Source organism: Eleutherodactylus coqui, chromosome 2 (assembly GCF_035609145.1).
Source record: "Eleutherodactylus coqui strain aEleCoq1 chromosome 2, aEleCoq1.hap1, whole genome shotgun sequence".
NCBI classification, from domain to species: domain Eukaryota; kingdom Metazoa; phylum Chordata; class Amphibia; order Anura; family Eleutherodactylidae; genus Eleutherodactylus; species Eleutherodactylus coqui.
Genome location: NC_089838.1, coordinates 236,925,544 through 237,196,256, shown reverse-complemented (window position 1 = coordinate 237,196,256; position 270,713 = coordinate 236,925,544). Strand labels below are relative to the sequence as shown.

The window sequence follows — 270,713 nt, the reverse complement described above, 5'->3', positions numbered from 1 at the left end:
GTAAAAAATAAAAAAAATATATACTCACCTCTCCGATGCTGTCGGGCCTCAGGCACGTCTAGCTGCTTGGCTTGCTGGCACTGAACTGAAGCTCTTTCAGCAGGCAGGGATTTAAAATACCCGCCTCCTAAAAGGGCTGTGTCTGATTAGCTGAGTGCTCAGCCAAGCACAGGTAGTGCTCAGCCATTCATTTAATGATAACTGAGCACTGCCTTTGATTGGCTGAGCGCTCAACCAATCAGACGCAGCCCTTTCAGGAGCTTAACAGAACTTAATTTTAACAGATGCGGACTTCAAGCCCCATAGGAATAGAAATGTCTGCATGGACTAATTCCGTCCCATTTTTAACCCTTAGTGACCGTCCCATAGTGTTTTTATGTCCTGGCTTGCCGGGCTTTAATCCACAGGGATGTAAAAACACTCTTGCTCTGGGGATTAAAACTAGAGCTATCGCATAAAAGTGAATAAAAAGTAAAATAAAGTTAAAGTTTCAGCTCCCCTCATGAATCAGACCTATGAGGGGAGCTGAATCTACTCACCTCCGTCCTCCGTGATGTCCCCCAGTGTTCTGGTCCTTCCAAAATGACATATTTGCAAAAATATGATTTTTTTTTCTCCTCTTAATTTCATTAACTCCTGAAAAGAAAATGTAGGGTCAAAATACTCATGACGCCCCTCAGTGAATACATTAAGAGGTGTATTTTTAAAAATGGGGTATTTGTGGGGATATTTATCATTCTGACATCTATGAGCCTTTTGCAATCTTGGGTTGGAAAAACAAAATGCAGTGTAGGAAAACAAAATGTTCCTCAAATAATCACTGTTAAATTTGTGCGTCTCCTAAATGGTTAAAAAACTGAAGTTTGTCTAATGTGCTTCCAGAATAAAGTTAACAGATGGAAATATATATGTCATCAAAAATTTGTACAGTATGTTTGCAATTATTTGAGATATTGCAGTTGAGCAAGGCAATCATGTTGTTAAGAGTAATCTCCAGCAGCGCCTGCGGCTCTAGTGCTCACCACTAGAGCCGCAGGCGCTGCTGCTGCTCAATGATTTCTCTGATACTCTACAGCTATCACAGCTTATCTTGATCTACTAGCTTGAACTTCTTAGATAGTTGAAGAAATGGTTTTTGCCATTGTGGCAGCTACTACTAGATTATAGGTTGCATTGGGGTATTGTTCCCCTAAAGATCGAATCCTGATCTACTTACCTAGCCTCCTAGATAGTTCTCTGCCATTGTGGCAACTATTATGGGTGCATAAGTCTGTAATGGGGTATTGTTTCCCCAACGCTACCTTTCTATAAGTATTGGGCTATGGCTATTTACGCTTGGAGCCATTAACCCACGGGCTATCTACCCTATTCAATTGGCAGCCCTTACCTAGTGGTGGCCCTGGACTAAACCTCCTAACATATGACCACGGTATCACCCAGGTCAACTTTGGCAGCATAACTTTATACTATAATGAGAGGCTAGATACTTTAAGGTTCAACGGGACACATACAGCGCGTAGCCCTTCTACTTTGTGCGGAAGGTGTATAACACACAGAGATCTCTATGTCCAAATACGAACCTTAGGTATTCAGTAACATCAACGTTCTTGTTCTTGAAACAGAATCATTAGAGCATGCCTGAGACTCATATGATTGGTAGGGTCCCAGCATAATTTATGAATGAGGCAATCTGAGTAATCCCCCTACATTGATTAGTGACAGGCGTATTCCAGCCAATCATCTAGCTATTTACTCTCAAAATTGTTTACACTATTCGGGGTTCTTATCATTACCCGGCTCCTGATGAACTATCGGTTACTCCGATAGGGAAACGCGTCGAGCAAAAGAGCAAAAAGTACATAGAGTAAAAAAGACATAATCGCAATTGCAGTATACAGTAATAACATACTATACTGTACCGAGCAAAAAGTACATAGAGTAAAAAAGACATAATCGCAATTGCAGTATACAGTAATAACATACTATACTGTACTATACTCTACGAGTTAGCACGAAAAGATGAAACATCTGTAAACAGCGAAAAAGGAAACACTCTATCCTATTGAGTGGAAAATATTAAAGTTCTACAAGAGTCCCTAAAATAAGAACGTGTTGTTGGAACCATGTGACAACTATAAACGAATATCTCCACTGAAAACCATATTGGAGTACACATTAATCAGATAACACTTCAAGGGATATCAAATATCCACCCTAATAGGGGTATTAAATTTCCCCCCCATTTGAAACCATAAGAGACTCTTGGGGACTTCAGGATAAGTTTGGGTGGAAATTGGAGATATATAACTCTTTCCCCAACTTCTCCTCGATCCTTTTCTTAATTTGTCTGTTCGTCCTGTCACTATATGTTTTTTGTAATTGTCTTTGTTGTTGGTTCTGATCTTTTAAAATTAATTCCTAATAAAGTTATTTTTTAATTTCTATATCTGTGACGGTTGTAAATTACGTAGGCGTTATAGGTAGCGATCTAAATCCGCTTGTGTAGGCCCACAGTGGATCTCAGACGTGGTCCTGTGTACAACCACGTAATGAACTGCACATAACTACGTACTCACACAGGCGGTCATGCCCAGTACATCTTTTTTCATTTGTTTGCATTTTCAGAGCTGTCACTTAGTGATGACACCTGCAGCCCATATGCAATGTAATTGCGACCATAGAACACAATGGGCTAAATAGAACATGCTGCATTAGATTGATCCGCGTATTACCGTGGATCAAACTCATGCAGATTCCGCAAGTCCTATCCAGTCATGTGAAAGCGGCCTAACGTAGATCGCTACCTTGTTACACCATTTAATAATTAAGATTACATTACTGGGGAACGCTCAATGAGGCCTCTGGACATTGCTATAGGCTCTCGGCTACCTTTAAATTTCCAAGGCCCTCCCTGGCTTCTGTATATGTGCCCGTTGATTTGCCAACAGGCGCATGTGCAGAAGCCGGGGAAGGTCCATGGAGGATGATCACCCTTGGGTTCAAATGGGGAGCCCTCTGGTAAGAAGTTTAATTTTCCCTCACTGATTGCAGGGATGTCACACGCACAGACCCAAGAGCTTTCGTCTACAGGGCCAGCGTGTTTTTACGTCACTGTTAAAGCCTAAACACCCAGGATGTGAAAACACGTATGGATGCTCTCTAAGGGGTTTAAGTGGTTATTTGCAATTAGAAAAAATGGCTGCTTTTTCAAAAGACATTACCACACCTGTCCACAGGTTGTGTGTGTGGTAATGCAACTCAGTTTGTTTCACTTTAAATGGTTTGTGCCAAGTTACAGGGAATAACTTTATGATTGATAGGAGTCCGATCACTGGGATCCCAATGATACTAAAAATTGGGGGCTGGTTGGTCCATATAAATGAAGCAGAGGTTGCGCATTCCAGTCCCTTTTTGCTTGATTGCTCCACCCTGTTTCCCTGATTGCACACCCTTTATAACCTGGTCTAGCACCTCCCATCCTTGCATGATTATTGTGGTCCCAAGCCTAGTCAAGCTCCATCATCTACCTGCTCCTCCATACTGTGAATGGATAGACTTGTGTACCGACCTCTGGCTTTCCCTGCATTAGCATTGCTTCTGGGGAAAAGTAATAGGCTGTATAGACAGGGGTTGTCTTTACGAGATGCTTCATCATAGTTTATACTTATTTATGGTTTTACACTACAGATGAGATTTATCATCCGCAGATGAGATATATTCATTACAAGGACTTGCCCTTTTTCTAGAGTTGGAACAAACTTGCACCAGACATGATGCCATTTATCTGGTTTAGAATTATGCTATTTATATACTGTATGCAACAACTTTAGATACATGTATTCCTTCCAAACAGGCAGGACTATTTTGTTAATCAGAGGATTATGTGCCCAAAATCAGCAGCGGAAAAATAGGACAAAGGTCACACCTTGGCATGAAGCTTATTGGTGACCACATTTTCAGCTGTAAGCTGCTTCCCTATTAATAAATAAAAGTTAATGTGTGATTAAAATTTTTCCTATGCTCTTTGTAAAATCAATTCAGCTCCAAGTAGAATTTTAGTATGAAAGCAGCTATAGACAAGACCACTATGAGAAAATAAAATCGGCAAAAACCACCAGCATTGTCTTCTGTAAGTATGCAGGTTTTCTTTTTTCCATTTTTTTGTATGTGAATATGGACTAACTTTGGCTGAAGGATGTTGTAAGAGCAAGGGGATCACTATTTCTGTGTCACATGACATCACTTTGGATGCCATGTCATCATATTGCTTTCACAATACGAGAGGAGCAGGGATTATACAGCACTGAGAATATTGCAAAAATGTGTTATTTTTACACATGGGTCAGCTGTATAGGGGGTTTTAGAAAACTGACCTGCTCTCAGATATCCCCTTTATACTTTTTACATTTTTTTTGCACGACCAAGTAATATAAATATAGGACAAGGACACACGGTCATGTCAAGATGTGGTCGAAAATTGCATGAAGTTGACCGCATACGATTTTTGTTAACTAGTTGCTGAAGTTACGATGCATTTTTTTTAAACCATGTGTTTAAAGACCACATTGATAGCAATGGTGTCTAGTATGCTATACCCATGGACAAGACAATCATTTACATTTAGATTATATGGGCATAATTTGAAACGTGCTTTCTGAACAAAACGAAACAGCAGAACACATTAAGGCTGGATTCACACGAACGTATATCGGCTTGGTTTTCACGCCAAGCCGATATACGTCGTCCTCATCTGCAGGGGGGGAGGATGGAAGAGCCAGGAGCAGGAACTGAGCTCCCCCCCCTCTCTGCCTCCTCTCCACCCCCCCCCACGCCCCTCTGCACTATTTGCAATGAAAGGAGGCGGGGCGGGGCTAAGTTTTGAGGAATTAGCTCCACCCCCGTCCCGCCTCTCCCCATTACAAATAGTGCAAAGGGGTGGAGAGGAGGCAGAAGGGGGCGGGAGCTCAGTTCTTGCTCCTGGCTCTTTCATCCTCCCCACCCTTCCCGCAGATGAGGACGACGTATATCAGCTCGGCATGAAAACCGAGCCGATATACGTTTGTGTGAATCCAGCCTTAGTATGTATGTGCCCCCAGCAGCAACATATCGGTGTATGCAACAGGCAGAGAAACCTGTGGCCAAATGCTTAGGGTGCATTCACATTTCTGTTAGTGCTATCAGTTATAATTCCATCTCTCTGTTCTGTTTTTGGAGTAGAAAACAAACACTTGCATTTTTTTCCTCCATTGATTTCAACAGTTTTTTATTTTTTTTTAATGGAAAGTATTGAAGTAATCACTTAATTTACGTGATACTCAATAGGTATCGTAGCCTTATCAATCGGGTATGCTTAATTATTATATCAATGCATCGGAGAAGAAAACAATGAGAAACATACAAATGATGTTTCCAATCTCTTCTTCTGAAGCACATTTATTAAGTACACCTTATATAGTAAACTTAGTATTGTCGGGAGTTGATCACGAGCTGCTTCACCACATCAACATCCAAGCATAATTCCACAAGTATTTCACAGTGAGTCATAGTAAGGTTATGGTGTGTACACATTAATAAGCATTTCATAGAGAATTTTTTATCAGTGATGTAACATAAAATAATTGAAGTGAGAAGATGAAGCCTTGAAAGGGTACATTTAATACATAAGCTAGGAGTAATGCCAGTATATCTGAAATACATGATTACATTTGTCTAGTTCCAGAATAGTTCATTATAAAGAGTTGACTTCTGGTTTGTGAACTGTGTTGAGAAGGAATGATGTAATACAGGGACATTTGTTAAAGAATAGTTCATTATTATTATACATTTTATTTTTCCACTATTGACCTTTGCTTTGTGAAGTGAGAAAAATTGCTGTAGAAATGATGTGCTTTTAACACTATTATAATTAAACTACTCTCACAAAAGCAAACAGAAAGCTCTCATTTTGCTTCTGTTCTATTGTGTGATTTATCTACTAGAGAAATTCCAAGGCGGATTCAAAATAGTTTATTTGATAAAAAAAAACTATGTTGCCTTTTAACTTGTAAATCAAAAGACTTCTTCATCAAACTGCTTGGTTAACTTTGTAAATTATAATGAAAATTTGTGTAAATAACTTGCCGATTGCCTAATTCAACCTGTGTGGTTAACCCTGTAATTTATACTAAGAATGTAAATATATGCATGCTATATATTGTCTATAAACTCTAACAGACATACCACATTTACTAGTGTTTCATTCTGTATTCAGCAGAGTGTTCAATTAAACCTTTCTTAAACTTTGCATTAGTCTGTTGTGTAAATCTCTATAATAAGCCTTGGAGGGAAATAACTCCAATAAAGGCAAAAGATGGTGAAATAAAATGGGAAGAGCTGAATAACTCCAGAGTCATAGGGAGGAGTTATCAGGGGCGGGCAATCAGACTATAAAAGGCGTGAGGAGTGCAGCAATCAAGCTTTAGAAGGGGTGAGGCACCAATCGCTTTGCATTTGACGAGATATGTAAATCTTTACTACTGACTATGATATGTCAAATGTAGTTCAAAAATTTGGCCTCCCTTATGATTGTATAAGTTTTTATAAAGCTTTAGTTTCCATACATTTAACATATACGGCTTTGTTCTAAAATGCTTTGAAAAGAAAAAAAACTTGTTCAACTATAAAACTTTATTTAAAAAGACTTTACAGTAAAAAATATATACTTTTCAATGTAATAATGGGCAGAGACATATGGACATGTATGGTGATATAGTTAACATATATGCAAACGTATAAGTATGATTACGCTTATATACGTTTTTTCATGCACGTTTAGCGTGAATATAATTGTGGCTGCACTGCAAAGCAAACACAACCCATCTAAAGAGGTTGTTTCTTGCAGTGTAATTGGGCGCGTGCTATGGACAAAAATAATGGTGAAACAATTGCTTAATATTTATTGTTTGATTATTTACTGCTTAAAGGGAATCTGTCATCTAACAGTGCGCTAAGTAGTCCGCCCATTCTAATTTTATAATGGCGCTGACACCGCCATTAGCTTTTGGCCTAGCTTATAAGGCTAAAAGTAGGTTACAGAGTCTCTTGTAACAACAATGTTACAATACAGTGACACAAAGTATGTGTCACTATCATATAACATAAAAATGGCCCCCAATGCAATGTCATATGGGTGTTTAGATAGCATTAGACTGAATATTAAATTGTTGAACCACATTAGATCTTTAAGTTTACAACACCCAATAACGGAGCGAGTATATACAAAGAAGACTTCAGAATGAGTCCTCTTTCCTAACCCGTGCAAAATAAAGAAATGAGGCAATATAATAAATAGAAAATTATTTATTTAGTCTATTATATTGTCTAGGGCTGAGTGATTAATCAAATTCAATTAATATGCCCATTAAGTAGACTTTGATTCAGTTTTAGTCTTAAGGGTGCATTCACACGAGTATGTGCGTATGCGTACAGTGGTGCGCATAAAACCAAGCACCCACGTATGTGCACAAACAAGCGTCAATATAGTTCTGCGCAGCATCGCTTTCAATGGGGCCACGGCTGCTGCCGGGGGCTGCATTGAAAGCAAAAGGATGCCGGCACCTCTGCAGTGATTTTCAGGAAAGGGCTTGAAATATAAGCCCTTCCCTGAAAACCAGTCATGGTTTGTATTAAAAAAATTATATTTATATATATATAACATATACACACACAAACACACACACATATACACATACTCACCTCTCTGCCGCTGCTGTGTAAATATTCTCGCAGTGAGTAAAGAATCCCCTTCCATAGCTGTCCCCTGCCAGAGTGCTCAGCCAATCGGATACAGCCCTTTCAGCAGGCAGGGATTTTAAATCCCTCACCTGCTGAAACAGATTCAGAGTAGTGCAGGGAGAAGGCAGGCTGGATGCACCTGAGCCCCGGCAGCTGAGGAGAGGTGAGTATTTTTTTTTAAATTTTTAACACATTCTAGGGATGATTTTCAGAGAAGGGCTTATATTTAAAGCCCTTCCCTGAAAATCCCTGCAGGGGTTGTCGGCAGCCCATTGCTTTCAATGGATTTATCGCCTCCAAACTTTAATGCCTCAGGGCTTAATTTAAAATTACCATAACTATATCATTTACATTCATATATTTATTTATTAAAGTAGTTAATAAATTAACACACAATTTTATAATAGCAATTGAAGGTTTATTATTAGAGATGAGCGAATGAACTCGTTTCGAGTAATTACTCGATCAAGCACCGCGATTTTCGAGTACTTCAGTACTCAGGTGAAAAGATTCGGGGGGCGCCGGGGGGCGGGGGGAGGCGTGGCGGCATGGGGGGTAGCAGCGGGGAACAGGGGGGAGCCCTCTCTCTCTCTCCCTCTCGCCCCCACTCCCCGCTGCAACCCCCCACTCACCCACGGCGCCTCCCGAATCTTTTCGCCCGAGTACGGAAGTACTCGAAAATCGCGGTGCTTGGGTGAAAAAGGGGCGTGGCCGAGTACGCACGCTCATCTCTATTTATTATCCATAACTTCATTATTATATTTATTTTAGATTCATTTTTTTAGAAAAATATGTATTGCATTTATAAATCACGTGTAAAGTGCGTTTTTATTGTTATATACATATACTTGTATTTTAATATGCTAGTATAGGTTAGTACATAGATATGAATTGTCTTATAATATATTTTAATTGTGCATAAAAATATATATTATTTATTTGTCCAAATTTTAGAAAGATACGTAATGAGTTAACAATAATTAGTTATAAGCATCTCAAGTTCAACGGTGCAATTCTTAGTTGATATTATATATCGGCTTTGTTTATTTTAACAAAGCACAATAAAAGGTTATTGAAAGAATGAAACGCACGTTACATTCCAACTTCCCAGCTACGTATTACGTTTACGTTAGAGAAGGAAATTGTTCCCTCCCCATGATCACGTCAGTGCCTGGCGGTGCCACTGACGAACGCCACGAACTGCATGTAACCCTGTATGTATTTAAGAATGTCTATGTACTGTATATGTTTAAAGCTTGAGAAAGGAAGTTTTTGTATGCTGAAACACGTTGCAATTAAAGATTGACATCTTGACTGGAGGTCTCCACTGGATCGTTAACTCTTTGCAATCCAATTTTGGATTCAGGGTTTCCTAGGGGGCTTTCTCTTTCTGCCATTATACAATTACGCCATCTGCTGGCTAGAGCTACTGATGGGACATGCTGGAGAGGCCCCTGACAACAGAGCGGCCAGTAATCTACAGTAAGAATACCCTGCCAGACGTCTTCCGAGATCGGAGCTGTACAGCCTTCAGTCAAAATGTCTTTAGACATCAGACATTGGATTGGAATGGGTTAAGCCACACACTTTTGTCTTGTTAAATTGCGCGGGCACTATTGTTTTCTATTTTTTCTTTTTGGACACTTGTGCAAAATTTATCAGCTCCTGGTTATCCAGGTTACTGTTAGTGACCCAGGTTGTCTCTCCATCGCATTGGATTACAGCCCAAAGGTTTCCTTACATGCCTGCTTGGACAGCAGGTGCCAGTGGGAATCCTTGACGGGGTTAACCCACCGAGCGAGTTGCTATTCATGCTCCACTTTTTATATACATCTCACAAGGTGCAATTGTTATTCACATTGTTTATGTTCACACTTTTTAGGGAACCATCAAGGTAAGCCACATGGGTTTAAAGCGGTAATTTTGGCATAATTCACACAATCATCTGTCACCAGTTGGGTTCAGTCTTTCATCAGGATATGAATGAGGAATTCTTTTTCACAGGCGTCTTTTGGCGAATATTCATTAAACTTTTTCTTTCTTGACAGGTTTTCTTTATCTCTTTTGGATTGTTTCACATTTCATTTCTGTTCCCTTCAACCAAGGTTCCACAGAGACCAACAAGCAACACCAACTGGTCTATATTGTTGACCATTGAGACTATCTTATGGCCTATTTCTTCATAGATCATGGCTCTAATTGAGGTTTTCGATCCAATTTATTTTGAGACTCCTTTGGTTATGAATATTGTTACATCATGGTTACTTGATTTATATAATTTTCTTCTTTTTTTGTTGGCTGCCAGTTTTTTTTATGTCATTGTACTCATAGAACAAATTAATTAAGCCAGTATTGTGTTTCCTCTTTGAAAAATTTGTTTAGTATGTGGCATTTTCTTTTCTTTTCGAGGCATATGTGTAGTTGTTATTATATGTATGGATCACTATAAAAGTGTTAGACTTTTATTAGTATTTTGGACTAGCCTCTTTTTTCTGTATTGAATTCGACTGAGTCATTAGTTAGAGATACATACATAATCACTGTCTTATTGATCTTGCATGCGTGCCTGCATTCTATACATTATGAATGCTATAATAAAACTTGTACCACCTAGTAATATAATATAGTGAAAGGGATTGGAGTTGGTAAAAAAAATTTCAGTGCAATATTTACAAACTTCAGCTGGTGGCTGAGGTGAAATTGTAGCTTGTTGCTGTGTAATGTAACCTGCATTAGCTTCAAGGCGGCGTTGAACCCTCTGTGGTGACATGTTTACACGTCAGCGGTGGTTTGTTTCAACCCTGGACAATGGTTGACGATTAGATGAAGGCTGGACTGGTGTTGGAGGCATTAGCACTTGAGATGAGATGATATCACGTTTAGGAGATGTGAAGATAGTGGTGAAGAACTATGCTTCAATGTTGTTGGTCAATATGCACTGCCAGCGGGGACGTGGCCTGGAGTGAGTCCGAGACGGCAGCGTTTGCGTAGGCTCCGCTCGGCAGCGACTCTCAGCAACTCTACAGCAAGCAGCGGAGGCTGACAACTCACCAGACTGCAAGTTAAACCCCTCAGGTACATGGCGGCAGCAAGAAGAAGGACCTCCAAAGCGATCCCGGCATGCCTGGAGGAGTTCTTTGCCCCGCGCGGTTCTCTCCCGGAAATGGCAGCAGAAGATACACCGGATGCAGCCACGGGAACCCCGGTAAGAGACTCCCGCAAGTCCCTAATCCCAATACCCACGGGGAGGGAAGAGGAAGATAGTGGGCAGAAGGGGCCAAGGGGAGCAGGAAGAGAAGAGAGATCCCCTATAGGAGTGAATAAGGCTAAAACCGGCCCCCCACATGCCGCAGCACCAAAAACAAAATGGCGCCGGCAGCTGCACAGTCTGCACACTCTGCTTCTGGCAGCCCAGCCAAACAGAGGCAGAGAATGCTAGACGATACAGAGGGAGAGAGCCCCGTACTAGCGGACCTAACTGTAGCACACCCTGCAAACAGCTCACCAAAAGAAGTTGGTCCATATTGCGGAGCCTCAAAAAGCTGTCTCCCCCAGAGGAAAATGGCATCAATATCAATATCAATGCAGGACGCTCATCCTGTTCTAAACAGCCCAGCTAAACAAAGGCAAGGCCCATCAGATGACATAGAGGTAGAGGGAGAGCTCTCAGACGTATCCATATCCCAATCAGCATATGATGGTGAAATCGTTAACCTGTCTGCTTCAGACAAGCCGGCTTCAGAGTCATACATTAAGGAGGCGATATTAGCCTTGAGAAATACACTACAAGTGGATTTGAAAAGCCTGTCACACCACGTTGATAAGTCAATTTCTGAAGTTAACAATAGAGTAAATAACACCGAGATTAAAATGGAGGAGCTGGTAAAGTCGCATAATGAGCTTATCGACGCCCACTATGTGTTAGAGGGGACCGTTACTAAACTTCAGAATAAACTGATCGATTTAGAGGACAGGAATAGACGTAACAACGTCAAAATCCGCGGCGTCTCTGAAAAAATTTCCAATGATGAAATCTCTAAATATGTCACGAGCCTGCTCCAGAAACTGCTCCCGAATCTCCCAGAGCATGAGCTTAAGATAGATAGAGCTCACAGGCTCCCACTGCCGAGATTCTTGAAAGACAACAGCCCTAGAGACATCATAGTGAGAATTCACCACTTCAGCACAAAAGAGGCTCTTATGCAAGCTGCGAGAAAAATGAAAACCCTACCTTCCCCGTATACCGACATTCGCCTGTTTATCGACTTATCCCAGGCAACTATGGAGGCTAGACGGAGCTTCGCACCCATAACCTTAGCCTTGAGAGAGGCGAACATTCCCTACAGGTGGGGTTTTCCCACGAAGGTTATCATTAATAGAGAGAACTCAGTCCACATACTCCACGATTGTGCTTCAGCCAAAGCAACCCTAACCTCGTGGGGCCTAAAGTTAAAGGACCCCCCCCCCCCCCCCCGACTCGCATGGCGAACCCCCCGGGAAAGCCCTGGGACAGAAGATCAGAAGACCATAACTGCCGCCACCTGCGGGAAATTGGCAGACTAGAGAGTTAGGCTGATCACCCACGTGAACTGTTACCTACCCCCCAGATGAACCAGCAAGCGACCGCTTGCCACCTTTGTTTCATTCTTCTTTGCTGTTTTTTTTTCACCCACAGCAAAATGTTGTTTCCTGACCGTATGTTTCACAAGAATATGAGTTTCTGTGTAACTATCTGCTGTTCTTTATTCAGTTATGTTTTGTTAGGCATCTCTATCTTTGTATGGTACCTGTCTCTTAGCTCCGAAGTGCCTGGTCCAGTAATATGGCTATGAAAATTCTATCGTTGAATGCCAACGGGTTGAATCTCCCACAGAAGAGAAGTTTCGTGTGGAAGGAGGCTATTCGCAATGCCATTGATATCGTATGTATACAGGAGACACACTTGTTAGACACGGACACTACCCGTATGTCCCACAGGAAATATCCACACGCCATATTCGCATGTGCCCCGAGGAAGCGGGCGGGTGTGATAGTGGCGTTTGGCGAATCTACCCCATTTAACATCACAAGACAAATCTGTGACCCTGGAGGTCGCTATATAGTTCTAGTGGGAGAACTGAGAGGCAATCCAATCACTCTAATTAACACTTATGCCCCGAATAAAAAACAATTAAGTTTTCTAAATAAGCTTATGAGAGTAGTCCGCAGGGTGGCGAAAGGCGCGCTGCTTTTTTGCGGAGACTTCAACTCAACACCAGATAGCTCCATCGATTCTACCCACCACTCCAGAAAAATGGATACTGACCTAAACTGTTGGCTGCGCAAACAAGCTCTTTTTGACACTTTCCGCTGCCTAAACGCCGCATCCAGGGAGTACACGTTCTTCTCTCCCCGTCACAGAACGTTCTCACGCATTGACCTATGTCTGGTTGACAAACAGCTTATAACAGCGGTAGTCAAAGCAGAGATAGGTACAGCTACCTGGTCGGACCATGCTCCGATAGTAACATCTATTGCCTTGGGAGGGCACAGACAATCGGCCAGAACGTGGAGAAACAATGTGTATTTAATGAAAATCCCCGACTACAGGTCTGAAATCTTAAAAAATATGGAGGAATTTTTTGCTTTAAACGACACCCCCGATATGGACCCCCGCTCTTTGTGGAACGCCCATAAGGCGTTTGTGAGGGGAGTACTCATTAAGCTAGGTGCCAGGTACAAAAGAAAGAAATTGGAAAGGACAGAGGCCTTAGTATCAGATATTCAGCGACTAGAGGGCGAGATACGGGATAACCCCGCCTCGCAATCTCATAAAGAATTATTCCATGTAAGACTTGAGCTACGCAAGATCTTACAAAATGACTTTGACAGAGAGGTTGCGTCCCGCAGGGCCAATATTTACTCCTCACTGAACAAACCATCTAAATGGATGGCTAAACTACTCAAAAAAAAGATAGTCAGATCGACCATCCCCTTTGTGTGGAATTCGAAACACAAGGAATTTAAGATCACCCACCCAAAACAGATAGCGGACAAGTTCCGCTCCTATTACAGTGACCTGTATAATTTAAAAAATGACCCAACCTTCACTCAACCAAACAAAACAACAATAGATAACTTTCTGAATAAATTAAATCTCCCGAGCATCACCAACGCACAAGCGTCAGAACTAGACAGGGAAATGTCGGTACCCGAGGTGATTGAAACAATCACAAACATGAAAAACCAAAAAGCCCCAGGCCCCGATGGGTATTGCTCAGAATATTATAAATTATTCTCCGGTGTGCTGTCCCCCTACTTAGTCAAATACTTTAACGCGACTATGAGGTGCGGAGCGTTCCCGGACGAAGCTCTCCAGGCCACTATTGTAGTCCTGCCCAAAGCGGGCAAACCCCCAGATGACCCATCAAACTTCCGCCCGATCTCTCTGCTAAACTCGGACGTAAAAATATATGCCAAGACCCTTGCAACAAGATTACTCGAGATCCTTCCCGGAATTGTACATTCCGACCAGGTCGGTTTTGTGAAGGGGAGGCAGGCCCCGGATGGCACCTGCAAGGCCCTCAACCTTCTACACTCTTTAAAGCTATCTCGCACCCCAGCGGTCATGTTAGCCCTTGACGCCGAAAAGGCTTTCGACCGCGTCCATTGGGACTATGCCTTTCAAACACTGGCCAAGTTCGGCTTTGGTGACGGGATGCGGTGTGCTATCCGGGCCCTGTACTCTACACCGTCGGCGAGGGTACTAGTGGACGGCACGCTCTCAGAAACCTTTAGAATAACTAATGGTACGAGGCAGGGCTGCCCCCTTTCCCCCATTCTGTACGTCCTCACGATAGAGCCTCTGGCCGAAGCTATTCGGCTATCCCCTGAAATAAGGGGCATCCCTCTGAATCTCCGCCAGCACAAGATCGGCCTTTTTGCGGACGACGTCATTCTCACCCTGACGCGCCCACTTAGTTCCTTAAGAGCGGCCCAACAGGTCCTATATACATTCAGCACCGTCTCACAATATAAACTTAATATAAATAAGTCCATAATTTTGGGAATTAATACCCCCAAAGAACTAAAAAAATGCAATTAAAAAAGAATTCCCTTATGAATGGAAGGATGGAAATCTGCCTTACCTAGGCATTTCCTTGACCCCTGACGTGGCCGACCTTGAAAAAACAAATTACCCCCCACTGTTGGCACAAGTACAGAAGGAGTTGGACCGTATGTCGGGACTCAATTTCTCTTGGTATGGTAGAATCATGTCCTATAAGATGGTTCTCCTACCTAAGATCCTTTATTTTGTCAGGGTTCTGCCGATTACCCTATCTCATGCCACATTAACCAAACTACAGAGACAGGTGTCAAACTTTGTTTGGGGGGGTAAGAAACCTCGTCTGGCGTTGTCTATCCTGTCCATGCATCGCGACAGAGGTGGAGCTGACATTCCAAACCTGGAAAAATATTATAGAGCGTCTCTCCTAAATCAAACCAGGTATCTAATCTCGGAAGGGGACAAGACGGGGTGGGTGGGAATGGAGAGTAGTTTTGCCAAGCTCTCATCGTGTAGCCCATTGCTACTCGCAGCGTCCCTAGAAGCTATGTCTGCAGTGCAACCACAAAAAACAAAACTAAAAATAAATACTCAGTTATTAGCTCCCACTACAGTTACATCACTCAGGATGTGGAGCGACCTGACAAAAAAGGCAGCGGTAACCAGCTCTGTGGAGCCACCTGTCATCCCTCTCGAGACTTTGGGCATGTTTGTCCCGGAGCTGGACTTGAGGGATTGGATAGAAAAGGGGATACGATTGGTGTCCGCTTTGCTATCGGAAAACTCTGTGAAACCCTTTACAGAACTAAGCAACACATACGGCTTGGACAGCCATGACCTATTTAAATACTCCAGGGTCGCACATTTCCTTACTAGATCTCTTATACACATAGTAAAGATCCCACGTGATATCATAACCAGACTTAACTCTACACCCAACCTGAAAAAATCAGAAACTAGGCTTTTCTACGACACATTGACAGGCAATAACAACATCTCTAAGAAATCCCATTTGCTAAACTGGGAAAAGGAGTTAGATCTAGTCATTCCACTGGAAGTCTGGAAAAATGCCTTCAAACTGGCCGGAAAGTCCACTAAAGGACTAGGCATACTGGAGGTCCAATTAAAGATTGTAATGAGGTGGTACTATTCTCCTGCGCTCCTGTACAACAGATTTAAAAAGGGCGATGGTCTTTGCTGGAGAGGATGCAATCAGGTAGGCACCCTTTCACACATCTTCTGCTCATGCCCCAAACTTTCTAATTACTGGCAAACTATACTAAACCTCCTTGATAAAGTCTTGAGGGTTCGTGTCCCAAGAGCGCCCAAGCATATATTGCTGCTCGTGGGCCTGGAAGACATTCCTATACCAGCTAGATTTCTGGTGGGACATGCCTTAAAGGGGTTGTCTCGCGGCAGCAAGTGGGGTTATACACTTCTGTATGGCCATATTAATGCACTTTGTAATATACATCGTGCATTAAATATGAGCCATACAGAAGTTATTCACTTACCTGCTCCGTTGCTAGCGTCCCCGTTGCCATGGTTCCGTCTAACTTCGGTGTCTTCTTGCTTTTTTAGACGCGCTTGCGCAGATGCATCTTCTCCCTTCGGCTGGTCTTGGAAGCATCGGCGTTTTGGCTCCGCACCCTTTTCGCGTCATCGCGTAGCTCCGCCTCCGTCATGTGCCGATTCCAGCCAATCAGGAGGCTGGAACCGTCACACGTCATGGGGCGGAGCTACGCGATGATGCGTACAAGGGGGCGGAGCCAAAACGCCGATGCTTCCAAGACCAGCCGAAGGGAGAAGATGCATCTGCGCAAGCGCGTCTAAAAAAGCAAGAAGACACCGAAGTTAGACGGAACCATGGCAACGGGGACGCTAGCAACGGAGCAGGTAAGTGAATAACTTCTGTATGGCTCATATTTAATGCACGATGTACATTACAAAGTGCATTAATATGGCCATACAGAAGTGTATAGACCCACTTGCTTTCGCGAGACAACCCCTTTAATGACCGCTAAAGCCCTTATAGCACAACACTGGCGTGGCCCAGATCCGCCAAATATCAACGAATTCAAAAATCGTATGTCAGAGCAGAGGGTGTTTGAAAGATGGTTGGCATTCAGAGAAGATAAAATGGTAAGGCACGAGGAGATGTGGAGCAGATGGAGGGAACCACTATAAACCCCTTTTCTTGCAGCATAGACAATTTTAAGATGCCAATTCATGTTTTCTGTGTTACGTTCTTACCTTTTTCCTGTTACCGTATGGAGCACAATATTTGTATATATGGATGTTTATACGGACAAGAATCTGATTCCAAGCTGACAACTGGTCGTATTCGTTAAGGACATAGCCTTTTAATGTGACAGTTACAAATAAGGAAAAAGAAGCAGTCACCTACAGTTTATACCCACAAAATGTTCCTTTCTCTTCTTCTGTCTGTATATGATTTAAGCATGATGATTCCTGTGTAACATTTATTCGTATACAAACAAAACAAAAATCTAATGTTTAAAAAAAAAAAAAAATGCACTGCCAGCTATGTATGTGGACATTTGTAAGGTGTCATTTTTTGAAGTCTCCACACAGGTTTGCAGCTGTCTCACAACCAGCTACAAACTGCCAGACTGAGTACTGCTGTATCCATAGAACTGAGGCCGCGGGGGTTTGTAGGGGATGTCATCCGCCTGTAATCCCTCATTCAGTGCACAGGGATGAAAGACCTGTGATGATGTCACCGTCATGTCATCAGGGGCGGAGCTCAGACACCGCTGACTGTTCAGATGATGGTGACATCACCACATGGGACTCACACAGTCACTCATCACTCACAGACAGGTTGTCGTTAGTATTTTGACTAGTAATTATTAGGAAATTATATAGTACCAGTGTTTCTGGTGGCGTAATATGCCACACAGCTCTGCTACATGTACGTCAAACACACCTTGCACTGCTACATGTACATCACCAGATCACCCCCTGGCCATGTGACCTCGGAATGCTCCCCTACAGATGACTGATCACATAACAGTGACATCATCACAGGTCCTGTAAGCACACGGCTGCTGTAAGTTTTCATAAGCATTCCATCTCCTACAACCCCCCCCCCCACAGTTGCTATGGAACACTAACGAACACCTAGCCGGACAGCAGCCGTGTGCGTACAGGACCTGGGATAATGCAACTGTCATATGATCAGGGGCGGAGCATGTAGCTGGGTTTAAGGGTTTAAGTAACTTACTTGGGTTTAAGGACTTTGATGACATCACTGTCATGTGATCAGGGGTAGAGCATGTAACTCACTTACCTGGGTTGAAGGATCTTTGATGACATCACTGTCATGTGATAAGGGGCGAAGCATGTAAGTCACTCACAATCCCACAAACCCACTCACTACTCACTCACGCATGCAAGGACAGACAGGTCGTCTTTAGTATTTTGACTAGCAATTATTAGGAAATTATAGTACCAGTGTTCCTGGTGGCGCAATGCACCACACAGCTCTGCTACATGCACGTCACACACACAGCTCTGCTACATGCACGTCACACACAGCTCTGCTACATGCATGTCGCACACACACAGTTCTGCTACATGCATGTCACACACACACAGCACTGCTACATGTACTGTAGTAGAAATGATGATTAATTAGCGTAAAATGTGTATTGATTTGTATAAACTAGATGTATTACACAGCTGTAGTGATTTGACTCTGTAGTGTGCTATAACAGTAGCCCAATGTAAAGTTTCAGTGCAGCCTCTCTAGGGTTAAATTGCATAGGTCTTCAGCTAACTGGGAATTACAGCTTGGGCGTCTCACTTACCTTCCCCCCTTCTCAACTCCAGAACAAAGGACCTCATGGTCTTACAGAGAGGGACGCTGGAAGGGGAAGGAGGAGGAGGGGGGAGGGGACTCAATAATTATGTCTGGAGACCCAATAATTATGCTCATGGGCCACGTATGTAACATGTTATTCGCCCATAAGAGGCAGGTATTATGGGTTTCAATAAAAGAAGCTCTGGGATTGTTTTCCCACCAGAACTCTGTAAGCTTCATACTGGACACGTGTCTCAGTCTAAATTCTTCTTCCCTGCGCATATCAGAGTTTTGCAATTACGAAGCTACAGAATACCCCAGAACCTGCTGGAGAAATTAATATCGAGATCAGTACATCCCATACAACTATGCTTCATATATTCTTTTTACAACAAGAATCAAAATCAGCACAGCAGAGTCTTGCACAGACTGATCACCCTCTGATTATGTGACCCCGGACTCCTCCACACAGGTGACTGATCACCGGTCCTGTAAGCACATGGTTACTGTAGGTGTATTAGTATTCCATCCGCCACAAACCCCGCAGCCTCAGTTGCTATAAAATACTAACGAACACCTAACCAGAAAGCAGCCGTGCGCTTACTGGACCTGTGATAACATCACCGTCATGTGATCAGGGGCTGAGCATGTAACTCACTCATGTGATCAGGGGCTGAGCATGTAATTCATTCATGTGATTAGAGGCGGGGCATGTAACTCACTCACAAACAGGTGGCCGTTAATATTTGATTGGCATTTTAGATATGTTCCTTGCTGTATTGAATCAGAATTTGTCTGATGACTCAGCTATCTGTTAGGAATAGACACAGAATCCCCATTCAATATCCGTTTACTTCACTTGTGCATTTGTATCTCGATATGTTCTTTGTGGAAGACTTCTCGCGCATGCGCATTGTAAAAACGAGGTGCTGACGCAGCATAATTGGGGCTCTGCATTCTAGCTCTCTCCACAGCCTATTTTTCCGTTACCTCTATTTTTCAGCTATCTGGCAGCTTTTCATATATTTATTGATAATACAGTATGTCTAATGATACTTTTATGATATAGCATGATGCACTAGCTGTCACATTACTAAGATAGAGTATATGACAAGATGGTGGACTAAATTCATTTCTGTCATACATGTTACCACTATAGCCATGTTAAAGGAGATGTCCCGAGGCAGCAAGTGGGTCTATACACTTCTGTATGGCCATAATAATGCACTTTGTAATGTACATTGTGCATTAATTATGAGCCATACAGAAGTTATAAAAAGTTTTATACTTACCTGCTCCGTTGCTGGCGTCCTCGTCTCCATGGAGCCGACTAATTTTTGGCCTCCGATGGCCAAATTAGCCGCGCTTGCGCAGTCCGGGTCTTCTGCAGTCTTCTATGGGGCTCCGTGTAGCTCCGTGTAGCTCCGCCCCGTCACGTGCCGATTCCAGCCAATCAGGAGGCTGGAATCGGCAGTGGACCGCACAGAAGAGCTGCGGTCCACGGAGGAAGAGGCCATCTTCAGCGGTGAGTAGAGAAGTCACCGGAGCGCGGGGATTAAGGTAAGCGCTCCGGTGAGCTTTCTTTACCTCCCTGCATCGGGGTTGTCTCGCGCCGAACGGGGGGGGGGTTGAAAAAAAAAAAAACCCGTTTCGGCGCGGGACAACCCCTTTAACAAAGCCCAGCGGGAGGACTGGTGACGGCACTGGAGCGGCACGAGATCACATTGATGAATATAGCTTATATTGTTATTCATCAGTTATTCTGTCCTTAACAAAAATTTGTAATAACTCAGAAAACCCCTTTAAAGTGGTATTACACATGATACAATGCCACGAAACTGTGCAAGAATTAATATTTTTGTCCCTTTTTTTTAATAGCTCTGAGAAAAAAATATGTTGGGTGGTACCGTGCAGCACATGCAGTATATTATATATATGAACACTGAAAGCAGTAGAGAGATCAATAACACAACAGTGCATGTCCCATTACTGCTCACAATCTAAGGGCTTAAACACATGGGCGTGCTTTTGTCCTGTTTTGCAGCACTGAAAATCACGTCTGCAAAACGGGACGAAAGCATTGATTTCAATGGTTTCGTTTTCACTAGTGGAATTCACTATCGTTAGTATTAAACCTTTCCAATCCACTGTCTGACCTCTGAAGGCATTATGATTTAAGGCTGTACAGCTCCGATGTTGGAAGACATCAGTCGGAGTTCTCTCCCTGTATATTGCCAGCCTCTCTGCTGTTGGAGCCTATCCAACGTGTCACATCATGCAGTACTGGCTTTAGCCAGCATATAGCGCCGTTGTATAACAGCAGAAAAAGAGTAAGCCCCCTAGGAAAACCAGGATACAAATTGAATTGAAAAGGGTTAATGTGCGAGAAAAGATAGGACTTGCCCTATCTTTCTCGCACGTAGTTTTTCTATGTGCGAGAAAGATAGGGCAGGACCTATTTTCCTGGTTTCTTTTTCAAACTGGAGCACAATAGCGCAGTCTGAATAGTCAAAAAAAACTAACACTGGTTCATGCACTAATACGCTCCATAGCGGCGAGCGGATTAGCGTACACGCCCATGTGTTTAAGCCCTAAGGGTGGTTTCACATCTGCGGCAGGGTTTCCACTTTCCTGCTCTGTTCTGGGAGTGTATTGACTATAATGCGGTCTGCTCGCTTTTCCACCAGCTGCCCGGCTTTGTGACGGAGAAAAGGGCTGCATGCACTATTTTCAACCGGATCTGCAACGGAGCCGTCAGCCGAAGCAGATGTGAAACCGTCCTAATTTGTAAAACACAAAAATACACACTAACCCAGTAGCCTCATATAAACTAATATATTTGGATAAGTCCTTAGTCACACTTCTGCTTGTGATACTCATTGAGTAAGTGGCGTTACTTACTTGAGAACAAAATGCTAGTTTTAGATACTTCCAATACAAGCGACTTGCACATTTGAATTCATGCTCCTCTAAGCAATCCCTGTTGACAAAAGATAGAGAATGATGTGTTAAAAATACACAGAGAAGACAAGTCTGGCATGATGTCTGCTATATACCCGCACTGCTGACACTAAATAAAGCATGATAAAGCAGCTGTCTTTGGAAAAGTATTGTGGTTGGCATCTCTCCTGGCTTTGTATTCTCTGCCATATTAGCTTTGGAAAGCTATGCCCTATGCAGGAATTGTGATGATATGAAACATCATCTAGCAGTGGGCAACACAGCAATTGTTTGTGTCAGCAGAGGTGAGGCCATTCACAAAGTGTAGGGACAGACTGCACAAGACAGCTGTTACCTTAAGCCGTGGGATAATAATAGAGACAAATGTCCCCCAAGGTGAATATGGTCAGCAACAGTGATCTAAATCCCAAACCTCCCCGAAACATACGATTTTGCATGCGAGTGCAATGCGTCGTGCGAGAAAAATCACATTACTGAACTCTTGCGAATCGCATGAATTTTCAATAGGGAAAAAAATAAATAAATAAGAAAAATCGCACTTGCATGAAACTCACAGGCTATAACAGCGGATGAGCAGCCCACTGACCAACTGTCCCACCAGGAATCTCCATTGTTTGGTAGATGGAAGCCAGCCCACTGACCAACTGGCCCACCAGGAATCTGCCTGGCTGGGTACATGGAGACTAGCCCACTGATCAACTAGCCCACCAGGAATCACCTGGCTGGTTAGGTAGAGGCTAGCCCACTGACCAACTGCCCCATGAGGAATCTGCCTAGCTGGGTAGGTGGAGAACAGCCCACTGACCAACTGCCCCACCAGGAATCTCTATTGCTTGGTAGATGGGAGGCCAACCCACTGACCAACTGGCCCACCAGGAATGTGCCTGGCTGGGTAGGTGGAGACTAGCCCACTAATCAACTGGCCCACCAGGAATTTGATTACAGTTGTGGATCTGTCTGTTATGGAACTTTAACATGTGCCATTTTCATGCAGTTTATGAAGCGAGAACTAGGATGGATTAAAAAAAATGAGAAATAAAATATTTCCTATTTAATGTACCTCCCTTTAAATACATTCCTAACATTGGCTTCAAAAACTGCATCAAAACAGCAAGTGTGAAAGCATGCTTATGGATGATATTTTTGATTGGTGCTCTATAAGACCAACATCCACAGAGTCTATTCAATTATTATAATGACTGTATCTATTTAATGGATTGCTGGAAGCCTACTAGAGCAATGAGTGATTTAGGCCTCATGTCCACGGGCAAAAGAAGAATTAAAATCCACAGCGGATTTTAACTCTTCTCCCGCACGCGGATCCACACCCCATAGGGATGCATTGACCACCCGCGGGTAGATAAATACCCGCGGATGGTCAATAAAAGGGATTTTAAAAAAAATGGAGCATGAAAAAAACTGGACCATGCTCCATTTTCGTACGGGTCTCCCACGGGGATGGCTCCCGCGGGCTTCTATTGAAGCCTATGGAAGCCGTCCGGATCCGCGGGAGACCTAAAATAGGAATTTAAAAGAATTAACTCACCCGCAGCGGACCGGGAAGGTCTTCTCTTCCTCACGGCCGGATCTTTCTTGCTTCGGCTCGGCGGATGTGCCCGGCGCATGCGCGCGGCACGCCGGCGACGTGCTGCCGGCGTGACGAGTTCATCCGCCGGCCGAAAAAGAAGATCCGGCCGTGAGGAAGAGAAGACCTTTCCGGCCCGCTGCGGGTGAGTTAATTCTTTTAAATTCCTATTTTAAGCGCTCATGTCCGCGGGGCAGGAGGGACCCGCTGCAGATTCTACATGTAGAATCCGTAGCGGGTCTGATTTTCCCCGTGGACATGAGGCCTTAGACTGCTCATGGACATTAATATTTGTCAGCAATACTTATGGATTGTCCAAAACATGGCACCCCAATACTTCCCTTTCCTCATTTAAATTATATACCCTCTTCGAGGGATGATTTCAAAAAATGTTTATTATAAACATTTATTGAAAAAAAAAGAAATATATATATATATTTGTCAGCACTCAGAAATTAAAGGGGATGTCCAACCACTGTTTTTTTTTTTAACTTTTATAACATGTCAATTAGGGTTTAAACATAAATGGTAGCTCCACTGTTGGCGAGAACAAGAGGCCCAACCCCCATTCTTGGTTGTGGAGCAGGACACATGCAATGTCCCTCTCCACAAAGTTAAAATGGAGTGCTTGAAATAGCCAAATGTAATCATTCAATTATTTCCAACAGTCTAATTATCTATGATGGATTACAGAAGTAAAAAAAAAAAACAGCTGTCAACTATTTGTATATTTCCAGGAGGAATAACAGTAACAGCATGACTGCTCCAGAACTTATTTTATAGGGGATGTACTGTAAGTAATTACTAAAAAAAGACCCGTCAAGATGCCATTACTTCAACTAACACTGAACTGACATAGGTATAAAAGGCGCATATATGAGGAGGCCGAACTTTTAAATTCCTATTTTGCATCTGTTTTCTCTCAGAAAGTAGATGTAACATCAACTGATCCTCCCAGTGCTGTAACATAAACTGATCTTCTCTTGGAGGATTAAAAGAATGTAGGCTGTTTTTAAGTAGAAAGATGGTGAGGGAACACTTAGATAACTTAAAGTCTGCAAGTCCAGATGAATTACATCCTAGGATACTAAAGGAAGCAGCGGAGGTAATTGCTGAACCACTCACGATAATCTTTGAAAATTCCTGGAGAACAGGAGAAGTCCCAGAAGATTGGAAAAGGGCAAATGCTGTCCCTATCTTAAAAAAATGGATGAAGGTGGATCCAGGAAACTACAGGCCTGTGAGCCTGACTTCTATACCAGGAAAGATCTTTGAACAAATTATTAAACAGCATGTATGCAAGTACTTGGATAAAAATAGAGTAATTAACCAGAGCCAGCATGGGTTTGTAACAAACAAGTCATGCCAGACGAATCTAATTTTTTTCTATGACAGAATCACCGACTAGGTTGATCAGGAAAATGGGGTAGATATAGTATATCTTGACTTTAGTAAAGCATTTGACAAAGTATCTCATAGTATCTCATAGGCGTCTATTAGGTGGATTCACAGCTGGCTGAGTGATTGTACTCAAAAGAGTGGTCATAAAAGGCTGCATATCCAATTGAAAGAATGTGTCAAGTGGGGTACCACAAGGCTCTGTCCTGGCCCAGTGTTGTTCAACATTTTCATAAATGATATGGAGGAGGGTATTGGGGGAAACTGATTAAATGTGCCATTGACACAAAGCTAGAAGAGATAAAGGAGTCAAAAAGATCTAAAAAAGCTTGAACAGTGGGTGGCAACGAACAGAATGGTATTTAACAAGGAGAAATGCAAAGTCCTACAGTTGAGCAAGACAACTGAAAAAAAACATATACAGATTGGGAGGAATAAAGCTAAGCTGCAGCACATGTGAAAAAGACTTGGGTACACTAATGGATCACAGACTGAATATGAGTCCACATTGTGATGCAGCAGCAAAAAAAGGCAAACACAATTCTGAGATGTAAAAAGAGAAGCATAGAGTCAAGATCACGTGAGGTAATTATCCCCCTCTACTATACCTTAGTCAGACCTTATCTGGAATACTGTGTCCAGTTCTGGGCACACTAATTTAAAAAAGACAAAGACAAACTGGAGCAAGTTCAAAGAAGAGCTGCTAGGATGGTGAGCGGTCTGCAAATCATGTCCTATGAAGAACGGTTAAAGGATCTGGGAATGTTTAGCTTGCAAAAAAGAAGGCTGAGAGGAGACTTAATAGCGGTCTACAAATATCTGAAGGGCTGTCACAGTGCAGAGGGATCAGCCCTATTCTTATTTGTACAAGGAAAGACTAGAAGCAATGGGATGAAACTGAAAGGGAGGAGACACAGATTAGATATTAGAAAAAAACCTTTTGACAGTGAGGTGATCAATTTGTGGAACAGGTTACCACTGGAGGTGGTGAGTTCTCCATCAATGGAAGCCTTCAAACAGAGGCTTGGACAGACATCTGTCTGGGATGATTTAGTGAATCCTGCACTGAGCAGGGGGTTGGACCCGATGACCCTGGAGGTCCCTTCCAACTCTACCACTCTAGGAGTCTATGTATTTTATATGTAGCTAATATGTGTTTTTTGAGAAATTTTTTTTAGAATTGCTTCTTAAAAAAATAGCACACACTATTATGACAACCAAAATTGAGGCATAAGCTGCTGAGATTTTTTAGAGTGACAGTACGGTAAAGAGGTGCACCATTATTGCCCTATTACACCATTTTTGCACTTTTGCCTGACAACTCATAAAATGAAGCTTACATAAAGACTTGTGATCCCTCTTACATCCACTCCAGCATAGTCACCATTGCTATACATTCACAATACAGCATCCAAAGATAATCTGATAAAGCAATGTACAGCGTGTCATCTATGAAATTCACCTACAATGGATGTGGCATTTGTGGTCCTTCCACAATTCTGGGTCAGTCAGCAAATCCTGTACCTAAGCTCTCCTCAGTGTAACCCGCAATTCTAATTCTGTTATGTACATTGGGGCTTAACACGTACTGAGTGTCATGCATTGCTATGTAATGGTGCTAATCCATGGATCTTTATGGTATGGCAGTGGCATCTGATTCCTGCTTCACTCTGGTTCCACGTGGGGTTCAATACTGTAGACTGGTTAAGGTCACACCTGTCTGCACAGCTATCCTTGTGCTTGCTTCATTTCTGCACGGATGTTAATAGCAACAATTGTAAAGGTCACCAAAGATATCACAATCATTTGACTAGTCCATCTACAAAGAGCAGGAACTGCAAGAACAGGACCATTATTGGTGACAAAGTAATATGATTTACATTTGGTCACCTATCAGGAGAAGACAGGGTCAACGGTCCCCGTTTGTTGATTTTAAGTAGCCACTGAATTCAATTGGGAGATACTGATGTGGCAAACATTAACTTGACATTTACAATTTACAATGATAACTACAATGAACTACTATGTTGCAAATCGAATTATCGCAATGCGCCACGTTAATAACTGCTACACTCTAGCCGTATTTGCAAGCAGCCTATGGGTGCCATGGAGAGAGACGAGAAACTACAAGTAGAACTTGCTGCTAGACTGCCGCTATGACATAAGAGTGAGATGTAACTGCATGCCGAGTTTTGCTGCAAAACTACAACTCCTTCTAGGTACTTGATTTTTTTGGACAGCGAGTGTATTTTACTTTACCAATGCAGTTGGTCTATGCTTATTATGAGTATTCCCTTTCTATCACATTGCTCTGAGGCATACCGATAAAGATTATCATTCTTTGCTTTATGAATGTGTGCTTCTCCTCTTGTTTCGACTTACATTACTGGCCACACAATTCTAGAGCTGGATTTACACACTTCCTATACAACCTTCCTATTCCCAATAATGAAGTGGTCTCTCATATCTCTATCCAATGCTGTTTATAGGCTACAAACAAAGTGAACAGGGGAAAGATAGTTGACTACATCCAATCAGTTTGTTAGATTTCAGATTGGCCATTTGCACACAAATAAAAGGATATTGGTCTAACTGGATGGAAATTGGACAGAAATCTGTAATCATGAGGCTCTGTTCCAATCATATCTGAGCCTTTCAGACATATATGATGGGAGTATTTGTCAGAGTATACCGACATAATGCTCTATGTCACTGTATAGACATATAGGGGAATATGTTGCCAGCTGGCCAAAATATTAACAAAAAGGATGCTATGCAGTATACATTTCTCTGTGGTGGACTAATGCATAAGAAAGTACAGTCTGTTGTGCTTTCCTATACATTAAAAAAAGACATGCAGACATATACTAGCCCGAGCAAACCAATAGAGAATTTTTTTGACCTCCATTGGATGACTGGGAGCTGCGGCCCCTTCAATAAGCTAATCAGTAGGGTCCCAGCAGCAGTGATTGATAGCCTATCTTGAGGTGTGTACAATGATGTACTGCAGCAACAAAGGTGTCTATTTTAGGGTTGTGCAGCAGCTGGTGTGTATAATGATGTTCTGCAGCAGCCGTGGTGTGTATTAAGTTGAGAGAAGTGGGCTTTTTTAAAATTTTGATCTATTTAAGGTCAACATATTACAATAACAACAAGAAACATGTTTAGTTACATTCATCCAATCATGCAGAAAAATTATTAATGTTTTCAGCATTTTTTGAAATGGGGGGAGGTACTTTTTTGATATCCGCCTTGTTGGCCAAATTCCCTAGTAACTGCCCAGAGAATTAGCGATAGAACATTCAGAGGAAAAAAAGGTAGAAAATGCAGGATAGTCATAGAATAGCCAGAAATCGTGTTATTCCTATGTACACACACTGCTGCTTATTTCAAAATGTAAATTAACGGGCTAGTGGCTAGTCCTTTGGCTGCAGCCCATTAATTTACGTGCTGAGTTGGATAGCACTAGCCATTCCTGCACACAGTGCCATCAGCAGGATTGGGCTATTACACTGACAGCCTGATCCTGTAGTGGGGCAGAGAACTGAAATAGTAAGTTCCCTATCACACAGAACCCTCATATTGAGTACTGTAAACCCAATTGTGGAGATGCTGCTTCCGCATTCGTGACAGTTGGGAATCCTATGATGTCACTAATGGCATTATAGTAATTCCCTCTGCATATAGGGGCTTGGAGGCAAGCAGAGAAGATGCAATGTGTGTCCTCTCTGCACATCTGTGCATACAGATGACTGCAAACAGTGATCTGATGGGATGTTACCATTAGATAACTATTTCTCAGTGACCTATTTGTGGGGACAGCAGGGAACACATAGATAATGTGTTTCCTGCTAACCTGTGCTGCCATGACAAAACAAAAACTAAAAAAACAAAGAAAATGCAGAAAAAAGTTAATATAAAATAAAAACCCCATACACCAATTTTAATCAATAAGTTTTTATTAAGACATAGAGGCACGTAGAGATTCCAACACAGGGTACATATCCATCATTGGTACATTTGTGACATAGACATTGTTTGTGTTGCACCCACTATCTACTCCACTTCGTCTCCGCCGTGGAGTCTGTAAATTGACCGCCTCAGTCCAACATTTCTTATAATAGATAGAGTTCTTACCCTCCTCGCGGTAGGGGTCCAGGAGGTGGTAGCAAGAAAGATGAGAAAAAGAGAGAGAGAAAGTTAACCAGGGATGGTGCTCCGAGGAGCTCAAGGGAGGATTAGGAGGGGATGGGGGTGGGGGTTGGGTGTGGGTGAATCGGGAGAGAGAATCTTTCGACACACTGTATATCTGACTGTATTTTTGACGCGTCTAGTATTGTAGCGCCCCATTTCGGGGGGGTTTCAGTATGGGCTAGTCTGCCGTCCTCAGCCCTGGGGGAGGGGAGGTCACCTCCTCTCTACTTGCAGGGCAATATCGGGGGGCCCCCAGCCTGTGTCGAGCTTGTCTACCGAGTGATCTACTCTCTCAAACCGGGTGATGATCTGAAGTCCAGCCAAGGTCGCCATGTTGCATAGAACCCCTCCACCGCGACATCCTCCTCTGCCCTCATCTCCTTAAATCTGGCCAAGGAGTTCAGCGCCTCCACCCAATGGGTCCTATTGGGCCCCGAGGCAGCTCACCAGAATTTTGGGATAATTTGCCTGACTGCCAGGATAAAAAATCTCAGTAGGCCTTTTCTCACATGGGCTATAGACCCTTGAAACACGGACAGCAGGGCCATCTCGGGTGAGAGCGCTACACTTGTCCCGCACAGGCTGTTGTATAGGGCCTCCACGTCCTTCCATAAAGTCGCTATCGGGGGCATTCCCACCATATATGAACCATGTTACCCCTTCTGCTCGAGCACCTCCAGCACTAGGTGGAGGACTGGGGAAACATTTTATTCAATTTTTCCAGGGTTGTATACCACTGAGACAAAACCTTATAATTGAGTTCGTGTAACCTGGAGTGAACTGTGATCTTGTGAGTTAGAATGAAAAATTTCCGCCAAAGATCAGCGGGTAAGCTTTTCCCCAGCTCTCCCTCCCATGTACCCACGAACCTCGGGAGTTCATCCCCCATCTCGCGACCCAGCATTAGCTTGTATAGTATTGAGATAGAATGTCCGTGGGAATCGGGAGACATGCATAACTCCTCAAAGGGAGTGAGAACCTTGGTCAGGCCTGTCCCGAGTGTCAGGGAGTCCAATGAGCCCCTCAGCTGCAGATACACCATCCAGGCTCCCGGTGGAACCCGAGTCCCCGTGAAAAACTCCACCAGAGGTTTGATCCCCGTTTGACCTGTCACATCCCTCAAACGTGGAACTCGTGTCTCAGAGGTTAGCGGCAGAGTTCTGCTCCACTCGAAGGCTCTGAATTGAGGATTAGCCAGGATTGGGGTAAGGGGGCTCGGAATTGAGACAAGCTCATCCCTTCTGGCGAAGCCCAACCATGCCTCTGCCAGTGTCTTCAACAGTGGGGACACTTTGGGCGAGTCTCTGGTCAGTCCTCCCGGGATCCAGAACATACCCCGAGTCAAGATTGGCTCCGATTCGAGCTCCATCTCGACCCAGAGCTTGGACTTGCTTTGCTTAAGAAGGTCGAGGACGCATTTAGCTATATTAGCTTTGTAGTACAAAGAGAAGTCCGGAAGGCTCAGGCCTCCCCTATCCTTAGTTCTAACCAACGTACTATGTTTTAGTCTAGGCCTGTGCCCACGCCAGACGAATTTGGTGATTAGGGAACATATGTGCTTTAGGAATTGTCTATGCAGCCGTATGGGGAGAGCCTGGCAAAGATAAAGGAACCTTGGAAGCGACACCATTTTAACCGCATTGATTCTGGCACTCCAGGACAAGAACAAGGGGTTCCAATTGTTGAGGTCTTTGTCTAAGTTCTCTAGGAATGGTTTATAGTTTAGATTGAATGTGTGGGAGGGGTCAGCAGGGAGCTGGATGCCCAGGTATTTCAAGGCCTTGCTTTGCCACTTAAATGGGAACTGCCCTTTCAACCTTAGCTCCTCGGCTTGGGGGACTGATATGTTTAGTATCTCCGTCTTTTGGGGATTCATTTTAAAATTGCTAATTTTACTAAACCTGTTAAATTCACGTAACAAGACCGGGATACCGACACTTGGGCAGGATAGGTAAATCATGAGGTCGTCAGCGAACAGGGATAATTTATGCTCCGTGTGTCCTATCTTTACACCCTTGATGGAATCGTTTCCTCTGATGGCGTTGGCCAGCGACTCCATTGTTAGGATATAGAGGGTGGGCGACAGCGGGCACCCCTGTCTGGTTCCGTTGTGTATGGGAAAGGTATCTGATAACATTCCATTGACCCTCAACCTAGCCGTGGGATTCTTATATAGGGCCTTTATCCTCTCCCTCATACGGGGTCCCAGACCTATGCTCTGCAAGGTGGCCTCCAGGAAGCTCCATCTTACTCTGTCGAAGGCCTTTTCGGCATCGACGGCCATGAGACATAGTGGGGTCCCCGCGCCGCGCGCCCTCGAGATCAGGGACATAGCTTTGATTACATTGTCCCTGCCCTCCCTTCCCGGGACGAACCCCACCTGATCCCTATGTATTAGCTTTGGGATAAAGGGTTGTAGGCGGGACGCAATTAATTTAGCGAATATCTTAATGTCGGTATTTATGAGAGATATAGGCCTATAATTGCTACAAACTGTGGGGTCCTTTCCTGGTTTGGGCAAAACTACTATGTGAGCCTGCAAAGCCTGGGCTGGGAAATTACACCCCCTATTTACCGCGTTGTAAGCCTCCAGCATCCACGAGGAGATTTCGTCTTTAAAGGTTTTATAGAATTTGGAGGAAAACCCATCCGGTCCCGGACTCTTGCCTGCTTTAAGATCTTTTATTAGACCTGCTAGTTCGGGGGGCGAAAAGTCCTCCTCCAAATCCCCCAACGCATCCGGGTCCGCGAGTTTTGGGGCGTAGCTGTCCAGATAATCTCGTGTATCTACTCCCCCGTCCCCACTTGTCCTCTCGGACTCTTGTTTGAGGTTGTATAGATCATTATAGTATGTACGAAACAGCTCCAGAATCTCGGAGGTTGCGTGTGCCGTTCCTTTCGGGGTCTGTATTTTGGGGATGTGGTTTATGGGGGCCCTCGGGTGTAGCGTCTTACACAGCCACCTCCCGCACTTGTCCCCGTATTCAAAGGTGCATCTGCGCAGTCTATCTCTGGCCCCTAGAGATCTCTGATCAAGTATTTGCAAGATTTGGTGGCGGATCACTGATATCTCTGCCTTTGTTGCGTCAGAAGGGTGACCTTTATTGAGGGATTCCTTTATGACCATCTCTCCCATTAGTTTCTGCAACTTAGCTGATCTAGCTTTCTTGAGGCGGGCTCCATGCGAGATGAGTACCCCCCTCAGCACGCACTTTAGAGCTTCCCACTTAACCGGGGGGGTCTGAGGTGTCATTTCTATGGGTCTCCTCGAAGTCTGCTATGGTTTTCTTAATTTCATCGACGCTAAGTGAGTCGTTTAGGAGATTCTCGTTAAGTCTCCATTGGTTCGAGCGCGGTCGCCTACCCATGTCTGCTAATTCCCCATATACTGGAGGGTGGTCTGACCAAAGAAATGGTCCCATTGAACACGCCGGTTAGTGGTCTAGGAGGCTATGTGAGATTAGGATGTGGTCTATCCGACTATAACTGTTATGGGCCCCCGAGTGGAAACTGTAATCCCTGACACCCGGGTGCAGAATCCTCCACAAGTCTACCAGTTGCATCTTGTCTAGTTCCCGTTTGAATGTCCTCCGTGCTATGTGCGAGATGGGGGACTTACCTGCCGATGAGTCCGTCTCCGGGTCCATCACCAGGTTGAGGTCCCCTCCTAATATCACTTTGGATCCGGCGGCGAAGGCGTCTAGTTTCCTCAAGGTGTTTATCCCGAAAGAAGATTGACCCTGATTGGGGAAATAGACATTGGCAAATGATAACATTACCCCCATTACTTCCAATTTAACAAAAACAAATCGGCCCATCGGATCCGTCTCGTGCTCTAAAACAGTGTGTTGCAGAGATTTGTGCAGCGCTATCGAGACCCTGCCTGCCTTTTTCTCGGGGTGAGTGCTATGAAACCAAGTTGAATAATATCTCGAGGGGAGGCGCGGGACCCCGTCAGCCTTAAAGTGGGTCTCCTGCAACATGGCGACCATGATCCCCTTTTTGTGTAAATGGTATAGAATCTGATTCCTTTTTTCTGGGATATTCAGTCCCTTAACATTAAAGGTGCACATTGATACGTTAGCCATCAATGAGAAGTATAATCAGAGGCTTGTTACTTCCCAGGGCCCACACCCTTATGGGGAGATGAGGGGGGGGGGGGGGAGAGAGAGGGAAGGAAAAGGGGAAAACCAAGAAAACATGAGGCTTAGTGCCTCTCAAACCAGATGAACATGAAGTGTGAAATAACATTTCAATATAGCATGCAGGCTATTGCCCCTATGTGGGGGCGTGGAAACCAACAGCAGAGCCACTCGCCCTAGCGGCTCTGGCCAAATGACAAGCATATTACAAACAAAAAGGAACTGCGTTACCGGAATGGAACATTGACTTTTAACGGAGGATTCTTGCCGAGGTGGAACCTGGAACAAAGAGCAGACAAGAACCCAGACAGACAGGCATGCATTGTATCACATTGCAATTAGGCATTAAGGGTCAGCGCTTCTCCTTAACTCCGACTTTCTGCTAGGAAGAGCGTAAGGCGGGAGCTAGTGCCCCCTCCTGTCGAGGCCAGTCCGGGAGAGCTATTATTGGAAGTCCAAGGGATCCTAAGAAGCCCGGCAGGTCCCATAGTGCTCTGAAGGAGACCCTTTTATTTCCTTTGCGCGCCGTCAATTGGAACGGATACCCCCACTGGTATTGGATATCGTTCTCTTTCAGGGCTAATAGCAACGGTTTCAGTGCTCTTCTGAGTTGTAATGTACGGCGGGATAGGTCTTGGAGTAGAAGGATAGGTGAGCCTTGAAAGGTCAGCTCCCCGGCTTCTCTGGCTTTACGTATTATCCTTTCCTTTTCCTGGAAGAAATGGATCCTGCACAGTATGTCGCGCGGTCTCGCCGGGTCCGAGGACCTCGGTCCCAGTGTACGGTGGATCCTATCTATTTCAATGGGTTTGTCTGCCGGTCTCTGCAGGATGTCATTAAAGAATTTTTGAGCCCATGTCTCTAACTGTGCATTTTCCATTTTTTCGCTCAGGCCTCTAATACGCAGATTATTCCTCCTATGCTGGTTCTCTAAGTCATCTTGGTGAACAAATAGCTACTCAATCTGTGCCGCCTGCGTCTGGATAGCTTTTCTATGAGATTCAGTTGTTTCTTGCATTTTGTCTTGGAGATCTTCTACCTCTGTCAGGCGCTGGCCCACATGTATTATATCTTTCTGTAAAGCTGATATGTCTCTCTTGTGGGACGCCTCTAGCTTAAGTAAAGCGCCATCCAGGTCCCCTTTAGTGGGGAGGGAACGTAAATGGGCTCTCCAGTCCCACTCCTGTCCCATGTCGCTTGGGGCTGTGGGGCTGTGCTGGGAGTAGCTTTTTTGTCTAGGGACATGTGAGAGTCTATGTGGGGTATCAGAGGGGCTGCAGGACTCACCCCTGTCTCCCCTTGGACTGGCTGGGCAGCTTGTTGGGTCTGCGGGGCTTAGGGCTGCTGGGCTTTCAGGCAAAGTCTGACCTGCATGATGTTGGTCCTGGAGCCTGCCGCTGCTCTCCCTCCTCTGCTCTGTGTGCATCCTCTGCAGTGGTGAGTGCCGTTCGGGGACTGCTTCCTCTGCCTCCTGTTCCTCTCTCTCCCTCTCAGGGTGTTTCTCCCAGGGCGCCCCGGCTGGGGCTCTTCCTCCTGCAGCGCCGCCGCTCGTCGCGCTCTCCTCTCCCGCCGGCGCCATCTTGGATCCGCCAACGCGGCCGGAGTCTTCTCTTTGCGGCCGCAGAAAGTGCTCTAAGCCGCCTCTGTCACGTCCCAGCGGGTGCCACGGGGTGCTTTGGGCTCTCCTGCGCCCCATCTTGCCTGTCTGCGCCGTGTTTTTGTGCCGGTAAGCCACTTGAAAGGCCGTTGTCGTGGGAGCTCTCTCAGGGCTCGACTTGCTCCACCATTAGCTAGCTCCGCCCCCCCTATACACCAATTTTAGACATTCTGCATGACACATCCTGCATGAGTTCTAGCATTAATACATTCTTGTCACTCAAGACTTTCATGATTATCTGTCTGTCTGTCTGTTACATCTTAATAGGCAGAAATGCATGGCAGCCCTGGGGACATCTTACAATCTCACAATGTGGGAGGGGCAGGTGCATTTGGGACCTTGGATCGGGCCATTTAAATTTCGCTGTCAGAATCAACTGTGGCATTTAACCCCTTAAGGACATGGCTTATTTGGGTCATAAGGATGCAACAATTTTCATTTCCACTTTTCAAAAGCTCTGCTCCCGGCCTGCCTCCTCTCTCTGCAGAAAGAGACACCGTATATAGGCCGGGTGTGAAAACCCATCCGATATACGTATGTGTGAATAAGCCCTTAATCATACAGCATAAATGACATGCATTTTTTTGTTTTTTTACAATTATTTTTGTCTTTTTTTTTCTTTCACTATTTTTATTTATTTATTTTGTTTTACATTTTTTTATGTCCCTAGGAGACTTGAATTAGAAAAGCTAAGCCACTGTCTGTAGACCAGTTGCCATGGCGTTATCTACATTGATCGCGGCATATAAGGGGTTAACAGCAGGAAACGACTGTAAGTCACAACCGACTCCCACTGCAGGATGGTACAGGCTCGCCTCTGAGCCTGTGCCATCCACAGAACATTAATCTATGTTAAGTTGTGTTATGCATCATACGCCAAAGACGCAAATTTAATTTACGTCCTGTGATGCTAAGGGGTTACATGGTTAACAGCTATGATCAGCGTGAACAGCCATGCATGAAACGGGCTTGGCTTCTAACTTCGCAACCTATTAAGCTTGCACACCTAGGATGTACATATATGTCCTGTGGCACTAAGGGGTATTCAAATTACCTAAAAACATAATGCAGGAAAATAAGTAAAACTGTATTTTATTAATATTTCGTATCATCTTTTCCTAAAAAAGACCTACGAAATGTATTCACATCTGCCTCAGTTTAAAATGCTTAGCCTTGTATGTCCTGAATAAATAGAAATAAAACACTTTGGAGAAGACTGATGGTATGTGCACACGGTGGGATTAGCTGTGGAATCTTCCGTTGCGAATTCTGAATTAAAAAAAACGCATCAAAATCCGCTTCTTCTTGCCACAGCTTCTGGTACAGATCCCCGTCAGGCTTCGTACACACGACCGAGCTTGATATCGGGCCATGACACTTTGCCCGATATCGCACTCGTGCGATGCACTGGCAGATGCCTCCCATCACTTCGGTGAAAAAGCAATCCTCCATTGCGATTTTCACTGGGAAACCTCGCATCGCACTCGCGTGCACAACGCAGGCCGTGCAATGTGTTTTTCTGTCACATTGAAAACAATGAGCGATGCATTCCGTGGGAACGCCCAAAGATAGGCGTAAGATGAATTCTGGTGAGGAAAAACGTTTTTACACATCAAAAAGTGACAGCTCAAATCCGCGCCAAAAACCACAGAGAAAAGCTGGGATTTTTGAAGCAGTTTTTGAGGCGGAATTCGCTGTGGAATATTCTGTCGTGAATTCTGCCGTGTGAACATACCCTTAGGGTGTTTTTATATATGTCGACGACTTGCTGCCGAATTTTGGGTGCGAATTTCATGCTGAAATTACACAACAATGTACAGCACAATGGCCGCGCTATTTGTTCAGTTAGAAAAAACGGACAGAGGCAAAATGACAGCTCTGTTTACTTTCCTTTTTTTAAACCCACGGAAATTAATGGGGAAGAAAACTGATCCGTTTACGTCTGTTTTATTTCGGTTTTTCAGCTCCAAAAACAGAACAGAGACACTGAAATCTCTAACAGAGTCTGCGAATGGCCCTGACTGGGATTTTGTTTGTGGCGGACATAGCGTGGATTTTCACTGCAGGATTCATTCATTGCAATGCAGTCAGTGAATTCTACATGAAACTCACCGATTTTGGTGAGGTTGTGAGGCGCATAATGGGGTAAAGCGAAACCATTAATTTCAATGGTTGCGTTTCCAGTATCGGGGATTCTCGCATGAGTTTCATGAACAAAAAAAACAACGGTTCATGCGCTAATAGCGGCCAGCGTATTAGCGCATTCGCCCATGTGTTTTTCTCTCAGAATGTAATTTGCAAATGATGAAATTTAGTTCCTGGCACGAAGGCCCCAAACACCCCAGGTCATGGAAGGCCTAAAGGCATGTGATCGACATGTGAGATAATGGCTGAATAACTTGGAGTAGAAGTGTGATAGTTTATTTCTGGTTGTATTATTCTTGTCTGTTGCCAAAAACGATGTGACCTGGCTGTCTGCTTACCAGGCTATAAATAAGTCTAAAGCCGCATGTTCTCTTGTGATACACATATACACATAGGGTTTCATATACAAAAACAAATGCAGACAGAAAGCGATGAAATAACGAGGGTGTGTGCTACTACAGCGCCAAAGTATCAACCAGGCAGAATCAGGAGACGCTGGAAGATGAAGGGCATGTTTGCACAGTGATATTAGTGTCAGGACCACTTCCGATTATTGCGGATCAACACTATAATCTCAGAAATCCAAGACTGAACCTCAGAAGTCTGTCATGTATTTGCATACACATCCCCATGCAGAGTTAGGCCTCTTTCCCACGAACGGATTTACGCCGCGTAAATCCGCAGCAAAAATCCGCTGCGTTGCCCCCTGCTATTAGGTTCTATTGAACCTAATAGCACAATGCTCACGGTGCGGAATTCCACCGCGGAATTTCGCACCGTGAAATCTTCCGTCCTCACCCGCAGCATGTTCTATTTGCCGCGGGTGTACGCGCTGACGGCTTCCATTGCAGTCAATGGAAGCCGTCCGTTCACGCTATCTCCCGCTGCAACCAGCGGAAGATAGCGTGAAAAAACGCTTCCCCGCCTACCACCGCGCGTCATATGACGCGGCCGGCGCGTCACGTGACACGGCCGGCCGCGTCATGTGACGCGGTGGGCGTGTCACATGACGCGACGGCGGTGGGCGGGGAAGCGTCTTCACGCTATCTTCCGCTGGTAAGTATGGGGTCTCTGGGGGGCACCGTGACGGGCTTCACTGCGGAATATTACGCGGCGGAGCCCATCACGCTCGTGTGAAGCCGGTCTTAGTTTTAGGGCAAAAACACTTGGGCTCATGTGCTAATACGCTCGCCGCTATGAAGCATATTAGCAAATGAACCAGGTTTGTTTTTTTTTTTCCGGACTATTCAAACTCTATGCTAGTGTGCAGGAGTTTGAAAAATAAAGCGAGAAGAAAGGTCCTTCCCTATCTTTTCTCGCATGTAGTATTAAAATGTGGGAATCCCGATTAGTGGAAACAAAACCATTGAAAGCAATGGGCTTGTTGTGTGCCATTATGCACCCATGATTTTCACCACCTCATAAAGGGGCTAAAGCACGCCCATCTGTTTAAGCCTTTAGTCAAGGGGGCATATCTGTATGTAGCCACTAGAGATGAGCGAGCATACTCGGTAAGGCGATATTCTCGAGAGAGCATCACCTTTTTCGAGTACCTGCTGGCTCGTCCCTGAAGATTCGGGGAAGCCGCAGGGGTCTGGGGCGGTGCAGGGCAGCGGGGAGGAGAGTGAGAGAGATCCCTCTCTCTCCCTCCTTATCCCCTCTGCAACCCCCCACTCACCCCCGCGCCCCCCCCCCCCCCCGAATCTTCAGGGACGAGCCAGCAGGTACTCGAAAAAGGCAATGCTCTCTCAAGTATATTGCCTTACCAAGTATGCTCGCTCATCTCTAGTAGCCACCTGACAGTTTCTACATAGAAAGTACGTCAAGAATTGATTAGTTAATTTTTTTTTTTGCCAATGCAGATTCCAAAATTTGCACGTGAAAAAATCTGCGACATATGGACTATGAGGTGGATTTCCATAACCATTCAATTCAAAGTTAAAAGGGCGTGGATCCTGATGTGGATTTTAGCATGGAATCTGTGCTCAAAATACACTGTGTGAACGGAGCCTAAGTCTGGTTTTTGCTGCGTGTTTGTTGCACTTTTTGCAAAAAAAAATGCAGTGTTCCGATGTTAGCTTTGGGCCTTATTCATAGAAGCGTTTTTACGCTATTATTTAGCCGTGATAAAAGACCGGCAGAAAATCATGACCATGTGAAGTATTGCATTGAAAAGCATTAATTCACATGGGAGATTTTCAGGTGCGTGAAAAAAGTGTACCATCAAAATGCCAAATCGGCAACCGTTTTCAGTTGACAATTTTTCACGTTGCATCAAAAGATAGGTCTTCTTGACCTACCTTTTGACGAAAAACGCTGGAGGTAGTGGGAGTTTACCTGTGTCCGGCACTTGGAAACGGAATCAGCTGTCTCTATTTATGCATAAGAAGTCATTCCAAAGATTTCAGCTGACTGACGGAATTCTGTGCTGCAGCGTAATTTTCACGCGATCCATGACATTATTCAGAATTGCAGTATGCTCTGTGTTTTTCGCTTTTTTCTGGCATTTTACCATGGGCTTCCCTATAGGAAAAAAAAGTCAAACCAAAACCAATGTGTCACGGAATGCCACCAAAAAGCATCATCTTAAAAAACATTTCTGGCAATAGTTTGGACAAAAAAAACATTCTAAAAAGCTGGAAGAAAGACTATGACTGAAGGAAGCCTAAGGCCTTGGTCAGACCACGCTTCTATAGCAACCAATAAGTTGCTATGGAAGCTCTCACACTGAGCTTTCTTACCAGCGCAGAGTCTGCGCTAGTAAAAAAGATAGGACAGCGAGTGCCGACTCGCCTATCAGCTCAGTGCTGCGGCGCTGTCCATGGTGCTGACTACAGACTCCTATGGGAGTCACGGCAGCACTCTGCTTGGAGCACAGACATCTGAACGGGCTGCTCCGCGAGGCACAAAGCAGCTCGTTCACCACAGAATTTCAGCATGTCAGCAGCGTGGTTTACACGCTGCTGTAGCAACATGTAAACCACGCTCGTCTGAAGGAGGCCTTAGGCTGCTCTCACATGGAAGTCTGTAAAAATGCTACGTTTTTTTTTTACAACACAGCTTTTTCGAATGGCGTTCGATAGCATTTTGAAACACACCCCATCACGGTAATGGGTGATGAGGTGCATTTAAAAAAATAATCGCTGAAACACACTAAAACACAGCAGACAGCGTTCGAAAATTGCGGTGTAGAAGTCAATGGAAGCGGTCTGATCCGCGGCCTGCTGCTGAAACTGCGGATGTGCAGCAGATCCCCGGGAAAGCAGATTTAAAAAGAAAAACTGTACTGCGCATGTCCGACGGTGAGCTGTAAGGACCATGCGCAGTACAGCGAACCCGGAAGTGGAGGGATGCGTGCAGACATCGCTGCCGGAGAAATGCAGGGAAGCAGGGCTCACTGGCCGTGGCACTGCTAGAATCCACGCATGCCGTGGATGTGAGGACTTAAGCTTTCATGTATTCACACGAATCGCGGTGGAAACCCATTGGAATTGTGTGGCTTTTGCCCACTGACAGGGCTAAAACTGCGTGCAGATCCACAGCAAGATCTGCGGCAGAATAGCCATGGATTTTAGCGTGATTTTAGAGGCAGAATGGGATTCTGCTGTGTGCAGCTACATATCACTGATTTGCTGCTGATATTGTTCCAGATTGTGATGCAAAACTGCAGCAGTTTTCACCCCTTCAATTTGTTTCCAACCTTTTTTTATTGAAATATTCGCCTTTTAATAGGCTGAAAGGTTTTGCAAATTCCCCACGCAGGGGGTATCTTAAAACAACATGAGTAAAGAAACAAAACATTAAATGTCCACACATTTTTGCGATATCGCTGACTGTTGTCAACAGGGTCAGCGGCAGCAGCGCCGGCCCCATTGAAAACAATAAGAGAATTCTGCACTCCTGTGTCGCAGCTATGACGGGGGAACATTGGCACGACACCGGAGCTGCCGCAAGGAGACCAAGGAGCTGTGTGAGCAACTGGAGGATCCACCCAGTGGGGTGAAGAAGAGGAGCGGTTCCCGGAGCGGTAGGAGGCCAGGGACTGAGATCGCCGCAGTAAGAGGTCCCAATGCCGAGCCTGAGCGTGATGTCATCGGGCTGCTGAAAAGGAAGACTGCTGCCACTGACAAGGGCTGTTAAATATATTCTGTGTGTGTTAGGCCTCCTTCCGCAGGCGACACAGCATTGCCGCGAGAAAATAGCGATATCGCTTCGCTGGTCCGTGCTATATCACTGCGTCTTTTCGCTGCCAAATCGCAATTTAGTAGTGCTACAAAGCCGCATGACTTTGTAGCATCACATGCGAGGATTTTCGGGGGGGGGGGTAAGTGTCTGTAGGTGTCTTGAGAGTAAGTGCCTGTAAGTGTCTTGAGAGTAAGTGCCTGTGAGTGTCTTGAGAGTAAGTGCCTGTGTCTTGTGAGTACGTGCCTGTAAGTGCTTTGAGAGTGCCTGTAAGTGTCTTGTGAGTACGTGCCTGTAAGTGTCTTGTGAGTACGTGCCTGTAAGTGCTTTGAGAGTACGTGCCTGTAAGAAAAAAAAAGGGAGTGTGAGCGGTTGCGAACGGGTAGAGGCATGTGAGCGGTTGCGAACGGGTAGAAGCATGTGAGCGATTGTGAACGGGCAGATGCGTGTTTGGAGTGTGATCTATTTAAATCTTTACTACTTCCATAAGTAAATTGTAGATACCCATTAGGATGTGCTCCATGCTTAACAATGCCGTCCAGTATGCTACTTGTGCAGCGTATGCGGTCTGTGATCAGCCGACCAAGGGTGCATACTGTTGCGCAAGATGCGTGCACGCCACACATTTGGAAGCCCAAATCCTGGATCTAAAGGTCAGTAAAGTGGGTGAGTTTGAAGCAAGAATGTCTGATGAAAATTACGATATAGTGGGAATAACGGAAACATGGCTTGATGAAGCATGATATCAGGCCAATGTGCGACTTATCTGCAGATGCAAGGCATTTTCAGTCAAAAACACCTCCCATCGGTTCTGTGAAGTAGCAATCTGCCGGAGCGATTGACAGCCACGGCGGCGTTTCCCATTGTATTGCAGTCGTGTGCACATCGCACGCCAAGCGATGTGCTTTCCTGTTCTATTGAAAACAATGAGCAATGCATTTTGAGGAACCCAAAAATATAGGACATGCCGCTCATGTGTATGACTTTCAAATTCGTGGGAGAGCAGCCTAACAGTGCAAGGCTGCTTCAAATATATTGGTCCCAGTAGTAATAGTACCCTCTATATTGGCCTCAGTAGTAATAGTGTCCTCTATATTGGGCCCAGTAGTAAAAGTACCCTCTATATTGGCCCCAGTAGTAATAGTGTCCTCTATATTGGTCCCAGTAGTAAAAGTACCCTCTATATTGGCCCCAGTAGTAATAGTGTCCTCTATATTGGTCCCAGTAGTAAAAGTACCCTCTATATTGGCCCCAGTAGTAATAGTACCCTCTATATTGGTCCCAGTAGTAATATTGTCCTCTATATTGGTAATACTACCCTCTATATTTGCCGCAGTAGTAATAGTCTCCTCTATATTGGTCCAAGTAGTAATAGTACACTCTATATTGGCCCCAGTATTAATAGTGTCCTTTATATTGGCCCTAGTAGTAATTGTACCCTCTATATTGGTCCCAGTAGTAACAGTATCCTCTATATTAGCCCCTGTAGTAATAGTAACCTCTATATTGGCCCAGGTAGCAATAGTGTCCTATATATTGGTCCTACTAGTAATAGTGTCCTCTACATTGGTCCCAGTAATAAAAGTGTCCTCTATATTGGTCCCAGTTGTAAAAGTACCCTCTATATTGGCCCCAGTAGAAATAGTGTCCTCTATATTGGCCCCAGTATTAATAGTGTCCTCTATATTGGCCCCAGTATTAATAGGGTCCTCTTTATTGGCCCCAGTAGTAATTGTACCCTCTATATTGGTCCCAGTAGCAATAGTAACCTCTATATTGGCCCCAGTAGTAACAGTGTCCTCTATATTGGTCCCAGTAGTAAACGTACCCTCTATATTGGCCCCAGTAGTAATAGTGTCCTCTATATTGGTCCCAGTAGTAAAAGTACACTCTATATTGGCCGCAGTAGTAAGTGTCCTCTATATTGATCCCAGTAGTAAAAGTACCCTCTATATTGGCCCCAGTAGTAAGTGTCCTCTATATTGGTCCCAGTAGTAAAAGTACCCTCTATATTGCCAACAGTAGTAATAGTACCCTCCATATTGGTCCCGTAGTAATATTGTCCTCTATATTGGTCCTAGTAGTAATAGTACCCTCTATATTGGCCGCAGTAGTAATAGTGTCCTCTATACTGGTCCAAGTAGTAATAGTACACTCTATATTGGCCCCAGTATTAATAGTGTCCTTTATATTGGCCCTAGTAGTAATTGTACCCTCTATATTGGTCCCAGTAGAAAAAGTGTCCTCTATATTGGCCCCAGTAGTAATAGTAACCTCTATATTGGCCCCAGTAGCAATAGTGTCCTATATATTGGTCCTAGTAGTAATAGTGTCCTCTACATTGGTCCCAGTAATAAAAGAGTCCTCTATATAGGTCCCAGTTGTAAAAGTACCCTCTGTATTGGCCCCAGTAGCAATAGTGTCCTCTATATTGGCCCCAGGATTAATAGTGTCCTCTTTATTGGCCCTAGTAGTAATTGTACCCTCCATATTGGTCCCAGTAGCACTAGTAACCTCTATATTGGTCCCAGTAGTAATATTGTCCTCTATATTGGTCCCAGTATTAAAAGTACCATCTATATTGGCCCCAGTAGTAACAGTGTCCTCTATATTGGCCCCAGTAGTAATAGTGTCCTACATATTGGTCCTAGTAGTAATAGTGTCCTCTACATTGGTCCCAGTAATAAAAGTGTCCTCTATATTGGTCCAAGTTGTAAAACTACCCTCTATATTGGCCCCAGTAATAATCGTGTCCTCTATATTGGCCCCAGTATTAATAGTGTCCTCTTTATTGGCCCTAGTAGTAATTGTACCCTCTATATTGGTCCCAGTAGCAATAGTAACCTCTATATTGCCCCCAGTAGTAATAGTGTCCTCTATATTGGCCCCAGTATTAATAGTGTCCTCTATATTGGCCCCAGTATTAAGTGTCCTCTATATTGGCCCCAGTATTAATAGTGACCTCTTCATTGGCCCTAGTAGTAATTGTACCCTCTATATTGGTCCCAGTAGCAATAGTAACCTCTATATTGTACCCAGTAGTAATAGTGTCCTCTATATTGGTCCCAGTAGTAAATGTACCCTCTATATTGGCCCCAGTAGTAATAGTGTCCTCTATATTGGTCCCAGTAGTAAAAGTACCCTCTATATTGGCCCCAGTAGTAAGTGTCCTCTATATTGATCCCAGTAGTAAAAGTACCCTCTATATTGGTCCCAGTAGTAAAAGTACCCTCTATATTGGTCTCAGTAGTAATAGTACACTCTCTATTAGTCCCAGTAGTAATATTGTCCTCTATATTGGTCCTAGTAGTTATAGTACCCTCTTTATTGCCCACAGTAGTAATAGTATACTCTATATTAGTCCCAGTAGTAATATTGTCCTCTATATTGGTCCTAGTAGTAATAGTACCCTCTATATTGGCTGCAGTAGTAATAGTGTCCTCTATACTGGTCCAAGTAGTAATAGTACACTCTATATTGGCCCCAGTATTAATAGTGTCTTTTATGTTGGCCCTAGTAGTAATTGCACCCTCTATATTAGTCCCAGTAGTAACAGTGTCCTCTATATTGGCCCCAGTAGTAATAGTAACCTCTATATTGTCCTCAGTAGCAATAGTGTCCTATATATTGGCCCCAGTATTAATAGTGTCCCCTTTATTGGCCCTAGTAGTAATTGTACCCTCTATATTGGTCCCAGTAGCAATAGTAACCTCTATATTGCCCCCAGTAGTAATAGTGTCCTCTATATTGGCCCCAGTATTAATAGTGTCCTCTATATTGGCCCCAGTATTATTAGTGCCCTCTATATTGGCCCCAGTATTAATAGTGTCCTCTATATTGGCCCCAGTATTAATAGTGACCTCTTTATTGGCCCTAATAGTAATTGTACCCTCTATATTGGTCCCAGTAGTAAACGTACCCTCTATATTGGCCCCAGTAGTAATAGTACACTCTATATTAGTCCCAGTAGTAATATTGTCCTCTATATTGGTCCTAGTACTAATAGTACCCTCTATATTGGCCGCAGTAGTAATAGTGTCCTTTATATTGGCCCTAGTAGTAATTGCACCCTCTATATTAGTCCCAGTAGTAACAGTGTCCTTTATATTGGCCCCAGTAGTAATAGTAACCTCTATATTGGTCCCAGTAACAATAGTGTCCTCTATATTGGCCCCAGTATTAATAGTGTCCTCTACATTGGCCCCAGTAATAAAAGTGTCCTCTATATTGGTCCCAGTTGTAAAAGTACCCTCTATATTGGTGCCAGTAATAATAGTATCCTCTATATTGGCCCCAGTATTAATAGTGTCCTCTTTATTGGCCCTAGTAGTAATTGTACTGTCTATATTGGTCCCAGTAGCAATAGTGTCCTCTATATTGGCCCCAGTAGTAATAGTGTCCTCCATATTGGTCCCAGTAATAAAAGTGTCCTCTATATTGGCCCCAGTAGCAATAGTGTCCTATATATTGGTCCTAGTACTAATCGTGTCCTCTACATTGGCCCCAGTAATGAAAGTGTCCTCTATATTGGTCCCAGTTGTAAAAGTACCCTCTATATTGGCCCCAGTAACAATAGTGTCCTCTATATTGGCCCCAGTATTAATAGTGTCCTCTACATTGGTCCCAGTAATAAAAGTGTCCTCTATATTGGTCCCAGTTGTAAAAGTACCCTCTATATTGGTGCCAGTAATAATAGTATCCTCTTTATTGGCCCTAGTAGTAATTGTACTGTCTATATTGGGCCCAGTAGCAATAGTGTCCTCTATATTGGCCCCAGTAGTAATAGTGTCCTCTATATTGGTCCCAGTAATAAAAGTGTCCTTTATATTGGCCCCAGTAGTAATAGTGTCCTCTATATTGGCCCCAGTAGTAATAGTGTCCTCTATATTGGTCCCAGTAATAAAAGTGTCCTCTATATTGGCCCCAGTAGTAATAGTGTCCTCTATATTGGTCCCAGTAATAAAAGTGTCCTTTATATTGGCCCCAGTAGTAATAGTACCATCTATATTTGCCCCAGGAGTAATAGTGTCCTCTATATTGGCCCCTGTAGTAAAAATACCCTCTATAATGGCTCCAGTAGTGATAGTGTCCTCTATATTGATCCCAGTAACAATAAATGACCCCCATAATAGTCCCAGTATTATTAGTGACCCCCAGGTGGCATCCCTACAGGTATTATACTTACACAGCCTGCAGCTCCGGTCCGGCGACGGCATCCATTACTGAATCTGTAACCGCTGACAGGATGGCGCATGCAGACCCTGAGGGGGAGATCAGCGGCCACAGACTCTGCACTGCCACTGCTGAACTGCAGCTACAGGCTGGGTGAATAGAATGCCTGATAGGCTGCTGCACGGCCGGTGGGCCACATAAATTGAGGTGGCGGGCCGGATGCTGCATGCAGGCCTGTGCTCACACTAATGTAGAAAACCAGGACATATTACTGCCAGGAAATTCTCTCTATGGCTATTCTCCCCCTTCCCGGGGGAAATGGAATAAAACTGGTGCAATGGAAAATGGTGTCGTTGCCCATGGCAACCACTATGTTCATATTAAGTAGGTCTCAGACTGATACTACTTTGCCTTCCCTCTGATATAATATATATATATATAACCCCATATTCCTCTCACGGGGGTTGCACACAATATCACAATGTCTGCACGCAGTCTCGGTGTGAACACTTCCTTTTTGAACCACTGAGCCTCCATTCTAGTGACCGGCCATGTCCCGCCTCTGTACTGAGGCCGGTGGTGTCTCCATACATGCTGGGCCGGGTGTGCCGGCCGGCGGTCAGCGTAACTGCAGTAGCCCGGGCCGCCGCCGCCGCAGTGCGCGCTCACACCATGCCGCGGAAGGAAGGCAAAGAGGTGACGGCTGCTGTGTCCCCTCCGGGGTGGCAGTTACTCGAGTCCCGCAGCTCCCCGGCTCGGGCCTAGCACTGCCGCAGTGTTCGGGGGCACGGGTGTAGAAGCCTGGGTACACAGCACTGGGAGGCGGCGGCACTGAGCTCCCTGCAGGATGGGGAGGCGGAAGCAGAACGGCGGCAAATGTAGTCTGCAGCAGTGTACAATACAACACCCGACTGACATGTAGCAGAGGAGTCAGCGTAGGCATCACTGCATGGAATGCATGGGGTGGGGGGAATCACTGCATGCAATACATGGGGGGCAGAAACACTGCACGGAATAGATGGGGGGAATCACTGCATGCAATACATGGGGGGCGGAAACACTGCACGGAATAGATGGGGGGAATCACTGCATGCAATACATGGGGGGCGGAAACACTGCACGGAATAGATGGGGGGAATCACTGCATGCAATACATGGGGGGCAGAAACACTGCACGGAATAGATGGGGGGGAATCACTGCATGCAATACATGGGGGGCAGAAACACTGCACGGAATAGATGGGGGGAATCACTGCATGCAATACATGGGGGGCGGAAACACTGCACGGAATAGATGGGGGGAATCACTGCATGCAATACATGGGGGGCAGAAACACTGCACGGAATAGATGGGGGGGAATCACTGCATGCAATACATGGGGGGGCAAAAAAACTGCACGGAATAGATGGGGGAATCACTGCATGCAATACATGGGGGCAGAAACACTGCACGGAATAGATGGGGGGAATCACTGCATGCAATACATGGGGGGCGGAAACACTACACAGAATAGATGGGGGGAATCACTGCATGCAATACATGGGGGGCAGAAATACTGCACGGAATAGATGGGGGGAATCACTGCATGCAATACATGGGGGGCAGAAACACTGCACGGAATAGATGGAGGGAATCACTGCATGCAATACATAGGGGGCGGAAACACTGCACAGAATAGATGGGGGGAATCACTGCATGCAATACATGGGGGCGGAAACACTGCACAGAATAGATGGGGGGAATCACTGCATGCAATACATGGGGGGCGGAAACACTGCACGGAATAGATGGGGGGAATCACTGCATGCAATACATGGGGGGCAGAAACACTGCACGGAATAGATGGGGGGAATCACTGCATGCAATACATGGGGGGCGGAAACACTGCACGGAATAGATGGGGGGGAATCACTGCATGCAATACATGGGGGGCGGAAACACTGCACGGAATAGATGGGGGGAATCACTGCATGCAATACATGGGGGGCGGAAACACTGCACAGAATAGATGGGGGGAATCACTGCATGCAATACATGGGGGGCAGAAACACTGCACGGAATAGATGGGGGGAATCACTGCATGCAATACATGGGGGGCGGAAACACTGCACGGAATAGATGGGGGAAAATCACTGCACAGAATAGATGGGGGAAAATCACTGCACAGAATACACAGTAACTTGTGGATTTCAATGTGGATTTTGGTGCGAATTGTAAAATTCACACGGACAATTCGGAGCATAAATTGACATGTTGTGAATTTAACATCTGCACGACACATCGGCTTCACACCAATGGAAGCTGTCCATGCGGGAATCGCAGTAAAATGGAGCATGCTGTGATTTTTAATCCACGAGCGGAAACCGTATTTAGTTTCCGCTCGTGAACATGTAAAATAATTTTCCCATAGCATGCTGTGGATGGTTACTGTTGCGGAATCTGAAGCGGAATGCCCCCTCCGAATTCTGCAGCAAAGATCCGGCCGTGGATAACTCACCCACATGGCTTGTACTGTACGCTGTACACCCTGTTGACGGTGTCGGCATATGACAGATCTGTTCAGGCTTTGGGTGCTGTTTTTCTGTTCCATAACAGAGCAGGAAACCAGAACCCAAAGGCACCAATGTGAACAAGCCCTAAGGGCTCTTATCCACTAGCGATATGTCTTCTTGTGATGCGAGGCTTGAGTGAAAACGCATGATTATGAAACCAATGATTTTCAATGGTTTCATACTCATTTGCAATTTTTCACTCAAGCCTTGCAGTGCTAAGAAAAATCTGCGATTTTGGGAGTACATCATGGACTGCTGTCACAGCTATGGCAGGGAATTCCTGTGACGGCTGGGCGCTGCCTCTGATTGGTCACAGCACTCAGCTAATCACAGGCAGCGCTTTCTTGAGGCGGGAATTTTTCAATCCCCAGTCTACAGAAGACGGAAGACGACTGCCGGAGCCGGAAAGAAGAGCCGGACTGCTCTTCTAGGTGAGTGGAAATTTTTTTTTTTCTTTTTACAGCTAGGGCTGATTTTCAGGGAAGGGCTTATATTTAAAGTCCTTCCGCGAAAATCATCGCTGCGGGGGTTGCCTGCAACCCACTGCTTTCAATGCAGCAGCGCCAGCCCCATTGAAAGAAATGGGATAGCATCGCAGACTTCTGTCGCAGCTATGGCAAAGAATTCCTTAACCCCCACAGTCCCCGCGAGGATGAAGGAATCCCCTGCCATAGCTGTCACAGCTGTGGCAGAAGTCCGCAGTATTCTCCCTTTGTTTTCAGTGGGGCTGTCGCTGCTGTCGCTGGCGCCATTGAAGACAATGAGCGATATCGCAGATTTTTCTCAGCGCTGCAAGGCTTGAGTGAAAAATCGCAAATGAGTATGAAACCATTGAAAATCATTGGTTTCATAATCATGCGTTTTCACTCACTCTTGCATCACAAGAAAACATATCGCTAGTGAGTAGGCGCCCTAAGTCAGTAATTTTTGCTATGATAAGAAGGTGGACATCCCATATGGGTAAACTTTGCAGCTGTGCGATAAGTGGGGATGCTGCCATCTTACAAGCAGAATCTCACTGTCTGCTAGATTGCATATAGAAGCCTAATCTAAGGAATATAATGGCTCACAATTACTGCTGGAGGGTTCGAGAGGCACAATCAGGTGCTCTATGGTGAGATTTTGGAGTTCAGGGGTCCATATACTGTTCTTCCATGGGCCCTCCGCCCCTGATTTGGTATTGTTTATGTTATCTATGAAATTGAAATTCTACGCACTAATATAATTGTCCTTCACAGGGAAAAGGACGGAAGACGGAGCCACCAGCGGCTGCCCATCCTGCAGGTCCTGTCGTGCTCGATAAGAGTGGCTCTGTTTTAATAGCTGTACATGCCAAGCCAGGTTCCAAACTGAATGCTGTAACAGGTAAATACTTCTGACAGCACTTTAGAACATTCCCGTGTTATGCTCCTTTTACACAAGCCGATTCTCGTTTGCACGAGCAGGTGACATCACCACTAACTCGTTCGCGCTCGTGCAGCCTGTTTAGGCTAGGTTCACACGGGGCGCCTGCATTGTTAAAACCGAGACAAAGCAGCAAAGTGGACGAGATTTGCAAAAACCTCATTCACACACTGCGGACAGTCTGATGCGGACAAGCCGCGCAGAAGCTGACAAGCGGCGTGGAATTCAACATGTCGGTTGTATCGCTGTCCTCACTGTGGACTCTCTATAGGGAGAGATTTCTGCAGCGGAATACAGATTGAAAAGCTGCTTCAAAATACGCGCCAAATGGGTTTTGAAGCAGCCTTTCTGTTGCGGAAATCTCCATACGGACATTCCATCCCATGTGAACCCAGCCTTAGTCAGGCAGATCATCGTTGAGAATCGCTCACTTCTCGTTCAGTGTTCACATTCACATGTGTACTGAGCACAGCAGAGGTATTACGGCAATCCGCGTCACAGCTCAGTGCCGGAGCGTCATGTCCTGCACTGCACATGCTCGCCGGACGAGACACTCGCGGCGTATCTGGAGAGGTGAGTATAGGGTCTCTGGGGGGTGCTGGGTCTGATTCTGCTGTGATATTTCGCTGGTGGAATCCGACCTGGCCTTAGTAAGACCGCAAGCTTATGTTACCATTCTAATCTCCCAGTGTTTTATGGACATGGCGGATGGTAGGACATGCTGCAGCTTTGGTTGTGTCATGGCCACGTAGCCCCTCTGCAGACTGTCTCCTGTATAGTCATAGGCAGCTTAAGTTCTGCCAAGACACTTGTGTCGTCAGCCTTACTCGCTAGCCAATAAATAGTAGCATCACTTGAAACCAGACCTGTCAGGACACACATGCCGCCTATTCTAGTTCCATTTGAGGTATGTTCAGTCATGAAAGAAATTAAATGTTGCAGATTGTGCAAAAGGCAAACAGAGTGTGCTGCACATTTTAAAATGTACCCCATGCACCCAAGTTCAATGGGTTCGTTCTCATGCCCTATCTTTCTCGCATGTATGTTTTATACGAGCGAGAAAAGATAGATCCTGCCTTATCTTTTGGCTTTTTGTATTCCTCACGTACAATGGCGTGGAGCTAGAACAGTTAAAAAGAAATAAGACTTTTCACTGGTTCATGCACAAATACGCTCCGGTGTGGCGAGCATATCTGCACACGCGCCCGTGTGTTTAAGCCCTAAAAAGCTGTGATTCGGTGAATGCCAAATGAGACCAGATGCACTTTGGGAAAGTGTTTTACTTTAGATTACAGAATGCACATTCATTTATATTGCACAACATTTGTTCCCAGTGTTCACACTAGAATATATAGTACTTCTGGCGGCTTTACATACACAATGTACCATTTTTGTTAATTTAATAGTCGTCTAACAAAAATACTTCTTTTGAAAGGCGTTTTCAGAGAGTTATGAAATGTTGTAAAATAAAGAAATAAGGCCGAACTCTGCTGCTCCGAACCCGGAACGAGCTGGCAGTGGTCATGTGCCATTCATTGTGCAAGTGACTGCTCAGCCAATCATAGATAATGCCGTGAAATATACGTGATCGCTGAAGCCTGTGATTGGTTGAGTGCAGAATGAATGACTCCTGACTGCTGCTAGCTTCTAGATTTGAAGTAGCGGGCACCTAAGCTCCTGTGCTGGGCCAGGGGCCACTGAGGGAGGTGATTATGCTTTATTATTTTACCATTTTTCATGGCTATCCTTTTTTTTTTTTGACCCCTTTAATTAAAATTTTCCATTTTAATGTAGCTCTATATTTTTACCTTCAGTAGCCTGTAGCTTTCAGTATCGGCATTTATTTTTAAGGGTCCGTTTACACCAAATGGTATATCATTTAAGGCCCAATGTCCACGGGCAAAATGGAATTAGGAAATCTGTGCGGGTCTCCCGCACGTGTGATTCGTGCCAATAGGGATGCATTGGACACCGGCAGGTAATTAAATACCTGCGGATGTCATCTTTCCCTGGCGCGTGGATCGCACGTGTGTGGAACCACCTGCAGCATGCTTCATTTTGTGCGGGTCTCCTGCAGGGACGGCTCCCGCGACTTCCATTGAAGCCTATGGAAGCCGCCCGGTCCCGCGGCACACCCGCAGCTGTGTTTGTGCTGTGCCGCGGGAAAGCAGGAGTTTAAAAAAAAATAAAAAAATGTTCACAGTGCATGCGCGCGGCACACTGCTGGCGTGCTGAGGACATCCATCGGCCCGAAGAAAGAAGATCCGGCCATGACGGAGGGAAGACCCCCAGTGTTCGGAGAGGTAATTATAATTGATTTTCTGGCCTCATGTCTGCGGAAAAGGAGAGACCCGCTACGGAATTATGCATGGAGAATCCGTGCAGGCCCCAATTTCCCCGTGGACATGAGGCCTTAGTGAGTGAACGATTGTCGGGGTTCACTTGTTCGCTCAGGCAGCCTGTCTATGGAGGCAGATAAATCGTTTAATTTTGCTTGTTTGAATGACTTTGTGATTGATAAGCGTTCCGTGAAATTGGGCCTTAATTTGTATTGCATCTGTGACCAGACAAAGATCTTTATCTTAAAACATTTAGAAGGTGCCTTGCTGAATGGAAGATTGTACGGTTAAAAAACATACCCGAATTGCGAGCAGGTGAACCTTTTTGGGACCATTCACACGGGCAGAATATGGCTGCAGCACAAGTTGCAAAAATTTCTGAACTAAAATCCACGTGCCTCTGTACGGATTTTGATGTGGAATTGAAACTGGCTAAATTTTGCTAACGGTTGCACCAGGTTCAGTTACATGTTGCGGTACGTCCTATAACCAAATTCTGGCCCGTGCGAAAGCTCCCTTCAACACTTCTTCCCAGGTAATGGGGCCACATAGGTACACGGTTAGGGTAATCAAGCATCTTACTTCCTAAAATATGAACTCTGGTGAAAGATGCTCTTGTATCATGGTCTAATAGTAGAATTACCGCCTCCGAGCATGATCCTGTCAGTGCTAAGAACGCCATATTTTTTATAGCAGCCATTCCGAGTACTACAAGCTTATCCATTCACTTCAAGGCAACAAGTCTGTAGTACTCAAAGCGACTGCAATAAAAATATTCTGTTCTGAACACTGACAGGATCGTGCTCGGATGTCAACAATGAAGAGGCTGCAGCGCTCGCATGAGTGCCATGGCTCCTTCTATCAGCTGATTGGCAGGGGTCCCGAGTGGTGACCTCCACCCATCAGATTTTGATGGCCTATGCTCCGGGTAGACAATCGGTTTTTAAAGGCTGGCTAACCCTTTAAGGTTGTCAGAGAGCGATTTATGAATTAACTTTCTTTCATAAACCATAAACTGTCACACCATCCCTAACACACCATCCTCAGCTCCATTCCCAGATGAAATCTGCAATCTCAGTGAATTCATTGACCCTGTCATATTTGTCCAATAGATGTAACAACAGAGGCTGTTGGCGTTGCAATTGCTGCTCCTCCAACTGAAGGAGAGGCCAATGCTGAACTATGCCTCTATCTTTCAAAGGTCCTGGAAGTAAGGAAAAGTGAAGTTAATCTTCATAAGGTAAGTCGTTCATATTTTGGCGCAGTGGTAGGTTGGAGCAGTAGCAGTTGTACTGGGCCCTAGTGCCTGAATGCTTTTGCTCAAAAACTCATAAACGTAGTGGAAAAACTCTGTAAATCTGGCTCTACTGTAGGGGGCACTTCTGAGGATTTCTCAGTTAGCCAGGGTTTGTTACAGGTGGACTCCATTAAAGGGGTTGTTGGAATTGTGTGTTTTTTTATTTTTTTGCAAACACATGTGCCCCATGCGGTAACCTCACAGACAAATCTTCCGGCTCCCTGGATCTCCAGCACCGCTGTTTAGTCCTCCATGACCCAGTGTTTGTTTACAGGCTTCAGTTAGCTTGTGTAGGTAATATCACAGGCTGCTGCAGCCAATGGCAGATCTTAGCAATTGAGCACTGAGCTCTGTCATTGGCTCCAGCAGCCTGTGACTGCCTGCAAACATGGGGGAGATCCGGAGCAACGGCATGGGACATGGCAGGAGGAGGTAAGTATATGCCTATTTATGTTACTGCAGGGGGCACGTGTTTTTGCAAAAAAGATCTCGGAACCCCTTTAAGGAGGTTTAATGTTGTTTTATTTTCTTTTAAAACATAACAGAATTGGCATTTACAATACATTGTCCAAAAGGACTTTGCCTATATTAACTTACCACCGCTGCAGACTGACTCTGTTATGGGGGCATTGTGACACAGGAAAAAATATTTGTCAAGGTCTGCACAGACCTCATTTTTGCTCCTCTCTTTTCAGTCTTCAAGAGATGTTCAGAAACTTTTGTTCTATGTCTTGACAGATCAGAATCAGGTCATCTGACATAAAACAAGGGAGGAAACTATTCTGAATGTGGTAAAGGGAACAATGGCAACAGCATGACATTCAGTTACAAGTCAATCTAGTCCAGAAATTTTGCCTTTAGGCTCCATTCACACAGGGCAGTCCGGTTGCAATTAAAACCGCACCAAAAAGTGCATCAGTTAAACCTTGTGTGTTTTGCCAGTAAAATGTGGTAAAAAAACACATAGTTTTAAAAATGCACTTTTTGGTGCAGTTTTAATTGCAGCCAAACTGCCCCATGTGAATGGAGTCTAGGAGTGCCATTAGACGCAGTGTCTCTTTGCTGCAGATCACAAATGGAGAAATGCTGATTACGGCCGGAATCTGAACTCCTCATAGTGGTTAAACTGCATTTTGCACAGGAGATCCTGCGTGTAGTAGCAGCCTTAGGGCTCATTCACATTGGCACATGCAATTTTGGTCCGTAAAAAATGCACTATTTATACTGCATGTGTGTATGCGCTTTTGGTGCTTATTCAATGCGTTTTTCACACATGCAAAAAAGAAAACAAAATATGCACATCTGTACTAACCAGTGCAAATCAATGGCGTGGTATGCTGTCCGTATTACAGCTATAAAAATATGGACGCAATACGAATAGAAAATACCCCCCTGTGTGAATGAGCCCTTAGGGGCCTTTCACATGGACTGGAATTTGGTCACAACACCGCTGAATCTGCTGCTGCGGAAATCTGCGCCAAAACCTGCATGTCCGAATGTGGATTTTGGTGTAAAATTGCTGGCAAAATCAAGCCATTTTCAATTCTGCATCGAAATCTACAGACAGGCGTAAAGATTTGTGTCGGAATGTCCTGGGTATTGTGGCAAAATTTTGCCTGTGTGAAAGGCCCGTCATGAAAAGTCTTCATGGCTTCAACTGGAATCATGTACTAAGCCACTTCATGTGCGGAGAAGATCAAGATTAATGCGTGTCCTGTAGCAAATGATGCTGATCATTAATTCCTTCCACTAAGATGATGTGCTGTAAGTTGTAACAAGCTCTGACAGCCGTAACTGCATTAAAAGGAATTTGTGTAACTGGTTCTTGTGTACAAACATAGGAAACTACAACCCTGAAAAACTATGATGCCGCAGTCTCGTTAGACAGAATTGCTGCCACTAATGAGCTCGTAGTTTATGTAACTTTCCCTGCTTCAGTTGTCAGAGTCTGCAGGGGATTCAAGTAGTGATCCGCATTGAAAATCCCTGGATTGAACAGAGGTCCAACGACGGCTCCATACATGAAGTGGCCTCTTTCTGCTACAATATATGTACGGTTTTCTTACTTCAGTCATAGCAGCTGGAACTGCTTGGAGAGACGTGGAAAGCTGATTTCTGCTTCTCACATTCTACTCTTCAACTTTGCAATTGGGTTTTACTCTCTATCTCTTACAGGGGCCACAACGCAAAATTGAAACCCATGTACTGGGGCCTCCAGGAGCTCATGCATTATACCATTGTGTAGCGTATCCATGCTTCCCTATTCAAATCTACGATATTGTTATCTTCATATAGGACACCAGTATTAACCCCTTAGTTTTTACGTTCTGGGTGCCTGGCCTTTATTCTACAGGGCTGTGAAAACACATCTGCCCTGTAGAATAAAGCTATGGGGCTGGGGAGTGTGACAGTGGTCCCTGGTCAGTTAATTGCCGTTATTTAACAGATAATGGCGATCACATAAAAGTTAAAAAAAAGTTTTAAAAGTTAAAAGTTTCATCTTCCCTTACCAATGTGATCAGTGAGGGGAGATCAAAATTCTTACCTAAGGTCTCCGGCAATGTCCCCCGACAATATCTTCATCCATGGACCTTTTCACATCTTCTCTGCATGCGCCTGCTAGCAAAATAGTGGATGCATGTGCAGAAGCGGTTGAGGGCCTGAGAAAATCTCTTTGCTCCCAGATACCTTTGGAAGACGAGATACTGGAGCAGCAGTAACCGGAGGCCTTGGCGACTGGTCCCTGGTTACATGTTCGCCGTTATCCACCACGTAAAGTTACAAAAAAAAAATTTAAGTTTCATCTCCCCTCACCGATCAGTGAGGGGAGATGAAACTTCTTACCTGATGCCTCCGGTGATGTTCCCCAACACAATATTCAGCCCTGGGCCCCTCCGCTGATCTACCTTATTCAGAACGCTAGCTATAATTTACAAAATGTCCCAGGAAACGCTCATTTTCCTGCAGTTTCAGGAGCAGCTTGTTGAGCGCCTTCTGTGTGAGACCGCCGCACCTCAGAAAGCTTAAGAATACAGAGTGCCACTTTTTACACCCCATCCCTCCTACTGAGGTCAAGAAATACGCCCCCAAAAAGTGTTCGGTTTGCAGCAAGTACGGCAGGAGGAGGGATACCTGTTTTAATGCCACATGTGCCCCTGCCAACCAGGCCTCCATAATTACCCATGTTTTGAGACATACCACACAGTTTTACATAATTAGTTCTAACTAAGATTTAGGAAATGCCAAAAAAGGAGGGAGAGGGGGGGGGGGCATTCTTTTTAGGGAGTCAATTTTTTTCCCCTGCACAAGTGAGTAAGGGGGTCTGGAATTTATTCAGTTGTGCCCTGAAAGCTAATGGGTGTTACCTCCATTATAGGCCTAGCCATTTGACCTGTAAGCAGATTGGGGCTACAGTGGGGGTATTGCTGAACACAGGAGAACTAGTGCTATAACTGTGTGCGTCTCCCCAGTTTTCCCTACTTGAAACAAAGAAAACTGTTATTAAAGTGACATTCGTGAAAAAAAATTAAATTCTATTTATGTTTCACCTGATTTATAATAATTTTTGCAAAAAACAGTAGGGGTCAGACTGCTCAGCACACACCTACTGTGTTTCCCCGATATAAGACGCACCTGATGATAAGACGCACCTAGGTTTTAGAGAGAGGAAAGTAGGAAAAAATATTTTGAACCAAAAAGTGGGCTTAAATATTTAATAAAATAACAGAATATGTAAACATGAACAGCAGTCAGTCAATAGTCGCATTAAGAACTATTATTACTGTAATTAACAGATGAGCAGAGATTTTTATTTTAGAACAATACGCCTCTATTCATCAGGAAACCCCAAAGACTCCTCACTGCTGTCAAGCTCAGTGACTCCCTATCACTGGTGTCAGCATCTTCATAAAGGATTCCATCCTCAGAACCGTCCAAGGCATTACTGATGCCACATTTTTTGAAGGATCCTACAACAATTTCCTCCTTCACAGCCAGCCACGATGTTTTCACCCACTCACAAACCTGAGTGATAGTGGGCCTTTTCATGCGTCCAGTGGGTGTCAGGTCATGATTCACAGCAGCCATCCACTTGTTCCACTCCTCTCGCATGAAAACTTTAAATGGCTTGTCAATTGAAACATCCAGAGGCTGCAACTGGCTGGTAAGCCCCCCCAGGAATTACAGCTAGACGGGTCTTTGCTTCTTTAAATATTTATTTCGTGTTTTTACTGATATGTGCCCTAAACTGGTCTAGTACTAGCAGGGCAGGTTTCTTCAGAAGCCCTCCAGGGCGTCTGGACCCCACTTTTTCGATCCATATTTTCATTCCACCTTCACCCATCCATCCTTTCTCATGAACATGGACAATAACTCCTCGTGGGATTGCCTCTTTTGGCATGCTTTTTCTTTTGAAGATTAGCATTGGTGGAAGTTGGGTGCCATCTGCACAGCAGGACAACACAACCGTGTAATGCGTTTTCTCATGTCCTGAGGTTTTCACAGTTATGGATTTTGCACCTTTCAAATCAACAGTTCTGTTTGATGGAACATCACAAGTTAACGGGACTTCATCCATATTCCCAATCTGGCCTGTTTCAAAGCCATTTTTCTTTCTTGCATCAATTACAAATTTATGAAAAGACACAATCTTGGCTTTATATTGTTTAGGCATTTTTTGCGCAATCCTAGTTTTGGTGCGCATAGCAAGACCACATCTCCTCATGAACCTGTAGCACCACGATGCGGATCCAGTAAAGTCCCTAATGTCTTTCTCTGCAGCAAAACGCTTGGCTTCAAAGATGATCATTTTTGTAGAGACTGAAAATCCGTTGTTCCTGTGACGTATTATCCACACTTTCATTTCCACGTCTATCTGTGGCCATTTTGCAGTACGTCCACGAAAAGTGTGCTTACTGTTATCTGCTTTTTGCAGCTCCTCCTCCTGTTTCCTCCATTCACGTATCATTTTTTCTGTTGGAGGCGGCCCAAAATTTCTCTCAGCTGCTCTGTTCCCATGTTCTTTGGCGTATTTCACTACCTCCAGTTTAAAAGGGATTTTATATGCTAGTCGTTTCTGCTTTGACATCTTTCTAAAATTGGATGGATGCAGCAGGAGACTAAGGTAGCTTTGTAATTCAATAATGAAAGAACTGTCAGCACTTCCTTATAGGAGGAAGGGGTTAAGCTGATTGGTGGAGGAAGGGGAGCAACAGTTGTTCCCGCCGGCTCTCACTACCAATCAGCGGGCAGCAGTGCAAAGGAGAGAGAACTGATTCTGAGTTTCTTTGGCCAAATGTTCGCGTGATTGCGCGTTAAACTCGCGTTCGCGCGAACAAGTGGCATGTTCGCTCTATAAGACGCACTGACTTTTCTCCCCCACTTTGCGGGGAAGAAAAGTGCGTCTTATGAAGCGAAAAGTACGGTAATAAGATACTGCCTTATACTAAATTTTGCCCCAAGAGCGGTACAGTGTCTTATTTTTTTGGGGGGGGTGGGGTGGGGTGGGGGGGAAGCAAAATTCATACAATTCTTCAGCATATTAATATCTTTGCTCAGGCAGGTGGTTAGCTCTTGGACTAGAAGGCCTATCCTAAGGCACAAATGACTAAATAGAAAATAGAGCAGCTTACCAGCTACCTCCAAGCTGCACTGAGAGCACGGACACGTCCGACCATCCAGATACACAGAATATTTGTAGAAAACTCCAGCGAGAGTTGGATGAATTTTTAAAAATATATTTTTCCGAGTTTCTAGAAGAGTCAGCGTTTTCAACAAGTATTCACAAATGACAGATGTGCCCTGCTGCTTGAAGAAGGATCGTGCATACTGTATATAGAATTAGCAAGTAATTACTGCCTCTCTCCTAAAATGCTTATGCTGTTGAAAAATATTTAGTGCGACCTCTGGTGCGGTGCCATGTGTTTCTAGCTTTCTGAAACTGGAGAAAGCATGTGGATAGTGTGATGCTGACTAGAGATGAGCGAGCGTAATCGTTAAGGCAAAATACTCGAGCGAGTATTGCCATTTTCGAGTACATGCCCGCTCGTAAGAAAAAAATCGGGGGCCAGCGATGGTGAGCGATGAGTTGTGGGAGTGAGCATGGGGGAGCGGGGGGGGGGAGGGGAGCGGGAGAGAGAGAGAGATCTCCCCCTCTTTCCCCCGCCGGCCCCCGAATCTTTTGGCACGAGCGGGCATGTACTCAAAAATGGCAATACTCGCTCGAGTATTGCCTTAACGAGTACGCTCGTTCATCTCTAATGCTGACAACAAGCTAACTATTATCATTATTGCAGGGTGGAAAAAGTCGGGAGAAAGTAGTGAAGATTTCAGCTGCTATCACACCAGAAGTTGTTTTAGAAAAACTAAAGAGTGAAGCATCCAAAAGTTGAGTTGTCTTTTTTTCTTGCTGATGGACTTTTTGAACTTTTAAGATTTTCCATTGCTTACAGAACATCATTTGTTTGAATATTTTTATGTGACAAATGAGCATCATGTATTTTTGTTATTCATTAAAAGGTATCATATCTACAAGACTACGTGGTTTCTTTTGCTGGGAACAATCACAGAAGCCATTGCTGAACACCAATTTTTTTCTTTTTTTTTTTCTAGACTGTTTTTGTTGCATTTTTCAAACATTAAATAACAAACACAAAAGAAAATAAAGTGCTTTTCCATTAAATGTCAGAGTGTGTGACCTGTATCTTCATCTGATGATACAACTTCAAAGGTAAAGACTGAAGCAGTCATCAGGAGGAATACTTCGTGACATACAGGAAGCACTAAGAAGAACATGTAACTCTTAAACATGGACTGACACATCATATATAAAATCACCGAAACTCCTGTTGTGGTTCCGAGATGGCAACATAGAGTGGTTTGGCCTCAGCTTACAGCGCTAGGCTGATAGTAGCGTGCCTGTCATGAGGGTGTGGAATGAAATAGGACAGGAGAGAGTCTAATTCCCCAACAGTTGGAAGTAAAGTCCCATTCTAAAAAACCTGTTTTGGAGTTAGATATGATCTGTGTATAATTTTAAGAGACATTTCTAGATATCTAGACATTGTGGAGGGATTGTTTAAGTGATGCTAGAATAAGAGAGGGTGTCACGTTTACGTTATCACGTATCCATATATTTATAGCGAGAGGTCTATTTTGGGGTTTTTCACTTTCCCTTTTCAAAAGCCATAACTTTTTAACATTTTTTTCCATTGGTGGAGCTCTATGAAGGCTTGTTGTTTGCGTCATGAGCCGTAGTTTTCATTGGTACCATTTTGGGGTACATATGGCTTTTTTGATCACTTTTATTGCGTTTTTTCAGGAGTCAACATGAAGGAAATAAGCATTTTGGCTCAGTTGTTTAAGGGGTTTTTAATGGGGTTTTTTTTCCATACAGGATATACATTGTGTTAAAAGGTCGTTATGGACAAGGTGATACCAAATACGAGGGGGTGCTGATAAGTCTTTGGCTTTGTGGTTTTTTTTGTTTCTGTGGTAACAAATGTTACATCACATGAAAGCCTTATGTGTCTAATATATGTTTTAAAAATTTAGTGTTTGTAGCTTATGGCAACAGTGATCTAGGCACGGGGGAAAACAAAATGGCGGAGTCTTAGGCGATATTCACAGCAAATGAGAGCAGAGGAGTGATAAAATTCTTGTTTCTGCAAGGAAAGTCCGTGAAGGATATTCATGGTGATATGTCGCAGACATTGGGGGATCAATGTCCTTCATATTCTACAGTTAAGAACTGGGTTGCCAAATTTAAAACAGGCCACTTCAGCACCAATGATGAGGAACATCCTGGACGACCGAGAGAGGTTGTTGTTCTGGAGATCGTTGATGCTGTGCACAACCTCATACTGGAGAATCGGCCAATTTCAGCTAAAGGAACAGCAGACATCATGGGGATTTCTCGTGAACGTGTTTGTGTGATTATCTATGAACATTTGAACACAAAGAAGCTATCTGCAAAGTGGGTCCCCAAATGTTTGACAAAAGATCAGAAAAGCATGTGAGTGAAAACTTCCCAATCCATTTGTCAGTGTTTCCGGACTGATAAGTACTTCCTGGATTGACTGGTCACTATGGATGAGACTTGGATTTATTTGTATGACCCTGAAACCAAGGAGCAGTCAAAAGAGTGGAGGCACAGTGGTTCTCCTCGCCCAAAGAAGTTCAGGGTGCAAAAAGCAGCCACTATGGTGATGACGTCTGTGTTCTGGGATAAGGAGGGCGTGCTGCTAGAGGACTACCTTCAAAATGGTTCCACCATCAATGCAAGGTATTACATTGAATTTTTGGACCAATTGAAGGCAGCTCTGAAGGTCAAAAGGCGCGGCAAGCTGTCCAAAGGAATCTTGTTCCTGCAAGACAACATCTCCACTCACACTGCACAAGCGCAAGCGACCACGGCAAAACTGGTGGAGCTAGGCTTCCAGCTGGTTGACCACCCACCTTATTCACCAGATCTAGCTCCCTCCGACTAGGGATGTAAGAAGTGTTTCGACATCAGTGGAGAGTATGTGGAATAAATGTAAAGTTTCATCTACTCCTACTCACCTGTCCGGATCCGCCACGAGTGACTAGATCGGCGCACATGCGTAGTGCACGGCATGATGCGCCGGCGATGACGCGGATCCATGGTGATTCCAAAATTGACATTTTGGAATCGCCGCAGATTGGATAGCTTCCATTGACTGCAATGGAAGCCGTCAGTGCGATTTCCCACACCAAATAAAGCATGCTGCGATTTTCCCCTGGGAGCAGAAAATCGCAGTTACTTTCCGCTCATGGGCATGGAAGAATCTTTTAACATAGCATGTCTATGGACGGACAGTACTGTAGAATTCACAGCGGGCGTCTGGCTGTGAATTCCGCAGCAAAGATCCGCCTGTGGGCATTGAGCCACATGGTGTAGATCTGCAGGTGGAAAGCTGCAGAGGAAAACCCTTTTAGCACCAAGCGCTGTATATTTACGGAGCTTGGTCCTGGGTTTTAATCCCAGCTGATAGCAAAATATGGCGTTGGATTAAAGCCCCTGCTTCTGCAATCAGTCACATCTGAGAATGCAGAGAAGGGAGAAGCTATATAAGGGCTTATTCAGACGACCGTATATTGGACGCGTATTCACGCCGGCCGATATACGGCGTCCCTCTCTGCAGGGGGAGGAGGCTGGAAGAGGCAGGAGCAGTGCACTGAGCTCCCGCCCCCTCTGCACTATTTGCAATGAGGGGAGGCGGGATGGAGGCAGAGCTAATTCCTGGAATTTAGCCCTGCCCCCATCCCGTTTCCACTCATTGCAAAAAGTGCAGAGGAGGCAGAGGGAGCGGGAGCTCAGAGCACTGCTCCTGGCTCTTCCAGCCTCCCCCTGCAGAGAGAGATGCCGTATATCGGCCGGCATGAATACCCGGCCAATATACGGTCGTCTGAATAAGCCCTTACAGTGTATTTAGTTTTGTTCCATTAAATATACACAAACTGCATATTGCGTTTTTTGCGCACGTGTTCATTGTTTTTCACATGCACAAAATAAAAAAATGCAATAAGGCCTATTAACTTAATACATACTCACTACATATTTATGCGCTCCCATTGATTTTAATACGGACCCAAATGGGACATGCAGTGATTTTTTTCACATGTGAAAAACGCTGTCTGAATGCCCCAATGCAAGTCAATGCGGTTTCAGCACTGCATATTATGCAGCACAAATAAGCCCGTGTAAATGAGCCCTTAGTCAGACAGCTGTCAATAAGTAGCTGGAAGGTGGAGTTGGCAGGGCTAGTCTGCAGCTTGTGAATATTAAGGACTACTTACTTCCTGTAGTTGGTTGTGTACTGTTATGGCTCCTGCCCACGGCCGGATATTTGCTGTGGAATCTGTGGCAGGCGTCCTCACCGCGGATCTGCAGCAAATAGTGCAAAGCCTGCTATGGGAAATCGATTATTCCTGCACACTTGCGGAAACCAATTGTGATTTCCGCAAGCGGAGGAAAAATCACACCATGCTTCGTTTTTCCTTGGGGACGTTTTCCATTGAAGTAAAAGGCAGCCATCTGATCCGCGGCCCTTCTTCAATTACATTGCGGAAAGGTTGCGGATTCCGCGTTATCGCTAGGCGCAGGAAAAACGGCGAGCCGTACGGACCATCCGCAGTACAGATGAAACAGAAGGCATGCAGGTACGCACAGACTCCGCTGCTCCCAGGGCCGGATTCTGCTGATTGGTCACAGTGTTCAGCTGTCATTCAATGACACTTTCAAGAAGCGGGGATTTTTAAATTAACTTAAAAAAAAACAACTTAAAAATCGAAGGCTAAATGCGTATTTTGGTCATTTTGCCTTCCAAAATAACCCAATAAAAAGGCGATTATACCCCAAAATAGTACCCATAAAAACTACATCTCCACCGTTTATCTTCTCCCGTGTACTCTTTATGGCCATTTCTAGACAGCACAGTGGGAAGCACCAAGCGTGGTGACATCATCACTCTCAGTGCGGACGCATGCACCACATAATAGATTTTTCCTTTTGTAGGTGTGTCATGGGTGTACCTGCTGATTTGCTGACCCCCCATGAAAGGGGGTAGCTAGCTGGTTTATATGGTGTATGTATTCACCGATACAGAGATTGGAGCTGCAGGAATATCATTTGCATATTCCCTGTGCATTTTGGGAAGAGCAAAGAATCACTGTAAGCGGGAAGATTGTCGGGATTAGCTGGATCTAGCTGCTCGGAGGACATCGCTAGAACACACGCCATTGACAGCGGCATTTAAAAGGTTGCAGTCACGAAGGGGTTAAAAGAGGAGTATATCAGCAAGGATGAGAACATTATTCTTCCACTATACAAGGCACTTGTCAGGCCCCACATGAAATACTGTGTACAGTTCTGGTCACCGGTGCTCAGGAAGGATGTTGCACCGCTTGAGGGAGTTCAAAGAAGGGCAAGTAAATTAATAAATGGAATGGGAGGACTGGAATACCCAGAGAGGCTATCAAAGTTGGGATTATTCAACCTAGAAAAAAAGACAGTTAAGGGACAATACAAGGATCTCTCCCATGATCTGTTTATACCCAGGACTGCGACAGTAACAAGAGGGCATCTGCTATGTTTAGAAGAAAGATGATTTCATCACTAACACAGAAGGGGGTTCTTTACTGTAAGAGCAGTGAGATTGTGGAACCCTCTGCCTGAGGATGTTGTGATGGCAAAATCCATAGAGGAGTTTAAGAGGGGACTAGATGTCTTTCTAGAGGGCTATGATATTACAGGAGATAGACATTAAATAACCCGTGGGGTTGTTGATTCGGGTCTTGGAGTCAGGTGGGAACTTTCAAAACATTGATCCAGGGATTATTTTGACAACTCTTATGGAGTCGGGAAGGAATTTGTTTTCCCCCCAAAATGGGGTAAATTGGCTTCTGCCTTTTTTTTTAACCTTCCTGTGGAAGAACAAGGCTGATGTGGCTGGACATTGTCTTTCAGCCTTGCATACTACGTTACTATGACCAGCTTACACATCTTGAAGGGCACAACCACTGCTGATCAATATATAGAGGATTTAGAACAACATTCTCCCATCCAGACTCTCTTTCAGGGAAAGTTTTGTATATTTCAGCCAGACAATGCTAAACCACATACTATATCCAGCACAACAGTATGGCTTCACAGAAGAAGAGTCCGGGTGCTGAACTGACCTGCAGTCCTGATCTTTCATCAATAGAAAACATTTGGCACATTAAAGAAAAATCCGGCAAACACGACCCAGGATTGTTAAGCAGCTAGAATCCAACATCAGACAAGAATGGGACAACATTCCTCTCCCAAAACTCCAGCAGTTAATCCCTTCACTTTCCAGATGTTTAGAGTGATGTAAAAAAGAGCAGCGGATGCTACAGAACGGTAGACACGGCCCCGGCACAACTTTTGTGAGATGTGTTGCTGCCATCAATTTCTAAATTAGTTAATTTTTTAGATGAAATGGAAAAATGTCTCCCCTTCTGATGTGTTCTATTGTGAATTAAATTTCTAAATCATTGCATTTTTTTAACATTTTTACACAATGTTCCAACTTTTTGGGAATTGGATTTGTATATTTTTCCATCGCGGATTTATGACAGAACTTTCTATTCTTATCCATTTTACAGTTGAGGATAACGCATACAATGCTGGCCCCTGTAAGCATGAGATAGGATAGTGTCCATGTGCTCGTCAATGGTTTTTACAGCCACAACTGAGACACGCTCATGTGCATAAACCATTACTGGATGAGATATCTGGTTATTCTTCATAGGTTAGAGCTTTAAAAGATATTTAAGAGAAAAAAATGAGGACTTTTGGCACCTATAGACCTGTTTATTATTTTGTTTTTAATAAAAAATAGAGTAAAAAATGGCCCCGATCACGAATGATAATCTATTCAAACACATCTGTAAAGGAACACTACTATTTTTCCCTTTGATGTAGGGTCCATTTTCTCCTTCCTCATTTTCTAGGTTTCAGTTGCATCATTTTTTTTACCTTTACAAAAACAGATCTAATTACTCAAAAGTAGAATTTTTTAATTTTTCCCCAAGCACAGGCTTTGAACACAACTAGTTGTAATTTGCACTAGTGCTTACTAGAGATGAGCGAGCGTACTCGGAAAAGCACTACTCGCTCGAGTAATGTGCTTTATCCGAGTATCGCTGTGCTCGGGTCTGAAGATTCGGGTGCCGCTGCAGCTGACAGGTGAGTCGCAGCGGGGAGCAGGGGAGAGCGGGCGGGAGAGAGGGAGAGAAAGATCTCCCCTCCGTTCCTCCCCGCTCTCCCCTGCAGCTCCCCGTTCTGTGCAGGCACCCGAATCTTCAGGGACGAGCACAGCGATACTCGGATAAAGCAAATTACTCGAGCGAGTAGTGCTTTTCCGAGTACGCTCGCTCATCTCTAGTGCTTACACATACAACAGTATTTAATGTGCCTTTAGTTTTCATAAAATACCACTCCAGTTTAGATAATTCTTTATTCGTTACACTAAAGAACCATGTATAATGCAGATTCATACATCATGGTCACCTAGAACATATAGCAGGTCATTAACACTCATATTTGAGTATGTTAAGAAGAAGGAAAAATAAAACATTAGGTCACACAATTACCATAGGAAACGCTGGTCAGCTTCACACATGCAAAACAAAAATGTCTTTATTACAAAAAAATACTATAAAACAGAATAATCATTAATAGCGATCAGGGTAGAATCTCTCATTCCCAGAACGGTAGTCACGGTGTCCTCCTGCCTGATGGTAAGATCGTTCTTGTCTGTATTGGTTGTGGTTATTGCCCCAGCCTCTACTATCTCGCTGTTGGTTATAGCTGTTAGATGAATCCCGTCTTCCTTCCCAGCCCCTCTGTTGTCTGTTAGACCTATACCTGTAACCAATAGAAAATGGATCAATGCCACACCAGTCGCAAAATATGAACATATTATGCAGTTATGTTTAAAGGGAACCTGTCACCACCTATGAGCAGCACAGACAGGTCCCGAGGAGTCCAGGGATGTGCTTTGCATACTTATCCTGTCACCTGTGGATGTCAGTGCATATCTGCATCTTCCGTGTGCGTGTGCATACTGCCCACACGCGGACATCCACGAGTGACAGCGCACTCACGGGGAGCCAGGTAACCATGCACAGCGCCTCCCCTAACTCCTGGGCACATGTCTCATGAGCACCTGATGACAGGTTCCCTTTAATTTAGATGCACTGCAGCGCATTTAATAAGAACGACATTTCATGTGCCAGTCTAAAACTGAAGTTCACTGGATTTAATTGCACCAAATTTACTAAAAAGTCACATGCTTACTTGATAAATTTGGTGCATTTTGTCAGTCTTAGGGCTTATTCACATGGGTGACAATCTTGCGTGAGTTTTGTGAATTGTGAGACGCACAAAACTCACATGAATATGAACTCCATTCTTTTGAATAGACTTGTTCACAAACAATTTTCTTCCCTCGCAGCATGTTCTATCTTTGGGCGTTCCCGTGAACCACCTCGCCCATAGTTTTCAACGGGACCTTAATAGACCTCGCATGGCACTTACATGCCATGCGAGGTTTCCCATTGAAATAAATGGTAAAACACTTGTGATCATCTGATGCACGTGAAAAAAGCACCTGAAGATTGCGATTTCACAGAAGTGATACCAGGCATTTTTGAATAATAAAAAAATGCCACTCACTGGTGTGAAAAACACACGTTGGGAAGCACTCACCAGTGTAAATGTAGCCTTCAAGTCAGAAAATGTCATTTATGCCTGCTATTTTTAAATTTCAAAGGTTGGGATTTTTTTTTTGTCACAAAAAAAAAGTGTATATGCATTTCCTTGAGGTTTAAATGAAAAGGTCGTCTTTGGCAGCCAGTGTAAGGCCCAATGTCTATGGGCGGATTTGATTAACGGAATCCAGACGGGTCACGCACAATTCAAAGTGGCATTGGCATCCGCAACTGAATTCAAGCAGGTGAATTTGATTTGTGGACCGTTTGGTGTGGAAAACAAATCACTGCATGCCCCATTTCAGTGCGGATTCCGTGCGGACGGACTCAATAGAGGTCAGTTGGTGCAGACAATGTGCAGTGCATCCGCATATACAATTGCGGATACACTGAGGATTTGAAGGTTAAACTCAATTAGAAAGGTGGGAAAAGGCTGGGAGGTGGGGTTGCCTTTTTTTTTTTCCCCCGCACGAATGATTCACAGTGCATCCACGTGGAAAAACCATTACATCTGCGATCTCCCGCAAATGGTTTCCGCAGGTGTCGCACTGAGGAGAACCGCATGCGGTATCCGATCCGCCCGTGGACATGATGCCTAAGGGAGAAGGATTTTCCAGAAATAAGTGATGTTTACTTGGAACTTATTTAGAGAAATTCTAGATTTGTTTAATCCAAATCATTGTATGGCTCAGTTCAATATTATACAGGGTGTCTGTGGAAGTAACTATCCAGGGACGGAAAAAAAAAAAAATTTGCAGCATTGCACGAGGGTATGCGTGTGACGCATGCTTGTTCTAGTACTAAAATAGCTGAAGGAAACCAATTTAAGATGAATTGGCATAGCAAACAATTTCTGATGGTAAAAGAAAGAAAAATGCAGGATTTGAAACAAAGAAAAAAAAAAGCTATTATCTGATAATAGTCTATTTGTATAGCGCCAACTTATTCCGCAGCGCTTGATCTTACAGAAAATGTTTAAAATGATCACAGTCACTGGCTATACAAAGAGGTCTACCAACTCACAGGCTACTCATATTTGTTTCTCCAGCTCCAACATCATAAGATGCTGCTGGATTTCCATCCTAGAGAGTTGCTTTGGGGGTATGTGCACTCGACAGAATCTAAAGCGGATTATTGCACCTCTAAAAACTGTCGCAGAAATTTGTGGCTAAGTCACATATTTTGACACGGATTTAGCCCTGAAAGGTTAATTTCACACAGGGGAGGGCAATATTGGGCCGAGGATCACGGCCCGATATCATACTTTCCACCATTTGAAAGCTCCGTGGATGCGAAGTGTTTTCATGTGGGAACAGCCTTGCATCACAGCAGGGAATCCCTTCATCCCATTGCTTCCAATGGGGCTGGCAGCAGCAGCACTGACCCCATAGAAGGCGATGGGCAATATCGCATCCAGATAAAACGTGCTGCAATGTGTTTTTCACATAGCATCGCCGTGCAAGAAAATATCGCTCATGTGTATGAACCCATTCAAATGAATGGGGTTCATATTTGTGCGTCTTGCAACGCACAAATCTCACTAGATTTTATCGCCCGTGTGAAACCGGCCTAAGTAGGCAAACTCTGCATATAGAATTTCCAACATGATTCTATGCTGATCCCTGGTCAAATGCCAAGTCACTACTTAACACTGATCCACACAGAATTGCCATACATGGATTTTGCCCATTTACAGGGCTAAATCTGCAGATTTTTTCTATGGTATTTAACCCTTTCCAATCCATTTATTTTTTCTCATCCATTCTCCCCAGCTCCAAATAAATTGGAGCTGGGGAGAATGGATGAGAAAAAATACATTTTCCCCTTCACCCTCCTGAACTGACAGAGTTCAGGAGGGTGCAGGTGCTCACTGCACCGTGGGGGGAATGTGAAAGTAATACTTCTGCATTCTCCCTTCTGCTTCCCAACTCGGCGATCATGTAACCACCGGGAGCCTCCCCCCACGGTGCAGGCTCCCGGCTGGGCGTTCATGGGACCGCTGGGGGGTCAGGTAACAACTGGCGGTCACATGAGCGCTGGCCGGAATCTCTCTGCATTACATAGCGCTAATTGAGCGCTATGTAATGTGTAAAGAAGGCAGAAAGGGTTTTTAACCCTTTCTGCCTTCTCCTCCGGGGTCCTTGATGAGGATCAGTGCAGGAGTGTATCTGTACCCAATGTGTCTGATGATCGGGTGCAGATGCACTCCTGCACTGCAGTGTCGGGCCTGTCCCGACATCGGAGCTGTGGAGGGAAATGATGATGTCGGGGGCAAGCCTGACATTGGATTGGAAAGGGTTAAAGCTGGAATCCGCTGAGAAAACTATGAGTTGGATTCCACCATGTGCACATACCCTTACGTTGACCCAAAAGTCCAGACATAGATCTGTCTTGCCTCTAGATGGGTGTCATTTAATTCCCCAATTGCATACATTTATTTGTGGAATTTTTTCCCCTAATTACCACCAGTGAATAAATGCACTATTATGCTAAATAGGCCTAAAGAGAACCTGCCACGTTCCCACAGCACCATAAACGAAGTTCTGGTGCTGTTATGGTATGTAACAAGGAGCCAGGTGATGTATTTTTTATATATTGACCTACTCCCGCAATCTAGTGTCGCCCGGTGAAGGCCATGCAGCAATCGAAAATCTGATTCTTAAAGGGGTTGTCCCGCGATAGCAAGTGGGGTTATACACTTCTGTATGGCCATATTAATGCACTTTGTAATATACATCGTGCATTAAATATTGGCCATACAGAAGTTATACACTTACCCCCTCCGGTGCTGGCGTCCCCGTCTCCATGCGCAGAAGTCCTGTGCGGCGCGAGCACGCCGGAGCGGCCCCTTCAGCGCAAGCGCGTCTAATCCAGGGATAAGGCGGCTTTGGTCGGCGCCATGGAGACGGGGATGCCAGCACCGGAGGGGGTAAGTGTATAACTTCTGTATGGACAATATTTAATGCACGATGTATATTACAAAGTTCATTTATATGGCCATACAGAAGTGTATAACCCCACTTGCTATCGCGGGACAACCCCTTTAAGAGTCCTGTGCGTGCGCCCTGCTATACAAATCAATGGGAGTGCGCGCATAGTAGTCTGAAGAGTCAGATTTTCCTGCGATGCTGCAAAAAAAATGCCATGCTCCTAAAATCTACACCAGTGTGTCTCATAAGCCCTCTATTACTCTACAACTAATATCTCGCTGTGGCAGTTTTATGGGAAAATCACCCATAAAAATGCTCCACGAAGGGCATTGTGTGAAACCAACCCACAAGGTATTTCATAGATCTAGGCAGTTACCTGTCCTGATTTCTTTGGTTGCCTCCCCTCCAGTCTTCAACAATAGGTGGTTGGCTTTCAGGCCTTTTTAAATATTCTTGATATTCATTATCCTCCGCTGTGAAGCGATGAGAAAACATGTTCTCATACTTCTGCTTCATGTCAGATGTGTCCGTCATTCTGAGGAAGGAAAAATAAATAACCGTTCAGATAAAGAAAAGGAAGGGAGAGAATAAATGAAGAGGTGGATGAGCTTATGTGCGGCTGTCTCACTTCACTTCTATAGGGGTTACCGTAACGCCAGTAGTAGTGAGTGCGCCACACATATATTCATTCATTGCAACGCTCTAGCTTCACTTATATGCCACAGACACCCCATCAGGCAGGACGGGGGTCTCAGCGCTGGTCCCAACGGTGGGACAAACATCCATCAGATTATGCCGTTTTGCCTGAGCTACCCCTTTAATGCAAGGAGCTCTGTTCTTCCATCAACCAGCTGATACGTACAAAGGAGCCACACTGATATAACCGGTGTCCTAAGTATACAATATAGATGGGAACATCTCCGAATGATTAAAGGGATATTGAAGAGACTGGACCTTTTACGTTTTATACCCATCCAGTGGATGGGTGAAAACAGATAGTGTGGTGGGGGTCCAACCACTGGGACCCTCACCAATGCCAAGAACTAGGGTCCCATTTCCCCAAACTTCCACGTGGCTTCTTTCACCTGCAGGGACGTGCCTGCATGGAGTACTGGTCACGCATGTGCAGCCGCCACTCCATTTGTTTCAAAAGGGCTGACGAAAATAGACGAGTGCTTTATACCCGGCTACCTCTGGCAGTCCTGTTGAAAGTGAATGGAGTGGCACTGTGCACTTTAGAGTACCGCTCCATTCAATCACCTCTTCACTGCGTGCCGGCAGTGAGGAGAAAGGTTGAAACTGGACCCCAATGATCTCAAGATTGATGGGGGTCCCAGCAGTTGGACCCAATAGAGCTATCAGTTTTCACCCAAAATTTTCCATCTCCAGAAAACCCCTTTTAGGGTACATTCACATGAAGTGGCTTTTTGGTGCAGACCCACATAAAAATCCACACTATTCAGTGCAAACATTTAACAGGGACCTGCAGCAGATTTTTATTGCTTCAATTAAAAGAATGAAGTCAGCTGCAGATCTGTGTCAATAGCTGCACCAACTCTGTGCGAATGTACCTTAACCCCTTCCTGACTGCCGATACAACTTTTGGGTGTCGTGATAGCCAGGGGCCTTCTTAAAGGCCGCAGGGCTGTCATGGCAGAATGCCTATCAGACTGCCGGCCAAATCGCAGCAATCAAAGTATCGCAAATTGAGGGTCTCCTCTGGGGACTTAATTTTTACTTTTTTTTCTTTTTCTGACCGCGGGTTTTAGCGCACCCCATCATTGTGATGGGTGATGAGGTGTGCTAAACGCGGCAAAATAGAGCAGACAGTGCTCGAAAATCACGGTGATAGAAAGCGCCACATTCGAGCGCATGTCTGCGACGCCTCATTGAAATCGATGGGAGCGTTATACTGCGATGTTCAAAAGGACACAGTAATCGTGGGGAAAAACAGATGTGTGAGAATGGCCTTAAAGGGGTTGTCCCGCGCCGAAACGTTTTTTTTTTTTTCAATAGCCCCCCCCCGTTCGGCGCGAGACAAACCCGATGCAGGAATAAAAAAAAAACCGGCCAGTACTTGCCCGAATCCCCGCACTCCGGCGACTTCTTACTTACCTAAGTAAGATGGCCGCCGGGATCTTCACCCACGGTGCACCATGCGGTGCACCGTGCGGTCCATTGCCGATTCCAGCCTCCTGATTGGCTGGAATCGGCACACGTGACGGGGCGGAGCTACGAGGAGCCGCTCTCCGGCACGAGCGGCCCCATTCAGAAAGGAAGAAGACCAGACTGCGCAAGCGCGTCTAATCGGGCGATTAGACGCTGAAAATTAGACGGCACCATGGAGACGAGGACGCTAGCAACGGAACAGGTAAGTGAATAACTTCTGTATGGCTCATAATTAATGCACAATGTACATTACAAAGTGCATTAATATGGCCATACAGAAGTGTATAGACCCACTTGCTTTCGCGGGACAACCCCTTTAAGCCTGCCGGAACAGGAGCGCTCTTACTGAGCCTGGGGGGAGGGGGGGGCGCACTGTATGACCCTAGGAGGACTACAAGTTACACCAAAATAACCAGCGCTCACTTCTTGTTTACGGCAGCCATCATATGCCCACAGCAGGGAAGCAATGCCCGTAGTACTGCCATCACCACTCAGCAACATGACTACGACATGTGACGGCTGCGGCCACCAGCGCTACCAAATGTCATTGTCAACAAACTGTGGAGCGTGCCGGTTCTTACATATTATACTAATAGCAGCTGTGCTTTCTGCAGCGCCACCTACTGGATGGCAGTCAGATAACCCCTATAACTTCATCCCAATTCCCATAAGGCCGGGCTCACATGGCCGTAAGCAGCGTCGCACAAGTATGCAATGACACATGTACTGCCGCCAAACCCCATACACTATCTTGGCGTGTATGTGTGCATAAAACATGCCAAGATAGCGTGTGTTGCGATTTTTTTAATGCAAGTAATATGTGCACACAAAAAAAACAACAACTATGCATGCCCAATAGAAATCAATGGGCTATTGGCATCCTGTACTGCAGCACAATGACAACACGCTCGTCTGGCAGAGGCCTCAATCACCAATCAATGGAAAAACCAGCCATGTAATGAGTGCCGGGAGCGCCATACAAAAGCTGCAGCCACAAGCACGGGGTGCGGGGAGAGAAAGCATGGAGTGATGGAGGCCGTGAGCCGTACCGACCGCACCTGAGCTCAGCCGGTGAGACAGCGCCAGCATCAACTAAGCGACCGAAGAACAAACACGGGGCGCACACTCATGACATCACACAGCGCCCGGTCACGTGACTCTCCAGTAGGTGAAGCGGCCGCAGCCAGTGAGTAGGCGGGGCTACAGTGTGACTACCTGTGATGCGGCTGTAGTAGCTGTGTCCTCTTACACCCTCAGTAGTTGTTACACTAATAAACCGCCCCGTGTGCACACGGCATAGCACGTTTACATATAGCCACCATTGTGTTACAAGACAGTGGCACTCATTGTAGACACATTTTGATCAGTATATATTAATGGCGTTTGTCCAGAGCTAGAAAGAAAAAGGAGTCTTCAGTTTATTCAGGAACAGCGCCACACTTAGCAATGGCCTGCATCTGGTATTGCGCTTCAGCTCCATTCACTTCGGTGGGGATGGGTTGCAGTCCCAGGCACAGCCCACGGGTGTGGGTGGTAATACTGGTTCTGGATAATCTGCAGACTCCTTTTTTTCTAGTCATGAACCCGTTTAGACTAATTTAACAAAGTGCGATATTAGTCTGTGAATCTCCGCCTGATACTGCGCTCGGGACGTGCGATGTTCCCGCAGATGTGAGGTGTTTTTATGTCAAAAACACAAGTGAACGTAGGACCGACAAGTGTTTCTCACTGTTTGCAGTGGAAGCATCGCCTCACACGCCGGGCAATGTTTTTTCCGGCCCATTAAAAACACCCAAACAGGGCATGGCGCGATTTTTTTTCTAGCACCGCAATGCGATGTGGAAAAAAAATTATAAAAATGGCTCATGTATGTGACCATATTCAAAAGAATGGGGTTCATAGTCGTGCGTTTCACAACGCACAAACCTCACATGATTTTCTTGCCCGTGTGAAAACCGCCCTAGGCACAAATCTCACACGAATATGAACCCCATGGGGTTATACACAGCGCAGTGCGATGCAGGAAGCAAATCGCCGTTTGTCCTATCTTTGGGCATGCCCTTGCATCATAGCGCCCATTGTTTTCAATGGGCCGGTTGGCAGCAGCGCACCACATGCTAGGTGTGATGCGGTGCAAGGTTTCCGTCGCGGCCGGATCTTCTGTGCACTCTTTTTTCTTTTTTGAACTCCCACGCCGGAGAGCAGGAATTCAGGTACGGGTGTGCTGTGGATCCGGACGGCTTCCATAGGCTTCAATAGAAGCCTGCAGGAGCCGTTCCCGCGGGAGACCCGCACTAAAATGGAGCATGCTGCGGGAGCATGAGAATCACACACATACATACATACTCACAGACAAGTGGTCGTTAGTAGATTGACAGGAAGTCAAAAGGGGAGAGTGAGGGGGGTTTGTGGGGGATTGTATGATGTGACGTTGTACATAAATGGAATGGCATATAATGTAGCTGGGGAAAGGATTCTGTCAGTCTGTTATACAGGTTAATATAGTACAACTGCAGTGCTAGGACTCTCACATTGCCTGAACGTACCTTGCTGGTTAGGGCTGCTTTCACGCGGCCTACAAAATCATACGATTTTCTCGCAATGCGACAACGCTACAAATTGCATGTATGTCAAGCCTATCCTTTCCAATGGGCTCTTTCACATTAGCCATGTTTTGTCTGATGCTATCTTGCGAGACCAAAGAATTATGGCATGCTCCATACAGGCGCAATTTGCCCATGTTTCCCTATGAAGCCTTCCTTTGTGTTGCATCACATGAAATTGTGGCTTTCATGTGGTGCAACTTTAAGGGCATATTTAACCCCTTAAGGACCAGGCTGTCTTGTACCTTGAGGACCAGACACTTTTTAGGGATTGTAACCATGTGGTGGTTTAACTGCCCTATTTTCTTTTTCATGTATATATTTTTTTATTTTATTGTGTAATTTTGTTTTACTTATTTATGTAATTATTTTTTTTACTATTGATGTCCCCCATGACGTCATATAAGACCTCTGGGGGACATTCATGTCTTTTGGGGGGGGGGTTTTGACACTTTTCTACTGTAGCTGGATCCACCTTCTAGCCCTGCCCCCTCTCTTAGCTAAAGAAGAATCAGTATGAGAACCCTTCTAAACCCACCCCTCTCTAGCTCTGCCCCCTCGCACCCACTCTCGGTGAAGTCCTGGGAAACCTCTCCTGCCCCGCCCCCTATTTCTCCAAATATGGGGAGGTATGTGAGAGATCCCCTGTAGCTCCACCTCCCCTCTCTCTCCTCGCTATGGTGGATTCCTAGGCTGCTTCGCGATCTTCTCCTATTGATTTCAATAGGCCCAGCACTGCTGCTGCCGGCCCCATTAACAACGGGCGATATCACAGCATTTTTGTATTGCAGCAAGGCTTGAGTGAAGAAATCGCAAATGAAAATGAAACCATTGAAAACATTGGTATCATAATCATGCGTTTTCACTCACTCTCGCATCACAGGAAAGTCTATTGCCAGTGGGTAAGAGCCCTATGGTCCTGTCCCGGACCATAATAAATAGTTTGTAGTTATTAACCCCTTAGGCTAGTTTCACACTGGCAATAAAATCGCGCAATGCGAGAGTGCATGAAAATGCAGAATTATCAAACCAATGGTTTTCAATGGGTTCCTTCACATTTGCAATGTTTTCACTCACGCAATGTTGCGACTTTCATGTGATGCGTTTTTAATATTATGAAGTTCTAGTGTCTTTCTCATGAGAAAATCGGCAGTGATATTGTTGCGAGAAAAAGCAGCACTGGCGCTCAAACATCTCATGAACAAAAGTGCAATATTGTCACGATTTTCTCGCAGTGATATCGTAATTGCCCATGAAAAAAAAGTAAATTTTGCCATCTTTGTGTGTGTGTGGGAACTTGTTTCTACGGTGTGTAGTAACCTGGACTGGCTCTACAGAATACGGGTGGCTTCACACGAGCGTGTTTTTGTGTGTGCATACGCGTGCACAAAAACACGCGTCTATTAGCCCCAATGCATTCTCTATGGTGTGTTCACATGTCTGTGCTTTACAGGCGTGTGCCTGCAAAGATAGGACATGCGTGCACCATAGGGAATGCACGCATTGTCATTAATGGAGCTGCGGCTGCTGCTGGCGGCTCCATTGAAGACAATGGTCTGCCAGCAGCCCTGAATTATTTTTCAGGGAAGAGCTTTAAATATAAGCTTTTCCCTGAAATACAAGAATTTTAGTGTAAAAAACAAAAAATACTTACCTGTCTCCCGCTGCCGTGTCCCAGTGGGGATGAAAAACACATCTGCCGCATGTGGCAAATGTTTCCGTCATCCCAGCGAGGAAAAAGAATTCCCTGCTGCACCTGCCACATCTGTGACAGATGCAGCAAAGGAATTCTTCATCCCTGCGAGGAATAAAGAATTCCCTACCACAGCTGTCACAGATGACAGCTGCGGTAGTGGATCCAGCTGCTGGCATCCTGTAATTGTTTTTCAGGGAAGGGCTTTAAACATAAGCCCTTCCCTGAAAAACAAGGAAAATTGGTGTTAAAAAGTAAAAAAAAAAATACTCCCCTTTCTTCAGCTGCTGGGGCTCAGCCGCGTCCAGCCGCTTCTTTTCCTGCACTGCTCTGAGGAGTATTCAGCAGGCGGGGATTTAAAATCCCCACCTGCTGAATGGGCTGCCTCTGATTGGCTAAGCACTGTGACTAATCAGATGCAACTCTCAGCTATTGAATGACAGCTGAGAGCTGCCTTTGATTGGTCCCTGCGCTCAGCCAATCAGAGGCAGCACCGTCATACGCGGAGTCAATGAAACTTAATGGACTTTCATTGATCCATACACATGTGCATGTAGATACTCGTGAGAAATAGATCACAGCATGCTTTACTTCTCTGCATACCATGCAGTGTAATCCCTTGTAAAGGCAACATATGCATACGCAATACATCACGTATGGGTGGCGATTTCATACGCAAACCCACTATGAAACAGAGTGGGTAATAAAAAAAAAAACACTGGTAAAATGCTGCAGGGAGACCGCGTTTTGCCTGAAAGAGGTATAATAGAGATTGGGATCAAGGGCACCACTATCTTTTTTAGTTACTAATTGTATCACACATCAAATAATTCAGGAGCATCTTTTGTAATGTTCCTCTGTTATTCCTTCTAGAAATATATGAATTGACTGGGTGTTACCAATTAGGCCTCCTTCACACGGGCGACACCGCATCGCTGCGAGAAAATCGCAGCGATATCGCATCGCTGCACCGTATGATATCGCTGCGATTTTGTCGCAGCAATACCGCGATTTTGTAGCGCTACAAAGTCGCATGTGACGCTACAAAATCACGTGACTTTGTAGCATCTGCTACTGTCAAAGTTGCATCGCATCGCATGCAAACCGCGTTTCCGTGCGATGCGACGCAACAGAGAGGAAGGCTCCATACAGAAACATGGGCTACAAAACCTCGCGTGTCGCGGGCATATCGCCGGACCTGCGAGGTTTGTGTGTCATTTTGTAGCATGCTACAAAACATCTCATGTGTGAAGGAACCCATAGGAAACCAAGGGCTTCTCATACATGCGATTTGTAGCATCGTAGCAACGCTACAAAATCGCGCGACTTTGTCGCCCGTGTGAAGGAGGCCTTAGGAGCATATCCCTAAAACATCCGAGCCCATTCTACAGGACTTACAGTGCCACCGCTTTGACAAATTTCTAGGAGGAATAAGAGAAGACTTTTGCAACTCAGAGTTGTAAGAAAAGTTCCTCCAGGAGGGTAGGCGATCATGCTGCGGGGAAAAAAGAGCACATAAACTGTCCTGTCTCACCATGCAAATCCACAGCATGTCAATTCTTTCTGTATATTTTCACCACAAATCTCATGTATTAGGTGAAATCTGCAACAAAATCCACATGTAAAACATAGTGATTTTACTGCAGAATTACGGTGGTGGTGAGGATGTACCAAATCCAATGACACCAAAATCATCCACCAAAGCTCACGCAAAGGAGGCAAAGTGTGGGGCAAGAAAAAGCCTGTAGGTTTTTTTAATATTAGATAGGGAATAAAAACTTTCACTAAGGGATCATGTCCATGGGTGTTTTTTCACCGCGTATTATGCGAGCGATGCACGCACGCATGATATGCAGTGTTGGGCATCGTTTGCTTAACACTCATCCCGTCTAAAAGGGTCTTAAGTCAATCCTGGGATTGGGTCCTGTGTCATGTGCCCTCAGCCTTGGGTATCTTTGCATACTCTATAACTCTATTCTCATTAGCATATTTCTGGAAACCAGACCCTATTACACGTAAAAATAAAAAACTAGACAGATTCCTGTAGTGAATTTGCTTTTATTGTGAAAAGGGGAGCATCATGAATTGTGCCTCCCTCATAAATGTCATGAGCATATTCCTCAGCAGGGGGCAGTAGAGTACTATTGAGCCTGGGATGAAAGACAAACTGAATAGATGATAAAACGTAATGATTACATTCCTTCTAATATTGTTGAGGAATTTTGTCTTAAGAAAACTAAAACATAATATTTAGGGTGGTTCCACATCTGTGTCGGGGATTCCAGTTTCCTCCTCTGTTTGGGAAACAGAGAAGGGGAATCCCTTTGACCGAATGGCTCCTTATGACGGAACCGAATGGACCCCGTTGACTCTAAAGGAGTCCATTCACTTTCCGCTCAGCTACCCAGCTTCTGCTGGAAGAAAAGGTACTGCATGCCAACTGGAGGTTCCACTGCAGATGTGAATCCATCCTTATTCAGTTCATCTTAAGATGTTTTGTGTGAAAGGTATTGATATAGAAATATTTCTACAACATAATCATAGAATGTCTAAGCACTCTCCACTAGAAGCATTTACTATCTATGATACTGCATGTGCTCAGAGTCCATGAGAAAATATCTGTGTGCCTCTATGTGAAAACTAGATGGAGACAATGATAGAGTAGATCACATACAATACACAGGGCAGTGTACTTAGGATCTGTGTTATAAAGATCACATATATATCCTGTAGGAGTATTTGTTACAGAAATTTCTGCAAATGTCGCATTCACCTGAATGGGGCTTGCAGAAATCCTCACAGCTGCTCCAGAATCAAGACCATTCAGATGTATGAAATGGAAATTTCAGTCTTAGATATTTCTATAATGAATTTATTCCATGTGTGAAGATGCTATACAACCAGTCTGAACTTCTAGAAGTAGACAGCTTTATTACTATAAAAGAAAGATGTGCTGCATGCCATTTCAATTTTTTTTTTTGGGGGGGGGGGGGGGGAGTCATCATCCTTAAATTAACATAGTTATAACAGTGTATATTCCCTTTCCACAGGTTGGGGGAGGCAACAAATAAATGATCAGTGAGGGTTGAAGCACTGGGAGCCCTGCCAACTACACAAATGGTAGTCCCTGTTCTACGTTGACTGATGCAGCGGCCGCATATGTCCATAGTTACTCCATGAGCCTGACAAGGGAGCTGAGCATGATGATTGATGGTTGTGAATTTATATCGTCATACAGATTTGATTATACTATATGGAGTTTATCTCTTATTTGATTTCCTTTCACTTTCCAACATTTTAACCTCCATCAGTTCCATTCCTCTAAATGGCATTTTGGTGACAAGCACATGGATTGCTGCAGGCCCGATTTATATGAACGGGGCAGTTTTGGAAATCTCTGCAACAAATCTGTTAGATGTGAATATCCTCCAGTAGAAAATGTATCAATGCAACAAAAGCTAATTTTCACACTATCTTATATGGTCAACAATCTATTGCATTATAGGTTACAGGGGTTTTCCAAGTTATTGATGGTAGCGGGGAGATGAAGAATACACCCCCCCCCCCCCCACACACACACACACAATACTTGCTACTGTTGCGATGTTTCTACCATGCTCTCCTGGTTCACCAATCTTCTGATTACAAATGCTGATGACATCCTGTAAAACTGTTGGTAGCTTCTGCATTAGAAGACCATGTGACAGACTTACCTGACCTCACTGGGCCTTCTGGCCGGGCGACTCACTGTCAGATGCCGTGGTACAGCGCTACGGTGAATAGATCTATTTCATGTAGTTTTGGGCACAGGTGTCCCAAAACTATAAAAAATAACTTGGAAAAGCCCTTTAAATGAAAATAGATGGGACATGCAACCTTGACGCAGCCTCAAAGAGAGCACTACATTAAGTGACCTATAAATACAATATATTTCTATACAAACTGACTATGTCATCAGAGGCTGCTATATGTACTGTCAGTGGATATAAACAGACTACAGTGGTTCGGTAGTCACTTTGATCTAAGGCCCTGTTCACATCTGTGCCATTTGAAGGCAGGACAGAAGCTGGATGGACTACATTATTGTGAATGGGGTTGGTTTGGCCCTATTTGACTCCATCATAGGGTGGATCTGTTTCCTGCAGGGATTCCATTTCTTGTTCCCATAAAGGAAAAGAAAACCAGAAACCCAAACACAGATGTGAACAGGACTGCAACTGAATTGTGAATGTAGGAAATTACTGATGGAAAACAATATTATTCCTTTTACTAATCAAAAGTCCTGTCATTATACCTACTTAGCAGTTTTCAGTGCACTGAAAACTCATAAATCAAATGAGTTAGAACCCATTCCCATTTGGGTCAGAGGTTCCCTTCATGTCTGGCAGAATATCCCAAATGTAGTCGGAATGCCAGAAGCTCTACAAATCCCATTACCGTCAATGGGGTCCTATTGGTGACACTTGGCTCCGGCAGGACAGAGCCCAGGGCGGAGCTGTGAATGGGGCTTAATATTTGGTCATTTCTTTCTACTCACCCCATATTGCTCAAATATTATTACGTACGCTAACTATGGAACTCAGACCGAATTCAGACGGCATCAGTTTGTGTCAGATCAAAAATAATTTTATTATTCAAATAAATGGGTGACATATTGAAAACCTGATAAATTGATCTTGGTTTCCATAAGTTCCATACAAGGACAAGAAAAAGACCTCCTAGCCCTGCTCAATGATGGGTCAGATGGGTCAGAACCAGATCATATTGTGCCTTGTGCACAAATCACTACAATTCTTTGAGTAGCTAAGTAACCCCTTAAGGACCAGGCTGTTTTGTACCTTAAGGACCAGACACTTTTTAGGGATTTTACCCCTGTGGTGGTGTAACTGCCCTATATTTTGCCCTTCAGCTACCAAAATTATTTTTGATGCATTTTTTCCCCCGTGACATATAGGGCTATATTTTTATTATATTTTTTACTGACTTTTTTTCCATTTTTTAGTTTTATTGGGGGTAGAAAGCTAAAAAAAAAGATTTTTTAAAAAGATTTTAGTTTTTTTTAAAAATTGGTATATTTACGCTGAAATAAAGTATGAGAACGAGTTCCTCATTTTATTTCGGACGTTTGGATATATAATATGTATGGTTTTGGATTACAGGGCGCATACGGTGACGGTTTTGGTTGGCGTCGGCTTTGGGTTATTTTCTTTTTTATGTATATATTTAGATTTTATTCTGTAATTTTGTTTTACTTATGTATTTTTTTTTTTTTACCATCTATGTCCCTCATGACGTCATACAAGACCTGCCATGCCGTACTGTCCAACGATTCCCATGGTTTTCCTTGGGAAATGTCCTCTCGCCTATCATGACTGCTGTTCTCTTAAAGGGCTGGGAGCTCCAATTTCCACTGCCATTCACCAATGCCCTGTGCTCTGAGTTTTTTAAGCCCCGCCCCCTCCTTTGTTCTGGGCTTGTTCAAGCTAAGGTGTATTGTTTCTTATTTTGTTTGCCATAGACCTGGCTAATCATTTCACCATGTCTGTTGCCAGCTGCCTATCCTGACCTCTGCCTGCTACTGAACTCTACCTGCCTTGACCATTGCCCATCTGACCTTGTTTTTCAGGTTTCCTGTATATTTATGCACTCCGACTGATTTCAATAGGCTATTACGGTGCACAATACGCAGCACAATAGGACGTGCTACTTTTTTTAAGCACGCAGCGGGTAGTCGCATAAAAAATACGCAGCTGTGAATGAAACCATTGAAATCAATGGGGTCTATTCACTGCATATTGCTCCACTGCACTGCATATATATGCTCATGTGATAGGGCCCTTATTGTCCAAACTATCTAACCCTCATGAGATGCCTGATGGACCCCATCAGGGATTCAAATGGAACTGGTATAGCTGCCATGGCTCCATTATAAATAGGACCCATGACACTACTATGAACAGAGCAGAAGACATTGCACATTAGATGTGCCAAGTGAGATTGCCACCTACATCCTTAGTTTTCTTTCTTATTCCAATTTTAACTGTCACTTGTAAATCAGCATGTTATTTTCTTAACATATGTCTTCTTAGCAGCTTGCATTGCTTATTAGCATCGCTTTGTTTTTTTCTCATTAAGCAGTGCTGTAGTCAGTAAACACACAACAGGTTACATAATCTGAGATACTACTGGCAGCAAAGTAATTCTATATCCCCGTGGGTCTCAGTCACTTGCTTTAAATAGTCAAATGCCACCTGAAAATAAGAAAACAGGATTACTGGTATAAACATATGAGAATACAATATAAGATAATAAGGCCGGGTTCACATCTGCACTGGAGCCATCGTGCCGACGTGCAGTACAAAATTTCGGAAGAAATAACGCTGCCCAGGTAAAATGCTGGGCAGCTGAGCAGAAACCAAACTGACCCCATTATAGTCAATGGGGTCCGTTCAGTGCTGTTTGGAGCAGGAGAACAGAACCCTTGCTGCAGATGTGAAAGCAGTCTAGCTAGTAAGAATCCACTAAACTACTTATATTTCACTGTGCACAGCTAATAGTTTATCTTGCATATGAAGTAATATTTAAAAAAATCTGCATGAGAGCTAAATAAAGAATTTCATCTGAGAACTTTAGAACTCCCTGGTATCTGCCATATATTCCTGGCTCTACTCCCAGACTGCTTCCAAATTATGATAACAGTTTTACATCTCACTTTAATGCACTAACATTCTACATAACCACAGTAGTCAAACCGTGTACAATAATGCGCCTGTGTCAAAAAGCCATGTCCTTTATCTGAAAAACACCAGCTGAGTGAATGCTTGGACATCAGGCGAGCTACTTGGCCCAGGCGCTATCTTAATGTTGGATCAGAGAGGCAGCAGGTTGTATCTTTGTCTGACAGTCATCATAAATAGTGTAGCTTTTATCTCATGACACTGATATCACTGAATATTAGAATTCTGTTGGAAAGGGTATATGTACCATAAGGAAACCCGTGCAGCTGCTTTGAGATTCATGAAGGCTTACAGCACTCATTTAATTTTCTTTTACACAGGCTGAGAATTGGCTTATGTAGACGAACGATCACTAGTATGTTTGTTCATCCCCCTAGACTGCCTGTACGTCTCTCTGTTCACACGGGGAGAAGTACAGGGTATTATTGTATCATGACGCCACCGGAAGCTAAGGGTTTGACAGGAGGAATGCCCCTCTCACAACCCTAGCTCCTGATAGGGTTAAGGCTGGAAGGTCCTAGGAGCTTACTTGAGTAGCTGTAAATGCTGCCATGTTTGGCCTGTAACATGGCAGAATTGACAATTAATAATGTAAGCCTAAGAAGCAAAGTTACCCTTACCCGAAGCCTGCAGGGGCCGTCAAGTTACCCTCACCCGAAGCCTGCAGGGGCCTTCAAAAGCAATTGACACGTTGCATCCCTGAGTGTGAACGCAGCAGCCGCCCCCCCTTGGATGTGAAGGTTTGGTCACGGCCGCTGTCCCTGTGCTCTGACGCAGGTGGCGGCCGCCGCCTCTGTAATCCGTGACCGCTGGTGCCCCGCTGCTGTTCCATGTGGAGACTGTGTCCCGCCCGCTGCCTCTGTGCTTTCAAGTCTGTCCCGGGCATAGCCTCAGTGCTGCGTGACCGGCGCTCCACCGCTGCGTCTGGAGGCTCCGTCCCGGACGCTGCCTATGTGCTGTCAGGTCGGTGGCAGCAGCGCCCCCCCACTTACAGCTCCCAAAGCTGTGGCCATTAAGGGGGAAGGGCAGCGCTTGTCGGTCAGCACGGCAAAAGCCGCTTCACACCATTTAGCAGTCTCCTTCATGCTGCTTAGCAGTCCCTGGTGCCAAGGCCGCCCTGCGCTTCTTCAGTGACTGGAACTCCTCCTTGTGGGGCGCAAGCGGCCACCACGGTATGCCTTTTGAAAATATGCTTAGTGGGCTTTCAGGACCTTCAGCCCCAATGGCTCTGCAGCCAATCAGGTACAGGGGGCGTCACCCCCCTGCCAATCTTGACTCCTCCAGGACTTCCTGGTGGTGTCAAGATACAATAATACCGAAGTACAGCCAATCTGCAAGCATCTGTTTAATTTTTCCATGGGGCATTTTTTGTAGATCCCAATTCTGTTATCCAAGCATCCGTAGCCATTAGGGTTATTTTTAACTCTCCTTTCAATTCAAATTAATTCTAGTGGCATGCATCAGAACACAAACTATGATAGCGAACAATCTGTGATTATATAAAATATAGCAAGGGGACAGGATAGTGACACTTTATTAGAAGGGATCTATAAAATGGCTATGGCCAACAGGTCATTTGCCCTGGAGTTCAAGTATGTGATTCACTGCTTCTGTAGTTACAGTGAAAAGGATATGCAGATGGCACTTAAGAATGAAAGCCCCGTCAGTGGACCTCTCTCTTCCAATCAGCAGAGCACCCCCAAAGTATGTTCTATGGCAGTTGGTATAGACTGTCTCAGCAGGTCATAGGTGCAATGTGCGACAAGCTGGAAGAGGCCTGCACTTTCTGAGCAGCTTCTAAGATGTGGCTGAGGAGCCGTGTCACGGTGGCAATTAGTGCAGCATGCTCTTTGTAATTTTGTGCACCATTGAAGGTATACAACAGGATCTGGACGACTAATCGAATTAGGTGATCGTGATGCCAGTGCTTGGATTAAAATCGCCTGGTAGCGAAATAAGACTAACACACATATGGATGTAAATGACTGGCACACCATTTACTTTCAGATAGGTGGTTGTCTGCTTTAATGTTAAGCACCAGAAATTGCATATACAACTTGCATAAATACAGTTTAACGCTTTATACACAGATAAATAAACTTTGAGGAGGCAGCATCTGAGCGAATGGAGAGCTGTATAGAGAGTACTGATGGGAAAATACCCCTTTCTTCCGACTAACAGTAAATTGCCCACCATGAAACACTGTGCTCAAGTTTTCTCTAGTACGAAATTCCTATGAAGATTCTCTACTGCTTGTTTGAAGCTTTGTGTCTGTTTTGCTGTCCGGTAGAAAGCAGAGCTGGCTTGAACAGACCAGATTTTGGAAAGCACATAGTTCTTTAGTGTCCGGGTGATATTGGACGCTGCACACAGGATTGCTTTAAAGTTTACATAACACATCTCTAATTATAGCAGGACAGAGGAGAAGGAAACCTAGCTGCGGCCATTCTTTCCCTCTGCTTCTCGCTCTCCATCTCTCTCCACTGAGACCGACCTCCTCACCGACTCACTCCACAATCCCCCTTGACTTCTGACTCCCAAGACTTATCATTTCTAACTGCGCTACACAAAATCACCCAGAAACACCCTCCTTCTTTCCTCACTCGGGGTTGGGAGGGGAGGGGGCTTGACAGCTCAGCTCCTACCGTGTTTCCCTGATAGTAAAACCTTCCACGATTTTTGGGGGAGGCTTGAAATATAACCCCTCCCCCCAAAATAAGCCCTAGCTAGGCTACATGTTAAAAAAAACTCACCTACCGTCGGCGTTCTGGTCCTTGCGCTGGTCTCCATCGCTGCTGCAGGCTGCCGCTTCCTCCTTCAAGCCGACAGAGCAGTTCTTCCTGGAAGTGGGCTTGAATACCCCGCTTCCAGGAAGCCAGTGGCAGCGACGGTGGCCAGCGCGAGGACCAGAATGCCAGCGGTAGGTGAGTATTATTAGACACCCCCTCAAAAATAGACACGGTGTCTCTTTTGAGGCAAAAATTAGTATAAGACAGTGTCTTATTTTTGGGGAAACACGGTACATGATTTACAATGTTACCTAAACAACCCTAACTCTTTTGTTTCTATCCTGACTCCCTCTTCTTATTAAATGAAGTCCAGCATAACTACCCTTTGTTAAATGAATTAATAGTTAGAACAGTTGCTCTTAACTTGCAGGTAAAGTACTTCTATTCTGTAGAGCCAGTCCAGGTCACTACATAAGTATGTAACACATAGCTGCATTTCAAGTCAGTCATGTCAATGGCATTAAAAGAACACAACCTATGTCCGGTGGGTGACACATTTCCATTCTCTTATAGAGATCTGAATCTGTCAGTCACATAACTATGACTCTACTAACACTTCTTCTCCTTTTGTAGTTTTCATAAATACTGTTAAAGGGGTTGGCCACCTTATATATAAGTGCAGGGCAGTAGATCTAATATATAAGGAAGCCATTTCATCCAAACTCACTCCCCTGTGCCCTGCACTCAGCAGTGTATGGAGAGCAGCTCTTACTACACTAACCTGCGTGTTTGGCTCAGCTACTTCTGCTTCACCAACCTGTGGCCCGCTGCTCCTGCATACATGATATCTACATCCCTGCATTTATTATAAACAGTATAAGGAGACTAGCCCATTAAATGCATTTGTATATAATTAAGAAAAACTGAACTGTCAGTAAAATACAGAAACATTTAGAAGGCCTATATAGTGGGGTAGATTTACTAATAATGCCTAATAGTCAGATAGAGCAAACTTAGACTATGCAGTCTTAAAAGGTACAAGTTTATTGCAGTAGGTAATGCTGGATGATAAATATGGCGTACCTTTAGATACCTTTGTCTAACTTTATACCACGGATTACTTGACTTAGTTTACAACAGGTTTTGTGTCAAAAGTTTGGTACATTTTTCAGTGCACGATGTCGCATTTAGATCAAGTTCTTTTCTTAATAAACTACACCTCTTCCAGTGAGCAACGGCCCTTTTCAGGCAAGACAAAAAAGTGTGTTAAAAACGGCGCGCTAAAATGCCCGTCTGAGAAGCCCCAATGAAATCAGTGGAGGCTCGGTGCAGACTTTTTAGCGGGCTCTTCAAACGCCCGCTATACGCTGTAAATAAACGCCCATGTGAGAGTGGCCTTAAAAATATTACACTAGGTAGCGCAAATATTTTTTTCTCTATTCCCAGGAATTAAACTATAGTTTTATTTTCCATAGGTCACATGTAACTGGTAATGTGCTTTCACTGAGTCATAATTTTGGTTATGTACCAACTGAGCCGGTATTTCAGCTGGCTCCCAGTCCTATGTAGTATATCACTATATGCTTCACACCTAGTCATGGCACATTGCAAACAAATGGGTTAAGGCCCTTCTACATGGGCCAATAGTCATTTGGATGGCTGCACAAGCACTGAAGTCACTGCTAAGGTCGTCGGCGCTCGTACAGAGCATTCAAACTAAAAGTCTTGCCGGCGGCTCACAGGCTTTTTGTCCGCTTCTCGCTCAGCGCTTACCCTTCCTATGGCCCTTTTACAGGCAACGATTATCACTCAAAATTAGTTCAAACGGCCAAAAATGAGCAATAAACATTACGTGTAAATGCAGGCAATTGTTCATTATTCGTTCACTTGTCAATAGCTGCTGGATTTTAGCCCGCATAAAGACCATCCCTTGGTGTTCAAAAGAAATTCTTATCAATGTGTACTCATTGTGTTTGCTTTGTATACACAATGAGTACACTGTTTACTTATGCCTGGAGAATACAATGGGATTCTCCTGTCCAGATAACCCCCAGGTAAACACACGCCCAGCTGAACAAACAGCTGCTTAAGCTAATGAGGGAAAATAAGAGATGATTAGGTGCGAGTAATTTTATGTAGAGATGTTGGCAATTCATTCAATCATTAGGCAGTTTAAAAGATAATCATAGCATGTGAAAGGGCCTTTAGACTTCTAATGCATACTAGTGCACAGTGTGCATCAGGCAGTCAGAAAAGCGGTCTGGCCATCTTTGTTTCTCAAGGAACAAAGCAATAGCTTTTTAATGGCTTAAGTTAAGATAACTTTCTGCGACAAGTTATCATAGGCAAGCTAAACTCTGCTATATCTGTATACTTTCTGTTATCTGCAGGAGATAATCAGAGAAACAAAGTATCCGCAATGGTTTTGCAATGGCCCTGAGAAGTTGCAAGAATGTATTTGCAACCTTGCGAAGCTATGAGAAAACCAATGTGGATACTTTGTCTGTCTAATTGCCTCCTGCAGATAACAGAAAGTATACTTCAGATTTCCAGGCAGCTCCAGACTTGCAAAAACAAACACATTTATGCGCTGTCCACAATTACACATTTGTTTGCAATCTACCCTGATTGGATGTTGTGTGTGCTGGAATATGCTGCAGAGGATATAGGGCCAGCTGAAATACTGACTGATCAGATAAAAGCTGATAGATATTTTGTAAAGTTTTGTGACATAAGACATCAGGGACTAAAGGTACATTTACATGGGACAATAGTCTCCCGAATATTCGCTCAAACGTGTGATTATGGTTGACTGTCTGTCCCCGAAAGGGTATTGAGCGAGAAGTCACTCACGAGTCGCTAGTTGTTCCATTTCAGGCAGCTGGAAGAGATTTCCAGCCTCCTTCACCTCCTTTCTCTGACAGACTCTCATTCTTGTGTGAAAGCACAGGAGCTATAGTCACTGGGACGGCTGTCGGGACCTTATACCCCTGGCAGTTGTCCAGTGTAAAGGTACCTTTAGAGTTACAACTTGCGAACAAAAAGTGTGTTACACAGTGTTATTTGCAGTTACAATGAGCTGAAATAATATGATATAATATAAGAAAAAATATGTTTTCCCCAAACATTCAATAAAGTTCAATATTTATTTTTAATACATAATAATTAATCTTATAAGTATGAAGGATGAAGTGAGGTTGAGAATTTTTCTACTGTTTATTATTACTGTTATTTTTTGTTGTTGCGAAGACAAAAACCAAACCAACTTATAAACACAGCATGACTGGTGGAACCCTACGAAAACAACTAAGGCCTCATGGCCATGGCCGGGTCGGATTCCGACTGCAAGATCCCGCAGCAGAATCAGATCCGGCGCCTCCCAGAGACCCTATACTCACCTGTCCGGATCTGCGCAAGTGTCTCAACTGGCGAGCCGTGCAGTGCATGACACATGGGGCTGTGACACGGTTTCCCCCGATACTTCTGCAGTGCTCACAGTGAAAGTATCGTGGGGTGGATGGCTTCCATTGACTGCAATGGAAGCTGTCCGTGCGATTTTCCGCACAAAATAGAACATGGTGCGATTCTCCACCGCGAGCGGAAAATCGCAGTTGATTTCTGCTCATGGGCAGGAGAGAATTGTTTAACACAGCATGTCTATGGATGGACATTGCTGTGGAATTCACAGTGGGTGTCTGACCGTGAATTCCGCAGTGATAATGCATCTGTGGGTATTCGGCCTTATAGTCAACTGGAAACAGGAGACACATAAGGCTTTGAAATTGCCAATACACAAGATTCCTAACACCTATTTAAACCATTGAGACTTGTATGAAGTGACAGAGTAATAGTGCCCCCAGCAGTGGCCCCAACAGTAAGTGACCTCCTTTCCTTTTTAGTGGCCACAATAGTAATACTGACCCTCTTAATGGCCCCCGTTGTAATAGTGATACTGTTAGTGGCCCCGGTGGTAATAGAGACCCCACATTGGTCTCAATAGCAATAATGACCCTGTTGGTGCCTACAGTAGTTATAGTGCCACCCTTAGTGGCCCCAGTAGTAATAGTGACCCTGTTAATGGCCATCGTATTAATAGTGACCTCTGTTAGTGGTGCCAGTAGTAATAGTGACCCTCACTAGTGTCTGCATTAGTAATAGTAACCCCATTAGTGACCCCGATAGTAATAGTATCCCCTGTTGGCCTGAGGAGTAATAGTTACCCCTGTTACTAGCCTCTGTTGTAATAGGGATCCCCATAGTGGCCCCAGTAGTAACACTGAGCCCCATTTGTGGCCCCAGTAGTAATAGTGACCCCAGCCTGGCTGCAATTCAACAAGCATTTAACTCACTTGTTCTGTAGTTCCAATCCAGCGATGGCCACTGTTGCTGTAATCAAAGTGTGACCCCTGCCCAGCATCTGTACTGCTTACAGGCTGGCATCTGCATACAGGGATGCAGACACTGTGAGAGAGGTCAGGGGTCACACTCTAATTACAGAAGCAGACTCCACTGCTGCCGGACTGGAAATACAGAGAAAGTGAATTAAATGCTTGTCGGGTTGCTGCTTGACAGGCTCACAGCTGGCAATTATTTTTTATCAGCCATCAAAAAAATAAATGCCGGCAGGGCAGCAACATGCTGCCCCTCTGAGGTTCTGTAGACTGCTGCAGTCTGTTTGCCTCATGGTAGGGGCACCTCTGGTTGTGAGTTCAGTTCTGTTACCATATGTACATAGTAAGGTTGTTTCTCTTATTGTATCTATGTACTAAGGTTGGTTCTGTTATCATATGTATGCAGTAAGCTTGGTTCTGGTACCATATCTAAGTAGTAAATATCAGATTATTTTACAAATTTAGACTTGGAAGCGGTCCACATTCTTCGTACAGCCAAGGGCCCATAGTAGACGTAATCCACCCCTGTGCCCAATCATAAAAAGGCTATACAAAGCATAAAAGTGACTTTGTAAAATGTAGATACATTGATGGGGAACATAGTAAATTTATATCATGAGCCAGTGGTAAATGTTAGCCTGTCTTCACACTGCACTGTGCACTGCTCTGATGTTCTGTAACAGATCCTAGTACAAAGGAGAGAGGCACCAATCCCTATGGAAATATTTAGGAATGTTTCACTTTCTTGTGCTCCTTAGTAACACAGGGAGAAAATATAAACTTAATACAGATGCTGCACTGGTAATAGATGGAATATTCTGCTCAAAGCTACAGTGTGCGGTTGTTCACAGAACTGAAACCGACAGCACTCAAGCACAAAGCTGGACTAAGACAGCAGAAGACCCCTGGGCAAGAACCGTGTATGGCCCCTTGCTCTCCACTTCCACAACCACTTCTGTCTCCTTTTTTCCAGCCTGCATAATGCTCAATGAGCCCAATGTAGTGAATAGAGGAAGCGGCAGTGCTGTTTGCTGCATGGGACCCAGTGGTCATCGGTTACCCCCTGGCTTGTCAGAGCTGCAGACCTCAGCCCAGGTCTCACAGTGACTCATATCACATTAGGGGGATGTGTTCCCTTGTAACTGGGGCTCCTATGGATGCCATCTGAATTGCTAAAAACAGCATTGAGAAAGAACCCTGGATGGAATCATTTTCTTTCACTAGTCCAATATTGAAAAATGGTGCAAGCTTTGGTCTCCATTTGCCCAGATTTCTGTTGTTTTCCAGCCTTTTTGCCAGACAGAATAGAGTAGTTGATTACACTATTCTGTCAAATAATGCAAAAATGCCAGGAAGCGATGGAAACCAGGTCAACTACAGACTATGTCAGTGGTCTCCATTTGACTAAAGAGAGCCTATTGTTCCATCCAGAGTTCTGTCCGAATTACATTTTCTGTGACTCAGACGAATCCGTAGGATAGAAAGGTGGGACACACACCGAAAAAGTGTGAACTCACCCAAATAGACAATAAGAAGCCAGTAGTCATTTTTAGTGGGGCAATGGGTCCCTTTACCTACTGGGCCCTTGTGCAACTGCCCAGATTGGACCTACTGTATGTACCCCCCTGTTTAAGTATTGTAATAACAATAGAATATAATTTAGTGTTTTGCTCCTCATCTGGAATCCAAGAATGTATATAAATTTATATCCTTTGGTATCAGATATCCTCACGCTCTCTTTATTCTGTCCATTTTTTTCAATGTACTGTATATAAAGAGCAAATGTAATAAATAAGATGTAATGGGGTAGAAAGAACATCATTGTGCAATGTGATCCTTCACAGCTCATTTCAATAGTCTCCTGATAGTCGCGCGTGCATTACACCCCGATACCTGACCCTTTTTAGAGTAACAAAAGCCAAGGCATCTTATTTCCAGCCGGAGACATGAGGCCCATGGCGGCCTGTCTCAGCATATTTCACCACTGACAGGCATGTCTTGAACACCATGTTACCCTCAAAACCTCTAACCTTGTGATCCATCTAAAACAAGAAAGCAGGCGGTGATGCAGTGTTCCATCTGTGCTTACGCTATATATACATTGATGGCACATTCTCCAAGAATCTGATTGTAAGCCATTTGCAGCAATTTTGTTATGCTATTAATAAGACTCGCCTACTGTAGGAAGTAACATGTCATCATTTTATTGTCCTGGTGGTTCATGTTTAATAGCAGCTCACCAAAAAGAGTAAGTACACTGCTGTCCATTACAGTAAAATTCTGCTCTAGGCGCTGCATATTGATGTACTGTGAACAACTGCAATACATGCAGTTTTTTTGCCTTTAAGAAGCACTATCCATGTGTGCAGTCATGACCCATATCCATGGGGTTTACAAAGGAAAGTACATTTCATGCTGTAGCCTGAATTTTTAGTTATAAAGCACTAGATTTGAGATTACTCTCTACACACGCCATAATCACTAATAGCAGCGAATCCCAGTTCTAATGATAGGCATGCATATTAACCCCTTATTGACCAAGTTTTTCTTTTTTTTTTTTCCATTTTCGTTTTTTCCTTCCCCCTTTTAAAAAATCACAACTCCTTTATTTATCCATCGATGTAGCTGTATCAGAACTTTTGCGGAACTTAGCTCCACCCCCTCCCATTGCAAACAGTGTCAAGGGGCGAAGAGGGGGCGGGAGCTCAGTGCACTGCTCCTGGCTTGGCCTGCCTCCTCCCCCTACAGAGAGGGACAGCGTATATCGGCCGGGCGTGAAAACCCGGCCGAAATACAGACATCGGAATAAGCTCTCAAGTAGTACTTGACAAAGACTCATAAAGTCGAAACGTTGTATGTATTGACTTATCGTTTGGAGGAATGAAAAGGCCTTATTTTTACACCAGGTATGCTGTCACGCCTATACTCTTCAGCTTTATTCTATGGGTCAGTATGATTACTACGATACCAAACTTATATAGTTTTTTTTTTTGCTGTACTACTTGTATTTTTTTTCAAAGATATTTAATTTTTTACAATTATTTTATGCCGCCAATAAGTTTTTTATTTTTTCGTCAGTGTAATTGTGCCAGTGCTCATTTTTTGCGCGACGTTCTGCAATTTGCGTTGTTACCATTTTGGAATACATACAACTTTTTGATCGCTTTTTATTGCCTTTTTTTTTTTGGAAACAGGGTGACCAAAAAAGCGCATTTCTGACGTTCCTTCTTTTTTTTCCGGACAACGTTCTCTGTGCGAGTTAATAATGCATTACTTTGATAGATCGGACTTTTATGGATGCAGCGATACCAAATATGTATTTTTGTTTTATTATTTAGATTATTTTATTATAAATATGGCAAAAGGTTTTCTTTTTAAACCTTTATTACTTTTTTTTAATAATTGGTAAAACTTTATTGTTCTTATTTTTACTTTTTTTTTAGTCCCCTTAGTGGACAACAACTTGTGATGCTTTGATCGCTCCTGTAGTATGATGTAATACCATAGCATTACATCATACTGCAATCTGACAAGCAGTCTATCAAGCCACCCCACGAGGATGGCTTGCTAGGCATTCTGCCATCACAGCCCTGGGGCCTTTCAGAAGGCCCCTGGCTGCCATGACACCCGCATGGCTCCCCGCGATCTCATCGCGGGGGGCCGTTCGGGGCAACTGAAGGGTTAACAGCCCTGGTGAGCCGCGCTGCTCGTCAGAGCTGTTTCCCGCCAATGTCATCTGTAAGAAACAGCTGGCACCCACGGTGTATGGAGGGAAATATCCGCGCGATCTCCCTCCATACACGTCCTGCAACAGCAGAACGTAAAAACACTATAGGGCCGCCTGCACACGTGTGGATTTGCATTGCGAAATCCGAAGCGGGCGTCTGCCTCCGGACTCCGCAGCAAATATCGCCCATAGCATGCTATAGTAAAACGTGCTTTACTCTACACAAGCGAAAATCAATTGCGATTTTCCACTTGCAGAGGAGAAATCACAGTATGCTCCAATTCTGTGCCGTTACCACACGGACAGCTTCCATTGCAGTCAATGGAAGCCGTCTGACCCGCAGCCCCTCCTCAATCATCATTTCATAAAGGTGGAGAGGACAAGTAGGGCTGCATATGATGTATAGAGGGGACAGTTAAAGCTGTGTATGATATGTGGAGGGGACAGGTTAGGCTGTGCATGTTGTATGGAGGGAACAGGTAGAGCTGTGTATGATGTGTGGAGAGGACAGGCAGGGCTGCATATGATGTGTGGAGGAGACAGGTGAGGCTCAGAATAATGTGTGAAGGGGACAGGTAGGGCTGTATATGATGTGTGGAGGGGACAGGTGAGGCTGTGAATGTTGTGAGGAGGGGACAGCTATGGCTGTGAATGATGTGTGGAGGGGACAGATAGGGCTGTGTATGATGTGTGGAGGGGACAGGTAGGGCTGTGTATGATGTATGGAGGGGACAGTTAGGGCTGTGTATGATATGTGGAGGGGACAGGTGAGGCTGTGTATGATGTGTGGAGGGGACAAGTAAAGCTGTGCATGATGTATGGAAGGGACAGTTAAGGCTATGAATGATCTATGGAGGGGACAAGTGAGACTGTGTATGTTGTGTGGAAGGGACAGTTAAGGCTGTGTATGATGTGTGGAGGGGACAGGTGATGCTGTGGAGGTTGTGTGTGTGTGTGTGTGTGTGTGTGGGAGGGGGGGGGTGACAGGTAGGGCTGCATATGATGTGTGGAGGAGAAAGGTAAAGCTGTGTATGATATGTGAAGGGGACAGTTGTGGCTGTTTATAATGTGTGGAGGGGACAGGTTGGGCTGTGCATGTTGTATAGAGGGAACAGGTAGGGCTGCATATGATGTGTGGAGAGGACAGTAAATGCTGTGAATGATGTGTGGAGGGGGACAGGTGAGGCTGAGAATAATGTGTGTGTGTGGGGGGGGGGCAGGTGAGGCTGAGAATAATGTGTGAAGCAGACTGGTAGGGCTGTTTACGCTGTGTGGAGGGGACAGGTTAGGCTGTGCATGTTGTATGGGGGGAACAGGTAGAGCTGTGTATGATGTGTGGAGAGGACAGGCAGGGCTGCAAATGATGTGTGGAGGAGACAGGTGAGGCTGAGAATAATGTGTGAAAGGGACATGTAGGGCTGTGTATGATGTGTGGAGGGGACAGGTGAGGCTGAGCATAATGTGTGAATGGGACAGGTAGGGCTTTGTATGATGTGTGGAGGGGACAGGTGAAGGTGTGTACGTTGTGTGGAGGGGACAGGTGAAGGTGTGTACGTTGCATGGAGGGGACAGGTGAAGCTGAGTATGATATGTGGAGGGGACAGGTGAGGCTGTGTATAATTTGTGGAGGGAACAGGTGAGGCTGTTAATGCTGTAAGGAGGGGACAGCTTTGGCTGTGAATGATGTGTGGAGGGGACAGATAGGGCTGTGTATGATGTATGGAGGGGACAGATAGGGCTGTGTATGATGTATGGAGGGGACAGGTAGGGCTGTGCATGATGTATGAAAGGGACAGTTAAGGCTTTGAATGATCTATGGAGGGGACAGGTGAGACTATATGTTGTGTGGAAGGGACAGTTAAGGCTGTGTATGATGTGTGGAGGGGACAGGTGATGCTGTGGAGGTTGTGGGGGGGACAGGTAGGGCTGCATATGATGTGTGGAGGAGACAGGTAAAGCTGTGTATGATATGTGAAGGGGACAGTTGTGGCTGTGCATGTTGTATAGAGGGAACAGGTAGGGCTGCATATGATGTGTGGAGAGGACAGTACAGGCTGTGAATGATGTGTGGAGGGGGACAGGTGAGGCTGGGAATAATGTGTGGAGGGGACAGCTAGGGCTGTTTATGCTGTGTGGAGGGGACAGGTGAGTCTGTATCCGTATAATATACAGAGTGGACAGTTGAGGCTGTGTATGATGTGTAGAGGGGACATGTGAGGCTGTCTATGATGTGTGGAGGGGACAGGTGAGGTTGTGTATGATATACAGAGTGGACAGGTGAGGCTGTGTATGATGCGTGGAGGGGACAGGTGAAGGTGTGTATAATATACAGAGTGGACAGGTAAGCTTGTGTATGATGGATGGAGGGGCACAGGGCAGGTACATCTCTGGCACCTCTACCAGTAGATGTGAATTTAGTAATACGGCTGATCTGTGGCTGCTGGTGATTGTCCGCCTCAGGATTACAGGTGACCCTAGGGCTTACGGGACACCCGGATCAGAGCGGCTCCCTGTAAGCTTCACCTACTGGGAGTGAGGCTGACACTCGGCTGGCAGGCGTAGGCAGGCTCAGCGCTCCGGCCCTCCTCCATGTGGGCGGCTGCCGCTGGAGGCAGGTGGGATCCGCTCTGTGTCTGCTCCGAGTCCACGATCTCTTCCTACACACTTCCGACGGAGAGGATCGCTCAGTACCGGCAGTGAGAGGCATGGCAGCGGGCAGCATCCTCTACCTCTGCGGGTACTAAGTCCTCTGGAGCTCCGCTGCCATCATTACCGCTGTCAGCCGGCAGGAACCGATGAGGACTTAACAGCAGCTGATGAGAGAGATCCTGATCCCCGGGAGACCACACACAGTCCGCCTGCTAGTGAGAGGCAGCTGCCTGGCACGGGGGCACCATGGGGTGAGTAGCTGATAATAGCACTGGTGCCTAGCGCGGATTACCAGGATGCCCTCAGTACATCCAGCTCACTTATTTCATTACTACCTGTGCCAACCTCACTGGAGGCTCATGCAACTTTTCCCACTAAGCCTTCTGTCACCGTTATATTGCTTCATTCTATTATCACACCACTATACAGTATGACCAGCTGTATTGTATCACATCACTGTATAGTGACCATCTGTAGTGTATCTCATCACTGTATAGTATGACCAGCTGCGGTGTATCACGTCACTGGATAGTGACCAGCTGCGGTGTATCACGCCACTGGATAGTGACCAGCTGCGGTGTATCTCATCACTGTATAGTATGACCAGCTGCGGTGTATCACGTCACTGGATAGTGACCAGCTGCGGTGTATCACGCCACTGGATAGTGACCAGCTGCGGTGTATCTCATCACTGTATAGTATGACCAGCTGCGGTGTATCACGTCACTGGATAGTGACCAGCTGCGGTGTATCACGCCACTGGATAGTGACCAGCTGCGGTGTATCACGCCACTGGATAGTGACCAGCTGCGGTGTATCACGCCACTGGATAGTGACCAGCTGCGGTGTATCACGCCACTGGATAGTGACCAGCTGCGGTGTATCACGCCACTGGATAGTGACCAGCTGCGGTGTATCACGCCACTGGATAGTGTGAGCAGTTGTATCGCATCACTGTATAGTGTGACTAGCGGTATAATAACACAGCAGTCAGTAGTGACCCCTTGATCAGCTCTGTTATATAATATGACATTCAATAGTGACCAACCGTATCATAACACAAGATTCAATAGTGACAAGCTGTTATATAACATAACTCTGTATAGTGATGAGCGGTATTGTAGCACAAATGTCTGTGATGGTCGGCTGTGTTGTAATACAACATGCTATAGTGGGCTGTTCTATTCTAACAAAACACATTCTGGCAAATAGGTCCATAACTATAGAATTTTCCATAATCAACAGTTCCGCCATACAGAACATTCTAACATGAACCACATTCTTAATTCAGGACATTCTATCATAAACTACTTTATTAGTAGGGAACATCCTATAATTAGCCACTCCATAAACATACGCTATTCTATAATCAGCTGCTCCATTGATATGCAGCTTTCTTTAATGAGCTCCTCCTTTTTCTATGGGAAAAATTCGTTATAATGAACTAATCTGCTACTGAACCCTTCCATTAATATAAAACAGTGTTTCTCAACTCCAGTCCTCTAGATCCCCCAACAGGTCGTGTGTTCAGGATTTCCATAGTATTATACAGGTGATGTAAGTATTGCCACAGGTGTTTTCTCTCTAGGATATCCTCAAATCATGACCTGTTTGGGGGGTGGTGAGGACTGGAGTTGGGAAACGCTGATCTAGAACATTCTATACTGACCACCTGCATTATTACAGAACGGTCTATAATGAAATGCTTCCTGACAGTTCTGTAATAAGCTGCTCACGTGATAGAGGACATTCTAAAATGAAGTGCTCCATTGATACATGATATTCTATAACTTTATGAACTGCTCTATTGATGCCTAGCGGACTATGGTAATTAACTATCATTACTATACTACATGCTATAACCATTGTAGTCAACTGTTTCATGGATGGAGGATATTATTTATTCATTAAAGGGGTTTTCTGCGATAACTAAAACGCTAACTAATGTCAAGGAATGTGGTTTAAGAAATAGAGGGGGAGCATCTATACTCGCCCATTCAATCACTTGCCGTGCTGTTTGCAAGGCTGCAGCAGCAATGTGCTCAAAGACCGCTTGTGAACACTGCAGCCAATTACTGGCTTCAGTGGTCTCGTGCCGTGTAACGCTGAGGTCATGATTGGGTATGCAGGCACATCACTGCTGCAGCCATGTAAACAATGCCTGGCAAGCAGGGAGGTGGCAGGCAATTAAGGTATTTTTTTTTCCTGAAAAACCTCAGGTCATCAATAGCTGATCAGCTAGAGTCTGCTGTTTGGGACCCCAGATGATCAGCTCTCAGTGTCCCAAAACACAGGTTGGAGCAGAAGCTACTGCTCCGACCCTGGTGTAGTGTTTGGCGCTTGTAACTGCAGGTGTAGCTGCCATTGATTTTTTTTTAATGAGCTGCGCCTACAGTTCCAAGTGCTGACCACTACACTGGGGTTGGAGTGGCAACTTCCGCTCCGACCCCTGTGAGTAGCGGCACTGACAGCAGGTGTTTGATTGGCTGCGGTCTGCTATTGGGACCCCAGCTGATCAACTATTAATGACCTATCCTGAGAATAGATCATTAATACTGTAGTATTTTCCTGGGCAACACCATAATGTGGGTGATTTATAGCTTTTTAATTATCTCAAATAACTCCTTTGAAATCTAGATCAAATTTGTGTACACTTATGCTTTACCAATCTGAATCAAGTGGCAATACTGTCTAAAAAGGCGATGGGGGTATAACCTATGAGGATACAACACAAGTGTTTGATAGGTGGGGGTTCCACCACTGGATCTCCTGTTGCACCTTAGAATGTGGCTGTAAAGGGGAGGGGAAGTGGGGTACCGTCAGCAGTCTACTCTCTTGTAGTCTATGGGAAGTTACATAAAAACGAAGCACTTTAGAACATGGCTCCACAGTGATATTACACTATGGGGCAGATTTAATATTGAAAATGTGCAAGTTTTTGGCGCAAATTGGGCCAAAAAGCTGACTTAAATGCATAGCACCACATTTATGATGTATTTTATACACTATTTTTAGTAAAGTCTGAAAAAGGGGGTGTGGCTTCATGGGAAATGGTTGTGTGCCTTTTCCTGCAAAACATTTAGCCCAAATTTTGTCCTAAGACTAGAGGTAGCTATATGGGTGGTATAAACATGGACTAGGCAGTCTAAAGATACGCCAGATTTATCATGGAGCAGACACGCTGTGATAGATCTGATGCATGTTAAAGGCTGTCTTTCTAAAGGCCCATTTAAACCAAACGATTCTCGCTCAAAATTCGCTCAAAGCTGTCTTTCCAGCGATAATCATTGTATCTAAATGCACGTACATCATGCAGTTCTCGTGCAAAGTTGTTCCTCGCTCAATTCTGGTTTTCTTGAATTGAGCTATGAACTCTTATCAGCGGTGCAGGCTGTTTTCACAGTCGGCAGCGCTGATAAGATTCTTACAGCCTGTGCCCTGCTGGTAGTTCACAGCGGGGGATGTGAGCTGTAATCGCGGAGAACTATACAGCTGTTTGCTTATGCAGAACAGCTGTATTGTTTGCCGAGCGATAGCAGGGGAGTCCCGCTCCACCTGCATAGCTCTTTAGTAGCTACTTAGCTACTATAAACTAATCAAAGATGATCACTCAAAACTGTCACTCAAATTATCATTTCAGCGATCCTCTTTCAGCGTAAATGGGGTATTAATTTGTACTGTCTAACCATTAAAAAGTGTTAGTAGATCTGCTCCATTTTAATTGTTGCACATAATGATTGTGTTGGATTGAAGTGCAATTTCACAAATGTGCACTAATAGTAACCTATTACGTGACCTAAAATAAAGTGTTCTGTTCACTTGCAATTAGCCATTGCAAAAAATCTGAGAATGTCACACTTCCTCCAGTTGGACATAAACTGTATATCCTATCAAAATGCCATTAAAGGGGTTGTCTGGGTGTTTAACAATTAAAAAAAAAAATCTAAATTTCTTAAAATAATAAAAGCAGCGGTACTTACCCATCCTTTTTCCTGGCGATCCAATTCTGTAGCCCCGCGGTCCTCCCAGTGTTTGTTGGAACAGCTGCCACCTGACCACTGCAGCCAGTCAGAGGCCACAGCGTTTTCTTGGCATCATGGCTCTGAGTGGTGATGCCCGGAGAATAGCACCCGACTGCTGTGGCCTCTGATTGGCTGCAGCAGCCAGGTAGTACCTGTTCCAAAACACACTGGGAGGACTGCAGGCTTGCATCACTGGGTTGCCAGGGGTGAGGACAAGTAAGTACCGCTACTTTTTTCTTTCAACAGATTTGGATCTATTTAAAAAAAAAAAAAATAGTTTAACAGCCGCAACCTCTTTGAGGTCTGTAATGAGACAACCAATTTTATGGTAGGGCAGTTATAACATTCTCTAATAATATGTGCAGATGCTTCTTGATGGTTAGGAGTACCTATAAGAACTCTTTTAAATGGGCTGTTTCATCAGAGACAACCCCTTTCAGAATGCAGCACCCAAGGGGACTAACTGATGACTCTGGGCATCCCCGACTTTGTCGGCCAAAGCCACAGCCAGTCAGACATTTCCATTCCTCTTGAGCGGCTGCTTTGGGAAAAATGTAGTTGCTCTTGAAAATTCTCTCTCCATTCTAGGTCTATGACGATCATATCCCTAATGGGGTATATGACCAGATCTTCGCACAACCCTTTAAATACGGCGCAGAGCTTGTTCAGCCCTGGATTGGTTGCTGTAAATCTGTAGTCCGCCTCAGGTTTCTGGTGCAAATTTTCTGCCCAATTGTTTTTTCCATTGGAAAACCTCATCTTGTCAGTATGGCCTTAGGCTGGAAGCACATGTGCTGTTTTTGTGGCCTGTTTTTAACCAAAACAAGGGGTGGATCCAAAAAAAGGAATGTATAAAGGAAACTAATGCTTCTTTGTTTTATACCTCCTGTGATTGGCTCAACTAATTGCCAAAAAAATGCCAAAATGTGTGATTCCATCTTAACCATTTTAGGTAGAAGTCCTCTCTAATGGATCACTAAAGAATAACTTATATTGTTCTTATCTCTTTTACTTGATATTTCTTGAAGAGCTGAAGTTCAATTTAAGGGTATGTAAGATAGGACAGAAAAATACGTTAAGGAATTTGAGCTGAAAGCTACATGTGGATATCCAGTGGATTTTACCCCACACATTACAAGGGGTGAATTCTGCTGAAAAGTCTGCAGAATTGACGGGCTGCATACTTTAAATCTGCTTGGCTTGTTAACTTACACGTGGATATTTTCCCATAGCTTGTAGATGTTCACTGTGATGCTGCTGTAATAAGCTGTGGACTTTTCACCCATAAACCTGGATGGAATATCCAGAGTGTTTCTGCTCTGTTTGACATACCCATATATTGAATATTTGATGTATAACAGTCTGAGTATTTCAGGGGTTGTTCTATGTGTACTGTAGTCTCACTGCTAAGATTAGTCTTATAAAGAAACAGTAACGTAGGGGTGTTAGTTCATTGTGGGATCCTATTGTCTGGAGCATCATGAATAAAATTGCAGTATACAAAGTACAGTGATTCCTTGGGGTAAGAGTGCCTCAGCTTACAAGCTTTTTGACTTGAGAGCAGGCTCTCCCAAATTTTTGCTCTGATTTAAGAGCAAAAACTTGGGTTACAAGCTGCCAGTGGCCCCATTGAAAGCAATAGGCTGCCGGCAACCCCTGCAGTGATTTTTCAGTGAAGAGCTTTAAATATAAGCCCTTCCCTGAAAAATCATCCCTAGCTGTAGTAAAATCCCCGAAAATCACTGCGGGAGTGCTGGCGTCCTACTGCTTTTAATGGGGCAATGCCATCCCTATTGAAATTAGTGGGAGAGCTCCACGATCGAGAACGGATTAATGGCTTTTCCATTAATTTCAATGGAGAAAATTGATTTGACTTACAAGTGTTTTGGGTTGAGAGCTCCATCACGGAACAAATTAAACTCTTAACCCAAGGCACCACTTTAGTATATTTTTAAACTAAGCAAGGTAGTGCATGGATATATCGAACACATGTGTCCCTCATATTGGTACCAGAATTCTTCCCCAATGGTGAAATCCCCTAATTCAATCAAGTGACCGCAGCCTCTAAGTGGCTAGAGTGAGGGCACAGTGTGCCGATAGGTTGCTTTGGCAGCCAAGACTCTAACAATGGACCCTAGGTCTGTCTTCTCAGTATACCTATTGGGCCTTGCCAACGGCAGGGTCTAATAAGATGCCTGTGAGCATCATGCTGATGAACATAATGTGTTGCAATGCAGAAATATTGCAGTGTATTATAGAAGAGATTGAGAGAACGCATGATAAAGTTTGTTTAAATGGCCTATATAAAAAAGTTAAAGGGGTTTTCCATGAACATATCCTGGAACAATGATGAGGAGCTCCAGGAACAGGCAAATCTGTGGCTGAATGTTTAGAAAGGATGACGCCAGCTAATCTAATTCTCTCCTCTGATCCCTGGACAGACTTTGTTCCCGAAGATTTTTTTAAAGTGCAGTTTATTAAAGCTGCAATATATTCCACATTATAATCTCTTTATATTGCTCAGGTGTTGCAGTGTATGATTATAGTGACTGAAGCAGATGGATATAGAACAGAGGCAGAGTCATTGTTCTATTTTAACTTCTGCATTCCTCTGAATACTGTCAGCCTTTTTCTTTTACTGTAGAACAAAACTCATCCATCCATCAAAGGTGTCTTTTAAATTCTTACAGGTTGACAGGGCAAGGATATGTGATGTCACCACTGCATCTCTGCCACTTATATACCTTATATTACAGAATATGATTACAGCCAAGTGTGTCATGTCGTAAAGATAAATAAGGAGTTACTTGAGTTTGGACAACTTGACAGAACACTTGCTGAAACAAATGCACATCTATGCAGACTATTGCTTTGGCTGTCCTTGTGGTTGTCTCGTGATGAGACCTGTGTTTGATACATGCAGCTTTGTCATAGTAGAGGTCGATGTATATTTATTGTTGTTTTTTTTAATTAGATGTATGTATTTTCTGTTGCTTATATGGTTCATGGGCTTTGTGTGGGACAGTATGCAGTCCTAAGCTCTCACTCACGACCTGAAGGTTGCATGGTTCAGGTAGCTGTCTCAAAGTTGACTCAGCTTTCCATCCTTACGAGTTCGGTAAAATGAGTACCCAGCTTGCTGACTAGGGAAGGCAATTGCAAACCACCCCGCAAAAACAGCCAAGAAAATGTCACAATGTGACGTCACCCTAGAAGTAGATTACGACTCGGTGCTTGCACCAGAGGACTTTACCTTATCTGGCACGAGCATATTCCACAGCACGGCATAGATATTACTATGACCCCTGTGGAAACAAATTAGCTCTCATGTTCCAATTTAAAGGTGTGAAAATATACGAGGTACCGCTCCATTCTTCCTTAAAGGGGTTGTCTCACGGCAAACATCAAAATTTTACTTTACCCCATTCCCCCTGTCACCCCCCTGGCATAAAATAGCAATTTAAAGCGGTTTTTAAGCCGCTTGCTACTCACCAATGTGCTGAAATGTGAAGTTTTAAAAATCTTCTGCCTAAGATGGCCGCCTGTCCTTTCCCAGGGATGCATTGCGGTTTTCTCCCATGGTGCACCGCGGGTCTTCTCCCATGGTGCACCATGGGCTCTGTGCGTTCCATTGCTGATTCCAGCCTCCTGATTGGCTGGAATCAGCACACGTGACGGGGCGGAGCTACGATGACGACGCGGTGACCAGCTCTCCGGCACGAGTGGCCCCATTCACCAGGCAGAAGCACGGACTGCGCAAGCGCGTCTAAAAAAGCAAGAAGCCAGCGAAATTAGACGGAGCCATGGAGATGGGGACGCTAGCAACGGAGCAGGTAAGTGAATAACTTCTGTATGGCTCATATTTAATGCACAATGTATATTACATTACATTTGTAATTAACATATTGCATTAATATGGCCATACAGAAGTGTATAACCCCACTTGTTGCCGCGAGACAACCTCTTTAATGGGACTGTCCAAGATGGCAAAGTCAGTTATTTCTCTCAGCTCCATTGAAATGAATGGAGCAGCACCATTCATATGTGACCATAGCTCCATTCAATCTCCACATCACTGCAGGTGGGTGTACGCTCACAATGACTAGAAGAGAGGGAACAGTGGTCTCAGCAGTGAGACCCCCAGCAATCAGACTTTTATCACTTATCTTGTTTTTGGTACGACCCCCTTTAAAGCGTGACATATTATTTTTGGTTATGGCCTTGACCTCACGACTTAATTCAAGCAGGATTTTTGAAGATCTCCACTGTGAACTTTTTGACACTTTTAATTTATTTTTCTTGCTGCGGTTTAGAGATTTAATTCTTGCCAGGAGATCAAGGTAATAACATCCACAACAAGTAATGGCAGTAAAAATGTTGATATAAAATAGAGGCAATTATTATCTCAGCACCACAACACACGCACATAATGACTGCCTAATAATTGGTGCAGAACAATGCTGCGGACTGTTTATTCTGAACTGGTATAAATCTGAAACATTATGTACCGTCTTTCATGCAGACAACTGAGATTTATGGCCATTGTTCTTGCTTGTGCCTTTGTCCCTATTCACGTAATTACTATAAAGAAGAGAGGTCTCCTGGTTTTATGATGAACTTGTCAGCAGACTTCACTGTTCGCAGCCTACTTGGCTATATACCCCACAGCCGGTGAACAAGTCCCTGTTTATATATATATATTTTTTTATTTTTACTTCATTAAATAAAACTTAAATGGAATATGTTACCATCTTTTTGCAACCCTCTCTGAAGACAGCATAAAACAGACAAAAATTGGGAACGTGCAATTTACATATATATATAATTTATTTTTTTTAAAATCTTTTGTGTATGATTCCGTTGAGTTCATATTCATACGTCTTGCAATGCAGAAATCTTGCACAATTTTCTCGAGTGTGTGAAAGCAGCGTTTGGGGAAAGATGCCGAATAGAGTCTGGTCTGTGTGGAGATAAGTTGGGGAAAGATGAACCAGGCCCCTTGCTGACCCTTTAGTATCGGGACAGGTGTGTACACGCACCCAACAGACAAAGGCTTCAGACTCGAAGCTGGGAAGGACGCAGTATCTGCAGCATGAAGAAGAGGAGTGTGAATGGGGATCAACTCTAGCAGCAGCAAGAACTGGTGGGCCAAGATGACACCCATGATGTGCTGTGATACATTCCCTGCCCTTATGTTCCACTATGAATGTCATAGAGCAGGGTCCCAGCCATCTATATCTCGGTCGGTAAGGGCAGATTCTGTCTTGGTGCACCTTGTGCCATTCTTCATCACCATGTCTAAGAATTCTACAAGGGCAGACTTAGGTGACGAACAGACGTGGTCCTCGTACTGCTTTTCCTCATTTACATACTGCGCAGGAAACTTTTGAACACAAATGAGTCAGGTGTGCTTTTATTATGAGAACAAACTAAAGCACTGTGTAGAATACTGCAATGTTCATATTGCAGCGCTTCGCTTGGATTCCATTACAAAAATCTGTTGACTTCTCCATAAGGTCACTGTCGCTCTGCACCGTGTTTTTCCATGCTTTTCTGGGCTAGATTTTCATTTTTTTCCTCCATTATGAAGAACAGTTTCATAGCAAATGTTCACTGTATTTAGTAGGTGAGTCATGAATAGCAATTTACTGTGAGCCCATTGACCTTGCTAGCTATAGATGTTAAGTATACAACTTGTACCAAATTGATTGTATAGTTGATTATTAATGCTGATTCATTTTAGTTAAAGTAACCCTCCAGTCCTGGACAAACAAAGCCCACCACTTCTCTGACTACCTGGTGCACAGTGTATTAGTATGCATCATTACTGTAAAGGCCCATTTACACACACCGATATCTTTCAAAAGATTGAAAGATTAGTGATCGTTTTGCATAAAGTACTAATAGGCACTAATTGCTATTAGTATTTAGCTTCATTTGCATGCAAATGAGCTTCTGGGAGCTGTTACAGAACTAGCAGTAGGTCTGAGCTCTGTAATTAGCTCCATTGTTCAGCCATGGGCTCCCCTTGGAGCATTCAGCACCATGGACAGCAGTCACAGCTTGCTGTCCTGAGAGCTGAGAACAGCTGTAACAATGTTATTCGCTGTAATCAGCTCTCTTCCCCCAGCACGCATGGTGTGGTGGTCCTGCTTATTAGCTGTTCTGCTAAACTCTGCCCCCTCCCATTGCTGGCTGCAAGCAAGGAGTGGGGAGGGAGTGGGAACTGAGCTCCACCCCCTCCCATTGCAAACAGCTGGAGGGGAGGAGACAGGAGGTGAGCCAGCGAGAGGGAGGGAAGGGGGAGACAGCTTAGCAGAGCTAAGCTGCCTCTCAGATGGACCCAAACCATCTGAACGGGCGCACAAATGTTAGATTTGTGCGCCCGTCTACACCTTGTTACCGTGCTGGCGAGCACACTTAAAATCGCCTCCGGCCGTGTGAGGGAGCCCATAGGCAGATAAATTGCCTCTAATGAGCACCAATCAATTTAGCATGTTGATAAGCATCTTTCACACTGGGCATCTGTTCATGATTTAAGGATTATTAATTCGGCCATTAATTTCCATTATTGTTGCCAGTATATCCCCGGTTTACAAGGCGAGATGTGCTACCGACAAATCAATTTGTGCACTCAGAAGATACCGTTCTTCTTTCCACAGTTGTTACTTTAGAGAAAGATCACCAATTACCATAGTGCTCCCCTTATTGCCTAGAATGGATAGATTTAATAGAAAGCAACTCTCCAGTGGGATGACCCACCAAAAAACTTGCTATATCTTAGCTTTTTAGGATGCTAATTAGTAGGGCATTGAAGGTGTGTGGGAATTTGCAAGGTTTAATGTAATAAAGCTCTGTCATTGACTGCAGTGCCTGTGATGTCACGTAAACAGGCTAGGGCAGCCTATAAACGTGACATCACAGGGTGCAGCGGCATGGGACACTGTGTGGAGAGGAGAGTATATGCCTATTGGTTATGTTGGTCCATAGGGAGCTGGATTTACAGAAATTCTACAACCCATTTAACATGTTTGCCTGAGAAAACAAAGTCCAAAGAGGAAAAAAAACTTTTAACCATTTTACTTAACTGTTTTTATGGAATCTGATAGTAACTTTAGCAATATATCTGTGGTAATATCATGCAGAATATCCATAGATTATCATCCAAGCACAGACTGAGTTCTGTGGTCAAATTCCATCGCTTTTCTTAATGAGCATGCTGCAGATTTTAAAATTTTACAGCATGTTCCAGTTCTCTTCTTCACCCCCCTCCCCCTCCCACTACATTCAGATCCGCTGGTATTATAATATTGTTGCAGATTTGCAGTATCTAATTTGAACGGCAAATCCGCCGTATCCGAAGCTAGCCCTACTCTCAATAAGTAATATTATCCGAGCAACTTGTAAGTCCTCTTACATAATGCTTCCATGACTGAACCATCGAAACTGCAGCCACTTCAATCACCTGAACATTGGGGTATCGGGAGTTGGACATCCATCAAGCTAATATTGATGGCTTATTATAAAGAAAGGCAGTCAATATCAAAGTCCTCAAAAACCCCTTTATAACATTTCAAGATGCAATACAATCATTGTTCTTAGTGTTATAGTTTCTGTTCCCAGCTTGTGCTTAAATCGAAGAAAAGGGCGCAGGTTTTAGAGCCTGATTTCAAAGATTTCCAGTCTCATAGTAGTCATGAGGTGGAGAAGGATACATGTCCAGATTCTTATGATTAGAAAGAGAAATTTTCAAGCTGAAAACATGGATACACAATTCAAGGTGATCAGAAGCAGAATGAATATTTAACATCAAGGAACCCCGATCTCTTCAGGATACTATGTTCAGGGGTCTGAAGAAGAGACCCAAACTTTGGATGAAACCCCTTAGGTTGGTGAACAAGTAGTAAACATGGAAAGAAAATAGCATAACTGTAGGGAGGCTAACGTTAACTAAAGGTACCATCACATTGGACAACTGTTGGGTGCATAAGCGCCCGACACTTACCCCCAACAACTGTGGCATCTGTGCCTTTTCAGAGGAGCGATAGTCCTTCAATGAATCAAGGCGAATGCAGCAGGGATCTCTTCTGGCCACCCGCCTTCATTCAGGACAAACGGGCAGTTGCTCAAACCTTAAACGACTTCTGTTTACACAGAGTCATAAGCTGCTTGCTAGTCGCTTCGTGTCAGTGAGCTGAATAAAAGCGACTACTGAGTGATTTCTCGCTCAGTCGCTGTGTGTACATGATACTTATAAAGAAAACAAGCCGGCGCCAACCTAAACCGTCGCCATATGCATCCTTTACAAATTATATCAAAACTTCTGAAAAAGAAGAGTAAGCCATTCCTGTATTTTATTTTAGCGTAAATAAACAGATTTTAAACTTTTTCTTTTTTTAAACTTTCAACCCCTAATAAAACTAAAAAATGGGGGGGGGGGGGGGGGGGGGAAAGTACAGTGGAAAAAGAAGAGATAAAAAAAATCCCTATAAGTCATAGAAAAAAAAGCTGCAAAAATAATTTTGTTAGTCAAAGAAAAAATAAGAGCAGTAAAACCTCCAAATGGGTAGAATTCCTAGAAAGTGTTATGTAGTTTTGGACTGAAACACCCTGTCCCTTAAGAGGTTAAACAAAAAAACGTTTTACATCACCATATTTTGAGACCCATAACTTTTTTTTTTTTGTCAATTGGGCTGTGTGAGGGCTGGTGTGTGTGTGTTTTTTTTGTTTGTTTGTTTGTTTTTTTTTCCCCTGCAGGTAGAGTTAGGCCTCATGTCCACGGGGAAAATAAGATCCGCTGCAGATTCTCCATGTAGAATCTGCAGCGGGTCCCTCCTGCCCCGCGGACATGAGCGCCGAAAATAAGAATTTAAAAGCATTTACCTATCCGGCGCGGGCGGGGAAGGTCAGCTGTTCCTCACGGCCGGATCTTCATTTTCGGCCGGCGGATGAATTCCTGATGCCGGCGGCACGTCGCCGGCACGTCGTCGACGTGCCGCGCGCATGCGCCGGGCACATCCGCCGAGCCGAAGCAAGGGAGATGCGGCCGTGAGGAAGAGAAGAGCTTCGCGGTCCGCTGCGGGTGAGTAAATGCTTTAAATTCCTATTTTAGGTCTCCCGCGGATCCGGACGGCTTCCATAGGCTTCAATAGAAGCCCGCGGGAGCCGTCCCCGCGGGAGACCCGCATGAAAATGGAGCATGGTCCAGATTTTTTCATGCTCCATTTTTTTTTAAATCACTTTTATTGACGATCCGCGGGTATTTATGTACCCGCGGGTGGTCAATGCATCCCTATGGGGTGCGGATCCGCATGCAGGAAATCCGCTGCGGATCCTAAATCCTATTTTCCCCGTGGACATGAGCCCTAGTTTTTGTTAGTATCATTTTGGGATACATACATCCTTTTTAATCACTCTTTATTCACATTTTTGGGTTCTTTTATGGCCCTTCCCATGCATGTAATAATTTTATTGTTCAGACTATTATGAGCACAGCAATACCAAATAAGTAGGTCTTCTTTAATTGTTTAGATTTTTTATGGGTAAAGTAGGAAAAGGGTTTTTTGAACTCCCTAATTGTTTATTTTTTTACTGTTTCAAAAACTATTAAAACTTTTTGTACAATTGTTTAGCCCTCACAGGGAAATTGATCTTGTGATCATGTGAATGCTTGCAGTACACAGTGATTTCTAATATTGTCTATAAAGCCCTGCCTCAGGCAGTGGTTGATGTGCAACTATGCATGGAGCCTTGGCAGCCTTCCGTAGGCTCCTGACTGCAATGCTAGCCCATAGGCAGCCTATGATCACAACAGGCAGCTGATGGGGTGCCGAAGGGGTCCCCTCTTCCGGCTGACTGTTTAGAGATGCAGGGAGCTTTGACAGTGACATCTTAATAGTCAGCAGCCGCGATCGGAGCTAGCTTAGATCGTGATAGTTGTCAGCGGCTCTCAGCTGTCAAAAACAGCTGATATCTATTAAGTATGTAGTGGACCCAGTTTCTGAGCCTGCTCCATACACCCTGGATGATGTATATTTACAGTTAATTTTATTGATGAGTGTTTTTTTATTTATTTTTTAATAGAAGAGCTTGATTTATACATTGGGTCCTTTTCTGATGTCAGTTCTTTATTAATGCAGGTTCCAGTCAACTTCCCAAGCATCAAAACCCTACAATTATTGTAGCAGCCTGGATTCTGATATGTAGTAAAATAATAGCATGGTACAGTGTGTGTAGAAAAAGACAAAAGCGTTAAACACGAGATACTCATTTGGCTAACCATAAAAAAAATATTTTGGAAAGCTTTCAGAGCCTCTTCAGCAGCCTAATTAAGGCCAGGCTCACAGAGGCATTTGATTACCGCGTATTACACGTGTGATACGCGGTAACTTGCAGGCAATCAATTACATTGCCTTATGCAGTTCCGCTCACATTAGCGTCTCAGAATTATGTAATACGCGAGTGTAAAAAAAAAAAAACACCGTATGTTCTGCTTTGCTGCATATATGCATGCGATAGAGCCCATTGTTTTCTATGGGTGCGTATATACGCGCACCTATACGCAATTACAATGGAAATATAAACAAAAGAAAAAAACAGGTGAACTGTGCATGACAGCGTTTGTGAGGTACGCAGTAATGCGCAGTACAACTTTGCTGCCGTACGCGGCAGTACACCAGGCCGCCGGCTGCTCCACAGCGGTAAGATACTATGTTTCCCACAGAATGTTTCCACTTATGGCTGTGGGAGCCTGGCCTAACAAATAAATGTTTGGGTTTTTTTCCCTACAGAAAAGTATTTACCAATGCACACAGCTCGGATCCTAAGGCCTCATGTCCACGGGGAAAATCAGATCCGCTGCAGATTCTACATGTAGAATCTGCAGCGGGTCCCTCCTGCCCCGCGGACATGAGCGCCGAAAATAAGAATTTAAAAGTATTTACCATCCGGCGCGGGCGGAGAAGATCAGCTGTTCCTCACGGCCGGATCTTCATTTTCGGCCGGCGGATGAATTCCTGACGCCGGCGGCACGTCGCCGACGTGCCGCGCGCATGCGCCGGGCACATCCGCCGAGCCGAAGCAAGGAAGATGCGGCCGTGAGGAACAGCTGACCTTCCCTGCCCGCGCCGGATGGTAAATACTTTAAATTCCTATTTTAGGTCTCCCGCGGATCCGGACGGCTTCCATAGGCTTCAATAGAAGCCCGCGGGAGCCGTCCCCGCGGGAGCCCCGCACGAAAATGGAGCATGGTCCGGATTTTTCCATGCTCCATTTTTTTTAAAATCCCTTTTATTGACGATCCGCGGGTATTTATCTACCCGCGGGTGGTCAATGCATCCCTATGGGATGCGGATCCGCATGCGGGAGATCCGCTGCGGATCTTAAATCATATTTTGCCCGTGGACATGAGCCCTAAAAGTCTCTTTCACTTCTGAATTCTCTTAACAAACCAAATCATCTCCACTATTCATGCTGGTTGGAAAAAGATCATCTTCCACATACCAACTTCTTGCCCTGGTGCGCTGAAGAGCAGCCAGATCCTCTGCATCTTAACCCTCTCCAATTCACTGTCTGACGTCTAAAGACATTATGATTTAAGGCTGTACAGCTTTGATGTTGGAAGACGTCCGTCGGGGTTCTCTTACTGTATATTGCCAGCCTCTCTGCTGTCAGAGCCTATCCAACGTGTCACCTCATGCAGTACTGGCTTTAGCCAGCATATAGCGCCATTGTATAACAGCAGAAAAAGAGTAAGCCCCCCTAGGAAAACCAGGATACAAATTGGATTAAAAAGGGTTAAATTCCTGAAATACTGGACTACCTCGGTGATAAAGGACTCTGCCTCTGTATCTTTAAAGAATCTGCTTGCTACCCCAAGCAGTGTCTTTTACTTAATTGCCAGAATAGTGCTGGATTCAGATCTTCCTCGAGGCTGCATAACGGTTCCATCTTCTGTTGAAAAATGTTGTTCCCTTTGGAATCTAAACTGGATCATGTCTGATCTTGCAGAAAACCTTTCCGGCTTTGAAGAAGGTTGGATTAAGGTTGGTCACATTTAAAGGCTGTGTTCTTAGTAGCAATAACGTAATCCCATAGGGTAAGTGAAATCAAGGCCTTATCTATTCATGGACCCTATATAAACATCTTGGAGGGTAGAATAGATACACTCATTGCCAAAAAAACAAACAAACAGACCCTCGGAGTTGTCAGAATTGAATGAAACTTTCTATGGGTTATTGTAACGTTGATGTAAGTAAGCAATTACAATATCAGAACAAAAGGATAATTTATTGCAGAAAGCTGAATCCTTGATGGAGGTTCTAGTACCCTGTTGGACCGCCTCCAGCTTGGATACAAGATGGGATATGGGCGGGCATGGAAGCATACAAATTCCATATGGTATCCTGTGGCATATCAGCTCACATTTGCTGTAACTGAGCCTTTAGATTGTGCAGACTCATAGGCTGTCGAATTTGGCATCCCAGATGGTCCCATACATGTTCTATTGGTGATAAATCTGGAGGCCAGGCAGCCATGGAACTGTGGTAATGTTCTGGAGACATTCCTGTGAGCCCCTTGTATGAGCGACCAAGCGTTATCCTGCTGGAAAATGCTTCTTGGAAGCCGCCATGAGAGGAACACATGTGCCTGCAGGATGTCCTGAACATATCGCCGAGCTGTCATTGTCCCTTATACCACTACTAAGGGTGACTAACTATCGTATGTGATGGCCCACCCCTAAACCATTACACCAGCAGTGGGGGCAGTGTGCTGCTCCACAGCAAAGGCGCTCACCCCTAGGTCTGCAAACATGAACAGAACTGTCGTCAGTGCTTCAACAAAACCTGGATTAGTCGCTAAAGACAAATTGGTTCCACTCTGTAGCAGCCCAGTTTTGTCCTTCACAACACCACTGCAAATGGAAGTGTTGATGGGTGTCAAAGGCAGTACACATAATTGGCGCCATGAGACTAAATGTCTTTCAGTCAAGCACCTGGAAATGTTTCAGACAGGCACAGGGGCATGTAACGATGGTGCCACCTATCTCTGGATGGTGGACAATAAAACAGTTGGAGCTGTTTATGCTTGTTAGACGGATCCCCTCGACTGGTGGTCTGTTGAGGGCATCCTGAGCCCAGTTGCCTTGTTTTCATGCCCTTAAGAATCCACTGGTCCCAACACCTCACAACAGTCTGGTCAGTACGGCCCAGGCGGTGAGCAATTTGTCAATAGGACCAACCAGCTTCTTGATTTCCAATAATGCGCCCCTCTCAGACTCTGTTAATTGGGCAAAATCTCTTTGATTGCATCAGTCATGTTTTACTGGTCAACAAGCTGTAGACAAGTGGAAAAAGAGGTCACCACACACAAGTAGCCTCTGGGAGCCTTTTAACAGGCCACCCTTGGCCAAGAATGAAATCACTTTTAGGGCTTCAGGTGGCAAGACCGTTCATCTAATCATTCCACAACTCTAATCATCTGCATTGTATATACAGAAGGTAAATATACCAATAAGATTGACGTTGATCCTAAAACATATTCCTCTCAGACAAACGTCTGATACTTAGGATATATTCACACAGCAGTATCTGTGCCAACTCTACGGCAAACCCGCATCCCATTACTATCAATGGGAATCCGTACCGTAGCCTTTCAAATCCAAATGCAGAGAAAAAGTGTTGTTCCTTGACATGGATTTACCAATTGAAAAAGGCCAAACATTTAGTGGTAGAAATGGGATGAATCTAGCAGCAGGTGAGATACACTGAAAGCATTCCTTGCATTGTGCAGACAGAGTAATGTATATGGAAATTGTAACTGAGGCTGCGAAAAGATAAGATAATGAAAGATTAACAGTGATGGTGTGAAAATCTGAATGAGTCATCATCATGCCAGGGCTGAACGGTCAGCAAATGACAGAAGAGAGCCTCTCTGCTGTGCTAAATGATCACACAGGAAGAAAGATAACGGACAAGACTAGAAGCAGCTTGGGGGAAACCATTTAAAAAAAACTTCATAGGATCAAAACTGACCACCCATTTAAAATGATTTATCTTAGTCCCACACTCTGTTTTTCTGCAGGAAGTAGACTGCTCCGTACATTGCATAGTGGTCCAGGTTGGTACTGCAGGCTGTGTCCTATTGAACTAAATGTGACTCATCCTGCAGCTCAACCTTGGCCACTGCACAATGTATGGCATGGCATGGTTTCCTGCAGCAAAATGGCTAGATGTGGAACAACCCCTTTAAGCCATTCAAAAGTTACTGTTATATTAACACATCAAAATCCACTTTAAAGCAATTAAAAATGGTAAACGAAAGTTATCACAGACTGTTAAGTCTTAAGTTAAACTTAGCTACATCTGTAATTGGGAAGTCACTGAAGGGTAGTAAGGGGAGGATCCTTTTAACCTGTTTTGTGTTTCCTGTTTTGCTGGTTCAAGGGGTCAATCTCCAGTGATGCTATCGTGGAAGACGTATGAAAGCCAAATTAACAGTGAATATTAATTACAACTTTTCTTGTTTTATGTCTATAGCAGTTACTATGGCAATCACAAAAAATGGTGCCGTTCACGTTTTTGTAACTACATCCTTAGTGTCTCTTATTCAGATGCAGCAGGGCTTCCTTTTGTCTACATTGTAAGCAGCCACCTGCCTATTTTAGTCCCTCTCTCCTTTCGTCACGTTGATACCGTGGATGTGCGTCATACTTTTACGTCCTGGGACTTGTTTGTAGCTAGGGAAGGAGAAATGAGACTGAGTATTAAATGCAAAGATGGTGTTGAGCACGGACAATAGACTGATATCTCAGGTGAATGCCCTAATAACTGGAAAAATTAGGCTTCCAGTCTTCTAGTCAATGGCTCCCCATAGTTTACAGAAGACAAAGTGGCATGATGCTTTCCTAGCCCTGCTGCCACTTAATTCTAGCGATCAATGAGTCACAACGGTCTGACCCACCACCAATTAGATGCTGTTAGTATATCCCAGCCTTTTTATATACAGCTCTAGAGCTCCGTAGGTTAGTAAACTAAATATTGAGAAGGGGACGCATCTATTAAAGGAATAGCGCCAATAGTTAAATCGAATGTTGTTCTTTATTTGTTGAGGAAGAACTTTCCTTATTGAAAATTGAGTACCTTATCCTCTAGTTAAAGATCAGAAATTTACAATTAGTAACTGGATGGACTGGTTAGGCTTTAATTCCAAATTATGTAGCTATGTGTACATAGTAACATGGATCTGTCTAGATGATGGATACTTCTGTATATAGATTCCAAGAAAATGTTATGGCAGGAGAATGAAGAAGGTTCATCCATAAATCTGTTTCATTTTGTAGAAAGACCTGTCGGTCGATCTATGTCCTATGCAGAGGCCATTGGTCAAGTGCTGCTACTTATTTTATTTTATGAGCTTGAACTGCAATAAAAATGGAGCAAATGCATCTACATTCAAGCAAATCGCTCAGACCCTGACCTGTGAACAAGACTGGTGCTATTCCTCTAAGGGGGCAGTCTTGTTTTCCCTAAACTTTATACAACCATTTTAAGATTTGCATCTTCAAAACGACAGTTGGCATTAGCAAACCCGTTTTCAAATATCCTACTAGGCAGTTGTATGCTAATTGAGGGAGGTCTACCACGTCTCCTATTTCCCCTCGGGATCTTCATTTGGAGAGCTGGGACAAAAAAAGTCTCTCTGTGGAGGACTCAGCATGTCCGTGCAGTACAGTTAGTCTAGAACCAAGAATAAATCCTCAACAAAGAAAAAATTGCCGTGTTATCAGAATCTAGTTTTGGTTAAAGTGACTCTCCAGTTTTGGGACAAAATTCAGTCCTGGGAGGGGGGGGGGGGGGGTTGCCTGCAGTTGCTCTCCTCTGCTGTCCCTTGGACATGCTGGTTCCGGGTCCTATTTTCTGCTGTACAAGATGCCCGATGCAATCTTCAGACTACCTAATCCCCACAATGCATTGGTAGTGTTAGACTACTAATGCACTCTACCTGCTTTCTGATTAGTCAGCTGCTCATGTGATCAGCACTGGCAAATCAGAGAGCAGTGTGCGTTAGGTAGTTAGAAAATTGCAGCAGCCATCTTGGACTGCTGAAAACAGGGCCAAAAGCTTACACATTGGAGGGGATGCAGAGAAGAACTGCAGGCAATATACCATCTTTGCCGTCCAGTCCCGAAACTGGGGTCCATTTAATTAAAAAAACAAAAATGCAGTCAGCGTTTCTATGAACAGTCACATTTTGATTTCCAAGTCCAGTGTATGTTGGATAAATGCTTCATCTTTGTACTCTCCATAATTCAACCAACTACCATAAAAGTGGTTACAAATGACGCAACACCTTTTTCTTTCGGTTTTAGTTTGATGGATGTGCAACTAAAGACTAGGAAAGCAAGATTTTCTTTCTTGACTTTTTAGAGGTTCTTGTTTCCCGCAGTTTTAATATGTATAAGGGCCCTTTTCGATTATCGTTCAAAAAAATTGTTGTACCATGCAAATTTGAACGATAATTGTTCAATGTAAACATGGCCAACGGTTGAATGATGAGCAAGAATTGGTTCGCTTCTCGTTCGTCGTTTTATGCAGGCATAAAATCATAATTTGCTCATTTACACATAGTTGCAGGTTAAGGGCTTATTCACACGGGTGTATATCGCCTGGGTTTTCACATCCTGGCCAATATACGCTGCCCCTCTGATACATTGGTTTACAATGCATCACTGCAGAGGGGCGTATCTCCGCAGCGTAGAAGCGCCCTATGGGAGCCAATGACAGCTGCAGGAGAAGGGAGGTAAGAGGGAGTTTAGCAGTGTGACGTGACTGCTAAACTCCATCCCCCTTCTTCTCTCCGCCCCTTGCAGCTGTAAGCTGTCTACCCCGCCTGACGGGATATAAATAAAAAATCTTGTTATTTGTATAGCGCCAACTTCTTCTGCAGCGCTTTCAGGTAATTTATTACCCCCACCAAGCTGGGTTCTCATTTTATCAACCTCGGAAGGATGGTAGCTGAGTCAACCTTGAGCCGGCTACCTGAATCACGCGGGGATCGAACTTGCAACCTTCAGGTCGTAGGCGAGAGCTTACACTTTGCACCACACGAGGCATATACATCGCCCCGTGCATCACACAGTAGTGTATATCGACCTGACGTTTTCTATGGCCAGCCGATATATGCTCGTGTTAATAAGCCTCTAACAGCGATCCTCTTAGATGTTCCCATTCACCGATGCAGTTAATGTGAACCACTGAATGATTTGTGAGCAAACGATTTATCTGCCTGTATTACATAGTAACATAGAATGTTAGACTGAAGGGAGACAATGTCCATCCAGTTCAATCTGTCCCCCCCCCCCCCACTCCCATCCCTTGTTGATCCAGAGGAAGGCAAGAAAACTAACCACTTAACAGGCTGCATGAACGAACTCTATCATCACTTGTGCAAATGATAAATCGCTCCGTGTGAAAGGCGCTCAAGTAATGGAGCAAAGTTCTATGACTTTTGTTTTTCTGTGTGAAGCCTGTAGTAAGGCCTGAGCCCAGACCTCGCAGCAGGTAGCATTGAATAAAGCAGACACTAGAATAGGATTCCACAGACGAAATCAATTTTAACTGGGAGCAGATCTTTCTGTTCTGGTATTTAAATGTCTTCCTACACATTTCTTTGCGTTATTATGTTGCAAATGATATGGTGAACTGTCTGAGTAACACATTCCACATATCCTGTAGTCAATTCATCTTGTTTAACACCTTCAGTCTAGCAAGCAGACAGATCAGGGTGGAGAATGCGTATTTTGTTGGCTGGTGATGAGTGATCAGATATTAGAATATAATTGTTTTATTTACCAATATTAAATGCGTCTTGCTGACTAAATTGCTCGGCTTCTATAATTGCTGTTTCAGGGAGTGTACTGCGAAATGCCAGGAATAAATATAGTTCTATTATCTATCGGATGATAAACCTAAGAAGAAGAATTACTTGTGACAAGTATTTTATTATCCTGTCTGATGTGCTGAATTATTCATGCCGATTGCAGTTGTCCCGATTTGTCCCTCCACTTATTTTATATATTACTTTATATTTTTATATGTTGCGCAACATATTTTATAAGAAGCGTTTCCATTTGCATACACATAGATCATAACTCAGTTGGATACAAAATATCTACAATGAACTAGAAACGCCCATCCAATCCATAGTCTGGGGATTTATTACTGCTAATAAAGGCAGCATTTATTTCTGGCACTTAGTTTTGTGTATGGGTACAAGACGCTACTTATCTGGAAAAGTATTGCTTTGCGAAAGACAAGTAAAGTATGTAAGACTGGGCCTAATGGTGTTTTATTCAGGCAGGCAATAAAAATTTGGTGTATCACTTAAAGAAGTTATCCAACCTTGTAAAATTGAAGGCCTAGCCTCCAGAAAGGCCATCAGTATTTGGTTGGTGGGGGTCCACTGCTCTGGAGCCATGGTGCTCTCCTGATTGAAGGGGCTACGGCTCTTCTGCAAGTGCCATGGCTTTATCAATGTTAACATGTGAGCATGATCATTCTGCAGATCTCCATATTATTGATAGCGACTAGAGATGAGCGAATATACTCGCTAAAGGCAATTGCTCGAGCGAGCATTGCCTTTAGCGAGTACCTGCCCGCTCGAGACTGAAGGTTCGGGTGCCGGCGCGGGGGAACGGTGAGTAGCGGCTGTCAGCAGGAGGGAGCGGGGGGGGAGAGAGGGAGAGCGAGATCTCCCCTCTGTTCCTCCCCGCTCTCCCCCGCAGCTCCCTGCCCGCCGTCTCTAATAGCGACATATGTACTACAGACTTATTCCTTTGACGTGAAAGTCACAAGCATGTAGTACTCAGAATGGCCACTATAAATAATATAGTGTTCTGCAGTAGAAATGGGTTCATACTCAGATGTCAATATTAAAGAGACTGCAGCACTTGCAAAAGGGCTGCGGCACCTTCAGTCTGTTGAACAGTGGGGATCCCAATCTGGTGGACCCCCAATGATCAGATAGTGATGGCTTGTCTTGAGGCTAGACCATCAATTTTATAAGGTTGAATAACTCATTTAATGATAAAAGCTGCCACTATGCTTTTTTGCATTTAAAAATCTGCAGGATTTTCTGTCTAATAGGCTATTATGACAATATTCCTTAGGGTTTATTCACCTGTGCTAGATCTGATGCAGAAGTTTCTTAGACTGTTTCATCTAAATGTGGATTGCAGAAAAAACCCTCTATCCAAATGTATGGAATAGATTTTTCAATTTCAGAAGTTTCTGCAGTGAACCTGCTGTATGTGAATATATTGTTAAAGGGGAGTTCCCATCTGAGCCTAAACATGGCTGCGATTGGAATATCGCTCTTTATGAGGTGATCGGAAGGACAGATACAGATGATCATGACTGGGCTACGTTGTGTCTATAACTCCCATAGAAGCAAAAACCAAAAAAGTGGCAACAGCAACTACATTTGTTATCAGAAATATACCAAATTACAGTAAACAGACTAACCACATTAAATGATGCAAGGTTCTTGGTGTATAATTTGATCAAATCATATTGGCCCGTCTACCAACGTCCAGGTGACCAAGCTTTTGGATGGGTCCTAACGCTAATACCAGGTGGTCTAATCTTTAACCTGGGAAACTTGGGTACTTACCTTTTTAAGAATGCATTTCTCTTGGGACTAAGCCTACAAATAAAACCAGGGAGGGTAGGATACCATTTATATGGTCCTGTAGGAGGGACAGAAGGTAAATGGGCAGGCGTGCATGAACAGGTGGAGGCAGCCACAACCTCCACCACATACTAGTCGTACAAGAACTCCCATAGACATCAATGCGAATTACTCTTGTCCCATAACTTGTGAGTTACAGAAACAGCGTAGCTTTGCTGTGTTACACTGTGTGCATAAGTTCCATCGATATTTACAAGAGTAACGGAAACAGCGTAGTGAAGCCCACTGGCCCGTTTCCTTTATCCCTACTATCCCAGGCCACCTCATATAGCCTGGCCAGGGTTGGTGAGGATCACAATTCTTGCAGTAGCATATATTTTTCAATGGTGACACTAGCAATTTGAAAGTATGTACAACCAAGAGAGTATTGAGACCATCCAGGGGTGGGGATTATGGAAGGAAACTGTTAAGCAGAGTCTTATTGGTTTTTCATGTTAAAAAGCCATAAACTTGAAGTTCTGAATATGCAACAGGAATTATTGCTCGTCACCCTATTGCTGGCCATGTTGACACAGAACGACTCTCATGTGTTACCTCTTTCGAGTGATTATTTGGACAACAGTCGTCCCGTGTAAACTGTCATTAAGGTGCATTTAGGCAGAACGATTATCGTTTAAAAAAATCGCTAGATCGTTCAACTTTCAACGATAATTGTTCAGTGTAAACACTGCCAACGGTTGAACAATGAATGATAATTCATTCGCTTATCATTCATTGTTCATTTCATGCAGGCATCAAAGTCTTTATTGGCTCGTTCACTAACTGTTTAGTTTTAATACCGATTATTCATTCGTTTTATTCGCTTATACTGTGAATGTGAATGACTGAAGAATTTAGTAAACGAACAAGCAAATAATTTATCTGCCGGTATGAACAGGCTGCACAAGTGAACTCTGACATAGTTCGCTTGTGCGAACGATAAATCGTTCTGTCTAAAAGCACACTTAGGGCGCATTCAGACGACTGTATATTGGCCGGGTATTCACGCCGGCCGATATACGGTGTCTCTCTCTGCAAGGGGAGGAGGCTGGAAGAGCCGTGAGCAGTGCTCTGAGCTCCCGCCCCCTCTCTGCCTCCTCTCCACTCCTCTGCACTATTTGCAATGAGAAGAGGCGGGACGGGGGCAGGGCTAAGTTCCGGGAATTAGCTCTGCCTCGTCCTGCCTCTCATTGAAAATAGTGCAGGGGGGTGTCGAGGAGGCAGAGAGGGGGCGGGAGCTCAGAGCACTGCTCCCGGCTCTTCCAGCCTCCTCCCCCTGCAGAGAGAGATGTCATATATTGGCCGGCGTGAATACGCGGCCGATCTACGGTCGTCTGAATGCGCTCTTAGTCAGACAATACTTTAAAAAAAAAAAAATTGCATCAAAAACTGCCTCTGGGAACCCAGTGCAGGTGCACAAAGGTTCTAAACCCTTTTTTATGAATTCCACAATACTAAATGTAATATATACTTTTTATTAGAGACTCTTCACTGCCAAACCCGAAATGAACACTCTGTATGGTTGACATTTTACTAAAGCACTCTCCTTAATTAAATGTTAGTCCTCTGTGAAAGAATAGTCTTACTTTTTAATTAAACTGTCATATTATTTTCAAAATGTATTTTAATTGGCATCTTTCAAAAGCATTTTATTTAAATCGAATGACATTTTATTTTTTTACTATTTGATATGAATATTCTTATGAAACTGGTACACAAAAGTTGGGCGAGTTACTTAGAAGTCGAGAATATCTCCTATTCTGTGCATTAGCTATATGCCAGATTATGCTTTAATCAATTTTTTTTTACTTTTGTTTTAACAAAACCAGAAATAGACAATTTTCCTGACAAATGATATTTCCAATATCTAGCATTTAACATATCACCTGTTAGGTCAAAACCCAGTCTATTGATTTAGATAAATTTCTCATTAGACTGCTAAATCTCAATCAATTTCAACCTCCATTGAATGAACCTAGAATTGTGCTTCTCTAAATCCAAGTCTAAGCTTTCCAATATCCTAGCTAGAGATGAGCGAGCACCAAAATGCTCGGGTGCTCGTTACTCGAGTCGAACTTACCGCGATGCTCGAGGGTTCGTTTCGAGTAATGAACCCCATTGGCGTCAATGGGCGACCCGAGCCCGAGCATTTTTGTATGGGACGTATGCCCTGCTAAGGTTTTCATTTGTGAAAATCTGGGAAATTCAAGAAAGTGATGGGAACGACACAGAAACGGATAGGGCAGGCGAGGGGCTACATATTGGGCTGCATCTCAAGTTCCCAAGTCCCACTATTAAGCCACAATAGCGGCAAGAGTGCCCCCACCCAACAATTTTTACTTCTGAAAAGCCCTCATTAGCAAGGCATACCTTACCTAAGCACCACACTACCTCCAACAAAGCACAATCACTGCCTGCATGACACTCCGCTGCCACTTCTCCTGGGTAACATGCTGCCCAACCGCCCATTTCAGTAATAGTAGCAGTCAAGACAGGCCCCAGTAACATTTGCAAAGCAGCAGTATGGGGGGAGCACAGTATTAGTTCCATTTCAGTAGTAGTAGCAGTCTAGACAGGCCCCAGTAACATATCACTAGCAGCAGTATAGGGGGAGCACAGTATTAGTTCCATTTCAGTAGTAGTAGCAGTCTAGACAGGCCACAGTAACATATCACCAGCAGCAGTATAGGGGGAGCACAGTATAGGGGGATCATGTAACGGACACAGCAGAGCCAGGAAACAATTATGCGCAAGCCTGTAGTGAGACCTAGGTGCGTATGACTGAGCTACTGGAATTCACAGGGCAGAACCAGTCAAGTGGCCAAAGGCCAGTTGTAGGCCTTAAGTATTTTGCTTCAATTTTTTAAAATGGTGAGGTGAAAAACCAGACAGACACTGTATGCAGCGTATATATGTATACTCTTTCCCTCTGGCGGGATGACGGCGATCATGTAATGGACACAGCAGAGCCAGGAAACAATTATGCGCAAGCCTGCTGTAATGCTTAGCTGGGTAATAATGAGCGACTACTACCCCCAGCAGACACGCAGTAAACTGTACACGGTCACAGGCTTGGCTGGGTAATAATGAGCGACTACTACCCCCAGCAGACACAAAGTAAACTGAACACTGTCACAGGCAGCCCAAAGATTTTTTTTTCCAATTTTTTTGAAAAAGCCCACTGCCTATATAGCCAGTATATCTCTTTCCCTGTACCACCAGTATATCTCTTTCCCTGTACCACCAGTATATCTCTTACCCTGTACCACCCTGTACCACCCTGCCTCACCAGTACTGCCCCTATACTCCGTAAAATGAATGCAGACTGAGGACGCTATGATCTGCACGCCCAGTATACAAAAAAAAAAAAAATTTGCAAAACTGCTAAAAGCAGCCTCAACAGTACTGCACACGGTCAGATGTGGCCCTAAGAAGGACCGTTGGGGTTCTTGAAGACGAAGATAACTGCCTAACACTCTCCCTATAGCAGCTACAGCAAGACTGCACTTTCCCTAATGTCTCTCAGCGTGCATCTGTGGCGAGCCGCGGCCGGCCCCAGTTTAGATACTCGGGTGTCACCTGATCTCCCCAGCCACTAACTGCAGGGGGGTGGGATAGGGCTGGAACTTCACAGGAGGAAGTTGTAATGCCTTCCCTGTGTTTCTATTGGCCAGAAAATGGCGCAAAATTTTCTGGGAAGAAAATGGAAGTGACTCGAACACCGCGTGGTGCTCGTCTCGAGTAACGAGCATCTCGAGTACCCTAATGCTCGAACGAGCATCAAGCTCGGACGAATACGCTCGCTCATCTCTAATCCTAGCTCTTGGTACAACTGCCCAAATTAAAATATCCTAATAGGGAGAGGGAGGGTGGAAAAAAACAAACAAAAAAAACCCCCATCCACATATGTCAGTGGGATAGGAGGGATACTTAATATAAGGACAGATAAAGGAGGAGATATATTAGTCCACGACCATGCAGTATCTGAAAGAGTTTTAAGCTCAAGTCTAGTAGCAATGAGATCGTTAAGCTTATTGGATGTTTGCTTGTATGTGCCAGTTTATGTTGCTTGTTTGCTTTTTATAGGAACTTTCTTGCATAAATGGACCTTTTTTAAAGGGACATGACAGATAAAGGCTGAAGATAATGTATGATCTACTTTAAATATCATGTTAAGCCTGGTTTAGACAAAACAATTATCGCTCAAAAAAATCGTTTGTGTGCTATTTTACAGCGTAAGGTGATCGCTTAAGCGTTGAGCGATCACCTTGTGATCCAACTGTTCTCTGCTTGGGGCACCTGGCAGTTATACAGCTGAGCACTCCGAGCGGGGGATGCAGAACACAGCTGGACCGCTCTGTTCTTCATTCCCCGCCTGTCTTTAAGGAGCAGGATACAGCTGAAACAATAGTATCAGCTGTATCCCGCTGTGAATTCCTGATAAGCCTGATCTTTCAGCATGCTGAAAAAGAACGACCAGCCATTCCGTAACGAAAACTACACGATGTCAGACACAACGATTCGTTCAAAAGATGGCTTTGAGCGTTTTTGAGCGTTTTTGTTTTTTTTGAGCGAAAATCTTGATGTCTAAAAGGGCCTATACATTTTATATGTATAAATGACAGAGTATTTAGCAACTTTGGAAATGCATTGCATTACTTTACTGACCCTGTATAAACAGTACGGTATATATATGCGGGTCTACTCAGATTGGTGTTTTCACCATTCCATCAAGGTTTCTAGTACAGGAACCCTAATAGAAACCTGACGGACCTCAAAAGTCATTTTGTATTTTATGAAGCTCCATTGGTATTTGTTTTAAAAATGGTTGGGGGGTGAAATGTAGACTTTTCTCATCGGTTGTAACTGATTTCAATGTGATCATTTGAAACGCTAATCTTTTTTTTGTATCTCTAATGGAGACTTTATATAAATGTTCTCCCTTTAAGCAATTATGGCTTGAAGAAAGTTGAATAAAATGTAGCTGTACAGTATATTGACTTCTGTTCAGAAACTTCTGAATCCCTGTTTGGATTGGAGCAGTCATACAAAAAAAAGCATAAAAGTAATGTTTGACCCAGTCACCCATGTAATAGTTTATCTGTTTTAGGGAATGTGATATAAATATATTTTTTTTCTCACAATGCTTCTGAAATACTTTACTGTCTGCAGAAGGGTTTCATATTATATCATCTACATAAGCATGCATTTACATGAACGATATTCTTGTGCGAGTTTAGTGCAATGCGATGTGCACAAAACTTGCATGAATATGAAATTAATTCTTTTGAATGGATTCATTCACATGAGTGTGTTCTATCTTTGGCCTTCCCTAAGAACGCTTCGCCCATTATTCTTAATGGGATCTTGAAAGACATCACATGGCACTTGCATGCTGTGCGATGTGCATGTGAGCATGATGTGATGTTTACCATTCAAGTCAGTGGGAAACACTTGCAATCCTTTCATGCACATATTGACCGCAATTTCACAGAAGCGATGTGATTTTAAATTGCGTCACCTGAAGACTTATTTGTGTGGTGCTAGCTTATTCCGCAGCGCTTTCGAGGCACATGGGGAACAGAAAGAGCCTCGTGTGACGCAGAGTGTAAGCTCTTGCTCATGACCTGAAGGTTGCGGGTTCAATCCCAAGGTTGACTCAGCCTTCCGAGGGCAGTAAAATGAGTACCCAGCTTGGTAATAAAAATTACCTGAAAGCGCTGCGGAATAAGTTGGCATAACAGTGCGAAAATTACAAAAGTTACCTTTGGTATTCAATTATTGGGAAACAAAGGGGGTGATAACAGAAAGTACAGGGGGAGGCAATGGGGAAAGGGGGAGCACAGCAATGCAATGGTAACATGTGATATACAGTTTTTAGTACACCAACAGGGTGGGGGTAGTATGGGACAGGAAGTGTACATAATAGGCAAGTGGAAAGCTATAAGGGAGGGGCAGGGGGCATATTGTGGGGGTTGGGGACTAGATCAGGAGGTTATGGGACCTGATGCAGGGGTTCAGCTTGCTTACCTCCCTGTTACCTCCCAACAACCACTCTCATGCCTGCCAGCCGTGGTCAAACCTGAACTTTCCACTGCATTGCTGTATATGAGAGTCTGGTTGGTGTCTCATCACTTGAACCCTCAGCAATACAGAGAACAGGTATCCTGTGTCCCGCTTTTCTCATCATTGTGGGCTTACTGCACCCACTCGCAGGGGTATAGAGATTTACTGTAGAGGTGGTCGCACTTGTGTGGTGCCGAATCTTTCATTTTAATAGGGTTGATGAAAATAGCCTAGTACTAGCAGGTACTGAAAGTCGGTTTTGGTACAACCCCTTCAAGTTACCCATCGATACAGCCATGTGCATTACTTGAGCCTGCAAAAATCAGGTGTACAAGCCCATAGACATGTTTTGACCCTTCCCACAATAATACCGGTAGTGTATCCTGTGTATACTGAAAACAACCATATACAAAATAACACACAGAATGTAGAGTATACAGATAGAATATAGTTAAAAACTTGTAATATCCAGCTTGTCCTTAGACCCAATGGTGTCCATACTCCATTACAAATCTCAACTTCTTCAATTGTTTGAAGGAAAAAAATGAAACCCAATATAAAGTGTGTCCCCATTCTCTTCCTTCTCTTGTCCTGACCTGACTGCCGAACACTATATGAAAACTCTCCAAATGTTTCCTAGATGAAGCAACATCCCTCATGCTCTGACCTTTCCGATGCAGACCACAGCAACCCTAGCACACACCTCAAATATCTTCCTTTAGTGGCGCCCTAGTTGTGCTACACGTCTGTGCAGAAAATTGCAAACGTCTGTAGATTTCTCTATTACAAAATCATGCTCTGAACATACAATTTTTTCCTTTTACCATACCAAACAAGCCTACTCCCCCTCTTTCATATCCTCATTATCCAATAACCCAAAACTACTCTGACACTTTGCCCTACAGTACAGACCCCTATGACGAATCTCAATGCTGAAAATCTGGTTGCATATTTCAAACAGAAAATTGACAACGTCCATCAGGAAATAATTTCCCAATCCCTTATTAGCTTTGATCCCCTTCTCTTCTGCACCTCCTCTAGTGTACTCTCAGCATTTAACTGAACAACAGAGATTGTGTCCAGGCTCCTCTCTTGGGTTGGGCTAAGACGCAGCACATGTGAAAAAGACTTGGGTATACTAATAGATCACAGACTGAACATGAATCAACAGTGTGATGCAGCAGCAAAAAAGGCAAACACAATTCTGGAATGTATTAAGAGAAGCATAGAGTCTAGATCACTTGAGATAATTATCCCCCTCTACTCTTCCTTAGTCAGACCTAATCTGGAATACTGTGTCCAGTTTTGGGTACCCCACTTTAAAAAAGACATAGACAAACTGGAGCAAGTTCAGGGAAGAGTTACCAATATGGTGAGTGGTCTGCAAATCATGTCCTATGAGAAACGATTAAAGGATCTGGGAATCTGTAGCTTGCAAAAAAGAAGGCTGAGAGGAGACTTATTAGCTGTCTACAAATATCTGAAGGGCTGTCACAGTGTAGAGGGATCAGCCCTATTCTCATTTGTACAAGAAAAGACTAGAAGCAATGGGATGAAACTGAAAGGGAGGAGACACAAATTAGATATTAGGAAAAGCTTTTTGAAATGTGATCAATGAGTGGCACAGGTTGCCACAGGAGGTGGCAAGTTCTTCCTCAATGGAAGTCTTCAAACAAAGGCTGGACAGACATGTGTCTAGGATGATTTAGTGAATCCTGCATTGACCTGATAACCCTGGAGGTCCCTTCCAACTATCATTCTATGATTCTTCCCGCCCTACTACCTGCATTAGCGACCCTATTCCCTCACCCTTCCTCCTGTCTCTCTCCTCATTGGTCACCTCACAACAGTATTTATCCATTCTCTCTTCTGGTATCTTTCCCTTCTCTTTTTAAACATGCAGTAACATCCCTATTACTAAAGAAACAGTCTCTTGACTCGTTCTGTCCTGTCAACTACTGACCCATCTCTAATTTTCCATTCATCTCCAAACTCTTGAAATGTCTGGTCTACTCTCGCCTTATAAACTATCTTTTGGATAACACTCTTTTTGACTTTTTACAGGCTGGTTTTCAGACTTTACATTCTACAGAAACCACACTTCTAAAGTGTCTAATGATCTCCTGACGATAAAATCAAACTGTTACAACTCTTTATTGATTCTTCTGAATCTCTTAGTTGTTCGACACTGTATTTCACTCTATTTGCCTTAAGGATACTACTCTAGCCTGGTTTTCCTCCTACTTCTCTGACGACTTGTCCAGTGTATAACTTGCGCCTCTACTTCCCCTCTTTTCCTTGCTGTTGGGGTTCGTCAGGGTTTGGCCCTTGGTCTTTTCCTCTCTTACACGCACATAACCCGTATTGAACATTCTATCAGCCGATTTGGTTTTCAGCACCCTCTGACTGCTGTCAACACCCTTATATACTTCTTCTCGTGACTTCAACCTTGGCTACTACAAAACGCCAGTGATTGTCTGTCCGCCGTCTGTAACACCAAGTCGTCTCTCCATCTAAAACTAAATCTCTCAAAAACGGAGCTACTCGTATTTCTGCCACCTACTGACCAACATAATCCTGATATCTCCATCTCAGTGTATGGTACTAACATAACTGATAAGCAGCAAGCTCATTGTCTTGGGGTCATATTTGACTCTGATCTTTCCTTCACTCCCTGCATTCAATCACTTGCTGGCTCATGCCACCTGCACCTCAGAATATCTCCAGAATCATCCCTTTTTCTCACTGTAAAGACATCAAAAACTCTCATTTGTTGCCCTGATCCACTCTGCTTGATTCCTGCAACTTGCTACTGACTAGTCTTTTCACTAAATTCTCCCTTTCTCAATGTGTCCTGAATACAGCAGCCAGGCTTACCTTTTTGTGCAGACACTACACGAACACCTCCATCCTGTGCCCGTCACTGCACTAGTTGCTATGCAATATAGAATACCATTAAAACTCATTACTCTCATCGATAAAGCTCTCCAGAGTGCTGTACTGGCCTATATCTACTCCTCAACTATATCTACCACCCTAGCCATGCTCTATGCTCTACTAATGACCTAAGACTAAGTTCCCTTTTAATGCAAACCTCTCGCTTCCAAAGTTTCTCCAGAGTGGTACCAGTTCTCTGAAATGTGCTACCTCAGACTATCAGGTTCTTTCCTAATGCCCACGCATAACTTTAGCGAGGCGTGCAATATTTCCTTATCTAAACTCTTCTCCTCCCCCACCCTTTTGAAAACCTGGCTCCTCTACTTCCCTCTGTATCCCCACAAGCCCTATTACACGTCACCAACTGTATCTGTGTATATACCGGTGAGACCAGCTCAGCTCATACAGCTTTAAGTATAGAATGTGCGTGTGTCTCTCTATCTAAAAAATATCCAGTCAAAAGTTTAGACGCTCCTTTTCATTGCATGCTTTTTCTTGTTTTCTTTTTTTATTCTTGTGAAGGAACACGTATGGAATGAAGTAGTAAACAACAACATATTGAACCAGAATGTTTTATACTTTAGATTCTTCACAGCCCCCTTTTGCTTTGACGGCTTTGCACACTTTTGACATTCTGTCAATCAACTTCAGAAAGGTAGTCACCTGGAATAGTTTTCCAACAGCCTTGAAGGAGTTCTCAGATCTGTCAAGCACTTGTCGGCTACTTTTCCTTCACTCTGAGGTCCAACTCGTCCAAAATAATCAAATTTGAGTTTGGGTTGGGTAGTTATGGAGGCCATGTCATCTGACACAGTATTCAATCATTCTCCTTTTTGGTCAGATAGCCCTTACATACCCTGGGGGTGTGTTTGGGGTCATTGTATTGTTGAAAAACAAATGATGGGCCCACTAAGCGTAAACCAGATGGGACGGCATGTCACTGCTGAATGTTTCTGGTAGCTATGCTGGTTAAGTCTTTCTTGAATTTTGAATAAATTGCCAACAAGGTCACCAGCAAAACATCCCAACACCATTACATCTCGTCCTCCATGCTTCATGGTGGGAATCATCCGCTCACCTTTTCTGCACCTCAGACAATGGTGATTGGGATCATAAATCTCAAATTTTGACTCCTCCAACCAAGACTGGTGTAATGTCCATTCCTTGTGTTTCTCAGCCCCCAAGCAAGTCTCTACCTGTTGATGTTCCTCGGTAGGAACTTCCTTGCAGCAATTTGACTATAAAGGTCTGATTCTCCCAGTCTCCTCTGAGCAGCTGAAGTTGAGATGTGTAATGGAGTAATCGATGGGTCTAAGGACAATTTGGATATTTCAAGTTTTTAACTATATTCTATCAATATACTCTACATTGTGTGTGTTTTTATATATGGCTGTTTTCACCATACACAGGATATACTATTATTGTTAGATCTAGGTGATCTCTTTCTCCTTTCTCTTTACTAATGATGCAAACTGTGACTCCGCATTTCATTTTTCTATTATAAAATCGTTTTTGCATTGCTGATTCTGTATGCCCATCACTAAGAAACATCTAAAATGCATCTTTTCCAGTAGCTTATAATGAGACGTAAACTGAGATGCAATGGTTTACTGCACAGATCTGTATTTATGGCGATAGACATGTTTTCATCTGAGCTTTCATATTGTGAATAGATGCGAGATCACTAAAAACAAAAAGAAATTGTTAGAAATTTGTAACAGGTGTCTTCAAAACTGACAGTAATGTGCTTATTGAAGTGGGTATAATTCATTGTAATATTTTTTATTTACTTGGGTGAATTATGTCTGAGATGGACAGAATTCGCATGGGAAAAGACCCGATTCACTTGAATGGGTTAATTCATGCATGTAATTTTTTTTTTACATTTGTTCTCTCTTCTTCACTTGGACTGATTAGTCTGAGTTTAAGGAAATCGCTGCATGTCCTGTTTTTGTGCGATTCCTGTTGAAGAGTCGCCCATTATTTTCTATGGAACTGTTAAAAGAAAAGCCGATCACATTTGCATGCCATGCGAGTGCAAATCATTTTTAATGCATGTTACCATGGGGACCTCATGAGAACCAGGAAATGCAGAGCAGTGAAATATGTGTGTGAAAATTGCAAAAAAACGTATGGAAAACGGTCAGCTTTTTACTGACCAAAATTGCACTGTGAATACATTTTGGGCATGCTGAGCAGTTTAGAACACGGCTACTGTGGACCTCACATGAGGGCAGCATTTAGTCTACAGTGATGTGACCCGATACTGGCTGGCATGTTATATATTGGATTGACAGATTGTATGAATAAAAATAAATGCACCCCGAGTTATATACATAGAAAAAAAGAATATCACTTGACTCAACAGATGAACTCAATCAAAATGAGGGAATTCAGTCAAACTGGTGGGAATAGCCAACGCCCATCGTTGAGAGCAGTTTTATACACGCTGCATCTGGACACTTTCTAGCTCAAGCAAGACTAAGGGCTTATTTAGACGACCGTGGGGGCAAGAGCTCAGAGCACTGCTCCCGGCTCTTCCAGCCTCCTCCCCCTGCACAGAGGGACACCATATTGGCTGGGTGTGAAAACCCAGCCGATATACGGTCGTCTGAATAAGCCCTAATGCTGCGTTTACATGAAACAATTCAAACGAGCAAAACCGAACCTAGTCGTTCAGTATAAATGCAAGCCAACGAATGAGAACTGTGCGCTTCAGTTTCAGACAGCATAAAAATCGTCATCGGCTTGTGTACTTATCGTTGAGTCTAAACACTGATGGTTCCATGTTTCACATCAGAAAGTGAAGCCTTTAATAACATAGGAACGAAGACTTCATGATTCTCACTGAGAAGGCTCCATCTTATGACCAAACCAAACCGCACTGAACAGACCCCCATTGACTATAATGGGGTCCATTTTGGTTTCTGCTCAGTTGCCCGGCATTTTACTTTTTTTTCTTTTTTTTCCGGATTGGCGACGGAACCTACGACTTGATGTTCCAGCGCAGATGTGAAACCACCCTAAGGCTTTCGCTTTTCACGACTGTTTAATGTAGTCTGCCTGTTAAAAAAAATTTCATTAAAAAAGCATGAATCTACCAATGGAATCTGTTATAAAATGAATCAATCGTATCCGTTACGTATATTGGAGAAAGGAACCCATATCATCAAATGAGAATAGGGTTTATGGTCGGTCTTCCTAAAGAGATGTGTTTATAGGGCGCACTTACAACTCTGGGTGTTGGGGATTAATGTAATTTTCTGGGGTAGAGCATTCCATAAAGCTGGTGCAGCTAGGGAACAAACTTGGAAATGGAAATAGGAGGTTTGGATTATGGAGGGTGTTGGTTTCTAATCATTAGCGGAACAAAGAGCATGGGTATGGCGTACATTGTGCTTACTTGAAGTGGAGGTGCAGTTTGAGTTCCATCTATATAAAATGGTGCTCATAGAGAATGGCTGCATTTCTGTGCGGGAGGCAGTCTACTTAAATAATTTCCAGATTTTTATTTTAACCAGATGGCTACTTGGTCCAGCCTGTAGAATGACTTGATATTGGCAGCTCTAATTGGGAACTGAAAGCCTCATTTATACTGATACAAGCTGTTGGAATTCCTCTGTAATCTGCAGTTTCATCCTGGCTTTGCATCTGGAGTTAATGTATGTATTGTTCAAACCGAAACCGAGCGATCTGAGTGAGAGATACGCATGTGGTCCGTGTTTTATATGCCAGTTACATGTGCAGAACGAAAGAACATATGGAGATGATAGACCTTAAAGTGCTGATAGCAATTCTCAAACATTTCTTTACTGGGATTCTGCTCCTTCATGTAACAGTATGTAACGGTCTATCACTCTACAACTATCAGATTTCTGTTTTCTGCTAGCTTGTTCAACTCATTGGCAGATTGTGTACCCTCACCCCCTGCAGCTATGGACTCCATTGATTAGTCTGTTTAATATTTTGCCTTTATTTGGTGTGAGTAATCACTTTGCATATATGTGTCATTATGCTTTGATTAATGTGGGTGCCTCCTTTTTTGTGATTGGCGGTTTCCTATATGTATTTTGTTATTTAGGTGTTATATGATGTACATGTTCGGAAGCTTGAAAAAGGTCATTCTGGCCGAAACGTAGCTCGCTTTTTAAGAATATGGAGGAATAAAAAGTTTGTTTTTATTGGAATTTACCGTTTATGCTGCCACATTTTTCACTATTTCTGGACTCCTGTATCTATAGTCAGCAGCAGCGAAGGTAAAGGCTATGGACACCTATTTAGGGGGCGTTTTATTTTTTTTCAATTAAGTACATGTATTTTGGGCTGGAAAGCATTTTTGTAATGGTGTTTGATTAAAAATTTTGCTCTGTAATATATGGTTTTGAGGGCATAAATTGGCTGATAAGAAAATTCAGGAGAGGAGAGAATAGAGGGAAACTAAGGATTCGCATCGGTGTCGGAGGTTCAGTTTGCTTTAGTCGCTGATTTCCATTAAAATACAGGACCAAATCGCTCTGCATAAAAACCTATTTTGTTTTGCAAAATGCTAAATAGAAACCGAATGGACCTCATTATAGTCAATAGGGTCCATTCTGCGCCATTCAGTTCTGTCATAAGATGGATCTATTCAGCCAGTAGGTTCTGGTTTTTGGCTTTCCTAATGGAGTAGGAAACCGGAACCCATTACGCCAATGCGAACGAAACCTAAGCAGTAAGTCCAGCTATATTGATAGATAGAGGCTTGGTCTGCAGTCCTTGTACACAATGATATGTAAAGCTGCAGAAGACAAATGGTGCAAAATTTTTAATCAAACGCAATTGTAACAATGCTTGCCAGCTCAACATGCTTGTATTTAAGGACTTCCCCTTCTCCCTCCAAGGGATCCATAGCCTTTAAGGGCCAAATGTTCAGTTCCTCAACTTCAGTATTGTTCGTCTTACAAATGAAGAGCAAATTTATGAGGACAGTACCACCGTTATCATTTATCTCCCATCCACAGGATGGGTCCTAAATGTCTGATCTCTGAAACCCCAATGTTTTGAAGCACTAGCGTAACTATAGGGGATGCAGTTGCACCCGGGCCCATAAGGCCTCTCTTTTCCATATAGGGAGCCCAGTATTACGAATAAAGTATTATAGTTGGGGGCCCTGTTACAGGTTTTGCATTGGTGCCCAGGAGGTTCAAGTTGCGCCTGTGCATTAAGGGGGTTAAGAGAAGTTGATGGGGGCTCCAAGATAAACTTTTGCACCCGAGCCAATGAGCCTTTGGCTACGCCCCTGTTCTGAAAATGGGGGCCAAGTGATCTTGCTTGAGCATTCGGTGCTCTGCTTGTCTCTGGCGCCTGTACCTGTGTCTGCTGCTCCCAACAAAACCTCTATCTTGAGAGTTTAGCACACTTAGCAGACGTCTTCCTCCGTACACCATGCCAGTGCAGTCCATACATGATGTACGTAGAAATGTTGTAGAGATTTCTCATAGCAACAGGTATTCATTTACGGAAGCAGGAAGAGGAGGTTTGGATGAAAGCTCAGTCAAAATTTTAGACATAAAGGAGATGAAATGCAATAATCAAATACATTATAAATGTTAATATTGCCACATACCTTACTATAACCCCCATTTCCACCTCACTTACGCCACTCTAAGACTAGGAATCGGAATAATCTCTGGATCAACAACCCATCTGAAGTGCTTAGTTACTATGACATGTAATATTGTATTGCTCAAGAAATTCGTTCAGCCCCCTCTTGAACTCCCATCGAATTTGCCATCACCACATCCTCAGGTAGAGAGTTCCATAGTCTCACTGCTCTTACAGTAAAGAACCCCCTTCTGTATTGGTGATGAAACCTTCTTTCCTCTAGACTCAGAGGGCGCCCCCTTGTTACAGTCACAGTCCTGGGTATAAATAAATGATGGTAGAGATCTCTGTATTGCACCCTGATAGATTTATACATAGTTAAAGGGGTTGTCCCGCGGCAGCAAGTGGGTCTATACACTTCTGTATGGCCATATTAATGCACTTTGTAATGTACATTGTGCATTAATTATGAGCCATACAGAAGTTATAAAAAGTTTTTTACTTACCTGCTCCGTTGCTAGCGTCCTCGTTTAAATTAGCCGCGCTTGCGCAGTCCCGGTCTTCTTCTTTTTTTCAATGGGGCTGCTCGTGCTGGATGCCGGCTCCGTGTAGCTCCGCCCCGTCACGTGACGATTCCAGCCAATCAGGAGGCTGGAATCGGCAATGGACCGCACAGAAGCCCTGCGGTCCACCGAGTGAGAAGATCCCCGCGGCCATCTTCATCAGGTAAGTAAGAAGTCACCGGAGCGCGGGGATTCAGGTAAGCGCTCTCCGGTGTTCTTTTTTAACCCCTGCATCGGGGTTGTCTCGCGGCGAACGGGGGGGGGGGGGGGTTGAAAAAAAAACAAAAACCGTTTAGGCGCGGGACAACCCCTTTAATAGGTCGCCTCTCATCCGTCTTTTTACTAAACTAAATAATCTCGATTTTGATAATCTCTCTGGGTATTGTAGTCCACCCATTCCATTTATGACTTTAGTTGCCCACATTTGTACCTGCTCAAACTCTGATATATCCTTCTTGATTACTGGTGCCCAAAACGGTACACCATATTCCATGTGTGGTCTGACCAGTGACTTGGAAAGAGGAAGGACAATGCTCTTATCATGTGCCCCTATCCTGTTCCAAGAATGCAGTATTAATGACCTACCCTAAGCCATCAATATCTGATTGGAGGCGGTTTGCTTGAGACCCCTACCAATCAGCTGGTAGACCAGACTGGGGTGCTGTCACCTCTTCACTTCATACTAGGTGCTGTGCTATATATTTTGTAGTAGCAGTGCCTCGTATAGCAGTTCCATCCCATTCACTTGAGTAAAACTTTCATTCCCTTATCAGTGGCTAGTCAAAAAAGTTTGTCTGTTGGAGTATTCCTTTTAAGTGCAAACCAATCACATCCATGTCTGTGCCTTGTCATAAATATATATGTTATAAGTGTGTATAAATATTCATGCCTCTTCGGATCTATTCCATTTTAGCCTGACGAAGAGCCCAAGAGGTTTGCAAGCTCGCTATAACATCATGTATTTTTGTTAACCATTAAAAGGTATCATATCTACAAGATCACGTGGTTTCTCTTGCTGGGAACAATCACAATTCACTTGAGTAAGACTGAGCTGTCAGGCCAAATGACGTCACTGACCTATGAACAGGCTACATCGCTCACTCAAGTGCCGCAGGTCATCAATATTGGAATCGCAGAAAACCCCTTTATTTGCACATCTGTTGGGACCTTCAGTTTGAGATAAATAACATTGGCTAATTGCTTCTTTCTCCCTGACCACGGCTTGCCCATAAAATTGAGTTTGCAGAGCATGATACTACTGCTGATATTACAGACAACTCAGACTTTCAACAAGTAATAGACAAGATGACATAAGGATAGTATTTCTCTTGCTTTCTTTTTCTCTTTCCCCCAATAAACGGTTGAAGACTATAGAATGCGCTAAGACAATTATTCTGTTGGTAAAAATCTTGTTAGTGGCTTAGGTTTTTTCCTCTTTGCATGGTACATAAGGCTTCCTTAATCTGTAAGGGATTTCATGTGACTGCGGATGGCAGACACCCGCCTGTTCTACACATTCTAGGGGTCACATATGGTCATTTTTATACAAGCTGCGTGCTTATAGTGCAGGTATGTGATATGATGGAAATGCGGACTTGCTAACAGTATATACAATATATGACTTCTCGCTGGTTTGTGTAATGATAGCTGCTGCTTTCTAGTGATTACTTTTATGTTGGGTAATGCCATGAAATACATGTAACAAAAACATTATCTGTGTTTCTACATTTTATTATGGGTTAATGTAACAAAGTATCACTGCACAGCATGTTCTGTACAATCCATATATAACCTTTGTATGTACATGTAAGTGTACTTTGGAGCTTATTCATGGGGGTCTCTATGGATAGCAGTTATACATGCGTGTAGTATTACTTACGGATTCGAATCACATCGATGTTAAATATATTAATCCTATTATGGTATTTTACTTTGTGTTCTCCAGGATATTCACACATTGCCGTATCCACTCATCTCAGAGGGAACTAACATCTGCTAGAAACTACGTGAAATTGGAGGCATTTACTATGCTGAGATAACTCAAAAACTGCCATATAGAATATTTAAAAAGTCATGTAAAAGGACTTTAACACATCTTGTCTGCTCATCTGGATTTCAACAGGTTCTCTTACAATGCACTAAGTTCTATACCAGAGCCTGGCTATTGGGGGAAAGTGACTAGAATTTAAGTTGTCTCATTCTCTGTCTCCCATTGAGATAAGTGGTGCCAGATAGGTCGGGCAGCTGATTATAATATTGCTCTATTACACTAAACGGCAAAGCAAGTGAAATATGCAGGTTAATGGAGAAGTCAGACGTAATAGCTTTTTGCTGAAGAGTTAATAGGTCTCTGGCCATCTTTACAAGAAGTAGACTTGACCATGTACTGGAATGAAAATCTCGAAGTCTCTTTCACTAGATTACTCCAGTTGTAACAGTGAGGGTTGTTCTATTATAATCCTCCTGTACTTGTTTTTGTGTTTTCTCTATACTGTGTCACTTGGTGTTTCAGACGTTGCCAATCCTACATCACATTTACTTGCTACAGTGCTCCTCAGTAATGTGGTCAGGCTTGTTGGAGGAGCTTGCTATTCCTCTGCCAAGAAGCCCAATATGTACATGTTTCTAATGTATTTATGTACATACATTTGTTTTACCTAAAGGGTTTCTGTTAGAACACACTGTTCAAACTGCAGGCATCATGTTGTAGAGCAGGAAGAGCTGAGCAGATTGTTATAAAGTTTTATGGGGAAAAATTCAGTAGAACTTGTATTTTATTCATTTATATCTCTGCACGTTCTGACATGAACAGTCCAATGGGTGGTCGTAACAGTGATTGACACAGCTGTATGACTGTATGGTACTGTTGTATCTTGTCTCCACCAGCAAAAAGGGTGAAGACCTGCCGAGTGACAGTGTGATTGTCTGACGAGGGGCCGGAGCTTTCCTTGGCCTCCTAATTGGCTGACGAGAGACTGGCGCTTATTTGCGGTTCCCAGCAGCTGGTCCTTCTGCAGTCGTTGGTGAGTGGCAGTGTTAGGAGGCAAGGCAGAACAGCGGCATGTGTGAGTGAAGGCCGGAGGGGAGATTAAGGAGCACGCCAGGGCCAGTGTACGTGACTGAGCCGGGAGCAGAGAGGGAGGGAGCATTAATATCTGCTATATGCGTGTTAGGAGGCCGGAAGTAACAGGATGGCAGAGCGGTAGAAAGACTCACAGTGTGGCCGGGAGTGGAGAGGGCAGTCTGTGCAGCCTCCTGTAACTTTTTGGAGCTCCTGTCACTTACTACTCCACTGCCCCTTCTTCTTTTGTGGCGTGCCAGCCACTGCGCCTTCAGTCTCCCCGGGCGCTGTGTTGCGCTGCTCCTGCAGTGCCGCTTAAGACATCGACAGTCTCGGCATCGTCCGCTGTCACTCTCCGGCAGTGCATGAAGAACAGCTGGAACCTCACATACTGCTCGGGAAAGGAGGGAAGCCGAGCCACAGTCCAGCCAGAGCGCTTGTCCACGAGCCAATCAGGAGCTAGGGGCCTGACAGGGGCGTTCCCTCCTGCTACGGCCTGTCAAACACCTAGCTTGCAGTGGAGACAAGGTACAACAGAACCTGACTGTACGTAGAGGGAAGGCTGTCAGTCACTGATAGCTCCACCCATTGGATTGTTCATCTCAGAATGAGCAGAGCTTTAAATGAATGAAACAAGTTACACTAAATCTTTCCCTATAAACTATATATCAATCTGCTCAGCCTCTCTATAACATGATGCCTGCAGTTTGGACCGCATGTTTGAGCTGACATATCAACAGCGCTAGACGGGTGACATTGACTTATAATGGGGTCCATCATGTTTCATTGTGATGTCTGTGATTCTGATGTAAAGAATATGCCAGGATTAGCAACAAAGCCAGAGCTACTGGGTCAAACTAAGGCGCTAAGGCTGAGTTCACATCTGTGTTGGAGGCTAGATTTCTCTAAAAATGCTGGTTGAAATAGCACAGCATGCACCGCTATTTTGTCCTGAAATATCCGGGACAGCCTAATGGAAGCTGCATGCAACCCCTTACAGTCAGAGTGCCACCCTTACTCACGCGCTTTTCACTGCAATTACCCTGGCGTTTTAAATCCTGCAGTAATTGCGGTAGAACACTCACATTGATTTCAATGGGGCCTTGCAGACCCGCGCTCGAACGTGGCGTTTTCTAACGCTGCGATTTTCGAGCCCTGTTTGCTCTATTTTGCTGCATTTTTGCACTTTTTAACAAGCCTCATCACCCTTCACTATGATGGGGTGCGTTAAAGACTGCTGTCGGATGCAGTAACCTGCGTCCGAAAACTATGGTAAAATCGCGGCAAAACGCAGCAATTGAAATCACGTCATTCTGTCGACATTGTGTTCGAGTGCCCTAACACAAGGGTTTACCCAGCCTAAGGCCTCATGTCCACGGGGAAAATCGGGCCCGCTACGGATTCTACATGTAGAATCTGCAGCGGGTCCCTCCTGCCCCGCGGACATGAGCGCTGAAAATACAAATAAATGAGAATAAACTTACCTCCGATCCGCTACGTTTCTTCTCTTCGCGGCGTCGTCGTCTTCTCTCGTCGCGGCCGGATCTTCATTCTTCGGCTCGGCGGATGTGCACGATGACGTCGGTGACGTGCCCCGCGCATGCGCCGGGCCGAAGCAAAATGATCCGGCCGCGGCTGAGAGAGGATGGCGCGGCGCCGAAGAGAAGAACCGGAGCGGGTAAGTAAAATGTGATTTTTGTGTCCCGCGGATCCGGACGGCTTCCATAGGCTTCAATAGAAGCCCGCGGGAGCCGTCCCCGCGGGAGACCCGCATAAAAATGGAGCATGGTCCAGATTTTTTCATGCTCCATTTTTTTTTAAATCACTTTTATTGACGATCCGCGGGTATTTATCTACCCGCGGGTGGTCAATGCATCCCTATGGGGTGCGGATCCGCGCGCGGGAGAAGAGTTAAAATCCGCTGCGGATTTTAATTCTTCTTTTCCCCGTGGACATGAGCCCTAAGGCTAGAACTACACTTTTAACTGCACTGCTTCAAAAATTCCCGTCTAAATGAGTGCACAAAACTTTTTTTTGGCTGTTTGGATTTCAGAGCAATTTCTTAAAATAAGTGTCTTTTTTTTTATCCCCACCTATCGAGTAATAGAACATTATTTCTATATGTGACTATCAAGATGCATTGTTTTCTTTGTTATGACTACTCTGTGAGAGCAGTCTAGCTACAGAAAGTCCATGTAGCCATAGTCTATAAGCAGCTAGAGTTTATAGAAAGGTACAGTGATCTATTGGTCACATCGTTGCCTATTCTTTCCTCTACAAAGTGAAGCCACTTGCATTTATGATCATAGAGCATCACAGAGAGGAGAATATAAAACTACCCGCAGATTCGCTGCAGGTGCTATTAGAATACATGCAGCCTGGATTCTAGGAATGACGTCCTCACAGAGGTCTGTTGGGCATTGTAAAGGAGCACGCTCAAGAATTGCTAGTTGTTTAATTTAATAATGATGACAATGTACTTTTTTTTCATTCTTCCAATGTAAAAGAGCTAAAAGAAACATGAAATGTTATTGAAGGTTATCCTATCATTTTGTGTATATAGGTTCCATGTAGACTTTGGTCTCCATGATTGCAAAGCAAACATTGTGTACTCTCGGGGTACTTTTACACATGACGACTATCAGGAGCTTAAACACCCAACAGCCATCACATTAAGCTGCATAACCGTGATGGTTCAGTGTAAACAGCAGTCGTTCAGTACTGAACATCCGCTGTGTTAAGTGAATGGAGAGGGGAGAGCGAGGAGCGAAATCTCCTGCAGCCATCTCTCCCCCCTGCTGGCCGCTCTGTAAGCGGGCCAGCCATACTCTCTCCTGTGTGACAGCATGGGAGCGAGTACAGGCGGGGACAAGTTGCCCGACATTCGTCCCGTGTAAATGGCCTTAACAAGTGAGGGATTCTTGCTCACTTGCTCTGTCGGGTCCCAGATTTATACCAAACAACCATCATCCCTAATCACTGTTTTGAGCAATTACTTGGACAACGATTAGCGTGTGTAAAAGTACCCTAAAGCCACTCTTACACCAGACGCCTGTTGAGTATTTGTTCGCCACCAGCTGTCCCAGCGATGGTTGCTCCTGTGGTTTCACACATAAACGATAATCACTCAGTGAATCGAAACGAGGTAGGCCGAGGATCGTACCATTTACAGTAAGCGGGCAGTTGTTCATAGATGACCGACGGCCTGTTGACACAGAACGATGCAGCGGCAGACCAATGATTATTATTTAGGTCTGCGTGAAAGATGCAATGAGGTGTTGATCGCTGATTGTTCCTTCACTGCATGCGCTCATGCTACACAATTAATAGCAAATCGTTCAATCTAACGAGCAATTTTCAGGATAACCATGCGTTGTTAAAGGGGCTTTAGGCTGCATTCACATGCCATTGCCTCTCCTGGTCTATGTTTCAGTAATGACAACCTATAGAGTAGCCCAGAGTTTCTTTTGAATGCTGTACTTGGCATTTGGAGGGGTAAGGGAGTGAATGGCATGTGAATGTAGCCTCAAACCACATAGGCACAGGGTTTGTATTTAATCATTGTAATCATTTGGGTTGTACAGAATAGTGGAGTCAACTATGCTATTCTGTCCGGCCAAATTGGTGGAAGAAAGCGGAAACCTGTTGAAATGGAGCCCAAAGATTAAAGGCTTGCTTTCTACATTGGGCTGTATTTGCACAGAAGAGTGTGATATCGGCCCGAGAACTTTGGATTAGTATCACATTTGTAAGGGCTCATGTACACAACTGTGTATTACGTGTTGGACTTTCATTGATCCATGCACATATGTGTGTAGACACTGCGTGTAGATGCGCATGAGAAATAGATTGCAGCATGCTCTCTTTCTCTGCATAGCACGCAGCGTGAGTCCCATAGGGACATTGCAAGGCATGTGAGTGCAATTCGATTTTAATTTTTTTGGCTCTATAGAAAATAACGGGTGGTATCGCCCGAAACTAGAACACGGTGCAATCTTTCTATTTTGCAGCATCGCTGTAAGGGAACAATTGTGTGTGTAAATTAACTGATGTAAAATGTGTTCTTTACACGTGCGATCTCCGTGCATCATTTTCCTCCTTCATGCTAACGTGTAGGTTAGAAATAAGGGGCAGAAGGTGTATTTTAAATATTTTGGAGCAAGGCAATGACATTATTCCTTCTGAGTAGCTTCATACTGGGGATTTATTGTAAGGAGGACGTCTGTGTGCTGATATTACAATCCATCGCCTTTTGAATTATTTATATTTGGACTATATATTTATTTTGTTTAATATCCTCAATCGGTGTCCTTGTAAGGTCATTATGAGGTAATTATGTAGACCGTGTTTATCTTCTTGGAGAGACCTGTAAAAATTGGTTACCATAGCAAGTGCAGAGAATTATCTTGAGACAGCGGCTCTCTGACTAATGCCATGTATGCCATCTAAATAGAAGACATTTTCTGTCTACTACCATTTAGTATTGTCCGATGGGTATTGGGTTGGGTTCACACGCTGCAGGTTTGTGCATTTTCTTCCCATTTGTTTGTGCCTTTTAAATGCAGGGAAGAAATCCTTTAAAAAACACTCATTTTATTTCAATTTGAGACTGTTTTGCGATGGTTATTGGCTGTGCAGCTTTACGAGAGAAACATTAAATTATGGGTTGCTCTTAAAAAAAACAGACAATACCCACATTGCAAAACTGTGGCAATTTGGGGTATAATGTATGTGGGTTTTCACATGGTTTTTTAGGGTAAAAACTATAAAAAAAAAAAAGAGCAGCAAGTGAGCCTGGATTTAAAGGGTTATACAAGATTTTTAAAACCCTTACAAGGTGCAGATAATGGTGTAAATAGACAAAAAAGACATCCCTTTCTCATGGCCTCCCTTGTTGAGCGCTGCTGGTCCGATCCCAGATGTGGGGTAGCAGTTGCATGCTGTTTATTGCTCACATGACTTGTCAGCCAATCGGTGACATCAACTGTTGTTACCATTCATGCACAGATGCCTACTGTGGCCAATGATTGGCTGAGCAACGTATGGCTTATGACCACTGTAGTTTGTTATAGGATTGCAGCTGTGGAAACTGCATTAGCAGTACTAGACGGTAGAGGTATACGGCCATTTTCTCTATTTTACATCATTTTCTTCCCCTTGTAATTTTCTCAGATAACCCTTTAAGGCCAGGCTTACATAAATGGGTCAGATTCCGCATTTGGGATGTCCACAGCGGATTCCATCTGTGAGCCCAGACGGTGACCCTGCGTACTTCACTTAACTGTATAGCGAATGACCGTGACAGCTCACAGGCGGTCATGTACGGTCTTTTTTTTTTTTTTCTTTCTTTCTTTGTATATACCGCGCCAATACTTAGCAATGACACGGATGCCCGCAGAGCATATGTAATGTTAATTGCGTATGGCTTGTAGGTCATACGCCTTCAATGGAGGCCTTCTGCATGGATTTCACGGCAAAATATAGCATGCTGCCTTTTATTTTAATGCTTGCGGAATTTGTGTCCGCAAGTGTGAAGGAAAAATCAAAACTACTGCCTGCGTTTTGCCACAAATGGCAATCGCTGTCTGAATCCACTCATGTGAGACCCCCTTAGGCAGCTGTCACAGTCCTTTTTTTTAACACTCTCCCCCCCCCCCTCCCCCGTCAATAAAACGTGTTCTTGATGGTTTTGATGCAGTAGCATTTTTGGATGTGTTGAAGCCACTCTATTCAGATGTTATCTATAGGTCAACAGTAAAATATGAAAAGCCCTACAAACATTGTATTTCTTTTTCTTATTGTGTTTTTACAGTTTTTTTTTTTTCTTTACTATATTTTGTTGAGTCAATGGCGCTATTGCATTTTTTTTGTGTTTTGAAAAGCCATATGTCCAGATGTTAGAGAAAATATGAAGCCCCACAAACATTGTATTTTTTTTTTTAAACTATTTTTCTCTCAATAGTACTTTTTTTTTCTCAGCCCATGGTGTTTTTAAGATCGCAGCATGCTGTGGGTCTGGCATTTTTTTGCATTTTTTTCCTATAGGCTTCTCTATAGGAAAAAAACACCACCAGGGAAATCAAAAAGTGTGACCAAATGACAAAACAAAAAAAAAAGCCATAAAACACTCAGACCTCATCCAATTAGAGCATGCTATTTTTCAAGTGTTTTTCTCCTCCAAAAAAGGCACATAGAAAAAACTGTTTGAATGAAGCCTCAAGCTGATTGATACTACATAAGTACAGGGGCGAAACTATAGGGGATGCAGGGGATGCGGCCGCACCCAGGCCCAGGAGCCTTAGGGGGACTCATAAGGCCTCTCTTACCCATATAGCTAGCGCAGTACTATGAATAAACCATTATAGTTGGGGGCCCTGTTGTAGGTTTTGCACCGGGGCCCAGAAGCTTCAAGTTACGCCTCTGCATACCTATGTTCATATTGCTTAATGCTCTATAATCTGGGACCTCCAATGTGATAGGAATATAATTAGATTGTACTATTAAAGTCACCTATTTTATATTATTGCCATAAATGCGTATAATTGGTAGCATTACTCAAAGATGAAACTATAATTACAGATTGCACATGCGTTTTAGTGCCCTGACCCACCTTGACCTCTGTCATGTTCGAAAGGAATCCTCTTGGTGCAGTTGGAAGCTAATCTCAGAAAGCCTTCTCCCCATAACCTCCTCTTTCAACATACCAGATAATAAGCAATGGAACTGTGCTTTTATAGAACCTACAGCTTTATTTCTTGGCCACTAGTTGGGTATCTTCAGTGCTGTGATCCTAATGCGCTATGTAATAATGTCAGCCAGTAATCTCGTACTGATGTGGGAATGACGATATGCAATTTCAGTTTGTATTAACACCTCTCCAGAAACAATATTATATAAGCTGCCTGGTGAGAACAAGTGAACTCAAAGTTATGAACATGTCACATTTTCACATTATATCTAGAAATGATAATTTCGGCTGGGTCACAAGCTGCTTACTGTATGAGGAGTAAAGACCCTGGAAGGATAGCAAGGCCAAAAACAGTGGCTGACCGCTGCCTGGCTGGCTGTATGATCGCTAGGACTCATCTTCATTTTAGGTTTTAGATTAAAAATGAGCAATCTGATACTAGCTATAATGTGTGTAGCAATAACATTTAGTGATCTTTATATGCTTCATCAGAGGGGAGCGATTGTTGTCATAAAAGTAATTGATACCATTTTTAATATAATGAGGCCAGCAATCTTCTCAATCAGCAGGGAATATAATGAATGGGAGTTTGTCATTATCTAGTAGTAATTGTGTTAGCAAGCTACAGTGTTTTAGAGAGAATTATCTATTTGCTGTGATCCATGTGTCATTTATCAACTAGAGAGTCTTTCCAATAATGAAAATGAAAGCACTCGTACATTGCCATTTGCATGATGCTGACATACAATCCGCCACACCTCAGTAGCAAAGTCATGTGCATGGAGCCTGTAGAGACCAGGGAGACATAAGGCGCCCCATGTTCTGCTATATTGTCCATTTGCATAGCACCATATTACCAAAATAATCTCATCCAATAGAGTATACCTTGATTTTTATATAAGATTCTGTAGGAATCCAACAGACATTTGTGAGATGCTTAGCAAAAATAAAGGCTCAGACGGTGCAGAGTTCATATGCGCCATTAATACCTATGTCTGAGTCAACCTTGAGCCAGCTACCTGAACCAGGTGGTGATTGAACTCGCAACCTTCAGGTTGTGACTGAGAGCTTAGGACTGCATACTGTTGCCTTAGCACTCTGCGCCACACAAGGGTCTAATGGCCCAAAAATCTCCATAATCCAGATACCAGTAAACATTTGAGTTGGTCAACAAATGCCCTGATCAGAGGCGGGAAAGTGATTGGTTATTGGTAATAAGCAGGAACTTTTCTTCAGGTTATCTGCATGGACACAATTTTTTGTACAGTAATGCATATAGTAGTTATATTCAGAGGCGTAACTTGAAGCTCCCGGGCCCCGATGCAAAACTTGTAACAGGGCCCCAACTATACTGCTTTACTTATAGTACTGGGTTCCCTATATGGAGAAGAGAGGCCTTATGGGCCCCCTAAGGCTCCTGGGCCCGGGTGCAACCGCATCCCCTGCATCCTCTATAGTTACCCCCCTGATTATATTTATACTCTTGGAGAGTAGCTGGAACCTCTGATGAGTATATTGAAGTGACACCTATTTCTTCTTCTTGGAACATTTTTGTATCCGTTCTGTAACTCTGCAGAGTAATACTTTGATCACTTATGTTTGCTGCATACTAAGCCCAGATGATTACATAGTGATTTTTTTCCCCATGAATTGCCATTTATTTTGTATGGGAAGGTTTGACTTGTTAACATCAAGACTGTCTTTCTTGCTGAGCAAATACATCATACCTCTTATCCTCATTGTGTGCCTTTGTTCTAAATAAGATCGGAAACAATTTTCAGACAAGTTGTAATCACAAGATGAACACTGAGAAGGAACTTTTCTTCCCTTCCTGTGGTGCGTCGTATTCATTAAACTTTCATTTACTGTGAATAGAATCTTCACTCAGTATATGACAAAGAACAGTCACTGCTATAGAAATGCTGTCTAAAACCATAGTCTTATTTCAGTGCAGATCTCACTTTTTCTCTATGCATCGTCTTTTGTCATAAAAATCCATGGTCAACTGCTAAATGCCGTAGTTGTCATCCATAGTGACTTGGCAACAGTTGGCCAATGCTGACACGACTTAACTGATTACATCTCAGTGCTCAAGAGAGCAGACATCCATAGCAATGATCCAATGACTTGATAGGTGGCAGTGTGGGATCAGTGAAGAATTACTAAAATATGGTAAAACACTTGGGGGAGGGGGGCTTCAACAGCTGTTTTTAGGTTTCATAGGTTAAATTAACGCAAAGTTCTATAAAATTTAGTTTAGCCCTTAAGAAGGACCTGTTACCGGATGAAGTCGGCTAGACCATCTGCATGATTCTGCATTCAAAACCTCTCTGTTCCTGTATTTTTATTCTTCACCTTGAAGTGCTCTTCTTGGGTCCAGTTCCAGATGCTGTGTGTGAAAAGTGGACAGTCCCCACTATGCATTCTCAGTGGATGACGTTGGACTTGATTGACAGTGCAGCAACCGCCATTGAGAGAGCTGTTGGTAGTGCCCACCTGACACATTGAAAGTTCCAGGAGCTGGACCAAAGAAGAGCCTATATGGGCAAAGAGAGGAAACTATGAAAAAAATACAAGGATGGAGGTCAGTGGGGCTACAGTTACAGAGGCATGCAGCCAGCCCTATTGACTTAATCCATTCACGTCCTCTTAAAAGAGAATTTTTGAGCAAATTTTAATAAAAGATGCCTGCTCTCTGACATCACTCAGTGCTCTGAAGCTATAGACTGAAGCTTCACCTCACAGGCTTCCTGCTTTGCCCACCCCTTGCATACACTTTTCACCTACTACTTGTTTTAAGATCAAATAGGTTTATACATACAAACATTAATAAAGTTTTTACGTAAAGTGATCAAAATTGGATTTACATGTAAGCTATAGCTATACAAGATATAAAGAGATATCCGCATATAAGACACACATAAGATCAGAAGATACAAACCATATATAAATGATATAGAGACAAAGAATAAAACCGTATCTTATTTAGCATCCATGATATGTGGTCAGCAATGTGATCAGTCTAGTTGATTTATCCGGCAACCACATAGGTCGAGAGTAGACTTCACCTGTACCATTCCACGGTGGACTCCACTCTTCCTTTGCCTGAAGCACACTTATTTTATATAGTGGATGACACTATGTGGTATTTTTACAAAATTATCCAATAAGGCATTATACATCCTTTTTCTCATCACTTGTCAGGTGAGGCCTCTTCTAAGTTAGGGCCCTTTTACACTGAATGATAATCGTATGTTAAATGTCCCCAGTAGCTCCATTTTTAGTTATGAACATTTGCCTGGGGTTTGAGTTCAAACAGCTAATTGCAACTAATACGCTGCATTGCCTGAAACTGTGAGGCCTCAAAAATAGTTTATTAGTTCAGAAAAATCCCAGGACACGATTTGGAACCTTTCACGTGGGACAGAATTACGCCGCAGGACGCAACCAAATCCACAGCTGCGGAATTCTACACCAAAATCTGCAGGCCCAACTGTGGATTTTGATGAAGAATTGCAGGCAGGTTTTAAGCCTTTTTCCATTTCACAGGTAGCCTATGGATTTTGGTGCAGAGTTATTGTGGCTTGCAATGTGTCATGTGCCTCTTCCGTCCGGTATGAAAGGTCCCTTATACTCATCTACTTTGCATTGTCCTGCTTTTCATGCATTAATCCACTCTTCCCTCTTTATGACATTTGCAGAGAACCAGCTTTGATGAGCAGCTCTTTTTGGAAAGATCACTATAGCTTGATAGAGTTTTAGTGACCTTATTCTGCCTTCTTCCATTTTTCTCCTGAACAAATTGCATCATTTACAGCTATCATCTTCACATCAAACATATTACCTTGTGCTCTTTCTTACTTCAAGGTGGTGTAGTTTTACCAGCCTGATAAGTAGACATTAGTATTACCAGAAGGGTAAAAAGGAAGTGTTCTGTCTATCAAAAGCAGCCTTCTGACTGCAGTAGGAAAATCTTCGTCTTCCCTTGCTTCTAGTCTATACTCCACAAGTGCCAAGCCACAGTATTCACGTACCTGTGCCCTAATATAATAATAATAATAATCTTTATTTGTATAGCGCCAACTTATTCCGCAGCGCTTATTCCGCAGCACACTTCTCAGAAAGCCTTATAGGAGTAGCTAATGGTTTATCCTGGCGATGTTCCTATTCTTCACTTCTCTCTTTATAATCAGCTACGGTGTTGCATAAACACTACTGTTAATCAAGTTTGGGACAGTCCTGAACAATAAATGGATCGCAGCACACGTATCGCCTGTCAATATGCAGGGAAGAAATTCCTCTCCAGGTGGTGCTCGCTCTTAACAGTCCTGGATCCTGGACCGTATTCCAAGTAGCAGAAAAAGTATGCAAGAGCAGCACTCAGGGGTTGACTCCAAAAACAAAACTTTATTGCCCACAACGTTTCAACTCTTACTCAGAGAGTCTTTGTCAAGTGCTAGGTTACATACACACATGCCAACATTAAATAGTCACTATGACTCCACCTCCACCAATCACATACATAATATCATCAACATATTAAGTAAAGTACACCCTCATTGGGTGAAACAGTTTCGCATTACCGGTGCAGCATAATCAGGTTGATCCAGCCACAGTGGTTTCCAACCCCATGTGTGGCTCCGTCAATCGCTGGAGAGGTCGCACGTTGATGACGTCACTCCTCTCCGTAACTCACGTCCATAGCATCGCGGGATTCATTCAGTGTGTTTACCACACGTACGTCAGTATCAGCTGACAGATCACATGATCGGAGTCTCAACCGGGCTCCCCCCACATATACCAGCCGCTGAAACATATGATATCGCGGGACTCCTTCAATGTGTTTAACAGACGTACGTCACTATCAACTGATAGACCACGTGATCGGAGCCCCCACCGGACTTCCCCCACAAGCACCAGTCGCTGGGATGTAGGGACCTATCATAGTCCACACTCATCTTGCTACCCGTCACTTGTATTTACGCAATATCATAAACAAAGTATAGCTATACATCAGCGACCCCGCTGATACTTTTTCTGTTAATCAAGTTTGGGGATATTATGAACAATGTTCCCAGTAAGTTTTCATGGCTGATGAGCGGACAGTTGGGGACGTGGGCAATGCTGCCTCCAAGATGGGCATTACAGAACATTAATGTACAGTCTAATGATTAGCTTTAAAGCAACGAGGGCCATCTAGCGTCCACCAAGTACTATTGAACAGCATCCAGGTTATTCTGTACATCCTTGGTGGCCTAGGGAGTGAGGAAGTTAATTTCGGTATCTCTAGTGGTCTTGGGCAGTGAAGGGGTTAATGTAAAGTCCTCTGGTGGTTTAAGGCAGTGAAGGGGTTAACATTGTTGTACCTGGTGGTCTAGGGAAATGCTTATACCAGGCTCAATCCTTATAGGAGGCTAAACACTGACAGTTCAGCTTCCGGTTACTCAGATCAGTGCTGAGAGGGGTAAGTATATGGCTGCACAGTTCTCTCTGTGATCAAACAGAGCGATTCAGGAGCGCTCTGCTCAATCATTGAGGGGAGAGCTCAAGGAGTTTGTGTGTATTAGTGTATTATGTCGCCACCGGAAGTTAGATTTAGTTAATACAGCACTGTCAAAAACTGTGAATGCCCCCAGCTTTGGATTGGTTGGGGGCGTGTTTGTTCCACGAAGTGCTGTCCTGAGGACAGAGCAGGCAGCGAGCGCCGCCTGTGACGCACCACACAAGCGGCGGCCGGGACGAAACACGGGGACGCCGGCCGGCAAACTCACGGTGGCCATGATTTTGTCAGCCACCTCACCTAAGCGGACACTGCAGGAGGCGAGGGGAGAGAGCTGCAGCCGATGACACTGCGCCAAGGGTGACAGCAGGAGCCGAGGGCATACAGCAGCAGCAGATTTGACAGTGCCAGGGGTGATGCCGTAAGGAGACACACCAGTAGCCGAGGGGAGACACAGGCAGCACTAATGAGCAGGAGCCAATTCCACTGCAGGAAGGGGAGACCGCAGGAGATGGAGAGGGCGAGAAGAGGAGCCAATCGGACACTGGGGGCGTGACATTGCTGTCAAGCTCTCTAACACTGAGCTATATGTATAGACGGGAGTGGAAAGGAGGCAGAGCCTAATGCTACACTGTTCTAAATAGTGTAGCGTTAGGCTCTGCCTGCTACCTACGGCCATGCCCCCATCCCCATCCGGTCTACACATGCATTCTCCCTTCTACACATGCATTCTCCCGTTCTAGGATGGGTTTCTACAGCCTGCACAGACAGCAAAAATATTGTGGCATCCTGGACAATCCCTTTAATCTACATTTTTGAGAATGTTGGTTCCTGTTATTCCTGGACTTTACAATTAGGCTGGTTTCAGACTAGCTTATTGTAGCATGTCCGTATGCAGGATCCGTAATATATGGATGTGTTGCAGATGACATTACAACTGTATGTCATCAGTATTTAATCAGTATTTGCCTCCAAATATTTTATCTTCTATTGGGCAAATACTGATCTGTATAAAATAGGGCATGCTGCGTTAAAAAAACTAAAAAACAAACAACTGCTGTGAGATATTTGGAAGTGAATAAATACATAGATTTACATTAGCTCTAAATTATGGTGTGCAGAACATAGACCAAATACAGAGCTAAAATATGCTTGTCTGAAAGTGGCCTAATAATAATGTTTGTATAGTCAATTTCTAACATCATGAATGGTGTGACGGGCACTGGAGGAGTAGATCACTCTACTGTATTAATATGATGTACAAATGTATTACCTACAATGGGATTACTTTTAGCTTCACTATATCCAGTACCAGGTACAGGGGAGCATGGGCCCAGACTGTTCACACAACTTCCCCCAACATGCTTCCCCCAGTAGAATATTCTGTGGTAAAACCTTAAAAAAACAGCCAAAACAATAACCATTTGGTGTGGATCTGCCTACATTTAACCCCTTAAATTGTGTGGATCTGTTTCAAAATCCATACCAATTAGTGTGGCTTTTGGTGCAGATTTGCTGTGGATTTTTCTGCTGTGCAACATCCACAGCAAATCTACTGTGTAAGAACTTGCCCCCCACCCAACTCAATTCCACATCAAAGACTATGTCAAAATCTGCACAATTGTTGTGGATCTTGCTGTGGATGCATAGCTGATTTCACCCTTATGATTAAAAGGGTGAAATTTGCTGATCTGCACCAAAATCCACACAAACAGTGCGTATGTTGATGCAGTCTTTGTGGAACTACAGTGGAATTTGGTCCGGATTTTCTGCTGTACAAAATCCACAGTAATTTCTGCTGTCCTTCAGATGTGAAGGACCCTAATAGTGCTTACCGAGCAGTTGCTTTCAGTGATCACAGGTGATGTCTCTGGAATAGTACATATTCGGGGTCCAGATTCACCATGGTGATTTTTTTCCCCAGCCGCGACTTGCCACTGCTCAATCTCCCAACTGTGCTAGAACCGCTAATCAACATTCAATGCCTCCCATAGTAATAAAGTGTTCACTGTGGCCCACTTAGTAATAGTAACCTCTTCAATGGCCCCACTTAATAAAATGAGCCCCCTGTGAACTCAGTTAGTAATAAATTCTCTAATGTTCCCCAATTAGTAACAACATCCTCACTGGCACTAATTAGTACCAGAATTCACAATGTGAATAGGACAGCGCCTTAATACGATATACTGATATAAATAATAATGTGAAGGGAAGAAAAAACGATTAATATATATAGACTTACCTGGTGCTATGTGGGGGTTCTGCTTACCCTGTTTCTGAGGAATTGATAAAACCTATTTCACATCCCCGCATGAGCGCATAAAGGGATATTTTTCCTATACTTGCTTCCATAATTAGTACTGGGGCCCTCTCTGTGCTCTAAAACTATATAGGGAGAATGGCCATGGTAGACAGCCTGGCCCCACTAATGAACCCCCAGATGCAGACAGAGGAATGGGTTAAATTCCTTATTACACCCAGCCTTATCTCTCTGTTGCACAGCAGGACATCATCACTCCTCTCCCTGGCACTCATTGCAGCAGAGCATCAGGCTGTTAGAGGTGTTTAACCCCTTTGTTTCCCTGCAGTGGGAGGTTTAGCACTGTGAATAACAATAGAGTAGATTGAGAGGGCCTCCCTGAAGTTTTGGGCCAATCGCCTCTGTTATAATCTGCCATTGCCAGGAAGTACAGAAATGGCAGTCTCAGACCCTATTATACATGGCGGAAAAGGACCAGTGCTCGCAAATTAAGGGCTAAATCCTGGTCTGAACTTGCAAGTCCACATGCAGCCTAGCAAATAGTTATAAATTGCGAGAGCTAGCGGTGCTTATGTAATATCGCCCTGTTTGGGAAGAAACCGTTACCGGGCATGGATATTCAGCTAAAACCTATTGATGGTGATCTTCCTTTCATCATTCGATTAGATTAGTGATCGTGTTGTTGTGTAAACGTTATTATTAGAGCAGTTAGCATAAATGTGGTTGGTAACCTTTTTTCTTCAAGTCTATTAAAATGGAATTAATGAGTTTGGATTCCTCCTCTTTGCCTTATGCCAATGTGACTGGAACATAATGTCACACGAACTATTAGTCAGCCAATAATAGAAGCAGATAACAAAGCCATGTCTAAAATGCTGAGTGTTGAAGTCATTGAGATGCGGCCTTCTGTTTGTTTATTTATAGGCATACTAGCTTTACACGTTCTCTTCTTCCCTACTAGTTCATGCCACTCAAATAGATTGGACATTATTAAGCAGGAGGCCGCTACTGTAGTCTCTATATCCACACCCGAGTACACGAAGGCTGGTTTCACACAGGCAAGCGTGATATCCGGTTGTGAAACTCATCCCGATATCGCGCTCGCCAACATGCATGCTTGGTTCTGGCAGGAGCCTCTATCCTGTAGGAACAGAGTATCGGACCCGTTGGATTTTCCCAACCATCTACAGTCTGGGAGAGTAAGGAGGTCCCCTACAGATTGAATAAGCTGATGATCTAATCAGGTTTTGCGTGTATAGGTATTTTGTAAATGCTAAAGCGACCCTCTCATGCGGCGGAAATCCGGCCATGGGCATTAGGCCCTAGACTACTGATGTACTTCCAGTGCACAGTGTGCATCAAGTAATCAGAGAAGCAGTGTGGCCATTTTGGTTTGTCTGGGACTGGAAAGATGCTATAGAGAGCTTATTAAAATTTCCAAAAAAAAGGAAAAAAAAAATGGCTGCCATTTGTGTAAAACAAAAAAGCAGAGCATGTAATCTGGTTTTGATTCCTTTCGCAATCCAGTGCTGCAGCTCTGGCAGTCCTCTGCTGTTCTGTTTGCAAGCAGGCACCAGTGTTATTCTGCACTGCTGCCGATTGCTGCAGCAGTCAAATGCCGTACCTCCAGGTTTAGTGGCTGCTACTGCTGAGTGGTGATGCTAGTAGTACGGCACCTGAGCACTGTGATCACCGATTGGCTGCAGCGGTAATACGCTGTACCCTTGTAAACAAATAGCGGGAGGATCGTCAGAACTTCATCGTTGCATTGTTTTGTTTTTTGTTCTTTTAACACAAATTTCAGCTGTTTTTTATTTTTTTCAAAGTCTGATAACCCTTTTAAATATTACTTCAGACATTTAGGCTTCAGAAACTTCAAGGTGGATTTAGGAAAAGTTTGCTTGTTCTAACATCACTCTTTTTGTAAGCCGTTAAAAGGTATCATATCTACAAGATAACTTGGTTTAATTTTTTGGGAAAAACTTTGAAAGTGTTAACCCTTTGCAGTCCAATTTTGGATTCAGGGTTTCCTAGGGGGCTTTTTCTTTCTACCATTTCACAATGGCGCCATCTGCTGGCTAGAGCCAGTACTGCGGTATGGGACATGCTGGAGAGGCCCCCGACAACAAAGCGGCCAGTATTATACAGTAAGAATACCCTGACGGACGTCTTCCGACATCGGAGCTGTACAGGCTTCAATCAGAATGTATTCAGACGTCAGACAGTGGATTGGAAAGGGTTACAACCTTGCTGGGATTGGAGTTTGTATTTGGGGAAAGTGAAAGGCAAAACTGATCTCCCTACTGCTATCTGCAGCATAAGCTTAATCCACAGCCTGCTTTCTTTGCATGCCTAATACTATGAGCTTGTTTAAGGAAGGAGCTTTCATACTATAGATAAAGCAGCAACGTTCCCGCTATTTGATATTTTAGTCTGACCTTTGTACCAGTCCCGTTCCATGTACCTTATTTTTATGTCTTGTTGGCCTCTTCAATGCAGCCTGGCAGAAAACGCATACAGATTTACAAACCAATATCTCTGCACAGCTTTTTCACAAAACGAAAGAATAGACCATAATTGGTGTTTTAAAATATTGATTTTGCCATTGTGCGAGAACAGTACAATACTGCAGGAAAACACAATCAATGCTAGTAATCAGAGTTCAAGTATGATTCTGCTTCTTGGAAATAATATTCTAGAACTTGGCCTGCATCCTCTTCATAGTCTTTGGTCTCCAGGCAACTTTTTGCATTTTAGAAGTATATTAATATTACTGTCTTATATTCTTTTTCTAGATCTTGTAGGGTAGCAGACCTGCAGCCAAGGAGTTGTTTTCCTCCCAGTGTGATCTTTCAGAGAAAGTTGGCATAAAGTTGCAGTAAAATGGTGTAAAATAAACGCCTCGTGCAGAATAGAGAGGGATGCTTTCTGTTGGCACTGCAAAGACAGAAATTATTGATAAAAACTGTGGCCACGCTTTTCTTCTTTTCTCTTACAATTTTGATTGCGGTAAGAGACAAGAATGGATCAAAGGAAAAGGAGATGATAAAGGAGGACTTGCTGAGATGCGTCTTAGAGGACCTGGCAGCTCTCCTGACATATCAGTTTTTTAAGTAAATAATTGTATTCCGTATAAAATAACAATGCTGGGACCCTTTTTCTTAGTTCTTTGCATTTTGCCATAATTCTTTTTTTCTACTAGAAATGTAAGATTAAACTGACAACTGGGTGTTACCATCCATTACACATTATGATATTGTCCAATCAATGCAGTCAGTATTAGACTGTCTAAGGCAGTGTTTCCCAACTCCCGTCCTTAGGGCACCCCAACAGACATTGCTACAGGTGTTCTTACTAAAGGATATCTTGAGAACATGACCTGTTGGGGTGCCTTGAGGACTGGAGTTGGGAAACGCTGGTCTAAGGACACATTCCCTTTTGATGAGGAGAATGGTAACACCTAGTTGTCAATTTATTCACACATGCCTAGCAGGAATAACAGAGGATCAGTATAATTCAGAGTTCTAGGAAAAGATGCTCCAGAAATTGTTTGAGGGACTACTGCACAATTATTTACGAAAACTGACGGGTCACCTTAAAAGGGCCACTTCGGCAAAGACCTTTTTCCATCCCTGCCCCCTCACCTGATTGCCTATGACAGTTACAGGTCTCCTCTGTGTATTCCAGTCACTTTCACATAGTGCAGCCTCGTGTCAGATGCTTATCAGGCACCAACTTCATGAGATTTTTACTTTTACATCAATCCCATGATGCATCAGCACAGCATTTAATGACAAACTATAGATATTATACCATCTCTGCTGCAGGAATAATGCTGACAATACCTTCTGCATTCACCTAAACAAGTAAACAGGAGGATGAGCTGTGATGTCCTTCATTATAACTGTGTGATCATCATCAGTAATTGTCCAAGAAATATTTGTGTCCCCCTCTAAGCAGTTTCTGTGGTAAGGTCCATGCAATAGAATCACTCAGACATAGAAACTGACTAGAAACTGAACACATAATCTCAAGTAAATCTGAGCAGGTCAAAATTGAGATCACATGACCATTTAGGATGAGGAAGTGAGAAGTTTCAGACAGAAGGTCATTACTAACCAAGGTAACACTAGCTCACTTATATATGCTGGGAAGATGGCTACTTAAATTGGAGGTTCCTTGTTATAGGGATACACAGTGGTTCAAACCTTTCAAGATATTGTCTCAGCTTATTAACCCCTTCCTATATTTTAGTAAGTTAAATTTCATAAATCCCAAGTGATTAACTGTTATCAAGAAGTGAGATGGCTGAAATGAAACTTTTTTTTTGAGAATGGAAAGAATCCATACTTAAGTTGGATATCCTGCAAAATCCATGAAGCTATGTCTTTATAGTTGGATTGGTGGTTATTTACTTTGTCTCTTTCTCTAGAACAGTGTTTCCCAAAATCCAGTCCTCACGACCCCTAAACAGGTCATGTTTTCAGGACTTCCATAGTATTGCAGGTGATGTAATTATTGTTGGTGCCTCAGACATTGCCACAGGTGTTCTTGCAATAGGATATCTTCACATGATCACCTGCTGCGGATGTATGTGGATTGGTGTTTGGGCAACGCTGATCTAGAATGACCTTTAACCTAAAGTTAATGGGTGAAATTTACTAAGCTTGATGCTTTATGAATTTTGTCAAAAATCTATTGCGCCACATTTTTATGGGATTTATAGAATACTCTGAGTCTCATAAGGTGGCATATCATAGAAGAAATGGGCACGATGAACTGTGAAATGGCACTGCTTAAAATCCAACAGTTTTGAGACCACATTTAGTGGTATGATAAATTTGGAGCATCTGGTCTAGCAGTACTTTTTTGCGTAAGCTTTCTTCCTTCCGTTTTTGAGATGAGAACAGACTACTTTAGGTTGGTGGTGCAGAATATGAATCTATCCATCAATAGCTGTGCATGCCTTTGAACTCAGTTGTACTGCTCTGTATGTGCATTTGCAAACAAAACAGATTTGCAATTGATTTTCTTAAGAGAAAATGAAAAACAAGTTCTACCCATGTTGGCTTCTATGGATTTCATGTATATAAACTACAAAACCAGCTGTCTTCATATCATCAGATGGCTCTCAACTCTCCTGAAGTCTAATCGAAAGATACCTTTACATGAGCAAATACTGTATTTCTGTTATTGATCTTATATATGGTCGCTGTAAACAACTAAATGGCATTTCCAGAAAAGGATTTTGCACACAATGTTATCTCAATAATCATTAGAAATTAATCGTTTGGTTACTATTTAACAAGGTTACATGTCGGCTCAAGCAAAACTATTTATTTGTTTACATTTTACAATATGAAAACCAACTATTATGTTTTTATGTTTACATAAACTATTATTTGCACATAACGAACAAACCATTGGATGAGATGGGGAAACGAGGGGTTGTGGGTTGTATACATGATGTTTCTCCTATCACAAAATATACAAGTTGACCAAAAAGGGGAATACATTTTGCACTAATCAGGCAGCCTGCTATCTAAAGATAAAATGTGCTAACAGAAGTTTAAAAAAAAATGTAATTGAAAATCCAACACTGTTTAAATGTAACTTTTTGTAGATCTGTTGAATAGTTAATATTACCTTAAATGAATAGATACTGTACCAATGACTTAGGCTTTCTTCCCACGAGTGTATATCGGCCGGCGGTTTCACAGCTGGCCGATATACGCGATCGTCTGGGGTGTAGAAGCTCGTGAATGGGCGCACAAATCTAACGTTTGTGCGCCCGTTCACATGGCATGGGCACTGGCGCATATGCTCTGAAGTCACCATGCCGTCGCCCCTTTCACCTCCCTCCCCCTTGCAGGCTCATCTCTGCTCTCCCCCCCCCCCCACTCGTTCTTTGCAATGGGAGGGGGCAGAGCTAGCGCTTTCCCGTCCTGCCTCCTCCCATTGATGACTATGGACAAGGGGCGATGAGAGGGCGGGAGCTTAGCTTGGCCCACACCCCACCCCTTGTCCCCAGCCAGCAATGGGACAGGTCAGTGCTTAGCTCTGCCCCCGCTCCTTCCCATTTCAAAGAACGAGTGGGGAGGAGAGCAGAAGTGAACCTGCACGGGGGGGAGGAGAGCAGAGGGAGGGAGTTTAGCAGCCACGCTCAGTATTTTGATGCGATTTCCCCCCCCCCCCCCCCCCCGCCCTACCATAATTTGTGGCACGGTTAGGATATGCCCCTTTTGCAGATACAGCAAAAAGTGTGTAAACACATAGTAAATATGGTGCAAAGAATGTTTTTCAATTTCCTGGCAAAATGTGCGCCCTGAAACTGTTGACTTTTTTCAATTACCAAAACCCCAATATGTTTGCAACAGTCACCTGGTGTAATAAAAAAAAAAGTTTTGCAGTTTGCACACTGACTACTGAACCTCACAACAGGCTGATGTTTCCTGTTCTATGAAGAGTAGGCAAGGTGGTCACCACAAAATCAGAAAATAAAAGCAAATAAAATGTTTCAGTACTTGGTTTTATTACTTAAAAAGAAAACTAGATTGTACATTTACTTTAAAGTCCCACTAAGGCTTATTTCTGTTCATCACTGCGGAGTATGTTAGCGCTATATTTTAGAAGTGACAGATTGTGTATATATAGTTCAGAAGATGTGACATTTGCTGTAACTTTATTACTTCATTACCCACTTAACTTTTTTTTTTTCCTCCCCCAGAGAACAACCCATCTTCACCACGCGAGCACATGTCTTCCAAATAGATCCCAACACCAAGAAGAACTGGGTACCTGCAAGCAAACAAGCAGTAACAGTATCCTACTTCTATGATAGCACAAGGAACAGCTACCGAATTATCAGCGTTGATGGGACCAAGGTGCGCACACTATCAGCTGGTTACGTATTAGGTTCTGCTTCATATTCTACTATTTGACCTAACGCTTTACAATGAGCCGTTGTAGCTACTGCTTAGTCTCTACACAGTGCATAATAATAATTGATTTTCTGATGCAATGTTTTATTTTACATTATTATGTAAATCTGCTTGGCGGTGTTAATTTCCTGAGTAAGCCTCTCATTAAAAAGGGTTTTTTGTCACTCAAAATTAAAAAAAACAAAATTCTCCTGGTTCAGCGCAGAAGCTCTGATCACCAACTCTCCAAATGTGGAAGAAGCTGGCAGTGGTCAAGTGCCATTCATTTTGCAAATCGGTCAACAAATCACAGGCTTCGATGGTCACATACCATTCATGGCATTATAACCCTTTAAAGGGGGTATCTCCTTAAATAAATTCTATACTTACCTATTCCTCCCCGGGTAGCATTCTTACCGCATCTTCCCCTTACCCATCTTCTCCTGGCATCTCCAGTCCCCTGGTTCACGTCACCTCCAGCTAGCCGGATCCTCTTCTTCCTGTGACATAACGTACATTGCCAGCATTCTACTTCCTGCAGGGCAGTGTACACTGTCTCACTAGTGACGTAGAGTTCACTGCCTAGCAGGGAATGCCAAATCCTCACCAGCACTGCTTTAGTGCGACTGTGCATGCGCGATGTCTCGCCGCTAATGTTTTATATACTATATGAAATACTACCGGCAAAGTATCACGCATGCATGCTAAAGCAGGCTGCCAATGATTTGGCATTCCCTGCTAGACAGTGAACACTGTGTCACTCGCACCGTTCACTGCCCTGCAGGAAGTGAACTGTGGCTAATGGACGCTGCAAAACAGGAAGAAGAGGATCTGGCCACCTAGAGGTGATGTGACCTGGGGGACTGGAGGAGCCAAGAAGATGATGTGGTAAGAAGGCTGCCTGGGGGAGGAATAGGTAGGTATTGATTTTATTATTATTTTTTTTAATGACAAAACCCCTTTAAGTCTGTAATTAACTGAGTGGACACAGGTACATTGAATGACATGGGACCGCTACCAGCTTCTTCCAGTTTAAGTAGGTAAGTATGCCATTATTTTCATGTTTTAACAACATTCCATGCCCATGTCCAGTCACTGCACTGTCGTGAGGAGTAGGTGGTGCACGTTTACTTTTGTCTAAACTCAGTTGATTCAGTATCAGCTTGTCCACCATCATCCAAGCTTTCCAACACTTTTGACCTCTTAGTGGTTTTAGCTGAATGATATAAATATTGAAATCACAAGCAATTAGGGAAATTATTCTACAATATCCTAGCAAAGTAATTGGACCCCTGAGCAAAAATCAAAAGTAGTATGTTAATTACTTAGCGGGGCTTCCTTTGTTCCTAATGACATTCGATATGCTCTGTAACATACTTTCTACTTGCATCTGATACCCTTTAGCTGGTATTCCTTTCCATTTATCCTGCAAACAGGCAAATTTTCTCAAAGAAGATGGACACTGTTCATATTTCCTGAGCATTGTTGACCATTTCCAGAGTATTGCCCCATTTTTGGCAGCACATTGTCTAGAATGTCAGGTTGTACCTCCATGTTCATGGTTCTTGTCACTACAACCAACTGACTGGGACCATGCTGCATAAAACATCCCCAGACCATAAAGGAACCTCCATCATACTTATCTATTGGCACAACGCACTGAGGCAAAAGGTGTTCTCCAGGCTCCTCCACACTCGGGTACGTCCATCTGATCTGAGGATGGAATAGGGTGATTCACCCCTCAATAGAATAATCTTCCATCGCTCAGCTGTCCAATGATGACTATCCTTGCACCATTGCATTATTTTTGGTACCACTCTCCAGATCTTTGAAGGATAAATAGAAGGAAATGCCAGCTGAAGTGTATCAGATGTTGGTAGAAAGTATGCCACGGTGAGTATCCAATGTCATTAGGGTCAAAGAAGCTCTACGAAGTATTAACATATGTAAATACATACTAGTTTTGCTTCCTGCTCAGGATTCCAATTACTTTTGGTAGAATAGTGTATCTGCTAAAGAAAGTCCTGTTCTCTCTTTTGTAAACGTGCAGAGTGGTCTAAATCTGCTTCTACATAGAGCGATTAATCATTCGGATTTCCGTGACAAAGTCAAACTTACACAGCACTCTGTTTGTCTTACAGTATATTTCCCTATTGACTTACAGCTATAACATCTGGTGGAAGTGTTTTAACAAAAAAAATGCAGGAAAATGCAGCAAAAAATGCAGCATTTTTGCTAAAATGGTATGAATGTGACTTTCTTCGCTCTCAGTGCTGACCTCAGTTCTTTCTTGCATGTTCTGCTTTGCTGAGTGATTTGCATTGTGGGAGATGTAATGACTAAACTTCACAGACATCTGCATCTAACAGAATGTAAAGCAGCAGAGTTTGTTGCTGTATTGTAGCTCAGTGAAGCTATTAATGGAGTGTCTGCCGCCACAGTCAGGTAGACTCAACGTCTGTGCAAGATTATTATAGAAAGAAAAAAAGAACACGGAAGCTACTTTTGTTTTATGTATAGATATAAATGGTAAAAATGTTTTCCAAACGGATTGATAAACATTGGTCATAGCGAGGAGAAATATTATTTATTTATTTTATTTTTAAGGTCAAAGGGCCTTTTACAATACTGCACCAAATGTAGCGGTCTGCAGTACCGGCCCTACTTATTGCAGCGCCTTATTCCATTAGGAGCTATGACCTTTTTCATACACACCTACTCTATGACAATCTCTTGCTTGTCCAGATTTCCTTTCCTCACACCCGCTAGCTCAGTAATCTATTTTTATTATATACCATCTTGCTTTTTCAGGGGGTAAGAGTAAGATATTTAGAGGCACACATCAGAAATAATTAGTTTTATTTGGTTACAGTGTTTCCTTCTGCCTGCTGCTTGTGGCTCTGGAATATAACTAATATTCAGATGTTTCAGTCTTGTATTGGTGTAAAAATCAAGAAACTGTAATCTTCTATTTCTATCCTTTTGTAGGGTCTAAAGATTGTGCACAATGGCAGCTCTGAAGCCTTTTCATGTTGGTCCAATTAAACGTTTCATTTTCTTCAAAGGGTCCATGTCTTTTAAGCTAATATGGCACACACAGCTCTGCGTCTATACCGCGACATTCTGTTACCTCACTGAAATCCGAACATTTCATCTGCTGCATTATATAAAGAAGTATTTTTTTAATTTTTTCTAGAACTATGCCGCAAGCTCATCTTTGTCTTAAATCGCACTATACCTCAATGGGCTCGCTATGACTTAGGGTAGTTAATGTCACTTGTTTATGATAATACAAATTTATAGTATTGTTTTTTTATAGTAGAATTCCACAAATAGAAAACTTGTGTAGGTTAATGCATATTTTATTTGGAAAAGCCATGCATCAATGAATGGGGGTCAAGTGACAGTAATATTATAATCTACAGGTGGCACTGTAAAGGCATTGTTACATCATTTGCACCTCCCACCCAGCCAGCAACCTACTAAACACTGGTGAGGGGCAAAAACCCCCAAATAGTCTGTCTGTGCATGGTGATCTTTTCCTTCTGGAGAAGACTCTGGCTTTGGCTTATATTCCCCGCCATTGTTACAAGCCTTGTTAAAATGTCTGCCACTGACTTGCGGGAATGCTGCCTTCCCATAGTCAGGCTGTGGGGGCATTGTTCCACCTTTCCATTTGCATAAATCTCCAGGGAGAAATGGCATACAGTTTGTCCCCGTGTGTATAGAAGGGAATTGTGTACACAGAGCCTGATGTGTGTGGCAAGTGTATATATCATTTCATGCAGATCTCCAGCAGTACTATAAAGCTGTTGTTTATATTTAGCCCCACCCCGCCTTCTGTCCTGTCCCAGTCTATACAGGTAAGCAGACAAGTGAGCTGTAGAAAACAAGATGCTACAGCATATTGTCTCTTCTCTAGTGGCAGGTGTAAAAACCGTTTTACAGTGTATTTACATCGTCACTTATGTTTATAATGAACGTATGGCTTTTAAATATGTAATTTTATGAAGATGCGTTCCCTGGAAGTATGCGACATACGACTTTGCTTCTGTACAATAGCCATACATTGATTTCTGTGTTGACATGCTGGCTGTATGAAATGTGTTTGTTTTTTTCGATGAGTTGTATTTTATGTCACAATTTTTGAAGTAGATACATTGTCCAAAAACACTTAAAAGGGCCACTTTGGCAAAAATACATTTCCATTCCTGCACCCCTCACCTGATTTGCCTATCACACACGGGAGGTCTCCTGTTACGGCACTCTGCCCCCCCGAGCGCCAGGTGGGGTGCCCTGATCTTCCCGCACCCCACTGTCCCTGCCTACTTGCCTCAGCCCTGGCTAACCCCAGGCGGACAACTGGACGGCGGTCCCTGCACTGGCTAGGGACCTGGCGACTGACAAGATGTGACTAACTGATGGGGGGAACAGAGTGCCGACAGAGAAGGCAGATGGAAATGACCAACAGAAGATACAGAGAAAGCAAAGCTGGAAATGGAAACTGACAGGCAAACTAGAGGCTGAACTGAGACTTAGCTGCAGACAGGACCGACTAGGTGCTAGCAGAACCAATAACTGGCAGTGAGTTCAGGTCACTGCCAGCCTTATAACTGCAAGCCTCCGCCCAGGGGTGGAGAGTGGGAGGAGCCGACTCTCCCACTGCTGCATAAGAAAGGTGGATGAGTGCGGGCGGCACCCTACGGGCAGGCACGCCCACGCCGCCGTACACTGGCTGCCCCACGCCGCCGGGAGAGCCCCGACTCCAGAGCTCCAGGACGCCGGAGCCGACACCGGAGCGGCGCGCGCCGACCGCGGGACCCTGCGCCGCCCTGTATGGTAACATCTCCTATATATATGTAATCACTTCCATGCAGTGCAGTCTCCTTTCTCATGCGTATCAGGAACCATCTTGACATTGAGATTTGTTTGTGCTTATTCTGTGCTATCAATTACATGATGCATGAGCACAACATCACATGAGCAGCTAGAGCCAGTATCATCTCTGCCTGCTGGGAGGACAACGTGATTATCACTACTCTGTATATTCACCTAAAAAGCTACATACCATTACTACACAGTCAGTAGAATGTATTATCATTTCCTTTATTATAACTGTGATAGAAGTGTCTATTCCCTTCTTTAAAGAGCTTGTGTGGTAGGGTCCATCCCACAGGAATTATACTGAGTGAAAAACTGACTTTTTGAGAAGAGTATAAAGCCAAGTAAGTACCAGGTGATCAGAATGAGATCACTTGACCAACCTGAGGTTAAGGACTCCAGGAAGTTTAAGGTGGAGAGGAATAATTTACCAGGGTAATACTAGTCAACTTATTTACGGTATACTGGGGGAGGGGGCTAATTACATAATGAATGGGGAAGGGGGGAAGAATCACCAGAATGTCTCTAAAAATTTTTAGAGCAGGTGCAAAACTGTTCTACCATTTTATCCACAAGTCAGTTGCTTTTGAACATTACTTTTTAATAAAGTAATACCTGTAATATATTTCAGTGTATTATTGCTTGTTTGTAAAAAAAAAAAATGTAAAAAAAATCCTATTTTACCTGCTAGGACATACAATACAGGACTGGCTTTCTTAGACCCCTATCATAGATGCCTTTGTGTATACTTTTAGATGCTGAGTTTTGACTGCAGTAAATGAGGGTTAGTTAAATGGCTGGGATTGCGTTCTGTTTTATTATCCACCTACTGTATACGCTCCATTCTTCGAGTTACTTTAAGTAGTACCGTTTTCATGTAGTATTTATTAATGTTATTATTGCTACAATTTATTTTTATGTAAAGTGTTACAAGAAAGGAAATTATTACTTGAAAAGGTTTCACAAGTATCATTAATGATGAGTCATTGAGCAATACGTCACTCTGATGATTCATGTAAGCAGTCGATGCCGACATGACTTACTGCATCCCATTGTCACATTATACCAGTGCCCCACCTATACACTGCTCCAAGGTTAAATATTGCTTACTAATGTGTACGGCTTCCTGCTCCATGCTATAGTAGCGCTACGCATCTTAGCGATGACTCACATTTCTTAATATTTGAATAACGCAATTCAACAATCACATAATGTGGGTATATTTAAAGGGTTCTCTGTTCATCACAGTGTGTACCCAACTATCCAAGTGTCAAGTTATAAAATTTAGCATACAAGAAATTGGAGTCTACCCCATAGCCACCAAGTCCAAACTGCATATCATCACATTTCAGTATTGAAGCACACTGGAATGACGTGATCTTTGGCTATTGTCTGCTTTCTTCAAGGAAAGAACGGAATACATTCGGACATTTATTAAAGGGGTTTTCTGGGACTGTCAGGCGCTGAAGCATCCAACAGCTGTCCCAGTGATGATCACTCCTGGGCTTTTAGACAGGAGGGATCATCGATCAGTGAATGGAGTGGAGTAGGCCAGAGATTATTCCGACCCGCTCGCCTCCATTCAGAGTAAATGGGCAGTTGTTCATAGAAGTAAGTCGGTCTGTTTGCACGGGCAGATGCAGTAGCAGACCAATGATGATTTTATGGTCTGCATGAAAGATCCGTCAGCGATTTATCACTATAATGGATAGCTTTTTCCTCTGAGGAAATGTGGGCAGGGCTAGTTATTGAGGCGTGATCTCCAGCAGACCAACACACATGCTGTTATTTGCACCAGGAATCTGTCCTAAGTAGAGATGAGCGAGCATACTCGCTAAGGTCAATTACTCGAGCAAGCATTGTACCTGCCCGCTCGGAAAAAAAGGTGCGGGTGCCAGCAGGGAGCGGCGGGGGGGGACGGAGGGGAGATCTCTCTCTCCCTCTCTCCCCCCCCCCCCCCCCCCGCTTCCCCCTGCTCACTCCCGCAACTCACCGCTCACCCGCGCCGGCACCTGAACCTTTTCTTCCGAGCGGGCAGGTACTCGCTAAGATTGCCATAGGAAACACTAGTTTTAATAAATCCGAATCAGTGTTGTGAGTGCAGCAAAGAGCCAGGCAGGCACCATGGCAGAGTTTAGTTGAATTCAATCTACAAACCTAAGTCAAGTATGGCATTTAGTTTTGAATGCAAATGGGCCTACATTCCAACCACAATTTACATTTTTGGTTTCAGGCTGATTTTGAAGAGCTTGTTTAGAATCCAACTATGATATGACATATTAATTTCCATAAACGTGTGTTTTGGTTTTTTTTAAAGGAAACCGGTCATGTTAAGCATGCTGTCCGATATCTGCGCAGCATGTAATAGAGCGGGAGGTATGTAAGCGGATTAATATTTAGTTTTGAAGGACAAGATTCAGTAAAACTTGTAATTCATTTAAATCCCTGCTCATTCTGGGCCTGGGTGTCCAATGGAAAGATTAAATTAGGAAATGACCCAAACTTGAGGGGTTCTTAGCATTATTGGAGGCTATGAAATTCATACATGCATAGGAAAGGAACTTCAGCATTCAATGCAGTTACAGGCATACTGAAAGGGGTTGCCTACCTTGTGTATATAAAAAGTCCAAGATGGTATGTGATGTATATATTAACAAATGTACTGTTCAGTAAATCTGGGCCATTTTCTCTTATTCTCAAGTCACACTCCCTCACTAAGTTGTCTTGCTTGACAGCGCCACAGCTTGCTCCCAGTGCACCCCCATCTATCAGCGCCTCCCATTTAGACGCTTTGTGCCAGTCTTCCCTACTGGCCATAGGTACCGATGAGCAGGTAACTGATGCAGGTCTAGAGCGTGGGAGGTGCCTGATGGATGGGGTCATGTTATATGCCTCTCCATCAGCAACCATTTGTAGGGCAGTGAGTCAGGACTGTTCAGCATGAAGATTTGGATGGTGAAGGAGTGTGGCTTAAGAATACGAGAGAAGGCTCTAGAATTACTGAATAGTATGCATTAATAAATTGTCAATAGACACATCATGCACTGTCTTGGACTCTTGTATAAGGTGGTCAACCGATTTAAAAAAAGGACACCTCTAATTGAGAGTCAGCAGTTTATTTTCGTTGCAAGCATTGAAGCAGAAGCAGGGCTTTTTAATATATTCAACAGATGTAAATGTCACAATTCTTCATTTTAGTCTTCAGCAACAAGTATTGCTCTGTGCTGCCATGAATGAACCATTAGTGTTATGACATTGACTGCCCATTCACCTGCCCTAGATAAAAAGGGCATGTGCTGCAGTTGGAAGTACAAGAGTTATTACCACGATGCTAATCTGATCCTTCACCATTCCATCTTCTGGTTGACTTTGGTCAAGGAATCGTCCCAGGACTTTCCCTCCTTCCCAAACCAGACTCCTAGGATTTTGGGGCACTACGCGTAGTACTGATATGTGTGCCCCATGTCTGGCATTGTTATAGAGCATCTTTGGCTGCCATTTTTGTATTTATGGGGATCAGCACTTTTGCTTTTAGAGCTGGATAGATATCATTACTGAATTGTTTTATGACTGTGTCAATCTAAAAATGTATGTGAGCAGTTGGATCTGTAGACTTTCAAGTTGCTGAAGTACTAAAATCATATGCACTACTCATGATTCAAGGGCATAAGATTGGGCCCATTTTCATGTGTTGTAGCTGTTCTGGGGTAAGAGATGCGTAATGTCTGGCTCTGCTCCATGCCCTCAGTAGCTCCCTGAAGACATATCTGTTGTAAAAAGACCTCCTTAAGCTTAATTTATTCAGTATGGGAACAATGTCTCTACTCCTTTATTAGAAATAGTCATTGTTAGAATTAAGCCTCTTTACATGGCAGCTTCTGTAATGCAGTGTCTTTTCCTCAATGTTCTTTAAATATCTCTCCAAAATAACACTTATCGCTTTTATGGAAGGTCATTTCACCTTGTTTAATCTAATACTGGCCTCGGTGTATTTTGTGTTATTGAACCATTAAGCAATGTCTTACCTTTTTGGATTCATATGTGAGTGAAGGCAATTGTTTTCCATGCTGAGAATTCCGTACCTTCAGGCAACATTTCTTGCTGCAGGGAAGGATGTGTACAGATAAAATGAATCCATTCAATCACAGATTCCAGATCAATTAGACTCTACTGGATACTGTTGGCAGTCTTAAACTGAAGAGACAGAATATTAAATGGGAAGAAGGTTATCCTGCCTTATTTTACAGTACAGAGTATGCAGTGGCATTCATGAACCAATCTTATAGGTATCATAACTAGGGCTCTGACAACACATTGACACCCCGCTGTGATCGGTGGATAGCTTGCATCATTGACCATGGCATCTAAGAGTTAAACGAAAGAGATCAGAGCTTTTTTTAAGCTGTAATATACAGCAGATACCCATTGTGTATGGAGCACTGTTTGATAGAAATCCCTGCAAATTTTGCTGTGTGTGTGTGTATATATATATATATATGTGTGTGTGTGTGTGTGTGTGTGTGTGTGTGTGTGTGTGTGTGTATATGTGTATGTGTATATATAGATATATATATATATATATATATATAATATATATATATATACACAGAGTTATTAAATCCCCAAATCTGCTCCTTTTTTAAAAATTGTCAACGAGCTACAAAAGACAGGTACACAATCCACATATCACTGAAAAGAGGAAGGTTCACTGGTTTTTATGACATGGCAAAATCTTGCACTTACATGAGATGTGTGGGCGACCAGTGCTTTTCTGTTTGCATATGGAATCAAATTAAATTTGCTTGTGACGAGGCGGCTGTTTTTGGAATGGAGACCAGAATTCACATTGTACTTGAACAATGGATTCACACTTGGCAAACTCAAGCACACAAAACTATTTCTCCTGCGGGGTCGCCATTTTCCTATAAACTGAACAAGAAACAGCGCTGTGGTGTGGCAGAATATTTAACTAACTGGTAGGTCATAAACTGTGACCCTTCCTCTTTTCAGTCATGTGCGGATTGTGTACCTGTTTTTTGTAGTTTATTTGTAATTAAATTCCCAAATCTGCTCCTTCTTTTTGAATAACCCTGTATTTGGCTGATGTTGGGAAGGGGTTAATGGTATTCTAACTAGTCTAAAACTGAGAACCCTGTACTTAAAGGGGTTGTCTCACGGCAAACCTCAAAATTTTACCTTACCCCATTCCCCCTGTCACCCCCCTGGCATAAAATAGCAAAGTAAAGCGGTTTTTAAGCCGCTTGCTACTTACCGATCCGACGAAATAAGGACTTTAAAAAATCTTCCCCCAAGATGGCCGCCGGTCCTTTCCCAGGGATGCACTGCGGTTTTCTCCCATGGTGCACCGCGGGTCTTCTCCCATGGGGCACCATGGGCTCTGTGCGTTCCATTGCCGATTCCAGCCTCCTGATTGGCTGGAATCGGCACACGTGACGGGGCGGAGCTACGCGATGATGCGTAGAAGGGGGCAGAGCCAGAACGCCGCTCGTGCCTGGACCGAGCAGAAGGGGAGAAGACCGCACAGCGCAAGTGCGTCTAAAAAAAGCAAGAAGACCTCAGAATTAGACGGATCCATGGCGACGGGGACGCCAGCAACGGAGCAGGTAAGTGAATAACTTCTGTATGGCTCATATTTAATGCACGATGTACATTACAAAGTGCATTAATATGGCCATACAGAAGTGTATAACCCCACTTGCTGCCGTGAGACAACCCCTTTAAGAAATGTATGATTAAAAGGCAAAGGCTAATTGCAATGGAGACAATCTATCGGCCCTCCTGACATATGTGTTTTAGTAACTACTTTAAGTCCCTATAAAATAACAATTCTGGATCATCTTTAGTTGGAGCTGTGCATTCCTCTGTTACTCCTCTTGGAAACATGAATAAACTGTACCATTCCTCTTGCCAGTGGGGTATGTCCCTACATACTCTGTCCACTCAGTGCTGGAAGTGTAAGACTGTGCAAAGACATAATGCTTTAAGATAAATTGGAACGAGCATGTGACTAGTGATGACAGAGCGATCGTATATCATTTGCTTGGCATGCATTTGCACTATAGGATAATTGGGTAGTTTTGATCTTTCATTGGATCATAACTACGCCTCTTGTCTACCCTTCTGCCACTTCTTTCTATTGCAGTGCCTGTTTATACCAAAGGATTTGCAGTAGACAAACCAATAATTTCTAGGTCCGCATGAAAGATCCAATCAGCGATAATCTAATCGTTTACCGCCGATCGTTTGGTCACTGTGTGTATTTACACCTAACAATTTTGCAAAAAGACTCAACCTAACGACTATTAACACGAAAATTGTGTCTTGTGAAATAGACTATACTCCTATTGATAAAAGCAGTGTCATTTAAGACAGGTCAAGATAATTTGCATATAATTTACATATATCTAGAATGCACACAATAGACAAATTCATAGTAATTAATTGTTCTTGGATTATGGATGAGCTCTAAGGAAATGTAAACCAGCCTAAAGAATACTCAAACTCCATGTAGTCGTAGGGGTTTTAATCCCCGGCCTCAGTTCTGCAGGCTACTAGTGCGACCTCTGGACTGCGCTGCTGCATACAGGGACCGTATGCTTGCAATATTCTACACAATTGTTTCACAGCACCTCTATGGAGTGATTTGATAAAGTGTAGCTTTTACCAATTTCTAATATATTTTTGACATAATTACTTCTGATTATGAGCTGCGGAGCATTAGCATCTTTAATATTTTGTATTAGGAAAATTGTGGCCATTTCTAGCTGCTGATCTAAACACTGAAGCCACTTACTTTCAATATCTTGTTGGTAAAATGAGGGCACGCTTGTAAACGAATGCAATTGTTTTGCATCTTGTTCTCATTATACAATATACAAAACTAAAAGACTTGAAAGAAAGAAAATCTGATAGTCATTTTCTGTTAATGCCAAACAAAATGAATTCCAAAAAGCACCAGACATGTTTCCTTAGAGCTTAATCCAAGAATATGTGAATCAATACCTCATTTTATTATGGATAATTAGCCTGGTATTATTATTCAGCATATCCTAGTGAGAAGACGCACCCACTTCTTCCTCTGGCTCGATCTGAATGTGTTATTGTGGATACCCCTCACTGTGCATGTGTTCATTAGGCAACATATTCCTCAAGGCTTCTGGCTGCCTACACACTTCTGGTTTGCGCCCCCATATTATTTTATTCCCTACAGTTTGCAAATGTAATTTTCTTTTGTATTGACCTGAAACTCGATGAATTCCAAAACAGAACTGTGGGTAAAAATGCAGATTAAAAACAGCATGAACTCCCCTAGATGCAGAACGGCTTTATTTTTTTATTATTTTAAGCATCTCATTTTCAGTTGATTTAGGAATTTTTAGATTTCAGATTCCTATCTTTGACTTTTTAATGTCCATTTTAACATGGAATCTAGACTTTCGAAGACTGGTGCTTATATGTAGTCGCATAAATGATGCACACTGATAGTTCAAAGGCTATACAATATAGTCCAAAACATAGTTTTATGCTAGTGGCTATTGAAGTGCATAAAGTGATTTTCTTGGGCTCGGATATTGATGACTTGAATTGGACCGAGCTGCACATAAGCCATGTGAGCAATGAATGTGACATCACTGCCCAGAGAAGTCTATGGTACTGACTTGAGTGCTGCAGCCTCTTCAAACCTCTGATCAGTGGGGTCCGTACTGATGTTGATAAACCGTCCTAAGGATAGGTCATCAATATCCTAGTTCTGGAAAAATCCCTTTAACCCCTTCAGTGGTAGGTTTATTATCACCAGGTTATGCCTCACAGGGCAGGTTTTTTTAAATGAGTCAACAATGCAATAAAAACCCTGGAAAATTTCACATGACAGCTCAGTGTTCTGCACATTTCAGCACTAGAGCTGTCCACGGAAATCTTCAGAGGTTTAATTGCATTGTCAGTGCAGCAAGCCACAGAGATTTTCCGGGCATGCCACTAAAGGGGTTAAAGGGAATCTGCCACCACCTATATGCTGCCCTTTCTGGGGGTAGCCTAAGGTAGTGACAGGCATGATAATTACAGCACTATGTCTGTTTTATGTATCTGTGAAGTAGTTTTTGAGAGGCTTATATTTTATCAGTAGCAACACATAGAGTACTACAGGAAGTAGTCCCTGATATTCATGACCTGCAGCATAACCCCATCCACTGATTGACAGCTGTCTGCTTATTCCTGTGAATAGAGAGACAGCTGTCAATCAGTGACTGGAGGATCAGTGGAGCTAGCTTGCTGCTCATGAATATTGAAGACTACATCCTGTAGTCCTCTGTGTTTGCCGCCACTGATAAAATGTAAGCTTCTGACAAACGGGTACATCAAACAGATATAATTCTGTAAACGGTGTGCCCTTAGAGTGCAGCATAAAGGTGGTGACAGATTCCACCTAAAGGAATCTTCTGATCTCTTCCATTTTCATTGAACGTGCGCTAAAGGATGGGGCTTGGTTAAGGAACATTGCTTAGTTGTTTTACCTACTATTGCAGACTGGTATTGGGCAGGTGAGGAGCAGTTCAATTTTGGTTTCATCAGACCAGAGAATCTTGTTTCTTACAGTCTGAAACTCCTTTAGGTGCTTTCATGTGTTTTTTTTTTTTTTTTTTTTTTTACTGAGGAGAGGCTTCTTTCTGGCCACTCTGCTATAAAGCCCAGATTGGTGCAGTGCTGGTTGACTTTCTAGAAGTTTCTCCCATCTGCACAAAAGATTTTTGGAGCTCACTCAGTGACCATTGGGCTCTTGATTACCTTTCTTACCATGGCCTTTCTCCCCTGATTACTTAGTCTGGTGGGTCGGCTAGTTCTCGGAAGAGTCCTGGTTGTTCCAAACTACTTCTTTAATTTAAGAAATATGAAACCAACTGTGCTCTTAGGAACTTTCAGCAGAATTTTTGTAGACTTTTCCAGATCTGTGCCTACACACAATCCTGTCTCAGAGCTCTACAGGCGGTTCTTTCGTACTCACTAGGAAAAAACAAGGTATCTTGTAGATATGATACCTTTTAATCTACAAGATTACTTGGTTTCTCTTACTGAGAACAATCGCACTTTGCTCTACTGGCTTACACCGTACCAAACCTTTTTTTGTTTCGTCCTCACGGCTTGGCTTTGGCTCTGATGTGCATTGTGAGCTGTGAGACCTTATATAGACAGTGGTGTATCTTTTCAAAATGTTGTCCACAGGTGACTCCAATCAATGTGTAGAAACATCTCAAAGGTGATGAGGAAAAATGGCAAGTGCCCAGAGCTAAATTTCAAGTGTCATACCAAAGAGTGAATACTTCTATCAATGCAAAATATTTTTAATAAATAAATATTTTTATATATTTCTAACCATCTGTTTTCTCTTTGTCATTATGGGTATTGAGTGCAGAATGATGGGGGAAATATAGAATGTTCGTTAAATTTGCTCAAAGCCACAACATACAACAAACTGTAAAAAATAATTTAAAGGCTCTGAAGATTGTATGTGGTTGCCTGTCTGGGTTTCATGCTGCTCATGGTTCAGGCTAGTAACAGATTCCCATTAAGTGTGTTTGTAGATGAGAATGAATTATAGCACATTCACTATATGTGGTTGGTATCTCCTGCTAGCAGCGCCCTCCTAAGGGCTTTTATAGTGTATCCAACTACTTAGTGGGAACCTGTCATCAGGTTTTTAGTGCTACAGCATTTGTAAACATTCCTAACCTAATTCTCAAGTTTAATATTATGACATGTTGCATGTAAATCACATACCTAGAGCCATTGGGACACTAATTAAAGTATTGTCGAGTCACAGAGCCTTAGCACTTATCACACCCAATTACCACCTAGGTGCTGAAATCCCTTCTAGGTGGTGTCAGTCAAGGAGGAATCAACTCCATGACAACACAATGCTTCCATACTGCCCTGATGCCATTCACTTGCAGAGCTCGCCAATATTAAGCTCCTTTTTCCACCAGAATGTCACTTGGAGAATTTTAATAAGTGCATGTTAAGAATGTGGTTTACAAGTACTACAGCAGCAATCCGTTTATGCATTAAAAATGTGATGACTTATTCCCTTTAAGTGCATGTCCTGTTTTTTGCATAGCTTTGCTTTCTTTCTCCTTGTAGCTGAGTCACTGCAAAACCACTAATCACTGCGCAAAACCACTAATTTACCATCTTGTACCAGACTATTGGAATTTTATTGTGTCTTCTTCATCTATTGTAATGGAAAGCGGCAACACCTATAATATTTAAAGTATTTTCTGACTGCCATTATGGAGTCGGGAAGGAATTTTTTCCTCCAAAAAAGGGCTAAATTGGCTTCTGCCTTATGGTGGTGGTGGTAGGGGAAACGGGCTAAGCTGGATGGGCATGGTCTTCTTTCGGCCTAGTGTACTATGTTAATATGTAAGCATTGTAATGATTGGAGTTTACCCATAGACCACCGGTGTGGATGGCCTGGCAGTTTACAGACTCGAGTCAGTGTAGAGATTGTAGTGATTAGTCAGGTGGCTAATCTCACTAATATACACCTATATAAATGAGCTTTTCAATACATTGCACAGGAAGGAGAGGTCAAGCTGGAGGCGCACTGGCTCATCAAGATGACTAAATTAATTATGGTTTTTCAAGTAAATTGTTCTGAAAATGTTTTTTTTTCTTTTGCTAGCGTCAAATTACTTGCATATAGCATAATCTGGAGCTCTAGTTGGTTTCTGTGTGTGCAGTGGATCTGTAGATTGGATGTATAGATGTTGATATGCACACAGAGGACAAATGTTCTTGGCAGGTTTTAATTCATTCATGAGGTTGAAAATAAAGCCCCTAAGGCCTCCCTCACACAGGCATTTTTGTACAGCGTTTAGTGCTGCTTTTTCAGCACAGCGCTAAACGGTGTACATCGCTCCCATTCATTTCAATGGGGCTGCTCACACAAGGCTGAAAACGCAGCGTCTTCAACGCTACGCTTTGACAGCGTTGCATGTAACATTTTTGGCCGTTTTCAGCCCATTGAATGGCTGTGCTTGGACGCATCCAGCGCTGGCTCTGATTGGCTCAGCTGGTTGTCACTCAGCCGACTCAGCCAATCACAGCAATCTGCTGGCTTCACCTGCTAGGTGAGATTAATTTTTATTTTTTTTTAAATTTTATTAGCAGCCAAAATGCTGGCATAACGCATGCCAGTGCTTCTGAAAACAGGCGGAGTCTGCAGTAAACGCAACATTGAAAAACGCTGCAATTTTTCAAACGCCTGTGTGAGGAAGGTCTAAGGCTTTACAAGGGCAGACTGGATTCCACATACAGGAACCCACAGCGGATTCAGATGGTGAGCCCATCCGGCGACCCTGTGTAACTATTACTGTATTTTTGTTTGGCCATATTATCCGTGCCGTCACTTGGCAATGACGTGGATACCTGCAAACAATATGCAATGTTAATTGCGGATGGGGTGCGGGACGGACGGCCTCCATAGATATAAAACCGCAAATTTTTCCACTGCAAAATAGAGCATGCTACGATTGTTCTTCTACTCATGGAATCCGCAATTTGTATCTGGTAGTGTGAATGAAAAAGCAAAAATGCATGCCTGACAAAGCCCACATTTTCCTGCATGGACAGCGATCGGGGAATGCGCAATCAAAATCTGCCCGTGTGCGCCCAGCCGGACAGTGTGAGGAAAAAATACGTTAAAAGGTCCTATGGTGCTTTGTTTTAATTTTTTTTACTAGGCCATTTACGACGCTGTATAACTCACATGGTAACCTTATTCTGCGAGTTTATTTTATTGTGGATATACCAAATCTATTTTTAAGATTTTACTTTGGTTGCAAAAGAACAGCAGAAAGCCCTCAGAGGAAGAGAAGGGGGCGCCCCACTGGGTATTTGCAGCTGATTTTTAGTCAAAATCTGCACCAATGGTACAGATTTTGACAGTTTTTTTTAGCTGCAGAAATTTATGCTGCGGTTATTCCACAGCATTTCCGCCATGTGTAAACACACCCTAAGTCAGCTTGAGGTACGCTGCAGAGCGGCCTCAGTAGTAATAGTGTCTCCTATATCAGCCCCAGCAATAATAGTGACCTGCACAGTAGCCCTAGTAGAACTAGCACTCCCTATAGTAGCCCCAGCATTAATACTAACCCCCCACAGTACCACAGTAGTATTAGCACTCCCCTATATTAGCCCCAGCAATAATAGTTACCCCCCCCCCCCACAGTACCCCCAGCAATAACAGTGACACCTCACAGTAGCCACAGCAGTAATAGTAACCACCCCACAGAAGCCCTAGCAATAGTAGTAGTAATAGTGTCTCCTATATCAGGTCCAGCAATGATGGTGACCCCCACAGTAGCCCAAATAGAATAAGCACCCTCCTATAGCAGCCCTAGAAATAATAGTGACACCCCACACAACCCCAGTAGTATTAGTGCTCCCCTATACCAGCCCCAGCAGTAATAGTGACCCCCGCAGTAGCCCCAGAAAAAGTGACACCCACAGTAGCCCTAGTAGTAATAGTGACCCCCAGCAGTAACTGTGACACCGCACAGGAGCCCCAGCAGTAACTGTGACACCGCACAGGAGCCCCAGCAGTAACTGTGACACCGCACAGGAGCCCCAGCAGTAACTGTGACACCGCACAGGAGCCCCAGCAATAGTAGTTTCCCCCACAGCAGCTCCATAGTATTAACGCTCTCCCTAAGACCTATATATTTACCTTTTCCTGATCTTCACAGTGCCGATGCTGCTTTCAGCGTTGCTGCCGGTGGGTGTAATCATGTGAGCCCACAGCAGCGCCTCCTCTCTTCTCTCCCCTTGCGGAACCAAAGAGGAGAGGTCAGGGGAGGAGGGAACGAAGATCCCGGATGCACACACTGTTGTCATTGTGTGCATCCGGCCTGCGGCACTGCAGAGTGATTACTGGCTGGGAAGCGTTGGCACCCCTGGCTGGTAATCACTAGAATGGTGACCAGACGTCCCGAAAGCGGGACAAATGGCTGTTCCACTGGGGTTCCAGTAGAAAGTGGGACACAGGGCCCCAAAGCGGGTCTGTCCTTCCTAAATCGGGATGTCTGGTCACCTTATCTTAAGTAATCAGTTGTCCTCCATTATTAGATCACAGGGAATTGATTAAATCATTAAAGACCTTATCCACTCTGGGCACTATGTTTTTGTTGGATCTGTCAGGGTGCTCTGCTGGGGTCTCCAGATATCCGCTGTCATCTGTGGGGAATCTCATTTGCAACTGCTAAATATAAGTAAAGTGCCACTACAGGAGGAATTTGGCATTACACTGTACTCACGGAAATAAATAGGCTTTCCTCATAATGCACTGACATGCCAGGTCCTCCAGGATGAGACAGTTTGTAGCTGCAGTCCATTCTAGCTAATATGAGGTCCTAAAAAGGAGACCTCCTCTTAGTATGGCTTTAAACTACTCGATTATGTCCAATTCAATAACTAATTTGTTTAGTAATCTAGGAATTAATTGGTACTTATAATGGCTGTATTTCATACACTTATGGTAAGGATATTCAAATATGTTGGAAATTGATTGGATTTTAGCACAATGATTCTAATCCTTTAATAGTATGAATTAATAACACTCTGTAGAGATTACTAAACCGGCATGTTTTATAGATGAGCTTTGACACATCTGCCCATGTCTAAAACGCATAGTCTGCTGGTTCTTAGTGATGGCTTGTGGATGTCATCACCCACCTCACCACCATTTTCAACCTCTCCCTGTCCTCTGGTATCCCCCCCCCCCCCTCTTTCAAACACTCCATCATATCCCCTCTCCTAAAGAAACCGTCTTTCGACCTGACTGATACTGCCAACTACCGACCTATCTCTAACCTCCCCTTCATGTTTCAAACTACTTGAATGCCTGGTCTATTCCCGCGTCACTCGTTTTTCTCTGACAACTCCCTCCTTGAACCCCTCTAGTTTCCACCCCCTCTATTCGACCGAAACTGCCCTTACAAAAGTGTCTAACGATCTGATGATGGCCAAGTCGAGGGTCGGCTACTCATTTCTAATCCTCCCTGACCTGTCCGCTGCATTTGATACTGTCAACCATAACCTCCTCCTTGCTATGCTCTGCTCTAGTCTTTTTCGCTGGCTCTACCTCCTCTCCACTTCCTTTTGCTGTTGGGGTCCCCCAGGACTTGGTCCCTGGCCCCCTTCTGTTCTCTATCTATATAGCCCCAATCAGGCTAACCATTCACAGATTTGGTCTCCAACATCACCTCTATGCTGATGACACCCAGCTATACACCTCTTCCTTTAACATTTCTGCACCCTTCCTCCAAAATGTCTCTGATGGCTATCCGCTGGCTCTACCACCATGTCCTCCCTTTTTCTTAAGCGTAACCTCTCAAAAACTGGCACCACCATAATCCCAAAAAAGCACAGTCCCTGCCTAAGGGTCACATTGGACTCGGACCTTTCCTTCACCCCCCATATCCAATCTCTGGCTCAAACCTGCCACCTGCACCTCAGGAACATTGCAAAAATCTGTCTGTTCTAGACACTCGTTATTGCCCTCATCTATTCCAGACACGATTACTGTAACTCGCTGCTCATTGGCCTTCCACGCACCAAACTATCCCCTCTCCAATCTATACTAAATGCAACAGCAAGATTTCCCTTCCTTTCCAGTTGCTTCTCAGATGCCCCTGCAATATGCCAGCCCCTGCACTGGCTGCCCATGTATTAAAGAACTCTGTTTAAACTCATCAGGCTCACTCATAGAGCTCTCCATGGCACTGTGCCACCATACATCACCTCCCTCCTGTCTATGTCACCCAGCCCGCATGACAGGCTCTGCCAACACAATCAGACTAGACATCTCCCCTAATACAAACCTCACATACTCACCTCCAGGATTTCACCAGAGCAGCACCAACCCTATGGAACGCTCTACCCCAAGGCATCCAGACAATCGCTGATGCATGGAACGTCAGACATGCCCATTCAAAGAAGTATACAAACTCCAGTTCATGTGCCCTGAATTTACTCCCATCATGTATGCTCCCTGCCACCATACCACCCCATTCCTGATTAAGCTCCCCATGCATAAAAGCGCTGCGGAATAAGTTGACACTATACAAATAAAGATTATTATTATTAGCTTGAATTCCTTGATTTGGTCAATACCCCAGACATCTCCATTATGTATAAATGACAGGTGGGCAATATTGATTTAAAATACATTTTCCAATTTAATACTTGTTTTCTATTTTCCATCAAGGCTAAGTGAACAGAATTTACCACTATTTGTAACATTGATTCAACTTCGAAAAAAACGCCATTGTTGCTTAAATACTTCCATTTCCCATCCCCACAGTAAGGGAATGGTGGTATAATTAAGACTGAGTCATGTATGTAGCTTAATGGCTCTGTGGTGACAAGTTTCTCTATCAATAAGTGCTATGCATTGTGCTACGTTCCGTCATATGACAAGCAGTCGGGAGTTACGGTTCTAGACCACAAAGCATATTCTATAATTATTGCTAGTTTAATAGTCTCTTCTTCAGTATTACTTGTAGCAATAGAAATATTGTTTTGTGAGAAGCAAAGTAGAAATTGGTGTGATAGCTAGAATTCTTTCCCAAGAAATAGAAACGGAAACAATGAAGAAAAAGTAGTTTTGTTTAAGCAAACAATTACCAGGTTCACAGTGATAAACCGGGAAGAAGTAAAGTTTTAATTACTCTTGAAGCATATGGTATATGGAGATAAAGTTACAAAGATGTGAAAAAGCTTGCAGGAAAGTAGTATGATTTATAAGGAAACTCAGAAATCTCTTCCAAAGCTAATGTATAATTTATACAATTATTCATTCATGATGGCTGTGGACTAATGGTGGATTAATTGAAGTCAAGAACATATTTGCTGTGCCTCAATGGCAAGCAGTGTCGTTTTACAGGATTGGGGTCCCATTATCCAATCAAATTTGTATAGAGTTTATATTTTTTCCCTGTGTTTTTGTGTTTCCTGGGGTTACTCTAATTCTTCCCATACTTCAAAACAACTTCTATTGATCTGCTTGTGATCATGCAATGTAGAACATGATGCTGGATGTTGTATGCCAAATTCAAACTTCAGCAATCTAGCTTGATTACCACTAAAGCTCGAACTGTTCTCTATTTTATGGGAGCGGAGTGCATAAATGGAGAATACTCCTTTCATATCGGATAGTTGGAGTTGTGTCATGGTCCAGTTCTTAAAGCTTTAGCTTTGCTATTCAGGTAGCCATGGACTTTAAGCTGTATTTTGTACACTTACTTTGCTATCGTTCCTTCATAAATGCAGGTGCTTTAAATGCTTGTGTTCATGGAGATCCACCTTACTCACCCTTTTGAAATGAGGTTTGTCACTGAAGCATGCATTCCAGGACATGGGTGTTTTCGGTCTTAGGCCGGCTTCACACGGACGTTGGTGAATTTGCACTTGCCTGAGCGCTGCATATTTGTGGAGTGAACAACCCTTTTTTTTTTTGCGCCGTGCATCATCTTATTTTACTGTACTTTTTATCCCTGCAAGGTATGTTCATTTGCATCTGTCAAACAAAGACGCAATGATTGAAATGGCTAATTAGTTCCAGATGTGTTTTATTTCCAGCACAATTACACAGCGTTTCACGCATCTCCTTGCATATCGCGTGCTTGCATTTGCGCTCCCCCCATTGACATTTATATGGACATTTTGGTGTGCAAATATGTAGAAAAATAGAGCATGTTCTATATAATTTTTTCTGCATGACTGAAATGCGTGCGCAAAATATGGAAATGTGTATGAACCCACTGAAATAGATCGTTCTATTCTTTGCATATTGCACGTGCAAAGATACCCATGGCAAGCTGGCCTTAAACTGCTTATTCTCTTAATAATGTCCTGAAGCTTGTCTTTTAAATAATATTTTAAGAGCTGACTTTACAGATCATCCAAACTACCAGTTAGGTCCCATGTATGCAGCAGCCATGTGCGCGGAGCCTGTATCTCAGTACTGTGGAGCTATAATCTCCTGCTGTGTCGATTTTATATGGTGCCTCTTGTCAGCATCATATTACAGAGTTATTCTTATCCTATAGTGAATACTTTAAGCGTACCTTCATAATAATCTGTGTGTGGGCCCTTACACTAGGGCCCCATAAACCTCTATGAATGCCATGTTACAGTTCTGGACAACAGTGACATTTTATCAAGCTGTTAAACTCATTATCTAAAAACATTAGGTCCCTAGGAATGGGGAGAATCGAATGAAACTTTCTCTGTGTGATTGTAACATTGATATAAGTAAGTGATTACAATATCAGAGCAAAAGGATAATTTATTGCAGAAAACTGACCACTTGAAAGGAAGCTCTAGTACCCTGTTGGACCGCCTCTAGCTTGAATACAAGATGTGATACGGGCAGGCATGACGGATCTAGTACCCTATTGGGCCACCTTTAGCTCAGATGCAAGATGTGATGCGGGTGGGAATGGAGGTATACACATTCCGTATGGTATCCTGCAGCATATCAGTCCACATTTGCTGTAATGGAGTCTCCAGACCCTACTAATAGGCTGTTGAAGTTGGTGTCTCAGATGGTCCCATATTGGTGATTAAATCTAGCCACCAGGCAAGCTACAGAAGTGTGGCCAATGTTGTGGAGGCATTCCCATGACACCCTTGGTGTGTGCGGCTACCGGAAAATGCCTCTTGGAAGCTGCCATGAGAGGCAACACGTGTGGATGCAGGATGTCCTGAATCTATCGTTGAGCTGTCATTGTCTCCTGTACCACTACTTAGGGGTGACTGTCGTATGTGATGGCCCCCAGATTATCACACTAGTAGAGTGCCACTCCATAACAAAGGCAGGAATGAGCCACTCGCTACTAGGTTTCCAGACACGAACATGGCGGTTGTCAGTGTCGAACCTAAATCTGGATTTGTCCCTGAATACAACCTGGTTTCACTCTGTAGCAGGCCAGTTTCATCGTTCACAACACCACTGCAAGCAGACGTGTCATTGGCAGTACACGTAATGGGCGTTGAGACCAAATGTCCTTCAGCCAAGTGCCTGGAAATGGTTTTAACAGACATTGGGAACTGTAACAATGATGCTACCTGCCTGGATGGCGGACAACAAAACAATTTTAAGCTGTTCATGCTTGTCAGATGATCAGATGATCCTCTCAACTTGGTGATCTGCCCAGGGCATCCAGGGCCCGGTCGCCTTGTGTACATGACCTGGCATATCCACTGGTCCCAACATCTCCTAACAGTCTTGTCAGAATGGCTCAGGTGGCAGGCAACTCATTGATTTGACCATCCAGCTTCCCGCATTCCAATAATGCGCCCCTCTAAAACTCTTTAACTAGACAAAATCTCTTCGCTTGCATCATAGCGGCGTCTAGTGGTCAACAGGCTCTAGACAAGCAGAAAATGAAGTCTATCATACACAAATAGCCTATGAGAGGCTTTTTATAGGCCAGGGGGGGGGGGGGGGACGGCTTTTAGGGCCTCAGGTAACAGGACTGGTCATCTAATCACACCACAGGCCTAATCATCTGCATATCTGCCTGAGATGTAACTGCGTGCTGAGTTTTGCAGAAAAACGACAACTTCTTCTAGGTTTTTTTTTTTTCTTTTTGACAATGAGTGCATCTGGTTGTGTGCATGAGCCCTTGTACTAGCAGCTAGTAGTTTTCAATGTAAACTATAATTTGGTCATTGTAGGCAACAGATATAAAATACAGTATTATGCAAGAGTTTTAGGCAGGTGTGGAAAAAAATGTTTCAAATAGGAATGCTTTCAATAAGAGAAGTGTTAGGCCAAGCTCACATGTGCGTAAGATTACTGCATATTATGGGGTAATTCACAGGCAATCAAATAAATTGCCTTACGCTTTGCTCACATTTGCGTGTTAGAATTGCATAATATGCGAGCACAAAAAAAGAACCCAGCATATGAGAGCCCATTGTTCTCTATGGGTGCATGATCAAAGCCACCCATATGTAATTACATCATGTATGGATGGTGTCTATATGTGCCATTGCAAAATGACAGTGCAGGAAGTAAAAAAAAAAAAGAAGTCAGACTGCGCATGACAGCGTGCATGATATACGCAGTCATGCGCAGTACAATATTGATGCAATATGCGCCGATAGATTGGCTCACCACCAACTCCACAGTGCAAAATGTTGTGGAGTCGGTGACTCGTGCAGAATTTTACACATATGGAATTGTGGGATTATAATCAGGTGTCTGATTAACCAATTATACCTAACGGGTGATAATGATCATTTTCATATGTAGGTTGAAAGACAGTCATTAAGTGAAACAGAGACAGCTGTATAGGATGCTTAAACGTGGGTGAGGAACAGCCAAAGTCTGCTACAAAGGTGAGGTTGTGGAAGACCGTTTACTGTCACAAGTCATACACCATGGCAAGACTGAGCATGGCAACAAGACGAAATGTAGTGATAATGCAACAGCAAGGTGTGTTGTTCATGCTGTTTTGAAGAAGCACAAAGAAACAAGTAACATTGAGGAATGCAGACAAAGTGGTTGGCCAAGGAAACTTAATGCCCATTTACACAAAGATGATCGCTCAAAAATCGCTAAAAAGTGATCGTTTGAGCGATAATCATTGCATCTAAACGCACGGCCATTGTGCACTTTTCGTGCACTGCTAGCTGATTGTTAATTTCAGGCCAACCTAAAAATCGTTGTGCGGTCTTATCAGGACCGCACGCTGAGTTCTCTTTGGGTAGCATTTTTACCCGTCTGAGAACAAAGGAGCTGAATGGAGATAAAAACCCTCCAGCTATTAACTGCATTCAGCTAACGGCTTCATTTGCACGCTAATAAGCTATTACGTAGCGGAGTAGCTACTTAATAGTTTATGCAAAATGGTCGCTCAAAGCTGTCAATCAAACTGTCGTTTGAGCGATCTTTGAGCGACCATTGCTTCGTGTAAATGGGCCTTTAGTTCAGCTGATGAAACATCCATCATGATTATTTGCGTTCAAAATCTGAAGATGTCCAGCAATGCCATCAACTGTCAAAAACCAGTGGAACCATCTACTGTTCGGAAAATGAATATAAAAAATATGCAATGGTCAAACCACAAAATACCCCAGGGCCCCAGGTAGAAAGCAAAACTTCAGTGAAAATAAATTAAATAAATATTAAAAGCGATCAGCTGTTATATATTTTTTTTACAGAAGTTTTGCTTTCTACCTGCAGCGCTGGGGTATTTTGTGGTTTGACTATTACACATTTTTTGTTTCCATTTTCCGATTGTCCCCATTCGGAACCCCCACTGACGCTCTCCTCGCTTGGATGTCTGGATGACCAGGATTTACTAACCATCTGTATTGCTTACCAAGATTGGCAACCTGTCTGGACTTTCCCTATATAGGGAGTCTGGCCATGCCAGTGTGAGTCCAGACCTTTATTTCTCACCCTTATACATTTTGCTAAATTTTGATGTTTTTTACCATATCCCTGGAGTGCTACCTGAATTTAATCATCTACTGTTCGGAGAAGTGGCCAAAGTGGTTCTCATGGAAGAGTTGCAGCCCAAAACGCCATTCCTTCGATGCAAAAAGAAGAAAGGCCAAGCAACCTAACTATGCTTGAAAATATAGAAACTGAGGTGCAGAAAAATGGCAGCTGGTGCTCTGGACTGATGAGTCAAAATGTGAAATATTTGGCTGTAACAGAAGGCATTTGCCTGCTAAAGGCCTGCAGAGCGGTACAATGAGTGTCTGCAGGCTACAGTGAAGTATGGTGGAGGTTACTTGCATGTTTGGGGCTATATTTCAGCAAATGTACTTGATGATTTGGTCAGGATTAATGTGTCCTTAGTGCTGAGAAATATGGACAGATGCTTATCAATCATGTAATACAATCAGGGAGGAGTTTGGATCCTAATTTATTCTTCAGCAGGACAATGACCCCAGACATATAGCCAAAGTGAGTAAGAATTATCTTCAGCATAAACAAGGAGTCCTAGAAGTGATGATATGGCCCCCACAGAGCCCTGATCTCAACATCATTGAGTCTGTGTGGGATTACATGAAGAGACAATTAGAGCAAGTCACATCCACAGAAGATCTGTAGTTAAGCCCCATTTACACACAAAGATGATCGCTCAAAATTCGTTCAAAAGATAGTTTGACGGTTTAAGCGATCATTTTTCTTAAACTACTAATGGGCACTAAATCCCCCATTTAGACACAACAAAAATCACTCAAAAATCGCACAAACCGTCTTTTTTGAGCAATTCTCGTTCTGTCTAATTGCACTGACATCGTGCAGTTTTCGTGCACGAGTCGCTGATCGCTGAATTCTAGCTTGCTAGAATTGAGTGATCAGCTGTTATCAGCCGGCTGCGCTGATAAGATTCTCTGTGCCTGTGTCCTGCTGTGAATTCACAGCGGGGACACTGGCAGACAGCGCTAAAAAGAATACATCTGTTTGCTTATGCAAAACAGCTGTATTTTTCTATTAGCGTCCATGGCTGTGTCCCGCTCTGCCTGCATAGCTGTATAGTAGCTAATTTGCTACTACAAAGTATGAAAAGATGATCGCTCAAAACTGTCATTCAAACGATCATTTGAGTGAGTTTTGAGCGATTATCTTTAAGTGTAAATGGGGTCTAATGCCCATTAGTAGCTTATTAGGTTCATTTGCATGTAAATTAGGCTCCCGTCACTGTATGCAGATAACAGCAGGTGGTCTGTTATCTACATACAGCACCTTTGTTCTGCCAGGTGACTTCTGCTGAAGAGAATGTTATCAGCGCTCCAGTGGAGGACTCAGCATGAGGTCCCTGCTATCACGAGCAATGGAATTTATGTTCACGTGAAATCCATCATTCGGCAGAAAAGCAAACGATGGGAGCATTTACACTGCACGATTATCGCTCAAAAGCCATCTTTGAACGAATTTCGAGTGATAATCGTTGTGTGTAAATCAGTATGTGCAAATTTACCTAGAAGAATTGTTGCTGTTTTGAAGGCAAAGAGTGGTCACACCAAAATATTGATTTAATTTAGATTTCTTTTGCTTGTTCACTTTAGGGCTAATGCCCAAAGCCGAATTTATGCTGCGTTTTCCCCGCGGCGGAATAGCGCTGCTATTGGGTTCAATTTAACCCTTTCCAATCCACTGTCTGACCTCTGAAGACATTATGATTTAAGGCTGCACAGCTCTGATGTTGGAAGACGTCCATCGGGGTTCTCTTACTGTATATTGCCAGCCTCTCTGCTGTCAGAGCCTATCCAATGTGTCACCTCATGCAGTACTGGCTTTAGCCAGCAGATAGCGCCGTTGTATAACGGCAGAAAAAGAGTAAGCATCCCCTAGGAAAACCAGGATACAAATTGGATTGGAAAGGGTTAACCTAATGGCTCAGTCCTCGCATGCAAGATTCTGCCGCGGATTTACGCCACAGGAGAAAAAAAAATCGCAGCATGTTCTATTTTACCGCATTTTTCATGACGGGGGGGTCTCCATTTTCCTGCAATCGCCAACTGGGACCTTTTTGTTTATCCCCGCAGATTTCCCGCGGTATAAAACCGTGGGCGTATCCCGCTCCGTCTATGGGCAGGATGCCTAATAGTTTATTTTTGTCAGTTAACAAAATTTAAACACCTCTATTTTTTGAAAGCATTCTTATTTTGCAGCATTTTTCCACAACTGCCTACAACTTTTGCGCAGTACTGCATGTCTTCTACACATGAAAGAAACAACTGAGCAAAAATATACAACTCACATGATGACTATCCTAAAAATCTGAAGTTACAGAATATTTCCTAAGGTGGATTAGTTACAAATCTCCTTGAGTTCATCAGTGATTTGGAGGGTTGGACTATGGTGAATATTCAACATGGCAGCTTCCACGGAGAAGCAACAGGTGCACCTTGAGCTGTTACAAGCGGAGCTTTAAGTGTCTGAACACGTAAAAGGACAATTCCGCATTTCTGAAAGCAGCTTTCATATGAATCCACAATAACGAGGGCAGACTGGCTGCCAGATCTGTTTGAACTAGCAGAAATGATGAGATGGAAGCCTAGCAATTTTAAGATAATTTCAAGGGTGTGGACATATTAATTTGACATGTTGATATTGCATATGTCTTAAGGGCATTCAGTAAAATTACACAAAACACGTTCAAAACCCAGAGTATCATTTCCTGCTTGATAGGGAGATTGCTTTGGCAGCATTTACCGACAATCATTATAGGTAAGCCTCTTTGCACAATTAGCTTTCACCATTAATACAGCTCCAAGAGACGACATAGATACGTGGTTAGCAGTTTAAGCATTAGCTAAATATTCTTTTTTTTTTAATGTCATTCCTTAATTGTTTTTTTCTCACTGATTCAGTCCTGGCACAACCTATAATGTAATGTTTATAGCATATTCTCTAATAGAATTGACCTTTTTACGCTGGTGATGAGAGTTTAAGGTTAATTCATGCCATTCACTGCTGGATGAAACATGGACTTTTATACAAATGCAGTATATTCATATTGATTTTCTGCACATTTTACTTTATTATGGGATTCATTTACTCACTAATAAAACCCATGAATATTTAATCTCTGATACTGTTAAGAAATAAAAATGAGCAAAAATGACTCATTGAAGCTTCACTTTGCACCGGTTGTTAAGAACTGCTTAATCAGATATTGCGTAATACACCATTCTTAATGAACATGTTCCATTCAGTTAATAGAGCAATCTGTCTGTACTGACCTCCATGCGCAAGTGTTCCAAAATTCCCACCCCCAACCTTCCTCCTACAGAGATTTTACTGCAGGAGCCCCAGGCTGGATTTACACGTGCAGAAAAGTGGATACAAGAGCGAGAAGGCAGCCTTGCTTTTATCTTTTTTATCCTTCTTTCTGGATTCATTCTTGCATTTTGCTCAGAACACGGCATCAAACAACTGTGTAAATACAACCTAAGGATATGTTCGCACAGGGCAAATTTGCTGCAGAAAATGTATTTGGATTTTCCAAAAGAAACCGACGTAGACTTCCAGAGCAGCAAATTCCCACCATTATGGTGCAGATGTGCTTGTGGGTTTGCTGCTATGGATTGGAACCAAAGAAGGGAGAGGAGGCTCACCTTCTGCATATCTTCCCTGCTCCATACAAAGACTTGCCTTCTCTCCTGTCAGTCTCTTAGTTTTCAGGGTTAGAGACTGTCAGAGAAAGGCAAGCCTCAGTACATAGCAGGGAGAAGCTGCAAGAAAAGTGAATACATTTATTTTTTAATTTAACAGTTGCACCTGCACACATAACTAAATCCTAAAACCTTACAGCCTGCAGTCCTCTGCACCCATGCTTAAACCATACAGTCTGCAGTCCTCTGCACCCATGCTTAAACCATACAGCCTGCAGTCATCTGCCCCCATGCTTAAACCATACAGCCTGCAGTCATCTGCCCCCATGCTTAAACCATACAGCCTGCAGTCATCTGCCCCCATGCTTAAACCATACAGCCTGCAGTCATCTGCCCCCATGCTTGAACCATACAGCCTGCAGTCATCTGCCCCCATGCTTGAACCATACAGCCTGCAGTCATCTGCCCCCATGCTTGAACCATACAGCCTGCAGTCATCTGCCCCCATGCTTGAACCATACAGCCTGCAGTCATCTGCCCCCATGCTTGAACCATACAGCCTGCAGTCATCTGCCCCCATGCTTGAACCATACAGCCTGCAGTCATCTGCCCCCATGCTTGAACCATACAGCCTGCAGTGATCTGCCCCCATGCTTGAACCATACAGCCTGCAGTCATCTGCCCCATGCTTGAACCATACAGCCTGCAGTCATCTGCCCCCATGCTTGAACCATACAGCCTGCAGTCATCTGCCCCCATGCTTGAACCATACAGCCTGCAGTCATCTGCCCCCATGCTTGAACCATACAGCCTGCAGTCATCTGCCCCCATGCTTTAACCATACAGCCTGCAGTCATCTGCACCTGTACCCGTACCTAAACCATGCGGCTTGCAGTTATCTGCACATGCACCTTGCAGTCATCTGCACATGCACACCTGCCTAAACCATGTGGCCTGCAGTCATCTGCACATGCACACCTGCCTAAACCATGTGGCCTGCAGTCATCTGCACATGCATCGTTGCCTAAACCATGCGGCCTGCACTCATCTGCACATGCGCCCCTGCCTAAGCCATGCGGCCTGCGGTCATCTCCACATGCACCCTGCCTAAGCCATGTGGTCTGTGGTCATCTGCACATGCACCACTGCCTAAGCCATGCGGCCTGCGGTCATCTGCACATGCACCCTTGCCTAAGCTATGCGGCCTGCAGTCATCTGCACATGCACCCCTGCCCAAACCATGCAGCCTGCAGTCATCTGCACATGCACCCCTGCCTAAATCATGCGTCCTGCAGTCATCTATACCCGTACCTTAGTCATATGGCCTGTAGACATCTGTGCCTGTGCCTAAAGCATAAGGCCTGCAGTAATCTGCATTTGTACACCCGTACCTAAACCATGCTGCCTGTAGTCACTGGCACCTGTACTCATACCTAAACCATGCGGGCTGCAGTCATGTGCACCTGTACCCATACCTAAACTATACAGTCTGCAGTCATCTGCAATTGTACCCGTACCTAAACCATGAGGCTTGCAGTCATCTGTACCTGTACCTAAAACATACGGCCTGCAGTCATCTGCACTTGTGTCTAAACCATGGGGCCTGCAGTCATCTGCACCTGTACACCTGTGCCTAAACTATGCGGCCTGCAGTCATCTGCACCTGTACACCTGTGCCTAAACTATGCGGCCTGCAGTCATCTGCACCTGTACACCCTACTTAAAACATGCAGCTTGTAGTCATTGGCACTTGTACCTAAACCATGCAGCCTGTAGTTATCGGCACATGTACCTAAACCATGTGGCCTTCTGTCATTGGAACCTGTACAATGCTATATACAGCTACAAAGCAAATATACATGATCTATCCCCTTGGTATAAGCTTTCCAAACATAACTCAACATTTATATAAATGATCTGGAGGAGGGAATTGATGGAAAACTGAACACATTTGCTGATGACACAAAGTTAGGAGGGATAGCTTACACTACCGTGTTTCCCCGATAGTAAGACACCCCCGATTGTAAGACGTATCGGGGGTGTCAGGGGGGTCGGCCAATGTAAGCCGTACCCCGAAAGTAAGACATACCGTAGAAAAAAAAAAAATCATTACTCACCTCCCCCGGCGTTCTGTCGCGCTCCGGCAGGATGTCGCTCGCTCCTCGTCCCCGGCACAGCATTGCTTTCTGAATGCGGGGGCTTGAAATCCCCGCCTCCAGAAAGCTAATACACACGCCGTCAGCCAGTTACAGAATGGCTGTGATTGGCTGAAGGCGCACGTGGCTTCAGCCAATCACACTATTCAATGACATCATTGAATGGCTGTGATTGGCTGAAGGCGCACGTGGCTTCAGCCAATCACACCCATTCAATGATGTCATTGAATAGTGTGATTGGCTGAAGCCACGTGCGCCTTCAGCCAATCACAGCCATTCAATGCGGTCATTGAATGGCTGTAACTGGCTGACGGCGTGTGTATTAGCTTTCTGGAGGCGGGGATTTCAAGCCCCGCATTCAGAAAGCAATGCTGCGCCGGGGACGAGGAGCGAGCGACATCCTGCCGGAGCGCGACAGAACGCCGGGGAAGGTGAGTAATGATTTTTTTTTATTATAAGACATACCCCGAAAGTAAGACATAGTGGGGCTTTTGGGGATAAAAAGAAAGTAAGACACTGTCTTACTTTCGGGGAAACACGGTAGGAAAGAGAGAGCGCGTATTCAAAAAGATCTAGTGGGCAGCGACTAACAGAATGGTATTTAACAAGGAGAAATGCAAAGTCCTACATATGGACAAGAAAAATGAAAAAGCACATACAGAATGGGAGGAATTGGGCTAAGCAGAAGCACATGTGAAAAAGACTTGGGTATACTAATAGATCATAGACTGAACATGAGTCAACAATGTGATGCAGCAGCCAAAAAGGCAAACCTAATTCTGGGATGTATTAAGAGAAGCATAGAGTCTAGATCATGTGAGGTAATTATCCCCCTCTACTTTTCTTTAGTCAGACCTCATCTGGAATACTGTGTCCATTGTTCAAACAAAGGCTGGACAGACATCTGCCTGGGATGATTTAGTGAATCCTGCACTGAGCAGGGGGTTTGACCCGATGACCATGGAGGTCTGTTCCAACTCTACCATTCTTTGAGTCTGACTCATTTTCTGCACTATATTAAAATTTGGTTTTAGGCAAATGGCCCATATCACTTTATAAAGGGAGATGTATAACTTATACCAGCTTTACATATATAATTTATATATAGTACATAATCCGGTTACACCAGCATGGTCTATAACGCACCCCATGCACCAAAACTCCAGGCTATTATCTACACAGAGGTTATCACATCTTCTGTTTTTGAGCCTGACGCTGCTGCCAAGTGCCCGTCTCCTCCACCAGCTCGTCCTGCACTAAGAACACACTGCTGGTGGAGGAGTCGGGCACTTAGCAGCAGCGCGAGGCTTTAAACTGGAAGATGTGATAACTTCTGTGCAGATAACAGCCTGGAGTTGCGGTACAGTCGACCGCACGCTGGGAGGGTTTTGTCATGGTGCTGTGTAACAGTGGCAAGGGGGCCATCTGGACCCACCTGACTTAGGGCCGGGTTGCAACTGCTATAATTGACATGCTGCAGAATTAAGATCCGCACCGCATGTCAATTTCCACATGGATTTTGTATTGGTTTTCTCCACAGCGTGTGGACAAGAATTTGAAAATCTCCACTTTGCTGCTGCTACTACAAATGCCACGTATTTTTCTTGTAGAAGGTTTGCTGAAAATCCACCTCCTGTGAATATAGCCTTAGGCTGTGTGCAAATGTGCTAATGCAAATTACCTGGAAATGTTGGTGGCCTGTACTAAGAAGAGGAATAGCAAGCAAATGAAGACCTTTTCAGCTACTTGGTCATTGTGGTTTTATTAATTTGTAATATGAATGGCGTTTTATCCCTAATAGTGCACTGGGGAACTATTGTATAAGAAAGTCCCTATATACCAATGCAAAGTATAGCTGCAAGGTAGTATGTGTGGGCTGAATCTATTATTTTGCAAAGAATCTGTAAAATTGCAAGACTAATATTCTAGGGGCCTTTGATTATGAGAATACAAGCATTTCTATATAATCTGATACCTTTTGTCTTAATTTTATTTAATTAAAAAAAGTATAGATAAGTCCTAAAATATTCAGACCTTGACCAAGCTGTTGCTATTCTAGCTGTCCGCCACAGGATATTGCAATTTAAATTAATTCCTGACTATGAGCACAAATTGCAGAGTTTTTGCTGAGCAATTTACATCCTAATCAGGTGAACAGTTTAGGATCTACCACTATTTTAAAGTCTAACCTCCCCTGATGAGGCTGTTTTCCAAAATGTTAGTTTAAATATACTGTTACTTTATCCAGTATTTCTTGTTGGATATACATTGCCCTCAGAGGCGTAACTTGAAGCTCCCGGGCCCTGATGCAAAACCTGTAACAGGGCCCCCAACTATAATGCTTTATTCATAGTACTGGGCTCCCTATATGGAGAAGAGAGACCTCATGTGCCCCCTAAGGCTCCTGGGCTCGGGTGCAACCGCATTCCCTGCACCCCCTATAGTTACGCCCCTGATTGCCCTATATACCTTAGGGTCACTATTCTGTGTTCGGGACATGTGGTTGGTACAGTATTTGTTACTTTAATGACATTCTCAGGTGTCACTCCTGTTATGTGTCTCACATTTATTGCAACAAACATGTAGGAGAATAGCGGGTAATTAAACAGCGATAACTAAAGGTTGTCCCCTCCTTTTTTTATTATTTCAGGTAATTATAAACAGCACAATCACACCCAATATGACTTTCACGAAAACCTCTCAGAAATTTGGCCAGTGGGCTGACAGCAGAGCAAATACAGTGTTCGGTCTAGGATTTGGATCTGAGCAGCAGTTGTCCAAGGTAAGTGTGGTGGAATAGTTTATATATGTATTCTCTTCTTAAAGCATTGATCTGGTCAGGCACAAAAGCGTTGTCCATCTCCTAAATCTTATGTGTAGGAATTTACTAGGAGTTACTAATTCTTGGGATGGGGGAGATATTTTTTGTCAACTGGTCACTCGCGTCCTCTTTCTGTCCCTCCAAAAAGATCACAGTAAGGCCGTCTGCAGATGGCCGGGTCGGATCCCGCTGCAAGAATTCTCGCAGCGGGACCCGACCCGAGCCCCTGCAGGGACCAGCGCGGCACTCACCTCTCCCGCGGCTCCAGCTCTGTGATGTGTCGGCTGCCGCCCAGCCATCGCATGCGCAGAGCGGAGCCAGCGGCCGGGGAGTGACATTTCTGTGCGGGGCTCTGCACAGAAATAGAGCATGCCGCGATTTGTTTTCCGCATGAAATTTTGTGTGGACAAATAGTGGCCGTCTGCCTAGGATTGCATTTTCTAATGCAATCCTATGGCAGCTTCCACAGGCAGAAATTCTGCAGGAAATCCCGCAGTGGAATTTCCACCCGTGTACAGGGGGCCTAAGAGATCCTTCTCTTTCCCAACCCTTTTACTGTGCAGGCATATGGTTTATTGAATCTGCATCTGTAAAGTGTTATCCAGTATTAGTAACTTGGCAAAGCTATGTGCAAAGAACCTTAAAGGGGCACTAACTTTTCAGACAACTTCTGCTCATCTACTAGCTTGAGTTAGTCTCATCATTTCTGTAATTTATTTGCTTTAAAGTAGTAATGTCTTACCACTGTAAATCACATTTGAAGTGGCTGCCACTAGGGATCTCCTTTCCAGCTTCTCTGCAATCCACTGTATGTCATTTGGTACAGAGCTTCTTTTTAAAAAGGACGCAGGAATGTTTCATTAGCAATGGGGGGAGGAGCTATCTTCACAGGGGTGCTCTCATGCACTCAGAGGCTACAGGCGTACAGATCTGCAGACACTCTGATAAAGATCTCCATAGTCTCTGCCTCTCCTGGTTGTTTGTGTACATGCATTATATTGAGTTTATTCACCATTTTGCCAGAATGGCTTCATCGCCCTGGGAAAGCAGAAGGGTTGGACATTCAGATACAGCCCCATGCTGATTGAACTACAGACTTCCCAAAGCAGTGTGGGAAGGAAGGGCAAGGAAGTGCAGTACAGTGAACTACTGACAGAACGCTAGGTTTGCTATGCACCCCCTGCATGAAAGAGGATTGCAAACAGCCAGGCAACAGAAAAGGGGAAAGACAACCTGGAAACCAGAACTTACAGACCTGAAACAAGATGCAAACAGCAGCAAATGAGAGGATAAGGAGAACCTGTTATATTTTAGAACACTTGCTGAAAAACTCAAGTACACTTTAATGTAGGTACACTATGGAGCCATGAGCATTCAATGTGCTGCCACATGGTACCTCTATACAACACTATATTACAGACATATTTATTTTCCCTGGAAGCAGTATATAACATACAATTTGGTAGAGCACGCCACAAAGATTTTTTTCCTGTTTGATACAGTAAGGTCTGGCAAACCTCTGTGGGTGCCACAGTACTTAGGCATCATGTGACTGTATGTATATTAAATGGGTCGTGTCACGTTTAAAACTTATACCAAACTCACAGGATAGGGCATAAGTGTCTGATCAGCGGGGTCTGCCCGCAGGGATTCTCACCTCTCATGAGTGGGGGGGGTTCTGTCCCGCATATGAATGGAGCAGTGGCAAAGCATGCACTCTCCTTCTCTCCCATTCATCTCTATAGGGCTGCCAAAGATTGCCGAGTGCTTACAGAGGATACATTTTATACTTGCCACAACGTCTGAGCTAAAAAAGAAAAAACAAAAAACTTTGAAGTTCAATATGATAAACATGTTTGACAGAAGTACTTGTTCATTTTATATAGATACGCACATGCTGTGCCTATGTGAAATGATTAAAAGCACACAAATCCTCCTATGTCTCGTTAATCTGGTTCTAAAATATATAATTATGATCATTATTTTTATATTCTGTTTATTTCCGTGTAAACCACAACATGAGTAACTTTAAAGCGGCCCTTGTTAAAAAAAATAAATAAAAACCTTGCACCTAAAATAGTCTGAGTTACATTGTGAGGAAGGCAGCTTGGAAATAACACTGCAAGTAATTCCCATAGCAACCTCCTACTTGTCAGAACATCTCACATACATGTCCTCCTACATTCATTAGAAAATGTTGTCTGCTCTACCCAGACACTTTCTAGAGGATTGTGATTTGTCTTTTTCTTGATTTCCCGTTCTCCATTCAGCTTTTTCTTATCTGCTTCTGTTTTTTTGCCCCAATTAAAAACTAAATCCATCTCTAGAAATGCTAAAGATGGGAGTAATAGAAAGCCGTCTTGGAGATTTACTACATTTAATATATAGTCCTTTAATATTTACATGTTCAGACAGTAAACGGTTATAGGCCAGCTTACCTCCATAAAGACTTTAGGAGTGAGGAAAAGTCTCGGCAAAAAAAACGTGTGTGTAGAATATTATATTATAATGTAACATTACAATATGTATTACAGTATTATATATTATACAGCATTATACATAAGGTGTGTGTTATAGGGTAATTGTGATAGATATATATATATATATATATATATATATATATATATATGATTATGCAATAGAAAGATGAAAATATAGTTACACACTCTGATCAGCCAGGGTATTAAAACTGTGTGCCTAAAATTGTGTACATCCCCCAAATACCTGACATTGGTACTAAGACTTTAGCAGCAGTCCAGCACAGCCCATAGATGCTCGACAAGATTGAGATTTGAGGAATTTGGAGGCCAAAAAGTAAACCTATAAAACTTCCTTCCTGAATAATGGTTTATTATCCTTCTGAAAAAACGTCACCGGCATTAGGGAATACTCATGCACTGAAGGGGTGTACTTGGTCTGCAACAATGTTTAGGTAGTACCTGGCTTTCACATATCAAAGTTCCATCCACATGAAGGCCAGGACCCAATGTTTCGCAGCAGAATATTGCCCTCATCATATTCCCTTTACTGGCTTGCCTTCTTTCCATATTGCATCATGGGAGAGTCTTTCCCAGGCCTACCTCAGGTTTAAACCCAAGCTATCCATATGATTTAAAAGAAATTATCATTCATCAGACTAGGCTTCCTTCTGCCATTGCTCTATGGACCAGTTCTAATGCTCATGTGCCCATTGCAAGCGCTTTCAGCGGTGGACAGGGGTCGGTATGGGCACTTTGATCTGTCTGACTACACAACCCATTTGTAGTAAGCTGTGATGCTCCGTGTGTTCTGACACTTTTCTATCCTAGCCAGCATTAACCTTTTAAAAGCTACTGTTGTTCTTCTGTAGAATTGGACAAGCTCAACTAGCCTTGGTCACCCCAGACCTTGTCACTGATAAACTAGTTGTCCTTCCTTAGAACACTTTTTGTAGGTAATTACTACTGCATATCGGAAAATCCCTCAAGAGCTACCATTTTGGGAATTCTCTGACTCTCTCATCTAGCCATCACAATTTGGACCTTGCTAACACCTCTTAGATCCTTAGACTGCTTCTAGTACAACATCCACTTGAATTGTGTTAAGCCAGAGTCCTAAAAGGTTTGCTATTTGTGACCAAATCAACCTTATCGCCTATCCTACGTTTGATCGGTTTGATTGCTGCAACCCCCACTGATCCTGAAAATGGAGGCCCGGTGTCAGTTTCTCATCACTTTGGGGTTACAGTCCCCGCCCACATTGAGGAGTAGATTGAATAGAGTAGCGGTTGTACATGCATTAAAGGGGGAACACTTCCTTCAATGCCAGATTTCAGTGCAGCTTGTTAGAATGCATCTTTTTGTTGCTGGGTAATGGACTATTAAATGCTAGGGTTCTGTCAATATTTATTCATGAAAGCTTCAAACAGCTAGCCCCCCTTATTCTATGTCATATGTATTTTTTAAATTAAGAATTAGAGCATTTAGTAAAGGTCCCTTTACACAGGATGAATGTCAGGTGCATAAGCACCCGACAGCCATCCCATAGACTATTGCTCGTGGCTTCCACACGAGTGATTAGTCATTTAGAGAAAGAAGACCGAGAAGACTGAGATCTTGCCTAGCCGTCCACCTCCTTTAACTGCAAACAGGCAGTTGTTCATAGATAAATGATTGCCTTTTTACATGGGACGTTAGTCACTTGGTTTTTAGCTCAGTTAAAGACCAAGCGGCTCCGGCAAGTGAGTGATTTCTCACCCCGAAATCCTGTTAGTTGACTCACGGCCCCTATTGTCCGAATTTGCCATTTCTAGTAATTATTTGGGTGATAATTGTCCCATATAAAGGTACCTTAAATTGTCTTGTACTAGTCATTCCTTTTTCTTCCACACAATCCTATTAGAGCTGTTGAGGTCATATAGTCCTCACTTTACAGAAGCCAAGGAAGTGGCTTGTTCAGAGGAACTGTCATGGCAGGATAACTTAAGTTCATTAATGAAATCTGTTTCCTTGTGACTCAGGCTTCTCATTCCACTGATGGCAAAGTCAGTGGTAAAAAATTGGTCCTTTTTGGCCTTTTTTTTAAAATATAGAGTTATTGAAAGGATCAACCTCTTGTATCAGTCGTGTTAAGGGTTTGCCTCACTGGAGTAGATCCTCTTTACAAGAAGATGTTAGAGACTTTGAATGCTGCAAAAGGATTGGGAGACCCACCATCGCAGAAGACCATGTACAGTGCTACTGGTTCCTACACAGTTGAAAGTTTTGTATTAGATAATGGCACAATATATTGTCTTTTCCATTAAATTGATTTCCCGTTCCCTGATTATTTTTTTTTCTCGTTTCCCTCATTACTTGCCTTTAGTGACAATACTTAATGTTGTGTGTTTGGTTGCCTGAGAAAATACTATGCGTCTGACCCACATTTCACGTATCGTTCCTCATTATTACAGCTTCTGGGAAGCATTATTCCTAAAGTCTTTGCAGAGCTGTTGAAGAATACATAAATGTTGTTCTTGTGCTCGTTTTCAGGTTTGAATGTTATAGGCAGCATGAAGATAACTTCCCCTTTTTAGGCTTAGAGGGTTATTAGCGGTGCAGCTAAGTACCCCCTGGATCACACTTCACCTCCATTCTTCTTCAGTTTTATTTTCTTCTTGAGAAACAATACATACTCGTGTACTGTGCAGTGGAAGAATAATCCTCTGTTGTACAATACATTGTAGCGATATGTTGCCGGAGAAAGAATGTAAATTCTAGCTGCAAACTGATAGTGCCACAAATTGTGAGAGACTCGCTAAATTCCAACATAGTGTCAGATGAAGTGATTACAAGTTGTTTCTAATTGCAGCAAATATTGAGCAGGACAAGGGTTAAGCTGTCTGCTTTATTGCCGTAGCAACCAATGAATCACTAATGATGGTGTAAGACTACCAAACCTATTGCTCCGAATCCCTAAAAATAACTTAATTGTTTTTCTTGAGCACGTCCATGCTGCAGCCGGGGCTGACATCACACAATGAGTCTGTATGACTTCTGTAGTACTCCAGTTCCAGCTTATGGGAGGTCTGTCAGCTTCACACTGTGAAGGCAGTTTTTCTTGGGAGAACCAGTATGCATGTTGAACGGATTTCTAGTATTCATGCGGTATGAAAAATAGTAATGCATTCGCATGCACTGTATATTCTTTCAACATGCAGAATTGCTCACACCCTTTCACTTAGGAGTCTTTCATTGGAACGTTTGACCTTGCTCAGATTGGAGATTGACTATCAAAGCCTCCAGTCAGCTTTCCCTAATTTATCTTATGGTGGAGGGTCTTTGGCAACCCTGAATTTTTTTTATATTTAAGTACTTACACAATGATGTGAACTGTCTCAGTCCCAGTAGTTCAGGGGTCTAGTTTACTGTAGGTGCTGATGGTCAAATGGCAGCCAACTGTATTACTAATGACATGAAGGGATTTAAAGAAAATCTGGTGTGGGGGTGATGCTTCTGATTGTGGAGAACATAACAAGATCAGATATAGATTCATAGGGTAACTAGCTTCCAATATTTGGTGCAGTGGACTGTTTATTCCATCACCGATTTGCAGGGATTTGAAGTGACTCTCCTGTGCTAGACAAACCAAGATGGCCGTACCACTTCTGACTACCTGATGCACACTATGCGTTGGTAGTGTATTAGTAGTCTAAGATTCTACTTGCTGCTCTGTCATAAGGTGCATCAGGTAGTCAGAGAAGTGGTATGGCCATCTTGATTTATTCAGGACTTGAGGGTCGCTTTTTTTAACCTGTCTCCTCCTAGAAACACTATAAATTATGGTGCTTATAGGATAGATCCCACTGAGTCTAGGGGTGTAATTTTATACTTACTGGGCTCCCCGTTCCCCACGGTCACCCTAGGAAATTGGCACTCGTCTGTCAGTATAGTTCTTTTCATTTAGTATATGTGTGTGCACTCCAATGTTCACCATGGGAGTGTGTGCGTATGGACTGAAAGAAAACAGTCATGTCTGACTATATATACTGACTGTTGCATCTTACCAAATGCTGGATTGGAGCCGCTGTGTAATAGCCAAGCCGGTCGCTGGAGAGTAGTCAGAATAGCCGGGAGTCATTATCGGGAAGTCATGATATGCGGTACAAATGGATGAAATGGAAGCATAGTCAATGGAAGCCAAAAGTCAGCAGCAGGAGGCATCGATATGCAGTGGAGGAGTAGGAGGAACAGGAGCTTGATCAAAGTGGTGGAACACAATAATCATGCATTGAGGGAGTGGTAAAGCCAGGCTTTTATAGGAGATGCAATGAAGGTCAGGAACTGGAGGCAGGGGCTAGTTAACTGGGATCAGAGAACAAGGTTAAGACATATGCAAGAAAAGTGTTCCAAAGCTGGATAGCTCATCAAGAAGTTGGAGGTTCCCAGTTCAAATCCTAACACTGACTTCCTGGGGTGCAGCTCAGGAATAAGGAGCCCAGTAAGTATAAATATTTTTCCCTCTAGCCCCTGACTCAGTGGGACCTATCCTATAAGCACCAGAACTTAGTTTATGGTGCTTAAATAAGTGGCAGGTTCCCTTTAAAAGGGTTATACCAATTTTCAACTATACCACAGGATAGGAGATGAGTATCTGATTGGTAGGGGCTGACCTGGGACTACTGCCACTCAGAAGAACGAGAATTATGTGTCTATTTTTTGATAGATAATGGGGTTGTACATCCTGCCTGAGCTGCTGCTCGGAACTATAAACAGCAGTAACAGAATATACATGGACATGGGAAACTTCAGTTGGAAATTGGCCTACTGATTTCTATAAAACAGTGTAGTGGGCATTTTCGATGACACATGCCAAGGTCATTCTGCAGGGTGGAGGGGGGCAGTGACCATCACCAATTGTGAATGGTGGGTCATGTGTTATCCTTATATACTGATGTAACTAAGTTTAACTTCTATGTGATAACATTCTGCAACAAGTTATCTTCTACCATTAAAAAAAACTATTGGTCTCTTATCTTAATACCAAACCCATTGTAAAGCATTTAAAGGCTTGACAAACTGTGGCACAGAAAGCTATCCTAACATGCTACATCTCAAGGTAAACGCTGCTCCATCTGTATGTGTTTACTTTCATTGTAATCCTACCTGTAGTGATAACTACTAATAATAATCTTTATTTGTATGGTGCCAATTTATTCCGCAGCGCTTGATAACTGCTGAGACGTTCTCTCTAAAGAACAGGAAGTATCAAACTATCATTGTGCTTAGTTTCTTTTTGTTTTTTTTTCAAACTTCTCTTTATTTGTTGATTTTTGCATATTTTTCAATAAAAATAGTACAAAGACATTGACATCACGCTTGTTGTTTTACATAGTATATACCATATGTAACATATAGATACTAAATCAGCTGTTTGTATTAAATTAAAACAAACTAACAATGCTAATCTATCATATCAATTTGCCTCTGTCGTCTCGTGGTTTGTCAGATCCTTGCGATTTTCTTGCAGATGTGTCCGTTCTCTTTGGGAAGATTAGCTTCTCTCTCGTCCCGCTAGTCTCCCTAATGTTCCTTTCAATTCTTCTATTAGATACCATTTGGTATATTTGAAAGGAGCAACTATAGCCGAAATCTCAGAATCTGAGAAATGCGATACCAGAAAATGTTTCCATTTTTTAAAATGGTGTTTTGCCCCTTTCTCCTTGTTGCGCTCCACTTCTATTCTTTCTAGTGTCATTACATGTATGAGCTGTGCTTCTACCTCCATTACATCTGGCATTGTTTGTTCTAACCAGTGTTTAAGTAATGCCCGTTTGGCTGCCAAGAGAAAAATATGTAGGAAAGGTGGTAATGTCTGTTGGTCTGGCGTGTCCATTGTCTGTTGGTCTGGCGTGTCCATTGTCTGTTGGTCTGGCGTGTCCATTGTCTGTTGGTCTGGCGTGTCCATTGTCTGTTGGTCTGGCGTGTCCATTGTCTGTTGGTCTGGCGTGTCCAATGTCTGTTGGTCTGGCGTGTCCAATGTCTGTTGGTCTGGCGTGTCCAATGTCTGTTGGTCTGGCGTGTCCAATGTCTGTTGGTCTGGCGTGTCCAATGTCTGTTGGTCTGGCGTGTCCAATGTCTGTTGGTCTGGCGTGTCCAATGTCTGTTGGTCTGGCGTGTCCATTGTCTGTTGGTCTGGCGTGTCCATTGTCTGTTGGTCTGGCGTGTCCATTGTCTGTTGGTCTGGCGTGTCCATTGTCTGTTGGTCTGGCGTGTCCATTGTCTGTTGGTCTGGCGTGTCCATTGTCTGTTGGTCTGGCGTGTCCATTGTCTGTTGGTCTGGCGTGTCCATTGTCTGTTGTGGTGCAGTGTGGAATAGCATGGATTGTATGTCTACCGATATTTTTATCTTCCATTTATTCAAGATATGTTGTGCTATGGTAGTCCAGAAGGCGTTTACATATGTGCACGACCATATACCATGTTCAAAGTTGGTAGCGTGTGCGCCACACTTTGGGCATTCTACCAATTTATTAGGTCTATGCGGTGCTGCAGGTATGTTGAAGCCATATATGGCGTAGTATCATTGTGCTTAGTGATGACAGAAAAAAAATGCAGGATTTCTTCTTTTAATGTAAATAATGAAATAGAAAATGTAAAAATCACAAAATATTCTGAAATATGCATTAAAAACCTGATTTTTAACCAGGTCATATTCTGATTATATATTCCCTTCAAATCATTTTTAATATAACATTTTTTAAGCAGTTGAGGACTATACCTGACAATAGATTCCCATTAAAGAACACTAAACTTAGAAATAAGTGGTACAAACAAAGAGGAGATAATCTTGTTTACATCTTGTCAGTCTGCTGTATTTTCTGCATGTACCTGAAGCAGTGTTGTAGGACGCCTGCAGAGAACACACAAAGTTAATGTCCTATTCATCTGTTGCATTTTTAGTTTGAGAAAGCCTGAATGGGTGGGCTTTGGCAAATGAGGCGGGGCTTAACATTCTTTTTGTCCTAGTGCAGGCAGGGCAGCTGCTGCTCCAGCGAGTTGTGTTGCAGCCAGACAGTGAGGAGGAAAAGGAGGAGTGCGGGCATGACTGAACTATTAGAAATACATAAAGAAATATTTTTTTATGTATTCCAAGTTTAAATTGTAATATGAGACGACACAACAAAAGGAAAGGAGATAAAAGGAGGAATTGCAAATATGCTTTTTTTCTCTTTACCTGTTTTCTACATCCCTTTAAGCATAGCAGAGATGCTGTAAACCATTTTTTTCTAAATAAAAACCAGCTGGTGAAGTCTTTATAATGTTACATTTAACCCTTTCCAATCTACTGTCTGACCTCTGAAGACATTATGACTTGAGGCTGTACAGCTCCGATGTTGGAAGACGTCCGTCGGGGTTCTCTTACTGTATATTGCCAGCCTCTCTGCTGTCGGAGCCTATCCAACGTGTCACCTCATGCAGTAATGGCTTTAGCCAGCATATAGCGCAGTTGTATAACAGCAGAAAAAGAGTAAGCCCCCTAGGAAAACCAGGATATAAATTGGTTTGGAAAGGGTTAAAGCCAGAAAATCTTAAGGGTATGTTCACATGTGACGGAATTTCCTCTGTTGAAAATTCCTCAGCAAATTCTGCAACATTTCCACATAAATATCTGAGTCAAAATCCACACCGTATGTGTGGATTTTGATTGCGAATCATAATCACCGCCGAATCCCATGAGTGGCGGAGTGGTCATGTGCATGTGACCGCCCGCCGCTGCTTCTTAGTTCTATGCTGCTGGTATCAGAGCTACAGCCAGGATAGATGAGTATTCAATTTTAGTTTGTTTTAAGCTCTCTTTACTTTTTTTATGTCCCAGAAACCCCCTTTTAAAACATTTCTACTTCAAAACAATAATTTTGGTTGGAGATGTTGCTCATGCAGTTTTTTCACTGTTCATTTAAAGGAACATTCCAGTTTCAGCCATTTATATTTTTTTAGTATTAAAAATAACTTTCAATATGCTTTCTGTATCATTTCCTCATAGTTTTCAAAATCTTTGTCTGCAGTCAATGAGAACTTTCATTGATTACTCCCCATAGATATAATTCTGCTGCTTTTATGTGATGGACAGACATGTCGTTCATAAGTGTCTGCATCACATGACCAAGACAGATTTTGTTCACGGGAAGTTAGCAATAAAACGTTCTTTTAAATGATGGCAAGCAGAGTTCTTACAAAATCGCGAAGATCTGATATGGAGAATATATTCAGTGACGGTATAACTTTTTATTACACAAATAATATTTACTTGCTGAAATGAGAATAACCATTTAAGTAATCTTGAAAGGATAATGGGATTTGCAGTCCTGATACCCTAGTTGATTAACATTGGACGTGTCTGATGAATACAAAATTGTTAATTTAATTAAAACTGTTGAAATCCTGTAATTAGATCTGTTTTTTTTTTTTTTTTCAAATGAGAATAATTTCTTGGAGCTCTTTCAGTAAATTAATGGGGAAATGCACAGGTGCTGTTCGAAAAAGAAATGTTTTGTGGGTGTATTGCCTACTGGTTGTTAAACAGAAACAGCCAAATCTGACACTCGTTGATTGACTCCCATCAGTGCTGTACATAAGGACAATTAGCAGGAAACATTTAATAAACCAGGCACTTCAACCACAGGCTACTTAGTGGCCTTAACTTTGCAATTACATGCCAGCGTTACTTCCATGCAAAATTTCAGGCGGAGAAATGATGATTCTGGACAGTACCTGGATAGTCCAATGGGCGGTCCTATCAGTGATTGACAGCTGTGTGTGTATGACTGTACAGGGGGAGCTGTCAATCACTGATAGCTCCGCCCATTGGACTGCTCAGCTCAGAATGAGCAGAGATATAAATTAATACAATACAAGTTCTACTGAATCTTTCTCCATAAAACTACAGTATATACCAATCTGCTCAGCTCCTCCTGCTCTATAATATATCATCTGCAGTTTGGACAGCTAATAGATTCCCTTTAAAGTAAAATATTGTAGTCTCAAGCTGCAAGTGCCAATTGTCAGAATTACGAAGTTGTAAGTTCAAGAGAAGCCTGTTAGAAGACTGCAAGGGATATTCAGATTAGAACTGAAACTTAAATGTCCCCTGATAGTTAGATGATAACTTATAACCAGGGAAGTAACCATTAGATGCTCTTGTTGCTGCAGGGGAGGTTAAAGTACTGTAGGTTCCCCAGACCAAGAGCAGCTTTGGTAATGGCTCTTCACTTTCAGTAGTAAAGGGTAGGTTTAGATTAGGGTATGATAGTAGGAATGATATGGATAAGAGTTGTCTGAACCAGACATTCCCTTGTAACAGCCACCATGTTTTGGCATTCAAAGGAGCAACAGGCTAAAAGACTGTCTGGTTCTCCCAATGCAGCAGCAGACTAAGGAGTCATACTATGCAATGTAAGTGGAAACTAGGGGTGCTTCAAGTTACATTTAATTGGAAGACTAAAGCTCTATCTCTCTATGCCTTACTTGCATCTGAACAATTCCCCATTCCCGTGCTGTCACCTGTGGAAGTTGGCACATTGACAGTGCATCAGACTCCCCTCTGCAGGCTGTGCACCACCTGCACTTACATTGTTACGCCTGTAGTGATGAGCCGACTGCACTGTCTGCACTTTAACTTCCGTGGGTGAAAGCATGGGAACAGAGAGCAGAGTATGTATATAAAGTACATCTATGGACTCCTTGGGACCTGTACTATGAGCATCATAAGGTGATTAAAACAGGATACTGAAACATTCTTTTTTCTCCCCCTAATATTTTATTTTATGTGCGGCCACTGCTCTAATTAATCTTTACATCACTGCGAGTGGGTGCAGGTAGTCCACAATGGTAAGAAGAGGGGACATGGGACCCCCATTTTTGGAATAAGAGGCGTCTCTGTGGTGAGACCCCCATGATCAGACTTTTATAAAAGTCAATCTTGGCACAACCCCTTTAATAGGATAATGCTGACAGGCACAGGACACTGAAATAGAGAAGTATTGCAATGTATTCTATGAGCGAGCAAGTGATCACATGTTCAAATTCTCACAGGGGGGCTCCTAAACAAAACAAAAAAAAAAGTTTGAGTATTTTAAAAAAATTAATTAATTAAGGTTAAAAAAGGCACTTTTCTCAATTTCATTAAAAAATTATATATAAAAAAAGCATAATTGGTATCTGTGTCCATAACAATTCAAAAACTATTAAAATACAGCGCTATTCATACTGCACGGTAAATGCTGTAAAAAAGAAATAAAATAGAATGCGAAAAAAGTAAAACAAACCAATGCCAGAATTGCTGTTTATAGTTCACTTCGCCTTCTTAAAAGATTTAATAAAATATTATCAGAATTTGCATGTATCCCAAAGTTATGCCAATACAAACTTCAGATTGTAAATAAAAAATGTTGTTGAATCTGTCAGTCGTCAAGTTGTATGAGAGTCCTGATTTGGGACAGACAGGAGTGTATGGATGACCTGGATGTGCTGATTGCACTATAATGGTCAGTGCACTGTTGACTTGGAGGGAAGAGACAGTACTGTACCGTGCTTAGGATTACAGTACTGTACCGTGCTTAGGATTACGGTATGTCATATGCAAAAAATTACACAAAGCATGCATCTAGCACTCCTGCATCACTTTTTATGTGGAAGCGACAAGTTCCCCCCCAAAACACCTTCCCCATAATGTGAATTATTCAGGATTGCTTATTAACTGTATTTTTTTTGTTACAGTTTGCAGACAAATTTCAGGAAGTTAAAGAAGCTGCAAAACTGGCCCGAGACCGTTCGCAAGAAAAAATGGAAACGTCTAGTAATCATTCGCAAGTAGGTCTCTTACATTCTACTAAACACTCACCGTCCATTATATCAGGCTCATTAAGTATTTATGGTTGTCTGCAAGTGGTTGTTCAAGTAGGGTGTCTGTGGTGCGGTCTGACCAGCAAGATGCTAAATACAAAACTGGGCTTGCAGCATTGTTGTTCCCACTAGAAATACTGTAAGCCGCTGCCAGAAGTGTCTGGTCGCTACTTCTTCCCCTTTAATCATTAAAGTGAGCATGAACATGCGTCCAAACCATATTTATGGTGGAGTTGGGTGAAATGGACTACAGCTGTTAAATGTGCATAGTTGTCTTTATTCTCTAAAGAATTCAGCATTTCTTTTTGGTTTTACGTTCCGGTGAATTATGTCAAAATTGTAGATATTTCATCTACAGTGTTAATGTATTTGCCGATGACTTCAATAGAACAAACTTTGTCTTGCATTAGGACATGCAGATTTGCAGATTTTAATACGCCCTCAGGTCTGCTCAGACATCTGTTTTGCCTTCCAAAACCGAAGTAACACTGTAAAATCTGTGTCAGAATCTGCATGGATAATTCACTTCCAAATCTGCATATTTCAGGTCATTATACCCTCTTTATTCTGAGACAGGTGGGCCCAGCATTTGAGCCTCTTAATCCACTGTGGTGGAACCTGTATGTAGGGCAGCCTTTATTCCCTATAGGGCCTATCCTATTATTATGGGTCTTGAGGATGAACTTTATATTCTGGGTTAGCACATTCCAGAGAACTGATGCAGCCCTAGTAAAGTATTAGAGGTGGGAATGGGAGGTTCGGACTATGGCAGAATTTAGTGTAAGGTCATTAGCCGAGCGGAGAGCATGGGTAGGGGGGTAGACAGCGATGAATGAGAAGATATGGGGCGGTGGAGAGCTTTATGGATGAGAGTGATGAGTTAAAATTGTACTCTAGTGGATGGACAACCAGTGCAATGGCTGGCACAGCACGGAGGTGTCACTGCAGCAGTTAGATTAAAAAAAACGAAACTGAAGACGGACTAGTCCTAAAGGAGTTACTATGCACAAGGCAGAACATTTGTGCTTTTTATAATGTAGCATATCTAATATATGGCTCATATGATTTCAGGTTATATTTAGTCTATAACATTTCCAGCAGTGAAAATTATACAGATTATACATAAACGGTGCAAAACTCTTACACAGTGATCCATTTTAAAAGTGTGGAAAAATTAAAAAGTACATTGAAAATAAGGAACTAGGCAAACCGCGTTGGAATCCGGACTGTGAGCCTTGTTTTAAAGTGTTACTATGGCAACCAGGACTGACTGTGGGACGCCCACCTAGTACTCGCTGGGAAGAAAACGATTACATGCCGGGAAAATTTGTATACTATTTGTAAATAACATCCTGCTGCTTAAAATATTTATGCCCACTGTATATTTTTAGCACGCTAGTCATGCCATGTTATAATGCTGAGGGGCATTTGTATTTCTCGTGTGAAGATTTACCCGGGCTGTTTGCATTTTTATACAATGTGAACACGCATGCAGGTGGGTAACAGTTGTTTATATTTCCACTGGCATAAATGGGACTAGTTGTTTATGGGTGCCTAATGGAAACAGTATGGAGGCACTGTGATATAAAGTTGCCATTTGTAACAAGGTTCTCAGTTTAACAGAAACAATAGCGCAGAATACAGCGCCTTCGCTTTCCACTAAGAAAACAAGTATCAAACAGAATGGACCCTTCAATTTTTTTTTTTCTTGCATTATAGGGTGACGGAACTTAACGAAAAGGTTTACATTTGGTTCTGTTTTTGTTCATTTTATCATTCAGTTTTAACCCTTTCCAATCCAATTTCTATCCTGGTTTTCCTAGGGGGGCTTACTCTTTTTCTGCCGTTATACAACGGCGCTAGCTGCTGGCTAAAGCCAGTACTGCATGAGGTGACACGTTCGATAGGCTCTGACAGAGAGGCTGGCAATATACAGTAAGAGAACCCCGACGGATGTCTTCCAACAGTGGAGCTGTACAGCCTTAAATTATAATGTCTTTAGAGGTCAGACAGTGGATTGGAAAGGGTTAAATAAGCATGCTTAGTAAGGGAAGAAAGACTAAAGAATACCGAATGATCAGTTATAAACGGATGTAAGCAGATTCAGCTAATAAAAATGGCCCAGTATTCTGTTTACCGGATGGTTTCCATCTGGTTCCGTTTTAAACTGATTTTGGTGCCTTTTTCAATTAAAGTAATGGATCCGTTAAACGGAAAGCAAAATGCTGCTGTGAACGAGTCCTTAAATGTTCTGAAGACTCTGGAATGTAATTGTAATATTATAATAATATCCCTTCATATCTTACAATTCCGAGTCTTTGTTGTGGTTGGTTTAATTGTTCCAAACAGATGCCATTGGTAATCTTTGACATTTTGGCGCTATGTGAATTTAATGGAGTGTTTCTTCTTCGAATATAAAAGCTTCATGATTAATATGAATAAATGCATGAGAAGGCTGGTGAATATGCACCATTAAACATGTCATCATGTTTCACGTAAATGTTTCATGACCTGTGGCATACTTTTATGTAAGTCGTACTGTAGAACGTGGTCCTGGATCATACTAGACTACCTCAGGCAACGAGTTTTTGTAGATTGACAGTAATCTTGTTGTTCTATGCTAGTAACTCTAGATTTAGTAAAAAAGTAACTCTGTAGATAGTGTTGGAAAACTTCTTCAAGTATTGGGTTGGATTATGCTTTTATCAGCTGGTCACTTAGTCCCTTATAGCAGAATGCTGTAGTCCCTGATATAATGTTATGGGCTTTGCTTGTAAATTTGAACATAAAAGCAACAAATATAACTTTTATAAGCTCTTAACCATACTTTTTCCAACCTCTGAGCTAATGTAGGGGAAAAGACGAACTATTGGTATACAGGATGGAGAGGTTTGACTCTATGGATACATCTAATGTTGTCCCTAAGGATCTATTATTGAAGCCTATGCATTCTAGACTACAAATTCCTCCATTGCCGTTGAGAATGGAGAGGACTAAGGACAGGTGGATGCCTTTCTTTCTAGACTTATTTCTATAGGACTGTGTTAATTTGTATATATTTTGGGTAATTTATTTCTTCCTCCTTCCTCCTCATTATATATGCTATGAAGAGGACTACTGATCATTTTGCCCTTGTGATCTTTACAAAAAACTAGTTACTTGTCTGGTATTTCAGGAGCACGCACTGTTCAACGGACCCCCCTCCCACCCTCCCCAAATCTTCACAGATCATTTAACAGCTTGGTCTCCAGATTTTTCTGCATCTGCCAAATCGGAAGTCATACTCTTGTTCCATCCTTATTAACACAGCTTCATAAAACAACATGAAAGCCTGCAAATCCTTCAGTAATTCCTATCATTTTTAGAGCTTACATACTGACAGGCAAGGATTTCTCTTCTGGAAGATGCCTGTCTTTGAAATCAAATCACATACTTTTTGAAGGAAAAACCTTAAACTGCTTCAGTATTCTGTACATGCATTAACCATTATTGCACCAAGGCTTTTATATGCTGAACTACTGGCCCTTGTGTGTAACTGGAGGTGTCTGAGTAGATAGGTGAATGGATAGGTAGATGGATGGGTATTAAGTGGTAATGCTGAGAGCGCAGCTGCTCTTAAACACATCTCATTGTGTTCCTGAAGCAGATCACTTTTTATTAAAACTTTTCTTGGAGGCTGGGTGACCAAAAAAATGTAATTCTGTCATTCTGTTTTGTTTTTTTTTCCGTTGACATTTACCATGCAGAATAAATCTTCCATTATTTTGATAGATTAGATTTTGCGGATTCAACGGCATCAAATATACAGTATGTTTTGAAATTTTTTAAAATTAGGAATACAGGAATCCGACCCTACCCATCTGGGTCTTCAGTGCGGATCAGTGCCGACTGGTGCACCGCCGCATATGTGCAGTAGAGTTTTTTTTTTGGTTTTTTTTAAACTCCTGCTTTTCTGCGGCATCCTAGGCCCGTCCGCAATGTCAATTGGGCAGTGGACATTGGGCCTTAACAGCCGTGATAAATGGAAGTGTTGCCGGCAGGTGTTAGTTGTCAAAGACAGCTGGTACCTGCTGTGTATGGAGCGGGATCGGTGCACGATACGACTTCATGCAAAACCTGACACAGAAGGACATACATGTATGTCCAAAAGCATCAAGTGGTTGAAAATCTGGAAGGGTAAAGATAACCATGTACAGACAGGTTGTTTCTGGGTTTTTGCTCCTTGTTAGGCCGCATGCACACAGGTGGGTCAGATTCCACATGCGGAATCCTGCCCTAACCTCTTCAGGCGACCCCGCATACCTGAAATTCGCTTGAAGATATGCAGAGGTTAACCTTAGATTTAGCTTGGTAGCCCTTGTGAGTTTTAAATTAAGTATGGGGAAAGCTGCAGAATTTTGTAGTCTGTTGTATAAGGGAATACAATATATTAAGGAGTACATATTACAATACACTTCTCTGATATATCATACATACTTGGTAATTCTGGGTTAATTTTGACGCACCCTGGTATCCTAGAAGGTGGCATAGGAGGTGGAAAAAAAATTTAAGGAGAGTTTAAAAATATTCGGACTGATGTTTTGGTGCCTATACACATTAAATAGCGATTGACTGGCAGCTATCTCACTGAATACCCACACAGACATGCACACCCAACCAAGCATACATCTGTTCTGAATGTAATGCGGGTAGAAAACCTACTGCTAGACACCTTCTGGCAGCTTCTCATCTCCGGAGAACAATAGGGATGGTAGTTGAACTTCAATTACCCTGACTTTATCTATTCTGACATCTACCGTTAGCGAAGAGTTGAGAGTCCCCCATAGCCATTAGATGAGTGTCTGGACCCACAAATTAACATCTACTGTGTTTGTCCGCCTTATGTCGCTGGGTGATAACCATTCCCTGAAGGTCATGCTTTTCAATTATCTGTGTCTGGCAGCTTACTATGAAACACCATATGAACTTATATTAGTGGTAATTTATGTTATCCTTTGTTGCTGACTCTTCAGATTAAATTTATTCATGTACTTTCAGGAATCGGGACGGGAAACTCCATCATCTACTCAAGCATCCAGTGTGAACGGAACAGATGATGAAAAGGCTTGCCATGGTGGTGTTCCTGACTCGGAGCTGAAGACTGAGAATGATAAACTTAAAACAGCCCTAGCACAAAGGTAAAACACATCCAATGGCTTTGTACTTGCTTCATATTTTTGCTTAGAATGCATTAACAATTTTCAGCTGTCCTGTTATGAGTTTTCTTAAACTCCTCTCCTGATACAGTTCCTGAGTTTTTGTTGGTGAATCAGACTACGTTCATATCTGTAATCTGCACTGGAGGCTATACTCTGAGCTTCCAACACAGATCTCGCAGAAAATGCCAGAGGGAGGGTATGCTGGAAGCCAGATGGACCCCATTATAGTGCAAAGGGTCTGCCTGGCACCATTGCTGGATTCAGCACTTCTGGTTTTTCCATTGCTTGGCTCCTAGGATGGAGACAAACAATGGAACCTCAAGTTGCTGCGTGTGAACTCTGCCTTATTCCCTGAAAATACTTCTATGGTCGTGGTCTGGATTCAAAGTCCAGGGGCCGAGAGAATGTAGATGGATGCTAAGACCAGGTTTGCATAGGAAAGTAGAGATGGGGCTAATTAGCCAATCAAGGCAAAGCATTTCAGGAGTAAAGGAACTAAGGGCCCTTGTTCACTGGCTGATAAATTGTTCAAATTCCTGTGTCCAGTGTAAATGCGTGCCCCGACTGAACGGAGAACGATCCCCAGCCTGCTCTGCCCGCATTTTCTGGTGATGCTTGGTCCCATGTAAAAGCTTAAGAACTATTATCACTGGGATGACCTGCCTGACAAGTTGTCCTGTGTAAAAGGCCCCTTAGTTAGCGGCTTCTGCGGAGGAATTGTTGAGTAGCTCAGTGAGAAGAGATTCTGTCTGGTATCGTGTCAACTTCAGAATCTGTTGACACTGCATTGTTCCCAAGTTCTCCATTATGTTTAGGTCATGTTCGGTAGGTGTCATATGTTTTGTGAATTAGTTGTAGTCATGATGCTGAAATACAGTCCCATATAGGTATTGCTGTAGTCCTTATAAGTTCAGAAAACATTTTCAGGCGAAAAAAACCCTACTGCATCATTCTTCATTTTTGGTTATTACAAATATTAGTGTATGATTTAAATGAATGACCTCTCTCAGCCATGGACTGAGGAAATAAAGCTAGACATCTCTCACGTAGTGCTAAAGTGTAATTTGGTTCTCTACCAACACAATCAAAAGCTTAACTTGACAAGCTTTCTTTCCACGTGACCAGGCAAAGTACCAAAGTACCACAAAATTGAGCAAATATTTACTTAGTTCTACTAATAAGTTACTACCAACCCAAGGGCCTATTGCTTTCCTGCCAGAGTTGTTTCCATACAATTTAACCCTTTCCAATCCACTGTCTGACGTCTAAAGACATTCTGATTGAAGTCTGTACAGCTCCGATGTCGGAAGCCGTCCGGCAGGGTATTCTTACTGTAGATTACTGGCCGCTCTGTTGTCGGGGGCCTCTCCAGCATGTCCCTTACCGCAGTACTGGCTGTAGCCAGCAGATGGCGCCGTTGTACAATGGCAGAAAGAGAAAGCCCCCTAGAAAACTCTGAATCCAAAATTGGATTGCAAAGGGTTAATAACCACATGTAAGTTCCAAAAAGGTTGCACCATTACTAGTAGCTCCTATGCAATTGTCCCAGCAACATACAAGTGTAAGCCAGTGTAAGCCATAGTAGTTTAAGAAATGATACAGCTCAATCTTACCTGGCCTTTTTAAAGCGTAGTGCCCATATGTGATGCCACTTCCTGCAATGATAATACCATTTCCAGTATTCTAATTCCACTTGCTCTCTCCACTAACTCTTGCAAATAGATGGGGGTCTCCATTGGAACAACCCCTTTATTATTGCTACTGGTTGCATTGGTGCATCGAATCTCTCTACTTCTTCACTCACCTGGTACCAAGGACACATACTTCACCCCTATTTAGACTTACAGTATTACGTGATCTTCTGTTAAAACCATGTCTGTTTTCCTAGAAGTTGATATTTTTTTGTGCTATTACCAATTAAAGTTCATGTATTTTCTGACAATGTCAGTATCTGCTGTATCTCTTGCTTTTCATCTGACTTTGGATATAAATAGGATAGCATTGCATTTTTTTGGAGCCTTGAGCTATTGTCGCTTCAATCTTAGAGGGACGTGGTCACCATTTATCCAGAAGGCAAAATGCATTCTAGTTCTATCCCATGGGCTGGCGCATAAGCAACATTTCCCTGGAAAGTCGCAGTAAATTAAGGTGACATTGCTTACTGCTCACATATGAGGAGTAACAGGAAAGCCGTAAGGAATCATTTATTCTTGGCACTGAACAAATCATTGTCTCTGACTGCCTTGAATCTCTGTATAGAATTTGCTTTAGGAATCTGATATTCTTCTGCTGAAGAAATCTTTATTAAATTGTTGACATTTGCAACAGAAAACATTATGGCCTTACAGATACGAAAATATCCTGCTCGGAGGTCCAGATGGAAAAAGCCGCAGAATCTATTTGAATTGCCTTATTATTGCCTTATTAGTTTATTCATAACACGTTGTGAATATTTCATTCTATGATCCTCCATTTCTTAAAAAACAGCTGAGATCTGCCTTGTTTTATATTCACGGGAAATCTAAAGACTCAAATATTCTTCCCGTCTTCATTCATAAGCCTTGTACAGTGTTCTGTATATGGCGCCTGTAAAGCTGAATTGTCTTTTTTTAAAGAAATAATACAGAAAATGTTGCATGCTCCTTATAATCGAATACACACAATGATAAACCAATTAATTCTTGAGGGAGAATCTTTTCGACTAGGAGCTCCTTTACACTTGATAACTACCGGTATTGTCCAAATAGTTGCTCCATAGCTCGAATGGAAGCAACAGTTTTTCCTTATAAATACGGCCACTGATGTGACGAGCGAGAATTCCTTCACTAGTCGCTTTGTTACAGCTCGCCTAAAAATAGTCGCTGGTTGATTAATTTATTTGTTGTAAACAGGCAAATGTTGGTTTTTCAAAAACTAGTTAATAACCTTAACTGTAAGTGAATAACTATCACTCTGTGTAGAAGCACACAAAGTCTTTTATAGACTGTGGCAACTATGAGTGATCAGCGCTCGATTGAAGGCACAAATATAAGGAAAGTGGTGAGGAAGAGAAGGGTAAATCTTCACTTCCCAGGGGAAAATAGTTGCTCTCACTCTTGCCCCCGAAATCCAAGATCACTGTTTAACTGCAGCCTTCCAGTTTCACACCGAAACATCAGGAACTTTATTGTGGTACAGCAGAACTATGAAATATAGGATGCATTTTGGGGTCTATGGCCTCATCAGCCTCCTTTATCAAGCAAAAAGACACAAATGGAGAACGTTGCCAGCGTATGGACAGTATAAGGGAAAACCAGGTACATAGCCAAAACATTGGTGTCACCAATGATGATACAAAAGTCTGTTATAGGGTAAATATTCTTGATGTCTGTAACATGGCAAATGCTTTAGGGTTCTTTCGTGCAGAACAATTATCGTTCATAAAACGTTGAATCATGCAAAAACGAAGGACAATCGTTCAGTGTAAACACAGCCAACGATTGAATGGTAATTTTCCTTATTTTTAATTGTTCCTAAAAATCATTAGTTGCTTGCTAGTCGTTCTGTCATTCGCACACCATTCTCAGGCGATTCCAGACTCCCCTGACAGACCAACGATGGACTGAACAAACTACGATGAAACCTTCACCAAATAAATTTCAACGGATGCTATTGGAAAGCAAGTGACTTGTTTGCACCTTCCAACGATTAATTACTCTGTGTGACCCTATATACAAAAGGAGATAGAGCTGTCGGTCAACATGTTGCAGGTGGGGAGAGGCCGGTACGGCCTGCCTCGTTGACTCAGAACCCCATTATAAGTCCAACTTCAAATTGTGTTTTTCCTGAAACAGGGCAGCATTTCAGACTAACAGATACATGAGGGCATTGGGCATAGTGGTCTCACATTCATGCTGCCTATAGTTTTGGTAGCATGGACTGTGTGACAAGTTTCCTTTAACTATTTAGACACAGTAAACACTAGTTAGCTGCTGCAGCATCTTTGTGTAAGGGCTCATTCACACGGACATAAGTGCATTTCGTCCACCTTTTTCCTTTTTTTTTTTTTAACCATCGGGGTAATGTACTATACAGGATTTGTATAATTTTCCCTGGCGCATGCTGCACCTAATATAAGAAGAGGCACACACCTCTTCATGTATTAGGTCAGGGGCGTAACTATAGGGGATGCGGTTGCACCCGGGCCCAGGAGCCTTAGGGTGCCCATAAGACCTCTCTTCTCCATATAGGGAATCCAGTACTATTAATAAAGCATTATATTTGGCGGCCCCGTTACAGATTTTGCATTGGAGCCGAGAAACGTCAACATACACCTCTGTATTAGGTGCATCCTGGACCTTTGTGTGCCTACATAGAAATGTATTAAAGTATAAACAAATGCCTAAGGCATTAATCCCTGGACCAAGTTCCCTAAAATATAACCTTTATTAGATATAAATTCAAATTCACTTGATAAAGGTTAAAAATCCAGATTGCAGGCTGCCTGAAACAAATTCACTCATTAGGTAAAACGCCTGTATGAGATTTGCCCTATTTCCCAGTGTGGAAGATTCAAACTCCATCCTCCTGTATAGGAAGCAGCTTGAAAGATCTGTTCACAATCGAAGGCAAAGGATCATATACAAGAAAAAGGGCATAAATCATCATGTGATATACCCAAATGCAGATGGAAAACTGCCCTAAGCTCCCTATGAACCAAGTGGAAGATTCAAACTCCCTCTTCAGTATCAAGGGGGATCATTAAACAAGCAGTCATGGCAAAGGGCAAAACACAGCCAAACAAACTGCTAAAAATACTGTTAGCCTCCCAACATGTTTGCCAACTCCCTGACATCCTCAGGGATGGCAAATTGCTTATACTGAGAAGCGAGTTTGATATAGGGGTTAATGCCTTTTGGCATTGGTTTTCACTTTATTTATGACCCATGCCGAGCTTCTAAGTCCCTTTTCTACACAGAAACATATGCCAGATCTGACCTGGCGTACATTTTTGGTATAATTTATGCCAGTTTCTGCCATAAATTATATATCTATTGGTATGGAGCAGTCACGCCCTCACTCAACAAGACCTAAGCACTTTTCAGAAAAGTGCGTGGCCAGCACAAAAAGTTAAAACCTTGCAAATTTTGCGCCAGAGGGACTTTAAAATTTGTGCTCCTATGTCCTTGATGTACCAGTTCGGTCTGCCAGGTTCATAATCAGATTGACCAGTTGCATGTCTTTGGCAAGCTTAAAGGTTTGTGCCAAGCCAAAATTTTTCTGCTATGCACAGGCTAGGAGATGACTTTACGATTAGTGGGGGTCAGACCACTGGGAACCTTCTGATCCTGAGTATAAGGGGCCTGAAGATCACAGAATGAAGTGTGGTCATGCATGTGCCTGATGCTCCATTCCTTTCATTGGGAGAGCCAGAGATTGCAGAGTACTTGTACTCAGCAATTTCCGACACTTTTGTTGAAATAAAGGGAGCGTGACCTCCACTCCATTCATGTGAGGTCCTTCGAAACTCCCTTTCTTCTGATCGGTAGAGGACCCAGTGGTCAGACTCCCAGAGATCATAGGGAATAACTATCTTGTGGATAAGGAATAACTTTATATTTTGGCACAATCCCTTTTAAATCGGAACATAGACAACTCCTTTGGACAGCCCAATGATAATTTACTGCAAACTTGCGTGTCAACCTGATCAACTCCAGGACACTCAGTTGGCCAGTGTGACTGTTCTTGGACAAAGCCATACTAGTTAGTCAGTTTGGACAAACAGATCTTCATGTATCTGCTTTGTTTTACCAATACCCCAAAACACAGAGATTTCCAGCAAATCAATGAGGGGTAAAATTTAAAATACTTTTATTAAGACCCTTTAAAACCCACCAAACAAATTAGAAAGGAACCACTGATGTTGGCTGAAATCTCAGGATTGGTGGAGGTCCCAGTGGTCGGACCCCCTATGATCACTAAGTAATCCCCTATCATGTGGATAGGGAATAATGTGTTGTGATGGGAAAAAACCCTTTATAGCAGTGTTTCCCAACTCCAGTCCTTAGAGACCTCCAACAGGTCAGGTTTTTAGAATATCCTATAGAGAGAACACCTGTGGCAATGTCTGAGGTGAAGATAATAATTACATCACCTGTGCAATACCGAGGAAATCCTGAAAATCTGACCTGTTGGGGGTCCGTGAGGACTGGAGTTGGGAAACACTGCTTTAGAGCAAAACTTGGGGCAAAATCAGAAAAGTCTTCAGATTTATAGATCTCTATATGTTTGCAAAGTTTCACTTACCTGAGTGAAGCTATTCTGGAGAGTCCCCGTTGTCCTCCATTAGATTGCAGCTGAATTCTGAGCTAGCCATGACAGCGGAGCAACATCGTCACGTTCCACCTGGGAGTTTGTATAGAAAATCTCCCGCCTGCTAACCACGGTAGTTGGTACTTGGAGTACTTACTATGGCGACACTAAACTGGGCCACAGAAGTGCTACTGGCGATCATGGATGGCACAGACTGCAGCTGCAATAGATAGCAGAGAATTGGGGATCTCCAGAAAAGCATCAGCCTCGTAAGCAAATCTTCACAGCCATGTGTGCTCTGGGCAAAAGCTAAAGATTTAGTTTTTTTTGCCTAGGGTTACACTTTAAATTAATTGGTTCACTATGCATACAAGAGCTGATCTCCATAGCAATCCAGTCTTTCACCTGAGACTTGGTTGGTTGCAATGAATCACTGCTGATTTGCATTCACTGTGCAGTTGTAATCAAATAAGCAAATCCTCATATGTATTTGGAAAAAACCCTGTAGTTTTACCAAACACTTGAGGCTTACATTTCTAATTTATACAGCAGGAGTGATTGCTTATGATGATTCATAGCTTCTTCATTATTAACTGGTATTGGACTGTAAAAATACAAACATGGCATTTGGGGTTTACGTGTTGTTTTATGACCTGCGCACCTATCCACAAACTTAAAGGGATTTGTCTGTGACTAGGAAAAAGGGGGGTTGCTGTTTTTTTTTTCTTCAAGAAACAGCGCCACATTTGTTCATGAGCCGTGTCTGCATTTTATTCCCATTGAAGTGAATGGAGCTGGACTGCTACACCAGACACAGCCCAAGGACAGACGTGGCGCTGTTTTTGCAAACACAGTTCATTTTTTAAAATAATTGTGGACAAACCCCTTTAAGGGCTGATGGTCTTCTGTTTTCCGTGCGCTGTGCGATACAAGTTGCACCTGAGAATGTTGGACACAATTCACTATCGTCCGAGAAAATACGGCCTTACGTAGGAAAGTTCTGTAAGGGCTCCTGCACACTGGCGAGAAAACTGTGCGAGATTTCTGCATTGTGAGACACACAAATCTCGCATAGATATGAAACCCATTCTTTTGAATGGGTTCATTTACATTTACAATGTTTTTCTGCATGGCACCGTGTTTCGATGCAGAAAACAAATCGAAGCATGTTCTTTCTTTTAGCAATGTCACCCATTGTTTTTCATGAGACCATCGACAGCAGCGTCATCCCCGAAATCAATGGGAGAAGATCGCGAAACAGCCTGCAGGGCTGCAGGAATCTCCAATAGCAAGGAGAGAGAGGGGACGGAGCTATGGGGGATCTTCTAGAGATCTCCCCATATTTGGAGAGATAGGGGCCTCCCCAAAAGCGGAATCTACCCTCTAGCCCCATCCACTCTCTTGGCTAGAGAGGAATCACTATGAGAACCCTTTCTAGCCCGGCGCCCTCTCGCTCCGCTCTCAGGGAAGCCCTGCTCCTTATCACTCCAAATATGGGGAGATCTCGAGGAGATCCCCTGTAGCTCTGCCTCCCTCTCTCTCTTTGCTATGGGGGATTCCTTCAGCCCTGCAGGGATGCAAGGCTGTTTCCATGTGAAATCTCCTCACATCCAGTGGTTTTCAGAAGGATTGCGAGGGCAATATCGGGCCATGAATCACAGCCCGATATCGCTTTCACCAGTGTGCAGGAGCTATAACAGAATCCTCCAACATACTTGTATTTACCTAAGAATGAATGGCTTTCTCCTGGAATTTCTTGACTTTTATTGGCACTTTCAGTCCAACTTTTAGGGCTCCGATAGTCAGGTACACTAGAGTGAAAGCAGTTTGACTTTGTGTATGACCTTTTACAGCTGTATATCTTCTGAATATGTAGTTGGAACAGTTTAGGAAGTTCCTACCCTAATGTGTATGGGCTAGTTAGTATTCAATACCAATATGTCTAATATGATGTACATATTACCTTCCCGTGCACAGTATAAGATGGTTTACTAGGGATCAATGTATAATACCTAGGAATGACAGAATTCAATATTTAACTTGTGAAGTAAATAATACTTTATAATGGAAGAAAACAGGCAACAACAATGACTATATAGTCTGCTATATTTGCTGATTACCGTGCAAGAGACCATTATATTACACCATACAATGTATGATTATTTGACATCGTGAATGGAACGCTAGAATTACTGCAGCGCCGATCAATACGGACACTTGTTAAAGCCGATCTAACAGATGCCAGAAAGCAATTGTATTAGAAGTGTGTTCAGTACTGTAGACATTGCTTACAAAGCTGCTGAAAACAATATATAATTTTTCTAAGGGCTATCTCACATGAGCGTATGCTACGTGTATTACGTGCGCAGTTTTTGCACACGTAATATGCAGTACCAATCTCACATTGACTTTCGATTGTGCCTCTCCTACACGGCTCGCGAAATGCGTGAAAAAAAAAATAGCGGCCTGCACTATCTTGGCGCGCATTATGGGCGAATACACGCCCAGATAGCGTATGGGAATTGTCGGCATGCAGCAAGTACACGGCATTGCATATTTGCTGTGTGCGACAAAGTACACTCGTGTGAGAGAGCCATTACTGGTTATAATAATTCACACTGATAGCCGCGTATGAGCAGTTATTGTAACCTGCTTGGTGCCACCCAACAGCCTCAAGATGTAAACTGTGGAATGATGTTCAAAAGGGAACATATCCTTAAAACACTGTCCTAAATTAGGATTTGAGGGGCTTCAACATATAACACATGAACATCTTAAAGAATTTGTCATATTGAATGCGCAGAATGATCTGAGGTCAGCACGTTATAGTAGAACATGATGCTGTAGCTACGTTTCAGAACACAAGCAAATAATATGCATTTGTCTGATATGCCAAGAAAAAGGTTGACGACATTTACCGAAGACTCTTATTTTATGTTTTTTTTTTTTTTTTTTTTCCAGCTCCTCCAATGTAAAGAAATGGGAAACGGAACTAGAAACGTTGAGAGAAAGTAATGCCCGACTATCCTTGGCACTACAAGACTCTATTGCAAGTGTAGAACATTGGAAGCAAGAGTTTCTAGCATGTAAAGATGAGAATGACCAACTCAGGAACAAGGTAAAGTGTGCAGATATGATTGATCTTCATAGTGGGTCTTGTACTCGAGACTGCCTGAAGGTTATACTATCTGTGTTCATTACTGAGTGGCTGATTTCGGTTTGTGGAAAATCATGTAATGTTGGACATTAAGCTTTCCTGAACTTGTAGCCTAGAATAAAAGTTGGGAACAGTCTATAGCTCAGCTTCTTCATTACGAGTCTTAAAGCTGCTTTCTCTTGCAAGGAGAAAAAGAGAAATTTGGTACCATGTAAGTCAGAAGTAAAAAATGTTATTGCTATCAGTAAGAGAAACAAAATCTTGTAGATATACTACTACTTAATGGCTAACCAAAAGAAATATTACAGCAAGAGAATACTGAAGAGTCTTTATCGGGCTCCTATAACAAGGTACACTGTCCTACCAAAAGTGTGTGGGTGCTTGTGTAGGAATCAGAAGTAGTATTTGCATATGTTAATACTTAGTGGGCTCTTCTGACATTGACCATAATGACATTGGATACTATCCATGGTATACTTTCTACTAGCTTCTGATACACTTTAGCTGGGATTCCCATTCATTCGTTCTGCAAACATCTGGCAAGTTCTCTCAAATAAAATGGACGCTGTTCATATTTCCTGACTTGACTTTGCAATTCATCCCAAAGATATTCCGTAGGGTTCAGGGCGGGACTCTGTGCAGACTAGTTCAATTGTAAAGAATCTATATCCTTAAACCAGCGTTTGTAACGGTTTGATATGTATATCTCCTGTGAGTGACTGCCAACTTGTAACAGATACACTGAGTGTGACTTTACGTAATAACAGATATGAGGGGGGTTGTAGTTGTCTGTTCGTGACGCCACCATTCACACACCGGCATTCATACACGGCCGATAAATAACACTGGACAAGTGTATAGTACCTTGGGTCCTCCGGAACAGTAGAGGCCCAGTAAAAACTTTACTAGTGACTTTTTTAAACATGGTACACCAAACTTCAGCAGGCAGATTTTACAGTGCAGACAAATTTAGTACTTATTCAGAAAGCTTGACATGAAAGTCAATGGCCAGGGAATGGCAGTAATTATCACCGCGCTCTCATAGACTTCAGCATGTATGGGTGTCAGTTAAAGATGTAACACTATATGGTGAGCCAGACTTCAGATGGCCACATAGGAATCATAAACAGACTTAAAGGGGTTGTCCCGCGATAGCAAGTGGTGTTAAGCACTTCTGTATGGCCATATTAATGCACTTTGTAATATACATCGTGCATTAAATATTGGCCATACAGAAGTTATACACTTACCCCCTCCGGTGTTGGCGTCCCCGTCTCCATGGCGCCGACCAAAGCTGCCTTCTCCCTGGATTAGACGCGCTTGTGCTGAAGGGGCCGCTCCGGCGTGCTCGCGCCGCACAGGTCTTCTGCACATACATATAGTCACTAGGCAAAGAAGTTGTCAGCAGCACAATATGAGTACCATATGGTTTGAACAGGTATCCTGCACGCCCACTGGGCGTATAATCACTAGAAACGGTCGTTACTTACAATGGCTCTTCTGGAATAGGACTTTTGGGGAAGAAACATTTAGACTCACTCATGTGCTTCACATACAATTGGTAAGTCTTTCCTTCTCCATTTTCAGTGACACAAGGGCTGATGGTGCCCTCATGTGCCTCTGTGATAGCAAACCCTCAGGTGTTAGATGGGTGCTCCTCAGCAGCAAAAGACAGAACCCTTCTCTGAAATCTGATCACTCATACTTATAGATTGATCCACACCACGTCACATGACACTGTAAGATAGATACATTCAGCAGCAGAGCTCACAGGCAATAATTTTGAGGGCGTTAACTGTTCGGACGCTGCAGCTGTGCAATACACATACAGAAAATAGACATGACAGCTTTGCACAGTGCATCCACATAAGACAGACATGTATGACAATTATGGAAGGGTCCAGAATGACGTTTTGGGACACTAAGGCTGGGTTCACACAGGGCGGATTCCCATTGGAAATCTCGCGGTTTGGCCGCAGCAAAAACCGCGTGATTTCCGCCGGGAGAACCGCGGCGGCTTTGAAGCGGCTCGGCCGCATGCTTTTCCGTTGCGGCCAGTGCTCCCATAGAGGAGAGCGTGGCCGCGACGTAAATAAAGAAAAAAGGAAAGGTAAATAGACATGCTGCAACTTTTGAAACCGCGGCTGCGGCGCCCGCAGCCGCGGTTTCAACCGGATTTACCGCAGCAGATTAGCCGTCCCGTGTGGACGAGATTTCTGAGAAATCTCATCCACATGGCTGGCTAATCCCGAGATTAGCGGCCGCGGGCGGATCTGCTGTGGCAAAACCGCGGCAAATCCGCCCTGTGTGAACCCAGCCTAAAGGTTGTCTTTTCCCAAGTATCGCTGACCATTCCCAGAGTATTGTCACATTGTCAGCAGCATATAGTCTAGAGTGTCACAGTACACTTCTGCCACGTAAAACATCTCCAGACCATAACGGAACTTCCGCTGTACTTAATTCTTGGCCCAACACACTCAGGCAAAAGGTGTTCCCCAGGCTCCTCCACGCCAGGTACGTCCATCTGACTTGAAGATAGAGTAGAATGATTTGTCACTCCATAGAACATTCTTCCATTTCTCAACTGTCCAATGATTACTAAAAATGTAGTTGCATAAATATGCACACCCTATGGCCTCTTGTCCACAGGCGATATGTCACTGTGTTATCTACAGCGAGAATTCGGCCGCAGGTAACGCAGTCAACGCTTCCCATAAACTTAACTATAGAAAGCGCAGCCAGACGTCCGCAAGCAGAGAATCATAGCAATTCTCCGCTCCCGGGATTCAAATCGCTGCATGCTGCGATTTGCCACGATTCTCTGCAGTGAGCCTATCTATCAGAACCATGCATGATGGCAGCGCATTTAGATATATCGCTCAAAAGATGGCTTTTGACCGAATTTTGAGGGATAATTGTTGTCTAAATGGGCCTTAAGAGTCCAGTATCCATAGGTAAGTATATTCTCAATAACAGAGGTACAGTAAGGAAAAACATGAAAAACTTAAACATGGAAAAACCAGGAAGAGGAAAAAAAGGCAAAGGGGGGCAAGTATTAAGTACCCAATCATGCATGGCCACATCAGCCTTATGGTTGCTTTTAAGAGGCTGATTGTAATTGTAAGACTGTATAGTAATAGTGACACCTATTGTGGCCCCATTAGTAATACTGACCCACATAGTGGCCCCAGTAGTAATAGTGTCCCCTATATTGGAGGCTCCATAAATAAATAAATAAATCTTAGTATTTGTATAGCGCCAACTTATTCCGCAGCGCTTTCAGATAATTATTACTTATTACCCCCCACCAAGCTGGGTTCTCATTTTACCGACCTCGGAAGGATGGAAGGCTGAGTCAACCTTGAGCCGGCTACCTGACTCGCGCGGGGATCGAACTTGCAACCTTCAGGTCGTAGGTGAGAGCTTAAACTCTGCGCCACACGAGGCTCATAAGTAGTAGTGTATCCTATATTGGCCCCAGTGGTAAGTGACCCATAGTAGTCCCAGCAGTACCGTAATAGCAACCCCAATATTGGCCTCTGGCATTCAGGTCAACTCACACAGACATCAGGGGGGGGCAGAGCTCAGTGGTCACAAACTCTGCACTGCCTCCGGACCAGTGTTGCAGGCTGGATGAATAAGAATGCTTGTTTGGTTGATGCATGGCTGGCAGGCCACATAAAGTGAGGTGGCAGGCCTTGTTTGACATGCATGCTGTAGTGGAATGGAACAAGGACCAATAGTACCAAGTTTGAATGAAGGGGTGATAGGATTCTTTGTCAATGGCAGTTCTCCCATGTGTATAATATGGTTTAAACAGTCTGCAAATTCCACTTTAGAAGGCTTAGAACATAACCTCCAATATCTTGCAATCCAAGAACTCGGATATCTGCAGGATGAATGTAGGAAAATACCAGTTGAAGTGTATCAGACGTTAGTAGAAAATATGCCACAGAGTATATCCAATGTCATTAAGGCTAAAGGAGGCCCGATTTAAGTATTAACATATGTAAATAAATACTATTTTTGATTTTTGCTCAGGTATTGAACTAGGTCGGGAGCAGCGGAAAAGAACAGGGTTGTCACGGTGGCACCGTTGCTCTATTCAACTAGGAAAGATGCGTTTCTGGTACGGTTCATCACAGTGTAAAAGGGTAATTGTGAAGAGTGTGATGCCAGTCCGTATACAGGCCAAGGCCTGTGCTGGACAAAATAATATAAAAATTAGGAAAATAAAATAAAACATTTCTTTCCCCTGAAGTGTAGTGGGGATGGTGAGTGGCGGGAAGGGACTCCAGGAGGCAAAAGTAGCTGTGAAAACATTGAACAGTTTATTTCTTTTGAACAACAAGAATATTCAGCTTATTTAGTGCAGATTATGATCACTTTGCATTTTTCAGTACAATTCACAGTTACGTAGCTTTAAGGTGCATTCCTTAGTTCACTTTACCTAGCGGTGGTAACAGTACAATTGGAGCATATGCAGGTATGAAGTGCAGAATTTCTATCTGCACAACAAATGGACTCGTCCTTCAGTGAATGAGCACTGGATTTCTTCCTACCCTCTATGCTTTGCCATCCTGCTTCTCTTTCTCTGGTTTCTTCTATTCTCTGGCTTCCTGCATTTCCTTTCTTAGCAAGCATTACAGTTACTTTAGTCTTTGATTTTCTTCTATTCTTTCAAGTACTGTGATTTCCTTAGTGATTTATGTTTACTCTAGATTCTTGCTGAAGCTTATTCATTTCTCTTCTTTTCTTTTCTATTGCTTAGAAATACAGACGTTTTAGGGTACTCACACTTTCTCTCCTTCCCACTGCACTGGTTCCCAGCTGTTGTTTTTCTCTCGGTTTCCCTCTTTCTCAGTCCATAGTGTCTCAGTCCACAGTGTGCAACCCACAGACCCCCTAGGCTTCTACCTTTCTACACTCCACCAACTCGCAAGTAAAACCTTTCTTCCTATCACTGCCTATTTCTCATCTAACTAGCCACCTCATGCTAAAAAACTAGTCTGTAACATGTACCAGTAAAGTGTGGTTGACCAATAACAAATTTGTATATTACAATGACATGGACATATATTATATATATCACCCAGAGCCTACAGTTCTCTATGGAGTGTACAATCCTCTACACTACAGTTACATGGTGTATCTGAAGATACAGACACACACTGCATATGTACGTGTTTCTTCAGGTATTTTTTTTTGTAACGGCCTCATTAAGAAACCTAGGTAATCTCAAAAGCTTGCTGTGAACATAATTTCTCTTTGTTGGCCATTAACAAGTACTATCTCTACAAGATTTTGTTTTAAATGTTCTGTCTATATAAAATGTGTTTCTTCAGATACCCTATCATACCAGCCTGATGAAGAGACCAAAGTAGTCTTGAAAGCTTGCTATTAACATAATTTCGTTTTGTTAGCCATTTAAAGGTATGCTATCTGCAAGATTATTTTGTTTCTTTTACTGAGAGCAATAACCGTTTTTACAAGGAGGTAAACATTTTTGAGCAGATGACCATATTCCTAACCAGGAATCAGCCAGAAAACTAACTCTTTCATAAGATCTTACTAATTTTTGCACCAAAAGAGGCACTAGGTCTTCTTTTCAGGGGAAGTCTTATTATACTTACCTAGCAGGTTCGGTCCAGGTCCCTCCCGCTGCTCTCCACAACTCTGACATGCTTCCTGCAGTCCTCTGCAACTCATACAACATCACTTTCTGATTACGGGATTTATTAATCCCGCCTCCAGGCGGCGATTACTGTTGATTGTTGATTGTTTTTTTGACCTCTGCTCAGCCAATGAATACAATGCTGAATCAACTAATGCGATGGCTGTGATTGGTTTATACAGTGCTGCATTGATTGGATCTTCCACCGCTGCGCAGCCAATCAACAGCCATTGCATTGTAGAGGTGGAATTTATAAATTGGCTGAGCCGCGGCCAATCACAGCAATTGCATTGGTTCATCCAGCCTGCATTGATTGGCTGAGCAGCGGTCAAAGAACCAATCACAGCCATTGCTTCCTGGATGGGGATTTATGAATCCCGTAACCAGAAAGTGATTTATATATAAGCCACTGAGGACTGCGGGAACCACGCCGAACCTCTAGAGAGCAGCGGGAGGGACCTAGACCGAGCCTGCTAGTTAATGTATTCCTTTTTTTAATGTAGTGTAACTAGGTTGTATTTTTGGGGTAGGGCTTATATTTCAAGCCTCCCCCCAAAATTGAGCTAGGTCTTATTTTTGGGGTTGATCTCATTTTCGGGGAAACGGGGTACACTGAAAACAAATGGAGTATAATATAGAGAAAGCATTTCGCCAGAGAGTTTCATGTTTTTCTTTTTATATTCGTAATTATGTTTTATTTTTCTTTCTATTACTTTTACTATTTTATCCCAAACAGTAATGTTTTTTTTCCATTTTCCTTTCATTCTGGGCTTGCCAAGTGTCCTTATTAAAATTGTATGATATCCTAAAGTGTACCATGTGTGTCCTTAGACTTTATTAATAGCCAGCACATCTCCCAAACTTCCCTCCTGCTTGCTTCAATTTTCTGAAACATTTCCGTGAGCCTATTAAATAAATGGAAAGTGATTTTTATAAATATTTCATAGAACAGCTTGCTTCTGTATTCTACCATTCAATTTTGTTTTCGGCTTTAAAATCTAAATACATGTTACAGTTTTTAATTCCGAACTAAATAAAATGATAGGGCACAGTTGTTTGTTGGGATTGCAGGCTTGAACTCAGTCATCAAGGGTATATTGTATGGCAGCAAGGAAGGGATTTATTTGAGTGTATTAACCCACTTGTGCTTAATTGAAGTGACATTAGCTCATACTTGCAATTTCTGCCTGCTTTTTGTTTTGCTCTTGTATAAACTGTGTTTTCCAGCAGAGGCCGGCTCATTTTTAATATTTCGGAGTATTAAAGTGATAGCGTGGCCATGCGTGCTGTAATAATAAAGGAATTGCTATGTACTGCAATCCTCCTGACCCCCACCAACGATCTGTCATACCCATGCAGTCCCTTGAATCTTGTGACCTGTCTTCCACGTTGTGTTTCTTGTGGTATCTTCCAATAGCTGTAGATAGCAGTAATGGTTTTGTCCATAGTAATGTACTATCTGTGCCAGCTATTAGACAATATGACCATGTGATGTCACAAGATCCCAAGGAAAGAGAAGATAATCAGAAACGGGCAGATGGAAAACTGAAAGTGTAACTGTACTTTCAGAACTTTTTTGATATGTCAGAAGTTTTTATTGGTCTGGGTTTAGCTGTTGGGACTTTCCTACCAATTGCAGTGGAGAAACAGCCTGGTGCTATATATTTTTGCTAGTTATAGACAAGCTCATAGACTTTCTATGGGCCTGTGGTCAGATAGCGAGGAGAGTGTTTGCCTGACTGTTTCTACCTCTTCACTTCATTGATTGGAGGGGGTTTCTGCACCCAGACCTTCACCAATCAAAACTTCTCACATGTCTCTGATGCCTCCTGACGAAACAGGGTGAAATGAGTATTGGGTCACAGGGATAAAGGACACTCTTACTAAGACAATATATTTTCAAGGGTGCATTACTGTTTTTGTTATTTTTTTTTGAATAGTCCTACTGAAACAATGTGATATTTTTTCTGTTACTTAGTACTAGGAGGTTAGCTGTTTGCTACTCATAGGTTTTCATTGACAAACTGCTGTAGAAAACTTTTTTGCTTTGCTAATTGATCTCACATAGAACTAATACTGGTATCCTTTTGGTTATGTCACTTGGGTTATATTACCTGTTATGTATTGTAATTAAATCCACTGGTCATCCTTCGTTCTTATTATTTATATCTGTCCACAGTGTCAGTTTATGTGAGATCCCATTTTCAACCCCTTAGTGACAGGCAGCTAATACGCCTTTTTACTGACCTCACTGGTGGGCTTTAAACCTGCGCATACAGCTAACCTCCCGCCAGGAGGGGGGAAAGCTGAGATCCTGGCAGTTTAACCCCTTACAATAACTGCAGCATATTAAGCAGATAAGAGGGAGAGGGAACTCCTGACACTCATTGACTTCCCACAGCGTGATGGCAAGGTACTAATGGGTTCCCATGACAGGTAAAAGCCTGACAAAGTCCTTCATGTCCGTCATGTACCTCAACCTATTAGGCCCCGCCTCTGACAAAGCCTAATAGGCTGCTGTCATAAGCTTAGTAGAATGCACTACATAAGTAATACAGTGTACTATCCCAGCAATAAATGATCACATCATCAACTCCCCTTCAGGGACTAAAAAATTGCATTAAAAAAGTTCAATAAAGTCTAAAGGAAAAAAAAACAGTTTAAAAAAACACACATTTTCTCTCACAAAACACCTTTCTAAATGGACCAAATACAAAAAATAATTTTGAAAAATGAACACAAAATTAGTTATTACCACGTTCATAACGACCCAGATAGTGAAAATATTTAACATTTAGCGCACATGGTGAAATCATAAAAATAATTTTAATTATTAATGCTATTTTCCTGGCAAAAACAATAGAAAGCAATCCAAAAGCCATATGTACCAAAATTCGCTGACAATCAAATACATTGCTTTACACTGTTTCGCTCACGTGAATGCGTATGAATTGTGTAACACGGAAGCGCAAAAAAACGCATGCTTTACTTTGCTCGAGAGAGAGTTCTTTATTCTCTATGCACATGTGAGCAACATGTAATTACATTGCGTATGGGCGGCGTACATTTGCGTCGCTGTGAAGTGACAGCATGGGAAATTTAAACAAAAAAAACCCAGGAAGACTGCATGGCATGGCAGCATGTGTGAGATACGCTGTCATGTGCAGTACAATAGCGCTGCCATATGTGGCGATCGGCCGGCTCACAGCCAGCTCCACAGCGGTAAAACCCTGCGTGAGTCGTTCAGGGCTTTACCCATATGGTTATGTGAGCTCGGCCTTAAGAACTTAGAAGTTGACCCATCACATGCTGAGAGTATGCAAGGCTGTCGTAAAGCAAAGGGTGGATTCAATATCAATATTTTTGATCATTTGTTTTTCCTGTTTCTTTTTTTCTATCCCAATTTTACATTTTTAGGCTATGTTCATGCAACAGAATCTACATTGCGGCTCTCCACATGGATTCTGCCTTAAATTCTGCAACTAGATTGTAGATTTATGGCTCAGTCAGACGGCATTTTAATGTGCAAATTTTTGTGCGCAGAACGCAAACACACAAAAAAATTGCGTAACGGAAGCGGGCATCACACTGAAAAAAACGCACTTGGCTGTGTTTATGCACGCATAAAGTGCGCTGCCTGCTATCCCCTGCTGTGGCTGTGATAGCTGCAACAGGGAATTTCTTGAATGTGAAACCCCTGGATGCTGTCACATTTAGGGGTTTCACCTTTGGTTAGTGGGGCCGGCGGCAGCAGCAGCGGTCCCATTGACATACAGAGAAGATCGCGATCCTCTGCCACAGCTGTGACAGCATTGTCACAGTGTCCAGTGACAAGGGGACTCCCAGCGGAGATGAAGAAATCCTCTGCCACAGCTATCATAGCTGTGGCATAGGAGCGCAATGTTCTCCCATTGAATTCAATTGAAAGCAATGGGCTGCCAACATGCCCTGCAGTGATTTTTAGGGGACGGGCTTTAAATATAAGCCCTTTCCTAAAAATCATCCCTAAAATGTGTAAAAAAAATATATACTTACCTCTCCGAAGCTGGCGGGGCTCAGGCGCATCCAGCCGGGTCTTCTCCCTGCACTGCTCTGAAGTGCTTTCAACGGGTGGGGATTTTAAATCCCTGGCTGCTGAAAGGGTTGCCTGTGATTGGCTGACAACTGTGACCAATCCGAGGCAGCTCTTAGCTGTCATTCAATAGCTGAGAATTTTTTATACATTTTAGGGATGATTTTCAGGAATGGCTTATATTTAAAGCCCTTCCCCAAAAATCACTGCAGGGCTTGCGGGCAGCCCATTGCTTTCAATGGAGCCGGCTGTAGCGCCGGCTCCATTGAATTCAATGGGAGAACATCGCACTCCTGTGTCACAGCTGTGCCAGAGGATTATGATCTTCACTGTATGTTCTCAATGGGGTTGGCGCTGCTGCCGCCAGCCCAATTGAGCACAAGGTGAACTCCGTGGCTGTGACAGCATAAAAGGGTTTCACATCCAAAAAAGACGGATGCCGCAATTACTTGTGTTTTTAAATCTGCTGCCCTATATTTACCGCTGCACAGGTAAATATTGGGCATATGACTGCTGCCATTGAAAAGCATTGGTTCTTAATAGATGCGGATTGCAAACGCAAGGACGTGCACATAAAAACGCCTGTCTGACTGAGCCCTTATACCTTCTCGGTGGCCAAATTCGCATGCAGATTTCCTGATGTGGATTCCACACAAATTTGCGTGGAATTCGCCTAAAGCGATATATCACTTTTTTTTTTTTGCATGTGGATTTCAAATCTGCATGCAGAAAGAAATCTGTGCTATGCAGATTAAGAGAATACTTTGTGAGTCTACACTTGCCTCATGCCCACGGGCGGATTTGATTTGCTGAATCTGCGCAATGATCCGCAGTTCAAGCCACCCATAGGGAAGCATGGGAGTCCACACTTCAATTTACACATGTGCATTTGTTTTCTGGATTCCGCATGCGGAAAACAAATCGCAGCATGCTCCATTTTAGTGCAGATTTCATGCAGACGGCTTCCATTGAAGTCCATGTCAATTACGGACGAACCGCGGGAAAGCAGGAGTTTAAAAAAAAAACAAAACTGTACTGCGCATATGTGCCGGCCGGTACTCCCGCACACATCCGCAGTACAGAAAAAGGAAGACCAAGACAGGTACGCAGGGTCTTTGGCCGTGGGCAGGGTTGGATTCTGCTGCGGGCTCCTGCATGCGGATTATGACCCACCCATGGACATATGAGTCCTTAAGGGGTGTTTCCAAACTTCTGGAGAGTACTGTATGTTGTAGAGTAGATTGCAGAATCTGGGAGGGGATCGTTTGCTATAATGCAGTTTTATTGACAGACATACACATGCCTTATTAAACTCAAGTAGAATAATTAAAAAAAATAATTCTTCTGTCTGTAGATATTACTGTTATGTATTTGTATGCTGCCCTCTGGTGTTCTTTTAATCCTTTCTGAGGGCGTCCACCTAATGTGTTCAGTGCCTTTGGTCACACATGCTCAGTCCCACTATTCAGATGCTACTATTCGGTCAGTCACTGGTTTCAGCAGTTACATGCCATTCACTGCTGAAGCCAGTGATTGGCTGAGTGCGCACGTGACCACTGCAGCTTCTTCCTGGACCGTAGCGGCAGGTATCAGGGCTCCAGTTCTGGACCTGGGTGACCTCAACCAATAAGTCTGGCTTATTTATTTTAGTCCATTCCTTGCCAATCTAATGTTTTTTTTCAGCTTAGAAACCCTCTAAAGGAGTATTCTGGGCATTTACTATTGGTCACTTATCCTCAGAATGGGTTATGAAAAGCTGATGGGCGGGGACCACCACTCAGGATCCCTGCCGATCAGTGGGACTGGCTGTCCACATCAGTGTTTAGAGCTGGCAGCATAATAGATGACTTTACTAATTGAAATGAAGGGGAGCTATGCCTTCCATTATACTTCTAGTTCCCAATTGTGGTCAGAGCTGGAAGTGTGATAGAAGGCATTGCTCCCATTGATTTCAATGGGAGTAAAGCTATCTGTTACACTTTCGACCCTGACCACTGATGTGGACGTCTGGCCCCAACTGCACTGACAGAAGGCCAGAGGATCAGCTGATTGGCAGGATCCTGAGTGGCAGATTCCCACCAATTAACTATTGATGACCTATCCTGATCCTGGAATACCTCTTTAATAAATCCAATTGACAAATTGTTTTGTTTTGCAGTATCTAATGGAGAAATGCAATATTTAATCATAGGACACTGCCTTTGAGGGTTTCAGGAACTAGATTAAAGACAAGGTGTTTATGTAAACAAGTGCTTGCAAGAGAACTGTACAGAACATCTGAGCATCTGACAGTATAGACAGAATGTGTCCGATGTCTTGCCACGGGGCTCTATACTTCACTGTTTCATTCTTATGAACAAATCTATCCATTGGTTTTGTTTTCAAGATTGGAGAGCTGGAAGCACAATGTGATGAGATAGACAAGGAACGAGAGAGGAATGAAGAGCTCAGTAAAAGATTGCAAGAGCTGGAAGCAGAACTTCAAGACAAGGAAGCTGTAAGTTGGACTGTAAAAGTTACCTACTCTATGTTTGAACTTGATAACCTCCTTGAGCTCAAATCTCAAAGAAGTCAGTTGCAGTAATGGGCATTTCCCAACTGTACAACCCCCCCCCCCCCCTTACACCACCAAGGCTGCCCTGGTGATCACCTGACTTTGACGAGGAAGCTGCAGGTCATCATTTATATCGCCCACCAATAAATTACAGTGGCAATATAATACCAGCAAGCTCTGTAAACCAGGGAGGACATGTGCTATAAAGAGGGGAGCCACTCACTGACATCAGGAACTAGTTTTTTGAGTTTTTAACACAACTCACACACTTGAACCTTTATTATAGATAAAAAATAATCTACATAAAGTTTAGCTACTTTTTAAATACATTTTTTGGGGAATTTATATACATTTTTATGCTAGAACTCTGCCGTTAAAAATGTAGCACATTTTTGCATGTTTCACTTACCCAAAATGGAAACTTTTTTGCCATTTTCCACCTTCCTCCCCACTTTTGTAAAAAGTTGAGTAGGACTTTGACGGCTGATGGCATGCTAGACTGTACCTCTTCAGATTCACTATAATTTATATCCGAAACTGGCATAAATGATAGCAGACAACTACGGCACGTTTTACCTGTTGTAGATTTCTGGAGGAGGTACATGAATGGCTCAAGAAGCAACAGATATGTTTAAGGGTGTAAAACGCTGACCTTGGATAAATGTGCCGTAATGTATTTCTATTCTTCCTGAGTTAGTCTGTCTGTTATAATCTGGAGCTACATTCACTAATTAGCACACTTGTAACCGTTAAAAATACGGTCCGCTCCTATGATCCCCATAAATTAGATAATTTGCTGCTTGGAGAAGGGGCGCTAAGTCCAAAAATGTCATTTTTATACTTTCCCCCCCTACACTTACCCGCACTGCCTGTAAAGCCGCTGTGCCTCATTATATAAAGCGGACTACTTAAGCAAACGCACGTAATGAAGAGGACCTTGCATGCCTGGGAACAGGAAGGAAGGAAAGTAGGTATAGAAATCAGTCAGCTTCCCTCTACGAACCCATTACTTTGTTTACGGGGCTCCTTAAGGAAGACAAGAGAGTCCCTGTTAAGTTTTTCTCTTGCTTTACTCTTAGCGCTCCACTATTTTCGACTGCAAAAATGGCATGGTTTGGTATTCTTGAGGTTGAAAATACTTCTCTATCCTGCAGCTAGTTGAGGAGATTTACTAGAATGCTACAATAGTAGGAAAACAAGCCACGGCTTTGTTATAATATGAAAGTGGTCAGGAACCTCTGGCTTAAGCTGCCCATTTGGCAGTGGCTTATCTTCTCTGAGAATTAAATGACTGGACATGTTGAATCCTACATGCGTGACCCTACTTTCCCCAGACATCTGAAGAGTCCTGACACAGCATACGTATTAGATGGCTGACCCATTCAGTCAAAATCTCTGAATTTGGTCAACATTGATCTGTGTATAGTCATGCTGAAAGCATACTTAACTTTTCAGACTAAGTTGAAATGTGTGCACATGAAAAATTAACACTTTACCTGGCCATTATATGACTTGTATCTTGTATTTTCCATTTTTTTTCCTCTCCGTAGCCTGTATCTTTGATTCTCTGTTCTCTCAGGATTGGTGGGAGGAGCCTGCTTCTGTGTTCTACCGGTGTATATGGAGGCACAGAGAACTACAGATTCTGCTCGCTAATTGTAACACACAAATTCATAGTATCATCTAGGACAGTGTATAGCAGGACTGAGCAGTGTGCATGTGAATAAACAGCAACAGATAACTCAGCATTAGCTCTTGTGGTCAGTGCATTAGAGGGATTTTTCAGCATAAAACAGTCATTTCAAGTAAATAAAGTAAAGAGCAGTTTTGCTAGTTATCATGCAGGCTACTATATAAGCAGAAAAGTTAGTGACCATTTAATGATTTACGTGTATCCCATTACACGGTGTTATATATGATTGCCATATATTGTGCCATCTGTGAGCATACTGTACACTGTTCTGGAATACATGAATAATCTTTTATACTTGAGATTTCATAAAATGACATTGTCAATGACTGTACTCCAAAAAGTCCCTAATGGCATAAGAAAATGCCTAGAACAGCATGAAAATAATTGTGTCTGAGAAGAGTGTCATTTTGGTGATTGACAAGGCAGAATTTCTAAGGCATAATTGGTCCACTACAGTATTACATACTTCCTTTAGTCACTGCGGATGAAGCACTTGTCTCACCACCCTCCTGACACGTTTATCTCAGAGGATCATGTGCAGTGGTCCAGTCATGATTAGAGTTTAGCTTGCTTGGTCTTAAAAACAAATCACTGAGGCCAGTTAAACATTGAGAATAGAGTTGAGCGAACGTACTCTGCCAAGCTTGCTGGTCGTTCGAGTATTAGCGTACTCGATGGTGCTCGTTACTCGAACGAGCATCACGCCGTGTTTGACCCTGCCCCAGGAGAGGGAGGGGCGGGGGGAGGGGGTTAAGAGACGGAGGGGGATAGGGAGAGACCGAAACCGAGGGGGGAAAAAAGCTCTGGACCCGGCGTCCCACATACAAAAATGCTTGAGTCTCCCATTGCAGCCAATGGGGTTCGTTACTCAAGTAGAGCTCTCGAATTTTACGAAAAGCTCGACTTTAATAACGCGGATCCGAGCATTTGGGTGCTCGCTCATCTTTAATTGAGAACTATTACACTGGAACATTCTGTAACTTCTAGCTCTACGAAATTTTCGTGTCTTTAAAAATGGAAAATTTCTAACTCAAGTCACATTTTCTGAATAGAGCCCTTACATCTAGAGGCAAGGTCTAGTAGGATGTTTGTCAGCGTTACAAAGACAGAACTTAAACGCTATTGTACTAGCAATAGCAAAGTCTAATCCCCTCGTGCAGCTGAAATAAGAATTTGGGGGAAGAAAGTTTAAAAAAAATAATAATAATAAGTTTGCTCATTGTGCATGCATATAACACAAAATTCCTTTTCCCAGTAGAGATGAATGATGTAAAAATAAAAGGACTCCTAATTGGTATAGCAATAACGACTCACGCAAAAATTATCACATTATTTGCCAGGCACTGTGAATAGTGTAATGCTGCTCCCACACCTGCGGTGGGACTCCGTTCAGGGCTTCCATCTCTCTGCTCCGTCTTTGGAGGAGAGACACTGATATGAATTGTAAAAAAACAGATCTGTTTGCTTCCATTCTATCAGGTTATCTTTTTGGACAGAAAAATAGCGCAGTCTGCAGACTTCCTGTTTTATTTTTAAACCACATTGAAATCAATGTGGAAAAAACTGATACTTTTTTTTTAGTTTTATTTCCATTTCTCTCCTCCCAAAAAGGAAACCTTGAACTGAGCCCTAACGCAGCTGTAAGAGCAGTCGCAGACCGCGGCCAGAGAAGCTTTTTTTTTAGGGCGCGCCTATTAGGACAGTTGGTTTCCTATGAAGTGTTCACATGTCCGTATTTTTAGAGGCGCAAAATACTCGCACCTGCAAAAGATAGAACATGCGTACCTGTAATGTGCACCGGTAGGGTCCGTGCTGCGCAGAAAAAGACATTGTGTGTTGTCTGTTAATCCCCACAGGGAGTCCCCTTATTACTGAACACTGTGACAGCACTGTCACAGTGTTCAGTGATGAGAGGATTTCCCGCGGGGATGAAAGAATGCACTGCCACAGCTGACGCTTATAGCCCCCCTTACAGTCTTGTCAAGCCACATTGGTTTCCTTTTACTTGTGGTTCTTTTATTTTTAAAGGGTATGAACTGCTGACATGAAGTAATTAGGATGTTTTTAAACTTCTCCCATTTGTCATCTGTGCTGTTATTTTTGAGGACGCTGTCCAAATTAATGTTGCCAATAGTAGTTCTGAGCTAATCAAATTTTGTTTTATTAAAGTTTAGTTTTTTGTCTCTCCCTGATGAGGCTTCTTATTGAATGACAACTGGAAATTAATTATATTGTGGTCACTGTTCCCCAAGTGTTCCCCTACCTATACCCCCGTGATTCTGTTCGGTTTGTTAGTTAATAATAAGTCCAGGACAGGCTTCCCTCTAGTTGGCTCCTGCACAAGTTGGGTAAGGTAGTTATCTTTAATTGTTCTCAAGAACCTATCACCCTTGTAAGATTTGCAAGTTTCGTCTTCCCATATTATATCCGGATAATTAGTCTCCTCTAATAATTACTTTATTGCGGTGTGATACCTCTTCTATTTGTTTTATTAATACGTTTTCAGTTTTTTATTTTTGGTGGCCTGTAGCAAAGCCCTATCAGAATTTGATTTTTCCCCCTCTGTATTTCTAACCACAGAAATTCCATGTGTTTATCTCTTACACCTATATCTTCTCGTAGCCTCGACATTAAGTAAGATTTAACATACAGACATAGCCCTCCCCCTTTCTGGTTGCCACGATCTCTTTTGAAGAGATTGTAGCCCTGTAATTTCACAACCCAATTGCACTTATCAAGCCATGTTTCTGATAATCCCACTATGTCGGAATTTTTTTTCAGACATTCTCGCTTCAAGCTCACCCACTTTACTGATCAGACTTCTTGCATTCGTTGCCATAAAATGTATACTGTTTTTGTTATTCTTTATATTCATTATGCTACTTATGGTCCTATTAGCTGTTCTATCCGTTCTAACTGTACTAACTCCACCACCCCCGCTCGAACCCCATTCCTAAAACTTGGTCCCAGGTCACTGTCTTCCCCCTTATTACTCTTTTTGCCCTACCCCCAGTCCTTTATTGAAATACTCCTCCAGCCTTCTAGCCATCTTCTTCCCCAGCACAGCTGCACCCTCCCCATTGAGATGCAGCCCGTCCTTACTGTAGAGCCTATAGCCAACAGAAAGTCAGCCCAGTTCTCCAGGAACCCGAAGCCCCCCTCCTTACACCAACTCTGGAGCCACTTGTTTTACCTCCCTAAGATCCTGCTGCCTTTCTAGTGTGGCTCATGGTACAGGCCACGAGCCACACCAGACCATGTCATGAATAGTATCTTCCCTGGTGGTTTGCGATAGTAACATAATTACATCCTGCTGATTTGGGATGGTTTGCTCATAATCCTGTTGTATAAGAATTCGAGAGATGCCTGTTATGGGTATTTGTGATGTGTTTGGTGTTAAGCATCCATAGAGAAAACCGCAAACCGATACACAAGCCATATGTATTGTACAGTCACCTAATGTGCACCCAGTACATTATGTACCTGGCACTACTGAGTGGGAAAAACAGAAAAAGTACAGACTAATGTGGACCGTTGCTTTTCAGTCCCCTACTGGTAATATAAATATAGCTTCAGAGCTATAAAGGAAAACTATAATCCTATTTGTACCTTAACATATCTTGTGAATAGAGAGCATGCCATGTTGACAGACTACGCAATATAGAATTCGCTGCGTACACAGAGGAACAGTTAAGCATTTTGTTGTTAAAATTACATGTACTTTAATAACGCCTAAAAATCTTTATTTTTAGCGGCAGTACTCTGCAATAAACTGCAGCTTTCTAGATCTACAATAGCAATGTGTAGGCTTCAAATGTTCCACAGTCTGCTTCACTGAATAAAAGGGATAAGTATTTAAAGGGATTTAAAAGTAATGACAGTGACCCTCCGATTTCAAGACAGAATTTTATTCAAGGACTAGAGGGGGAGGGGGTATATATTTTTTTGCAGATGTTCTTTTGATGTCCTTCCAAATTACAGGTCCTATTTTTTGGTCATGATGGTCAATGCAGTCTTCAGACTACACATTTCCCTACAGTGTATTGTCCGTGTTAGACTACCAATATACTATCTGATTGGGCAGAGCTACTAACATGATCAGCCCTTGGCAATCAATGAGCAGTACACAGTGTGCATAAACTAGTTGGAAAACTGTGGCCATCTTGGACAGCCGAAAACAGGGTTGATAACTGGCAGATTAGGTCAACTGCAGGTAATAAAGCCCCCTCCCCTCTTGTTCAAGGACAGAATTTTGTCCCAAAACCAGAGGATCACTTTAAGGTGTTAAAAGTGATGGAAAAAAATCTAATATACTTGCCTTTTAAATTAAGCACCTTCCTGATATTGGCAGGCACTCGGGTTCCCCTTGTTTCTTATTGTCATTGCAACACCGTGTTTGCTAGCCCTTTGTAGGCTAATTGAACATCATCCTTAGGGTTGATAAAAAGCCATTTTACAAACATCAGATTGAAAGGATCATTGTCCAGCAGGATATAAAGTGCTGTAGATCACTGAGAATTCTTTTTGCAAATTATCATAGATTTAAACTAATACAGTACTAGAAAGTAAGAGATACAGTAGCTATGTTTAGTCAATGGGCTGTCATAATGTCGTTGGGTATCATTTAAAGGATTTTCAAGCTTCATATAATACTGTATAGTATAGTGAAAAGTTTTGGAGCTTTCTGATATACACTCCTCAAAATTGAAATTAAAGCACCAAGAACAAGAAGCTGTAGGGCTATGCCAATAGTGGAAGTAGAAGGTGCTGCTAAGATATGCAAATGATCAAATTTTCAAGCACCTGGCCCCTATCTGTGGCATGTGGGACGGGGCTTCAGTGATATAAAAGCCAGATAGATCGAATGCAATTTTTTTATCTTAGATACATGAAACCTCAAAAATCAGATAGTCTTGTGGTATGATTGTACGATGTCTCCCGTTTCAAGTGAAACTGGATGTCACATCCCAAGCCTAGGGTGTCAAACAATGTCTACACAAACTATCAGAAGATGCTTGGATGGCATTGGGCTGTGAGACAGATGTCCAGTGATGGGTGGTCCATTTACATCACGCCATTGTTCTTAAAGACTATCATGGGGCAGAGCAAGACTGCAATGAAGGCTGGAATGGAGATCTATCCTCTTTAGTCATGAGTTCCAATGTTGTTTTGGATGCAATGATAGCTGGAGATTGGTCTGGAGACCACATGGGCAATGCCATGAAGAGGACTTCATGAGGGAACGTGTCACTGGTTCTATGCCCGAGATTATGGTGTGGAGTGGCATAATGTATGGTAGCCAGACCTCCCTAGTCTTCATTCCAGATACACTAACAGCTCAATGTTATTTTGATGTGGTTGTATAACCAGTGGTACGGTCATTTCTCCGAAGTGTCCCAGGAGCCATTTTTCAATGCAAGTCCACATTTTGCTTGTTCAATCTGAGCAGCGTTTGTGACCTAACCATGCTACCATGGCCTGCAGTGTATCCGGACTTGTTTTCCATTGAGCACATTGGTTGTCAATTGCAAAGAGAGCTGCCAGCAGCACATCTTCATGATTTGCATGCCCAAGTGCATCCAGCAAAGCAGGACATTCTTCAGACAACCATTAGTAATCTCATTGATGAAATGGAACTAGTTTTAGCTTCAGTAGATATTATTGTATCCGATCAAGGCAATTTTCTGTATTTTATGAACTGTCATACTTTGTCATACTTTTCGGCTGAAAGCAGGACTAGTTGTCTACGGTTTTCAGTCTTTTATCAAAAAGTTGCATAACTTTTTATCACCTTACAGTGATTATAGCAAACTCTCAGCCCCACCCTGCTTGTAAGACAAAATTCTTTCCCGAGACGAGAGGGGGTAATATTTCCTTTACTTGTTGTTTTCTGCCATCCATCTGATCTGCTGGTTTCTGGTCCCATTATAAGCCATCCAAAATCGCCGAAACAATCTTTAGACTACCTAATCCTCACAGTGCATTGGTAGTATTAAATTACCAATGCACTATAACTGCTCTCTGATTGGCCAGAGCTGCTCACATGATCATCTCTGGCCAATTGGAGAGCAGTGCACAGTGTGTATTAGTTTGATAGAAAATTGCAGCAGCCATCTTGAACGGATAGAAACCAGGACAAGAAACCGCTGATCAGATGGATGGCAGAGAAGAACAAGTAAAGGTAATACAACCCCAACCCATCTGGTTCCATGATGGAATTTTGTTCTGAAATCGGAGGGCCTTTTTAATATGTAATTACACAATAGTTGAAAATCCATATTTTTGCATCTGGCCTCAGGTTTCCTCATGAATTTGTCCAATTTTGGGACACAGCTATAGTAGGCTACATCCAGTATTGTCCCAACCATTTGTTGTCTGTAAGTGGTCAATATGTAAGATACAGGACTGGAGTATGTAGTAAATGAGGTAACATAACAAGGATCAAACTGACACCTTTATTATGGTGCTGGGTTTGGCCACTCAAAACAGAAAGGCCTGGCTTTATCCCTCCACAAGGGTCCATTTAGACCTGCTGATACAGTGTTTCCCCCCAAATAAGACACTGTCTTATATTAATGTTTGCCCCAAAAGAGGCACATGGTCTTATTTTCAGGGGGTGTCTTATAATACTCACCTAGAAGCCGGCGTTCAGGTCCCTTATGCTGGTCTCTGGCGCTGCTGCAGACTCCCGTGTACTTCTGAACGCCGACAGAGCATTTCTTCCTGCTAGCGGAGCTTGAATACCCCGCCTCCAGCAAGTTATTGCTCTGATTGGCTGACGTGGGGCTCGATGAACCAATCAGAGTCAGTACTCAATTAACCAATCACAGCCATTCATTGAATCATCATTGAATGGCTCTGATTAGTTAATCAAGTGCTGGCTCTGATTGGCTGACATAGAGCTCGATGAACCGATCAGAGCAATCGCTTGCTAGAGGCGGGGTATTCAAGCCCCACTACCAGGAAGAAATGCTCTGTTGGCGTTCAGGAGTACACTGAAGCCTGCAGCAGAGCTGCAGCCCAGCATGACTGCCCTGAACGCCATCTACTAGGTGAGTATTGTTTTTTGTTTTTGTTTTTCATGTAGTGTAGCTAGGGCTTTTTTTCTGGAATTGGCTTATATTTCAAGTCCCCCTCCTAAAATCGGGGTAGGTCTTATGTTCGGGAAAACACTCATTTTCTCGGGTAGCCTGTTTATACAGCCAGATAGATTGTTGGCTCGTTCAAATGAGAAAAATCATTCATTCATTCACATTCACTGTATAAGTGAATGAGTACGACAGAATGATTGGCATGTAAACTGGACAATTAGTGAACGAGCCAACGATGATTTATATACTAACATAGAATGAACAATGTTTGAATAGCACGTACGATTTATCATTTGATCATTGGCTGCATTAACACTGAGCGATTGGTCATTTTCGCTCATCTGAATGACTTTTTGAACTGTGATTGTTTCATGTAAAAGGGCCTTAGGGCCAGCTGTCCACGGGCATTGCGAAGTCCCAAGGCAGATCTCCGCCGCGGGAGCCGCCACCCGGGAGCAGGAGCCGCCACCGAATCTCCGCCGTTCAGAACTATCTGATAGATAGGCTGGCCATGGAGAATCGGGTCAATTCGCAGCATGCTGCGAATTGCCCGCCGCAAGGAAGAATCGCAATGATTCTCCGATCGTGGACAGGGGCCGGCGCTATGGAAAGCGACGGCTGGCGTGATTCGCCGGCGGTTTACCACCAGCAAATACACTGCCGTGGACAGGGGGCCTAAGCTCCTTGTTTGCTAACAGTGCAGTTACCCTGGAGAGGGAAATCCTGCACATTACCAGGATGTGACCAACCAGAGCTGGGTCCCCTCTTCCTAGGGGCCCCATAGCAACCACCTAGTCTTTCTACAATATGTAGGTCCATGTAGAGAGGTAGAAGAATTAAGTTTGCTGCAACTAATTTTTAAATCCCAATGAGTTATTTTCAACTGAACTTACTGAGCTTGATATGTTCTCAAAATGTACAGAAAAAGAGGTTCCGGTAATTCTGCCACCTCTACCCCTGTTACCTTGAAGTGCGTTATTGTATTGATTTATTTTTCCCAGTAAATAGAAGACCCACAAATCTTGGCAAATAAGCAGTTGACTTTAATTAGCCATATAGGGAGTACAGAGCTCCTTTGGAAACAATCCCGCTGTGACTCTGTAGACTGCATACAGTGTCATTTAATGATGAGCAAAGCAATTCACTATTTAGTGATGACTAAGTGATAACTATTTCTGGTAGATCTGCAGAATTGATATACTGCTGTGATTTCTCATTGCTTGTTTAAACTCATCTTAAAGGGGTTGTATAGATAGAGTAATTGCTGTGTAATGTAAAGTTCTTTAACTTTCTACCATACTATGGGACACATTTAATAAGATTGGTGTTTCATATATTGGAATTAGTACAAAACCTCCAGAAGTAAGGTATGATTAAGTTTAAAATAAATTGGGAAGATCTGTTGTCATCCATGCTATGAGCTGGAGTAGATTCGCACCATGATTTACGCTAGTGTGTGGCAAAGGTTGCAGTACCAAGTGCCCTTCTGTGTAGCCCCACCTGCTTTTTAAAAAAGTGGGGAGGGCAGTGGAAAAAATTTCAAAAAGTCACATTTTTGTTCAAGTGCAGCTTGAGTATTGTACATTTCGATTTATAACTATGTTTGGGATTTCTGCATATTGATATCCAAAGACTAACACCTGTTTAGACATGGAAAAGGATTTATTATGCAAAATTTGCAGAAATAAATTGGTGCAGGCATCACTTGTGAAAAAAAAGTGATTTTATTTATTTTTTTTAATTTACACCCACAAAAAAAAAAAGTTGGGCAAGGCTTGTTGGAAGGGGGCATGACCTCCTCTGGCCAACAGATTTTTTTATAATTTATGTCAGCAACCAACGTAAATTATACCGGAAATCTGCTCCAGCCTAATGTATGAACAGTAGAGATGAGCGAGCATACTCGGTAAGACGATTTACTCGAGAGGGCATCGCCTTATTTGAGTAACTACTGGCTCGTCCCTGAAGATTCAGGGGGGGGGGGTGCGGGGGCGGCGCAGGGCGGCGGGGAGGAGCTGGGTGGGGGGAGTGAGAGAGACGAGCCAGCAGTTACTTGCAAAAGGCGATGCTCTCTCAAGTAAATCGCCTTACCGAGTATGCTCGCTCATCTCTAATGAACAGGCTTGCGCCTCTTTAATCGCACGTAATATGTAACATATGAATTTCCTCTAATCTAATCCAGCTAATTCTACTCAAAGCTAAAGTCTTGACTTGTGTTTTGCCAGGAACTTGAAGACCTCAGGAAACAAAGTGAAGTGATCCCACAGTTAATGATAGAATGCGAATCTGTGACTGAAAAGCTGCAGGTAAGAGCGATGAATTTACTTGTGGAGCTTAAAGGGGTTCTTGAAGACCCCAAACTGGCTTTTATTTATAGTCTTTATGTAATCCTGAAGAAATGTCTTATGTACTCACTGTAGTAAAAAAATGTCCCGTTTTCATAATTGTGACTATTGTCACTGTTCTTTCTCTGAAATTAAAGCCAGTTCCACTGACTATATATACAAAGACGCCCGTGAGCCTTTGTGGCTCAGTGTAGGTCAACAACGACATTGATCTTGGGAGCTGTCCTTTCTCACCCGTATGTACTGCGCATGCGCCAATGTAGGCTGAAGAACATGACTAAAGGACGGCTAGTAGAAAGTGACATGGGTGCTAACATTTACTTAAACTGAACGGCAAAGGCTTTATGGCTGGGGTACATGACGTTAAGAGAACTGAATTCAGTTTCAAAGCAGGAAGATGTGACGGTAGTCCCATTGGGGAAAAAGACAACATTTTTGCTATGGTGGGTATGTTGTAAATGTTTTTGGGTTTATATAATCCATAGAATAAAAGATAGTTTTAGGTGGTGGACATTAACGGTGAAGGTAGTTGTGTACTATTCATCACTGCGTGAAAGAAGAAAAAAGAAAAAACAGGGCCTGTGCGCAAGAGCGTGCCAACTGGAAATGTATAGATGTAGCATCCTCTGCATAGCTAGCTGATCCTCAGATCATCAAGATTTATCTTAAAAGGCAGTTTTTGATTCCTTTTACATTGTGTTTGGCCACTTTATTGCTGCACTATTTTTTTCCTCCGAAAAAGAGTGCAATGAATGGAAACCAGTTGGACTCCATTCCCTTAGTAAAGCTCAAAGGAGAGCTATAACGCCATCTGAAACCAGCCTTCGGCATGCACGTTTATAAAGAGTGTCTATACATTTGCATACATCTGTCAATGACTCCCATTAACAAAAAAAGCATATGCTTTCAGTCATCTATTTTTTATTTTTTTTTGCAGCATGATTTTGTATTGAAAAGTGTAATTGATGCATTTTCAATATAGTTTAAAACTGGTATGCTGACCTACACTGGCCAAATGTATGCCAAACAGATTTGGCATATATCTGGCCAACAGAACATTCATAAGCATGTACAGTCCACTTGGTTAGAGTGCTTCATGGAGTGCGGTGGATATAATGTAGTTGCACCTAGCTCTGCTCACACTTTTAATACCACTTTTCCCTTTAAGCTGTGTATACTGGAAATAAAAGTTATGGTATATTTACATGATTTATATTTTGACCATGTGGTTTCGAATTGATTTTAGCCACAGCGATCTCCGAGTGCATCTTCATGACCGTCGCAAATTACAGCCTGCACTTAAAGGGGTTGTGCCAAGATATAAAGTTGTCCCCTAACCACAGGATTGGGAATAACTTTATGATCAGTGAGGGTCCAATCTCTGGGACCCCCAGAGTAAGGTGGTCCCAACAGGCCCGTGTGAATGGAGCAAAGGTCACACATGCACACTGCCGCTCCATTCATTTCAAGGATGCCACTGAAAATTGGCGAGTATGAATGCTCTGCAATCTCCAGTGCTGTCATTGAAATGAATGGAGCAGCAGTGCACATGAGTGTCAGCCACTCTATTCATGCAGGGGTCCAATACTTAATACATAAGTCAAGTATGTGAATATAGTAACCGATATGTCAAGAGCCTTTCCCAAGGTATATGCAAAATGTAGCGCATGAACACTGTGTCACCACAGCCCAACCGCTTTTTTTTTACCGCATGGGTAACCCTTTCTATGGCCAGAGGTCATTGTAATGTTTGTTACCATATTTTGTCAGATTTGCCCATCTGACTGTAAACCAAACCCCCTCCCCTGTTTAATTATTAAAGACCGTTCTTCATAATTAAACAGCTGCATGAAAAGGTGACTTTCAATTAATACCTTTTAATAAGGTTTTGGGCTTAATTTCCTGTAATATTGCAACTCATTTAGCATTTATTCATTTTGTCATTATGGATATTACTTTGCCGTGTAATCGCAGAATTTCACACCTTCTACCACCTCAGGACAGTTCACTCAGCATTGATTCATAACCTTGAGAAGTCCCATTATTTTCCTCTGAAAAATGTATCTGCGCGTGTTTAAGAATAGTTTCTATAGAAAGGAGACGTTGTCATCATTGTATGAACTTGGCATTCAGAAGAATATTAAACTAAATACTGTCAGGTTTCCACAAAATACTTGGCGCTGGAATGTGCGGAACGACTGGCTGTAAATCAGCCATAAGTGGCAGGCATAGGGGAAACAGAAGGTCATGTCATAATTAGACCATTACATTGATGATGGCTCTCACTAGAGCAGGACTCTGGTGCCCTAGACGCTGCGATAATAGACTGACATGTTGGTGTACAAGAATAATCATATTTTGCTAGGGATGAGCTGACATCGCTTTGAACATGAAAAGTCTATATTTTTGAAAGGATGTGATTCCTAAGCCCTACCAACTCTGCCTGTGATGTGTTACTTTCTTTCTCGAGTAGTGGCTATGCAGCACATGGAAGGGGTTTCCCCATTGTAAAATATTGATGGACTATTAGTTACTCTTTAAAGGGTATTTAGGTGCCGCTTGCAAGAATTAACGGTGGCATTTAAAAGATAATGGGTTAACGGCAGCGATCAGTGGGAGTGCTGATCACATCTATTGTGGGCGGATATCAGCTGTAAGAAACAGCCGGTATCCACCTTGTATGGAGGGGGGATCTGCTCCCTAGCGCCCTCCAGAACACCCTGAACCTTTATGATGTAACTGAAGGGAGCATTAAAGGTCATGGAGTGTTTAGGGGTTAAAGAATAGGGATCTATCCATGTCTGATGTTCACAACATGTTTGTGGAAGTGTATCATGGCACAATCTAAAGAGATTTCAGAGGACCTCAGAAGAACAGTTGTTGATGGTCATTCATCTGTAAGTTACAAAACCATTGTTAAAGAGCTTGGACCACCAATCTACAGTCAGACAGATTATGTAGAAATAAAGGAAATTCAAGATCATTATTACCGAGAAAAAACAAATGCAACCACTAAGCAACTAAAGGTCTTTCTCACATTAACCAATGTTAATGTTCATTAGTCCACCATTAGGAGGACCCCGAACAACAATGCTGCTCTCTAAAAAGAACATTTCTATCCATCTGCAATTTGCGGAAGAGCATCTGGACAAGCCAAAAGGCAGTTGGAATGATCTTTTGTGGATGGATGACACGCTAATAAAGCCTTTTGACTTTAGTTAGAAGCTTTATATTTGCAGAAAGAAAAACACTGCATTACAGCATAAAAACCTCATACCATCTGTGAAATCTAGTGGTGGTACTATCATGGTTTGGGTCTATTTTGCTGCATCCGGGCCAGGATGGCTTGTCATCTTTGATGGATCAATGAATTCCAAATTATACAAGTAAATTCTAAAGGAAATGTCAGGACATCCGTCCGTGAACTGAGTCTCAAGAGAAGGTGGGTCATGCAGGAAGACAACGACCCCAAGCACACTACTCTTCTTTAATCCTTCTTTTGTAGAATTACTTAAGTTTTGGAATCGCCAAGTCAAAGTCCTGACCTTAATCCTATGGAAATGATGGGGAAGGACCCGACACGAGCAATTCATGAGGAAACGCACCAACATAATTGAATTCAAACTATTTTGTACAAAGCAATACACTAAAATTCCTCCAAGCCAATGTGCAGGACTAATCAACAATTACTGGAAATGTTTAGATGCAGAAGTGGATTGTACAAGTTATTGAAAGCAAAGGCTCACATACTTTTGCCACTCAAAGACATGTGATATTGGATAATTTTCCTCAAACAAATGAACAAGTCCAATAATTTCAGTTAATTTGTTTGATTTGGTTCTCTTTATTTACTTTTAGAGCTTATGTAAAAATCTGATGTAGCTTTAGATCAAATATAAGCGAAAAAATGGAAAATTTTGAAGGATTCACAAACTTTCAGGCACCACTGTACATTCTGCATTAATGTATGAATATGTGATACCTGTGCTGATTACAACTGTCATGCAGCATGGTTGGGCTTATTTATTTTATGGTTTCAGTCGTTGTTAAAGCCCATTTAAACACAACGATAATCGCTCAGAAGATGTCGCTCAAGCGACTTTTGATCACTCATAGTTGTGTCATTTACAGCGCAAGATGTTCGCTCAAGATGAGCAATCACCTTGCGCTGCCAGCGGAGGATGCAGAAGACAAGCGGGGTGTCCTCGCTTGTCTTCTGCATCCAGCTGTTTTCTGCACGGAGCGCCCAGCTGTTATACGGAGCGCTCCATGCTGGGTATGGAGAACAGAGCTGGACCGCTCTGTTCTTCATACCCAGCCTGTTATCAGGGAGCGGGATACAGCTGAAACAATAGTATCAGCTGTATCCCGCTGTGAATCCCTGATAAGGCTCATCGTTGTCTTTCAGCACGCTGAAAGACGATGATGAGCGACCGCTTAACGAAAACTGCAGGATGTCAGTGCAGTTAGACACAATGATTATCGCTCAAAAGATGGCTTTTGAGCGAATTTTGAGCCATAATCGCTGTGTCTAAATGGGCCTTTAGGGAAGACATGATATGTGTAGAGATCATAAGTAATGGCGAATGTGCAAACTGGTCATTTGATCAAGGCAAGCAGTTACCTGCGCTAACTATAGGAAAATGCAGAGAACACATAATTTAGCTCTGCTTTGCTCTTGACACATGAGATGTTGTGCTGTCATGAGCAGGATACATTTTTTCGGACACATTATTGAAATAATATATTTGTTAAACCTACATCACACTCTGCTGTTAATTGATTATCTAAGAGATACTTGCCTAGAGTTTTGTATTTGGATTGGAGGGACTAGATCTTTTGTTCCCACCAAAAGTGCCATTTTAAGATGGAAAGCCATATATTTCTCCCTTATGTACCCAAGATTGTGTCAGCTACTTTTAGCCCTATAAACTAAGCTTCTGAGCTGAAAGTAGGTGACCCTATGAGTCCGGGAATGTAAGTCTTAAGGCCCTTTTACACGCAACAATTATCGCTCAAAATTCTTCCAAACGGACGAAAATGAGCGATAATTGTTACATGTAAATGCGGGCATCGTGCACTTTTTGTTTGAGCTATGGGCTTTGGTTCACTTAACATCCATTGTTCAGCCACTGAAAGACTGAGCAAATAGATTCCAATTTGAATCTTTGGAAAGACTGTAGGATGTTCTCCCCTTGGCATGTTTACACTAGCCACAAGGAGAACAATGCATTCTGTTAGCAGCTGTTTGCACAGCTGGGCGTGTGTTTAAACACACACTGAGCTCTGCAAACAACTCTAAGAGGTCCTTTTACATGCAAATGAAGATGATAAAGTGTTAATGACCATTAACACTTTATGCAAATAGATCGCTAAATCTTTCAATCTTTCAATCTTTCATTGGTTTGAAAGATTATCTTTGCATGTAAAAGGGCCTTTAGGCTCGCCTTCTCCTTTGTTCCTCCAGTGTGAGTGCTGAAAGCCGCTGCTCAGTGCATTGAATGGCACTGCTAAGTAGTCTGCCCATTCTAATTGACTTAACACTGCTCAATTAATTCAGCGGTGACTTTCAGCGCTCACACCAGGGGAACGATAAGGAAGGAAAGTATAAAACTTACATCCCTGGACTTAGCGGGTCACCTACTTTCATCCCATAATTTTAGCCCTATCAGCTAAGTTTAAGTGCCAGAGTCTTTTTAAGTGTACCTTTGTGGTTGAAATACAATGTGCAGTATATTCTTTTTGACAAATTCTGTATTAATTTCAATTAATTATATAAATTCTGGTATTCCGGCATCACCTGGTATTGTGCTTGAAAGTTCTGGCAGTTACTTCCTTCTAGAGTATCAGTTTTCTAGATCAGTATTTCCCAACTCAAGTTCTCTGGCACCCCAACAGGTCATGTTTTCAGGATATCTTATGGTAAGAACACCTTTGGTAATGTCTGAGGCACCGACAATAATTACATCACCTGTGCAAGACTGAGGAAATCCTGAAAACATGACCTGTGGGGGTCCCCGAGGACTGCAGTGGAGCAACACTGGTCTAGATTATTGTAAGTGCATTATGTAAATTATTTATGTTCTTTGAGCATAATGACATTTGCATTCAACATATTGTACATCACAGCATGCTACAGTAGAATTATTGTCATTATTAAAAAAAAAATGAAGCCGCACTGATAGTGGGCTAAAATAAATTTTAATATTTTAATTTTACCAACAAACTGCTGCCATTTCTGTTGTACTGTTATTTACATTGGATTTATTGGGTGCAATAATTAGCATAATGCTGAAGTAAAGAGAAATTCCTCTATGCACAGAAGCTCTTCCAAAGACTGGATTTGTTTCTTAAAGAGGTTATTCAGCCTATAAAAAATTGTTGGCCTACCCCCTGGGATAGGCCATTAATATCTGATCTGTTGGAGTCTGCAACTCTGGAGCCCCACGATCACCTGATTGAAGGGGGCGGAGAACACCATCCTCTCAGAACACCATATTTTGTTAGTGGCTGTTCTGAGTACTACAGGTTTATCTCATTCACTTCAATGGGACAAGCCTGTAGTACTCAGAACAGCCACTATAAAAAATACAGCATTGTGAGTATGAACAGGATCGGGCTTGGATGTAAACATTAAGAAGGCTGTAGCGCTCCCTTCAATAAGCTAACTGGCAACGATCCCGAGGGATGAACCCCAACGAATCAGATATTTTAAAAGTTCAAGTCTTAAAGGCTGGATAACTCCTTTTAAAGTTTATCTGCTTTCTCAGGTGACTTTTCAGATACTGCTTTATGTATTCATAAGGAATAACACTATTTCTGGTCATTTTATAACTTATGTATGGGAAATGTTATCCATTCCTCTTCTGCAGCCTCCATCTCTAATTCTCAGTTCTCCCTGAGCTGTTGGGTGGAGTCTAGCTGTTATGATGTCTTTATTCACTGTATTTGGAAAATACAGCAGATTCTGCTAAACCAAGGATTAAAACAGTGCCCCCTGATAGAGAAGTCTAACAATGAGACGACAATCAACTCACCTGGTGCTAGGTGGGACACACCTTTGGTATAAAGAGGACCCACTAGCACCTGTTATCCAAGTAGGCATATAGAAATAATCCCCATCCATAATCCAGCCCTCTGGAGAGCAAGCAAAATATCCAACCCGATTCCTCACAGAAAGGAGTCCTCGTTTAAACATAAAACCATAAGGAATAAAAAATGGATATAGCACTCACAGGATCCGGGGTAAACGATTCAGAAATGGACGAGAGATGGTAATGAAAATCCCGTCTTTGATAACATGCTACGTGTTTCGGCTATTAAAAGCCTTTTTCAAGCATACAGAAAGAAAAAGTGCACATATATATAATATACAATCAAACAAGTCCTAGCTTGCTGGGCACCAACCTCATGTAGAAGCCAGTAGAAGGAGTTACATCAGTGACATCATTTCCTTGTCACATGATTAGAGCGGATATTTACAAAATCGGTGGAAGCCCTTCGTAAAAAAGAGATGTTTTGGATCTTTCAATTACAGACCCTGGTTCCCCAGGGTCTGAATGAACAGCTAGGAAAAATTTAGGTGTGTTTTTTTTTTTCTTTTTGCTGTGTTTTAGAATGTATTTTAAGATTGCTGTATAATAGTATTTCTTTTAAATGTTATTGTCCTTTGTAAATATTACATATTGTTTGTAAGAATGACTATGCATTTGTATTGTATGATCACTTTATGAATGAATGCGGTCTGATCTGTTTGAGTACTAATGGAATGCGAGTTGCGGCATTCCTTATTATGCAATGATGGAATGGCTCTGCATTCTATGGTACCATGTGAACCGTTAATCATGTGACAAGGAAATGATGTCACTGATGTAACTCCTCCTACCGGCTTCCACATGAGGTTGGTGCCCGGCAAGGTAGGACTTGTTTGATTGTATATTATATATATGTGCACTTCTTTTTCTTTCTGTATGCTTGAAAAAGGCTTTTAATAGCCAAAACTCGTAGCATGTTATTAAAGATGGGATTTTCATTATTCTCTCTCGTCCACTTCTGAATCGTTTACCCCAGATCCTGTGAGCGCTATATCCATTTTTTATTCCTTATAGCAGATTCTGCTAAGTCTCTATAACATGCATATATAACAGAGGGCTTTACAGAGCAGTACCGAGTAATGTAAATATGATTTCAGTAGCAGTTTGACAGAGTAAATCGCTCACTATTAACAGCAGCCACATCTGTGTATGTGTCTCTCTCTCCTCCCCTCTCCGTAGACTTTTATGGGCAGCATAAAAATGCCCATCCCCACTTCCTGTAATCCATTTCTGTGTCCCTGTTACTACATAGAAAAGATGCATATGAAAAAGAGATCCTGTGCTGCTTTGGGGAGCAATATGTAAATGCTTCAAGATATTTCAATATAAGTGACTTATTGTATGGGAGGTCCTCTCCATGGAGACCCCCCCCCCCAAAAAAAAAAATGAATATTTGCACTTTGTAATCACCGAATGAGCACCCAAGGGAGTTTCAGCCCATAGATTGAATAAGATGACTAACAAGGCGTGACAGGACCCTGAAATGTGTCGCACCTGCCTCTCTTATGCTTCAAAATTCCTCTAAAGTTCTGGCTGCTAGGGTCTTACTGCTAATATGCCGTCCACTACCTGTTGTTAGGTAAAGTCCATCTCTAGTAATCAAGCTACTGACAGATTACAGGAAGTTGGGTTATTGTATCATTCTGCCCCTAGTTGTCTGTGCAATCTCTTTGATTCCCTCTTTCTGCTTCTCCCTCCATAGTCACTGCTGCAGCTAAAAGTATTTACTGTCTTATAGCTACTGAACTCAGTTACACTGATCAGTGCTGCAGTACACAGTCCTCCATGATGCTGCTGTTTCTGTGTGTGTGCTACAGAGAGTTAGGAAGCAGAATATGCTGCTTTCTGCCTGAGCTGTGTATGGAGTCAGCGGATTATCTCCACCCACCAGGTAATGGGCAACCAAAAAATTATTACAGCCTGCAAGGGGAAACACTAGTGAAAAATGGCAGAATAGCCTGAAATAGTGTTATCATTCCTCATATATGCACATATGGCAGCTTAGTCAGAAAAGTTAAATTTCAAGCAAATTTTCTGGCATAGAATGTTTGCTTGTAATATATTGCAGTTGGATTTCAAGCTAGATGCCAGGGACTTTGTCTATGGAGACCTATTCCCCAGATGCAGCTGTTTTAAGGGTTGTCATGTCACGGAAATTACAGGCTCCATGCCTCAGTTGGCTGAGGTCCAAATGGTGTTCACACAATTTACTTAAACGGAATCTGACACAGCAATGCACAGCAGAAAGGACGGCATCAGACAATGTGGGGATCATTGATTTGAATCTGTTTCCTATTTCTAGTAATGACAAGTAAATTATTCTCTTCAGTGTCAGGAAGACTAGATCTGCAGGAGATCCGAAGGAATATTCAGCCAAGATGAGTTACCCATGTTTAGTGCAGTTTTACTGATGATTTATGGGTTAGATGTGATTGTAATGCACTTTTAGATTCTGAATCATCCTAAGGGTTCCTACCCACATGCGTTTTTTTAATGCGATTGTCAATGGGACTTTCTAATGTTAAAAACGCATCGCAAAAAAATCGCAAAGCACAAACTTGCGATGCGTTTTTAACATGAGAAAGTCACAGTGACAGTCGTTAAAAAAAACGCAGCATTAAAAAAACTTAAGTGGGTAGGAGCCCTAAAATAGAATATTTACCATATGTGGAGGAAAGTCCATGGCTCACTTATTAGAAATGTTATCCTTGGAATACCCTTCACAGGGTGATAGTTGAGTAGTGGCTTTTGGCAAAATGGGAATGGTCTTTCCAATGAGTGGTACTACAAACATTCAGACCCCCTATATTAATATAAAACCGTAGATCAGACCTCCTATATTATCAGACTCCAGAACATACCTCTTGAAATATATTTGAACCCCGTCAGACCCCTGACTTAATCCAGACCTCAGTCCAAAACGCCTATATTAATTTCAAACCCCAGAACCTTTTTCAGACCCTAAATTAGACAACAAAATAATATTCAGTCCTCAGACCAGACTATATATGTATTGGCCTTGCTCCTTTCCTACCTCTAGGCTCCCGCTGTACCCGATCTTGATGCTGTCCATCATCGGGATGTTTGTACCTCCAGCTAGATGGAGCCAAGACCCAGTGCAGCGATGAGCTGAGCAAAAGTCAGTAGTGAGATAATGGCTCATGTAGCCTTTTTTTCTTCTTCCTGTGCCCTATTTTTGCCTCCTTCTCCAAAAATAGGGTGAAAACTATATGTGATAGTGTGACTGAGGATACAAACACGGTGACGCCCTGTAAAACTGGATGAGTTGACATCTCTGCTTATTACGGGGGCAGGCGTTCATTTATTCATACTACTTGTCTTCCTGTGGAATACTAAGTGAATAGTCAACAACCAATTAAAATGAACATTTATTCACAAGATCTATGCAGAGCTAGGGCTTCTTATTTGAGTTTGGCTTCTATGGTTTATTCAGTGTGGACAGATAGATGTTCATTGAGTAGAAATAGAAGGAACAGACAAGCAAGAGCATTTGTGCATATTGGCTGCTTGAGCTCATTTCTCCCCATAGCATTTTGCTTCTTCACTGCCTGTGCAAAGTATGCCTTGTCTTGTGATAGATGTCGTTTTTTCACAGTAGACTCTGCAATCCGCTACTGTAAAATAGCACACCAGGTGGGAGTAGGACTAACATAGGTTGCTCTTCACCTTGTAAACCCAATCTAAAACATATGGAGAGAGTCCTCTTTATCAGGGGCATTACAAAAAAAAAGGAGCCCTATAGCAAAACTTCGAATGGGCCCCTTCTCCACCATAACCACTGTTCCCTCTTATGGTGAGCCCACACAGTTAAATTGGTGCAGAATTGTTAGCCACAATTTCGAACCAATGTTCAGTACAAGGTAAGGGAATCCGGTTTTAACAAGCTCCATTCACATATAGTGGGAAAAAATCTGCCGCGGAAGTTAGCCATGGTGTGGATTTTCAGTTGGAGATCGTTGATGACCCCAACGGAAATCACCTGACCGCTGCAGCCAATCAGTAGCTGCAGTGTATCCCTTCTGAATCCTGCCATCATGGCACTCAGGATGTGAGCGCTAATGCCAGGATAACAGGTGGTGGCACTACAACCTCTGATTGGGTGCAGTGGGCAGGTGACTTTTTTCCATGCCATCTTCTACAACAATCGCCAGGAGGATGGTGGAGCAAGATTGCTGGATCCCTAAAGCAGAGGAGAGGGGTAAGTACTGTTCTGTTTGTTGTTCTATTACAGTTGGAGATCTAGCAGAAATGTTGTTCTGTAAGTGGACAACCCCTTTAAGGTGTGCATCCATAGTAAACACCTTAAGGAATATTTACTTGCAGCACATCTGTTGTAGGGATTTTTTGGCAACTGTTCCATTAATCTGAATTGGGCAGTTGAAGAAATCTGTGTGCTTACTGCCAACACCCCATTTAGATCTATGGAACTGATTTTCAGTTGCAGAAATTTCTACAATTTCTGCCACGTGCATTTTCTCGTAGACTGCATCGTGATCATGACAGTCTTCAGAAACAACTTCAGGATATAACAAAAAAATCAATCTTTTCATTTCCACTTTGTGGCAAATGTTTTTTCATAATGCATCGGACTAACGCAGAATAAGAGGCCACAGCATGGTGATAATACATACTGTGGTGATGCAGTACACTGATAATGAAGTCCATGAATTACAGCACGGGAATCCTGCCCACAGTGATGTGCCAGTGCAAGAATAAGTCAGACAATGCGGTGATCATTGGGAGAACTCTGCAGCGATATATACTACAGCTGCACAGTTCTTCATCCCCCTGCGGTTAACTCTGGAGATCACTCACATCTTCCCTGGGGTGCAGGTCCTCCTCTGTATATAAAGGGACAGACAATAGCACAAAGATCATAGGTCATGCAGTAGTAGCAGAACCATAGAAGATGTCATAACCTAACCATGTGACCAGGAGCTTTGTGACCAGGAAGCAGCTAGAGGGGGTCATGCATTACTACACTTGTATGGGGGCATTTAGTGTTAATAAAAATCAGTGTTCATGTAACAGAGCTGTATGTGTGTGCATGGAGAAGAGCTGTATGAGCTGTGTGTGTTCAAACTTATGTAGCAGAGCCGTGTGTGTTCATACTTATGTAGCAGAGCTGTGTGCGCGTGCACTTATGTATCCGAACTGTATGCACGCGCGCGCACTTACGTAGCAGAGTTGTGTGTGCGGACTTATGTAGCAGAGTTGTGTGCGCCCGCGTACTTGTGTATAAGAGTTGTGTGTGCGGACTTATGTAGCAGAGTTGTGTGCGCCCGCGTACTTGTGTATAAGAGTTGTGTGCGTGAATGTGAATGCCACAAAGCTATGTGTGTATTTTGCAGAGCTGTGTCTGTTGTGTATGTACAAGGTGCATGCAGCAGGGCTGTGTAAATGTATGATATGAATCTGTGCTTTTGCCATTGTTTGAATGGACACACTAGGTTTAATAGGAGGTGACGGTTCAGTTTTAACCTTTTACTGACAGTAGGCCCTCTACTTTGTTAGACCCTAGAGACGTTTAAATTAGTACAAAATATTTTTCCTGTTTTCTATTGTCCAAACATGGGGAGCGTCTTATAATCAAAAAAATCTGGTAATTACATCAGACAGGAATAATAATGCACACAGATGTGTCACTATGGACATGCTGACAACACTAACAAGTGTAGACGATGTCACAGGAAAGAGGTAATGCTCACAGTCATATAAAAAGAGGGATAATGTACAAAGTGATTTCATAATAAATGGGTAATGGACATAAAGATATAATATCCACTGAATAGCCACTTTATTAGAGATGCCTGACCTTTCCCAAATGGAGCGTTCCGGTATGGAAATTAGACATGTCACCCTGGAGTGCAGGACTTGATCAAGTTTTACTGTGGATCTACATTAGAATGGCAAAATCCTGCGATCTGAGCAACTTCAAACAAGGCTTGGCCATCGGTGCTAGACTAGCCAGTATTTCCCCAAACCGCCAACTTTGTGGAATTTTCTCGTGCAGCGGTGTTGAGAGTATATCGAGAATAGTCTGATCAAGGAAAAACAACTTGTCGACAAGGGGGTTATAGAAGGATGTCAAGAATTGTTCTGACAAACAGGCAGAGCACAGTCAAGCAAATTGCACCTGAATACAACCCTGGTTCTCCAACTAATGTCTGAATTCACAACTCCTTTCTTAGCATAGGACTTACATGGACTATAACAGACGACCAGTTAGAGTGCCACTGCTGTCTTAGTAAAAAAGAATTGCAGGACTCTAATGGGCCAAAACATGCAAAAATTGTATCAGCGAGCAGTGGAAAAACTACCTGGTCAGAAGAATCCAGGTTTCTGTTGCACCATATTGATGGGAGGGTCAGAATTTGGCACGAGCAGCATGAATCGCTGAACCCTTTCTTATAGCCCTTCAGAGCATGTCATCTAATTTGTAGTAAATGAAAGAATCAATTCTGTCTGGATAGACTGATATTACTGTGGAACTATTTGAACACATTGCTATGGTTCTGACTAGAGATGAGCGAACGTACTCAGTAAGGGCGATTTCGCAATCGAGCACCGCGATTTTCGAGTACTTCACTACTCAGGTGAAAAGTACTCGGGTGCGCTGTGGGGCGGGGGGTTGCAGAGGGGAGTGGGGGGTAGCAGCGGGGAACAGGGGGGAGCCCTCTCTCTCTCCCTCTCCCCCCCCCACTCCCCGCTGCAACCCCCCGCTCATCCACAGCGCACCCGAGTACTTTTCACCCGAGTAGTGAAGTACTCGAAAATCGCGGTGCTCAATTGCGAAATCGCCCTTACCGAGTACGTTCGCTCATCTCTAGTTCTGACACATCGAGTTCCAACATGCTACTCGATTGATGTCTCTAATAAAGTGACCATTTAGTGTAGTTATAATTAACCCTTTCCAATCCACTGTCTGACGTCTGAAGACATTATGATTGAAGGCTGTACAGCTCCGATCTCGGAAGACGTCCGGCAGGGTATTCTTACTGCATATTATCGGCCACACCATTGTCAGGAACCTCTCCAGCATATCCCATACTGCAGTACTGGCTCTAGCCAGCAGATGGCGCCATTGTATGATGGCAGAAAGAGAAAGTCCCCTAGGAAACCCTGATTCTAAAACTGGATTGCAAAGGGTTAACACAATGATGATACAGCATATTGATAATGCATACAGTGATAGCACAGTAGAGGGATAATGAATACGGCCAAGGAGCATAACCTGTAGCCTTGGCGCTCTGTAGTACATTTTGGGCTGCATTTAGTTCTCCACTTGCATCATTCTTTGTCATCACTAACTGCAACTTGAATGGAGACGGGCTCTAAGGTTGTCTGAGCCTGTAGCAGCTGCTATGCCTCCTACTCTGGAAATGAGAAAATGGAACAATACCTCTGCAGCGCCACCTATTGGAAAGCAGCATTCCTGCAAGTCAATGTCAGACTTTTTAACAAGCACTGAAAATTGTGAGCCAAAGCCAGATTCTTCTCCAAAAGGCGAGGATAACCATTTTGGCTTTGGCTCACAATTCCCAGTTATTGTTACAAAGCTTGTTAAAAAGTCTGACATTGCTTCAGTCTCGCCAGCAGCTAACAACAAGATGATTCAATTGCACATTATACATTAATGCTATATGACACCAAGCAGACTCTAAGATGAATAGAACCCCTACAACACAATGTCATCGCTCTTAGACACCCAATGCTAATTTTAACCATTTGATGTGGAGCTGCCCGATGATATACTCCTTCTGGACAGAGGTTACAGATTTCCTGGGACAACTATTGGGGGGCCACTTCCACCAAACACAGCTATATGTCTATTAGGTATATTGGATGAAGAGCAGGGGCAATTCCATATATGCATTTTTCTAGGTGAGGTGCTGTTTCTGGCCCATAAGGCCTCATGTCCACGGGCAAATTAAGAATTAAAATCCGGAGAGTTTTTCCCGCACGCGGATCCGCGCCCCATAGGAATGCATTGACCACCCGCGGGTAGATAAATACCTGCGGATGGTCAATAAAAGTGAATTTTAAAAAAATCTCTGGAGCATGAAAAAAAATGGACATGCTCCATTTAGGTGCGGATCACGCGTGCGGGAGCTCATAGAGGGCATAGCTCAATTGATCTCCCGCATGAAAAATAAAAGACAATTACAGTGCATCTGCAGCCCAAATCCGCGTTACAAATCCGCAGCGGATCTGATTTTCCCCGTGGACATGAGGCCTAAGGCTGTAGTATTGCGCTGGATGGATAGGAGACCCCCGACACTTCCCCAATGGCATAGTAACATAGTAACATAGTATGTAAGGCCGAATGAAGACATTGTCCATCTAGTCCAGCCTGTCTATCCTACTGTGTTGATCCAGGGGAAGGCAAAAAACCCCAAGGCCAGAAGTCAATTAGCCCTTTTGGGGAAAAAATTCCTTCCCGACTCCCTAATGGCAATCAGACTGTTCCCTGGATCAACCCCTAATAGTTCCTACCTGCCTATATACCAGGATTGACACTTAACCTAAAATTTATATCCTGTAATATCCTTCTTCAGAAAGACATCAAGTCCCCTTTTAAACTCCTCTATGGATTTTGCCATCACCACTTCCTCCGGTAGAGAGTTCCACAGTCTAACTGCTCTTACAGTAAAGAACCCCTTTCTGTGTTGGTGATGAAACCTACTTTCCTCTAATCGTAGCGGATGTCCTCTTGTTACCGTCGCAGTCCTGGGTGTAAACAGATCACGGGAGAGATCCTTGTGTTGTCCCCTCATGTACTTATACATGGTTATTTGGTCGCCTCTTAACCTTCTTTTTTCTAGAGTAAATAGTCCCAATTTGGACAGCCTCTCTGGGTATTCCAGTCCCGTCATTCCATGTATTAGTTTAGTCACTCTTCTTTGAACCCCCTCAAGCACTGTTGGCATAATCTAGCCAACTCTATTCTCCAGTATGGAAAATACTATATAAAAATGGAAAGTGCCCAGATAAATTCTGTAGGATCTGGGGGATCTGGTGTGGCTCATCAACCACAACCCACACATAAAACGCATTTCAGCAATTGGTGGACCAAATAAGATCTTTGACCCATCCTCATGCCATTTAGCCCTTCACAGGTATGGTGATTATACACTGAATTTTACAAAGTATCCTTTCAAATATGTTATGTTATACGGTGTTAAGTAATGCAACCATTTTGTATGCTTGAACCATATTACTCTCGGGTTTGTTACTGAGTAATATATTTTGATATGTTCTTATATTCTCAATAAAATGAGTTAAAAAAAAAAGTCTGACATTGACTGGCAGGAATTCTGCCTTCTGATAGATGGCGATGTAGAGGTATTGTTCCATATTACCATTTGCATATTTCCCAGAGGAGCATGGATGGCTTTACAAGTCTTCCAACATCTTCTAGGCGCTCTCCCTAAGGAGAAAAGATACCCTTCCTGATCCTACTCTGGAAGTTATGCCCATCCATGCCTTTTTAATATAGTGTTGGTTTCGAAGGCTTGTTTTAATTCTGCTACCAAAAGCTGAACGTTCATAAAGTAGATTGAATATGTGAAGGCTGATCATGACTGTAGTTTTTTTTCTTCTTTTTTCCCTAGGACGCTGAACAGAGAAACCAAGACCTAGATGATCAAGTAAGATCACTTAGAAAAGAAGTGGAAGAAAGTAAACATAGACACGGCCACTTGAAACTGGAACTCAAACACTTTCTGAACATACTAGACGGGAAGATTGATGACTTGCATGAATTCCGTCAAGAACTTTCTAAACTAGAGATGGATAGTTAGTGTGTTGGAGTGTTTTTTTTTTCTTCTATACACCCGAGATCTGTACTCAGCAACAACAGGAGACGGAGGGCTGGAGGATGCTGTGTTACTTCTGTTTTGTTGGAATTGCTGGTATCAGTTTAGTCTCTTGGCAACCAGTAGTGGCCTAAACCTTTGAAGCCATTTTTTACTGTTTCTACAAAACCAGAGCCATCCAAGTTATACAGTGCAGCACTCAAAAATGGTACGAAATACCAAATGTAGTGTTCATATATAACAATCCATAATCCTTTGAGCCAGAAACAATGGATGGCATTAAAAAGGTTTGAAGACAGGGAGTAGCACTGGTTTCTCATCTCTTTTGTCCTCCAGTCCCGCTGCTGACAAAAATGTTGGAATTGCAATAAGAAAAAAAAGCACATAAAGAACACTGAACTTGTATTGCAGGTTCAGGCAGTACTGCGGTAGTTGCAATAAATCTAATAATATGATGGATATGGCACAGTTAGATGTCTCTCCCACTCACTGGTGGTCAGGTCTTGGATAAAAAGGGAACAAATGTACTCGAAACAGGGTTATCAAAAGCAAAACTGCTACAGTTCACTTCTTGGAACCAGAGTATGTCAGTAAGCTATAGAGGTCTTTATTGCGGATACTATATGGAAAATAGTGGCAAGAGGACAAATATGCCATTATATTTAACTTTACATTGGTCATGGCTATTTATAGAGTACATTTATCATATCATTATCATATATAGTTATAGTAAGGGACATATTTTATTAAAGGGAAAACTTTCTCTAGGAGTCTATTTTCATAGTGTGGACCTTTTCAATAGTAGAAACATCCGTAGTATGGGTTGAACTGAAACTCATGAGTTAATAAGCTTTTCTATTGAATAATAAAGGGTCACTCCAGCGAAAACACATTTTTCCAACCCTGCCCCCTCACCTGGTTGCCTGCCACACTTTTGAGTCGTCTTTGTATTTTTTTAGTCACTTCTATGCAGTGCAGCCTCCTATCTGATGTATTTCAGGCATCAACTTGATGCTGAGATTTCTCCTTGCTCACTTTCTCTATCCTCTCTAATTGTCATGATGCATCAGCACAACATCACATGAGCAGTTAGAGACAGTACCATCTCAGCCTGCTGGGAAGACACTGAAATTACCCTCTAAATTCTGTACTCATTTAAATAAATACAGGCCATAATTATATAGTCAAAAGATGAGCTGATATCTTTGCTATCGTAAAACACAAGTTTTCTTCGGCACTCATGAAGTTTAAAACAAAAAAATTATTCTAGCATCCTTAAAAACTTCCTCATAGAAGCAGATAGAAAAGAAAAGCTCAATGGACTCTAGCTTGTGTACTAGAAGACTGACTAATTTGAAAGTACATAAACCCAAGTAAATCTGAGTTGGTCTGAAAGAGATCATATGATCACCTGAGGACGATGACTTTAGGAATTTCACATGGAAGGGTATATATACTGGGGTACTAGCTACATAATGGACAAAAAAACCACAGGAGTGTCTCTTTAATGATTTACTATAGAAATAATTTGTAGAAAATTTTTGGCTATTGTCCAGATCTTCCCATATAACAGATGTTTCCACTATATGCAGATAATAAGCCTATTGTTATAGATTTCTAGGCCTCTTCTCAGGCAGACAAGAACAAAATATTAATTTGCACAAGACATATAAATGCACAGTATGCTCTTCCACTTGATTGATAATCTTAGAAGTACTTTTTCTGGAGCTGGGCCCAAACTCTTCTTCAAATTTCTCAGCGGTGTTCCAGAGACTCTTTATCCCAGTTATGTAGCTGGCGTGATGGAACTGCCATGTTAATGCCTTATACATATGGAACACAAGTCTGAAAAGATGTATACTTTCCTTTTTGTTCTATAATAAAGAGTGTTTTGTTGTGGATGGTCTATCAATCATTTGTGACTATGGAAGTGTGTATAAGCCATGGCTGAGAATGTCTACTTGCACAGACCTCAAAGTTTCTAATTCAATGTATACAGGGCTGTTCCTTAAAAACAAACTATAGAATATTCTGCCTCATTGTTCTATAATGTAGTTTATATTGTAATGAAAAGACAAATAAAATGTTTGATGAAAAAGTAATTGTTTAGTAGATCCATTGCTGAGATAACCGAAACCTCATGTAGTCTATTTTTTTTTGTCAGCAAACCTACATTGGCCATAAAGGGGTTGTCTCGTCACACCATCCCGTCACGCCAGGAAAACTGCTGTCGGGCGTTTTCCCTGCACTGTCAACCGTAGGGCAAATGTAGTATTACAGAGTGGCTCTCCATTTGGTTCATGTACATTTACTTAGACATCTTTCCACCATGACTCCTTTTTCAGGCCGAGAAATCAGAATGGAATGGGCTATCTGATACTGGTAGCCAATGTCACCACTGTGCCCACCCATTCCATTCACTTAGACTGTACTGATGTCTATTACTACCAGACAACCTCTTCCCTCATATTGCCGCTAGAGGAAAGTAGTAGTCTGAAAATCACAGCGGCTTCTGTCTCCATAAATACTGCTAGGATTGTAGCAATGGCTACCACTACGATTGTAGTGAAGAGAGAAGAATATCATGGCTATATGGAAACTATTACTCGCTTACATACTGATTTAAATGTGTTCATGTAGTAAGGCATTGGTGGATTTGAAAAACACAGCAAATTTGTGAAACCATTTACTACACTATTTTGAGCAGTATGCGGATTGCTTGTTTATAGCAAAATGTGATTGTTCCCTGCAAGAGAAACCACGTAATCTTGTAGATATGATACCTTTTAATGGCTAACAAAAATACATGATGATATAGCGAACTTTCAGGCCTCTCGAGTTCATTAGGCTAAAATGCTAAATACTTTATAGCAAGTATAACCATTGATATCTACATTTTCCTGTTAACTTGTTTTTCATAAATTTTCATGACATTTGTATGAATATTAACAATCTAATTTTAGCTCCTGAATCATTAAAAGCTATGGACACCTTTTGAGGAAATTTTATTTTTCACTTAAATGCATCTATTTTGGTCTGAAAAGAAGCCTTTTTACATTAGAATTTCAATAAGAATATTGGACAGTGAAAAGGGGGAGAAGGGAAGGAAGAAAGACGCGCCGGAACAGAAGCCTGCAAGGCTGAAGATGAAGGCAGCATATGGCAGAGTAAACAGGGAGGAAAGGGGTTAACAAGTAGGGGGGTGGAAAGGAGGAGAGAAAGTGCAGGGAAGAAGAAAGGAGGAGCCACCTCAAGCAGGAAGAAAAAGAAACGGGGCGGACAGCGTGGAAGTAAGAAGCAGGAAGAGCCCGAAGACTTACCCAGTAATGGAGGCAGCGTTGGAGAAGATCTGGGCAGCGGCGGAAGAGAGAGGACTGGACTGGCTGTAGAAGACTTTGGATGGAGTGATGGGGAAGTTGGCAGCAGAGACCGGAGCGGCGACAGCTGCAGCGGTGAGGGAGAAGAGGCTGCGGAGGGTGTGTGCTTCGGTGAGGCTCAGCCCGAGGATGTGCTATTGCCACATAGGGAGTCCACCGCTGGTCCCTCAGGGCAGGCTCTTTCCTGCACTTACGACAAGGGTAGAGAGCAGCCCCAGGAGGAATCCTGCCCGGCGGCACAGCATTTTGTGTTAAGCCTCGTGCTGAGAGGGGGGGCAGGGCCTAGTACCGGACTGCATGCCAGGAATAGAGGAGGCAAGCGGGGCTGCTCACCTGGAGATGAACTGATTAGGGAGCAGCTCCAACGCGGACACGTACCATGCAGGTCAGAGGTGCTGACAGGCCAGGATGTCGGGGGAGGTGCTGGTCGAGCAGATGAGGATTGAGGATGGCGGTCAGCCGGTCCAGGGTCTCAGGCAAGGGGACTGCTGGTGTGCAGATCTGGAGCAGCCGTGAGTCAGACGGAGCAAGTGCAGCTGGCGAGGGATCCGGAGGATTGGAGAGGACCATTCACGGATGAAGATTCAGATCCACAGGAAAGAGGCTGTTTCACAGCCCCTATGGAGCCCTGTAAGATTTCTTCTATGGCTTGTTCGTCTGTTAGTTAGCCGGGTAGCGCTTGCTAGAGATAGTCTAGGGGGAGAGTTGTGGGGTGGTAGAACGTTGGCATGATTTGGGGACTTTTTTTGGGTGTTTGTGGAATTTATGGCGGAAGCCAGAGGTGTGGGTTATACCTTCGCAATTAGCAGGGTGGGCAGGATGGTCAACCACATCTAGCAGCCGGTATAGCATTCCAAGCAGAAGCACGACTGGGGAGACCTTGTCGCAGCAGATGCCAGAAGTGGCGGTCGCGGTCCAAACAGAAAAAGATGGAAATGGGGTCTGGTCTCTGGATGACAGAGCAAATAGGGAGGTTTATGTTTGCTTTGAGGGATCATTAGACAAGCATCTAAAAAAACAAAAAAAAACAACTAAAGGTTATCAAGAAGATTTAGAGGGATGAATACATGGAAATATTCTCTCTTCTACCTTTGGAAAAATTTTATTTGGACAAAGGGAAGAGGACCGAACATAAGAAGGAGGAGGAAGAAAAGCGTAGGTGGCGTATGATCCCTCAAACCTTTTCAAATTGACTGCAGGCATTTGCCACGCTAGGCAATATAATCGGGGGGGAAAGGCGACGGAAAATTGTTCCGGCCTTTTTTGTTATATACACTCTATTAGTGAGGCGTACCGCGTGTACGGGGGTCAGACGTGGTTAAGATACGACGAGCAATTTGGGCAGAGGAAGGCAGTCCGTCCATTCATTACATGCAACCAAAACAATATTGGGCTATGGCTTAGGGTAATGGCCCCGGTGCATTATAGGCAGTCCTTTCAGGGGGTGAGGCGGGTCATCGAGCTCCGCCACTAGCTCACAGGGCGGGAGCCAGGCTGGGCAAGCACGGGGTCAGTGGATAGAGCTGTGTTGGCAGTTTAACGACGGCCAATGCAAATTTGGAGGAAGTTGCAGGTTCAAGCATGCCTGCTCTTAGTGCTATGCTACATCGGACGGAGTGGCAAAGTGCTTTAAGAAGGGAAAAGAAAAGGTTGTCCTGGAAAAAGGGATGATGCCGGTGATACTGGCAGAGAGCCTAAATAGGTACCCTGATAAGGAAAAGGCTGGATTATTATTAGCAGATTTTCGGGATGGTTTTAAAATTCTGGCCACAGTTCATAGTGCCCCCTTTTCAACTAAGAACCTACAGCTGGTGCTTCGGTGCCCGGTGGTGGTAACAAAAAAGCTAGAAAAGGAGGTTCATTCAGGTCACATGGCAGGGCCTTTTAAGGAGCCTCCCTTTGGCAGATTTGATAGTGTCACCCCTGGGAGTGGTTCGTAAAAAAGAACTGAATAATTTTCGGTTGATTCATCATCTATCCTATCCAAAAGGGGCGTCAGGTAATGACACTATAGATTCGGAGATTTGCTCTGTGGTATATACCTCATTTGACACTGCAGTCAGTTGGGTTTTTGTGGATCGATGTTTGCCTGTGGGCTGTTTGATCTCATGTGCATACTTTTAAGGCCTTCAGCTTATTTTGGAAATGGGTAGTTAGGGATACCGCGGCGCTTAGTTTAATCATTCACTATCTGAATGACTTCCTATGTATCGGTCCAGCTAAGTCGCCAATTTGTGTGACCTTATTGGGGACCGTTCAGTGGGTGTCAGAGTTTTGGGGTGCCTTTAGCACCTGAGAAGATGGACGGACCCACGACATGTTTAAAATTTTTAGGCATTACCATTGATACTGTGGCAATGGAATGCAGATTGCCAAAGGAAAGACTAGAGGATTTGAAAATGGAGGTGGACAAAGCCAGGAAGGTGAATAAGATCACCCTGAGGGATCTGCAGTTGTTATTGGGTAAGCTTAATTTTGCTTGCCGGATAATGCCAGTGGGGCAAATATTTTCTAGGACAGTGATGGCGAACCTTTTAGAGACAGAGTGCCCAAACTGCAACCCAAAACCCACTTATTTACTGCATAGTGCCAACATGTCAAGGGACGTACGATTTTACCCGTCATTCTAAAGAAGGACAGGGCCGTTTCAAAATAGACAGGATACAGATTTTGACTGCTTTTTGGACGCGGAAATACTGCAGAATGTCCTCAGCGGAAATTTCTGTGGAAAATTCAGCAGCATTTCCACATCCAAAAAGGAGTCAAAATCTGCACATTATCTATTTTGAAACAGCCCTGCCCATTTCCGCCACATATAAACATACCCCAGAGATAATGGTGACTTCTCCCTGCAGCGGTCCCAGCAACAATAGTGACTTCCTGCAGCGGTCCCAGCAACAATAGTGACTCCCTGCAGCGGTCCCAGCAACAATAGTGACTCCCTGCAGCGGTCCCAGCAACAATAGTGACTCCCTGCAGCGGTCCCAGCAACAATAGTGACTCCGCGCAGCGGTCCCAGCAACAATAGTGACTCCCCGCAGCGGCCCCAGCAACAATAGTGACTCCCCGCAGCGGCCCCAGCAACAATAGTGACTCCCCGCAGCGGCCCCAGCAACAATAGTGACTCCCCGCAGCGGCCCCAGCAACAATAGTGACTCCCCGCAGCGGCCCCAGCAACAATAGTGACTCCCCGCAGCGGCCCCAGCAACAATAGTGACTCCCCGCAGCGGCCCCAGCAACAATAGTGACTCCCCGCAGCGGCCCCAGCGATAATAGTGACCCCCCCCAGTGGCCCCAGCGATAATAGTGACCCCCCCAGTGGCCCCAGCGATAATAGTGACCCCCCTAGTGGCCCCAGCGATAAGTGACAACCCCCCAGTGGCCCCAGCGATAATAGTGACCCCCCCCCCCAGTGGCCCCAGCGATAATAGTGACACCACCCCAGTGGCCCCAGCGATAATAGTGACCCCCCCTGTGGCCCCAGCGATAATAGTGAACCCCCCCCCCCCAGCAGCCCCAGCTATAATATTGACCCCCCACACCGGCCCCAGCGATAATAGTGACATCCCACAGCGGCCCCCAGTATAATAGTGACCCTTCCCTAGTGGCAATAGTGACCCTCCCACAGCGGCTCCCAGTATCACAGTGACACCCCACAGCAGCCCCCAGTATCAGTGACACCCCACAGTGGCCCCCAGTATCACAGTGACCCCCCAGTATAACAGTGACCCCCCCCCCATCGCGGCCCCCAGTATCACAGTAACCCCCCCCACAGCAGCCCCCAGTATCACAGTGACACCCCACAGCAGCCCACCGTAATAATAGTGACACCCCACAGCGGCCCACAGTAATAATGGTTACACCGCATAGCGGCCCCCAGTAATAATGGTTACACCCCACAGTGGCCCCCAGTAATAATGGTGATACCACACAGTGGCCCCCAGTAATAATGGTGACACCCTACAGTAGCCCTCAGTAATAGTGACACCTCACAGCGGCCCCCAGTAATAGTGACACCTCACAGCGGCCCCCAGTAATAGTGACACCTCACAGCGGCCC

At 43.2% G+C, this 270,713-nt stretch overlaps 2 protein-coding genes across 2 annotated transcripts; both read left to right on the top strand.

The window, feature by feature from the left end:
- Positions 1-46,610: 46,610 nt before the first annotated feature.
- Positions 46,611-60,352, top strand: C2H15orf40 (chromosome 2 C15orf40 homolog). Its single transcript, XM_066592667.1, has 4 exons — positions 46,611-46,776; positions 49,872-49,998; positions 53,489-53,616; positions 59,967-60,352. Exons 1-4 carry the CDS (start codon positions 46,672-46,674, stop codon positions 60,060-60,062), a joined length of 456 nt encoding a protein of 151 aa, XP_066448764.1. The 5' UTR covers positions 46,611-46,671; the 3' UTR covers positions 60,063-60,352.
- A 37,156-nt stretch (positions 60,353-97,508) lies between these two features.
- On the top strand, positions 97,509-265,379 carry HOMER2 (homer scaffold protein 2). Its single transcript, XM_066592666.1, has 9 exons — positions 97,509-97,808; positions 160,693-160,849; positions 194,738-194,869; positions 208,144-208,236; positions 213,307-213,446; positions 222,720-222,876; positions 235,048-235,158; positions 246,225-246,305; positions 263,074-265,379. Exons 1-9 carry the CDS (start codon positions 97,804-97,806, stop codon positions 263,260-263,262), a joined length of 1,065 nt encoding a protein of 354 aa, XP_066448763.1. The 5' UTR covers positions 97,509-97,803; the 3' UTR covers positions 263,263-265,379.
- The last annotated feature ends 5,334 nt before the right edge of the window (positions 265,380-270,713 follow it).

Coding starts and splice junctions, on each gene's coding strand:
- HOMER2 (XM_066592666.1), top strand. Junction 213,447..222,719: donor AAAACAGCCCTAGCACAAAG/GTAAAACACATC, acceptor TTTTTTTTCCAG/CTCCTCCAATGTAAAGAAAT. Junction 246,306..263,073: donor CTGTGACTGAAAAGCTGCAG/GTAAGAGCGATG, acceptor TTTTTTCCCTAG/GACGCTGAACAGAGAAACCA.
- C2H15orf40 (XM_066592667.1), top strand. CDS start 46,672: ATGCTGGGCCGGGTGTGCCGGCCGGCGGTCAGCGTAACTGCAGTAGCC. Junction 46,777..49,871: donor CGCGGAAGGAAGGCAAAGAG/GTGACGGCTGCT, acceptor TGTCCTTCACAG/GGAAAAGGACGGAAGACGGA. Junction 49,999..53,488: donor CAAACTGAATGCTGTAACAG/GTAAATACTTCT, acceptor TTTGTCCAATAG/ATGTAACAACAGAGGCTGTT.